The following is a 260,519-nucleotide window of genomic DNA, read 5'->3' on the forward strand; positions in this document are numbered from 1 at the left end:
AAGTGATGTTTGAAATCTGACTTTCCCTTGCATCACTTGTTGTTGTGCAATAGTTTAGACATTTGAATGCTTCTCTGAGCTGGCATTCTTAATAGAGTGCATGAGAGATTCTCATGTCAATCAAACCATTGACTGCTGAGATGCCTTTAGAAACCCCACATTTCATAATATTTCCTTTGCTGACTGTCCTGGTGACAGAAACTTATTAAACAGAAGAGCAAACAAAAACAAATACTGGATAATCTCATCTATACACAGATTTTTCTGTGTGTGGAGAAACTGGCATTTATGAAGAAGAGTAACTCACAAACATTTATGCATCCATCCAAAGTTTTTTTACAAGTATTTGCCTCATATTGCTGCATTAGCCTTGAGAGCAGATTTCAAATATCTATACTAAAGTTATTAGTTCTCACACAGTCCTTGTTTAGCTGTTGATGTGATGCTGGACACTCCTGCGTGTATTTTGTAAACTGCAGGAAGGCAAGCTGTCAACCTCTGTCAATGGCAGAGGAAAGAAAGTGTGGCTTCATGGAGAGGCTGAACTGCCCTGTTGTCTTTAAAGGCCATTGTTCTGAGAAGCAAGGCACATTGCCAGGTCCTTGTGCAGGAGTTTGGCCATACCTATGAGGCTGGTAGACAGTTTTGAAGACCTTTTCATCTGATATACTTCACACAAAGAAAATTCATTATGAAAGGATTAAGCAGCTTAGGTATCATCTCCTTCACAACTGCTTCTTTCCCTGAAGAGGTTCCAGGAAAAGGTTGTGTTTCATAAAAGTGCTTTGTATGAATGGTGTGCAGAGAGTGGCCACACCCTGGGGACCACCATGAATTTTAAAACAGTTGTGACACCAGGATCGCATTTCTTCCATAAGTCTCTCTAAACCAGACAGAGCTGGTGCCCCTCAAAGGAACAAGAGTTAATTTCAGTCCCCTTGTTATTCATGTAATAGGTTTTTTCATTTTTCATGAGGAAGGATATCCTTTTAAATGAGTTTTGAAACTCTGTATTTTACTGAACACATGCATAAAATATGGTAGTCTGAGCAGAGAATAACCCAAATTTCTAATTTGTATGCTGTGGCATCCACTGAGAGAAATTTGAAAACAAGTTTGTTTTTCTTTTTAACATTTACTTTGATTCATGGCGTGCTCTGTGTTACTAAGGATCATACAGAGCACAGCTGAGTGGTGCTTAGTTGCTGTCTGGGGTTAAAACACAGCAGATCTTAATGAATTCTAGTTTGAATCATATCTACATGTCTGACTCACATATTGTATCTAAGTTTAGAGTAGCTATGACTGGACTGAAGTACTGATGTTGAGAATACTTTGGTACAAACCTTTGGCATTTCTTTGGTACATGCAACTAAGGGCTGAGCTGTTGCTAGCACAAAGTTCTATGAATTGTGACTATGAAGATGCTTTGCCTTTCCAAATTAAGAATGTCAAAAAATCTTACTTATTACAGCTAAGTGAAGTGCAGAACTTCATATTAGCTACAGGACTATATCAGGAACCTTGGATTAAGTCCCTGCCTATGGCACTATTGCATTTTTTAATTTTTGGAAAGCTCCTTCTCCAAGTGAAAGGGCAAAATAAATCATTTTAGTAGAACACAAAACAAAAAAAAAAAAGAAAGATTGCAATTGTGATGTTTTACAGTATAAAATAATCTTTCTGATGAATACTTGATAGGACTAAAGAACAGCCCCCATAATATATGGTGGACATAATTGTAGACACATAAATTATCTACTTATAAACTCCTTAACATTATCTACTCTTGGTAATAAATCTGAGGTTTTAGTAATAATTTATGTCAGTTCTCTGTGATATGCAAAGGAACAATGTTCTCAGAACTCTGGGTTTATTTATTAGGTTTTACAAATGAAGTGAAAGCTTTGTGGGCAATATTTTTATCAGCTATTTCCCTTGTATCTCTGAAATTGTAAATGATCTTTTTTTTTCCTGTGATGCTACAAAGTTGATGTAAACATTTGCAGTGATTCTTGCTGAATGTCTGGAACTTGTGCTAACAAGCTCCTGGTTAGTTGAGTTTTTTTGAACAGCCTTGGAAACTTTTTTCTTTGCCTGAATAACAGCAAAATCAGGATAATATTTTTCTTCTCTAACTCTCAAAAAAAGTTTCCAACCTGAAATGTGGCCAGGGTGAAATGACTAAAAACGATTTTTACGACTAAAGCCCAGTTCCCTGAGGCCTTATAAGCAGCAGCCCAAAATGAGACCCTTCGAGCTCTCTTGGCCCACAGCAGGCTTTGACCCGTAACCTCCTTCTGAGTGGGGCCTCTCAGAGCCAGTGAACTCTGGAATTTTCTGTACTTGGAGGATTGATGAACAATGACAATGGATCTTTGGGAATACCTCAGCTCCTTGAGCCTTGACCCTTCACCTGTTGATTGGGCCCATTCCTTCAAAAAGTCTTCATAGTGAGCCCCCTGAGCTTCTGTTCTTGGCTCAGATCAAAAGAAAAGCTTGAGCTTTAGGTATGAATGCTGAAACAGGCCCTCTAAAGGAATAAAAAGAAATGACAATAAAAAGAAAAGGGGCAACTTCTTCATGATAAGCATATCTTTGTAGAAAAAAACTAAGGGGATACCAGGTACAGTGATACCTCTGTACTTTGCCTTGACAATGAAGGTGTCTTTGAGAGTTTATATTGCTTCATAGTGAAAGGAAAGCAGATTTTCTGCATGAATCAAGTGGAAATGACTTTATAAGAACTGCCCGCTTCTGTCCTATCAAAATATAAAGGGAAGCAAAGCATGGCATCTCCACATAGGGAAGATATCAATTGAAGCAGGAAAACATTTCTAAAAGTCATGAGAAAAAAAAAAAAAAAAAAAAAAAAAACAAATGGTGAGGAATTTACACATTTTTGAAAGAGCTTAGCAAGTGAAAAAATGAGCTTTCTCTTCTTGACAAAATTGAAAAGGGTTTAAACAGCTTGGTTACAAAAGGGCAGGTTTAGCATAGGCAACCTTTCCCATCTGAACACAGAGCAGGATTTATTAATTAGTAATTATTTCTATAAAGGACAGTGTCATGCTGACAGCAGTAATGAAAAATTCATGACGGAGACTTAACATTCTAATCTGCTGGATTACTACAGGGAGGCTGCCAAACTTGGGCGACCAGCCAGTGCTAGGAACACAAACAAATATCAGAGTTCCCATAGAAACTGGGATCACCTTGGAGATGATTAATACCAGTCTGACATAAAATGGGTGTTCCAGAGATATCACTCTCAACTGATTTAATTATGAGCTGGTGTAATATAGTTGAGCATCTCTGAAGAAAAAATAACTCTCTATTTCTCAAATTCTTCCTCCTACCCCTTTGTGGAAGTCAAAGAAGGATATTATTTTATTTTGTTGCTTAGCTCTTAGGAAAGAACAGAAAACCATATAAGACGCATCCCAGAGTCATGCATGTCACACTGGAACTTAAACAGATATTCTGAAGATAGTTTGGAATATTTAGAAACTTTATTCTTTTTTGGTTTTTGTTTGTTTGTAGTCTTGTAAAAGCATACATTGCTTATATCTGCAGTACACTGAGCAATACAAGCTATCAACAGTTTTCATACTTAAGTGGAGTACATCAGCTGGTGCTAGGAGAATTTTCACTATCCATTACAAAAATGGAGCTTTGTGAATAGAATACACAAAGTCCAAGGTTTTACAGTGTTAGAAAAAAAAAAAAGTAAATTTCACAAGAGACTATGGGAAAAAAAGATTGTAAAAAAAAGAAAAAAAATAGATCTTTTTAGCATTGTCATCAGAGAATCTAGGTATTCTATGAATAAAATACTCTGTGCTTGAGTCACCACATCTTACACTTGTGGTGTCATTCAATCTCTATCTCTCAATGAACAAAAAGTGAACATCAAATCTTGTATGTTAGCATGTTTTTTAAAAGACCTAAACCTCCAAAAATGCTATATCTGTAAGAACTTCTACCATTATCATTGAACTAGCATAAAAGTCAGTTTTCCTTACATGTGTTTTTGAGGATCAATTTTTTCATACACATTTCAGATACATGAAAAGTTTAAAATTTAACTGTGATTTGTGAGAGATGACATATTTACCAAAATGAGCGCTTATCTCGTACTTACATAGAGCATTATTATTGGCAGCAATACTCAATTTGATTGAAATACTGTGAATTTTTCAGTGCTGAAACTTCAGTAGTTTTAGGCAAATATTCACAATGTGATTCATTCTTTCTTTTAATGTTGAAAATGCTTCCATGTTTCTGTTTTTAGAATATTGAAAAGAATGAAAATATTTCTCCCCATTCATGAATACAATTAGGAGACATTTCCCCATCCAGAATCAGAAGTAAAATAGCCTTGATCTTCCTCCACTTCTCGATATGGTCTTATATGTGTCAAGTGAGATGATGATGGAGAAATTTTAAAATATCAAAATAACTATGATGACTTTCTGCTTGTATTCTTCATGACTGAAGCTGCTAGATAAACAAGATTCTGAGAAACTGATTGTTCCAGAAAGTAGTAACACCAGAACTGCAAATGCTAAATGTCCCAGTGAGAGTAGCAATGGAAAAGTAATAGAAAACTAATCTAACTGTACCAAGAGCTCTGCAATGGCCTCACAGGGAAAAAGAGAAAGTGCAGATGAATCAGAAGCAACATCAGATTTGCAAGCTGAATTTAAAAAATAGGTGGTTGTAGTATGCAAAAGAAAAATGGAAGGATATGAATGGGTATGCAAAGAGAAAGGCTAAGAAAAGCTAAAAATAAACTATTTTAAAGTATCTGAAGTATTTACAGAAAGACAAAATAATTTTTCTAGCTAGTCAACAATGGATAGATGATATTAATGGGTGGAGGAAAGAAGTCTGAAGTGGTTGATAACTTTTTGAAAAACTAACCATAAACAGTCAACTTATATAAATAGCATGGTAATTAAAAGAGTACAAAGCCAAGCTAGATTTTGGAGAAAAAGTTCAGGTCCTTGGGCAAGTCTAGACACACTAACCCCTAAGAAGTTGAAAAAGAAGAGCCAGAGCTTTGGCTCTGGTTAACTAAATATCTTGAAAATTCTGCAATAAATAATCAAAGCATGTATGAAAATTAGCAGATAATGAGAGAAAAAGATTTTTCAAGAACAGATCACATTGGACTTATAGGACAAGAAAATATGCTTTTCGAGTAGGAGAAAAGTGGTAGATGTCTTATATGTACTGAAAGAGTTTCATTACATGCTCATACAATCCATCCAAGAGAGCACATGTTCACTGAAATTAATAGCTGTAAAAAAAACAGGAGCTATAAAAAAAAAAAGTGTGCTGCATGTCTGTGGTTGTGAAACACAAAGTCCAATCAAAACGAACTCAGGAATGAGAATCCTCATCAGAAAAGAGTGAAAACATAAATGGAATAAAAAGGATCAATTAAACTGAAGCAAGTATGGTATGTGTTACAATTAAGAGGAAAAGGATGGCTAGAAATCTGCATAGAAAGTAGATATGCAAAGCCAGTGATCCTCCAAGTTTTTGGGAGTTTGAGTTCTTTCTGGATCATTGCTCTCATGTGATGCTTTGCATTGAAAATATTCATTCCTTCTCAGGGAGAGTTACCACAATGTTCATAATTAGCTCCTTTCTTCTCATGAGAGGTTACAACCAAGGGTCGCAATCGGTTCTCACTTTCAGGTGAAAAATTCTGCTGCTCACTTCTTTGTGGTCCTCTTGATGCCTTTTCATGAATCCCCCACTTTTTTCCCTGCCACTGTATCCAAGTGATACTGCTCAAAGGTTTTCTGCTCAAAGCAGAACGTGATTTTAAGAAAAGGATGCTTATTTCTGTCATGAATGATGTTGGCGCACCTTTTTGTGCCGCAGAGCAGGAGGATGCATTACACTGTCCACGCCACTCCCTTCCAATCCATTCCACCTCTATTCTTCTGTAGTTCCACGTGAACGAGATGAAGTGACTGATATAATTCTTCATTAAACTGGAAATCTCACTAATGAATAAGTAAACACTTATCTTAGGAAGGGCTGTAGGTCCCTGATTTGTCTCTTTCTTCTGATCAATTTTTAAATTTAATTCTATCCAAAAATACTGAATTCTCTGGAGGAGAATAAGACTTGTTTCTTCCTGTACTAAAAAACCTTCTAAGTTCTTAAATTTAGTTTTTATCAGGTACACTTGCTTTTGCCAAGACTTTCAACTACCAAAATATTTTATGGTAGGAGTGAAGATTGGATTTTTCCAAGAGAATAAAGTATTGATCCTGATTTTTTTTGTGAATGTCTACATGTTTTTCTGAATCATAGTAGATTACATCCACCTAGATGTTTTCCACTAATACAAACATTTACGTAATTTTGCAGGTGGGTATGGCAGAAGGGATGGTAGATCACTTCTGACTGCTTTTTTATATGCATTGGAGTTCAGTGGAGTTGCTCTGATGTGAGCTACAATGATAAGCCAGCCATGTGTTCCATATCTAGAGATATATTCAAGTTTGGTTTGATTTTTGCTTGTTTAAGGTCTCTAAGTATAAATTAAGGCTTACAATTTATTCTTCACGTGCTCGCATTTTCTTAGCTATGTAATAAATAGATAGGATCCCACACTGAGGCATGCATGTGCTGCAGTGGTCTGTTGAAGGTGTAGAGTCAGAGGACTTCTACACAAGAGCCTGCTTTTCTTCTTTCAGCTTTCACTAGGACAAGTCACAGATTTTTTCTAGTTTTATGAAGGCTAAAGCATCTTCTTCTCCCTCCAATATCAGGTGAAGTCTATCTCCACCACAGAGAAAGCTTTAGAAATTCTTCTTCCCTCTTGTATGATGGAAAGAACACTCCCACTTTCCGCTCTGTGTTTTTAAAAATCATGTTATTTATCTTTATACCAGCCTTGCTAAATGTTTTCCTTAAGGACCTAGAGACAACACAAAGGATGTACTCAGTGTTGCAAATACATTTCGGAGTTGAAATTCCAAAATGCGGTTCCAAAACTAATTCTGACTAGGGAGCTTGATACCTTTTGACACCTGTGTCCTAATTTCATCCTAAGACCTCTTCAATTCTTGTCTGAATCTAAGTGCAGCCTGGATCGCTGTTATCACTTACTTACATTTTTGTGGATGTTTAATTTTGCTGATGAGTATAGCTTCATTGGCCTCAGCAGGGCCACTTGCTAGGCACATTGCATAAACAAAATTTAGGCACATGCATAAACATTTCTAAGGTTGCTACAAGTTATGCTCTTCTCAATAGTTTGCCTGTACAGCAAACATTGGCTTGTTTGAGAGTATAATGATGGCATGATACACTTTTTCAAAGCAGGAAATATCAAAATTTTGGTTATAATTTGCATACAAAGTGTTAAAACATAAACAATTTTATAGTTTAATCAAAAGAAATGACACAGTTAAAAACTGGAGTTCTTCAAACATTATATCAACAAAATTCCTATCATGACTCCGTGCCATCAATCTCACACTGAGATCAATTTCTGGGAAGTTGGTGCATATAGTGTCAATGCTTCAAAGGCTTGTGTTCATTTATCTGTACTTTAATGTATTACTAGAGGAGCATCTTCTCTGTTTTCTCCCTGCCTTGAGTGACATGAATCTATTTGCTTGTCTTCTGTAGTATTTCTTTGAATAATTATGCTAAGTACTAGAAATGCCAAAGAAAAATTCAGCAATCTGCTCATATGTTCCTGATAGCTCCCTTGCTGAGTAATAGAATAATACTATATTGATAGTAATTCAAATTATGTAACTAATGGATACATAGCATATTAAAGATAAATCAAGTCTTTGTGTAATGTTCTGTGTTTCCTAATGCCATCCTAGAACTCGTATCAATGACAAATATATAACAAAAAGCAATTTGTTGGATTCTGTATATTATTTTGAAAAATAAGAGGGAAACTGCTCAAAGAAATACAACCATGTGTCAATATGAGAATGTGTTCTAAAGGCGGATAAACTTTTTCCATATAAGTATGATTTATAAATTGAAAGCTGAATGAATCTTCTCTCTTCCAAGAATACCATCATCAGATTCTTTGAATGCTCCAAAGAGCAGTCCTCAGCTACTTTCAAGGGGCTTTAAATAGGTTTTGTGGTCCACCCATGAGAAACCTCAGTGACTTTAATAAAAATAAGCTGTACTGAGGCAGATGTCAGTGCTCAAATCAAGGTTTCTACACAATTATATTTTATCAACATATCACTTGGGTGCAGAAATAATTTGTTTGTATTTTCTTGATGAATATTATTTTTTTCACATTACTTTTCATTCTTTTGCGTCCTGATACTGTCTTATAGAATATTTTTTTATTCACTCATAGAGCTGATAAGGACTAGAAGTAATTAGCTGAGCATGTCTAAATGTTGTGTTGAACTACTTGAAATTTAAACACTATTTTATTTTCCTAGAGTTACTTTTATCTATGCCAGCATTGAACTTCAACAAAACTTCATGAAGCCACAGTCAAGTAAAAAAATATTATCATGCCTATAATACCTACCCCGGTGTAGAATAATAAGCATATGTGTGGGGGTTTAAAGACCTGTTTTGCAGAAGAAATGGCTGTATGTGCTATCAGGCATATGTGGTGATATTCCACTGTGAATCAGTGCCACAGCAAAAAGCAGAACCCATTACTCCTCTCTCTGGCTTTTTAATTTGCTCACATTTGACTTCTAGTTTAAGACTGAAAATAAAAATACACTGGGTATCTTATTGATCCATTTCCATGTACATACCATCTAGCTTCAGGCCAGGGTTTTGATCACTTATGCCTTCTTCTGGAGACACATAATGGTAACTTCTGCTGCTTAAAACCCAATAATGCATTCCCAGCACTAGATTTGCAATAATCATTGCACAGAATAACAAATGAATTTATGACTGAAAGCACATTTAGAAGAGAGAAGATGGAGAAAAATGGCTGGGGTTTTTGCAATTACAGAGCTCCTAATATAGACATTCTCTCAAGCTGGCAGGAAGATTCTTTTCCTTCTGTATGTACAGGCTTCACTTGCACAGATTTGAGTAATTATTGATTCTAGCAGGGAGGTATGTTTCACACTGCATTGTTACTTTCATCACACATAAAAAACCTATGGAAACTTTGGTGCTGATACTAAGAAGGCCCATTATAGGAAGGCTAATAAGATTTTGGAGATGTTAAGGCTATATGCATTATTCATACACTATGAATGGAAAGTGCTGAAGTCCTCAGCTGACTGTGGAAGCCTTGGAGGCTTTAATAGATGGTTAAATATTTTACACAGCATTAATAGGGTTAGCAGTGTCAAGTGAAATCCATATATTTTCACAAAGTTGTAACACTAGTACTATAAGAAATTGGCACTACAGCAGGTTTCTTGACAATGTCTACTTTAGTAGTTAGATTTCCACTTCCTGTATCTGGTTCTATAGATCAGTGTGGCAGTTCTGCATGTATTTGCCTCTCTCTTCACATATCTCCTGCTACTCATTGACCTTAATGGTCTTTAGAGAGGAAAATGTCCTGAATTTCTTTACTGGAAGAAATAATTGATGACCATGAAAACTAACAGTGCTTAGTACTTCACAGGAGACACTTAAAAACTTAAAGAATAGTATCCTTTAGAAGCTGTTTAAGAAAAATACCTGATGAGAATCGGGTTGGTTTTGCATTTAAAGTGTTTTCTGGACAAAACTTCCTTGATATGTCCTTATCCAAGGGTTTACCTAGAGTGTAAAACAAATTGGTAATCTAGGTCTAGGTTCACATTCTCCATACAGTCCCACCTCAGGACTACAATGGGTTAAGTGAAAATTCATCTCAACTCACCCCATTGTAACTGTTGTTTTTATTTGCAGGTCTTTGACTAAGGAGTGATTGCTCCAGGAATAATGGAGGCCTCTACACTTTGACTAAGGGAAGGGTGCTGGAATTTATCTTGCTCTTTCCAGGGAGAAATTTGATTTTTCCTATGATAATAATCCAGGGAGTAATAATACCATACACAACCCCTTGAGTTAGTCTATTCTGCTTCCAAACTATGTAACAGACTTCCAGAACACTGTTCCAGAACACTTTAATACCCTTTCCCTACTCTTTTAAAACAATATATGTTCTTATTCTGATTCTGACAAAAAGGCACATTTTAAATCTCCAAATATAGCACCGAAGATCAAATTAAATTATTTGATAATGGTCAATTAGCTGTATTTTTCATAACTGGTGGCATAAGACCATTGGCTGATGACTAAGCTAGAATGTCTTCAGGAGTGGGATTTTATTTGATGCACTGTGACTAGTTTAGGCTACCATTGCAGGAGATACCTGGGGCTTTAACCTTATATTTTAAGGTAATTACACCATGAATGCTAGAAACTGATGCATTGAGACACTTAACTCCAAATCATGGAGTTAGTGACTCCTTTGTCTTTGGCCTCATGAGCATCAGAAGGATCGCTGAGGTGAAGCTGCTACCTCAGTGTGTGAGACTCAGTCATTGCATCCCTCACTGGAGTGAGTGCAGCCTTCAGGGAAGTTTGAAGGAGAACAAAATTTAGGAAGTCATTAAGTCCTTCTGACTGGCAGAAGGACTGGTAACACCAAGGTTTTCTGGTGAGCAGGGAGTGGTGGGTTGGTCCCTGACCAAGAGCTGCCTGGCTGCCCTCAGTCAGGGAGAGGGGCAGCTGGGGACAGCCTCAGTCACAGCCATCATTGTTCAGTAGTAGTCTGCTGTTTTTCTACTGTTTGTGTCACTTCTTAGACATCATCCTTTTCTGTTTCTATCTCTCTTGACGGATGGGATCTTGTAGCTTTCCTCAAAGAGAAAGTTGACAGAGTACCTGTACTTCCCCTTGTCTAATCCTTTTGCTGATTTCCCCTCCTACAACTCTCTTCCCTCACTTTCTGGCATACACAGGGATGAAGATCTCTGGGCTGCTTTCCTTTGCTTTCTTTATCTGCACTTGAACAAGTAATTTTCTGCTCCCCTTTACTACTCATGGTTATTTCTTTGAACATTTTTTACTCACAAGTCAAACCTAGCTGAAATTGATCAGTGAGTGTGCCTCTCCCTTCAGACTGTTCTGCTCTTCTCTGTTTGTGTATCAGCTCCTTGACTGTGCTGGGCACTGCTGTCCTGGCCCTCACACATCTCTATTTGGCTTCCATGTCTTGCTGCTTTCATTAACCACTATAAAATTTTTGTTGAACAGATTGGGACACCACAGTTGTCATTCAGTACTCTGGTGGTTTCACCAGCGGTTCAATTCTTGGTGTCATGAAACCGCGCTCTTCTGTGGAAAATATTTTCTCATATGATCTATATATTCCCCCATACTTGAAGCCTGGTTGTCACAGGACAAGAATGATCCATTTCATGCATTTGCAAAGCATTTGACCTAATGGGATCATCTTCAGCTCTTCACAAGGGCTGCAGAAGCACAGCCTGTGACCAGAATTGACTGATGCATATTAGCTTTTTTGCTTAGCATGGCCTGGGGAGGCAGATTCCATCCTTGAAATTTTCTCTAATCGTTGTAGGAAGTTGCTGCTGCAATGTTTCCCAAAATCTGGACCTGGAACTAAGCAAATATTTTTATAATTGAAATCTTTAAACCACCATTAACTACACTACATCCTCCATAGTCATCGCTACTTTCTTTGAACTCCTCTAGATTAAACCAAACCTAATTTACAAGAAACTTTTCAGGTTGTTTACTCATTTCTGCAGAATTAGCTCCTTTTAAAATTTTGACAATGAGAATTCAAAGTATATAAACACTGCTGTGATTTTTGAAACGGTGCTTGTGCTTGTATTGATCATACAATAGAAAAAAGTGTGTCTAAGCCTTAGCTCATTATGAAAGTGTCTGAAATTCTGGAATTTATTACTCCCATGTTGGCTAATTAGTTTGTATGTAAAATTTTAGCTTTCATCACTGTCTTCTCAGACAGCAAAGTTTGCCTTACCACAACAACCATATTAAATGGATTTTGTAATGCTTGACTACAAACAGAGCATTTCCTGATTTTATGCTTCTGTGTTTAAACATTTGCTCAGCACTGTGTGTTATTTTACCAGCCTTTTTTCTAGAACTTTAGCCAACTCCAGGCTATTATTTGGAGCCATTTACTTTTTCAGCTGAGTGTACTGAAAGTACTCAAAGGAAAGAAAAGGTTCAGGGTTCCAGTGACAGCTGTTTCCAAATGGTTTGCAAGGCTTTGAAGACAGCTGCCTCCTGTGGACTGCTGTCTGAAGGGCATCTGAGAGGGTGGCAGATCTATACAATCTTGCTGTATCATTTCTTGCTCTACTTTTTCTCTTGGTTCCTTCTTCCAATTACTTACCTTCCTGAATCCATGAAACTCAGAAGACAGTTCTGGCAGACCTGAGTGGCAGACCTGAGGAGACCAGTCTCCTCCCAGCTCTAGTGGTTACTACAACAGGCCTTCCAAAATAATTCAGCCACCTGCATACCATTTTCTGTAGCATTTGCATTTTCAACACACCATGCCTGATTCCTCCCATTTTCATAATTATTGGTCCTGCAGCCATTTATTTTTAAAAGTAAAAAGCTTTCAATTTGAGCTTTTTGATTATGCCGGGAGTTTGTCAGTGGTGGGTGTTGGGATTGAATCTGCTTCATCTTCTCATGGCTATCTGAGAATAGAAACTGTTGTTCTGGCAGCAACATCTCTAGGCATGTAGGTATTCCAGCTGCAAGTACCAGCTTCTCCATCCCTGCACTTGCTACTGTGGGGGAATGAGAATATTCACACTTGTTGGAACAAAATGGAAAGAAGTGTACATTTTTCTTTTTGGTTCAAAAGAATAGTATAAAACTTAGCTCAGTTTCTCTGTTTACTCTACGAATAGGCCACAACATTTACTTTACCACCAACGATTATGCTTTGGTCTTGTATTTAAACAAACTTACTAACTGTAGTTGTATTTTTATAACATTCAAGCGGGTTACTCTTATAGACAGAGTGAAATCGGGAAAAGAATGATGAAAATTAATTATGGAGTTTGGTTAATAACTTACCTAATGAAAGAGTTAAGAGGCATAGTTTACAAAAATATGAAGTATAAGCCAATCTTCAGCAATTTCTGGCATTAACCCAGTCTGAAGTAAAGATTCTCAGTAGTGGGCTCTGTGGTGTCGTAGATCTGGTCTTAATTAAATATTAACCAGCATTAATGTGTGGAAAACTTTTAGTGATACACCTTCAGAGAAGAGTTCAACTCTGATATCCTAAAAATAAAATTATTTCTGTCTTGAAGAACAGGCTAACTTACAAGAAAAATAATATGAATAAAGGATTGAAGAAGCTTAATTTGAACTGAGGGACCACTATCACTGTGTTTGTAGCATCTGATATAACAAAGCTCTAGTCCTGAACAGGAACCTGCAAATACTATTAATATTAATATTAATAACAGGAAAACTAACACCATCCTTAGAAAGCTCTAATCCTATCACTATCAATATATATATAATTTAGAGATTAAAACATTAATTCTTTGCAATTCAAATGATCTGCTGCATTCTTTGTGTCCAACCATAATGTTTCTCTCACAGGATGACTTTAGTGGCATGTTCCCTGTCCTGCCTGATGAACTGCAAGGTCTTGTAATAGAATTGTGTCCTACTTTGGATTTTATTTTTTTTCATCGGTTTTAACATCATGTTCAGGGAAGAAACCATGCAATTTCTGGTCAAATATGTTCTTCACGTAGTTAAGTTGGTTAACCAAGACTTCATAAAGAGAATCACACTGTGAACAATTTATGTTCAGAATTCTTCAGAATTTTACCTAGAATGCTTTGCTTCTGCAAAGTGATATATGTACATTTTATTTACATCAATTGTAATTAGAAAGTGTAATTTTTCTAATTAGAGGAAATGTTTCACCAGCACCAAGCTAGAAGACCTGCATACTGTGTTATGTCATATACTGAATTAGCTGTGTTTCTTAATTTACATTGAGTGGACAAATCTGTTTTGTCCAAGGCTTCCTCTTTTCTGATTTACCAACTAAATTATCTCTGTATTTTCCTTTGCTACTATAAACTGATCATTAATACACAGCTAATTTCTCAACAAAAAGCCTCTTGGAGGTAACCAAGTGACTTGAAACATTTATTTTTCACGTCAGAAAGTAGATGCAGGCACCACAGACAATAGATGCAATGCCTGTAAAATTTAAAAGGTGCCTTTTTGCCTGGCAAAGCTTGAAACCTTACAGAGCAAGACAGATCTAAGTTGCTTGCTTCAAGTGTCTTTCATTTCAGGCCAAATTTATTTTGAGTTAATAGTTAATTCTGTGTTTTAGGTACTATCATCATAACAAGCTACAGGTATGTTTTTTCAGCATGAGGGTGGATGCAAGTGGCTTCCAATTTTTTTGTTTCTCAATAAAACTGTCAAGATTTTCCTGAAATGTTCTTGTTGCACAAGGCAAGTCTCTTTGATATCAAGCAAAGTTTGGGTTTAATAGGGTCTACAAGCTGTCATTTTGCCCAACTCATGCAATAGCTGGACACAGGCAAAAAATAGAAGTGAACTTGATTTTTATTTTGCTTTCACTGGAATCATTGTTGATGCAGTCCAAAATGTGTAGCTGGCTTTTCTATAAATGTGTCTTGCTAATATATCTTCTCATACATGGATGTGCATTTATGTCATGATGGAGAAAAAATACATATGAATTTAGTGGTGTTTTCAAAGTTAAATAACCCAAAATTTCCTCTTTGAACAATTGCAATTTCCTTGAACTGAGCACATGGCAGGGCTTAACCAGGAAAATTAAATTTCATCGCAACAAAATATACCTTCCACTTCCTTTATTTATTATGGTTACCAGAATTCCCTAAAAAGTATTTTGATAGTGTCCAGAGTGACAACTGCATGTGTAGGAATATACAATTCACTATAAATATTACATAAACCTGACATGAAATGTTGCTTTGTTTGGGAAGGAATTTTTTCAGACCTATATGCTAGCACAATTAACCATTGCAACTTTAGGGTAAATCTTTCTGAGGTATTGTCTCAGGACTTTTCTGAATATTGTTGCTTTGCAGATATAAAGAAGCTTGAGAAAAACACGTCTGTCATACAGAGATGTTCAATGGCTTCTCCTCTACACTTTCAGTGGAAGTAAAGGCAGATGTTTTTTATTATTTATGTCCCATTCTTCCTCTTTTGGTTGAGAAGATAAGTTAAGCCAAGATGTGAAAATGAAACACTGCTTTGATCCAGGGAGGAATAATATTGCAACTGTGTTTTTGTTTGCTCTACACTTCAACCAACCTCAAGACTTCCCCACACTGCAGCCTTCTTTATAACCTTCCTGGCATCTCAGCACGTGTGAAACCTATTACAGACTCTGGAAATGTCTTTTATGTTATGTAGTAGACTCTCTGGTTTTAGAAAAGGAGAAATTCATTCCAAGGATGCCTTCTATGACTTTATTTTAAAAGGAAAAAAGAACCAATAAGTCTTAAAAGGGAAGAAGTCCTTGGCACTGGGCACAGTTAAAGCACTACATGACCAGTTGTTTTGATGTTTGCGATGCTGAAAGAGTATGATCCAAAGGTCTCCGAAGTTCATGAACATTTTTTCTTTATCTTCAGTGCACTCTGACTAGGTTCCAAGTATAGAAAAGAGCTACAATGTTTTTCCTTAAAATAGTTACTGTGTATTAAGTATCTGAAACACATGTTCAGCACATCATTTGTCCTAAACATAGTAAAATGCCATGTGTTCTTGTCTGCTCCAGAATGTGAATCCTTTTCGATCTTAGAGCTCTAGTCTCTTTTCTTGAGGCTGCTTACATCAGATTTCGTTGACGAAGGTACCTGCATCCTCCCTTTTCCAGGGATCTGCTCTTTCGAGATGAAGAAAAAACTGCATCTTCTGTCTCAACACTGAGAACACCAAAGTTCATCAGCATTAAGACAGAATTAAAGCCAGAGGTTTGATGGTCAGATTGTTTAACGATTAAGGAGAGAGAGGTATCTGTGAGTCAGATCTTCAAAAACTCCGAAGGCAAGAGTTTACCATGGTGGAAATTCCTGGTGTGTTGGTACGTCCTACCTTCAGTCCATAATATTTTCTTCTTGAGCAGATTGTGATTTTCACCTTCTCTGGGTTCAGGCTGTTACACATCATAGATACAAGTAAATGCACAGTATTAATAGTAGTAGCCAACAGCAAATGCCTCAAGGAGAGTAAAAAAAAACAGAGCAAACTTACTTTCTTGAAACACTCTGGAAGCCTTTGAAACTTTTCAGTTCAGCCATAATGAGGTCTTTATGTCTAATAGATGTCAATGATTTCACTTCCATGTATTTCTTCAGTCACACACAAAACCCAGTTTAGCTCCCTAACAAACCCAGATGGGCAAAAACAGTACAGTCTACAGAAGGGCAACTCAGAACACCTCAGAAAGCTTCTCTGTTTACTGATCAGTAGAAGGATACTGGGCCTAAACTTAGCATGAATGCACATTCCCAGTTTTTTCTTAACATTCTGAACTTGACTCCATCCCTCCAAAATCCATGTCAGAGAATAAATAGCAGCTCTGGCTTCTCCCACTTATCTGAAGGCAGAGATCTTTAAGTGTTAGAGCAATGAAAGGATCTGGTGGGGGCAAGTGCATAGTGACCAGATGAGGTCACTATGAGATGAGGTGGGGGGAGATCTCTTTCTGGTTAGGAATAATAGCTTGACCAGGTCTCTTTGAGAACATCTAGTGTAAGAAGTCCAGGAGTGCTGATATGAGACAGAATTTTCCCACTGTGATGGCTGTACCTGGAAGAAAAAACAAAGTGACAAAAATCTACTTAGTAGTTTGATCCAAACAGGTTGGTATAATATAGCAAAAGGACTGAACGTACATTTTGCTGTGCAAAAGACCAAATTTATGTTTTGCTTGGGTACAGACTGAATTTTAAAGCTGTTTCTGTGTGAAGAACTGGCCATCCTAGTAGAGCCGAGATTTGTATGCGATGAAATAAAGCAGAACTTCCAATTTCTCTGCTAACAGAGCATAAATCCACTTACTTGACCAGTTCATCTAATGGATACGTGGAAACATCAATTTTCTTTCTCTCTGATAGATTTTATGTTTTCTAAAGCAAAGTAATCACACAACTTCTTTCAGAACGATCTGTGAGGGAAAAATCAAACAAACCATTAATCTAATCGAAGAATGCAGAATGGAAATGTTTCAAAAGCTGAAAATATCTGGCATCCTTCAATACTTTAAAAAAGTATTATATGGGGGTTTGAATCATCCTCCCACACTACAGTTATTGCAGAACAAATGTTTGTTCATCTTTCCTTTTCAGCTGTTACTATTTTGACTAGTTGCATAGACAATCTGAACAATTACCTGAGCCAAATTTAGTTCAAATGCAGAGGGTGTATGTGATGTGAATGTGAGAAGGCCCAATTTTATTAAACTGCCCTTTTTTCAGAGCAATTTCTATTTCAAAAAGAGAAGAATACAAGAGAAGTTCAGCATTTCTCCCTGTGTGTTGACATAGGTCCCACCTTCCTCTTGCTATCATTGATGTTCCTACTTATTCAAAAAAATAGGACACCCTGTTTTCAAGCTGAAGTGGAAAATAGGGAGGCCTTTTGCCTTTCACCTAAAGATCCAAGTGCTGACAACTTGTGCTCAATCAGAGCAGTTGCAGCTAGGATGAAATTTGTCTTTTACAAGAATCATTTTGCTATCAGGCTCCTGGATTTGGAGGGCAGGGGAGATCCAGGGATGAGTAAGTTTGTTTCAAGAATAGTCTTTCAAGCAATTTGTACTTTCATAGCTGAGCCTCTCTGTTGCCTTTCTCAGAATGTCTGGCCAGATGTTGGCTAATAATGTTTCACTAATGATTTTACCCTAATAAGAAAAAAAGAATTCCTCCTTGTCTGCAAGGAATACAGTCCACACTTAGACCTCTGAAATTCCAAGGGAGAAGCATCAAAACCACCAAAATTTGGTAGCAGGAGTAAACTTCCTTCAGTCTTGTCTTACTCATACACTGGGGACTGCTTAGGGGCCACTCGGACTCTGAGCTGTGTCTCCAGTGTTGCCACTCCTGATTTCTGCAACTCACATCATGCATGAATGCATGGATGGATGGATGCATATATGCAGGACTTTTCTTCCAGTCTGTTTCTGTGTTTTCCTTGTATTCCATTTGTATGAATAAGAATTTGCTAATGATGCCAAGCCAAAAGCTTCAAAACATTTATACAACCTCTGAAAGTTCCCAGTCTTTCCTCATTTTCACATTTCCCAACATGCATAATGGAAACAAAATTGCACCCCAATTTATTCTGGCTCTATGAAAATGTTCATCTCTTAAATGTGTTAATTTCAGAAGTAACCGAAGTAACGCTGCTCAAAGCCTCTTTGAAATGCAAGTTCTTTCAACAATATCTTTGGAGGATTGATTTATTTTAATAATAACAGATACTGATACTGATATGCACTAAGAGTCAGTTATGGCTGGTCCAAAGGGCTTTTAGAACACAGACAAAGTAATTTAAGTAATAATTTGTGATAGCAGTGGCTTTGAGTAAAATTATCTCACAATTGCAGCTTGTCACTAATATTAACTGCTCCCTATCACAGCTCTCCTCTGTTTTCTGAGAAGCAATTGCTACTGCTATCTTAAAGACCAGAATGTATTTAGGTATTGTTGTTTATGATTGTTTTCCTCATTTTGCATTTTTATAAGTTTGATATCTGAACGATTTTAATACAAAGCAAATATATAATTTTAACTGAACTCAGAGATACTATTTTTGGGACTCCTTCTTTCAAAGCTGCAGTGGGACCCCATTTCCTGGAGGAAAAGCATCCACATGGTCAAAGCCATCACCAAAATTGGCACTAATTGAGAGACCTTGTGGAAGTTTGAGCAAAGACCAAGATTTTAATAAGCAAGTAGTGTGAAACACCCACTTAACACCTTGTGCTGGGCTTCTCCATGACAGTGTTAGACACATTGTCAAGGCAACTGGTAGAAGTTGCACTGTAGTGCTTTCAATAATGAGAAAACTTGTTTCCCTGGAATTGCTATTCTGCAACCTTGCACTAAAATCTAGTTTTTCTTAACTCTAAGAAGATTCTAAGAGCTAAGAAAGAAAGGCAATGTTATTTTGTCAGAAATAACTCCAGTACAAAATCCAGCAGCTGCAGTTCATTGGAGACTGCTAATTAAATAATCTATATCACCACTCAGTATTAATTAGCGAGTTTCAACATCTATAGACTAAAGAGCCTAATCAAACTTCCAGTCAATTCCTGCTGTGATTCTCTTGTGTCCTGAAAACTGTTCAGTGTTTTCTTCCTATGAATCTTTACTTTTCAATTACTTCTCAGTAAAGGATTTTAAAAAATCAAAGTGCAGCAGATGTTTCAGAAGCCCGAGAGACCCCCACAAGGATGATCTTTTGCACAAAGCCCTCTGCAGGATACAGCCACAGAGAGCTCTGCTGCGTTGGATGTGTGAGTGGATTTATATAGGAAATCATTGCACCTGAAACTTTCTTTTCCCCTTCCCCCAGCACTGAGCATGGCTTCATGTCGCATGAAAGAGGAATGCCATTGTCTCTGAAGAAAGTTCAGCCCAGTGACAAGATGGAGTATAACATTTCTAATAGAGCCTGAATAGAGCAGAAAGCAGAGTGCAAGGGTAAGGAGCTGCCACCAGCAACCCTCCACTGTGTGGGGAAGGACTGGCTGGGGAGAGTAGGGGAGTATTTAGGCTGTATTTTACAAGAAATAGTGAGTGCAACTGACTGGCTGGGAGATATTGTTGGCTTTGATTGACTGTATAAATATGCTTTTTAAAGAAGCAATTCAAGCACAAGCTTTTTTAAAGCATGTGTAACTATTCCTGGTTTGTTTGTGCATGTGTGGCTAATAGCTCTTGGCAGACAGAAGAGGAAGCAGGAGAGACATAAGATTAAGTCCTGGAGTTCCCAGCCGCCACACAACATGTTCTTCTCTCAGGGATGTGGCATCCTCACCCTCTGGAGAAGACAGGGGCTTGTCTCTCTTCAACCACAGTGTCTCCAAGCTCCCAATTTTTCCCCATATCCTATTACACTGATTTTTGTCTGCAGAGACAGCCTGACTCTTAGTTATTTGTGTACTCACATAGCATAAAAGCTCTGCTTCAAAAGAATCTGATCCCAAAAATGCTCCTATACATGAGTAAACACTGGGACAGAAATTACTAAATTGGTAACAAAGCCTAATCATACTGGTAGAAGTTTAGTTAGGATATTTTAAAGGTATTAAGATATTAATAAATTAGAAGGTGAGTTCAGACTAGATATAAGGAAGAGATTTTTATAATGAGGCATTGGAATGGGTCAGAGAAGCTGTGAATGCCCCATTCCTCGAAGTGTTCAAGGACAGCTTGTATGAGGCCTTGAGCAACGTGATCTTGTTGAAGATGGCCCTGTTCATTGCAGAGGGGTTGGTCCAGGTAGCCTTTAAAGGTCCCTTCTAGCCCAAATTATTCTGTGATTCTATGATTTTCCTTTTTTTGCGGCTATTTGTAGTTTCTCTTAGTTACGTGTAGCAGCTATGACAGAGGGTAAGTCTTTTAACTCTGCTTTGTCTTTAATAACAACATACATACAAAAAATGTTGTGGTCCTTTAATAGCAATGTAACAATCAACCCAATGAGGTGTAAAATCAATGTTATAAAGACAGATACTGTTCCAAATGAAGTTAATTGCAAAAGTGCTTTCTGCTGATTAAATATAATGTTATCAACTCCTGGGGAATAGACACACAAAAACAATGTTGGCTCTTTACCAATAACAAAGCTTGAGACATTTACTTCAAAAATATTTTTTCTATTCCTAAACAAATCCTTGACTGTATCATGTGACTGTGTTATGAAATCAGATGAAGAAAACTAGAACTTCTTGAAATCATGCCCTCCTCTTTTGACAGAGATCAGCTAAGTTCAGGAAGCTTCATCAGCATAACTCTGGCTGTATCAGTAGGGTCCTTGAGAGCCCAGTTTTATGTCTCCTGCATGTTACTGTGTGCAATTGCCAGGCAGCTGACATAATTTAGAGTGGGCTTGATCCTGCCCTTGCCCTTGCCAAAAATATCTAAACCTTTTCAGACCTCTCAAGGTCTCCAGAACTATACATGTGCCCTATAACCATTTCTTTCCCGACCAGCTCCTCCAGCTCCAAACCCTTTATTGTCAGGCTCTGCAGCAATTCAATGGTTAGGAATTGTCTTAGCACTGTTTCTCTTGGCCAGTTATCTTCAGTGACATTTTCAACCTCTTGATACTGGCATATCCAATAGGGCAGCTCAGTCCTGCCACAGCTCTCCAGGCTGCCCTCTCTGCTGGCTGTACTTATACTGCTGCTCCCATGCATCTCAGGAGCTCTGAGTTTGCTACTAAAAAGCCTATCTTGGCTTTTTTCCTAGACAATGCTGCTATCTGTCTTCTTTTTCTGAAAGAAAGTTAGTCGAGTCTAAAAAAATAGGAATTACTGAACAGAAGAGATTTAATGAAATAGACACCATGCAAACTTTTAGGAAACACAAAAGAACAGATGTTTCTAAGTCAGAGGTGCTTAATCCAAAATTCATTGTACTGTGACCATTGTTTACTTACCACTGGTACTGAACATAATCATAAATCTAAATTTTGGAAATCAGGCAAACAGCAGGTAGACAGTACAATACATTTTGTTTTGCACAATATGAAAAGCAGGAAACCTGGATTGTTCTGTAGCCTTATGTTCTTAATAGAAAAATTAACTGGATATTATGATTTCAATAACTATGTTTTAAATAACAAAATAACTATAAGGAACTATATACTACTGGTAGTTATGAATTCATGCTACTCAGGCAGAATATGGTAAGAGCAGGAGCAGCTGCTGCTCTGGCCAACTCCTGCTCGGCGCTCATGGTGGGTGTACACTCCATCCTCCTTTTCCTGTTGGGATGACTGTTGCAGTTTTCCAAGAAATATTTGTGCAGTCCCAAGGGAAATTACAAAACCAGAACTGGTGTCATGAGTGTGAAAGTGGGATTGCAGGTAAGAGGTGGGTTGTTTCCTATTGTTTTGTGCACAGGCAGTTTCTTACCCAAATATTAGGAATTAAGGCAGTAGGCAAGAGCTGAGTAGCTGTGGTCTTCAAAAGCGCTGCCTGTGGACCAGAGTATTGAAAGGTCTGTTTGGCAGACATGACCAGACTTACATGTCCAGCATAACATTTCAAGCGGTTGTTCCTTCCAGGAAACTTTGTATTTCCCTGCAGTACTGGTAACTTGTAACTTTAGATCATTTTCCTGAGCCAGAAAAATGGTAGAGTTTGTGACAGCTCTCACTGCTGATCTGCAGAAAAACTGGTAAAAAAGCACATCTGGTGGCCTGCAGCCCCTTCAAACTCCAGTTCCTGCATCTAGACTCCCCAGGGCTGCTTGGGCTGAAATGTTTGGGAGTGCTTAGGATTTAGCTGTTCTAAGTAAGAACAAGCTGATCTGACACTCGCTCTGTGCTGCCAGGAGGGGTGGTTGTAAGGGGCACTGTTAATTCATTAAATGCTTATGAAGGTTATGATCACTTGGTAACTCTTTTCCTCCTCCCGTTATCTTCACTTGTATCCCCACAGCAGCAGAATACAATCCAAATATTAACAAGTATGAAGAAGTAGTCTTTTAAGAACAAAACTAAACTAATTTATTGAGAATGTGTCAGTGAAATTGCTTTCTAAAGCAGGTTAGCAGCCTTGAAATGTCCCAGAGATGCAATGACTGACTTAAATCGAAACTGAAAAGAACATCCTATGAGACACATTCAGCATTAGGATTCATTTCCCTCTAGTATTTCCCTTCAGTTTTTTTTAAATTTTCCAAGAATAAACACATTGCGTTTCTTGTCTTTCGAAGCAGGAAGTGAACAGAGGATTTGAGGATTTTGGATTGCTCCTATACTAGGTATAGAATTATGACTATTTGTTCACCTATTACAAACTTCTTTATTCTTTGAAAGGAAAAGAGAATGTTCCCAAGTCAAATTAGACATTTTTACATTCTTCTACTGTTGTAGTGACTGCATAAAGGTAGCTGGGAAATATACAGTTATTGATTGTGTTATAAGCGCAAAAACAGTATGCTTGGTGACAGAACTTGGTGACAGAGCTTGGTTTTGCAGAAATGTTTGACTGTGGAAATTCTAGGATGATTGGAACAGAAGGAGACATTGACAACTTTTTATACTTCTTCACTGGGTACCAAATAAGAGAAACATAAACATTAAACAGTAAATCAAATGTTGAAAAAATAAATAAATATGGAACAGATGGGCAAAAGATGTGCCCAGCTGGCTCATGACACTTATTTTTTTTCTTATTTGAGCAGTAGCCACATGCAAAGTGGGCTGGGTATTGGGCTGAAACTGTTTTCCAATGTCACACTGCATCCACTTTCTTCCACAGACCTTTCAGATAAATCAGAGGAAACATTTCTTTAAGAGGATTTCATGCAAGTAGTCAAATAGAGAGGGTGTTTCCTGCATCTCACTCGCTTATGAGAGAGTTAAGTGTCAGGGGCCATTGCACCTTTGATGACTTGCACATGTCATCATAATCATAATTGTGTGATGATAATTTTGTGATTCTGCCCAACTCTCTGCCCCATATCATGAACCTATTGACAGTTCCTGTGTTCTCAAAATCCATGCTCATGTACTTACTCTCAGCTTTTGGTGAAGCAAAGGGGACCTCCCCTCACTACAGGAGCAAGCAAACACCCCAGCCAGGGGCTCACTGGAGTATTCTTTGAGAACAAGTCTCCTTCTGTCTCTGCTACAGCTGTTGGTGCTGTGGGTGTTTTGAGGGCTAGACAGTTATGAGGGCAACATCAGAAGAACACCAGGGCTTTGGTGAAGCCTTGAACTAAAACTATGATTTTAAATTATGAAGTACAAATACTGTGAATCAAAGTATTTACACTACTTCTGTTGCAGATTTCACACCATTATGTAGGAGGATAAAGAACTACTTCAACAAGACCAGGTATTTCTTCTAAGTGTTGCTGTATAGAACTTAATTTTATTTAGCCAATCTTGAGAAAGTGAAGTGGTACAAAAGCTAGATTCTTGCTCCAAATCCAGTCAAGTAAATATAGTGCAACTGATACTAATGTTTGGCCTAGTTGTGCAAGGAATTAATGAAACAGTCCTAGTAAGCACATTATGTGATTTACAGACATCAATTACAATCACTAAGAAACTGTTTGTTCTGATGAAACCTTTTTCTGTGCACAGAGGAAGAAAAAACAAACACTCTAATTATGCTCATGACATTTGAGAATGTCACTATGTTTTTTTTTTCCTCAAGGAGGATGCTATATGATATACCTGCAGTAATCATTTCCAATGTAAATTATTCTATATTATGATTTGTACATTAAAAAAAAATCACTGGGCAATAAATTTAGAAGAACATAAGATTGACAAAAAGACAGCAAGAAAACAAATCTATAGCTACAGTGCAAGAATTGCCCACTGCAGTGCTCACTCTTGGCATGTTCACTTCTGTCATCTGTCACTTTAATATAAAATGTGATTTATGCTTGGCTTTGTTAACAACTGAAAAGTTTCTTGTTTATTAAAAAATGTTAATTGAAAAATGTTCTATTAAATTATGACTTGAAGGCCGGATATGTTAATTGATAAACAATTTCAGATAAAACTTTGGAGACAGACATGGCTAATGTGAGTTCAGAGCATGTAAAGCAAAGGCACTGAAAATACAGACATAAAAGGACCTCAGGGATGTGCTCAGCTTGGCTTGAAGGCACTCTACACTAGTGAGGAAGCACTTACTTAAACTTACTTTACCTTTGCCATCTCCACCAAGCAGGTGTCTCATGCAAAAACACTAATGCTTTTGACTTCATAAATACCCATTTTGGCCTCTTTCTTTTAAGCTAAAAATGATCCAGCCTTCAGTGGCCTGTGATGAAATCAAACCAGCATTCCAAGATGAGGAACACTCAGCCCACAGTCTATGATTCAATCCAGCCCTTGAGAAAAATGACTCATCTGGCCCACTGGCCCTGTTTCCCACTGCCTCCTGCAGACACAGAGCTTCAGGCATGAGAATTAATGTGGCAGCTGTAGCATCTTGCTCCCGACTGCCATATTTTCTCAGCAGCCTTTCCGGTGTCTCACTGGGGGTTGTATGTGGAGCATGGGCTGCACACCATGTGTGAAGCTATGCTCTCCTCTATGAAATCCCCAGAGAATCTCCACCTCATCTTCTGTTCCAGCAGCTCAAATTTTTCCTGGCAATCGTGTCAATACCTGTCACTAGCTGACTAGCAAACAAACCTGTCTTAGTCTGTGCTTAGCACAAAGCTTTCATCCTTCCTCCAAACATTTGGTGGCATTTAGTGAACAAAAATAGGTAGAGACAATGCTCTAGCCCTCTGATGAGAATATATGTAGGGGAGAAAAAAACAACACAGAGGAAACAAGATGATGCACAAATACACAAAGTCAAAATGAGTCCTAACTTGTTTTTCTTGCTGATAATGGTAGTGTTTTTAGGATTTATGATTTCACGTAGATAGAAATAGATTTCATGCTTATGGGGATCTGCCTGCTCTGCAATATGTACTTAGTAATAAATCCACAAATCCAGATACTCTGCAGAAGAGATAGAAAAAAGCAACACAGCATTACTTTGAAAAAATCTATTTCCAAATAATATCTAGTTCAAGGGGATACACAAAAGATACCTTTCCACTATATTTATGCACAAAATCATGGACCCTCTTGTTTGCCTCTAAACCTACAATAATAAATTCTGCTTCAGGAAGTGAATTTGATATTTTAGTTAGGTATCAACTTTTATGCTTCTATTTTGCTTTGAACCATTTGCATCTATTTGTTTCATGTTTTGTCAGGCTGCTCCAACTACATTTTTCAAAACTTTGGGTGCCTTAATATCTGGAAATAGATTTCTTATATTGACATAATCTTCTTCTTAGTCTTCACAGTCTCATTCTCATCAGATACTGGCAAGACAAGCCAAGTGATCCTCTGTTACATTTCCTCATAACAGGGTAAGTTCAGCTCTATCTGAAGCGTGATTCTCTGCTACCTTTCTTAGCTCTTGCAATGGGGAAGACCATATTCTTCCAGGTTCACTCTGTTGATTGTACTTTACCATGTGTTCTGTATCAAAAATTTGTGTTACATGGTCTCATATTTCCCCAGTGGTGTTTTACTGGCAAATATTGATGACTCCCAAAGGAGCAGTCTCTGTGAGAGGCTTCTCAGACTGCTGGGATCCCTACAGGGGAGAGCTACAGGCCTCCCAGGTCATTGGAGGTAGGGAAATTTCTAGTGAGTTTGTTCAAAGATTCATCAAAAGGAAATGGTGTAATTTTGTTGAGAACAATAACATTAATGTAAGCATGATTTTGGCTGAGACAGGCCGGCCTTCTGAAAAACAGCAGATGAGAAAGAGAGAAAAGAGTGTGAAGAGCTGGACAGCTTTTCTGCGTAGGTGGTCATTTATATTCATTGGCAGGCATCATCTAATGTGAGACTGAGTTATTGCATATCATGGATAGTCTTTTCATGGATTGCCCAGTCCTTCAAATGATGAGATGCTAGCAGTGCTGCAAGCATATCCTTCGCATCCCTACAGGAAATTCACTTAGCTGCAAGGATGCCCAGGTTTCAGGGATCAGGCAGGGCTCAGCAGCAAAAGCTCTGATTGTGTTTTGTTCAGTCCCACTGCCATACCCAGGGACTGAGAGTACTTGGAGTGGAAGAGGTTACTGTCTGAACAGCCACTTGGACTGGTCACCTGTGGAGCAGGTACAATGCGTTGTTTCCTGTTGGTAAGTACCTTGAGACACAGACTGCTTGCTGGTGGGGTTAGCTTGTCTCATGATAAAAATTAATCACAGATCACTTGCTGGCAACTCTCTTTCCTGCAGAAGAGCCCACCTAGCATGGCACGAATGTAGTAGAATGTCATCACACCAGGCTTCAAAAGAGAATCATAGTCATTACACGTAATGGTCAAAAAGCTTTGGTGCCATGTAATTACAGCAATGGTCAAATGGGAATGGTCAAATAGTTTAGTGCTGTAATTCCAGTCATTTTGGGAAGTGAATTACTTTTGCAATCAATGCACAAGGTATACAGTACAAACACATTGCTAACACAACCATTTCATGACATTGCTGTTCACTCCCTCCTTCACAAGTTTAGGCAAGCCTGATCATTCCATGGGCTGCAAGCAGACAAATCCCAACTCCTGTTCCTGTAGATGCCATCTGTACTGCCACTGAGCAAAATGTGGGCCTTCCCTAAGGGTCCAGGCTAACTGGTGGTGCTACCTGGCTCCAGCTTTGGAGGTTCCACTTCCAGTGATTTAAAACCAGGGTCATTCCCCAGCATCTTCATTTGGGTGGGACTCACCACTGCCAAGTCACTATTCTTCCTCTTCAAAACACAGAGAAAACGTGTGAACTACCAAACTACCACCACATGCTATGTAGCAATCAGAGGTTTTTGTGGTCACCTGATCTTTCCAGTGGCACAAAAATCTGTGAATTACATTGTAACAGAGTTGCCAATTGAACAGAACTGTTCAATGACAGTTGATAGCAGAGTGTCCGTAGTGATGGCTCTCAGCTTGAACACTTCAGGTCTTCTCCTCTTCCCAGATATTAGGAAAAAATTCTTTACTGTGAGGGTGGTGAGACACTGGAACAAGTTGAGAAGCTGTTCCAGAGGAGCTGTTGAGTGCACCACCCCTGAAAGTGCTCAAAGCCAGGTTGGGTGGGTTTAGAGCAATCTGGTCTAGTCAATGGCACCCCTGCCCATGGCAGAGGGATTGAAACTAGATGATGTTTAAGGTCCCTTCCTACCCAAACCTCTCTATGATTCTATGATTTTACAGTGGTCAGCTGCAAAAAGTAAAAGAAGAAAAAAATTAACAGGGCACAACATTATAAGGCACATACAGAGTTATTACTTTCTTCCTCATTTTGTGAAACAGGTGATTAAAAAATCTGAACTCAATCTGTCCCAATTTGAACTATCATAGCTGTATTTTCATGGAATGCTCAATACTGGAAGAATCCCTCAAACTTCTGTCTGTATTGGTAGTCCTCAACAGAACACTTGTTTAGAAGAATTTAGGTCACTAACTGAAGATTTCTAAAGCTTAACTGACATTAGGATCGAGATAATAAATAAACTACTATGTGGGTGGCATATGTTTTCTACTTATAGTGCCATTTTTACTGTGGTTAAAGGCAGGAAAAAAAGAAGGTTGGAAGAATAAAATGTTCATTGGTATGCATATGCTGGAAAAACCATTACTTGGAATGATGCCAGGAGATTTCACATTATTTTACTCTTGTAAAATGGAGATTCAAAACCCCACATTATTGTTGTTCTTCTGATAAGGTTTTACAGCTCTTCAAAATGAAAAATACTGAGGGAAAATTATGTTATTTATATCAGCCATAATACAAAGCATCACAAAAATGTTAAAGTGTAAAAGCAGTGATTTTTTCACTGTATTAAACACTAACCAGCATAACTGGCTGCATGTTTTAAATCACAAGGTAATTTGGAGTATTTAAATGAATGGGATATGATTAAATATACAAAACCTAAAAATCAAACATAATGACTGAAAAGTAATCAGCAACTCATTCCTCCATGTTCAGATAGAGATGCACTCTAAGAAACTGAATCATGCACTGTAGTGTACTTCATCTTGCAGAACTGAACCTGAGACATGCAATTACCATAAACATGCAAAATAATTGAACATCTAAAGAATATATGAATGCCTTCTAAAGGATCGTCTATTGTAACTATGCCTTCAGCTAGATGGTGTGCAGTAGATGTATACAATTTCCTTCAGCTGATAGAAAACATGACTCCCACAGACTGCTATGCTATTAAGTACATAAAAAGGCAAAGCCTCCCTTGTATTCATTCATCTCCTACACAGCTCAGTCTTTTCACAGCTGATTTGAAGGAAAAAGATATTTTCAATTTTGTTATTTACACAATTGTCTCACACAAGCTCCAAGTGTATGCCAAACAGTTGCTGCTACTGTGGTTGAGAGACAAGGGCTGTTATGAGACAAGGTGGTGAAGAAGTGACTCTGTGCTGGAGGCCTGCAGACTGTGCTGGGCTGTGGGACTCACACTGGAAACATTTCAGAACTTGTGTTGGATTGCAGTTTGACGTGCTTTGAATTTACATCTTTTACATTTTGTCAGCTACTTCCTCATCAGCTGCCATCACCCCAGTCAGAGTATTTCTGGTTTTGAAAGCAACTGTTGGTTGTACTGGACAGACTCTTTTGACCCCTGGACAACCCTCCTTATTCCCTTCCCTGGAACAAACCAGCATAAAAAGGGATCCACAAGGACACAAAGAGATAAATTTGGTCAAATCTTCTGGTCCACTCTCTACTATTCTTGTTGCTGATAGATCACTGTGTACTTATCTAGGGCATTTTTATTCTACCTCATATTTAACACTTTCACACCTTATGCCCTGATGTGTTCAAACACTCTTGCCCTGTCTTGCTTATTTGCAGATTCTGGAAGCAATCATGAGGGTGGAATGGAAGCAAAGCCAGTAGTGATTAATCCAAGTTTAAGAAAGCATTTGGAGTGCTGAAGGATTTGAAGGCAGATGTTTGTAGTCAAAGATTTAGCCATTACCTATCTGACACTTAAGTCACATCAAAAAGAAAAAATATTTACTGAAAATGTTTAAGCCATCTCAAAAAAGAAATATTTAAATTATCTCAAGTAAGAGAATTTAAGAAGAGAGAAAGAGATTGCAGGACAGAGGAAAGAACCAATATGAAATTAGGGACACTAGGCCAAAGGCTGGAAGAATAAGGAGAATGGGAATGACCCAGCCTGAGAGGGAAACAAATTGAAAAATTTTAGAACAGGGAACCCCTCAAGTCTGCAGCCTACTGTGTTATGAAAGCAGATACCCAGTTGCAAATGCTTTTACTTTGTTAGACTAAGAAATTCAGTGGGTTTAACACAAGAGTGATTTTGGGAGATTCTTTTAATGCACAAAATATCTAAGTGCATCTAGCTTTAGGATGGTACTAAAACAGTTGTTAAAAGAGTGTGTGTGATATGACTGCCTGAGACTGCAGACAAAGCAGAGGATGACCTCAATGAATCGGGAAGTCTGTTCCAGCTTTTTATTCCCACGGGAAATTTATTCTAAAATAAATCTACAGTTTTAAAATCATGCATTTAGAGAAAGCTGCAAGGTTGAAATTCTCCCTGTAAAAGGAGCATTTTCTGCAGTTCTTTTGGGATGGCAAAAGAAGAAGCAGAGCAAAGTCTGCAAAGCAGTATTTTCTGTACCTCAAGGAGAATACCTGGGTTCTCACTTTTCCATGGATTTTATCAGTCTCTGTTGCTAGTGTATGAGTAGCCTATCTTTAAAAGCAGAGATCCTGTCATTTTATCCTAGCAATAATTAACAAGCATAGTCTCAATCCCAGGGTGCAAATTCTAATCTCTAGTAAGTCTGTGATGTGTAAGTGACAATAAAACTTTCTTATTTTCCAATATTCTTTTGCATAAGTTAAGAAAGGAAGATTGATGCCATTATGCTGATGAACACTGGTAGAAAATAATAATTCTCTACCAGGGATACCACAGACATCTGATTGCTAACATCAGTGAAACGGCTTAAAAAAAACCAGAATGGTTTGTTTTAGTCTCTCCTTAAGAAACTGTTCAGACAGAATCAACATTCCTGAGTCATTGTACTTTTACAAGTATTTGCACAGGTGAGTAGAAGAAGAAACTAGATCTTAAAATCTTATCAGGATGAAAACAAAGATTTGAAATAGGTAAGCTAGAGAAATCAGAGGACAAATGTAATGAGTGAATGTTTGAATATGTAGTAAAAACACATCATCTACAATTCTTGCTTATGAGTTTAAATTACAGACTTTGTTTCATAGGAAAATGTCAGCAGTTGAATTTCAATGTAAAAAAATTCTACACCTCCCTACAGAAATACCTACAATAATGTTTTGATATCATTCTTGGTTTCCATTCTGCCTGCTCTGGAAGCTGGGGTGCAGGGGATGGAAGCTCCAAGTGTCAGAGCCTGTGGAAAGAAGGCTTAGTACATACACAAACACACACACATGTTTCAGTGTACACATGGGACATAAAGTTGCCCTTTATATTTTAGGGTTCATTGTTCATCACATTTTAATGGTGCATGGAATAAAAAGACCCTTTTTCCTTATCTTCTTTGGTAAACATGGATACAGAAACATCCTTTTTCTTGATGAACTATGTATTGGAACCACATTTGATTACTGAGGTTTCCAGTTTCTAAACTCTCATTACAGGTTCTCAGCTGTGCCACAGCCTATGGATGGGACAAACATCTATTACTACAACTATTGCCATGAAAATAAATAAATAAATTTAAAAGTCTGATAATGACCAAACACCATCATTTCATATCATACAAATGATAGATATTTTAAAAAATAAAGAGGATCTTAAATATGAAAAGAAATCCTCACACTTCTTTGACAGCAAATAAGTAACTGATTTTAATCACAGAAGACTGAGAAACTCAAATGGACAGACCTGAAGGGCTTCAGGATGAATTTATATTTAAGAGATGCATCTTGCTGGTTTACCTTAAATAACAAATCAACATCATCATATTATCTCTTAGTATTAAAACAATGACTTTGTGAAACTTCAAGTCGTTTTGAATGTATATCAGAGCCCACATACCAGCCTTTCAAGTTTGTTAAGGATCAACAGACTGGAAGAAATAATTTAAAAACAGCAGTCTACAGTAATTATCCATGTTTTCTAAAACCATGTTTCCTCTTTTGTTTAAGAAAAGTTCATTCAGAGGCTTATATTTTTCAACAAATATATTACTCTGACTGTTGTTGATGAAAGAAAAGTATTTTTAATTGAACTTTCTGCTTCAGCATCCAGTGCTGACTTTTTAAACAAATGTTGGGAGAAAAGAGCAAGAAAGAGAGTGCTCTTTGACACCCTGAGTACCAGCAGAGAAACCATCAGTTCACTAAAATTTGGAAACAACATTTAACTGTAGCTGTGTTAGAAAAGTAAAAAACGTTCTCATCATTCTATGGCAAAAAAAAGCTGTGGAAAAATAGATAAGAAGAGAGCAGGGCAGATCAAAAGAGGTATTTGATGGACTGTATTCCCCAGTACAGAATTACATACAAATGACAAAATGAATACAGCAAATACTTTCACTTTTTTATTCTATTTTATTCAATCAGACTGAAAATGGAGGCCTAAGGACCCTATTATTAAAAGTTATTATAGACAAAATTTTCTTCTAGAAGTATCTTGGATTATATGGAATTTGGGGTTAAAATAGCTATGAGGAACTGACTGAAAAAGAGTCTGTTACATCTCTAATCATTAAATCAGTTTCAGCTGTAATAGAGATAGGTCTCACATATCTTAAAAAGCTGATATTAAGAAAGTTCTTTACAAACTGAAGACACAGAGAAATCATGTAGAACAAGGCAGAGGAAAAGATGATTCACCTCAAAAGAAAATTACTGTGTCTTGTACAAAACCTTTTCAACTCCAGTGAAAATATTCCCTTTAAATGACAGTGCACCATATTGATCAACAGAGAATTGCAAATGCTACAGGAATAAGAGATAAAGTACAATTTAACACAATAGATGCAGACAGAAAATTGCAGATCTTCACAAATTGGCTAAAGAGCTGTATTATTTAACTAACAGGCAAGGAATTATATTGCAGTAATGAATTACAAAGAATAGCTGAGAAGTACTGGAAAAATACAAGTATCAAAAGCTTCCCAGAACTGTAAAACTTCTATTTTCCGCAAAGAAAAGGCAGACACATCTAGTTTGCTATCAGCCATGTTTGCATTGCAAATCATGACAGTTAATTAATAGATTTACAAATTCTTAATTTGATCTTGGGAATGCTCTGCAGCATCTGATTTTTTTTTTTCTCTCATCCCATCCTGTATTCACCATAATGCTGTTTTCTGAGTTTTATATGCAAATTACCCTTTTATACTTGGCTCATGAGCATTGAAGAAGATCCCAGTCAAAAAGGGCATCTTGCTGAGTGAAAAATGTAGGATCAAATCTCTTCCATTCCAGGAAGTGGTGTTCAGATACCATATGAAGTGGTCTATAAAATATGCCTGGTGGTATAAAAAATATATCTTTCTTTAAACCTCAAAACCTATTTTATTTTTCATTTTTTAACTTGATTAGCCTGGATTGCTTTGATTTCTTTCATGACACCAGCTTTCTCTCTTAATGACCTGCTGCAAAGGTGAGGCTGTGTTTCACTAAGTGTTTGAAACTGCTGCTACTGCTGAAGTGGGGCTGTGTTAATGTCATTTTTTAAGAATACATCTTTTTGTTCTATAATCTGAAAAACAGATGCAAGCCAGAGTTCCATTCTTCTCTCCCCAAACACAATCTGCTTTTAAGCTGCAAATCAATCCAACATGTCTCAGATGTCTGCCTCCAGCTGACTTCTCCCTTTAAACATAAACAGTGCAGATTCCCAAGGCCTGTTACTCTGACAACCCTATAATGCCATCCTTTAGACTCTCCAAGCTCTGTAAATCTTCATTCCATCACAGCTTGAAATGGACCAGTCTATTTTCACTGTTTGAGATATGGAAAGCTATAAAACCAGCTTCCACAGTAAACTCATCAGCTTACAAAATTGTTTCAGTATGACCTAAGCACTCATCAATGAAGCAGATAAGTTGCAGCTTTTAACATTTTATTTTATTTGCAATCTAATTACTCAGTGCTTACATCTGGGGAGGAAGACTCCATCCGTTTCTGTAGGGACTCAGGCTGAAAAACTGCTGGCTCAGTAGAAGAAGAGGTGACTACATGCACTTGTATGAGGCACACCAGGTGTCTGACAGATGGCCTTGTAGCATCTTTAAGTACCTAGTGATAGGAAGAGCCAGCACTTCCAAAATGCATTGGTGCAAATCACCAAACTACCACATGGAAAAGCGTGCAGGAGGGTGTGTGTTTAACAAAGCCATCTTTAGGAGGTTAACATTTGTTTTTAGCCACAGTTCCAAAATTTCCAATGTCCTGCCATAAAGCAGAGAGATATCCATTCTTCATAGCAATGGCAGCCTACAAAAAGGCCACTACTTGTTACAATAATTAACAGCCACAGGCTATACATCCAAATTTTTTTTTTTAATTTTTTTATTTTTTTAATTAGAGGGGAAGGAGAGGCATTCATGATTTGGTGTGCTGGAAGCTGAGTGCTTTTTTCAGCCCTAAAACAATGCAAAGAGAGCACAGTTTATTTTAAAAGGGGCTAAACGCATGCCTTGCTAGCAGCAAACACCATGTGCTGTTTCCATAGAAACAGAGGTTGGTATTATTAAAAGAAGAGAGGCTTTCTGTGGCTGGTTCTCCTGAGGGACCCTCATTTACAGCTAGTATTGGGTAAACTGGGTAAGTGAGTTTTACCACCTGTTGTTAAAGATCGTTAGATATGCCTCTTTAAAGCTTTATTAACTCTCTGCTAATTCATGACAGAAGTGTGAGTAAAATCATTACCCCCTACCTATAGGTTCTTCTGGAAAAAGATTTACATTAAAAATCAAAACCAAAGTCATATCCTCCTTTAAAGTGAGTTAGCTTTAAAGGATGTTACTGGCCATTATCCTGGTAAAAGAATAGAGACAAAATTCTGTCTCTGTCTCACAACCAAAAATATTTTCGTCCTGTTGAAGACTTCAAAGACTATATTCCTGACTAAAGAGACCAGGAGGAAACTTCTGAAACTGGAAAATTGAGTAGTAGCAAAATGACAAGGCATTATTTCAGAAAGTTACTGAAGATTTAAAACTAAAGTTATGCACTGGCTATCTATTGACTCATATGTCCTGTGGTTAATCTACCTTTTAAATGCCATGAGGTACTTTCAGATGTGATAATGTTCAAGTCTATTTTTGTCAGTGCTCACTAATTTCTATACACTGATGTTGTTAAAGTCATTGTGGCTCTTGGACTTTTCAGCTTTCAGGACTGACGGAGTAAATGGGACATTGGGAAAGGTATGGGAAAGAATTCCCCATATCCATGGTCTAAACACAGTACGCCAGGTGCTAAAAAAACAGCTATAACCACTTATAGCATCCTGTTGTCCTACATAAAAAATGTAAGGCTGGTTTAGTGAGATGGAGCTGGAGCCAAGCGTTTTTGATTATCACTTTTCCTTCAATTTTAAAGCATAATTTCTTCCCATCTTCTGCAAATCCTAAACTGAGCTGCACAAGTCTTCCAGTTACACCCGAGGCCACTGGAAACAGTGGCCTTGGTAAACTACACATTTTTACTAATTATGGACTATTCCACACAAGGAAGATGAGCAACTTTTGCCAAATACAGGAACTACACAGCCACCATGCTCTGGTTATTGTTTCAGGATTTGTATGTAATCCAGATATAAATGGTTTGAAAGGTTTGATATAAAACACAGGTCTGGACTTAGCAATGTAAAAAAAAGATCTTAGAGCTAGTGTGGGACACTCCACAAACTACGCATGTCCTTTGTACAAATCTTCTTTGATCCATCATATTTTTTGTTCATCTAAAGTGATGCATTTTTAATAATTCCACTAGGACAGGAGGAGCTGGCATCACTCTGTCAGCACACTGATTATGGTGCATGAACTTCATATCTTGATGTTGCTTCTGGAAACTTTGTTTCAATGTGTTTTAAGAAAAAAAAATAAGCTACTTTGAAGTATCTGCTGCAGAAGCCAGATTATCACTTGTTTTCTGTTTGCTGTCACACTTGAAAATGAGATTCATAGAAAGACAAGTTAATTACATGTTTCCAAGCTTCTACTCTTCAGTGGGAAACAGAAAGTCAATGTGCACACAGAAAGGACGTATAAAATTTTTTGTCCCTTCTTTTTTTGCCCTCGAACAGCCTCTCTTTTCACTCAGTTTGCCAGGGCAGTTAGCCAGCCCTGTTCCTAAAGCTGCCTGTTGCAGCAGGAGTCATCTCTTTAGTCCTCCTACCTCAACATGACGACCTCAAAGAGAACCCCACTAAGCTCTTCAAAATGCAAATTAAAGTTGACAAAGGCCAAAGCCTGGAAATGCTGATGCAAAATGGTAATGCAAAAGAGCTTGGGTAAATAATAGCTACAGAAAGAAACTGAGACTTGTACTTGCTCTGCATTATAAAATCTGCCCAGACTGGAGAGACTTGGTGAATTTTATATGGCACTTCACTGTACCTGCTGGTTTCTGCTCTGAGGCTGCCAGTTACGGGTCAGAGGGATTCAACAGTTATGGGAGCAACAGAAGTGAAGGTCCTTTGGGAGCAAGAAGAGAGCTAGTTATCTGAAAACACCTAATTGCTTGCTGTGAGGTATGCAAGCTGAGGTCAAATCTTTGTTCAGAAAATTGCTATCATGAAAAAGCAATATAGTATGTCGACAAAAGAGAGAGAGAGAAAGTGAGCAAGCTGCGGTAATTTCAGAAAAGGTAAGTTCATGCATACATATATGTATAAATCCCAAGTATATTGGGATTTATGTAGTGCCTTCAGCAGGAATGGAGAGTGGACGGAGACTTACCTGTGTGTGCTTGAGACAGCAGGACACCCATCCAAGCTGTAAGAAAGGTAGGCAGAAGGCAGATGAGCAGATGTGTGTGTTTAACACTTTCCTGCCTGCTCAGTGTCTGTGAGTAAGTGAGCAACACCTCCACCCAGCAAAACCTGCTGCAGTCTGTGCCAACCAGCTGCTGTTTGCAGACGTGCAGAGGAGGCATGGAGCACCAGCAGAGACAGCTGGGCCCTGCACACCCCTGCAGGGGGACAATGGAGAAGCCACCCCACAGGAACATGGGGGTTCATCAGGCAAATTATAGGCAGGTATCAGATGGAGGGGGTAGAGTAGCCTGGTGATCTAGGTGAGCACAGTGTGAACCACAGAACTCCAGCAGGGACCTGGCCATGCAGGTCTGCCCTGGAGAAAGGTGGCACACAAAGAGAAAAAGAGAATGAAATAAATCTGCCTATCCCCTCAAAAGGACACCCTTCAGGTTTAATTTTACATGAGAAAATTTTCTTAGGACAAAGCAAGGAAAAACTCTCTCGGGAAATACATGATTTCATTTTCAAAGAAAAACACTGTACACAGCAGAACAAAATTTAGAATTTAAAAATGCAAGCATTTGACATTTAGGGGAAGACTTAATTATTTCACTGTATGCCTACAAACTATGACACACTTTTATGATGTACCTTTTTTTTTCTAACCTTCCTCTCATTCAGCACAAGATTCTCATTCAGCTAGCAGCAATTTAATATTTGCTTTCGTCTTGTTTTTCAGCGTGCAGCTCACCAAATGTCATTTACTGCACTCCATAGCCTCATCTGAAGGTGGAATTATCCTCTGTAGGCTGCATTTCTCCTCACTGTAGTACCTGAGTGCCTCTTAGACATGAAAGTATTTCTTTAATACCCATGCAAGGTGGGAGGGAGTAGTTATCTTCCAAGACCTGGACATGGGAATCAGTTTCCTAGGAGGATTAAGGATGTAATTTGTAGCATCTGCTTTTTAAATACTCTGCCATTTAGTGCCTGGCCCATTGCAAATAGAGCAAAGAACATCATTAGCTAACCAAGGAAAAGTATTGACAAGTGGGAAACAGACTCAGCACTGTTTTTCCAAGAGTGGGAGATTTCCATTCCCCTCAAGATTCACTGTCAGGGCCCTACATCTGGGATTAAATGACAGAGACGGATTCAGTGCCATTCTTCCTATGTTCTGTAGTCTGTAGGTAATAGCTTTTATCTACACTAGAGAAAATAAATTTAAATCCTTCTTCTGCATAACTAGATTTAATTTGGATCAAACCTAATTGGATATGACAGTAGTGAAATTGAAAACAAGTCTGTCATGTCATAACATCACCAGGTACTGCAGTACTTGTAGGTTTATGTGAGTCATGGTTTAGAGGGTGTCTTTTACTTCTCAATCCCCTCTACTCTGCCACTTCTGGGATCTGGGTGCTGGCAGCTGAAGAGCAGGGATCTGATTCTGTGGATTTTTTGCTAGAAAACTCTTCCCTCTTCCTCTTAAAGGCAAGAGATTTTCAAACCGAACAATGTTTTCTGGACACATGGACGCAGGAAGAGAGCCCTCTACTCTGTGCAGCAGCACTACCTGGAAAAAAAAAGGAGAGCTGAAGTCATGATTCAGCAGGTTTGGGCAGTGCAGGACCGGGCTGGGCTCCCAGCACAGGGCTTCCAACTAGTATTGCTGACAGTTCAGTATCACAGCATAACAGAATACATTTATTATCAGAAGATATTTCTTTCTGTGGAATTTATACACTGTGCAAGACTAGTTTCAGCTGCCAGTCCTGCCCTATGAAGTTCATTTTATGTAACTACTCTTCGCCAGATTAGGAACTACAACCCTCCATTCCTGTGCCCCTGATTCTGGCCTCAGTATCCAGAATGTCTCCCTTTATATTAGAAATTCTGGATCAGAGCTGAACCTGTTTTGTGAACCCAGCTGAGGCTAACCTGTGGAGCAGGACTTTTGCAGCTCAGAACTTTCAAGTTGTAAGTTTGAGTTATGGTTCTCCACAAACCAGGAAAGAAGGTCTAGCTATGAACATCCTCTGGTTGCTACACCTCTGAATATCTTCCTGCGTGCTTCCCTTAGGATGCAGGCAGATATTTTAAAATAAAGAGCATTTAATAACCTTGACTGGCCACACTATAATGTCTACCATCTTTTTTCAGCATATTTGGCTTTTTACACGGAGGAACGGCACCTATTTAATTCACTTGAGCCTGATGTGTAAACCTGGAGTAACATGGAGAAATAAGCAGAGCTACAAAGAGGAACAAGCAATTGGGAATCTGATGCAAAGTCTCACAAGTTATTCCATCTGATGACTTTGGGGACAAAAACAGATGTCTGAACAATTGCCTTTAATGCAAACTGAAGCTTTAAACTCCACAGCAGTACTTGTTGCAGAGCAAAGATCTTGTTTGGGGAGTACAGCTTGAATTTCGGTACTTGCAATGTAAAGACTCTTGAAGGAAATACTTGGAAAGAAATGAACTAAAATTAAAAGGAAGCTAGTAAACCATGACTATAAGTCTGACATGAAGGACATGGTGTCATAAGGTATGTGAAGAAACTGAGAAAATTATCTGGTTTTTAAAGATAGTAGTTGAAAAATATTTATTGCAGGGTATTAGACGACACTGAGACAGGCTCTACCCCAAAACAGACCCTCCTTAGCACTGTGGGATGATGAAAGAAAATGAGAGACATTTTAAGAAAGGGCTTAGGGAGGGAAATGCCACTTGCCCTGTATATTTCCAATTGCTCTATTGCATCAGTGCTTTTGGAATAGAACAAAAATGATTTCACTAGTAGAAAAGTGCCAGAAGAGGGGGAGGCAGTTTCTCAGAAAAAAAAGAAGTGGTGAAACACTGTGTTTGGAAAGTGATGATATTTTCATTCCAGTCTTATACTGCAAAGAGTGAGATTCAACTAAACACTCTATTCCGTGGAAAAGCTGAGCAAAACCCCTGTTCATAAGTAATAGTGTCTTGTTGAAGTGCAAAAAGGGGTACAGCTTATCTGAAAATAGCATCTCCTTTCTCGCCCAAGTCCTTGTACATGTAGCTTTTGCTGACTTCAGTGACATTTTTGGAAAATTTTTGGTTTGTTTCTTTTTTTCAAAGTATATCAGCAGGATGAACACAAATTTCTCTCTCCCAACAAGAATCACTTGCTGATGCAGACAGAGGAATACTCTATCACAGCCAAACGGGAATTTTTCTATCACCCCTTCTTGCCACACCTGGATGATCCTGACCACAGCAATCGTGATCTCCTCAGACCTGAGTTTCATGTGTTAACTGCACAGAGAAGAGCCAGGTCAGTAAAGTTTACTCTGTAAGCTCTTTAAGTGAATGCATTTTGATTGGAGCAAATAAAGGTGCAGTTTACACAAGAAGCAGTTCACACAGCAAGAAGAAAAGGATCAATGCAGCCACCAAGTCTGATGGACAGTAATTTCCCATAGAGGAGCAATGCTAAGTGAACTAGGACAGGTAACCCTTCCACTTTTCCCACCACCACAGCTGGGTTCACAGCAGAGCAGCTACTGGTAATCAGATCACCCGCTGTCTCTTGCAGGAAGACTTGTGCTTTAAGAGCCTGAGTTAAAGCTACCCAATTAGGCAATTTGGGGGAATTATTTTTTATGCAATGATTATACTTGAGTCACTGAATAACAGAAAATCCATATCTTCCTATGTAATTTAATGCCACAAATCTGTGTTTTGCTACCATCAGAAATGTTCAGAGAGCTAATGTGGTGTGACAGCAGTCCAAATGAAATTAAACTGCAAACTGTCATAGTAGCTTGAGGTTGACAAGAATTTCTTCCCAGCTGGAAGCTGCAGAGGGAGAGCTTCACAGATCACTGGGTCAGCTATATGGCCCATTAAACCTCACTGACTGATATCAGTGAAGGCTTATCAATCACCAGAGTCCCAGGGACTGTGAAGAGATTAGGAGTGGTACAGTTTAGTATGGATAATAAAATCCCTGGTGGGTTTTCTACATCTTCCAGCCCATGTTTTGCTTTGTAGTGATATTTTAATAGGTCGATAAAAAAAATAAATGGAGAAGGAATGAGGGTGCATTTCTGTCTTTTCTCACTTAATCCTTTCTCTGATGCTTTAAGAAATTGCTGGTGCAACCAGATTACCAGAGTAACTTCTCTGTAATTGCAATTCGTGTAGTAGTGAAGGCATTGTACTTTGGTAGAAAACATACACTTTCCTTCTGTTACCACAGACATATGTGGCCCTAACTTTGCCCTGATTTCACAAGATGAAAACAGAAAATGCTGTGGTCTTGATCTATTTCACCTGGTCATAATGGCTAAAATTAAGGTAGAACCCTGTTATCTAATGATTGAAAACAATGAAGATTTTCTTTCTGATGCTCTCATAGATAAGCTGTCAATTGATTTGATTTACCATTAGTGATTAGTTAGGACCATTCTATTTCCTAAATAAGCAGCTTTCATGCTTAAGCACATACTATAATATTGATCTTTTTACTGATTGCAAACTATTCAGACAGAAAAGTAAAATGAAAACAAATCAAGACTTGAATGTTTCACAAATAAAATCCAAAATCCCTTCTTCCCCGGTTTTTGTTTGTTTGTTTGTTTGTTTGTTTGTTTTTTTAGTTCTTTCTTTCAGCTGGAAGATGGAATTTTAAAACAAAAGCTCAAACAAGACATTCTAATTATGCAGCAATGAAACACTAATTGGATGTTTAGAAAAAGTCAAAAGTCTTAAAACTCCCTAAGCTATCTATCAGTTTTCTGATGGAAAAGTAGTCTGAACCTGGGACTATCCATTTGTATCCCTGCAATGTTCAGAACATGAATAGAAACATGAACTCCTAAGGTGCAGATGTCAGGTGAATTCCATTCTGAATCAGTGACAACAGCTTCTTAGGGAGAATACAGTTGTGCTCCATGTCAGCAAGCAGAATGACCACTGGCCCATTACCAAGTTAGTTTACATTCTAGAGCAAACCTAGCCAGGATTTCTAAGAAGAATCACATTTAATAAGAGAGAAAACATGCTGAGTTAAAAGGAGTGAGTTCTAATGCCAGTAACTGATTCTGCATATCATAATAATCTTCCCAATCGCTGCTTAACCAACATTTTCTTATCTACAAAGCATCTGTTCCGTGTACAGGCACAGCTGCATATCTTTGAAGCTCAACAACATGTCCTTTTACCATTCCATACCCAAAACAAGTAGAATTTACTAAAAAAATCCCAAACTTGCAGAAATAAGTGTCTGATGAAAATGGATAGAACAGAAGTGGTATAATTTTTTTATAGAGAGTGAATTTCTAATGAAATTCCTAGTTTTAGTTTGAACTTTGAGTTTCAGAGTCTTTTCAGCAGTATCAGTGCACTCAAAATTGAAAAGATTTTCAATTTAAGACAGTAGAAGGAAAGAAGTCTTAACAAATGTCAGACCTCTCAAGGTGAAGGTGAAGTGTGTTTCAAAGATCAGTCTAAGAAACCTGAATAAATGAGCTCACTGAAGCACCTACCTATTCCTTCTGTCTTTACTTCTAATGGTACCCTCTTTCCATGGAGGAGGAAGGCTGTGTGAGCATCAGTGCACATAGCATAAGGAGACAGAGGTAGCTGATATAATTCTTCTATTTCCATAAAAAATGTGGAAGTCCATCCATTTCAAGAACTGACACAAAATCTCAGCATTTGAAGTGTGTTACTTCTGTGCTTGATTCTCACAGTGACAGCATCTGACCCAAGGGTTCTGGTTGTAAGGCAATGAGAGTTCTCCCCTTCACAGCACAAAGAGAATGGAAGAGAACCAAACTGATTGCCCTCAAGTTTTCATACCAATAATCATTTCAGAAAGTTTTGACCAGACTTTTCAAGGCAATTTTATGTAATTGTATTTCTAACTTCAACTGCAAATGAGCTCATCTCAGAAAGCTGTGAGCAAGTGAACAATGGAAGTTAAAATTCATATGACTGCCAGATAAAGTAATGCATGATTGCCATGAAGAAAGCAGCCAGTCTGAGCATTTATTTGATGTAATTTACATATACCATAAAAGTATCTTAGACTCCTTTTTCCCCAAAAAAATATATAACAGAAAGACTGAAACATGTAGCTTCAAGCATGATATTATTTTTTTTTTTTCCAACTATACTGACTACATAGCAAAAGCTCTTGAGAGTTCTAAAATGTGCACATACACTCTCTGGTATGGATTGCAGAAGCATGCTTGATATTGCAAAAGTCCTTCCAAACAGACACACTTTGATAAAAATACATATTTAAAGAATAATTAAATTTAAAATATGCTTAGGAGATATTCCCCCTGTTTCAAATTCTTCTTCTTAGGCAGTAGAATGTCATTTAACTCTTCATTATAAAGGCAATATAGCATTTCCGTGTATAACAGTATACTTTCCAATTTTTCAGGACTAAATATCTTGTCATACTGAAGGAATTATTCATTGTAACCGAAACACAATCAAAATCTCACCTATTTTTTGTTGCTTGTAACTGATAAAGGAAAAAGAAATGGGAAGCTGAAGGAAGCTTTTCTTTAGAAAAATGTGGCAAACATCTAATTAATGCATGAGTGTCTGGAGAAAGGTCCGTAATCAGCAGTCCTTGGTACCAGGTGAGCTTTAGGTACATGTAAGCAACAGTAGTGATGATACTGCATAATTGCACCTGCAAAAGGCCAAGCATATGCATTTACAAGTGGGAAACAGCTGAGTGAATTGACAGGATGCTCTGTGCCCACTGGGAACACCCCCAGCCTTGCAAGCATATTTGCAGTGCTCTGCTCAGGTCTCTTTTGCAGAGCAAGATGATTGGTGCATGACTTTTGGCTGTTCCTTGTCCAATGCAGTATTTTCACATTCATATACAGAGATTTAAAAGTTTTGCCTTCTCAGAGTAAAAATCCCTGTAGAAATGTACCCTTCATCTGTGCCTACCACCCCCTCAGTCACCCTTTAAAAACTGTCTGATGAGACAAAAAAGACCAAGAGACTCTGCATTTTGCTTCAAGATGACAACAGAAATTACAGGACACATTTAAATTTTAGCCACTTCAACATTAATTTGGAAAAAATTCATTGACTAATGGAATTACAGTGGATCTATATCAGCATAATTGAGTGGAGTTTAGTCTTGTGCATTATAATGTGAGCTAATCTTTTTTTCCTGAGTCATAAATTAGGGCTTATCTGATTGCACTCTAACAGAACACTGAGTATTTTCCTCTTTTGAAAAGAATTAACGACAGGTAAACTTGCATACACTGCAGATCAGTAATAGTTTGGTGAAATTTGCTGTTAGAAAGTCGTTTATCGTCTCTTCAGCAAATATTTGGAGCTACTTGCTAACTCTCATACAAGTGATACATGCCCAAGTGCAGTCTGGGTGACAATATTAGGCTATACGGAACACACTTACACCCACAGATGGATTCATTACATTTTGCACACATTATGTAGCATTTAGCTGGAAAATTCCTTCGGCAGTTCTGAGAAGGGGATTTATATTACAATAGTCACTTAACACTCACAGTACTGTACAGAAATAAGCCAAGAATAGAGGGGGAGGAAGAGGAATGACTGGAAGAGGTTCTGAATGAGGGAATGCCAAGTATTAAAAGTATAATTTTTTAAACTTCATCTGTTCTGTTTCAAGTACTTTAAATACCCTGTCTGAATCCTTTGCTGTCTTGCATGTGTAAATTATTGAGTAAACATAAATCATTAAAGATCAACACCTATGAAGTGCTTAAGACAAAAATAATATATGCACATAAGGCACATACACTAGAGAGCATCAGAAATACAGAGGCACACAGAAATTAGTGCTTTCACTGAGATTTATGTTGTACAAAATTTTGGTCAATTGTTGCGCATGTTCAAATTTCTTTTTTTTTTTTTTTTTTTACTTCTCCACATTGGTCAGGATAAGCACAAAAAAGATGGGCTTCAGCTCAAGCTTTAGATTTTCTCTGAAGATTTTTAATTAAAATGTTACTTATATCTAACTGAAAGAATCAATATGCCATAAAAATCTAATCATTCACTGGGATGTGGCCTAAATATCCTTTCATTCACACAGTGAATATAAACTCCAGTAAAACCACTTAAGTATGTGCAAATGTGGAAGATCAGATGCTTGAATTTACTATATTGCTCAACTCCTTGAAATCAGCTTTTAAAGACAGGATTCAACAAAGTACATGAACTATTTCATTTGTACTGATCTCAGATGCAGGGGCAAATCACACTTTGCTGAAAACAAGCCAAGGCATTTGCCACTCTGTGCTTCCCAAGAAGACTTTGGAATTTAGTTGGAAAACAAAACATTGGCATGAAAACTCATACTGAGCAGTGTTAGCTTTTGGAAAATTTTCAGCTTCTGTTTTTTTTTTAACACAGAATTAAAACAAAATGCAAAAGGTCCTCTTGTTCTCCCATCAGTTCCAGTTAGTTGCACAAATAATAGGACTAGTCCTGGTTCAGTCTGTGCCACATTGTCAGATAAACCCCCAAGAGAATAAGGGAGCAGAAGAGGTGACATTGTGTATCTCAGTAAAAGAAAAACTTCATGGTTTTCATACTTAACAATACATTTCTGTACAAACATAGTCTCTACACTTAGAATGGTACTTACATCTGTAGTCCTCTGCACCAGAATGTACAGAAATGTGATACAGTACAAACTGTAGGTTGAATTGATTACACTGAACATTTGAATGTGCAACAAGTTGTCTGTCAAAATCCAGTCGCAGATCTATGGGCATGAAATCCTAAGGAAACTACTTAAGCCCTCCCAGAAGGAAATTCTAAGTCGAGGATATTCATACTACCTATGCGCACTCATATCAGAGGCATGGGAAGCCTGCCATATCACCCAAGACTGTGAAGGAGTCATGCAAGGAGCAGGTTTGATAGTAGGCTGCAGTTTCTGGGACCCCACACCAAAGCTTAAAAATGCAAAATTTGCATCATGTAGCGACTGGAGACAGTCTTTATTTATTCACATTAAGACCTTTTCGTCTTCTATCTGTCCATGAAAAATTGAATGAAAAGGAGAAAAGAAAAAAAAAAGATAAAAGACAATTTTTATTTTTAAAAAATGCTATGAGAGACCTGTGAAACAAAGCAGATTCCAAATGTCTCCCGGAGTGAGTAAACTCCCCTCCACCTCCAGCTGCCTCTCACAGATGCACATTGAAAGCCTTTGACTGAAGCCAGGACGGTAAGAGTGTGACCTGAAGATCGTTCCACATGTGTGCACACACATGCACACAGAGTGACCATTTCAAAACATCAGACAGATGGCAGGGGTGAAGAGAAATCATCCTATGACAGTCGGATCTGCACTGAGGACTATGGTCTAAAACACAGACAGGAGGAGTATACTTCCCCCAAACCATCTGACATACATGTTGTTAAAAAACAATCTTGGCAATCATTTCTTATGCAATGACTGCAGTGTTTTATATGTAGTTAGTAAAATAAAATATATTTCCGGATGCATATTATCTTTTCAACACTTACTAGACTAGGAATACACTTAAAAGCTATTTCCATTCTGTTTGATGATAGAATATTTCAGATGTAGCTGCTGGAGCCCATGTGTCTGTCCTGGGCTCTTCAGTAGTGCTTATTTGGGCAGCCAGCATCACAAGTTCATCTTCTGTGAATAGAAGTGATTTAATTCTGTAAAATGCTGCTCTGTATAACCAGACACTGATGATCCTGTCTGATGATCCTGTTTAATCAGTGTCCAAATGTTAGAGATAGAGGATAAATTCTAAGGGCTTTTCTAAATGTTACGATTTGATGAGGGATTTCACTCCTGAGCAGAGCTAGATCAGCAGGCTGGCTAGTAACTTTGTTAATCTTCTGATGCTGATATGTTTCAGGAATCATCTTGGATTAAGAAGAAGCACACCAGCTGGTTTTGCCTGTGCAGCCTCCCCAAGTCTAATCTATCTGTTCACCTGTTTCACTTCAGTCCTTTGCTGCCTTTTTCAGTTTCTTCCCTTGAGTATATCCCACTCAGCCATGCAGCCAACACATGGTCTACAAAAGCCATTTCAGGTAGCCCACAAAAACTGGTGTACATTTTTCTCAGTTGATCAGAGTCAGAATAATCTCCAGGGAATTATACGTCAAAGTTCCTTTTGAAACTCTGAGCTACAAATTACAATAATTCAGGTAATGGAGACAGAATGTAGGTAAATAAATAGCAAACAACAAGAACTGTCTTATTCTATATTGCATCAAATTAAATGGAAATGTTGCTGTCCTTAGTTTTGGTGTTTTCTTCTTTCTCAGCATTTTAGTCTTCTTTTTTCTCTTTCTTCCCTCTCTGCTTTTCTCTATAACTACTGCATTCTTCTTCATCTTCCTTTCCCCTAACCTGTAATAGTGCAGTCCTGCTACATCTCCTCTCCTTAGTTTTGTAAAACACTTATTTACACTTTACACATCACACCTACTGCCCCACTGTTAGCCCTTGTCAATGATGATGAAAGTAGTTATTCCACTATTGAACACAAAGTTTCCCCTCCACAAACAAACTTCAGCTCTGCTGAAGGCTGCTTGAGAACATTTCTGACTCTCTATCCACTTTTCCAACTGCATGGAATGTCACATCCACCTTTACTTTCACTAACAGTAAGACTCCAGCCAGGACAGGTGACTACTGGGTTAAAAACATTTAGAAAGGACGTCTGCTTTCAGAGCCCAGATTTTCCATGACTTGCTTCATTCACATAGATAGAACTGCTCTGTTGCTCAGCTACAAGAATCTCATGATGCTCAAGACTAACAGTGGGCAGAGGAGAGTGGAGCTGTTGCCCACCCACCAGCATTGTCAAGTATCTTGCTTGTTCTTATCCTTTATTTATACAGGATATTTCATTCTGTGTCAAATCTATAAAAGACTGGATAAATATATAGACGACGAAGATTTGCACCAGAGTTAAAAAGAAATGCTAGCTAAATATTTAAACACCTGGAAGAAAATTTCTAAAGCCTTTTTTATGATCTTGCTAAATAGTTCTCATAACAAATCCATTTATAATGCGAAGCATTTGCCTTCATCTCGAGTTCATCTGATTAGGCCACATAAAAGTTTGAACCACCACGCCAATGAATCACTAAGCAATACAGCTGTGTTCATTCAAAAATTATCTGTAAATGCATATGCTGCTGACTCACCTTCTGGACGGTGTTTCATAGCCACATTATAACTGCAAGCCAATTTTGAAAACAATTTTGGGAGCTACAGGAAATATTTAACAGGTAAATTTTCCTAAACAGTATCTATTATATAATTTTGAAGCCCAGATTAATGGTCTGAAAGCTTCCCAGAAGATACCAGGTCTGATCCCAGGCAATTAAGCAAATCAGGATTTGCAGTTGCCTATAATATGGCAAAGTGGCTCATCTTGCATGGTCCTGCTTATCTGTTCTTGATTTGACCTGATCAGGTCATTGGAACAGAGAGCCATGGGTTGCTTATAATGTTATTTCTAAGCTCCTGGTCAGCTTCAAACCAAATTCTTGCCAGATATAATTTTGATGTAAACAAAATTGCAGTTTACACATGCCCACTGCATGACAATTCCAATCCAGCCAATACCACTGAAAGGTACAGCTTCTTGTTTAAGAAGAAATGCTGTAAGACAAATAAAACTCTAGTGGTAATTAACAAGACTTCCATTAATTAAACTCTATCTTAAGTGTAACTTATAGGGTTCTTTCTGCAAATGAAAGTTTGTTTAATAGTTGTGCTGGCAGTAAACAACATCATACTTTATTTAATTTCCTATCTTTGCTGCAAAAACTCCATTACAGCTCTAGAGTATCCCAACAACCTAATGAGATACAACTGGGTTTTTAATATAAAGCAATTTATTTTGCAGCTGTTTGAAGTCCTGAATTGGAGCAGTACATACAGATGTTTGTGTGAAAGGAGATTTCTGTTTTCAATCTATCATCAGCAAAGATACACTTCCTTAGCTTTATCCATTAGACAATTATGTTCCATGAACTAATCCTGCATACAAGACTTTCACATAACCTGAATATTTTCTTTCTATTGTTCCATTTCTTGTTCCACAGAACAAATCAAAGCCATTGAATTAGTTTCATTTGCAGATATTCATAATAATATAGGCACATTATGAATCTGAGTCTACAGGCTATTTTCAGCTGCATGAGCTTATCCTATCAGCCATTACAGAGATTAAGAGTATTTTTAAAAGACTGAACAAAGTTCCTGTCTTTTTTGGGTGAATTTTTTCACTTTGAATTTCTTACAGATAAAAATTAGACTGTTCACAATTTTTAAAGTATAGTATATTGAAATCAGACATTAAAAAAACTGTATTTACACCTAAATAAGTTTTAGACAAGTCAAAGAGAATATTTTACTTAAAAGGTGTGATTCAAGCTCCCTGTCATTCTCTAAGCAACAGGATAATTCCACTGCTCCAAGTGTCAGGAAAGGAAACATCAGCATAAAATTCAGCAAGCACTTTCTTACCTGCTAATTGTACCTGTTTGCTTTCACTTTTTACAGCCCAGGCACTTTAATACTAATATGTGTCCTAGTGAGGTGAATTGTGAAAAATGGACCTATCATGAACACTGCTTTCTTCCTGAGGACAGATGACTTCTCATCATGCAGCTAGCATTAGATCGTGGCTTTAAAAAAAGGTGTGTAATATAGCAAAAATACATGCTGACTTAAGAGCAGTGCTCATCACTGTGAGTGGCCAACAACCTTTTTCAGTGAAACAAGGGAAGAGAAGCTTCTTGTGCTATACAAAGTTGAAAACAGACAATCTGGTACTCATTGAAGGTGCTGAGAGAACTTCAAGGTACCGTAAGAGGCTTGTTCATTTTCTTCTCTTCTTGGAATAGCATGAGAGAGACTTGCCAAGAGAGTAGCTCCTCAAAAGAAGTGGAAGCATCCTGGAACTGTTTGATTTCAAGAGCAACGCTATCACTGTAGTCACTATTGGCAAGAAAAGTCTTGCATTTGTTACACTCAAAAGCATCCTTCAGAGATGTTCTCTGAAAAAGTGTGAATAGTTTCTGACACTGATAATTTTCACAGATTACAAGATTTGAGGGAATAGCCTGAAGTTGTGTCAGTTGTGGACATCAGGAAAAGGTTCTTCATGCAGAGTGTGGTTGAGCACTGGATCAGGCTCCCCAGGGCAGTGGTCACAGCACCCTTGACAGAGCTCAGGAAGTGTTTGGACAATGCTCTCAGGCACATGCTGTGACTCTTGGGGATGGCACTGTGCAGGGCCAGGGGTTGAACTCGATGATCCTTGTGGGTCCCTTACAACTCAGCATATTCTGTTGTTCTGTGATTTGATTTTCATAATCCCAGCCAGGCCTTGTGAGGACACTTTTACTTCCAGTATCCCTCTCAGACAGCTACTTTTAGTTGTCATCAGCCTTTGCCAGGAACAAATTGTGGCAGTGGGCTCAACAGACAAGGCAGATGAAGGGGCTCTCTATGGAAGTCGTCTGTCTCTCAGAGCTTCATCGTCTTCTGGCTGCTTGAGACATTGCAGATTCTGTCTCCTTGCAGCCTCTGACACTGATGATGTTGAAGGAAAAGGCTGTATTATTGCTCAGAAATATCTTGCAACCTAATTCTGGTGCAATAAGGGCTAGCACATCAATGTGATAATCTCAGCTGGGCTAATTAACCTAGACTGGACATTGTGTTAATGTGTGCTGCTTTTGTGCCCAGAGTAGCTTGGATATACTCCCAAGGCTCTGCACCATGTCATGGAGATGCGTCCAAAGACAAAACTTGAGAAATTATACAAGATAAAAGAATTATGAGGAAAGAAGAAGCATTTTGCTTCCAAATGCCATGGTTGAAATCACTCAACAGAACAAACAAAAAGAAATAGGTCTTCCATTGTCAACCTCACGATGTTTTTCAGAGAAAAGTGTGACAAAACTGAAAAGGGAGGCAGTTTGGGAGGAAACATTTCAAACTGGATGAACCAGGTTGAAGACTAGATATGGCCTTCAGGAAAAGGTCTTTGCAAGCAGATTTTAACATCTGTAAGAAAAGAGCTTTTCCTTTATTATATAGGTTTTGTAGGCCGCAACAGAAAATAAAATTACAAGTTTACACATCAAGAAATGCAATTAAAAGTTCATCTTTGTCCCTACAACTAACAGCCAATGTGGCAAGAGAGATATCTCAAACAAGCAATTAAATTATTTCCAGCTCATCTCTGCTTTTGGCTCTAAATGGAAACAAAATTGCTTTCCATGTGGAACAATTTTCCATTGAGAAATGGATGGAAAACATATTTTGCTTCTGCAACCTGTGTGCTACGTTGAAAGATCATTCTAACTGAGTTTCAAAATGTTATAATCTGTCAAAGAATTCTGGGTCCAATGATGTCTTACTCATTCTAACAGCCCCATCTGCTTTCTCAAGTGAATACATATTAGAAGGACATGGGATTTCAGCTATAGCTTGAGAAGTAGGCTTTCAATTCCTAAAAAATGAGAGCTTCCATACAGAAGTTCATATGCCTTTACTAAGATTATGCAGGCACAATTATTTTTCCTTTCTTAACATGGTCAGGTATGTTGTTTAGTAAAGATCTGGAGAGAATTTTTTTTCTTTCTGAAGATTTTGCCACTCAAAATGTAAATACTACTTATAGATTTCAGATGGCACTTAGAATTTCTGAGGTATTCATTTTCATACAATCATGAGTCAGATTCTGGCTGGGTAATTTCTGGGTTAGAGCAGATATTATGCATTAAATTATAGATTACATGTATTCTTGCATAATGTAGATTTTTCTGCCCTTTTTAAGCATTTTTTTCAAACCATCTGAAATCCTTTTGAAACCTACTTTGAAATACAGTATTTTTATCAACTGACTAGCTAGAAAACATTATCTTATGTTCCATAAAATGATTAGCTTTCCTCAAAGTTACTTACATCTTAGTACTATAAAAACTTGAGCCTCAACTCTGTTTGCTTAGAGTGTGCTGATTATACCAGTAATGAATGATGCCTGTTTATAAATATAAATATTTTACATTTCAATGCTACATTTTGCTGAAGATACCAAGAACTCATTTTAAGGCCAGTATTACTGTTGTCACAGGGAGTAAATGTAAAAAGAGCCTTTAAGAGTTATTCTGTGAAAAAAAGCCAAAACAAAACAAAAAACCCCATGCAAGCCAGAAGCCCCAAATCCAACATCACTGAAATATGGAACAGACCATTTTTTGTATAGTCCTTTGTCTTAAAATGTTTTAATATTACTTCAATACATATATATAAACACTCATTATTATCCAAAAATCAATAAGTGAACCCTAACCCATACAAAGAACCAGAATATTCTGGTTTTGTTTTGGCATGATCTAATTCTGGTTTGGTTTAATTTTTATTAAATGGGGTAAAACTGAAGTTTCAAGCTGCTTCCTAAAGTTACTTACCAAGTTGATAAAAAGGCTTGAAAACACACATTGGTCATTGAGAAAAAATCTATATGGGTTCACTAATGTAGCTCCAAGTAATGCATCAAAAGTATTTTTATCTGTTTTTGTAAAATTAAGACACATTTAAGATTAATTTAAAATATGTTTTGATTTTAGAACTTACTTGTTATCCGACTGTCCCCTTTACCAACATGAATATGCAATGGGTTTATCTGAAATGTCTGTGGCTGGTCCTACTCTATGCTTTGGCCTTGAAAGTGCTGGATTACTGAAAGCAGCCTGGAAAAAACAATGGAGATCCTACTAGAAATAATATCGATATTAAAGGATAGAACAGTCCAGGAGAGGAAACTCCTGACAAGATTTAGGGAAGTAGTTATAACTACTATTCACAAAAAAGAAAATTTCACCACAGTTTACCAAGCTGTAAGCAATGGAATTCACTATCTGAAAAGATTAACTGCCTTAGTGCAGGCAATATAACTCCTGGCATTAATTTCAAGTGTGACTCTTAACAGGACTGTGATCTAAACTAATTCTCATTTTCCTACATCTGATATTGCTTTCATTTTATCCATCTACATTTTTTTCTATTTGTGTGTTTTTATATGCCTGAATAATTTTTAATTCGGAGGTCAAGTATATAAGATTAACTGCAAGCCATCTGACCAAAAATCACACCCGGCATTCTGTTATTCTATTGATGATTCAAGGGTGTAAATGTTCTCCCCATGTGTCTGTATTTTTTAAATTATTTTCTCTGCAGTCTTAGTGTCTAATTTATCATTCTGACCACGAAAGTTACATCCATTAATCAGGACTTAGATTCATCCCACAGTAACAGCAAAGTGTTCATGCATATTCACTCATTCCAAATATTCCGAGCACGAGTGTTCCCTTTGACCACACTGTTTCTAGAATGAATTGAACTCAGTTCTCAATGCGCTTATCATCTCTACAAGATAACTCTAGGGGTAATGTAGGCCTAGTCTTGCTTTGAAACAATTGCCTAATCGACTGAAGTTTCATAAAGAAAGGCACAGCTCATATCAAGTGTTTATACAGCAGCACTGTGAAGCTACGTGCACGTATGACTCAGGGAGTGATGTACCAGTAAAAATAGCCCACGGGTCCCTTGGGAAGTGTAAGATATCGAGCCATAGAGAAGAAAAAGCCAACAAAATAGGGCTAGTGCTGAACGTACTGTGAAAAGTAAAGCTTGAAAGTATAACATGGCACTCAGAAATGTTTTCACAGTGAAGAGGAGAGGAAAGAAGTTACTGAGAGTGTCTGTTTAAATGGAATGAAAGGAAGCATAATAAACCCAAGGCAAAATGAGATATGAAGCAGGATTTGAGAGTTTCAAAGAAGAATTTGACATTCCTGTTGTCTTTCAATAGGAGATAGCTGACATTTTTTGATGCTCTTCTTCATTACAGTGAGCATCATCACCTTGTCTAGGGTTTCTTGATAAATAGAACAAATACATTTGGGTTTCTGCATAAGTTCTCTTTTTCATCCCAGGAATTTCCAGATGTCTGGAATTTCCAGAGGTCCAGAAACCCTGGTGGAGGAGTAGCTTTGGCCAGGCTCCAGACATCTGGAAATCCCAAATGGACAGATACCGCACATGTAGAAATGAATAGCACAAATGTTTTGGGGTTTACTGTGACCTGGATGCACTGATCCCACTGTATCATGTTGTCTGGGGCATGCATGTTTGTTTATGTTTAAGACATACAAAGAGATATGAAAGCACTATTTCTGTATTAATGAAGTATGGTAAAGATTTTACAGAGGTAATTCTTGGAGAATTTCCTCTGTAAAATAAGAATTTTATGGAATTTGCAGTCCTGTACTGAGCAAGAAAAAGTGTAAATAGATATATCTATGTTGTAATTTACTGTAATACTCCTATTTAGAATGACTGGGGTTTCTAAAGCATGGATGAGAAATGAGGACCAGTATCTTGCTTTTTATTAAAATCAGAAGACTAGCTGAAGCCTCAGGACCTCATTTGTACCCATACTTAAGAAAAAAGATAGGGTTTTTTGTTTTTTTTTTTGTTTTTTTTTAATGCTGTGCTGGTTTTCAGTGAAGGAAGAATACAGGTGAGCTGAGGAAAACCATACGTCTGTTCATGACTACCCAGAACATCTGTGTTCACCAATACTATCAATATATCACACACAAACAGCAGCATTTTCAATCCCAAAGTGAAAAATGTTGACCTATTTGGTTGGAGTGAAGAATGAGGAGGATGGAGGTAAGAGAGTAATTATCTATCAGCACCTGGCATCTGCAAATCAGGAAGAGTTGACATGAAGTGAAAATGTGGATAACCAAATGGTAAGGCCTATCCCCAGGGAACAGATAAAATAAGCAGAGAGCAGGTTATTTGCTGGCAGCAGTAGGAAGTTGTAGGAAAGAAGAAATCGTTCTGTGGATGAGACAAACAACATTCACTCAAGCAGGGGAGTGGATGTTCTCAAGGCTCCAAAATGTTCTTGGCAAGCCTGGAACAAGCCACCTGTTTCCTTTTTTCTTACTTGCTCTTTTTTTTTTTTTTTTTTTTTTTTTTTTTTTTTTTTTTTTTTTTTCTCCCAGTTGTCTCCTTACCAAACATTATTGAAAAACTTGCTGAACATGCCATTGCTGGGCAGTTCCTTCCTTGCAGAAACAGCTACACATACATATGCATATTTTTATTGCAATCCAGTTTGTGTGTAAAATCCTTGACTTGCTAGCCTATGAATAGACATAGGGGAAACCTGAAACTTCTTTTTCAAAGTGCAGTTTGCCTATCAGGAAAGCTCACTGGACTATTCTCCTAATATGCTTTCATGTCAGGGGCAGTCAGGACATGGTGCAGAGGTAAGCACAGGCAGGAGCTCTTTCACCTGACATTAGATAATTTGAAATGCAATTGAAATTTTGTTGTTTGGCTCCTCACAGAAATGTTCAGTGAAGCATGGTGTGGAAATTCAGGGAAATTTTAGAAGACTCAAATTCAGATGTGAGAACTGAAAAAAATGACAACAAAAATCAAACTAAGAAAAAATATTACTTGATCGTGACCATAACCTCCTTGGGTTTCCACTACAGACTTACTTCTTACGTGTATTTTTCCACATCAGTTTGCAATGAGGTTCTCCTGCTTTTCATTTAACAAACATGAGCTCCATGAAATGCCTTACAAGCAGAAAGAAAAACTGATAGAAATACAGGTGTTTGAGATTCCTTATGCCAGGAAAAGGCAGAATTGGTACATAAACAGTTGAGTGACCTTGACCACCAGGAGACACTAAGCTCAGAACCAGTTTGACCTGCTCTGTGGTTTAGGACATATCCCTGACTCTTTAACTTTGCTCTGGCCTTAGATTTGGTGTATAAACTATTGTAAGAACTTGGGAGCTCCAGCCGGTCAAGTGTTTATGTTATCTTCTGTTATGGGTTGTTTATGCTCTGGTCCATAGCACAGGTACCAGACAAGAAAATGTTCATTTCCTTGCCAAGGAGTTGGGGTAGGAAAAGAGGGAAAAGCAAGGAGAAGCAAGCTTTGTATGTGGGAAGCTGGAAACCATCTGCCTGGAGAGCCATGGCCTGGAGAGCTTGATTCTGCCTGGGAGATGGTCAGCAGTGCTGCCAGGAGGGAGCCAGGCATCCTCCCGCTGGGAAGGGTCTGTCACCTCCTACCCTGGGGCCAGCTCCTCCCTGCCCCCTGGCCATGTGGCATGTGGTCAGGCACAGTCCTGACCCAGGAGAAGGCAATCTTTCACAAACCACCCTGCTTGCTGGCCAGGCTGCTGCCTCTTGTGGATATCTTAGTTTGAAGGGAGATTGTTTCTATCCACTGGTACATCCAGTCTCTGCATTTACCCAAGAACATGTTCAAGCTTTGTGTTAAACAGTGCAATAAGTCAGCACAGCTGTTTGATTCAGAACAATCTGTTTACTTGCCCACATGTGGCTGAGTAAAGATTATAGGAAATTAAAACATCTAAAAGCAGAAAGTGTGTCAGGGAAGAAAACAATTTACATGTGCCATGTCAGCCAGTGCTGGCCATTTATACCACTGCCAAACCGCACAGGGCTGGTTCTTCTTCCGTCTTGCCACCTCCACTGCTCAACTTCTCTCCAAGGGAGGGCTCTACATCAAAATCCACCAGGTTTCCTTTCCTCCCCTTTGTGGGGAGCAAGAGAGAGAGCCCAGTGGGGCTGCCAATCTGTGCCTGCCATGCCATGTGTCCCACTCACAGAGCCAGCCTGCTTGAAGGTGAAGCACACATATCGCCCTGCAGGCGCCTGCTGTGCTTTGGGCTCTCATGGCAAGAACAGCTGAGGCTTGAAGAGCCCTGTGATTGCAGAATAAGCATCAAGTCTGTCTTATTTGCTACAGCAACTCTTTGAGAGACCAAGTTTCCACCAATTCTCAGCAGACCAATACTCTTCCAAAATTTTGCCTCATAGGCAAAAGTGGTGCTGGCATGAGCTGGCACTTGCAGGTCTCCCCTCCAGCTGGTGGTACCCTTCTTGGGAGACATTCAGGCATTTGGCCCTTCCAGGTTAGATTCAGTGCCGTTAATCCAGAGAGAAGCACCTGCAGAGCCCCACCAGGTGTGGAGAGACTCTGCTGGGAAATAAATCTTCCAGCACAAGGTAAGGAAAACACAAGACACTTTTACTTTAGCCTGGGAACCAGGAGTTTGGCAAGGATGAAGCACCTGTGCTGAGAGGATTCAAACAGCACTGCTGACATTAGAGAATCAGTGAATCTTGGGCCACACTTTGATCCTTAGGTTTTATGTAGATGATACCCTCTATTCATGGAGCAAGACTAGAAGAATACAAAGCCAGTTTATGCTAGCATTTTCCTGTGTGAAGTCTGATGCAAAAAGTGATCAAATTAGATACCAGAGGTTATGTGAAAACAATCGTATTTTGGAATTTTAATGAACTAGGAATTGAAAAAACCCAACTTCTTGTGGAAAATATTTTCTAAACAGTATATCTGGATGTTAATCTTCATTGTAAATACTCACCATATCAACCACCCTTCTGAAAAAAGATAGCAAATCTTCAGTAGTGTCTTTCACATCTGATTCTTCCCCAGTTCAGTCCTGGTGAGCCCTATATGAATATTTGTCATAAGAATAATCTGAGAAATCCTTGTATGGAGAAGCTTGCACTGTTATCACATACTTTTTGATCCTTTGATGGAAGGAGACAAAGAAAAAGGTGCTAAAAGGGTGATGCTTTACACACTGATAGTATAATCATTTCATAGATATATGATCTCCCCTGGAATGGTAGCTCTCTCTTTTCCTCTACTACAGAGTACCTTGTAAAATAAACAACCTTAAATGTAGGCTTTTGATCTAACAAAATTCTATATGAGTACCATATTGTGAATTTCCCCTCTTTCCCCTTAACTAAAGTTGAACTAGAGTGAAGTTTGCTCTGTAAATTACCTTTTTTTCTCCATTTTGTCTTCCCCAGTTTCTCCTCAAATTGGTTTCTTCTGTTCTCTGTCTTTATGCTTTATTTAACCATTCAGCTGTTTGAGGAAGTTGCCTTAAAACCCCGCTCTGCATAGGTCAGGTGTAATCTTGGAGGGAATGACAGTATTGCAGTTTTAAAACTGGTAGAATCATTGTGAGATTTAGACTAGTGCTTTTCTTAGTGTAGTATCTAATTTTCCACTAAATATCTAAGATACATGTGGCATTATTTAAAGACACACACATTTTATTTTCATTGCATAAAGCTTCTAATAATACTGCTAAGACAGCACTGAGAAGTTGATCATGTAAGATGGACACTGATTAACAAATTATTAGAATGAGGTATGAGGTACAGATGAGCAAACTGAGGAGTTAAGTGATGTCATAATCCTATAAAACACCATTCTAATAATCTATATAAAACCCAAATACTGTATTATAGACTTGTGTAACTTAAGCTTTTGCTTCAGTGGAACTATTCTCATTATTTTGGCAAGCAACATGCACAAGTATATTCAGGCCAAGAACTACAGTGGTGGTTCTGTGAAGTGGACATCCTAATTAACACTGGACAAAGACAACTTCAACAAACAAGAGCAGTCTTCTTTAACTGCATGATACAAGTGAGATTGTACAGAGCACAAACCGAACCCCAGGTAATTTTTAGTTAATAAACAGTGGAAGGCGAGTAGCAAAGCCATGTAAATACATGACATAATCAGCTATGCTAGGCTACACACAGGGATGGCACACACTCTGTGAATATCAGACCCTGCCCTAAGGAAGTCATGGGTCAGTTCTCATTAACACTTAGCAAAAAAACAGGGTCAGTGGCAATCAGAGTAAGGACAAGAGCTGGATAAAGATGTCCTTTTCTCTGTCTGAGACAGCAGTCCTCCCCCACTGATATCTGAAAGAGATGAATCTACACAGCAGGAAGAAACAGCAGCAGCAAAGCCTCACAGTGGTATCAGGGGACAACTTCGGCATCTGACCCAATTTGCATTCAAAGCAAAAGCATCTGAGTTCCTTCATGCAGACACCGCACTGCCAGAAGCAGCACCACATGGCTCCCTGTGAATTCCTCATCTTTGTTTTTTGCACATCCAGGGCAGGTGATGTCAACCCCTACCTTTGTGTCCAGGTGAACCACATGATCCATGAGGAAAGGGATAAAGGTGCTAATGCAGCACAGGGTCATAAAAAAGTACCCTAACCACAAATTGTCTTTCAGGATTAAAACCGCATTGTTCTAGTTCTGAGAGAATGTTAGAAAGAGACAAGAAAAGATCAACATTTCTTAAGGCAACAGTACTTTAAGTCTACTTCATTTTGGAATCCTGAAGGGCTTGAAAAACACAGATGAATTTAAGCCTTGCATGGTCCTTCTGTAAAGTCAGTACTGCCATCATTCTGCATAAGTGAGAAAAAAGGTAGAGGGACTTTGATTATGTAATTTTCTGCCAGCCTTAGGGCTGCCTTTAAGATTTTCAGCAGATCTTGAAAGTGTTAACTATAAACACAAATGCACCATCAGTAACAGAGTTCTGGCACTTGAAATTTATTTTCAATACAGCAGGTAACTGAATCTATGAAGGTATATAAAAGACTGATTTTGTTGAAAAGAACATTTTAGAATGAATGAAATTTGCATGTGGTACTTTGCAATTGAAAGTGAAATTTGTTTCAGAAGAAGAATTTTAGAAAGTAAAATGTGTTGTTACTTGTGTTTCTATAACTGATTCTTTCTGTCCCAGACTCTTTAAAACATAGAGCGAAGACAAGGGTCTGAGGGAAACATAAATATCAGCTGGGAAAAAAAAAAAAGAAGAAATAATAAAGTAGTGCTAGTGAGCATGTAAGACAGGTGCTGGTTAGAATGTCCAACAATGACCTGAGCACACTTTTTAGCCAAATGCTGAATCTCTGGCTTGTGAATTTTGTACTTAACTTCATTTGGGATTCTGTACTTAAGAAAGTGTAAAAGTCTGGCTGGAAAGAAATTATGCTTTTTCTCTCACTTGAAAGAATTAGAGAGTCTATCTTGTCAGGAGAAAATCCAAACACTACAGCAATCATCTCCTGAAAGCTTCAAATGTTAATCTTGTTTTCATTAACGGTACTTCAGTGATATGAGAATTCAACCAAAATTACGTGTGATGTGATGGTTTCATGTTAATAGGTATTTAAATGAAAGGTAAGGCATTAATCAAAGATTAGAGAAATGTATGCTAAATTATTGTGATATATGTATAATTGAAAAGGTGTGTTGAAAGGGCAAGAGACTTCTCTCTTGGAAGAACAAAAATTAAAACATAGAACAAGGTGAAGTTCAAAATATTTTTGAAGATGCTCTGAATTACTGCTTTTATGTTGTCTCTTTGCATTTTTTTTCTCCCTATGGGAAAGAAGCAATTTGTCTGGAACAAGTACTTGGAATTCATAATTTGATGCTATAAATGGAGGATCCAAAGTGAAGTTAGTCAGCGTCATCTTGGTAGCTTCTAGGGCAAAAACTATCATCCAGGCTAGAACTAGTTACAAGTTCTTCATAATAAGGTCCCCAACTTCAAACGTAGATGTGATGGACAGTAACATGGAAACCTGAAGTTCAGTTCATATAGAAGTGGCTTTTTTTAGGAGCTGTGAATAAATAAATGAGCTGATGCAACTTAAGAAGTAATTTTGGACATATCCTGTAGTGCCTTTGGCTGCTTTTGTATTGGGAGAGATCCGAGTCAAATTATTATTCTGTGGAGTCAAGTCCTTTCCCTGAAAAGTAGATAAGTGGCAGCCACAGCCCCATGTTCCACTAATCCCTGCAGAGCAGTGTGGGCTGCTGAGGGCTGCCAGAAGTACCCCAAAGCAAAACAGAACAGCTTGAAACTTGTTCTGTCTTGTATAAGACAAAGATCGTCTTTGGATCACAGAGCTTTAAAAATAGTTTCAACCCACTTCTGCCTTTCTTAGCTCTCCAGTCTTATGACACAGGCTGTTGCAGCCCAGGGCAATATCAGTCTGGAAAGGAAAGACTCTTGCCTGAAAGTTCCCTGTAGGCTGGGAGGTGCTGGGCCTTAAGAAGGGAGATGAGCTGGACAGATGTGAAGCAAAAGCCCTTCTCTTGCAGCCATCCCACATCCCTCAGTACCAGCACCTAAAGCAACCCCCCCTTTTCAAAACTGGTGCTTTCCATGAAAACACATGGTCCATTGCCAGTTTTCTGTCAGGTCTCCTTCCTAACAAAGCTGTTACCTGAGTAGAAACCATCTGGCCACCTGCTTATCCCTGTGGGGGAACTGGCTGAGTCTGAAGCCATCTTAGCAAGATCAGCAGGTGGAAAATTGAGACCCTACTTCCACCTCCAGGAAATACCTCAAAACCCCAAAGATTCAGTCACTGCTAGATGCATGGGGCATTTTCAACGCTTGCTAAATTCCATTGTTAAATTCATTAATCCACTTCAAGCAAATTAATAGTTGCTATTTTGTTTACCAGGCTTGGGAGGACTGAGAGCCTGCAGTGGCACACTGGGTTATGTAGATCTCATTAGCATTTCATTAGTCCTCTACTTCTTCTCATTAAAATCTCAACCTCATGTAATTTCTCTGCCTCTCTCCACAGATAAGAAAGAAGGCTCAGATGCAGACAGCTAATGGTGTCAGGCTTTTCCCCCTGTTTCAGAGGTACGCTTGCTACAGGCACTTGCTGAGCCCTGTCAAGCTGATATTTTTAATAATACAGTATGTTCTTATTAGTCCTCATGCCTGTGAATCACATTGAGCTGAAAAAAATTTCCAGCAGTTGTAGGCTCCCTGCACAGCATGGTGTAACTTCCCTAGCAACGGGGATCTGATGTGGCATGGCTTTGTGCAAAATGTAAGCCGCAAAATCCTTCACTGGCCTTTTGAAACTTTTGTGTCTTGTGGGAGGACAACTATGAGGCTGTGCTGACTCTTGAGGGTCCTGTCCTGTTCATGCACTTCAAGGGGATTCAGCTGGCAGGGAGGTCAGGCCCTGCCTACCAGGAGAGTAGTTGTGATTTCTGGAAGGATAGAAGAATCCCCTATTTTCCTGATGTCCATCTCATCCCCAGAGAAAGATGTTAAAATGTGAAACACTAGTCTCAGAGAGGCAGTACAATTCATCTGCTGGCTGTTGCAGTGTGAGAAATAAATACAGGCACTTCAATAAAGGGAAGAAGAACTTTTCCGCAGAAAGAGAAGAGGTGCCATGAGGGAAGTAATATTTTTGTCTTCTATGTGATGCTTTCTGAATATCTGCAAGTTCCAGGCAAAATATGTAAAAGCAAGAATATTTTAGATTCCTTTGGGAGCAATGCTAAGACTAGATTTGGGGGTAAAAATTGAAAGGACTTTACTGGGCCTGATTAGTTAATTAATTTTCTTCACAGTAGCTCATATGGCACTGCACTTTGGATTTTTGACCAAGATGGTACTGATAATACATTTGTGTTATAGCTTTTGCTGGACAGTGTTTGCACAGTATCAAGGTCCTCTCTCACTCTGCCCTCCAGTGAATAGCTGAGGGTTCTTCAGTGGGGCAGGAGGTGACCCAAAGTAACAGAGATGAACTAACTAAAGAATATTCCAAACCATGTAATGTCATGCACAGCAATAATAGAAGGGGAAAAAAAATAGAGTTTAGCAGTGTTACTCACCTTTTATTTGGGAACTGGCTGAGCATCAGTTTGCAGACAGGAGATGGTGGTTGATTCCCTCTGCATCACTTGTTTTGGGTTTTTTCTCTCTTCTTCCACATATTCTTCAATTGTGAAACTTATATTTGCTTGTTTGTTTTGTCTTGGCACCCAAGTTTTCTTGCTTTTATTCTTCTTTTACTTTTCCTCTCTTTCACTGAGGAAGGCAGGAATTGAGCTGGGGGCTCTGTGGTGTTTAGCTGACCACTAAAGTTAACCAACAACAAAGACTTCAGAACACTTGCAGGTTTTCTATTGTTGGTAAGCATTTCTTATGACTTCTGAACTTGCCTGACATCTTTACTGATTTTTCTCTAAGGAAGGATGCTAGGCTATTTTCTGAGCATTTTAACACATTGCAGTTTTGTTTTGAACAACAGGTTTTGTGAAGAAAGATGACTTCAGACTTGTTCTCTGGGTAAGAGTCTATATAGTCCACACCAGGAAAAATTTGTGGAGTTAAGACAACATAATTTCCTGTTGAAGCTCTTAGAAGTTTATGCTTTTTAGCCTTTAAGAAGCCATTTACAAATAACCAGTGAATTCTTGATTACAGGTTATTTGTCTTACCTCTTATTTTGATGATCACATGTTTGCAATCTGGAATAGAAACTGTTTACATGTTGTGAGGACAGATTTTGGTACAAAAAGATACTGATCTTTAGTGGGGCTTTAAAGTGCTTCCAGAGTAACATTAAGGGGGGGAAAGAAAAGGCAAGCTCCCCTGCTTATGATTTTAAATAATCGTAAAAAGGTAGTCATTTATATTACTCAGCCGGGAGTCATATCATAAATGTGTACAAGTTTAAAAGACAGGAAATTGCAAGAGAATAATGACAACATCAAACAATTAAGCATCTATCTCCACTTATGTTTGTTTTCTTTGGTCTGCTACAAATGAGTTGGAGGTAGATGAGGCATACAGAAAGATCAAAATTGGTCCAAGATGTTATCATTTAGAAAATGGTAAACATAATTTCTCTAAGTTTCTGGTGGTTGTTCCATCCGTCTTTATAAGAAGGTCATTTTCCCCCAAGTGAGTAATACTTTAATTCACAGACTGCAACTGATTACATATTCCTGTATAAATAAAAGACACTTTGCACTAAAAGGCAGAGATGAAAATATCCACATGACAACATCTGACAAAGGAGTATGAGAAGCCGTAAGCATAACAAATTTCTATTTGCTGATTGTGTAATTGAAGGGTAGTTGGAAATTTTCTATAAATATTGCAGCGTATGTATGTGCAGATATAGACATTTAAAAGATGAGTTCTTTATGGAATATTAATTATACAAAAGCAGTCCTGTGACCTTGAGTACAACAGTGCAGACATGGATAAACTGTTCTTCTCTAGAGCTAACCACACTGCCATTTCTTTTGTTAAAAAATAGCTTGTCAAATTAATGTCAGCTGATTTTTAATTCCATAAAATGTACAACATTAATAACTATTATGGCTCTATCTGTTTGTTAGATGACACAGTCAAATCCCTTCTTGTGCAAGATGCTAGTCCTTACATGGAGTTCTTTCATCTGCTCCACTCAATCTATCTGCCTAGTCTTAAACCCACTGAAGTAATCGAAAAGGATTCTTTTCATTTCATTGGGATTCAAAACAAGCCTTGAGCAAGTAATTGTCTGCAAATAGTTCATCATCTGACCCACAAAATTTGTTCAGTTTTCAGCTTAATGGAGTATTTAATTTAAACCCCCCCATGAAGATGCAAAATAAAGAATATTTATTGTTAACAGACTGTGATTCATCTAAAAAAAAAGAGCAAAATCAAGATTTGAAAAACATTGTCTCTTCTAGTTGATAACTAAGCCTAAAAATCATTTCCTTCTCTGATCTATGCCAAAAGCTTCAACAGAAAATCCAGAAATACTCATTGACATAAATCTTTTAATGTGGTATAATTTTCATGGCTCTCTTCAATGATCTATTAAGGTGCATTGCCTGAAGAACTTATGTGCTAGAAAAAACCTGAAATATCATGCTTAAACATCTTCCATTTCATTTTGCAAGGTTTCTACATTAGGTTTCCTTGCAACAGAAGCAAGTTTTACCAAAGGGGCCACCGACAGGGTCGGTGCTTGCCTTCCGGCAGGGCAGGGAGGCTGAGCTGGTGACACTGGTGCTACTCCCTCTCCCCAGTCCTCTCCATGTCAGGGCACATCAGGCTTTGGATCCTGGTGCCCAGCGCTCCCAGATGCATTCCAGGCCAGAAGCAGCTATCTAGGGTCACCATCTTCTTTCTGCTAGCCACAAGCCTTTGATAAATGAAGCATTTGATGTAGATATTATTCTTGTTGGCTAAAAATGTAGGAACTTCTGTCTCCAGAGGCATTTCTGGGCAGCACTCTGAAGCTCTAGGCACTTGCAGGGCTTAGTGGGGAAGCAGGAATTATGGGCACTGTGTGCCTCCGTGTTGGTTTCCAGCCTCTGCCTACATCCCACTTGTAGCAAACCAAACCAGTCTTCAACTCTCAATTGAAGAATGAGTCCTGATTTCAAAGAATAGGAATTTGCCATGTTTGATGCTATTCTTTCTCTCTGTCTGCTCTGTTTGATGTGTAATTGTTCTTTAGTGAAGCTGCCGCAAATCACAAAAGGCAGAAAGCTGTGTCTGAGTCTGACCATTAATGAAAGCAGCTCATTGATTTCTGGTGGTACACAGCATTCCTGAATGAAATTAATTTATATGAACAGTACAGGGGATTTTATTCTTTAATTTTATTCTGTTGTTTATGAAAAGCTAATGTGATAGAAAAAATGAGACTAGTGCTAGCTCAAGGAAGGATACTTCCATTTCTGAGTATTTTAGGTCATTGGCACAGACAAGATGTAGATGTTAATAAATGGAAAAAGCTAGGATCCATTTGAAATGCTTTGTCAGTTCCCATATCTAAAATAGTTGCCCAATTTAAAACTGGATGCTTGTTTCTGTTAGGATACAGAAGTTAATAATACCAAAGGCTCATGTTCTAGCCATATTGAACAGGAAAGATTATTCATTTAACTGGAGCTCACATACTCAACTAGGGCACCTCCTGGGAATGGGCTTCCCTCTAAGATCAGCAACATGATAGTCATGAAGGCATAATTAAGATGTAGCACAGATTCCACTTAAAACAGAGTACCTATTCAGGTAGTGTTACCACCACAACTCATCCTTCACCATGTATGAACACTTAGTTTCAGTCTCGGCTGCCCAATAAAGTTTGCATTTGCATTTGCCTAGAATAAGAATTTGCTAAAGGAAGGATGATTTCATTTTTTCCCTTTTTTTTTTTTTTTTTTTTTTAATCCTCATTTTTGATATACAAGTTTTAGAGCAAATAAACCTTTGGCTAAAATGGCAACAGTGCAACATTTGTATCAGTAAATTAAGACACAGAGTTCAATGTTAAGGACAGAGAACTCTATCTCTAAGTTGGGAGGAAAAAAAAAAAGAGACATTATGACCTTTGAAAGAAGGGAGAGAAAATTCAGGAGAAGTGCAAGGATGTAATGAGGTATTAATGAAGAAAATTGTAAGGGCCTAAGCACAACTAGAACTTAATCTGGACACTGCTGTGTAGATAAAGTGCTAAGACACAAGGTTCAGTGGTGGAACCAGCAGTGCTAACTGTTGGACTCAATGATCTTGAAGGTCATTTGCAACCTAAGCTGTTCTATGAATCTATGATTTCACTGCAGTTGAGGATGAAAGACACTCACTTGTGTGAGATTTGTTTTTATTTTGTTCATGTTCTTCGCGTGAACACGTCTAAAGAAACTACAGCAAAGGCTGCTGTGAGGCATTGCACACTTCCACTGCACAGGGAATGCAGTTGCCTTGTTGCCACAGCAGGAAGTTACTTCTGCTCTGTGAACGGAATTGCTCTGTACTGCTCCCTCCAAGGAGGCACTGACAGATGTCTCATCAAAATGGGAGGGTTTTTTTCTTTCACTTCACTTGGGGATGCACACACAATCTCTGTAGGCTCTGGGGTCTGGATGGAGCCTTTTTTTCTATCTGCTCAGTCAGCAGCCTTGTACCATCATGGCTAGCATGGGAATCTCCCTGATGTGAGCCCTGCTCCAAACTGTGCAAGTCCACCTGCAGGCACAGGTGGATTGCGCTGGTGGGAACAGAACCAGCATGAAAAATGCTTCATCAAAAGCAACCTCTGTGAAAATCTCCTTCAGCAGGAAAAAAGAGGGACGAAATAATTTCCCCATGTCTCTTCCCCTTGGAGGTCACCAGCATGGTCCCAGGCCAACAGAGACTTCAGAAAAGCATTGCAGCAAATGCAACCGCCTTCTACTTTCACTCAATAGTCAGAAATCCCAGCCTGCAAACTCAAATGGACAGCTTTCAGTGTGATAAGTATTTTACTTGGAGAATTCATGTAGGGAATTCTTCTTTTCTTGAGGTATTTCACAACAGACTAAAATAATTCTCTAGCAAAATTCCATTTTTTTTTCTTTCCTCAGGCATTTTTTCAGATATTTGAAGACTAATAGGCTTCATTTCACTGAGCAATTTTTTGGCTAAGGTGGACAAAAGGGTGTAAAGCAACGAAAAGGCGAACTATACTGACTTATAATGTGCCTACCAGATAATTTCAAATAGAATTTAGAAGGCAATGCTGATTCTTAAATTTTCTGACAGATAATATGAGTGAACTAATGATAAAAGCATAAAAATATATATATGTGTCCAGAAGAAAGAGGGACTGTATGGGAAATGGAAGGTTCATAAAACAGATGGAATTATCTCTTATGCTAGTGGTTTTCAAAAGTTTTTCTTGCTATGAAGGCAATACAAAATTCTTCAGAAAATAACTTAAGAATTAATGATACAAATAATATTATAAAAATAGCATCTACATGTTTATATAGCAAATCTTTTTTTTTTTTTATTATTGTTAAAGAATGCAATGTCGTTGTGGCAAAAAGACATTTAACAGCTTCTCATGAAACAGGTTGCAAAATTGCAAATCTCTCAACTCTCAATACTATGTTTCTTCTAAATTTCATTTATTCATATTTTATCAGTATTCATTTGCCCACGAGCTTCAACATGAGAAGATGAGATCCTAGGAAGAACAAGTGAAAATATTGAGTGTACCCATCAAGTTAAAGAGTCAGGTGAATTTCTGTTAAATGGGAGGATAAAATCCATTGGAATTTCACAGTCATCTTTGCAAGCCTGATGTGTATATTCTACCTCCTATTTTTCTCAGGATGATCACAGGGCTTTAATTCTCAGTGGGAGACTACCATCTCAAAAATCAAATCATGAGTACCTCATAGTCTAAGAGAAATTGTCAGCAGTGTCTTTACTCAAAATTAACCACTTTAAGACATTTAAGAGAGTCCATATTTGGGATTAACAGCTTTGGATTCTAGTGCTTATCTGTAATGAAATAAATTGCAATTTGAAAATGAAAGTGTAGAGAAGCCTTGGCAGAGGAAAGGGAGTTACAGCAGTACCCATGCACAGTTCAGACAGAAGGCAGCATCAGTGCCAGGGGCAGTATGAAGAGAGTAGGCAGAGGAAATTTAAAACCAGATATGAAGAACTTAATATATTTTTAAAACTTTAGTGAAAAAAAATCTTTTTCTTAGATTAAAATGTCTTTGGAAAAAAGGTTATTACATGTGGGAAATAGTTACTGAAGCAGCTCCAGTTAGAGGGGAAAAGCACTAAGAAGGAAAGAGCATCCCTCCTGTCCTGCTCAGCCCAAGACTTCCCTGGGCACCAAGGTTTACCAGCGAGGTCTCCTCTGCTCACCACTTGATAGTTTTACCCACATTTTTACCACTGAGTTTTAGCAATCATTTTCATTCGGGTATTTTTTTTTTTTTTCAATGACGGCACTGTCACACCATTTTTAAGCCCTCAGAAAAATGAGAAATAAAAATTCCTGTAATGCAGCTGTACATATTACCTATTAAGTGTTTGTGCCCTTCTTAATTTATAGTAGTTAAAGGACTTTTTAATAGCCACCATTATCTTTATGTACACACTTAACTTTATCAGTTACAGAGAATCACTTTGCATGAAAAAAAAAAAAAGAAAGAAACGAATAAATTATGGCATCTTCATTACAAACACTGTACTGTTTTGGAGATTATAAAGTGTGGATCCTGATGGATTTTTTTTTCTAAAAGAATTTTACCTTTTTATGTCTTTCCCATTCCTGCAAATCGTTCTGTCTCTGTAGGTTATCTAGGAGCCAGAAGAATCCCATTAAATATTTTGCTTTCCTTAGTGAGGAAATCAGGCTGCTTTGATTTTTTTTTTTTTTTACCAGCTATAAAAAGAAAAAGCAAAAAAACCTTCTCCACTATAATTCATCTACAATACAATTCTCATGCTTTTACCCATACAGTGGATGGCTACAAAGACAGTTTGGTGCTCTTCTGCAGGTGTCCTGCTCTGCCAGAGATCCATGGCTTGTACCATGTGCCAAAGGAAGCAATGAGGAGAGGATTCCCCACCTTCCTCTGACACATGTGCATGCTTACAGGTGGGAAATGGCGAGTCTCTAGTAAGGAAGCACCAACGAGGAGCCCAGGAAAAGTTCCCCTGGCACATGGTGGCGTCCTGAAAGTCATTTCACCTGATTTCACATTGGATCATTTTCTTCTTATTTTGTTGACAGTTATGTGTATGAATGAACCCAAAAATGAGTGACATAATAACTGAAGAAAATGTATTTTGTAATAAATGCTAAGTTTAAACTATTTCATATCTCTAAAGAGCTTAGCTTGCATCTGCAACACCAGCTGTGATACCAGTCACTAGAACAATGAGGATTCTAGGATGGATCACTTGGTATAGTCAGGGGAGTGAGATATAGTCAAGGCTCCTCCCATTCCTTGGCTCACTCTTTGTTAGAATAGCTGATGTCTAGTTCAGAGAGGCTTGACTAAGTATGATGAAGAATGAAAAATCAGTATTAGAATTCAAATTAGAATAGCAGATACTATTTATTTCCCAGGGAACACTGAGCAGAAGGCTCTTGGAGAACATTACCACTCTGCTGCAGACTGCCCAAGCATACTTTTTATTTTATTTTGTAATATTTGCAGGCTTAAAAAAATGTTTGACATCTTGGTCTCCTGGCATATTTATGAGAAACAGATCGCCTACCTGAATGAGGTCAGTTTGTTCTTCCACTGAAATATGTGAAATTTAGAAGAACTGCAGATGCAGACCAGACAGAATAGCTATAAATCAGTATGAACCCACTAATACAAAGAAGAGTGCCCTTACATTAACTGATAAAAATTATCTTCACTCAGCAGATGTCACTCCTTGGCTCCATTTAATGTTTTCCCACTCTGCCAATACTCCAGCTTCCATGCTGGGGAACGCTCTGCTGGTTGCTACTTTTCCATGCTGGCTGTTCTGAGCTGAGAATACAGACTTCTATGGAGGCAAGCACACAGTATGCCTTAACACACGCATTTGCCTGATTAAATGAGTTACTTAAATGGCTACAACCACAGACTTTTTGCACTTGTTTAGACTGGAAGAGCCTTCCTGCCTTTGCACATTGGAGACCTACAGCAATATTATGTGCCCAGCCATAGGAGCCATACTGAAGCTCAGGGAGGCTGCTGATTTACACAAAGTTCTGATCCCTGCCCACTGCTCCCATGGAGACTTGCCAAGCTGATGACCCAACTGTGCAGTCTTACCAGAGTCATAAGAAAGAAAACTGGACCAGGTACAATAAGAATCCAGATAAAGCTGGAATAAAACCATTGAGGACACTATAAGCACACATTTAGATGGAAAGTAAAAGATTCTGTGTTGTGTGATTCTAATACAAAAGAGGACGTAGATGTGACATTGACTCTAGTGGGTTAAGGAAACACCATTAGATGTTATGGAAAGTGTGTTGTCATAGGATCATGAGCTTCAATTCCTAACATGACACTTATTAGGCTAAATGTACAGATCTGAGTTTGATTCCCCATAACCCTGGTTAAAACCACCACAGAACAAAGCCTGTGGGCATCTATGGCTGTGTAAATATTGAGATTGGTTCAAAATAAGTTTTGAACTAATTTTGAACTAATGCAGGAGTTCTTGACACCTCTAGAGTAGCACCAGACAAGGGTGATACCAGCAGTGACAGGGCCCACAGCATTCTCTGTCCTTGGTGACCAGTGACACCCTGCCTCTCATAGGTTCTCTGGTACGTGACATGGCACAGTAGCCTGCATGCATACAGCTGTGGAAATATTTTAAGGAAATCATGATCCTGTCACTGATATAACAGAAAAGGAGAATAAATGTTGCAAATAATTTGTCCACCATTATTTTAGAGCCATGAAAACAGCATTGAATTTTTTGCTGACCTAAAACCCTTTTACTTTGCCTCAGGATTTCTCACAGTATTATTAAAGACAAGAAGGCATTTCCTTTATATCAAGTATATATTATAGGGGTCATATTTTCATTTTTAAGTCTCTCTGAGACAAACATTTCCTTGTGTTATCCCCTAAGAAAAATTCCTGACTAGACAGCCTATAAACTCCACTTAGCCTAGCACCGTACACAGCATTTTAGCTATGCATGTCTCCTTCTGGGTTAGCTGTATTTGTTATTAGCTAAATTGAACCCTTTGGCAATGTGCCCACTTAAATCATGAAGGCCAGTCCTCTACAGAAAAGTATGCGAAACCCAAAAGCAGCCCAAGGTATAGGTGAAGAAATGCCTGAAACTGCTTCTTCCAAAACATTTTTAGTTATAAATATGCTCACAGACACTGCAAAGTTAAAATCAGAAGCCAGAGCTATAAAAGAAACATACAGTCTAAAGTGCTATCAGACCAAAATAACTTCTTATAGGTATGCTCATTTTGTGCTCTATTACACTTTCCTCTTCACTCCGATTTGTTTTAATAATTATGCTTTGTTTTGACATTTTGAATCATTTCCATGACATTCAGCATATTATCTGATCCATGTTACAAGCTGTCACTGAAAATGTGCTGTGCAGTGAAGCTGGATCTGAGGTGACAAGCAATTGAGCTTTTTTTTTTTTTTTTTACCTATAAACTTCAGTTTCATGAAAACCTCATTTCTCACTGCATAAAGCTCTTGACAACACATTGCTGCAGTGAATATTTGGCAAATCTTTGAATTTTCCCATGGCCTGTAATGGTTACATAAGAATGTGTTAGTCAGACCCAGTTTTTACTTTCCACTAAATATCCAAGATCACCACTGTTTTTTCCTATGAGTTTTCTATTTGGAAATGTAAAGTGCAAGAGTGTTTGCCCATCCTTTTCTCATGTAATGAGCACCTAGACGCCTTCCTGGGGTTTTAGCATTAGCAGTGTATACACTTTTTCTCTCGAGATACAAGGTTTGTTCAAATGAATGAAGACTCACTACTTCCAGAGGGCTTTAAACCAGACTGTGCAATAGCATTTGGGTAGCTGAGCAGCAGCTGTCACTCTTTGATCATGAATCTGCCAATGAATGTTGGGGTTTTATTCATGTTTGGCTGGCTTACCTAATATCTACGGGATAGTGTAAAAAGTGTATTCACTTTTACTGTTCTTTTTGAGTTTCTTGGAGGGATCTATTGTCCATACGGCACTATATGACAATTGTGCAAATAGAAATCCTGGAAGCCATTAGCACATTGGCTTTATTCCATGCCCCTCAGCACTTTTATTTCAGGTACCTTCTTGAAAGATCAGTTTAAATTTGCCGTGGTGAGGCTTCATAGAAAAAGAATATAGATGGATAGGAGTTTTCACAGCTGTAAAATTTGCATTTACAGTATGTCAGTTTGATTATTCCTATCTCAGTTTTATAACCCTCATCTGTTCTGTTAAAAATATCATTTATCTCTCTCTCTGGGAGTTCTGCATCTTGTTGACATATCCCTTTTCATTAAAAAAAAAAAAAAAAAAAACAAAAAAACAAACCACCACCCAAACAAAACAAAAACCCCCTCAATGTTTCCTTGATTCATTTCATGAAGTTTATTCCTTAACCTTTATTTTTGAGCAAACAAACTGGGGGTCTATTTTCCACGTAATTACTGTGATTGAAGTCTATTCCTTTTTAATATTCTTATTTATATTCCAAGATGAGCCTTTCCCAGTGCAGCTGTCTTTCCTTCAGACTGAGAGACTCAACTATCCAAATTTTTTATCACATGTGTCATTCTTCTTTCAACCTGTCAACTTGTCATTCTTCAATCTACCTGTCATTTTATAAAAGCTGACACCTGGTTTTGGGAAGCTCATAATGAAAGAGCTGATTAAAAAATACAATTACATCAGACAGAAAACTCTTTTTCTGATGTTATCAGTATTAGAGCAGAAGAGGGAAAACCTGTCTTGAATCCAAAGGGAGCAAGGTCAAATAAAATCCTGGGGAAAAAAGTTTGTTTGATATCCAATGGACTTTGAAGACATGTGAGGGACCCATGGTGACGCATGTATCTCTCAGATGAAGACTTTCTTAGGTAATTTCCACAAACCCAGACCACCAGTGTTTTGTCAGGATTTTGTTAATTTTCCAAATAAAATAATCAGATACATTTTTATAAAATATTTTGACCCTTTAGTACTAAAATACAAACAATAGTAACAGATGTAGAATGCCTATAATGTTAACCTTCAGGTTATTTCCCTGAAATGCCTACAAATCTAATTCAAATAAAGATGATTGAAAGAAAAGAAATTATAACTTGCAATGAAAATCTTTCTTGTAGGGCTGTCTTCCAAAACACAACCTCTGTCCTCATTTCCCAACTTGCAAGAGACTTAAGATGCTAGAAGGGTCAGCATGGCCTGTTTTTTTGTAGTGCTGCAGACAAGATGAAATTCAGCTGTTCAAGAAGCAGATTTTACTAACAAGCTCAAAGCACAGTATTTTGGCTCCTAGAGCTCAACAGCTGGCTGCAGCTGGCATGAGGCAGCTGGAGGGTTGCAGAGGGGACTGTCCTCCCTCCTCCTTTCCCCTGTTCCTGCCATAAGCAGCAGGAGCAGCTCTGCAGTTAGTGTCAGAAAGGCACAGTCAGTGAGGTTTGGACTGCCACAGGGGTGAATACGTTCCCCAAATCCAGATAATGCTGATGCTGAGCCAGACAGTTGGACCTTAGGGTTTTGTGTACAGGTTTCTGCAATGAAGTGAATATCATAGTTTATAGATTCTGATCAAATTTTTCTTTTCAGTGCCCAGATCCCTGTATATGCTTCTTTTTGATCTGTTCTTCATAGGATAAGGAGACTTCTTAGTGGAAGTGTTTGCAGATCAAATTGTTCTCTTACTGAAGACATACAATCTCACAGTGATTTGCTGAAAAAAAAAATTGCTGTAACAAAAGTCTCTTGACTGAGTCTTTTATATCATGACAGTTAAATTAAAAATCCAAACATCAATGGGGCAGGAGCAAAATGACAGGAGGGAAATATGAGAGAATTTTATAAAGAGACTGTGGAGCATTGCACCACCCTGCAGAGGTAACTCATGAAACACAAGCAGCGTATTTATCCAAGCAATGCCATAATTTTGGTCTTTCCTAAATGGGAAAAAGATTTGCCCATTGTTCATCAGGCATATCCTGAAATTGATACAGTCAAGCATCTCATTAGCAATGCCTACCTGAGGTAGAGCAGATGGGTGGAAAAGGAGACCACACCCATCACTCATAGAACAGCTGGAGGGGGGGGGGGGGGGGAGGGGGGCTCCTATGCTCATTTAAACACCAATTGCTCTCACTTTCCCCCTTAAATATGTCAGTTGTTTCAGTCACATGGCCTTTGACTCTAAGTGTAAGAATATGTGCAAGTATTATGTGAAACACCTCTCCTAAGATTTTTTTTAAAACCAGCACAACCAGCTTGGTATGATACTTGGATAAATGTGGTACATCAATGCCACCCTTGTGAAATAAAAAGGAAAAAATAAATGAGTAATTTCCATAAAATATATACCCAAAAGATTATCATGGAAACTGAGTTTATTTTAAGAACAGAATTTGCTTGTGATCTTCCTGAGTTATTATTAGGTCTAGCCACAGAGAGAAAATGCAGTTCAGAAGTGGTGTAATTGGGTACATATGAGTAGTTACACAGTCAATAGCTGCAAACCTACATCAGTTTTCTTAGTAAGCCAAAGTAATAAGGGCAATTAAGTATGAAATTTATTTATGAAAATGGGACCCAAATGGGTTTTCTTAGCAGATATTGAAAGAGAGATTGTAAATGAGAAGGAAAAGTCTCAGGTTTGATTAATATCTAATTGTAATGTGGTTATGTTCTTGGTGGGTTTTTTTTTGTTTTGTTTTTGATTTCTTTTACCTGAGAAAGGGTACTTTTGGGATGAATGAGGTAGTTAATGCTTCCCCTAATAAAAAAAAAAAATCAATCTAAAGAATGTATTAATCATTCAGGTGAAATCCCAAAATCTGATCCTAGCCTTTCACACAGTTTATCTTATATCCCTGAGTTTGTGTCAAGGCTGGACAAAAGCTGTATCCTGGAAAGCTTTTAGTCAGGAAACTTGTATTGGCATTCAATTAGTGCAACATATGACACAGCTCTTTCTGGTGCAGAGTACTGACTCATTACGATTTTTCTTCTTCTTTTGCTATATCCCAAAGACTTTTAATTTCCATTCAATAATCTCTTTTATAATTGGCAAGATCTGTGATTTCCACAGATTTTCTCTCAGTACATCCAGTTTCCCTACACAAGGAGAACAAACATAATTACAAGAGCAAGCTTCCAAGAAAAAATATTCTTATGAGCACAGGAGGGCAAAGTAAATATGAATAAAGCATTCCTCTTCTAATATGTTATGGTGAGTTGATTACGTTAATTAGATTTTGAGAAATCAATATATGTGGTAGACACATCAGTCTCTGAGGCTCTTACAGGTTCCTTTTCTCTAGATGTAAAATTAATTAAATAATAGAAAGTTTAAGCTCTTTGTTCATCTATGTGTCTTCAGCAATATTATGCAACTTCAGTAATAGGCACAGGGGTTGATTGATCATTCCTGGTCACTGAGGATTATTTTTACTGCTGGTGAACCATCCCTAAGTCTCTCACTTCCAAGGTTTCCCTGAGCCTTTTATAATTTGTTCCTTTGGTCACCAGCAAAGTCCAGTCCAGTCTCCCTAAGGAGGCCTGTAACATTCTTCCCCGTACATCCATTGGCAGGGTTGAAATCAGTTGAATGAAATGTTTGTATTTTTTGTTTTGAACCTTCTTTTTGCTTGGATCCATGTGATGTTCCCCGATTCTACTGGAAAAGACAGGGAACAATCTACCTCTCTTGTTCTTATCCATGGCACTCATAACTTTACTTTTGTCATGTTACCCTCAAATTTATACTCCTTTTCTTCCCAAACAACTCAAACATTGCTCACATGGAAAATGTTTATTTCCTGACTGTGCCTGTGGCCTTTCTTCAAAACCCATCTTGTTCTTCCATATCTTTTCAGGGGTGAGGCCATCAGAGCTGAAAACTTTACCCATGCTGTGAGAGAACCATTGATTTATGCAGTGACAGAATTCCTTGTTCTCTACTTCTTTCCCAGTACCTCCTAATACTTGAATAACTTTCCGGGCTACTGCTGGGCACCAGCCCAATGTTGTAATTGATCAGTTGATCCTAGTTACCAGGGTTGTCAATTCAGAGTCCTTTTGATCCCCCCTGAAGTTATACCAAGGTGTACAGGGCTATTCTAACTGTTTCTTTCCTTTCTGGTACATACTGCCTGAGGTCTATCGCACTGTTGCAAGAGACATGGAGATTTTGCAGTTCTGTCAATACAAGTGGAAGCCTTTATATGGAATGAACAGTTCTGCCAGAAACTTTTATCTTCATGCTAATACAGAGAAGAAATACCCATGTTTTTCTCACTATTCTTCGGGGTTTTTTTCTTTTTTCTTATCCCCTATAAAACCAGTTTTAATTATACAACTTCAATTCTCATTCCACTTTTACCTGCAATTTAAGGAAATACCAAAGGAGCTAAGGAAATATCATTTGTCTTGTACCATTCATCAGGACATGAAGACCTAAATGCCTTTAAAAACATCAATTTTCCCTCTAAGATATATAAGTTAAGTTCTCATTAATACATCCTAGAGCAGAATCAGCTGAAAGTACTTATATTGCCAGTTGTAGAAAGGAGAGGTAGTGCTCTGCTTGGGCAGTCAGTTTTAGTTTCACCTTCCAAGCTACTTTAAGGCATCTCTTCCCTCTAAAGAAATTTCAGATTTTTCAAGGCAACTAAAATGTCTATTCCTCAGCTGCAGTTGTTAATAGACGCACAGAAGCTGATGCAGTGATGGCATTTCTACTTCATGAGTTCTGTAAATTTCCCTTGTAGCACTTCATGTGAATAGTTCCCTTTTAGAAAGATGCTTCTAAATGATCACTTTCATTCGTTATAGAATTAAGACCAGATTAAAACCCTTCAAGTTAAACATCTGTTTCATGCTAAACTAATGTCCTGGCATGCTTCTCGGAAAAAGCTGGTATTGGGTCCATGTGGGTGGTGTTTTCTAAACAGAATGTAATAAAGATATTTGCAAATTATGCAAAGTTAAAGATCTTTAAGCCAAATCTTTACTGTTCATGGAAACTAATTATTAAAATAGTTAAAACCAAAGGAAGATCCAGAATGTCTTAAACATCCTGCACTGGCAATGGCTACTCCAGATGTCCACCTTCAGCTGAAACATGAAGCAGGTTGTATACTTATTTTTTTTCTATAGTGAGATTCATTCAAAAACAAGAATTATCTTCTGTGTCTCTTCAGGCCAACAAATTACAGCTATTGGTCAAAAGAAAAAAAAAAATAAATCAGGCTCTAAGGAGCTTTAGAGGTCAACAGAAATGCCATGAAATTGAATTCTTCCTTCCAAATGAAACTTAGTGCATTGTTGTGGGCAAACTGGGTCATTTAGTACCAAAGCTCTCACTTAGTTTAATCCTCCCAGCCTATTCGAAGCCCTGTGAGGAGATGAACTGCTAGAAACCTAGTTCTGGTATTTTCACAGCCAATGGAGCCCTACAGCTTCATTGCATCAAATATAAACAGCATGATCTTTTCAGATTACCCGAAATTTAGCAATGATTCATATGAAGGAACAGTACATCTAAGCTAAGCTTTAAATAGGCAAAATAGGAGAAATTCTGATAAGAAGGAAAACCTGTACAAAATTTGCTTCTTTCATCATATCCCTTGCTATCAAAACTGTCTGCCTACATGGATAAACCTGTTTCATAGTTATCAAAGTTTATATCTTTGACCAATTTCTATGAGTTATATGATGAATAATTTAAATAAAGATCTCACTGACTTTGTTAGTATTTTTAGATTTAGTCTTTCAGAAAGAAACAATAGGTTATCTCAGTTCTCTGGTTATCTGTGCTAGTTAAAAGAAAGAACCCATATTTCACAAGACTTCAGCAGCCAGATGTTGACACACTGCTGCAAGTGGCCAAAGCAACAGCAGATCAGAATGCAGATTTTCACAGAACCTAGGAAACCAGAGGAAACCATTATGTCATCTACTCTGGCCACCTCAGCATCAAATCTCATTCCATTTCACACGGCCATCACTTTCCCAAACCCCATAATCAGTGTTTATCTTAGGCTTTCTACCTGAGAGGCATTGAAACACCAATATAAATAACTTCAGCTTCTGACAAGAGGTGCTTATTCAGCTTCTCGACACTAAATAACAGAAACCTCTGGCACCCACAATGCTGCTCTCATGAGGGTAAACACTACTTTATCCTACTTGAAATAGCAGAGTTCTGTGTATTTGATATTTCAATTCTTTTTCTCAAGGTTGCCTTAAATGCCATTATAGGATCCTCTAGCACGCTTCCTGAGTGTGCAACAGCAAGTTGTCCTTAAATTTCCTGTCCTATAGCTCATACAAAGCCAAGAGCTGTAAATATGTCCTGCAGCAGACTAGTCCATCCAGATTCTTTTCCCATGAATTATGTAACTTTGCCATCTCAGCCAGTGAAGGCACCTGAGGGGTTGATCCATGAGAGTGCTTGTCCAGTATCCACAGAGTCAGTGGAGCCACTAGTGAAGCTCAGGGGAAGAAACCCCACAGTGTTTTACACAGAAACTTGAAAATCACATAAAGTCATGTTTTCCACTGCAGCTAACTTGTTATAAAACAGAATGGCAACTTTTCTTTGCAGTGAGGCACCCTCTCTGCCCGTGTCACGGACAATGTCACCTTCTAGCAAGATAACTGTCTCAAACAATCAGATTCAGAAAAAGACCAGCTTCCAAGCACATTCCAGAATTAATGGGAGGCAAAAATGTCTCTTTCCCCATGGGTTTTCAGACTGATATGCTGATTAGCTGAGCATGGATTTCTTTTAAGTTGGTAAGCCTGATGTTTCCCTCATTCCCAGAATTTGCATTAAATAGATGTGTCTAACAGGAGATGAAAAGGCGGGAAACAGTCAGTTTAAGACATCTTCAAATTATGAAATAAATACTTTAGAGACATTTGAAGGACAAAAACCGAAAAAAGCAACTTTAAAGATAAGTTTCTTGGATTTTATTTTTAAGATGGTATAGAAGGAAATACTATCATCTGTAATTTATATCATTTCATTATGAAATATTTCTGACTGCATAATAAGTATCTGCTATGCCTAAATATGCTCGGGGTGTCACTCCACAGTCCTCCCACACATGCCATTTCAATTCAAGGCAATAGCTTGGCAAAATTCCTATCAGCTCCATACGGAAAGTAGCTTGCATAAGGATGCAGGATTCAATCACTGGAGTATATTGTGGAAACTCAAATAATCTCTCTCATATTCCTGGACAGTGAAAGTAGTCTGTAAGTCTATTATTTGCATGAAGTCTGTTATGAAAGTGAACAAAGAAATTGCTAGAGATTATTTTATCCCGTGGCTTTCATTTTTAATTTAGACACACTGGCATGAATTTTGGTACAAGACTCCAGTTTTGAACCTTTTTGTCTGTTTTGCAGAAGGGCCTTATATTTTGATGGGATACAGGATTTTTTCTTTTTGGTCTCCGGTCAATGCATACTACAGGGAATGGCCCACACACAAATAATTTTGTGGAAAATGCACTCTTTGGGCACCACTGGAGATGCAAAACCAAGGAAAGGTGAAGGAAAACAGGACATAGGGAGATGTAAAAATGAGCCTATTTTCTCCTAAAGTGGGGTTGACAGAAAGTCAATATCATGATTTTGTTGGGGTTTTTTTTTCCTTACTTCTTCATCTGCAGAGACTGGGGAGATCACAAAATCATGAAACCATTAAGATTGGGAGAGACCTTTGAGATCAGATAAAAGAAGGAAAAGGATAATCCAAACTTCAAACCTCTTTGATTGTTTTTTCATAATTTTAGATTCTTTGGAATGAATAATTTAATCTGTTCTGCCACCAGGTAAATTGAAAATAGAAAGTCAGTTCTTCTAGCACTGCTGATTGGGTTTTGTTCCTCTCCAACACAGACACACTGAACACTAAAAATCAAAGGGTTCAGTCACTGTTTTTGGCAATGCCCAGAGATAAAAGTCTAAATGTCAGCTGTAATGATTCATCAGTATCATACACATATACACACAGATAAGTGTGTTTTATGCTAATAATTACTCTCAAACAACAGATTTAGCATAATACAAGATACAAATAAATAGTTTGATTTGAACAGTCTGGAATATAATGTACAACGTGAATGTTATCTATGGTTACAGGGAAAAGCCCTTCCATAAATGGGGAGCAAATACTAAATTGTCCAGTTGTCTAAAACACATTCTCCTTTAAGCATTTTAATCTCAATGCCAAAATCAACAGTGCCTGGTCTCTTCAGTGGCAGATACATTAGTTGCAGTATAACCTACAAAAAGTGGCAAAGAAAAAAAATTTCAACAGGTTTAGCCCCATTCTGAAGCAAGAGCAAGATTGTCTTGGGCACCATAAAAGAGATATATAACTCTCGACTGGAATTTCAAGGTTTTAATAGGAAAAAATATTAATAGAAAAATAAAGGGTAAGACCAAACTTGTCCTCTACTGGATGCAGGAGGGAACTTAGTAACTGCAGATGAGGAGAAGACAGAAGTGCTCAACGCCTTCCTTGCCTCAGTCTTCAGTGGGAAGACGGATTGTCCTCAGGACAACTGTCCTCCTGGGTTGGTAGAGGGTGCCAGGGAGCAGAATGGTCCCCCTGTTATCCAGGAGGAGGCAGTCAGAGAACTGCTGAGCTGCTTGGATGTCCACAAATCTGTCTATGGGCCCAGACGGGATCCATCCCAGGGTGATGAGGGAGCTGACAGATGAGCTTGTGAAACTGCTCTCCATCATTTCCCAACAGTCCTGGCTCACTGGTGAGGTTCCAGATGACTGGAAGCTGGCCAGTGTCACACTCATCCACAAAAAGGGTAGGAAGGAGGATCCTGGTAATTATAGGCCAGTTAGCCTGATCTCAGTACCCAGTTAGGTAATGGAGCAGTTTATATTGAGTGTCATCATGCAGCTCTTACAGGATGGCCAAGGCTCAGACCCAGGAGCATGGCTTTAGGAGGGGTAGGTGATGTTTGACCAACCTGATCTCCTTTTCTGACCAGGTGACCCACCTGGTGGATGCAGGAAAGGCTGTGGATGTTGTCTGTTTGACTTCAGCAAGGTGTTTGACACTGTCTCCCACAGCACACTCCTGGGAAAGCAGCCCAAGGCTTGGACAGGAGCACTCTTTGCTGGGTTAGGAACTGGCTGCATGGCCAGGCCCAGAGAGTGGTGGTGAACAGTGCTGCATCCAGCTGGGGACAGTCACCAGGGGTGTCCCTCAGGGCTCTGTGCTGGGGCCAGCTCTGTTCAATATTGTTATTGAGGACATGGATGAGGGTATTGAGTCTTTCCTTAGTAAATCTGAAGATGACACTTAAGCTGGGAGTGTGTGTTGATCTGTTGGAAGGGAGGAGGGCTCTGCAGACTTGGGACAGTTGGATGGATGGGCAGAGTCCAATAGGATGAAGTTAAATAACTCCACGTGCCAAGTCCTGCATTTTGGCCACAATAACCCCTTGCAGTGTTACAGGCTGGGGATGGTGTGGCTGGACAGTGCCCAGGTTGAAAGGGACCTGGGGGTTCTGGTGACAGTAGCTGAACAGGAGCCAGCAATGTGCCCAGATGGCCAAGAAGGCCAATGGCTCCTGGCCTGGATCAGGAATGCTGTCCAGCAGGAGCAGGGAGGTCATTCTTCCCCTGCACTGGGCACTGGTGAGGCCACACCTCGAGTGCTGTGTCCAGTTCTGGCCCCTCAGTTTAGGAAGGACTTTGAGACCCTTGAGCATGTCCAGAGGAGGCACCGAGGCTGGTGAGGGGCTGGGAGCACAAACCCTGTGAGGAACAACTGAGGGAGCTGGGATTGTTTAGCCTGGAGAAAAGGAGATCCAGATGTGACCTTATCACTCTCTACAACTCTCTGAGAGGTGGCTGTAGTCAGGTGGAGGTTGGTCTCTTTCTCCAGGCAGCAACTGACAGAACGAGAGTACACAGTCTCAAGCTGTGCTAGGGGAAATATAGGTTGGATGTCAGGAAAAATCTTTTAAAAAAAGAATAATAAAATACTGGAATTGTCTGCCTGGGGAGGTGGTGGAGTCACCATCCCTGGATGTGTTTAAAAAAAGATTGGATGTAGCACTTGGTGCCATGGTTTAGTTGAGGTGTTAGGGCCTGGGTTGGACTCAGAGTTCTTAAAGGTCTCTTCCTACTTTGTGATTCTGTGATTCTACTGGAAATGGCAGATACCTGAGAACTAAGGCAATTAAAACAGAACAGGAAACATTCCATTCCTGAAAATCTTAGGTGAAGCACATACTATTTAACACAGCTTGTCATTACAGGAGATACAAACAAATAAGTTTGTTTGTCTTACTAGCTAAATGCATAAAATTACTTAAAACCACCCAAGAAAATGAAAAAAAAAAACAAATCCACTGAGAAATCCCAACACAAATTTTGTTAGCAGCTACTCGCCCTCCAGTGAGTGGAAAAAACCTCAATGGTCAGGACTCTTTGTTACTCTCAGTTTTGCAAAAAATTGGCATGTTCTTGGCTAAAATATGGATTCAGGGCCTGTGAGTGTTCATATTGTTTCAGTAAAGGTCTGTCCACAGGCTATTGTCAAAGGGAGGAATACTGAGGGAAGCAGCAAATGATTAGGGAGATGAAAAGTATAAGTTGACAACATGGTAACATATCCACTTCTAACCTCTTGCTAACCATTGTTCAGAGGCTTCTGGAGCTGGAGCAGAATAGTCTTTGACACACTTCCTTCTATCACTTCAAATAATCACTTTTTTGAGCCCAGTTAATCTCTTGGATCTCCAAAACCTGTGTCAATGGATTAGCTCAGCAATTTACTAACAAAGTGTGAAAAAATTTACTTTTCTTTTTTTTTTCAAATTTGTCTCCAAACTATTTTGCTTAGTATCTCTCTAACTTTGTACTGTGATGAAAGGTGAACAGTTTCTTGATCACTTTCTTCATACTAATCTTGTTTAATAAATCTCTGAGTCTCTCAGAAAGAACCTTTCTAAGATGAAGAGGTTAAATCTTGGCATCCACAGAAGAAATTTCTTACCTCTACTCACATTATACTCTTTATGTTTTTTCTCCTACTGCTCAGAAATGAAAGCAACTAGAAATATGTGCAACATTGAAGGTGTGAGTACTAGAGATTTCTGTACTGACATTGATGTATTTTCTAATTCTGTCTCTTCTCCTAACAATTAATTGGACTGTGTTTGTCCTTTCAGCTACTGCTAAGGGATGATATGATGCTTTCAGAAGCTTCTACAATGATGTCAGGATCTCTTTCCTTACTCATAATAGCTAATGAAGTCTGTCATCACAAATGCATCATTTTCCCATTTTCCCTTCCATCTGTATCACTTGATGTTTCAACTAGCTTGCTTTTTTTTGCTTTTTTTTTTTTTTTTTTTTTTTAATCCAGTCATTCAGTAATGGAGGACTTTTGTCAGGTAGTTTCAATCAATTTATTTGGGATTACTCTAATTTTAAGAGTAAAAAATGTCATTGTGTCTCTATTTGCTCTCTCTTCAAGAATATTTGGAACACGGGTTGCATATTCCACAGTGAAATCTTGAAGTTATTATATTATTCTTCTCTGTCCCTGCAAAAATCTTTGTATTATTATTATGGTTTCATGAAGATTTGGTAGTATGAAAGTCAGACTTAATGATCTCTGCTTCGGAATAGTGGCTAGTTTAAAATTTTGTCATACTTGTTACCTTCCATTCCTTTCCATATTGAAGCTCTTGGTGCCTTGGAACCAGTGGCTTTGTGATCCAGTTTTAGGTATGCGCAGGATGAGGCTGTTAATCTCTTAATCATTCATCTGTTAATTGGATGCTCTGTAGAGAACAATGTGAGGTGTAATTAATGTTTTCAAGTTCACAGCAACTACCTCTAACTTTTGCTGAGAGTGGATTTCAGCATTAACATTTACATGGTTGTCAATTAGCTGAAAAAATTGTATCTTATTTTACTGTGTTTACTACAACAATTCTGTCTGGAGACTGCCTCATCATTTCTGGTGGCCATTACAAAGATGGGCTGTGCCTATTCCCACCTCTTGTTCAAACAGCTGTTACGGAGCAAGGGTGACAACCCTTAGTTTCTGGTAGTGATACCATGGTGCAGGTATCTGTTGAGGTTAATGATGGGTGTGAGTTACAGCAGAGGGAACATAACCTTGCAGTCTATCTTTTTCTAATTCTTTTAGGTTTTAGGATGCAGTTTCCATCACTATTAACAAAAAGGAGGAAGAAAGTTTGTACAGCAAGCATCTTTTTCTGGTGATCTACTTGCTAATTTTGTATGATCACACAGTAACGTGAACCCTTCCAACACATAAAACTGCCTGTTTTGAAGTTTACACAGAGGCAGTTCACACATTTGATTTCCCATGTAAATGAGATGTAAATCAAATGTAAACAAGAAGCAAGTCACTGGAGAAAGTCACAGCCCAAGTATGTCAGATGAAATTTCACGCTCAGTAAGCATCAAATGTTAGAAAGTTTTTTAACTTTAGTATTTTTTTTTTAAAGATAACTACCTATTGCCTTGGATGGCTGTCTGCTTTAAAGAAGAATGTGTAATGTTAATGAGATCCCTCCTGCTGTTTCACTGCTTTTGACTATTAAAGACAGTTTGGCCAATTGACATGGTGCTTGGCAAAGTGTTTGCCTTAGCCTTTGTTTATGGGCAAGTACACCTGCTACTGTATGAGTGTTGTACAGGAATACCTTTCAGCAATTTTGATTTTGCTTAGTGAATAATCCAAATGAATATTTTTGCCTGGGTTTTGTTTTCAAAGTGTGATTTTTACAATATGCTGATTATTTTTCATAGTGTCTGTAGTATGCAGTAAACTTAACCTCTGAAAGGCCTTTTTATAAAAGTAATTTTTTTCTTAGCTGAGGTTTGCTGCTGACTGAGATATAGCCCATTGTGGTAAAAATCAAAAGCTGAGGTTCTGATAATATTTAGGAGCCAGATATTGACACACCAGAAATGCACCCAGGAGTCATAATTTCATGTCTATATTTCAGAGATATGACTGTTTTCCTGATATGATATTTTTATTGGTATTGTCAGTTATAGTGGGCTATGTAAAAGCCACAGGTGAATAAATTAATAAAGTGATTAGCCACACTAAATCTCACTTAGCCTGGGGAGCTCTTGAAAGAATGTTTTTCATTCAGTTATTGCTTCTTAGAAGAAAAACACTGATCTGATCTGATTGCTTTTATTCAGCCCCAAACATCTTTATGGTAAAAAACCATAAGCTGCTGTTCCAGCTTGCCAGGTGCAGTGGACACCCAATGATAATGGTTGTGCCTACAATGACCCATTTGGACCTCTTCTTGGAGAGTTTCAATCACTTTTGGATCACCTCTATTTTGAGCTTAAGCGCTTCTGTGCAGATACAGCTTTTCTTGACCATGCATTTATCTATCAGGGTAGAGGTTCCCTCAGTTTTCAAGCTGAAGATGGAAGAAAATCTCAAATTTCTTTGGTTTAATTTCCCTTCCAGCCTCTCAGCATCTCCTTAGCTCTTTTCACCCATCACTGTGGCATCTGTGCCTGCCCTTCCTTGAGTCTGTCAAGACCATAGTTTCATCATTGGCTCTTCCAATTTCTAAATAATTTTCCAGGACACTTGAAACAATAATCTGCTTCCTAGCATGGGCTGGGTCACTGCTAGCAGCACTTGTCATGCATTACATGGACATCATTCTCCCGGATTGGTTATGCTAACCCAGCATGACACCCACTTAAATGCTGGTAATAACTTCCAGTTATCCACATTTAAATCACCGATGAAGAATATTTTTTTTCAGTAACATTCTTGCATGCCAGCCTATTTCATTATCCTCACTAATATATTGGGTTAGCAGCAATTTACTATTCCACTGCATCACCTACAACCTGGGAATTTGACTCTTGTCTCAGAAAAGAGAAGTAGTTTTGCTCTGCTTGGGAGGCCACATCTGTGGTAAATGTCCCAGGATCTTCACATGCCAGCCTCCAGTTCACACTGCTGAGAAAGACATGAGGGCAGGCAGTAGATGATTCCACCTGTGAGATGAGGTCCTTCCACAGGGCAGTCCCAAGCTTGACCTAACACCCTCCTAAAAGCCACGTGGAGTGCACAGCAAGTCCTCATTAGCAGCCCCTTTGCTCTGTAAAAGTAATCCTATTTGACCATACTATTTAATAGTGTAGCTATAGCTGTAATTCTAGAAATACAGGGAAATTACACGACAGCACTGCTTTTCAGATGGCTGTTTCCTTTCTGTCCCAAGATTCTTTTCACTCTGAAAACTTCTCCCAGTTGAGAAGGCTGGGAATAATGATTACAATTTTACTTACTTTAATAGAAGCTTTAATGGGACTCCACTGTGGTTTAACCTCAGTCAACAACCAAATGCTACGCAGTTGCTCGCTCATTTCCTGCTGGTGGTTTGGGGGAGAGAATCAGAAGAGTAAAAATGAGAAAACTCCTAGGCTGAGATAAAGACAGTTCAATAGGTAAAGCAAAAACTATGCAAAGCAAGCAAAGCAAAACAAGTAACTCATTCACCACTTCCCAAGGGCAGGTAGGTGTTTAGTCACCTTCAGAAAAACAGGGCTACATCACACGTAACAGTGACTTGGGAAGAAAAATGCCATCACTTTGAATGTCCTTCTTTCCTCCTTCTTCCCACAGCTCTACACACTGAGCATGACACCATATGGTATGGAATATCCCTGTGGTCAGTTATGGTCAGCCTGTCATGGATATTTCCCCTCTCAACTTCTTGCTGAAGGGGTGAGCTGAGAAGCAGAAAAGGCCTTGGCTCTGTGCAAGTGCTGCTCAGCAAGAGATAGAACACCCCAGTGTTGTCAGCATTGTTTTCAGCACAATCCAAACCACAGCCTCATACCAGCTGCTATGAAAAAAAATTGGACTCTATTCTAGTCCAAACCAGCAAAGACTCAAATACATATACAAGGAGTAATGACAGAAGAAAATATCAGACAGATAAATAACTCTCATTTTATAGAACCACAGAATCACAGAATAGTTTGTGTTGTAAGGGACCTTAAAGATCATCTAGTTCCAACCCTCTCACCATGGGCAGGACACCTTCCACTTTGTCAGGTTGCTTAAAGTCTCATCTGACTTGGCCTGGAACATCTTCACGGATGGGGCATCCATCACTTCTGTGGGCAGCCTGTTCTAGTGCCTCACCACCATCACAGTGAAAAATTTCTTTCTAATACATAATCTAAATCTACCCTCTTTCAGTTTAAAGCCCTTCTCCTATCCCTACATGCCCTTGTAAAAAGTTCTGAATAAATAACACCAGCAAGAAAAACTTTATGCAGGGGAAAGAGAAAAACAAACATTCAGTTCTTATCTGAAAGAAGAGCTGCACGAGGGAGATGGAATGTAACCACAAATGAAATCAGTTTCTAGAGCACTTGACCTTTACTAGGTATTATCAGCCAAGATGAGAAAGAACCTGAATAAATTCTGGGTCCAGTTCTTTTATTTTCTGTACTAGTAGAGGTGGTAAGTCAGTCAAATCATACACACTCACACACATAAACCCCGACATCCATACACACACTCTGGAGTGAGTTTCTCCCTTACATGGCTTTACTGTGTCACTTTTAACCAAGCAGACAATAATATTTACATTGTGGAGGGGCTCCCCAGGGAGATCCACGAAAATTTCCTTGTCCAAGAGAAACTCTGTGACACTGCCTGAACTGGAAATGAAGGCTTTGCAACTTCTTTCTCCTCAGCTACCAGCAAAAACCCTCCTAGGTAGGTGGACCTGATTCTTAAGTAACAAATGCAAGCGGTGTACAGAACATCTGCCAGCAGAGCCAGCCGGCACTTGCCCCGCACGCCCGAGTGCAGAAGCAGCATCACAGCGGGCACACACCGCGCTGAAAACCTGCTAACATCTACAACAAGCAAAACAGCCCTGGGATTTCTGCCGGCAGAAATCCCTTCCTGATGTCTTCCTTTCCGAGGGCCACCGGGCCCGGTTAGCACCCAGTATTTGGCCGTGTTTTACAGCATCGTTTGTGTTATTTCTTAGTGCCACCAAGTGGCAGAATTTAATAATGCCATTTTCGATTGTCGCTTCTGACCGGTGAAGAAACCCGAATAGACAACTCGTTGCCAGTAGAAGAGCAAAAAAAAACCCCAACAGTCCAAGGCAGCAAGATTTTGGAAGTGAAAATGGTAATGGATGCTTTATGCTTCAAATGTTAAAGGATCCAAGTAGAGCACAAGTTCACAATCGAGCAAAACTTTAAATGTATGTAAATCCATAAGGGTCTATTCAGTGTAATGCTAGAAACATGGAGGAGAAAGACAGCTTAAGCATATATTTAATTTTAAGACCATTTGCTGGCATATCTTGCTCAACAGGTGCGACTTGCAGAGCTGGAATCAACGATACTGGTAATTAACTCAGAGAATCAGTGGGTGAAAGATGAAGTTTCCAGTAGGCTGATACTACACTAGGTTATAATTTAATGGGAGCAAAAAGTATTCACCTTTTCCCAGTACAATATAAACATGAAAATTTGCAAATCAAAACAAAGACAAAAACTCTCAAATCATACTAAACCATGGCTGCAGTTTCATAAAGCACTGAATACTTTATGAACTTTACAAGGAAGTAGCCATGGCAAGCAGCAGCATGATGGAACCATTTTAAACAAATATTTTCCTAACTCTTTCAGGTTTCTTTTGAATTTACCTGTAAATAAAGGGAAAGTAATAAGGACCTCACTGCTACATAAAATAATTTCTGGGCTGGTTTTCTGGATTGAATATCCTTATATTTTCTGCTAGATCTATGGAGAAATAAACATAGATACATTTCTAGAACATGAATTTATATTTGGAACACTCTCCAGATGGAATTATGTGTAGTATAAAATAGCTGTTTGCAATTAAAAAAAATAATATTGCTAGTGTTTTAATGTAAATGCACTGCATGCACCCATCAAGCTAACTGCAAATGTTGTTAGTATCAGAGAAGGAATCTCCTGGCATAAATATTGCAGTGAAGTTTTTCTTCTTTAGAGGTGCCTAAGCAACCCTTGAGAACAGGAGGATGTCATAGGGTGACTTTATGATGCTTGTATCCCAAATTTTCTGTTGTGTTTATGCTGGATATTAGTTCTGCACCTTTAAGATTTGTTCTGAGAGCAAAGTGGGGAGAAGCAGCGCGGAGTTTGTCTGCAGAATCTGCCCTCACTCCTCTGCATTCCCTCTCACAGACTGTGTTGTCTGCAGCATGGACAGCAGGAGAGAGATCTCCTCTGCTTTTACATGGTTTTTAGCTAGCTGAGACAGAGAAGTTCTCCGGACTGTGGTTTTTCTTTTTCTTGGAACTGCTCAGCCTGCTCTGGCCTGAAAGCCCAGGAGAGCACCAGGAGCTCACACCTGTGGCCCACCAGGGCTGGGATGTGGCATTTTCCAGCACAGGAGGGACTGATAAGGGACTGAGCAAGCTGAGCTACACCCCATGACAAGGACTTTCTGAATTTGCCATCTCTTCACAACAGTAAGAGGTTTTATTGTATAGTTTTTTTGGTGTTTTTTTTTTTTTTTTTTTTTTTTTTTTTTTTTTTTTAATGCTTGTGAATACTTTGCTTGTTAAATAAACAGGTTTTTCCACTTTTCTCCAAGGAAGTCTTTTCCTGAACCAGCTGGGGAGGGGCCACTTGAATTTGTTTTCTAGAGACCCCATTCGGAGGTTTCCTCCCAAAATATGCCCTAAACCAGGACACAAATACTGAGGACTTCCATGCAATCTGTTTCAAGAAAGAGCAATAAAGCTAGGTCATCTGTAGCTCCAGTAAGTGCTGGGAATGTGGGTGCAAACAGGTAGTCTGTTCTCAGTGGAGAAAAGCTTTTTGTTAATTTCAGAAGGCTCTGACTAACAGAGTTTATCTCAAAAGCTATTATTTATGTAAAAGCATTGGAAAACTGCACACTCAGTCCACCTGCTTATTCAGAGAGCTTGGGGCAGTTCACTTGTTATAAAGGGCAGCTTGTTGTAAAATGAAAGCTGAAAATAGTTTAACTATTTTCCTGTTTACAAACATGACAACAAAATGTATCACCATATAAAGCAGCACATAAGTACCAGGTAAGAACAGATCACTGCTGAGAGCAGCTCAAGCACTCGCCTGCAGCTCCTGCTGCTGCCCAGCATCTCAGGCTCTGAATGGGATGCCTGTGGCTAATGGGTCTAGTAAGAGGGCACAGTCACCCCATCCTCTTCAAAGGTCAGCAGCAAGTGCTTCAGCTTTCCTCTGCCTCTCTAAGCCACTTTTCTTCTCCCATTCCTGAAACACTGTGCAATTTTTTTCCCAGTGGATACCCCAGCTCCACTGCCTAGCTGGGGCACTGCACAGGCACCATCAGTAACAGCCTCCTGTGCTAGAACAGCCTGTATCTCCCATCAGAGACCAGTGGCAGCTGACATCTCTCACACTGAAGATTTGCACCAATGCCACCAGTTTTACAAGGTTAGCCTTGAAAAGCATTTAGGTACCCGCTACTAGAAGGTTAAACCATATGGCTGTTAGGAAAATATGCTAACGACATCTTTTGGAGGAAAAAAGTTTGAGTTTTATTTAAATAAGGGCCCATTAATATTAGGAGCTGTTCATTATCTTCTCTGGGGGTTTCATCAAGAGTTCAAATACTAACCCTGTGTTTACACACTCAGTATAACATTAGATATTCTTTCTAATATCTATAATATTAGATATCTAATATCTATAATATTAGATAGCTAATATCTAAGTAAGTTGATGGTAGAAACAAACCTTCCCAGCTCTGCAGCCATAGCAGTGAGACACAACAGATGGAGAACGTATCATCTCCTGCCTGCTATGATTCTGTCACTTCAGTTGGGACACAAAAAAGGAACTAACTCTCTAAAGTGCAGAGGGGATAAAGAGAATGTGAAATAAGATGAAAAAGAAACAGTGAAAGCCTCAGTAACCTACAAGGAACTCATCTATTTAGCATTTTATCCATAAGATTAAAAGACCCACTGCAATTACATAGCAGTCTCACACGTTTCCTAAATGGGTATCTTCCTACCCTCTCCTCATGCATCTATCATACACCCTCAGAAACTCTGTGAGATTATCCTGAGGAAAATTTTCTACTGAAGTGCAAGGTATCCAACTAAATCTCTGTTAACCTGATGGCTTCTTCCAATTAGTCCATATTTAAGCACATGCCCTCTCTGCTACTGCCGACACATTCAATTAAGATGAAGAAAAAAGTGCCGTAGACAAGCTTGACATTAATATAAACAAATTAGTGTCTTTTCTTCATGCACAAAGAGATCACAGTTCAGCCTTCAGTCGAGCTATCAGCTCAAGGGGATTTAAATACAGATAAACTGCATCACTACAATCTCTGTTTGCAGTAACTAGAAGAAAGGCAACACTAACAAAAAAGCCAAAATGTCTTTGAACATGGTGTATCTTTACCTGGTTCTCTGGATAATAAAATTAGGAGTCATTTCAGTGACTTTTAATGGCAATGATTTTTTTAATACTGACAACACTATAAAAAGTGACAGGCAATTTGATAACAAGCATGGATTCCCTTCTTGCTCAAGGAAACACAAATCTGTCATGAGCTTGGTCTTTTGCAAGATCAGACAGGTGCAACTTGTTCTCCTTCCTGCCCAGGAAGCACCATCAGTCAGGCTGTGTGCAAAACAATAAAACCAGTTTTATGCATAAAATTCTATTAGGATACATTTTTCTCAGCTGTCTACCATGAGCACCTCTGCCATTTATTTCTCTCCATGGCAATTTCTCACTTTGTTCCACAGTATCAACTATTTTCTCTTTCAGGTGGCCCAAGAGACAATTTACTCAAGCAGAACCTGCAGCAGTTTGTCCTCAAATAATATTTAAGAAATCACCACCTCAATGTCTGAAAAGGCTTCTCTCACTAGCAACTTGTCTAGTCTTTGCTGAAATGATCGGATAAGAAAATCAAAATTTTTCTCTCACAAGCTTCAGCTGTGATTTCTGAAATAGGACAGGCTATTAGAGTAGAGTAGCTTTTCAAATATTACAATGATTTGTCTGTTGAAAAGCATGGATTTCGTAAGCAAAAGTCATGCTGCCCAGTATGAAGCACTTGCTTAATGTCAAAATCCTGGGTTGCATAGTCCAGAGTTCAGATGAGAAGCCAACCCTTTCAGGAACAGTAATCATAACCATTTCCAAGAAGGCTAATTATGGTCCCTATTAATTAGGATCTAATCAGTGAGACATGTTCCTCAAGGAGGAGATGCATAACATGAAGCACTCTAATGATTGCAACAGGCATCTGCTAGACTGTTAGAAGAGCAGTTGTTCAGACCTCAGCTGAGGAAACTATTTTTACCTGAGAATTCAGAATATTAAAAGCTGGCCATGTACTTCCATGCTTCACCATACCTGAACAAGACAGGAAAATATTTGCTTTACACAAGAAAGAAAAAGCCTCCAGCTTTCTTTCCATCTTACAACACACCAATCCCAGAGTAAATTGAAGAAACATGCAAGAAGCATTATGGGACTTATAAACACAGGAGCCAAAGTCAGTTAGTTGAGTGTGTCCAAAAAGTAATTTTAATAGTTTCAGAGCAAATCATGTGTGTTCTGATTTAAATGAAGCATTGACCTGCTTTTTAGGAACATTCATATCAGCTATGCTTTTTGCCATATGCTTACTTAGCTAATTACATCAAAATCTACTTCTGCATGTATAGGAAATGGACTGTGGACTGAGTGCCACAATAACATGGAAGGCATGTGTTAAATCCTCTTCTATTTGTCCACAAAAATAATATAAAATGTCTTGAAAATGACAAAGCCAGAAAAAAATTTATCAGAGCAAGAGAACAAGTCCACAAAACCAAGGACACGGAAAGGCTTACAAACTACCATGACTTGAAATACACCAGCTTGGGGTTTGGAAGAATTTCCACCACACTGAAAAAGAAAAAGATACATGCGAAACAACTGCTTGGATGTTTGGTAGCAGAGGAGCACTGCATTCATGCCTGCAAGTCATGTTTTGAGTAATTTGCCCTGATGTCAGCAAAAATGGGAATTCAGCCAAGAACCTTTGTTTGATCTTATTGCTAAGCATGCAGATAATCTGATTACAACCAAGGTTGTGTCTTAACCCTCTCAAGCACACTTTGAGCATTAGTCGTGCCTGAATCAGCACTCCCTATATGAACAGCAGTGGTCCCTGCCATAACCAGGACAGAAGATGGATAGCTAGAGCCAAGCATGCCCCCCTTGCTTTATTGAACTTGCATCATCTGGTGCCTCTCTTCACTCTGAGATGCCTCTCAATTTCAGAGATAAACCTGACCACTTTGAAAGCTTCCTGGAAAACCCCACAAAGTTAAACACCCCACCAACAATGACAACTAACATCTCTTGAAATCTTGGTATCCAGTAATCTTGTTTTGTCAGAAGTTCAGTACAGACCAACTGTATTCTGACTTCCTAAAAGCAGAGCTCATGCTAAAATCCAACCAAATTTGCTAGATTGTCATCTCAGTATTTTTCTTTGCTCTCCAGGTAAACATAGCCTGAAGTCTATCAAGGGAGGCATGGTTTAAAGATAGAATCAATACATCAACAATTTGGATTTTTTTCTTGGGAGGAAACTGTTGAGCATCTCTTGGTTTGTGCAATGTTTGCTTTAAAACTTAAGGCTTATTCAAAACCAGCACACTGTGGGTGTAATTCACCTCTTGACAGAAAAGCCACTGCCTTAGGTGATTCCAGCTAACCTATTTCATGGCTGAAGCATACCTAGTTTGATATTATAGCTCAGCTGGTGCTGTGGAGGCAATTTTAACTCAGATGCTAATAACTCTGAGAAAGTACTTGTCTCCGGCAATGGCTCAGACACAACTGACATCTGGAAAGATGGACTGAGGCACAGTCTGAGCTGCCCAGTCTGAGCTGTGCTGCAGGTCACCTGAGGGCAGAAGGCTACAAATCATTGCAGATCTAATTCAAAGCATAATGCAAATCTCTGTAAAGAAAAATAGTCAGGTTGTCTTCTTGGGAAGCCACATGATTTCTAGTTGAATTACAACCCGGACAATTTAACTAGCACAAATATCTCCTTGAAGATCTGAGGTTAAGAGGGTTTGGTCTGAACATTTACAACCTGGAGTTGATTTCATGTGTGGGTCAGGGCTGAAATAGGGCAGACATGTCAGATTACCTCACCTCTCATGAAGGGTTTTAAGTAGGGTAATAATTGGAGGAGTTAAAACTTTTTTAGGTGGTTCTACTTGTTTAACTGCCTTCTCACCATGGCCACCATGTTCATCAGCATATGGACCCAAAACTTGAAGTTGCCCTGGTGCCATTTTAGGCAGTTTAAAAAATAGTTTGGAAAATACAAACTATCTTGTATGTGTTTTTCTCTGGCTGAGCTTCTGTCCTGGCACCTGCCAGCACAGAGGTGCCTTAAATTGCATTTTTCCTCAGGTCATTTAAATAATTTAGAAACACTGAGCAGAGGGAGTGAATATTTTGTATTTTAAAGGTCTTTCAACGGTCACTGAGACATAATTATGCGATACTGCTTGCAGTCAAGTGGAGATGACTTTATCTTTTCTCAAAACTCAGAAGAGGTAGCACTTGAGACTAAATGTTCCAGTAAAAAAATATTTAAAATAACTTCATGCTCTGCTTAAAATGAATATCCTGCTTTCCAGAAGCACAAAAAGAAAGACCATGTGTTCTTGATCTTGTATAACAAAATGTTTTTCTGCATTTCTTCATCTATACCATTCATATAGAAGATCCTCCATGCCATAGAGGTTCCCATAGCAACAGAACAGAATCTTCAACAATAGTAGCTGTTCTTTTCCCAGGTATAACTATTAGCTGGTCATAGCTTAGCCTTTGAAATTAAGCTTCTTGTCTTTATGGAGTTGCACATCTAGAGTGAGCAACTATTTTCCACTCAGTTTACATGAGTGATGCCTTAACTCCAATTAGTTAATTCAGAAGTGAGTACAGGAATTTTAGCAGCAGAGAATATATTACTGTGTCTGAATTCTTCAGAAGCTTTGAAGCATGTATCCCTATCTTCCTTTCCTACTCTCAGGAATTTATTATCTTTTTCTCAGGAGACAGGGGGAAGGCAGAAGCATGTAGAGAGTCTTTCCAGAATCATATAAAAGCTCTGTGGCAGAGCAGACAGTGAGATGAAACCTTTTAAAGACTTTTGCCCTGTCTGGCACACCATCTTGTGGAGCACCAATGAGATGCAAATAATTGTTTCTGTTCAGTTTAATCTTCCATCCAAACTATGCTAAAGTTAAAATGAACTTTGTTTCCTCTCCCTTCATTTGATGGCTACTTGGGTATTTTTCTGAAGGTCAAACCTTTGTTTATATCCATTGTAAAGGATCAGTGTAACTCCTTTCTCACTTCTGTTATCACCACAGCTCATTTCTGAGTCCTTTGACTTTGTATTTTCTTGGACTCACTTCTTCTCCCAGCATTAAGGACTCTGCTGTCCACACTGTGTGCAATAAATTTCCACCTTCCAAAGTCTTTTCTAAGCAGCTACTATGGCCTAAGATTACACTCATCAATAAAACATATTTTTTATCTTTTTTTCTCAAACTATTCTTTTATCCTGATTCATGTAGCATTTATTATTCAGGATACAGAGCATTTCATACTGTATTTCTTAACTGCCATGTACATTTATGCTACTGGAACAGTAAAAAAGGCATAAAGGATACAGATGTCGTTCTTGTTTTGGAAAATGAATGCAAAAAGACAGATGGATGCAGGTTTTCCAAGGCCTGGAAAGAGTGCAGACAAGCTCCACAATCTGGCACACGTCAAGCAGAGCTGGTCCAACAGGAGGGAGATCTTCCTCCCTCCAGAGAGCTGTGGCACTATGGTTCTCCAGTAGACTATCCTAAAGAAGGCACCACCAAGACTTACCTGGCCCGACCCAGGTAATTTAAATGAACGTTTTGTTCCACCTTTAAATGCCTTCTGTGCTTAAAAGAACCTAAGCTGTTGAGGTAACATTGAGTGGAGATGGTTTCAATCTAACCCCCTCTGTGCCAGTACCATGCAACATATTGGGTTTCTGAGCTGTTCAGGTTGGAGCTTCCCAGTCTCAGTCCAGTGGCTGAGCTGCAGCCTTTGTTTTCTGGAAAACCACAGCAAAATCCACCACAGGCCCAGGAGGGACATGATGAATCTGAAAGTATATTGATTTTATTTTATGGGCCATCACAGCAGACGCTTTCAAGTTAACATTCACCACAAATATTCATTTTAATGTAACTCAGTTGCTCTTGGGTAATTCAAAACACGATCAGTCACTCGACAGGACAAGGCACTGAAGCAGTGAGTAAATAAAGGAGACAGGTTCTGCTTCTGCCACGTTACCTCTATTTTGTCACACTGCATGTGTCACCAGGGAGTGAGGATTACTTTAATTACCAACTGCTTTAATGTCAAATAGTTATTATGGAAAATAGTGGGTCATGTTCATTTATTTTGTCAGCGTGACAAGGGGATCACTTTTAACCCTTGGTAGTGGTTTGGGGAGGGTGATGGAGAGGGAGGCTGGAGTGGAAGGAAAGTTATTTCCACAAATTTCAGTTTCAGAGGGGCTGCTGTCATTCAGAAGAAAGTATGAGATGGCTTTCAAACTGCTGGGTCCTGTCTCTTAGTCTATCAGAATTTTTACACTGACAATGGACTGCACTGCAATGTTCACTATCTTAAATTTCAGCACCTTATAACTGATGCAGCTGACAGGAAAAGTTAATTTCTTTGACTTCTGCTTTTCCAAAAGCTGCTGCAAACTTTCAAATATCTCCGATAAATTAACATGGAAAGCAAGTGCTCTCTTAGCCCAGCTCCTTGGAGAACACCATGGAGAGGTATAACTAGACATATTCAGTGATTAAAGTATTTTTGAATCTTCTGAGTTTGATGACCCTTGTGGACAAGATATCAAGCTTAGATGAGTTTAAAAGGGGAGAATCAGGACTGTGATAACTATGTTGTGTTGCATGCCTCTCTGCCCCTCCACTCCAGTGTCTCTCTTTAAGAGCCAAGGGAAGGTCTAAATTCAGGTAGTTTTATGTACCTTTGCTTTGCCTGTGGAACTTCCTGCCTTCTCTCTGGTCCTTGCTGTCAAAGCCAAACACACTTTGTTCCATCTCCACCACACAGAAAAACAAAATTAAACTCAGTTTTGACTTATTTGTTGGTTTGTTTGTTTTGTGGCTTTCTTTAAAACTCAAATGATCTCAGCAATCCGCTTTTCAGTTCAGTCTCATGGAGAGCTGATTCAGCCCAAGTGAGGAAACTGTGAATAAATGACTGAGGACAGATTTCTTCCATGTGCTTCTATGATATACAGAGAGCTGTACAATAGCCTATAAATTGCAAACTAATATCTCATGAGAGTACAGAGAACTCAATGCCTTTCTTGATTTGTACAAGAACATTTTTCCAGGGTAAAAAAAATCTCAAACAAGAGATGTTACTAATTAGGATTTTTCTTATCGTTGTACCTTAAAGAAATAGAGAAAGTCCAAATTTCATCCCCTTTAACTCCCCTGAGTTAATGGGTACTTACAACTAAATCAAATATACACTGAAACTGCTAGAGAATGGGGAAAGGTCAGACACTAATGTTATCTCTATATTTTTTATTCCAGCTGGAAATGAAAATACATGAGGGCACACATTCGTAGCTGTTCCAGGACACAGTTGTCACAATCTCTTGTTAAAGCTTGAAAACTTTTTGGGTTTTCAGGAGCTCTCATAGCACCAGGAGGCTGTCACAATCCCAATGCAAAGCACTGGCCAACCCCTCCTAGATCCCCTAAGAATTCAATGTCTTCAAATAAATTATATCAGCAATAGATATTGCTGCCCTCTTAGCACTCAGCAGGTATTTTCACTTAAGTTGTTCTTCAAAGTACTCCCAGTCTCACACCCTCTTAGCCTCCTGTCTCCTTGGCTGGATTTTCCAGGCACTTCACATGATGGCACCTTCACAGGATGGCAAAGCCTAGGCTGGATTCAGCCTGGATTTAGAGGTCCAGGCCCACTGTTGCTCAGTGTGCCCCTGCAAAGGAGGTGCAGTGCTGGTGTGCTGCTGCTGATCTGCTCCCATGCCCAGCCCCTGTCAGCTGGCCGTGTTTCAGTTTGGGAGCTGATGTGGTTTTGCAGCAAATTTCAAACCCATCCATCTCTCTTAAAGGCCTCCAAAATTTGTCATTTCTCAAAAGCTACTATGACAACTATTTCAACTCCAAAGTCATAAAAAGGTTTCTTGATTGGCTGGTTTCTTTCTTTCCTGAACTGTCACTGGAAGGACAATGAATGTGTTTGTTTCTGTAGGTTTTTTTGTTTTTGCAAATAATAAAAAAGAAAAAGATCAAAAGTACTCAGAAACAATAACAAAATGCATTTCAGAAAACACATTTACATTTTGAAGCACACTTTGCAGAGTAAATGTTCCCCTGAGATTTCAAAACCAGAGGCAATGTAAGTTTGATAATAACAAACGACACAAGTGCAAGCCACAAGTATGCTTAACATTTTCTGTGTCATTTCTCAGAATGCTTTGAAGGCTAGCTATACTTTTATTTGGATTCCTCAAAATAGCTTCAGGCAGTCATAAATGTAAATTGAACTCTGTCTTCCAAGAAAACTAGTTGGAATCAGTAACTTAAACTATTGCTCTTGCTTCAAGCAAGGGCAGATTACAAGGAGATGTTGTGCCACATAAGCCATCTTTGCTCTCTACACCTATTGTCTACTGAAGATTTTTCAAGATTATATTAACCAGAAATACATCCCTGGAAAGCATTTACCTTTTAATAAGAAGTGCAATGTCGGAGTTATGTTTGTTTTCCCTTTTTTTTAAGTTCCAGCTATCCAGATGCTTTTGTGTATGAGAGTACTAGAAAAAATTTAATTTCGAGAATGCCTTTTATACTCTGACTGCCAGATACCACAGAGAAAACTGGATTACAAACAGACTAAGCAGCTGTGTGTATTTCATCCCAGAGCAGCTTTTTTTTTAGCTCTGAGATTTATGCTAATTTAATAATTTATTTTTCAAAACATGTTTAGGAGGTTGACATCTTAGGTTTGCCGAGTTGCTGTGGTTGCTTTTTGATATCTTGAATTCATGTCTTGGAAAGAAGAAAAATGGTTTGAGACAGAGTTGTGCTGTAACTCTACCTGGCATTGTTCCTCTAAGGATAAGTTAAGGGAGCTGGGCAGATCTCTTAGACTCCTCAATGGCAACAGGAGATTCTTTGCCCTTTCACAGTACTGAACTTTGACCCAAAATTAGGGACCATTATTAGGGAATTCAAACATGCATTTTGTCATCCTTGTTGAATCAACACACAAGACTACAGACACGTCTGCTTCACAATAGCTTTTGTAATAAAGAATACAGCCAGAGAGGCCCTCTGTGGAAAAGCTCTCTTCCAAATATTGGCACTATCATTCCCTGGATCCAAGAACAGGTTTTGCATTACTCCAGGACTTCATTCCATTACATATCAGATGGTAGATTTCCCAAATCAACTCAAAACTAAGATGTCAATGTACTAATGTTGCTCTGAGAATTTATTTAAAGCATAAGAGCAATTATTACAGCTTTCTAAATTTATGTAGGCATTATGACCTGTTTGCCCAGAAGTACTAAAAGAAAATTTACAATGTGATCATTGCAAGGAAATTATAAAAGCATTTAATGCTCTTAGTATTTTCTATACTCCTTAACAATGACAAATCACATATTCCCTTGAAGTTACCATGCCCAACAGTGTGCCTGGAGGACATAGCATTCACTCTTACACACGGCAAAACTTGGCAAGTCAGGGCAGAAACACACTGGAAATATACAGCAGTTTTTATAGGGAGAGAGCCCTACATTCTCTGTGGGAAGTTATTCTCACCAGATCATGTATCCATTGCTATTTTTGGCACTTAGTAGTGACAGCAGCAGAAGAAATTCCCCTTCCTCCATTTTCAGGCCACAGCACGAGACTCATCTCTTCACTAATCCTGGTGGATTTGTAAGGTCACTGGGACTCCTCCTGGGTCTGATCCTTCTGAGCAGAAGATTCTTTCTGAAAGAGAGCAGAGTTATTGCTCCCATATTGCCCCACATACATCTATGCCATGCAGCATCTCTGGTTCACCAAGAGACCACAGAGACTGCAGAGATGAGCCATCCCATTTTTTGGTCAGTAAATACATCAAGATCTGGTATCCACACACATACAGCACAGCTGTCTGAGAGCTGCTGGATGAACTAAAGTGAAACAAATGGGTAAATTAAGAGCAGCTTTTCCCCCAGGCAACTGGGATACCAAGAAGAAGAGAGCCAAAGAAGGGGATTCATGGGAATCCCCAGGAGTGCTGCTGCCACTGAAGTGGCATGGGTTCACTTGCACAGAGCTGTATTGGATGTGTTGACTTTTGCTTTCAGTTTTCAGCTTGAGCCTAGAAACAGCCAAGGAAAGATTTGTCTCAGGAAACTCCTCGAGATCATGTATGGAGTATCACTCCTCAAGATCAAGAATGAAGTTAGGGCAGGGTGAGAGGAAAACTGCCAGGAGAGTCAGGGATTCAGAGCAGGGTCAAGCACGAGCAGCAGAGGTCCAGAGCTCCCTTTGCATCCTGCTCCCAGGCACCTCCTTCTCAGGCTAGAAGTATTTCCTCCAGCTGCTCTCAAGGGCTGATTTCCCAGACCCTATACCACAATTTCCCTGTGTACTGTCATGCTGAGATGCAGACTGGATGGACATGGGCACAAAAAAGCGTACACAGAGCAAAGAATGTTTTCGGCAACAGCGAGTAAGACGGAATTAGCAGCTGGTAGTTCTATTTACTGCACAAAACCCCTCCTTGCTTCAGTGCTGTATTTCTCAGTACATTTAGGAGGATAAATAAGAACATTCGAGACCACTTTGAGTTTTGACAGATACCTGAAACACATTCAGAGAACAACACAAACGCACTTCACTACTGTGATCTAAATATGAAATTTTGTGCTGCATTCCCAAGCTGTAACTTGTTAAGGCACCTTGCTCCACGATAGTATTTCAATGATTTGTTAAGTTGGAATTTCCTTTCACATAATTGTGCTGTCTTCTTGTTAGTCTACATTTTTATTGCTGATGCAAATCCCCCAAAAATTAAATAGAAGCTGGAGCAATATTTAATAAGCAATTATTGCTGCTGATAAAGACATAATAAACTCCTCAACAGCAATAAAAATAGTTTCATAGTTCATGCAAGACATGTGATTCATAGTTCATGCCAAGATGTGATTTCAAAGACCAACTTTCTGTGTCATCTGACAACTGTTAGATCAGAGGCCAGAGGAAGGAGCTTCTCTCATGGATTAAGATAACACATAGCTGTGGGCAGAGCTCCCCTTAGGAAGCTCACACTCTTGTTGCAGACGTTTTAGTAGAGCACATCTCTGTGGGTCTACGACTTAGTAATGGCTGATGAGCTTCAGCTTTCACTGCAGTCGTGAAAAAATCAAAGGGATTACTCACTGATTCAGGAAGCATCTGTCTAACAGCAACTTATTAAGCAAAATTAATCTCTTTTTTAAGACAAACTCTAGTCCTTGGCTGCTTAATTGTCTGTGAATAACCTTGCTTGCTCTTCAGGAGATACATCAGAAGAATGAGATATGCTAATAGTGTAATGGCTAACACCAGGCTGAGGCAAAGGATATTATTTAAACACAAAAATACTGTATTTTTCTTTACATGAAAAAAATGCAAATGTGACAGAGGGGAAAAAGGATCTGCAGCAGTTACATCATTGCCAAAGAGTGTTGTATTTCCCTTTAAACAGTCACCAGAAGGTGAGGGTAACTCAGGTTCTTATTAATAGTTCCCTTGGGGCAGATTAGAGTGAAAAAGCTCTAAATGATTTGTGGGTTTAAATATATATATATATATATATATATATATATATGTAAGGCTTATTTTAGAACAATTTGGTTGCAATGCAAAGCAAATATATATCCACTTTTGTTATTATTATGTATAGCAATATTGCAATATGAAAACATAAAAATTTCCCTTAAAGAAAATATATAAGGGGAAAAGAGAAAGAAAGAGAGAGAGAGGAAAAAGAGAGAAAGAGAGAAATTAGTAAAAAATCCCACCTTTCAGGGTCTGTCTCTTATCAATACCAGGCTTGCAAAGACCTCTCTGTCTTATCCAAACAGCCCCCGCACACCCAAAACTCACCTCCTCCCCCACTGAGGGTGAAAACCTGGCCTCAGCAAAGCACCCCGGAGCCTCCTCAAAGAGACAATTGGTTTGAGTCATTAACCATTAACAGTCCAGTCTCTCACAACTTACAAACAGCATTTATACAGGGTCATGACATGAATTTTTGGCTTTACTAATTTGAATGTACTTGTGTCACAATAAACCATGGAGTCTTGACCACAGAGAGAGAGCATTTAACATCCCAGAAATACAACTGTCAAGTAAATAAGATACTTCAGAGATAATCAAAGGAGACCTTGGCATTCAAAGGACAGAAAAGGCAAGGAAGCATTTTAAGGTTATTTTTAAGGCCAGTGCTCAGTAAAGATAGTAAAGAAAAAGCAATCATTAGAGCACATCTCAATTCAATATCCCCAGAGACTGTGTGAAGAAAAAATCTTGCTCTGCACTATAGAAACCATGTCTGACCATGACACTTTCCCTAAGAGAGATTTGCAGACAAAAAAATCCCTCAGAGTCCCATCCCTACCCAGGAAAACTCACCTTCCACTAGCTATCATGAAATATGATGTGATTGGTAATGAGCAGTTGAGGAGGAGGAGGTCTATAAGAACTGGACAACTGGGCTGAGCTAATGCTACCCAAAAATCAGAGAGTGATGTCCAGTTCTTCCTGTAGTTTGTCTGGGAGAGAAGGAAGTCAGTGCAGTCATGCTACATCCCTTAGGGAAATCCTGCCAGGAGCAGTTCAGCTGAAAATGAACAACAGCAATGGGAAGTAAATGGCTCACACTGGACGGCCTCTTTCAGCACATGCTGCACTTAAACACACCAACTCATCTGTGCATCTCTGTCATAAATGACTTTTTGTCTTGTCCCTCCAGAATAGCAGTCTGCCTTGAACTATGTTCCAGACCTTATTATGGCATTTCTGAAGCCTAGCAAGAGGGATGAGGATGTTTTGAGACAAGGTAGGAAAGCAAAGTTTAAACCCACCAATGAGCAGGAGGACATGAGGTTTTGCTTTGTGCTGGAACAGCACAAAACAGGTTCAGCAAATCACAGCTCTGATTGCTGCATCCTGCAGTAGGATCTGATCCCCAGTGCATGCTGGCCTGATACTGAGACTTTACTGGGTGAAAGAACCTTTCCTCCCACATCCCATCAAGACATCTTGGACAACAACATTGTACAAGCCATGGAGGGCAACAGCTCACCAAAGAGGGGCAGGAGAAAAGCTCATTTTCTTTCCAGAGAAAGGGAGGAAGTAAAATAGATTAAACCACAGTGACTTTCACCAAAATCTATCAGATCAAATCATATTGCAATTTGAAATTTAGTTTGTTCACATTATCTTTATTTTTGATCCCTGTTAGCTCGCTCTCCAGTTTGCTTCCAACTGGATTTTAAAATACAGAAACATATTTTTAAAAAGTTCTTGCAAGACATCCACTTTTCAGGCTCAGACGAGTCAGAGAGTTTGAGTTAGGCTGAGATAAGCTCTCAGAGGAATGAATGCTTATCTGAACCAACCTTTCTGAGGTTTTTCATGTAATAAACAAGCACTTAGCTGCAATCAGGTTTATAAGAGAGCAGTGATGGCCTTGGGACTCGATGGTTCAGCCATCGTGCTTCTATTTCTGACTAACTAAAGTCCACCCATCTGACCTTTGGCCAGACATTTAGCCTCACTCCCTCAGTCCACTGCATTTAAAAGGAGATAGCAGTACTTCCTTTTCCTTCCAATATTGGTTTCTGCTATCTGTCCTTCATGCAGCTGGAATGGGACAGCTGTTAACAGCTTAATATGGAGAATTTCCAAGCTCTGTTGGACCCTCCCCAAGACATTGTTGTTATATGAAAACCATAGTTAATTAACAGTGTGGAAAATTGCAAAACCATTCCCTTCCTTGGGGAGTTCCTTAATTTCCTTCCCAGCTTTGTTTACAAAATGCCTTTTTTTTTTTTTTTTAAGTGACAAACCATACTTAACAAGGCCGTTCAGTAGAGACTTTAGAATTATATATTTAATTAGAAAGAAACTCCTGAGAGTTTTAGGAACTGATGTTTTTCAAAGGAAAACAACAAATACACTCAGGAAAGTGTACTAGATTGTATAGTGTCTTTTAATTTCATCTTATTATTTCATATATGCAAGCTCATGTTGTGAAATGGTGGTTGCCAGAAATTTAGAAAAATCCAAAGATATGTTTGAATGCCTCATCTGTGAGAGCATCAATTAGCAGAGATGTGTGCTGAATTTCCATCTCTCATTGAATTCCTACCAAGTTTTACTGATTTTTTTTTGTTCCTGTTCCAAATATTTTAAATGCTTTGGAAGACAATGGAAAGTGACTAGTGGCTGAAGCTAAACTGAGCTTAACATCAAGCTTTCATAGTGCCTCTTGATTTGACACATGTTCCAATATTCATTAGAAGGTAGACTGATATTACGTCCTTTAAGACTGATGGCACAATGATGGGAGTAGTTGCTGTTTCAATACATATATTCAAGGGTTTGGCATAGGGATACCATGAAGTAAAGTCTTAAGTTTCAGCTTCTAACACCTGTTTTATACTTTATCCAGGTCAATAATCTGAGACAGGATATGTGTCCATTCAAAAATGCATCACTGGAAGTATTAGGTCAACACAGATTTTCAGACAGGTGTTTGTTTTAAGGCCAAGAACTTAGCAGAGCATAATAAAAAAATTGAAAAGGCAGCTTTTTAAAACCAATTTTATGTGTGAATATGAATTTCTGTATTAACTGTGGTGCATTTTTGACTTTAGAGGTAGTAAAGTAGGTTGATGCCACTGGGAAAAAGAAAAAAAGCACATTGTCAGAGTTCTGTAATTTACTGCCAACCTCTCTGCATGGCAATGAAAAGATTTGCTGATGGTTGAAAGCAACATGCACATCTTGTGGGGACTGACAAAATTACCCAAATAAAAGCATGAAAACAGGAATTTAATCAGAAATTGTACTTAATAATTATTTTTTTTTTAATTCTTGGGTTTTCATTCCCAAAGCATTTTTTTTTCACAGATTGTAATTTCACATTCATTTCACGGCTTAAATGAGCAGACAGAGGGAGGGCTCTTTTCCTTCCTGCCATGTGCTCTGCCCTACAGCACAGCAGTTGGTGAACTTTTATGGGGCAAGTGCAATGTGAAATTAACTCCTCTCATTCTGGGGGAGCCCCAAACCCACTTTGTCACTTGAACTTCATTCAGGAAAATTTGTCTCTTCTGGGGAAAGCAAAGTCTGTAACACAGAGAGCTAGCTTAAACTTTGCAATTTGCTTTGCAGAAGAAGGTAGATATTTTGCATAATTTACAGTTTTCAAGAGAGATTTTTCTTTGAGAATCTGTTAAGATTAAGAGTAAAGTCCAAAATATCCCACTATGAAATCTCAACTTGTTTATGATTTAACAGTAAAATGTGAATCCAACATTGTGAACTCATCTTGGCCTTAATTGTCTCTCTGGTCACGGCAGTTTAATCGATGAAAGACTACTGAGACAGATGAAGTCTACACTTTAGGCCATGAAAATCTAACTAGGCATTTGTAAGCGTGTGTTCAGGACTGGAGTGAGAGGCTTTCATTTCTATGCGTCTGTTTCTGCACCTTCCTCCTCCCTGGCTCTGAGAGGCACAGCCTCACATGCCCTCTTCCCCATCTGCTCCTGTCCATGCAGAGCACACCTGCAAAATCTGCTTTTCTAGACCATCAGTTTGGAATCTCATCTTGCAATCTATCCATGCGGCTGATTCTGTGTGCTACAGAGCATCCAGTCTTGACACTTCCTTTCTCTTCCAAGACTTCTCACATTCTGACCCACCTGACTGACCTATTTTTCTGAACACTGAGACTGAGAGGCTCACACTGGCAGTTCGTATCACATACCCACTGAGTTTCAAATTACTACACTTTTGTGTATGGCAGGTGACCAGAAGGTAGCAACTTAAAATTGCCTCAATGACTGCATTCAAATTACTTCTTAAAACTTTCCTTGCTATGACAACTACCACAAGCCATGTGTCTGTGCTAGGTTTGTTGATTATTGCATTGACTACTGTGGTCTACTCTTTGTGTTTTTTCCTCTTGCTGTGTACTTGGGTTATACAGTCCCCGAGGCTGCTTTTTTATTTAACCCTACTTAAAGCTTCCAGAACTATGTACATATAGTCTATGATGGGCAGTAGATTAATGCAATGCAGTAGAATGTTTTTAACTGACATTGCAAGCTGTGTTACTGGTGTTGCTATAAAAAAGCATTACAAATTTTTTTAAAAGTAAAGCTCCACTATTTTTTGGGTAAGAATACTTTTCTTCACAATACTGAAGAGCAAAACTAAAACATTCCATTTCCGAGCAAAACTAAAACATTCCATTTCCCACAGCACCTATTTCAAGAAGAGATGAAAATAAGAATTGAGAAGGGAATCACTCCATGCATAGAAAGCAACCAAATAAGAAAAATTAGACAGTAAAATATTACTACATTACTGCTCACTATTTTACCAGATGTTGGAGGCCGTGTTTCAGCTCACAACTGTCTCATACTTGGCTTTTAGGAGAAAGTGACCATCTGTCTATATGGAAATACCTAATCAATTTTTCTTTTTTGCAGGAGAAGGCAAATTTCCAGTCCAAGTTTCAAATTCATTGAACTTGGCAATTTTTTTTTCCTAGCATATTACTAGAAAAACCTTTCAGCTTTCTGATGAAGGGATGAAAAAAGGGAGTGATGGGGATGGATAGCTGGAGGCCTAGAAAACAGAGCACACTCTGCGTTCTTGCAAATTCTAACACTTAATTCAAGAGCATCCTATGCCATCAAATGTACTGCTGGCAGGCCAATGTCCCTCTTAACAATTGTGATTGCAGACAAAAAGTGAGTATTACACAGGAAGATCTGGCAGCAACACAACCCATGGGGAAAGGAGAAATGAGAGACACTTGAGCAGCGGTGTGCTCTTTGGCAGGAATATAGGCTTGCTCTGGAACTCAGCCCTGCCTAGAAAAGTTCACAAGCTACCTGAGCTTCACTCCTTAGGCCTATCTTGAAAATAGACATTGTTGCCCTCCAAAGCACACAAACACATTGCAGACTTTATATTTCACCTCAAGGTGAGGTCGAATAGACATGCAATTAGGTTTAAGTGCTAATTATCTGTGTCAGAGAATTCCAGTGCATTCACACCCCCTTGCAGCACAGACCCACACCAGATGGCATCTACATCCATGAGTGATGAGAAAGCCCCAAAATCCCCTGGGAAGCCAAAAGCCAGCTCCTGCACCAGAGGGGGCAGAAGAAGTTGCACCAAGCAATTACCAGCTTCTTGAGGGCAGCCCACACCCCAACATGGCCAAGAGCATTTGGGCTCTTCCACCCTCCACTGGGTGTAGGATAAACTCTGCGACCTTACTGCCTGCTCAGCCATTCCTCTAGCTCCTGGGACTTCCTTTCCTGCCACTGGGCCAGACCAGGAACAGACCATAGCCAAACCACTCAACTGAAAAATGAGAGAATGAGAAGACATTAGAAGGGAAGAGAAAGAAACAAAGCAACTCCCAAAAAACAGCAACAATTAAAAGGTGAATGGAAAATACATGAGAAAGGAAACGTACAGGGAAATCATTTATAAACTGCCTGGGCTTTAATGTTGCATCCTGCCATACAAACTGGACAGCCAATGCTAGCTATTGCGTGAGCTAATGGTGAACAGGAAAAGCACGTAAAGTTACTTTAATTCTTTGCTGACTTGCTTTTATTGCTAGAATATCTCTAACATAAAAATATATATTTTCAGCTCATTTGTATTATTTACATAGTTTAATATCAAGGACAAAATAGCTTTAAAACCACCTTAATTACTGCAAAATAAAATAACTATTAACTGAACCTGTAAGGACTAAAATAGAGTTGAGCTACAGGGTTCAGCTGCAGCTACCAGGATGTAATATTTGGTGGGTACAATTATTGTTTGTGCTGGCATGGGAACTGCTTTCAGCTGTAGCCAGTTAGGCCTCTGGCCAATTATGGCAATAGAAAATCCCCTGTTAATGTCAACGGGCTAGCTAACTTATTCACAAGATGGTTGTAGTCCAGCTAGCATATGTGTTTGACAAGAAATTAAATGGAAAGAGCATGTCAAAACTGCATCTGTCTAAAGATATGAGTGAAGAAAAAAACCCAGTATCTTTTTATCAAGGGAGCTGATACTCTACAATTTTGACTGATGTCACTGCAGAGTTTCCAACCCTGAAAGCAGGTCCTTCCTCAACAACGCTGCATTTGTCAGGAACAAGCTGTAAGAAACCTTTTCATCTTTTTCTCTGAAAAGATGACTAGTCTCATGTAGGGAAAGAAACTACTGATGCAGTATGTCTTGATGTTAGCACGCCTTTGATACAGTCCCATTTCTGTTCTCAGAAAAGAGCTTGAAATAAAGCCTATAAGGTAAATTCACGTTTATATGTTAGACTATCTGCTTTAAATGAGAGGGTCATTCAAGTCAGGTCACACAGTCTGTCCCAAGACAAATCTATTTCATATCTTTATCAATGACTTGGATGATGAGTTAACTTGTAGGTCATGCTAAGATGAGAAGATTAGGATTTAAAATGAATGTGAACAATTGGAGCAATAGTCCGAAAATTATAAAATTCAAAGTACAAAGGACCATACCACCAGTAAAATTGAATGATACACATACACCATGAAAAATAGCCACGATATGTTCCAGTCCTGGTGGCTTTTGTGGCTCAAAATCTAAAACCGAAGAGACAGAGTTGCAAAAAAAAAAGGGATATACTGAAAGTATATCCTAAAAGAAAGTTCTGGCCTGGGTAGGTCCTATATTAGAAAACAACATTGACAGACAGAGAAAAGCATTACAGTCTGGATAATACTTGAGACCTCCAGCTGGAGTTTGAGTGGATTAGTCTCAAAAAGTTGGGCATAATTCAGAGAAGAGCAGACACAATTACAAAACTTTCAAAAATAAGGTCGGGAAATAACAATAACAAATGGGGGGAGGCAGGAGGTGCTGGCGAGGAGAATGGCTTTTTCCAAAAATGGGATGAAAGAACACATAAAACAGGGGACAAAGCTACAGAATGAGTTAAAAAAAAAAAAAAAAAAAAAAAAAAAAAAAAAAAAAAGATAGCAGTAGACTGCTGTTGAAAGACAGAACAATAATTCATTGAATTTGCAGTAAGTGCCTCTTAGGCCAGACAGCAGGGAAGTCTCAGCATACCACTCATTGCATGGTAGCCCAAGGAAGCAGTACCTCAGGAGGTTACTGGAACCTCAGCTTCAGGGGGTTTTAAGGATAGGTTATTTTGACATGTTCAAGAGACACAGCTGCTCCTGACCCTGCCTCAGAGGAGGAATATTGGCTAGACAGCTTCCTGAAAACTTTTCCAGTGGTGTTTCTTTGATTTCTTGTATTACTGGAAAATACTGGAAAATACCTGCAGTGAGAATTATAGCTGTCCAGTGATTGTTATCTGTGGGATCATTGCAGAGGGAAGTGAATGACGAAGACCATCTGGGGTGTTAGTGAAGGAGTTAAAAGAAGAAATATTCTTAGGCAGCACAAAATAATTCAGCAAGTAAAAGGAGCAGGTCTCCAAATGGTTACTAGAGGAACTGAATGCCCACCTCAGCATCTCTTCAGCAGTTACCTTCACAAAATTGTTAATGCTATAGAGGAAGGAGTCCCTGATCTTTATTTTAACACCATCAGTAAATTTATAAACAGAGAAGAGTATTTCATATTCACTGAGACAACAAGCCAGTGAGAAGGTCACAGTATCACCTTTTAAGAGTGTTTTCAAAATAAGCCTAATGATTCTGAAAAGACTTTTTTTCTCGAAGATACTATTGTAGCCTGAAAGCCTTTCAGTACTCTGTGAACTTTTACAAAGGTACAGAAAATTACCTCAATTACGTCTTTTTTTAGCCTGATGATGCTAACTTAGTTTTGTTAAACACAATCAACTGTGATAGAAGACTTAGCATTTAGGTAAATTTCCCTAAGTTTTAATGGAATATTGCTAATATCTGGAACAGAGTAATCCCCTCACATTATTGGTACTACTTCTCCCAGTAACTCCAAATAATGGCTAGAGCAGTAAACTGAGTGATTTGCTTCCACTTTTCCTGCCTTTTTTCCTTATCATTTTGGCTACCAGGATTTAAATTGTTTCCTTACTCCCAGCAAGCAGAGCTAACAGGATCAGCATATGTGCTCCTTATCCTTTTACCAAGTAGGTAATTTGAGACATTCTTTCTGTCTCTTTACACTTCAGCTGGTAGTGAACATTTCCAAGCTACATTATTAGTTAGAGAAGTGAAGTAGGGATAGAAATATTTACTTACTTTTGAGAAACATGACCCGTTTTAATAATCAAAAATAAATGCACTATACTTTGCTTTTCCAAATTCTCTGTAGCCAGCAGTGCCATTAACACAATTTCTCTCAGGCTTAAGCCACCAAAACCGCTTCTAATTCATCTCCCTAGTTTGCCCACTGCCTTCTGCTTTTGTTCTTCCTCACTCAGGCAGTAACCTACAGCTATTACCTTCCCTTATGTTCAGAGCCCAGAGAAAGTCACAGATATTTTCTGTCAGTGTGCCATCCCACGTTTTCCCCACTGATTTGAGATACAGGAGATGTTTCTCAGTTCTTTGGGTATGTCCAGGAATACACTAAGTTACTCTGCTACTGATTAAATGAGATTATTCTCTGACTCCATCCAGCTTAAGAAATCTGCCAACTACAGGTGACATGTGTGTCTTCCATCAAGGGGAACTCAGGAAATGCTTAGAAGATAAAGCAGTTGCTTTCTTACTAAAAATTTGTGAAGATCGGGTAAAATCTTACTTTTGTTGATGTGAAATCAGAATTGCCAGTTCCAGCATTCCCAGGAGGTGCTGAAGCTCCAGCACATATAAGGGAGTGAATCTATCAGTGCTTTGCACAACACTTGGAGACCCTTAGATCGAAAGTCCTATTAGAACTTCAGATGTCGGTATCATGACTCTGCCAAATGCGCAAATAAGCACTACAAAAAGACAGGAGAACACATCTCTGTAACGCTGTTTGATTGTAACCCATTATCTGAGTATCCCTGAGTGCACTGTACTTCTGCAATCCACTGATTGAAGAAGAGTGCTAGATAAAAAGTGCTGCTGGAAGCCATTGAAAAATCAGCAGGTCGCTGTCACACAACCAGCTATAAGTGAAAACAGATAATGCCACCAAGATAAAAACAGCATGAATGGAAGAAACAGTGTGTGAGTGATTGGAAAGAAAATTAATTAAAGAACTTTGTAAAAGTGTATTTTCACTAATTTCTCCCCAGCTTTTGAACCTACCAAAGAAGAAGCATGCTGCAAAAAAACAATTACAGATGATTGCAGCTCTGCAGATGCCATGTTGTTTCTGTTTTTGTAAACAATAAAACTGCCCAGATATTCAAGACTGATAAATCATAGCCTTCCAGTCCACACATGCACAGACACATAACACAAAAATATGTCACCAGGCTGTGAGTTCATAGCTACTCCCTGATTCCTGCCCAGGCAGGCAAAAGCTCACCAGAAGGGTGGTTAGCCACCACATGTTGACAGGACAGGTAAAAATCTGCTTGGGGGCACATACCCACGGAGTGCTACTCTGTGTTCATACACTTTTCAGTCCATACAAATTAAAGTTTGCTTGATAGCACACTGTGAGGAAGAGTCCTCAGTGTGTTTAATACATTAAACATATCTGCAGCTCTTCCTGCCTGTCTGTTTTATTTGATTTTCTTGACATTTGTGACTTCTGTTTTTTCAAGGACTCAAAGTACTAAATGTATTTTTTGAATAACAGTCAGACATCTTTACAATCTCTGGCAAAGCCACTGCAGGAAGGCTAAATTAATGCCTTTCATAAGTATTCACTTTGGAATAAACTGGGGAGACTTCCATGCTGGAATTCCTGGGTGGAGAATAAGGGGGAGCAAATATCTGAAATTTCAAGTGGACACTAAGGTATTCCTATTATTCCCTCAAGATTTCTAAGGGAAATCAAGGATGAAGTAGGTGAGGTACCAACCATGGAGGGTAACTGTTTAAAACTGTCTTGCTATCTCAGGGCTTGATGATATAAAAACCAGTGAATTTTATAAGAGACTTTGGGAACTCCAGTGTAAAAGGCAAATTAGTAAAACTGCTGTTTTAAGCAAAAGGGGTTTCATTTTCTCTCACTTCAGGATCAACTGTGCAATCAATGTCTTAAGGTACCTTTACAAATCAGCTTAGGAGTCTTGACCCCTCTTACAGACAAACTTGCCATCATATCAGTCAAGTCTTACAGGGTCTATTAGCAGTCCCAATACAATGGGAAAAGTCAGCAAGTTGGGCCAGTAGGTGCTCAGAGCAGCCATAATTTTTCAAACAGGAATTATTGCCTCAATTACTTCCCCTTCTTTCTATTTTACCAGTTTGAAGCTCCTTTATTCTACTTTCATGGCTCTGCATGGCTTAACATTCATGCTAGAGGAGCTGCTGCCTATGAGACAGTTTTCTGACGAGGATGGACTATCTTTTGCCTTATCATTCTTATAAGTAAAAGACCTTAGAATGCATTCCTCATTCAGGGAAAAAACACAGTTGTTGCTCTCTTAAAACACTATATGAAACTCCCCAAGGCAGAACACCCACAAGAACTATTTTAAATCATCTAACAAGGTAGGGTTAAATACTTTTTCCTTGGTTTTACATGGTTCCATGTGTAGATTAGCATTTGTTTTTGCTAATGTCAGTGTTAAGCATAAGGTTTTCTGGATATGTTAGAGTATAAGGAAAAACACAAAAGGCAGTCTGTCTATCTCCTTTCTGGTGAGAGGAGAAAAAAAGATCATTTCACGCCAGCAGATGGCTACAACTCATTACTGTGTAAATGTACAGTGTGAAAAGTGGAATGACAAATTAATTAGCACTCACCAGAAACACATAACAGAGAATGATATGTGCTCATGCCATTTTATTTGATGTCACATTAATTGAGTACTAGATAGCTGACAAAATGCATTATACTAACCATAGCTTTCACTGGCAGCATCTGAAAATTTGTCTCACACAGAGATTTCATTTCTTTCCAGATGCTGTGACAGAGGAGGCAGCTTTGCCTCACACACAAGAAGTGACACACTCACTTCTCCAGTGCTGCTGAAGAACTTGGCATACTGTTCATTTCACTGTCAGTTGTTTTCACCCAGGGTGACATTAAACCTTAGCCCAGTGAGTTTTTAATTGCCCCTGTTCAACCAGCAGCTTGGATCCCTCTATAGAGGAACCTTCTTTCTCCGGAGAAGGTGCCTGTGCAACAGGAGGCAGTCACAGCTCAGTTTCCTATGAGGGAACTTTGCAGGGAAAACCCACATAAAATGTCTAGCAAACCTGTAAAGAGTAAATTGAAACAGCTTGGCTTACTGGCAACAGTGGCACAGACACTTTTAACGTGGATCTTGAGCTCTCTACAGCTCTATGAAACTCTATTCCACAAAACTTGGGCTGTTTCTTAAGTATGTCTAGTAAGGACACACAGCGATCCTGCAAAAACCTCAGGTGTCTTGCAAAGTAGCTGAACTGTTCTGGCTCGGGTCACTTAGGGTGCACAAGTAGGAACAAAAAAGCCAACCTGCTCTAGAAATCACTCTGATCTGGAAAATGCCACTTTTTTACTTCGCAGAGCTGTGCTTCAAATTCAATACAGCTACACATCTGTGCATGTTTAGCCACCAAATAAAAGGCTTCTGCATTAGTCCCACCCCATAGCTTGTTCACAGGGTTTAAAGCCTATCTGGCGCTGAGCAGCCTCCCTCACTATCCACACTGCGGCTACCCCAGCCCCGTGCTGGATCATGGAATCTTAGAATATCCTGAGCTCCTAGTCCTGCACAGGACAACCCCAAAAATCAGCTGGGGCTGCGGTTAGGCAGCCCAAGAAGAAGAATCTGGTGCATTTCTAGTTCAGCCTCTTGAGCTGGCTGGACAGAGCTGTAAATCTTGCCATTGTAGCCTGCTCTCCATCCTCTTTTACTATGGGGAAGTGGAAAAATACACAGGACATTACTCTACAGCTACATGGTGACTCAAAACTCCCTGAGGTACAGTAGGGTAGCAACACTAGGGCAGCAGACATGGTGTAAAGTAACATCCTGAGGTATTAGGTGAGCAAGAGGCAATAAATGGCATAATTAAATTAAAACATAACAAACAGCATAACGTACTTGAAATCAAGCCAGCTTAAAAAAAGTCAGCTTAGATTTTACAACTTCTCTGGACCTTTACATAGTGGTTTCAGGATCAGTTACTCATCAGGACACTGAATGAAAATTGAGCCTCTCCTAGTTTCTAGAAGCAATCTTCTTGCTTTGTTTGTTGCTGTGTGAAAAGCGAGCTGCCACTGAGCAAACAGTGATACAGCAAACTGCCACCACAGCTGGGGCCATGGGTTTTGAGTAAGACAAAAAGACAACCCTGTGTTACCACTGTACAACCATTCCCAGGTCAACCTGGCTCTGTCTTTCTAGCACATCAGAGCAGCACTGATTTTCATCACTCACCTACACCGCCTGAAGGTTACATTGATCTTATCTTTACTAATCAAGGAGAAAAGCACACTGACAGGCAGCTGTGAGCTGTCTGAGAGATGAGACAGAAAGAGATTGGGTTTGTTTTGCAGTGTTTAATTAAAGAGATAAAGATACCCTTCCATTTAATACACTGTTTGAAGTCTCACGCAGAGAGCATTCATCATATGGCTTCTAAAGATCCATGATCTTCTAACAGAAAGGGATTCAGCTGTCAGGAGAGATGCTGCAGGACTAGGTTTTGCCAGGTACAGGTGAAATAGTCCCTGTGCTGGAATTGGTGAAGAGCAGCTGGTTACAGAGAGTCACTGAGAATGAGAACCAGTCTCATTAGATACAGGTGAACAGTGGGCAGCTCAAACAAGTACACACACACACACTAAACTGGGTAGTAGAAATCAACTCATTTCCAAAATTTTTAGCAAAGTTGTTCAATAGAAAGAGTAAATACTTATTAACTTACAATATCCAAAACACTTTAAAATTTGTATTTAACAGAAGCACAAATAATAATTCTAAAACAAAAACTTACTGGCTCTCTGTCGAGTCGTATTTCAAGTCAAGGACAAGCATGACAAACCATGAAGATAAAAAATGGACTCTATGGAAAATGCTGTGGGCAGAGGATTAGGAACAATCAGATTTTATACTCTTTCAAATTCGTACCTGAAGCAAGAGAGATGCTGACAGCAGCTCATATCAGGGTGGTTTTAGAAATAATGTAGAGAATGTATTACTCTCAATGAGTGCTTTGGTTTGTATTCAAAGAAAAGGCTCATTTATTTGTACTACTGCCAGATGTTTGGGCACAGGCAGATTACTATTCAGTACAGGTGATTAACTACAAAGCTGAAATTTAAACAACCTGTCCTGAGCTTCGAAAATCAAGAAGACTGAAAGAGGCCTGGAATTTGGCCAAGAGGGTTTTGGCATTTTTCCTCTTCAGCTAATTTTTCATAAATCTTAATCATAATATTGAGAATGGAAACCCATTATTTTCATGCCAATGCTCAAATGATCTGGCCTAGTTATAAGTAAGAAAACTAAATGCAAGCCATGAAGAATGCAAAGATTGTTCAAAGAGATAGAAAATCAGAATATAAATAAGCTACTTAGCACAGTTTATGCAAAATAGATGTTACTTTGTTAATGAGATTACAAGTCTGTTTGATAAAGTCAACCACAGCTTCAATAAACTTTGAAGTCCTAAGGCACTTGAATCAATAGCACAAGATGTTCTCATTTAAAAGTAATCACTTTTCTATATCAATAGAGCTCACAAGTAATGAATTAGGAATTGCTGCAGGGATCTTAAAAGTTATATCCACAGGGTAGCTATTGCAGTGCTTCTGGTGAGGGGATGGTTATGCATTTGGCAGCAAAGCCATTTCCAAACTCAACCAGAAAATGGATCCAGTTTCACAATAATCTCTTTAACACTACCCCCAAAGCCCAGAAACAGCTTATGAAGCTTTTCAGCTGGATCAGTAACTTGAAGCAATTTACAACAGGAAGACACAAATACTTGTATTAGAAAAGCAACAAAGTAGAAAATCAGCAAATCAGGAGAGGAAAAAAAAAATCTCAGGTAGAAATTGATATAAAATCAGCACTTCTAAAAGGTGCGGATTTATCCAAGGCTTGATGCTAAGCAGCAAGGAGAAGTAATAAGCAGTTAGGCTGTATGATCTACATCATTTGTTAAGGGCTGGGTTTATCATGACACAAGCCATTATAACATTTTCAAACAAAAACATTTCCATCTAGAAACAAGCTTGAAAGGTCATCTCTAAAACTTGCCCTGGGCAACCACAATCCTGAAAAGGACTAAGACCACGAGCAGGTGTATCATCCAAGTGCCTCCAAATGCTCTAGCAATCAGAGCCCCACAAGCCTGCCTAAGATTTGAAAAACTGATTAGCAAGTGGGAATAGAGACATTAATTTACCTCTAGGAGTGTCACAGATGATGCTGTTATGAGATTGCAACTGTCAGGATGCCCACTTTTCTAAAGATAAAAATTTAAATTTTTTTTTTTAAACTTTAAAAATGAGAAAAAGGACAGAAAACCTGCAAGGAAGTTTCAAGGATGGGCAAACCCCCCATATTTCCTGCTGAAAGGAATTAAGAGACCAGAATGAGTAGCCTGACAGGAAAGAGACTGAGACATGACACTGCAGGGCATAAGTACTTTCAGGGGGAAAAATAACAGGTCTCCCAAAACTCCCTGACACACTGAGGAAGTAGCAGGCACAACAAGTGGCTGAAAGCAGAACCACAGCAAGCTCTAAACCAGACGTGATGACAGGGTTTTACATCATGAACAAGGCGTGGAAAGCGATAGATGCTTCTCTGTCTCCTGATGTTTTCAAACAAAGGCTAAGTGCTTTTTGGGAAAACAAGCCTCAATCAATTTATTGGATTCTGCAAAGGACATGGAAGGAAATGAAATTGCCGGTAATAATAAAGATATCAAAACTTCATTAAATTTATGTTGGAAAGGAGAACAGACAATTTTGGTGTTCTAACAGAACATCCAGGATAAAGATAGATCCAAATCTCATTTAGCACTTAAATTTAATACCTTTAATATACATTTCAGGAAACCTTGTGCCTTGAAAGCTGTGCGAACTAAAGCTCTTTTTCATCCAAACTGTGTTTTCTGAGCAGTGTAAGCTTACCAGCTTACCAACTTACCAACAGCCTTACCTTACCCATCCTGGGCTAGGAACACCTCTGGGAATGTCCAGTCTTCTGGGGCCAGTTCCAACCCTGGCTCAGGCAGGAACAAGAGTTTTGACCCACTAGTGTGTGCTGGAAGACTCTGTCCTTAATGAGCCAGGACCAAACTCCTCTTTCCTCTTTCCACCATAATGACAGAAATATTGATTTTTCTACAAAAAGTTTCAGTCTCACAGCAAATTTTACGGTGTCTTCTCCAAGAAAGCGCAACTTCAGCTGTGCCAACTCATCTGCTGTGCACATTGGCTATTTGCCTGTACAAAACATGAGCATCTTGGCTTCTGCCCAAAAGACTCTTGAGCACCTGCAATAATCAGGTTTTATTTATTGTGGTTCAGTCTTCACAGGCACATCTTACTCTTTCTCCTCAGCACCAATAGGTACTTCTTTGCCTTTTTTCATTCCCTACTAAAGCCATCTAGAAATTTTAAGAAAATGTTTTCCTTTGGAAACTGTGATTGAAACAAAATACTCAACAAGAATGTGTCTGAAAACATATGTCCCTAGCACACACATCCACAAAGATGAGCAGTAAAAGTAATTCCTTCCAACGAGGTAGGTGTAATGTTCATAATTTCTGTTATTAGCTGGAAATTTTGGAAAATAGAAAGTAATTTGAAGTTTGAATTAATTCATTTGTGTCCACATTTCATGCAAATAATCAAAATGACACAGCTGAAATAAGAGTTTTACTGGCTGTGAAATTAATGTTCCTTAAATTCCTTCTCACAGGAAATTAAGTTTCTTATTCAAGCCATAAGGAAAATTTTGAAACTGCTGAAATCCCTATTAACCATAAGGCAAACTTTGGGCAGGCTCACCCTGCAGTGCTGTAGGAGTAACAAGCCATTGGTTCTGTTTTTCCAGTGGGTGAAAAGTCAGTGACAAGTTCACAAAGCCTGTGAATCCATCTGCTTTCCCAAACACACCCAAGCTTCACAGATCAGCCAGGAAACCATATGTTCCTGTGTTAGTAATCCACTCCTGGCCTACATTTCCCACTTTTCCTCTGGCCGTGATGGATGATACCTGAGGCATTGCTGCTGCAAACACCGCTGTCTGCCCAGCAGCAGAGCTCCCCTCGGCTTTACACAAACCACCCCACCCAACCCAGGTAGGAAATGAACTGCCTTCATGGCAAAAATGTGTTTGACCTCATTTCCACTGCATTTGTCCTGCTTCATCATGGAAACTTGCATTGCACATCTGCCACACTGAGCCAAGTTTTGTTCCTCGCTGCTGAGACCGGAGTTGGCAGCTGCCATTTCACAAGAAGCTTGTACAAATGTGGAGGGTTCAGAATTTTCTTATTCTTTCTGGTCAAAAATTAACCACTTCCAATCCATCAGCTGCCTGAACCACCAGAGGCAGGTGTGACTGGAAGCAAGACAAGCTATTTATTTCACCTCCTCTGACTCGTATTTGACAGAAAGGAAGTGTCACAGGCACACAAAGTAACCCAATTTTAAAAATACAAGTGAGTGTTTTGCCCTTGTATGCAGGTATTTAGCACCCATAAATGTCACTGTGGTCCATAACAGGCATATCAAAGAGAAGTATCCCCCAGCTCATTTTGTAATGTCTCAGTGCTCGGAATTCAGTCACAGACTTCACTCTCAAAGACTGAGCTCTCTGATTACTCAAGATACTTTTATATAAGAACATGACATAGGAAGGAATTTAAAAAATATGCCAGAAAAGTGTTCATCAAATACTGCAACTGTTTTGCAAACCCAAACAAAAACAATCATAAGAGTCTAAAAAAACCTGAATTAACTTTTCATACACAAAGAAATAAAGTCTAAGGAATTTATTGATCACAGCTGACAGGTATCTGTTCAAGTAAGGAATTATCTTGCAACAGATGGGCCTATAATAATATTAATATCTTCACCATCTGGCTTTTAATCCATGCTTTTCATCAGTAGATCATAAAGCACTTTACAAATGAGGTCAAACCTTGTAGGAAAAGGCAGAATAAGATATAATGGTTAGAAGCTGAAGCTGAACAAGGATAAGCAAGAAATAAGACACATTCCATTTGCTCCATTTATCAATTACAACAGTAGGTAATTAACAAAACAAGGAATTCACCTGTAAACATTAAATTCTCCATCACTTGTTAAAAAGAGAGGACCTCAAATATCTTACAGTTCAAAAAATTACAAACTTCAAATGGTTTTTAGGTGAGGTTGTTTGCCTCTTGGAAACAATAGGAGAAGAAAACAAGGTGAACACAGAAATACCTCTTTCCCCTGAAAATCTAAAAATCTACTGCATTTCCCCTTCGTTCCAGCCTAACCACCTATCCAACTAGGGAAGCAAACCTTGTACAGTCTTTCTAGATGCTTGGACAGAACTGCTCACAATATTGTTGCAAACCTGAAGGTGTAGAGGACTATAAAATGACTAATCATCTTTAAAAAATTTGATTAAGAAGATCAATGCATGCAAGGCAGAGATTTGCCACAGGCTGGTTAACCAGAAGTGAAAAAGGGAAATATTTGAACGTTTAAAAGAGTCCTGAATTCTCTGGCACATCTGTACCCCGCCCCCAACCCTACCCCCCAAATCATACATTTTCAAATTTACTAAGAAAGAAACCTTCCTGAGTTTCAGTCTTCTGCAGCTGCTCTTTGGAAAGAATGCTGTCAGTACAGCATCACCACAGTCACTTGCTTCTTGCCTCACTGGTTTGCTCTGAAAACTCTTCAGAGTTGACACTATGTGTGCCTGTGTGGAATGTACAACAAGGTCCTCACCTTGAGTGAGCATTTGAGATCTACTGTAAAATTAATAATATATCTAGGAAGAGGATGTTTACTATTCAGCATGGCCTATACAGTGTTAGCAGATGACAGAACCCACACTGCTCAAAAGGCAGCAGCAGCCTCACATATTGAGCCATGCCCAGCCCAGCATATCCAAAGGTTTCAAAGCCCTACATTACTTCAATACACATTTTAAAACTTTGTTGTTGAGTAACTTTGTCAGTGAACTCCAGTACTGCTGGGATCACAGACCTGCACAAACAAACCAAAGTCCAAAAAGAGATAATGCCCTGAGCAAAGGGCAGAATGTCTGTCCATCAGGGAAAAAAAAGGAAGAGGGTCCAAACTTGGAGACCTTAAGGATCTGGCTTGGCATGGTTGGCAGACATGAAAATGAGTGTGGGTTACGTATTGTCAGTGTTTGTAAGGGAGCTGCCTGGTTATGTTCTCTTTGCTGGGATCTTTATGCCCGTGGCTTTACTCCTGCTGCTGCTAATTGCCTACTTCAGGATCAAACTAAAAGAAGGTGAGTCAGGGCTTGGGGACAAAGACTGGGGAGGCAAACAAACCTTCTTGTTTAACAAACAACTTGGGCTTGTACCATTAACTAAACTGAAGACAACTATGATCAGAAAGAATTTTATGAAGTTGTACGGTATTTTAGACCATTTTCTGTTTCAAAAACACTACAGTAATTTGTTTCGAACTTGGATTGACCCTCATTTAAAATGCTGTAGTTTTATATACTGTTTTACACTATAGATGGGACAACAAGAATGAAAAAAAAAGGGCAGTTAAAATACAGATCACTTTCTTCTGTGCTTACACTGTGCAAGCCTTCAGTGAAACAGGTAGCAGATGTTACATCCTGTAAGTAATTTGGTTTCAAGTGTGTCTCTGTTCTTTCAAAAGCATGTATTTGCTTTTACTTTGTATCTAAGTGCACATTTGCAATGTTGCCTTTTCTATTCTAAAATCAAATTAAACCCACTGCAAAAACTTATCTTCTAAGTAAAACCAAAACAAACACCCACGCTAATGCAAATGTGTAGTGATTGTAACTCATCTGTGCACTGAGAATCAAGGCTGCTCACAGAGCCCAAATGGGCTACACTTGTAGCAGACAAGGAGTTTCTATCAGACAGGAAAATCCTGTACGTCAGTCCATCCAGTCTTGATGGGATGATCCCAGCTGCAGCAGCAGCTTCACACATGCTCTTGTTTTAGGGTTCCAGCTGCCAAAGCCAGCCTTGGGGTGCATTTAGATCAGAGCCCTCAACCATTCTTTCCTTCAGCTCTTTGAAAGTACACTCTTGCCAAAGCTGGGCTAAGTTTGTTCCTCAGATTATCTGTCTTTTGAACACTTTCTCCATATGGAATGTCAGGAGAGCTAAGAGGACAGCTTAGGTTTTCTCTGTAAAACTGCAGATGCTTCTTGATATAGCTTGGTAAGAATCCTGCCTGGGACAATGTTCCACAACTCTCCCAGCAAAGGTTTCAGCTCTAGCAGAGAGCAGGCTGGGGCAGTCAGGACAGTCCTGTCCACAGGGCTCTGTAAATCAGCTGAGGCCTCGCTCCGGGGTGCACCAGCCCAGCAGGAGAAGGATTTATCCACCAGTGAAAGGCCAGGAAAGGAATCTCACTTACCTGCCAGGCCAAATACTGTAATCTGTGCACCCAGATTTTGCTCTAGCCTAGAAAATTTGGCTACTTAACATACGCATCCAAAAATGTAAAATAAACTAACTTCCTGTTTTGCGTAACATCTCCAGGCATTTAGATCCGAGGCTTTAACAGAGGAAACGTGTTTGTTTGCATATGAGCACACACTTGAAGTTACCTTCAGGCTGCCAAAACTCGAACATTTCCTGTTCAAGATGTGCTTTCAGATGCTGAATTAATCTGCAAGAGAAGCCTGCTCCATATGCCTAACCCAGCCCTGCCTTGGGTTATAGATTATTCTTAGAGCAAGGTGCGGATGGTTTTTCACACGCTAATAAAACAACAACAAAAACCAGTGCGATGCCAAAACATTGTGCAATTCACTATCTGTGAGGAAGTAGGAAGGCTAAGTACTAAGGGAGTAGTGTTCTTTCTTGAAAGTGGTTGAAATGAAAGCTAGTGACATTATTGCAATTGACTTCAGATAAAAGCAAGGATTTCCCTTCCAGTAAATTATCAGCTCTCTACTCATATGTGTAAGTCAGACATTAGTCATTATGAAATAATACTGATCTGCTACTGAACTGTCTGTTACCTGGCAAAGGTCTCCCTTTTTTATTCCAGCTAGGATAAAGCAAGCCAAGAAAAGCAGGTAGGCTACTGATCCCATCAGTTCAGGTATTTTGCTGGGGCACAAATAATATTTTCATTAAGCCAGATTAACATATCTGAAAAAACCCCACAGACATTTGCATTCGTAATGCATGATCAACTGCTGAAACAGGCTGTCCTGCCTTTTTTCAGCAGCACTCATATCCTCCTTAGATACTTTCTGCAGGTCTGTAAATAATCTACAGCACCAGATGTTCAATTCTGCTTCTCTTAAAGCACAGAAATTTTAGCTTTGGATTTGTAATGAGTTTAAGGAAGCAATGGTTTTGTAAATTTTCTGAAATTAGTAATCAAAGGTGTAAGAGAGAGGTGAATGAGGTAGTTGGCAGACTAATTTGCCAAAAGAATATTGCTGCTGTGCTTCTCTCTTTCACAACCCAGAAGGGTGCTTGAAGAGAATCATCTGGCTTTTTAATGCCTCAGGAAAGGAGACACTCAGTTTGCAGATCACAGGTGTTCTGGCTGGGATTCTCAAGAGGATGTGAATTCCTGTCTATTCAATACTTTGGCATTGCAGTCCCAGCTCTGTCACCAAAGGATTCTTTTTCTTGAGCTTAGACTGTCAGAGACCAACCTACTGTTTTGGCCTCCAGCCAACTTACACAAAACATCCTGAGCAGCTCTTTCTGTACACGCAAGTGGAGCTAGCTTCAGCTTAAAACCATCAGGTGAGAGAAACAGCCACAGATAAGCCAGAGAACATCCTTCAAATGCCATCATTCCTACAGAACAACAGAAATTCTGCATGTTTCAGCTACCTGTTTCCCTGGAACTTTCTGGGGAAAAAAAAAAAAAAAAAGGAGAGAGTTTTTCATTACTAAAATCAAGGCTGCCTTGCTTCATTGTTAAATAAGCATTTAATTTTTCCCTGTGCAGCAAGAGAGAGACTCTGCATGAATGTATCAATATATAAATACCTTATAAATAAAACTAAATCATCTAATAAAACAGCACACACTTCTCTGGAAAAATTAGCAATAATAATTTTTTAATTTTTTTTTCTCTGTTTCTCCATCTTTCTTCAAATAATCTCCAAGCCTCCAATAGCAGCCCCTGTTCTGAAGATGTCCAGTGATGTGGGCAGCAGGCCTTTTTCTGGTCTGTCTGTACCACAGGCAGCATTGGGAAGATCAGATCAGGCCAGCTCAATATTGTCGCAGCACAGCCACAGTTCTGTAAAGCAGAACATGAATTGCTAGTATAAACTAACTCTGCTCTTTGCTGTAGCTAAAGGATTTTATTTTTCTGATTGAAAGCTGTGGAGGCAAATGAAAACAGAGCATTTCTGCTGATGTCAACAGTTCATGTTAGCATTGCACTGGGCACAGTAACAACCCCAGACTCACTGAGAAGACTTTCCTCTAGGATCATGGGCCAACTAATACCAGTGTGCTCTTTAGACACCTTCACCTTAGTAAGATTAGTTCTTATTAATGTATGCCAGCTCATTCTCTTTATAAAAACTCACCATAAGAAAGCAGCATATTGTAATGGAATTTTTGTGTTCTTTGGATTATTTTTCAGTTGAGGAGGAAATGGTCATGACACAAGACTCCAAGAATGCCTTCCTGAATCACCGTGGCCAGTGGAAGAAACCCAGGAGATCCGGACAAAAAGAGAACAGATCCAAGAACTCAAGGACATTTAAGGGAGCTTCACGTCTCAGGAAGCAAGCTTAAACCCAGTACTCAGCACTGCAGGTTTAACAACAAATACCACTCTAAATAAATACCTGCTGCAAATAAATACCACACAGGAAAACAAAACTGGGGAGAAGCTAGTACTGTGCTGTCCTAATGAAACAGCTGCTGCCATTCAAAGAGTTATTGCAAGCTCCAAGCAGCCTTTTGTACAGCTCAGCAGAGATCAGAGGCCTCCTGCAATGAACTGCGTTGGTTCCCTTGCCTGACACAGGATTTAGGGGGAGGAACAACCCCTGCTCACCAGCCCCTCTCTGGCCTACCAAGAGGAAAGCGACATAAGGAGCTCCTGAGAGAGCTGAGCTGGCACATGCAAGGCAGGCAACCTTATGACATCAAGATGCATAGATAACAAGTTGATATTGAACACTGACATCTGGGAAATTGAAAAGGGTTTTGAAGGGGAACTGACATTTATTAGCCTGTACACTTTTTTTTATTAGCCTTTATTTTGTGGGTTTTGTAAAGTATCCTTTCCATAGAATCTGGAAGCAAAATGTAAGAGTAGCAGGAAACAAAAGCATTTCTCTCTTCTGACCAGAAATGCCAAATTCTGAAACCATGGAAAGATTCAGTATTCTGTAAAACAGCTATTATTCTCCCTTAAGGACAAATGGATGACTTTTTCAAATAAAAAAATGCATAAGCATGGAGTTATCTTTTTTGTATGTCAATTGGCACACATTTTTTAAAAAAATCTTCCTCCCTGCTCCCCTGTAGCTGTAGATGTGCAGTTTTTAGTGCATCTTAGATTGCCTGTGGCAGCCAAAAATCCAGAGGCAGAGAAATAGTGATAAAGACTGATAGACCAGTAACTCTTTGAAAATTGTTCAAGGTTGGAAGAATATTTGGGGAAGTAGTACTTTCTAATATAGTAATCACAGTTACACACACCCCAAGGCAAGTACCAGTAGCATCAGAGATAGAGATCTGGGAGACTTAGTCACTTATCCTGGCCCAGCAGAGACAGTCATGTAAGACTTAGCTCCAAAAACTCTGGTAGGATTTGCCTCAAACCAAACAGAATATTTTAACACTACAGGAATTATCACAGGATTTCTGCTGCTTGTAATTTGTATTAATATTATTACTCCATCTTTTTTCAAGTGCAGTATGAAAGCCCCAAACAACTGAGCAGCCTGAAAATCAGAAGTTTCAAATCTTCCAGAGGTGTAGTCAGTATTTTATTCCATCTGTTTAATGTCTTCTGTGGCCCAATTTAAAGCTGCTATTCAGCTTGACTGTCAAACAGAAGAATACTTCAAGAAACACTTTGTACTATAGTTGCTCATTGCTTTGAGTGATAAATCTTTTGTTTAAAGTTTTTACTTGGAGTTATATGCTTTCCTTTTACAAAAGCTTTATCTAGGAAATAATCTGTAGAACAAGTCCAACATTTAATATGAACCCTGAGGTTATCATTATTAAAAAGGAAGAAGTATTGTGGTTTTTGTAAGACCGAAATGATTCACTTTTCTAAGTACTGAAGTAGAATTAATTACTGTAATTGTATTTGAAATTGCCCACGTATTATAAAGCTAGCTTGTGAAGTGCCTTGAGAACAATTTATTTTTTTGCCTGTTGTAGTTTTTGCTGTAGATATATTATATATAAAAAGGTAACAATGAGACTTCAGAATTGCACAATATTCCAGAATATTTGAATAATTACATACAACCTGAATCTGTAAACTTTGACTATATTTAGGACTGATCACACTTAGGGCTTATGTTTTTCTGCATGACAATAGCTGTTTAATTAGTACATATTTAATCAATGCAAGTGAGAGCTATACACAAAGCTATGCTGACCTGAAAATACTATTAATTTTTCATTGACAAAAGGTTCTGTTAGCATTTGAAGAAAGACTCTTTCACTCAGTGAAAATAATATTGTTAAAAGAATATTGAGTTTGCAGTTTTAAGGATTAAATACAACTGCAATTAAACCAATACTGTGTCAATTAAAACAATCCAGTGTCTAACTAATTTGACAAACCCAAAATCAATGACTTAAAGTAATATGCTTTCCTCCCATCAAACAAGATCTGCAAGTAATACTACACCATATCAAAAATATCTTAAAAAATTTTATGTAGCTTTTTCTTGAAGCTTTTATAGGAAAAAATCCACTAAGACATCCTTCTAAATGCATGTGTGTCCATTCTGACCTACATTTACATATCCCAAACTTGCCACTTGTTTGACAACCTCCCTAGCCACATAGCGTTGTGGCAGTGTTATGTTATCAGGCTGGATGGGGTTCCCTTCCTCTTTTTGAAAAGCAGAATACCTCTGGTTTTGAAGGAAAGCAGGAAAGACTGTTATCTGCTAGTTCTCCAGGTGATGTGGATGCAGTTGAGAATGAATTTCTACACATATGTATAGAAATTACCATCCTTGCTACCGTGGTCATATGTTATCCAAACCATGCGGAGCCAAAGCTAACGAGAACTTCTGTTACTCAAGCACGCTGACAGATGGCAGCCGTCTAAACTGAGAATAGCACCAAAAATACATTGCTCAGAAGTGAAGAAGGATGTAGTGAGAGGTTTTATGATTTGTTATCTGGAAACCACAGTAGATCCTATCTCAATGAACTCAGAAGAACCACTTGCAGACAGAGGGGCTTTTCAACTTCTGCTGAGATGTTCAGATCTCCTCTGTTTTGCCAGCTGAAGATTTCTTCTCTAAACTACAGAAATCAGGACGCTTACTGGAAGATGTTTAAAAACACTGGTACTTCAGTACCAGGCAATCTTGCCACCCTTCTGGCAGCCCTGCAAACCACTTGCACTAATCCCCGCTTTTTATGGTTCTGTGACCTCTAGAATTGCAGTTCTCAGAAGTAATCTGCTCACTTCAAATATGTCAGAGTGCCAAAAGTCATACAGAGAATAAACAACTTTATTTTATAACAGAATTACAGAAAGCAAAATATCACTTAATACAACTTCAAGCTACTATAAATCTAATTTGGCATTTTAACTATACACAGAGTCAACAGAAAAAAAAAAAAAAAAAAACCAAAACAGAAAAAAAAACCCAAACCAAACAAACAACCCCCCTGCAAGAACAAATTAAAAACAAACCCAAATATAATTAACAGGTTTTTTCCATGGCAGTCTCAACCGATGGTACTCTCTTATTACTTTATGAGTGGAGTCCATCTTACATCTTTTATTCAGTAGCCTAAAAACCTGCATTAACCATTAGAGGAAGCATGTGGAACATATACCTTCTCTGTAACAGAAATGTCAGTTCTAACATGGAGACACAGTGAGGTTTAATAGCAAGCGAGCATTCTACACATGTATCCAAATAATGGAAGTATTGAAACTGGGACACAGTAAGAAAAAAAAGCACTACGGTTTTAAGCTGCCTAGATCATCTCTTGTTGGAAAAAGAGAAAGATATTTTGTTCTTCCTTCTTTCCTTATCTGGAATGCTGCAGACAGCAAAAAGTCTGCAAAAAGTTGAGCATTGGCACCAAAGTGCAAAAAGAACACAGTGCTCAGTCAGAAGAAATCTGTCTGCAACTCCTTCTCCTCTACAGACTGCCACACCATCTCTGCTCTGCAGAGAGGAGAACCTTGGAAAAGAAAGAGTTACAGAGATACCAGTATAAAATTTATCCAAAGAAATATATTTTTTCAAATTTTAGCAAATGTTTTATTTTTATAAAAAACTTCATTATGTGATATCATATATTTACCTGAATAATCTGAAAAGAAATCTGTAAATTACTCCAGTAAGAGATTTCACTTGAAATATCTGAAAAAAACTATTTCTGAATTAGTAAAGATCCTCCTTCCTGCACAATTACCTCCTCCAGTGAACAATGATTTCCAGACATATTTTGTTCACTTTCATATAATTAAGAATCAGTTTCAAAAATACAAGTATTTGTGCAAAAGAAGATCATACCCTCTAGAACTTCATTTTTAAAAAAACCAAAAAACTTCTAAGACTGTTAAGAAGTGGTTATAAAAATAAACAAGAAAGACTGTAAGGGAATATAGACGTTAAAATGGAGTTTGGTATTGGCATTTAAGTCGTGAACATCTGGTCATCGTTGCTAGGCCTGGTGGATTCAGTGGAATCATGATGACTTGGAATGACTACAGTTCTTCGTGGTCAGTGACATTTTTATTTCTGGAAGAAAAAAGTGATGTGGAAGGTTACATAAGCATTTGTAACAGATACCACGTGAATGTCAGATCAGAGTCAGAAAGTAATTTTCTCTATGCAGGGCTCTTTGGTTTTGTTTTCTTTTCTCACAGGAATGGAAGGTTACTTCATTAAAAAAATGCTGGATTGACTAAAACTCCCTTCAGCCACTAGGCAAACAGTACTACACTTTCTTCAAGTACTCATCCTCCTTTAGAGTGTTTTTTCCCTCCCCAAAGTTCTTGTGTTATTTTAATTGCAGTCACTTGCACAGTTTACTGAAAATTTTAATCCACAACCTAGAGCATAAATAAAAAAGGAAGGTACTTGTTCAATTCAGTAATCCTTCAGAATCAGAATGCAGTATCTTTTACTTTTATTAGAGAAGACAAGTCTACACAAAGAATACTGCTGTAGTCATCAGAGCTTTCATCACCTCAGAAACAACTATGCAAAATTCATTACATGTCTCCATTGCCTCTCACAGCACAGGAGAGAAAAAGGCTCTCGACAGATACTCAAGGCACTTCAGGTGGCTTTCTTTTGTTTAGATGACTAAAGTTTTTCCCTAAAGTTTAATTGAAAGGCATCATCAGACAAACAAGTCCCCAGGTCTGACACAAAAGTAGCATGGAGAAATGTTCTCTTTTATTCTCTCACAAGCATTGAAGACCAGGAATCTGTAAAGTAATTTGCACACTCAGACAAGTACAACTGACACACTCCAGTTCTTTGCAAACAGCCATTCCACAATGGTTATTTTTCTCAAAAGAGAAAAATAAATTCCCCTGAGACAATAGAAGGAATTATTTGAATGCTTTTTTTCTGAATAAAAATTTTACAAAGTATTGAAATATTTGATGGAGGAACAAAATCAACTTTGCAGCTGCTCACTAATGTAGAAATGTGGCGCAAACCTGCCAAGATAATTTTTTCCTCCCCTGACTCAGTGCCCTCAAAAAGATGTAATTACTTCTATGGGATAGATTGTGTTGAACACTGATGCTGCAGTAAGGTAGCATGAAGAAGCTGGCACATTCTACACTCATATAAGAGAAGAGGCAATCCCTGCTCCCAAGACTTATAAATTCACACTGATTAATAATGAATGCAAAATGTGATGGCAGCACATAGAATAGTAAAACCCTGCAAATCCAAACCATCTGTTTTGCTGTCTCACTGTATCTTTCTACCTTCAATCCTGTGATAGAAGTGCTGAAAATATGCAGGGGATGGTTTGAGTGTGCATGTTAAATGTTGTTGTGTATCAAGAGACCAGTGAAATCACCCAAAGCACATGCATTCTCCTTACTGCAAACTGCTCTCACAAAAGTGATGTGCATTTTTCCAGGCCTTCTAGAACATTTATGTGATGTGGGCACTCATCAACATCCCCCCTATCTCTCAGTTCAGTTCCATTCCCTGTCGTCTCCTGTGCTTTCAAATCAAAGCTGGAGCACACACGTTATTCTCATTTTCAGTGTCACTAAGCAACAAAGCCACGAACAAACACGACTGAACACCAAAATAAAGGAACAATGAAAAAATAGACATTTGTGAAGTGTTTCTTATTTTTGGTGCTTTTCCCCAACTGTCCCTCACAAGCAACCCCACCTTCATCGTTACTTTTGGTTTCTAGCATTATCAAATGTGAAAATAATTTTTAACTGCATTAACACTACAAGATGAATATCCAGGTGAGTGCTCATCTAGCACTTCCAAATGTGATCCATGTTTTCTCCTGGTTTGTACATTTATGAACAAAAAATACTGATTTCTTTTTCAAACACACAAGAATCTGACCAAATCTGAAGAAACTTTTTTTCAGCCCAAACTTAGTTCTATTGTGTTTTACATCCTGAAAAATTCTGTAAATTTACATGCTGGAAGCTCAGAGGAAAACTAGCCAGAAAATACTGTCTAAACACATGACTGAAACAAACATTGTAGTTCTAGCACTATTTGTACAAGGTCAGGAAGGGCAATTTGAACCACTTTGGCAGAGAAGATGGATAAACTTCCTGTCTGCAGTCCAGAGGGCAGGCCATTCTGCTCTCATCTTCATATTCTCCACAGCATTCAACACTGCTGCTCTATGCAGCATTACACATAGCAGGAGTTCAGGACAAGCTCTCAGAAGAGTTTTGTGTACAGTGGTGAGACCCAACAATTCTGCCAGCAGATGAGAAAAACTCTCACTCCAAAAGCCCACCACGGGCAATCTCTTAACTGACCATATCCATGTCAACAGCTGGCAATGGATATTAGCTCTCCCCTTCCTCAGCCACACACAGGCACCCCCACTGCTATCCTGATGTTAAGAAAAGAGACACTTATAGGTAGATTAAATAAACTAGGGCTTCAGTCTATGTCTTTCAGCTGAAAATATGCATCTGTGATCAGACTAGCTCAGGAAGAGTCCAATTCCTTGATAATGGTCATGCTCCATGGAATAGCATTCAGTAGGTGCAAGTCATATCCTCTCAACTGATCTTCGAATCTTTTCTCTTCTGGATCCCAGAAGTGATACTCAACAGTTAAATCTTCAGCTTTCGGGAAATTCAGGCACAGCAATAAAATGGATTTTTTAAACATGACAAATTATCAGGATTATGTGAAAAAACAACCTCCCCTCTAGTAGCTCATACCAAATTTGGAATCAAGTCAGTGTCTCATTTTTTATATATTCCTGGCACTTCATGGTTCTGCTCAAGTCTGCTAAAGCTGCAGGTTGAAATTTGTAACAGGTAGTTTCCTTGGGTAAAGAATTTTGTTCAATACTAAGGGAATGCCTGCCTGCACACAACATACAAGTCTCTTGTCCATGGGCCACAACCACCATTGTATAAAATACTGAACAAGGGAAATAAGAATCATGACTACTCTCATTTCTTTAAAACATACAAAATGTATTTCTTTTGCCTTGTCTCCCCCACATCAACATTTATCAAAGTGCATATTAAAAGCTCGAAGTTGCACTAAAACAATTTTCCTTCTTCAGATATTCCAATAAAACTGCTGCTCTTCTAGCTAAATACAGAGGCTGGTCAGTAAAAAATCAGAGATCTCCTAGGGTTAAACCACTAGTTTTTAAACTTAATTCCTTTATAAATCCCTCCCAGTGATATAGCCATTTAACCATTAACAAAATCTTTTTGTTGAATCTGAATCTACCATTAACAAAACCTTTAAGTTTGAAAAAACCTGCAGCTTGAGTCTCATTACAACAGCATGACAAACACAGGAAATCTGAAGCTTTACACCCCCAAATGGTTACACAGCTTTAAGACATTAGCCTATAATGAGTGCAAGAGCAGATTTATGCAGTGTTCATCCTGATCATTCTATTGAATACATGAAGGAGGACTGTAATGTGTTTTTTTTGTTTTGTTGTTTTTTTTTTTTTTTCTCAAGCTAGAAAGGAGGGCCTAATAAACTAATGACTTCAAATAGCTTTTTCAACTGATAAAAGGCTTTAAAACTTGAGCTTCCAATACATTTACCTTCTTCTCTGGGAAAATGATAAAAGGCCAATAATATCGGTGTGTTTAGGATTAAGGATTAGCTGACTAAATTGAAACATCCAAGTGTTTCCTTTCACTACTGGAAACCACACTGTTTTCCTACTAAGCAAGATGTTAGGTAAGAACTATAATTGTGCAGACAAACAGAAAAGTGTGACACATCTTTTGTATCTTGCAGAAATAGCCCAAACCTATTTTAATACAAACTTGACACAATATTGACCAAACATTGTAGAAAAAGCCGTGAGAGAACTGTGACAAAACTGTGAGACATATATAAGAACATTTGCAACTGAAATTAATGTCAAATTAGACCTAAGATAAAAATTCTTACACTAAGTCTTCTATTAGCACCTGTTTAAACTCACCCTTCTGTGAATGCCTATTGTAAAGATGCCCCATAGTTTTCACCTGAAAAGACATGAATGCAACAGAAAGCTGATATCACGTTTTCCTGCGTAAATTATACACATAAACTTACCTGCAGTATTTGCTTGAGGGCATTTTTGATTTTAGTCTTCATCTTCCTCAGCAAGTTCAGTTTCTTTGTGCACCACCACTCTCGTCACAGACATGTCTGGGTGCTGTTCTTTGGCTTCTTTGATTGCCTGTGCCAGAGCCTGCAAACGTATTTGAAATACAGAACTTAACTTTTGTTAAGCCAAAAGGACGTTCATGTGGGGCCAGAGAATGGCAGAATACCTTTGGAAAACTTGGTTATAATTTTTCAGAACTGTAAATTCCTGAACTTGAGATCAAAGGTAAAAAAACAAAACCCAAACCAAACCAACTCCCAAAACACAACCCCCCCAAAAAAAACCCAAACAAAAAAAAACCCAAAACAAAACACCAAACCCAAACAACAAAAAACCCCACAATGTTAAAAATTTGCCAAGATTTCCAGGAAGTAACAAGTAACCATAAAGTTGTAATACAACTTTCTAGCTCATATTAGGAGAAAAAAAGTATTTCTATATCTCAGAACTTTTTGAACTTCTGCAAAAGATCATATAAATAACAGCGTAACATGACTATAAGGTAGTACAGAAAAACAGGAGTGCTCTTCAGTTTTCTAGACAAAACGGAAAGATACTTTGGAATGGTACTGAAACTCTGGAATAAGATCATAACAGAAATTTCTCAGCACAAGAATCCCATTTTTCTCCTCGTACTAGTTTAAGGGAAATTTCTTTAGCTTAAGTCAGGGAAGTGTAAAAGCAAGTATCATTCAGTTGCTTATAATCCCTCCCCATTTTAAGAAATTTTATCATCTTAAGAGATGTATCAATATACTCAGTTGGATAAGATGACCATCATAGGTCCCTTCCAACTGAAATGCCAAATTTTATTCTACATCATAGTCAACAACATAAGAGCACCCTCTGAATCACAACAGGTGAAATAGCACCTGAGACCTTTTCTTTCTTGCCCGCATATTAGTACACATCTTATTTCAGTGAGCTGTATTACTGCTGGAACCTAACATAAGAAGAAACCAGAAGACACAGGAAGGTATTCAGAGGCAGCAGTTCACCTGTTTACCTTTAGTACAACTAAAAACCCCCAAAATACTAGAAGGAGCAAGAAAAATATAATGCAACAAAAAGGTTTACCTTAATTTAGTAAAGTGACTATTTCCTGAGCTAGCTACAGGTATTAAGTGAGAGAAGAAATAACTAACTCTGAAGAGAGATTGAAAACACCAGCATTAGGCACACTATTATGTGACACTGAATCTGAAATCCTATTAAGGGAATATGTACAGGACACATGATGTACATTGGTACAATACTGCTGTTTGCTGTTTGTTAGCAATCAAACCATAAACAATGAAAAAACCCTAAGACTCTAACTGGTAAATTACAACAAAAAATACAAACATTTGTATTTTGAAACTCCAAACTGAAATACTGTTTTCCTATTGAGAACTGTTTTAGTGATATAGGGAGCTAATAGACAAAACAAAAAGCATCCAGCATTTATTTCGGGCATTTAAGAAGCTCCATACTCAAGAAAAAGTGGTAGATATTTCTTGAATCTCTTAAAAGCTGCTCACTGCTGTTTTAAACTTCAGTGATTAAAATTGTATTTTGTAGTCCCTTATCTATAATTTCTTTTTTTAATTCATTATTCACTTATCCCAAATTAAAGAAGGACTTTGAGAATTGTCTGATATACTAAAGCTATTTTATCACCTTTCCAGGCATTTGAAGTGCACTGACTGTGTGTCAAGAGCAATTCATGCCTGATGCTGAGCAGCCCTGTCATTTAATTATGAGTTTCAAGAAGAGATTCAGCTTGTCAAGAGACACTTTCTGGACACAAATCAAAATGTGAAAATAAATTCCTTGAAACCTCTCAATATATTACAATTCATAAGTTAAACTGAACCCTGTTATGCTGATTTGTGAAGGCTTCACAAAGTTAGAAATGTATTCAATGCAAGGTAGGCTTTTCCATTTGTATTAAGCAATGACTGTTGATTGCCTTTGTTACTGTAGTTTCTTAGATTTAAAATCTCCTGTGTAATCATCATTACAAAGACTAGGCAACTGACTTTTCTTAATTATTTTCCTGTGTAGTGCTCAAATTCTGTCTTATTAATTTAGCACCTAGAAGTGATTTTAACCTTAGTTTCTAAGACTTCATAAAATACTGCTTTAGTACTGATGGAGATAAAAAGGTACATATAATTACAATTACTTTTATTACGCATAATTCTACAAATACTGGCCAAAACCTAATTTTTAAATTCAAGCAGTTAATGTTTTAATGTATTTCAAAGCTTTCAATCAAAATGAGCGCTGCATTCAGATGTTGCTGAAACAATGCAGTAGAGACTCCCATCTATCCAGATCAGTATATCAAAAGAAGATTATTTCAGTAATGTTTTTCCTCCCAGTACAAAAGCTCTACTAAATAAACTGGGTCTCTTCCAAAAAGAGTAATCCCTCTAAAAATAGCAAAAATCCATTCACATGATCTATGATGCAAATTTACAAATGCTGTTTTTCTTCCACATGGATTCAAAAGGCTTCTTAAATAGCAAAGCACAACTGCATAATAACTGTGCCACAATTAACAGTCTCAGTTTTTTTCTATATAATTTTATTCAATTTTTTTATCTTTCTCTTACTTCAGATTTCTGAAACACCATCTAGATCTCACTGGACTACAAATCTCACATTTTCAGTGTTAAATTTGCATACTCACCTCATCATGGTCAATATCTGCATCGCCAGTAATGACAATACGCTTCTCAATTCTTGTTTCTGATACTCCACCTTTTACCATCTATAGATGTCAGAAAAAAAAAAAAAACCAAAACAGAAAACCAGCCCTGTAATTATTCCGTATTTCCACAAGTAACAACCTCCTGCTGCACAGAAACAAATAGATTTCTGTGTCTGAGTTGTAATTAGTAGTAAATGTGTTCAGTACTAAATCATCATCTCCTTTTTCAGCTATGCAGTTGGTCACCTTCCAGCAATTGCTAAACTTGATAAAAATCCAGCAATAGAGAATTACTCCTTATTAGAACCCACATTTGGCAAACTGTAATTCCAGCTTCTTCCATCATATATATCTGACAACATGGAAATTCCAGGAGTCTTTTCTTTTATTTCAACCCATCTATCATGAGCCTCTCCATAGTCATAATCCTATGCCATTACATACAAAGATGATTTGGTTTTCAGTTCTGCCATGCAAGAATTTTCATCAGATATTTTTAATGTATTTCACACTGCTGAACAGTTTTGTGCTTTTTTTTCTTCACTTCTTATTCTAATGATTAAAACACTTTAGCTTATAAAAAATCTCACAAAAATAATATTTTTTGCCTTTTAAATCAGCCTGCATATGAGAAAAGAATAAACTACCTCTTAAAATACACTGACCATATTATGGAAGAGCCAAGATGACACTGTTAAGAACATCATTAGAATATCCAAACTATTTTGGAAGATCTCTTTATCAGTAATGATCAATTTGCAATGTAAAATAAAAAGCTTAGAAAATTCAAACAATCTTGTTACTGACAAGTTTATCATCAATTCAAAAAAGATAAGGATCTGCTGCATCGTGGTAATTCCAGTAATTTCTCAGTAGAATACAAGACTGAAACCATTTTCTTCAATTGTGCCTTCCAAGAAGCAAGACTATTTGACATCTGAATTTGACAAGACAATGTACACTTCCTTTCAAAACTGTGGTTCAATTCACTGAAAGATTTTTTTCGTAAAATGGTGGTGGCTTAATGATTCCAAAAAGGAGCAGGAGTCAGAAAATTACGTGTTGACTAGACTTATTACGTGTTGACTAGACTTTATAACAAAAGGAATTTGAATATATATATTTTTAATTCCGAGCTTACTTTATTTCATGTGCCTCACTTTCCAACATTATTCTTCCACCATCACTTTGTGCATATGACTTTCAATCTCCAAAATACTTCAATCTTTAGAAAATCTATCCAGTGAGCAGTTAATTCAATTCTGTCATGTTGTAAAACTTCTGTATCTGGGGGGGGGGGGGGGGGGGGCGGAATTCCTGAACTCACACTGTCTCCCTCTTCTAATTTTCTTAGAAAAAAGATGCTAAGAGTTCAAAGAGGAGTTGAAAACTGTGCTGTTTAGACATGCCTAAAATTTGACAAATATTTACATAAATTAGCAATAACAATAATCATAATCATCATCACACTTTGGTATCTCTAACACACTGGTATGAAGCATTACATGTTTCATGTTTTCCATGAAACACACGTGATGTCCTGTTAACACTGAGCTTTCCTTTTCAAGCATAGAATGCAGAGGAAATAATTCAGCACCCAAACACGCTTGCAAAGTAATCTAACAGAATGATCTGCTTTTAAATATACCCTAAACCTAGAAGCACAAGGATGATCAGCACAAATTCTGGGAAACATTGTTTCAGTTCATCATGGTGCCATTAGCAAGGCTCCTGTAGACCTCAGACAAGTTAGTTACACTAGCAAAGATTCTGCAGGGTATCAGTGGGTGAGGACAGGACTGAATCTGTAAAATTTTACTTACATACTCATTTGTCAAATACTGAAATAAGACCTATACAAACTACTGAAAAACCACTAATCATATGTTTCCCCCTTTTAATGTACCATTCCTAGATATTCCTGATTATTCATTAGGACTTCCATCTTCAAAATCTGTACAGAAAGATTTAATTCTTACACATCCCTGGAATGAATCCCTTCCATTTCAAGTTAGTTTTCCCCAATGAATTAGCAGATATACAAGAAACTTCATGTAAAATTGTGTTTTGAGGGTCTGGTGTTTTTTTAATTAAGAAAGACATGAAATACATTTTACCTTTGTGATGTGTGTCGTTGTGGTGGTAGAAATGGACTCTGATGTAATTGTCTGTGCACTCACCAGCACACCAGTATCGCCAACAGCATTGCCATCAAGCTGTAAGGAAAAAAGGTATTATTATATAATGGCATTTAAAAACAGGAGAAAAGGCTAGTTTTCTTACTAAACACATTCTTTAATTCAGCTAGAACTGAAATCTAAATAGAAGCCATCCAAATTCACAGAGTCTGATAAGGCTATTATTATGGCCCATTCCTGTGCAGAATTCATGCTCACAGTTATGTGTTCCTTTCAGGAGCAATGAGGTATTTTAATCAGGTGTCCAAAACCAGATCAAAGTGAGTTATACTTTCACAGGCAGCAACAGAGTCTTTATATATAAAAAGAAGATTAGAACTTCTTAAGTACCTGTGAAGATTCATATGTGATAGTTTTAGTTTCTGTTTGAACAATTGGAATTTCTTTAGTGGCGATTTCAGTTCTCTGCGTGGCATCTGAAATGGTTACCATCTCTGTTTTCACTACTGGAGGCTGTGATGCAAGAAATAAACAATCAATTTAAAAGACAGAAGAAGTTTTGTAAAGTGGACCAAGAAAGCACAACCAAAAGCTCAAGAAAAGCATAACCGTAAGATAAGTATTTGACTAACTTCCCATACAAAAAGCATGCAATAAATAAGCAAAATGAAATGAAGATTAATACAGCAGCCCTCTAGAATATCCATAACATTGTGGGAAAATTTAATCTCCTAATAACCTTATCAAAGTTCAGTGTTTCAGTCAACAGTACATACCAAAGAGCAACTGCTAAAACAAAGCTACAACACATGTGCTGAAAATGTGTAAAAGCATCACTATGAAAAAAATAAAAATCTTAGTTTGCATAAAGAAATTGAGAGATCAGACAGATAAACTTTGAACTAATCTAGGAAAATATCTATCCTCAGTCTGCAACTAGACTAGAAATTGCATAAAAGTTTAACTTTTTAATATGTATTACTTCTGGAAAAGAAAAACTTCAGAAAATTGGATTTTAAGCAGTTTAAATTTTTCTGTAAGCCAATGACTTCTTTTGATAAAGACTAAAAAGCTACTTCAACAATTTAAAGTAAAATAGGGGTGTTCTCTGCAATACCACAAACAAAGCAATTAACCTTGGGTCTGTAAGCTAGTGAACTCATTATTTATCTTATTGGAGCAGATTTTCATTAAATTCAAGAACTAAAGCCGTTTGATATTTTTCTAGATGCATCAGCTGCTATCTTATATTGATTTTGAATACACATAGGGTAAAATCCCAGGAAAAAACCCAAACACCCTTTCATGCTTACACACACAGCAGCCCCTCTTCCCCTTTCTCCAAACTATCTATGCTTTTAGGAAGCATGGGTACTTGCAAATTTTAAAAGTCTAATAAGCTACTTCTTTCATGATGTTAATCAGAACAGCTGTGTATGTAAAAGACAACAAAAGTTGTTTTGATTAAAAAGTGAAGAAAAAAATTGCCACCATTATAAGAGCAAGCAGGCAGAGAACAAAAAGTCACTAAACTGGTGAAAAACTCTGCAGAAGATCATGATTTACAAATTTACAAAGACATGCCTTTTCTGCCTTTCATTTTTTTCCCTTTCTTCTTCTTTATCATTTGTCCAGTAATAAACTCTTCAACCTTGTTTGGCTTCAAACAACTGGCTGTGACAGGAACCCATGCATGCTTCCTAAGTATCTACTGTACTAGAAGACTTCACGGAAACATTGTGATATGAGCCTCACCACTTAACAGTGCAGTGCGCTCACCTATGCCATTTCTAGCCATACATATTCTAACCTACAAATCTGCAATGCTTTATCGAAGGACGGAAAAAAAAAGCAAGAAAAGCAGTGATTGAGTACGAGGAAAACAGGAACAAAAATTTGTGACAAGTGTTTTCTAATTTCAACTTGCATGAGTTTTCCAGTCACAATTACATGTCATGGACTTGTCAAAACCAGTTGACAAATAGACAAGACAAGACTTAAAACACTGGAAACATGTAAATAATCAATACACATTATGTATGTGCATATAAAATATGGAGGAGATTAAAAAAAAAAAAAAAAGAGATCTCAGTCTTCGGAAGGTTTGCCTTTACTGGTGATTTTCACTCAGTTCTAGCAAAAAGTCAGAAACCATAACTGAAGGAGACAGAATTTCACTGCTCATCCATGGTTTCCCCTTCCAAATGATCTGAATCTTGTTGGATGTCAGAAGATGTGGAGGAATAGAAGAAGAAAGGCAGGTATATTTTCACCCCAAGAGATAGCTCTGCTTAATCTAGTTGTCATACTGTTCTACCATTTACCTCAGAACAACAAATTAATTGTGGTGCAACATCAATGTCAACATGAGACACATCTCCATTGAGTTTCAGCTGTTCCTCCTCTTTTTCTTCACCTAAGTCTTGCTTAATTTGCTCTGACAAATTCTTCTCTTCTGTAGCTACAGTAACTGTATTTTCCTGGACCAAATCTTCAGCTGTAACTTGTGTGCGCTCAACTGGTACATTTTGTTTACTGCCTTCTGGTATGGCTTCCACATGCTGCGTATTTTCTTCATGTTCTTTCCTTTTCATGTCTTCCTCTTCTTCCTGTTCTTCCCTGATGACTTCCTCAATTGCCCTATGATGTGGCTGGTATTCTCCCATCTCTTCATCCTCACTCTCACTACTACTGCTGCTGCTACTATCTGATGGCAATGATGAAGAGTCCTTTTTTGACACGTGCTCCACCTTACATGTCTCCCCAGCATCAGTGGCAACTTGCATTTTCCCTTTGTTGGTTTCGTCTACGACTAGTGTTTCTTCTATCCCAAACTCTGCCTGCTTCTTCTCCTCCACTATGTCCAGAGTCTCATGTGAACTCTGCACAAAAAACATGGATGAGGATAAACAAAAGTAGAGTATATGAATAAATTAAAATGATGAAAATAAAATCAGCTGATAGCTGGTTCATGTCATATGGAAGACAAAAGATGGCTGTGATGGTTAACTTAAAAAAGAAGGAAGGAAAGAATGAAGATGGATTGGAAGAGTTAAAGCCAAATTTAGCCATCGAAAAAAATCTGCAGAACCTTATCAGCATCGCTGACTCCAGTACAAGGCCCTTCTGCTCTGGAAGCATGTCTCTGTGAAACAAAAAGCAATCAGAGGATAAAAATCAATGCATAACCCTTTTCAACAGTGCAACATCCTCCAAGCAAGCTTTCAAGAATGTATACATGATACTAGAGAGATGCTACATATTCACTGCAAGATGCTAGTTGCCTGACACTTCATTGAAATATTAGATCAAAAGTAGGTAAGAATTATAAAAATTATTATTGCAGTAAGAACTGAATTATGAAAGCCTGAAAATAAACAGCATGAATGTACTAGCCAGTGATGCTACTGAGGCAGCTATTTCTCTCAGTTAAGTCAGGAATTAAGAAGAAATAATATTAAAAATCAGTTAACAGAAAAAACAATGCTCTACTACCAGTTTGCCATAATTTTAAAAACAGTATAAAAGGCATTATTGCAGGGTTTTGTTAGTTGTTTGTCTTGTTTACTTTATGCAACTTGAGAGATAATGAGAGGATGACTGCTTAGGGTAGTATGTTGTCAGAATAGCAACACATGATTACCAAGAAGATCCTACAAGAATTCAGTTTGGAACCAAAAGGATGATAATAAAGCAGCTATATTAGTATTTCTTCCATAACAAAACAATGACGGCTATCTGAAAGCCCGCAGCAAATGATGTATTAGGCCGTCAGGTTCTTTTTAATCGAACATACTTTTAGCGAACAGTCTGCAGCAAAATTAAGAGTGCAAATGAAAAGAATACAAAAATGAACACACCATCTGTGACTTAATCCTAGCTTTTATTGCTGTTTACCTAGCGCAGCACCTACGGAGCGTAAGCTTAGCCAGGCACTGATTCCTCCCTGTTTCTGGCGTGCTGCAGATGCAGAGTTAAGCTCTGAGGCAGGCCGGGACGCACGGGAGCAGCCCGGACCTGTCGCTGTCCCTATCCCTGTCCCTGTCCCGGCGGGATCCGTCCCGTCCCCCGCCCGAGCAGCACCTGCGGCCCCGGCGCGGCCGTCTGCTCCCCCGCAGCGCCCTCTGCTGGCCCCGGGCTGGCGGCGGCGACGGGCCCGCTGGTGCCGGCGCCGAAGCGCTCCTTACTAAACAAAATGGAGGTAATCTCCTCTTCCAGGCTCTAGACGGGTCAGAGAAGCGAAAGGAAAGAATTAGACAGCGGCGGACGGAGCGGCAGCCACCTACAATGGGAGAGGTTTGGCAAGAGAGAGCGGTGACAAAGCGGGGGGACACGGACAGGGGCGACACAGCACGGCCGTGCGCTGGGGCTGCGCCTGCACCGTGCACAGCGCACCGCGGGGACGAGCACAGCGACATTTACACAGCGACATTTACACGGACTTCCCAAACAGCGCGGTTTACTTAGCTTAGCTGGTAACTCCGTATTTACTACTGGGATTATTTTTTTCCCTTTTAAAAATCCGGTTTTGACACCTTCTAAAGCCCAGCTGGATTAGAGCTCTAGGGCTGTCACATATATTTACTTAGAATACATACCCACAGTGCTGAAACGTTAAAATATTTACTTTTTTTAATATAAATTTATATATCTGTATATATACACGTATATAAAAACACTTAAATATCCTAGCAAATTCATGTTGATTAAAAATCTTCTTTCAAAAAGCCTTTCCCATTTCAGTGGGAAAACTTGTGGTTTTCAAACATACATAAAAGGTGACACATTGCTTTAAAGTGTAAGTTACGTTCATAACTTTCAAAGTTTGCTTAGCCATACAAATTTATAGCCCTACAGAAAATAGGGCTCTAAGTCTGTATGGTTAAGCAAACTTTGAAAGTTCACGTGGGTACAAGCCTCTGAAAAGGCTACAATTCTTTATTCCAGATTTCATTCCACAAGCCCTGGTAAGAAGTTAGAAGTAAAAGCAGTTAAAATCAAAAGCCAACCATGTACAAATACATCACACGGACATAACACACATGTTGACAACATTCCATGAGATACATTTCAGCCTTCCTGAAGGGCACTACAGAGAATCATGCCAGCAGCACGCGCCGGAGAAAAGCTGAGGTGCCATGCACACAACTGCAGCCGTGGGGACTCACCGTGTGAGCAGTGATGTACAATATGAACTGACAGAGTGATGTACAGTATGAACTGACAGAGGTTACACCGTGCTACTCTACGAACACTACAATGCATATGGCATGCAGAAGAACAGAGAAGGAAAAAGAACCCCTAACTGGTTTTTTTTTTTATTTCCCTACACTAAAATTCAAAGTTCATTTCAATGGTGGCTAAGAAGAGTTAACAGGAATGCAAGCTATTAAATCTGTCTTTATGCAGCATTGAATATCCATTAGGACAATGTGTTCCTTACCCCTACTTTCTTTCCCTGGTCTACTTCACCCAAGAAACATTCATCTATTAACAGATTACATCAAAAGGCAAAAATGTTCATGATCCTTTCATAGTACTCTGGTACCTTGTTTTCTAATTGCTAAAAGCAGTTAAAAAAAAAAAAAAAAACAAAAACAAAAACAACCAGGAGAAAACCTAAATCTTTATGTGCTAGGTGGTCAGACTGTGCACATCTCTATCCCTGCTCCCCCTTAACTATATATATATAGTTAAAGACAGGGATGTACCACTCATCTTTTAGTATCTTCCCCCCCCTTCAAATCTTTGGGTCTTCCACTCTTTTAAAACAAAAACACCAGTCACACAATTCATTTGATAATGTAACCTCTGTTCGCTGGAGCATTTAGTTAAAAAGGATTAAATGTATAGATAGAATTCATAGATTTTCTATCAGCCTGTGTTTAAATTCTGGGCAAATTCTTTTGGTACACGGTCATATGCTCTAACATGAAATACTGTTTACAGGCTGTGGGGGATGGGTTAAAGGAAAAAAAAATATTGTGGATATCTGTAAAATAGAAATATTTCCCCTATTTGGAACATATATATGTATCAACATGTGAGTTTTTGTTTAATTAAGTCACAGATGCTGTGCACTTGCAAGAGTATGGTGGATCTACAAGTATAGTGACACAAATGAGATGTACCTAAAATAACATTTCTAGGACACAGAAAATTATCTGTAAGCATTTTCACTGAAGCAAAAGAAGAAAAAGAATATTAGAAGTGGTATCCCTGCTTTATTCTCGTCCATTATTCGGCTATCCTAAAGGACAGGAAGGATCAACAGGCATCCCTCAACAAATAATTCAGGATGGAAACACAGTTCCCCAAATATGATACTTATATATGTAATACATGAAATAGGACTGCTAGCTCCACATAAACCTATTAGGCCAAAAGTGATGTAAAAAAGCATCATCACAATTGCTACTCATCATCACTAGCACACTGCTGTTAGTCCCACTGGTTAGAGTGCTTTTTACTGCACAGATGTTATCAGGGACAAAACCTCCCTCTTTTCCTTAATGAAAAGAGGTACAAAAGTATTCAGAACAGGTTGCTTTTGAAATGAAGCTGCTTACACAGCATTATTGGTTAGAATAATGATTACATAGTGAACACACAAAGCAAAATTTCTTGTGTGAAATGTCAAATAACTGCAAGCAATTATTTCCTTAGAATGAAAACACATTTTGTTGCTATCCTAGTCACATCAAATACAGTAATTTTCTAGTGAAAAACTGAGTTTCTTTTCAGTGGCCATTCAGAACTTCATGGTTATTTTGATGTTTAAGCAAAACATTGCTGGCATTCATATATATGTGTTTCTATACACATATATACACAGAGATCCTGGTTTACAACTCAACATTCTCATATCAGTATTGCCTTTAAAAAGTTATTTCCATGAAGGGAAAAAAAAAAAAAAAAAAAAAAAAAGAAAGAAGTGCCCAAGCCACCAAGCTAGCCCAAAGCAGATACAGCGAAAAAGCAGCAGGTTTCAGGGCAGCCACCTTATTGGTTTCCTCTGGTTTTGCTCCTGCAATCCATGGCATTGCAATCCATTGTTTCTCCTTCCCAGGCAGTGTTTTCACTTGGAAAATGTGGTCTCCTTTTTTCTATTTGGTTTTCATTTTATAAAACCAGTGTAAATCAACAAGCAATGAGACAGACATTCACTATACATAAACACAAAACCAAATCATCTGGAAGTGACAGAACATACTAGATGAGCAAAAAAATCCAAACCACCAGATATAAAATAACTTGCGGGGGCCTCAACTTCAAGAGAAAGAAATCAACACAGAAAACACACACAGCCACATAATAAAAATTAAGTTACACTTTTACATAAATGTCTCTTTCAACCAAAAATATATTTATAGCTATCAAATGAATCACCATGTCATGAATGTTTGAAATTACGACCAACATTTGTACCTGTGCATATATCACTGTACACAGAAACCTTAAGGTACTACTCAGAAATTTGAGGAATTTCTTGGCAGCAACCACAAATTAACAAAGTAAAGAAGTGATGCAGTTAGTTGCTCCGTTCTCTGTATGCGCATACTCACAGTTCAGATCACTTACAAAACTTAATGAAATAATGTCCTATTATCAAAAATAGTTTTGTAGCAACAGGCCTGCTTAATTGAAAGCTCACCTTTATGTGGACCAAAAGAAAGCTGAAGAATTTACGGGGATTGGACAACAATACATTTAAGGTAGGAGGGGTGGGAACCATGGTGATAGACAAAGACAACAACAAAACAAACTGCTTTAAAAAACTGATTTACTCATCTACTGTACGAAAGAAACCGCTAATAACCCAATAGAACTAAAAGTTTCACAACAATGAGCAATTTGGGTAGGTTTCTTGGTACAGGCATTGAGAGTAACATTTGTAGAAAACTGTATTCCATACTACTGTTTCAAGGTTCAGTCAGAAAGAAGAGGTAGAGAGAAGTAGATAAATTCATTTTACAGATTTTTAAAGATTAAGATAAGTAAATTTTAACAACTACATTAAATGTGTCCTGAAGTCAACACTGTAAATTATCTGATCACATAAAGTCCTTCTGAAACAAAACACAAACTGTGTGTATTTATGCACAAGCTGTCTATGAAGAAATAAAGATATAGAAAAGGAAGGAAAAGTTCTACCATCACTGAAAAATTACCTTTATCAATCTGCACAAAGAGTGAAATTTAAGATATCCTTAACATACAGGAAAATGCTGCCATCACTTCCATTTTCATCTAATTCAGTTGTTCATGTAGAAGATTAAAATTCCACCCACTATTTAAAGTCAGGTCCAATAGTAATAGTAAAAGAAGTTAATGTATACTTAGTATAAACAAATATTATATCAGACAAATCAACCTGAAGGACAAACTGCATTTGCTGTATGACATAGAGGGTTGTATGGAAAGGCATGCAGACAGGTGTGGGCTGTGACATACCCCTTGTGTCTGTAGGGACAGAGGTGTGATACGCCGCTTTTCCCACTCATTTGGGCGTGGTTCGGGTGTGGATTCCATGAAATTGCGCTTGAGCTCACTAATGCTAGCCTGGTGTTTCAGTAAGTCGTCCTGGGTCTTATCCAGGTCCTAGCAACCCACAACATAAAACAAAGTAGGACAAAACACGACAACAAAAGCAAACTTAACTGAAAAAAAAAAAAAAAAAGAATAGAAGCAACCAAACCAAGGAAAGTGCCTTGTATCTGAAATGGTGACCTTCTTTGTAGTGCCTCAAAATAAAAATGTTTAAGGCTGTAAGATTTTTCTGATTCAAGATTTTCTGGTTTCATTTTTGTAGTGAAGGTCTTATTCATACACTGTTTCTTCCATATTTTAAAGCAAAGGAAAATAATGCTGTACATGGTTATTTAGCAAAGAGCTACTTTCATCCAAAACATGACACTACTAGCCCTTTGAAACAATAATAATTTCCAGAAGCTGTTTGCTTTCACCTAGAATTTGTAAGCACAGAAGCAAATATTTCAGGATACTGCACAGCTAACATAACTGAAGGTAGCTGTAAGAAAGAACAGTTCAACCCAAGGAGCATAAAAATGCATCTTTCTTGATACTACAAGCTCCATGACTTAACATCTGTGAACACAATACTACAAGGCCAAATATACAAGCAATCAACACCTGCTTAGCTTCAGAGGGATAAGCCATTGCAGGCTTCAACTTACTGGAAGAATCAGATTTAAAGACTTCAGGCCTGCTACCTGCCAATTCTACTTTTAAGAACATGACAGCAAGACAGGCAAGTTTTTGTGCATGCCAATACCAAAAAAAAAGATCTAAATTACACCTCCATAGATCAATGCCGAAGGGGACACCACAGCATGAGTACTAAATTAGATTTTGTCATGACCATTGAGGCCAAACTTCAGTACCTTGGATCAAATAACTAACTACAAGGTATTTTTTCACTTTGTACCAGCTACAGGGCAGAGGTAAGGTTCAGGAGCTATGCCAAAATGCAACTGCTCTAGCAGCTAAACAAAAATATATATGCTTAGCTTTCTTGGGAATTCCCTGTCTTCTAAATACAATGGCTGGGATTTGGTGGGAAAAGCAGATTTCATCTTGCCTTCACAATTTGTCCTCGTTCCAGGTCTGAAGAAAATCCCATGTTGCTTATGCTATCTCAAAACAAGAATATTTTTTTCAGTAGTATTCTATAGTTATATTCAAGTTTAAGCCTCAGATCCATTTTTAGTAAAGAATTTGAAGACTGAAATGAAATATTATCAAGGTAGACATAACTATTAAGGAAGTTCTGTCAGAAGAATGTAATCAGAAATAATTATGTAGGCAAAGCATCTGGATTTTTTACAAAGATCTTAAAACACTTTTTAGTAGCATGTTCTGAAATCTACCATTTCGATTTTTATTGTCAGTGATCACAGTGCAAAGATGCTTCACATTAAGTCATGAAAAACCTGCAAACCAAACTTATAAGTTTCTAATTTCTTTTTCATCTACTTACTAACCTTGTGGATAAGCCTGCATGCATTTTGAACATTTGAACCTCTCTCCTTCTGGCAACTCAGTAGGTTTTTATTGTCACAGGACCACTTTTCATCCTGGACTAACAAATGAGACACTAAATACGTCCCCCTAAAGTTTGTCTTTCCTGAGTGAAGTAAAATCTTATGCCAAAGGCATTCTATTATACAACTGAAGCTCGTAACAATCCCGTCATTATTTTAAGACCTGTCTTGGCTTGACACAAGGCACATTTCTTGGACTTGATCAAAGCACAGTTATGCAATGCACACTTTCAGTGCTTCAGTAAGTTATACACAAGCAAAGTTTCAATAGTGATCAAAAGCTGCAAAAAGCCATAAAATATTAGTTGGGTTACTGCGATCCACACATCTTATTACTGAACAAAACAAATGATTTTTAAAAAAACTTTGTGACAAAGGGAATTATTTATAGCCCCATCTGGATGAATAAAATAAAAACAGCAGTAGGATTTTTTTAAAACATCTTCGGTTATTAACCACAAGTTAAATGATACTGATAATTACAGACAGTCTCTGATAAAATAATTGAGATTGCTAATCTATATGAAAATTCTTACAATAAAAATCTCTACTTTAGTGACAATGCGCTACACATGAACATAATATTCAAAGCTCTTTGCTGTTGCTCATCTGCAATGAAAACTAACCTTCAAGAAGCAAAATTTACTTCCACTTGAAAATGAAAAAGTAAAGCAAATATCTCAGAAGATATTCAAGCATTCCTTTGAATATCTGATCCTTGCATCATTTCTCAATGTTGCTAAAACCATGTCAGAAGCAGAATTAGTTTACTATACTTCTACTGCTTGCCCCTTACTAAAACTCTATTTATTCAGCTAATTTATTTGAGGAGGGTTGATTAAACTGGCAAAAGCTGGAAACTCTACTCAACAGAAGATGCAAACATTGAAGTGCAATGTACAAAAAACCATTTAGAATTATGAATTGCACCCATGTGTCTGCTCTATCTAAACAGGGCTATTATTCCCAGTTGCCACCTTGAAAACACTTAGCAAAAATACACAAATTTACATTAAATATTCGACCTGAGGGTTGGTTGTGGGTATTTTGTATTTCTTTTTTTTAACTCAGAGACTAGAATGGTAACATGCAACATTTCCAAGCTGGTTTTCCCCATGCACTTCATGCAGTGTATCCATAACAGCCTGCAGGTGACCTCCCATCCCATGCAGCCTGGCAGCCAGTGAGAATGTAGAGTACTTTTTGTATTACATACAAACCTCCAACATTAAATTGCTATGTCTGACATAAATATTTTCCCCGTCTACCCTCAAGGAACTGATCTGTGAAATTGAGCCACATAAACAAAAACAAAACAAAACATAAAGAACATAAAATGGACCAGCACAGCAAGTAAATAAAACAAGACCCTTACAATCAGCCAGCCAAATAAAGAAAATAAAATAGTGAGGTGAAAAGGCACTATTCAGACAAAACCCACAGAAAATTTAGGGTGCTAACAAGGCAGGCAGCCACAGTCAGGTTCAATTGTAAAACAACAACCAAGCACCTTCTGCTGTGCTTTCTCCTCTTCGTATTCCACCTGCGTGAGCGCACGACAAATCATCAAGAAAAGGAAGTGTTAACATTGGCTTACAGACTAACACAGAAGCTTCATGTCTTTGTAAATGCTGCAAAGTGTGCTGGATTTTACAGACCTTTACTTTTGCGGCCCCAGATGTCGAAATTAAGCGACTTGGGTCTTCTTGCACCTACATTGTTGTAGAATGGCTGAAGTAATTTTTGGCATAAGTGGCATGAAAAATGGAAGTTTCACACTGTGTTCCTTTCTTACTACACTTTTTTTTGTCTCCCAAGTGAAAATTTAAGAATGAGTAACAAAGAAAAATGATATGCGTAATTTCTATGGTATGCGACTTTAATTCTGCAACAAATTGATGGGAAAATGGAATTGAATCCAGGAGTTCTTTTGGGAAAAGAGTTTGGGGTTCAAGTCAAACACTTAAACACTGTATTTACAAACTTTAAGAATAGGAACAAACTTTAATTTTAGGAATGTTGTCTTGGGATGAACTATTTACAAACCCATCCCTTTTTAAATGAATATTCTTAAACTGCAATTCATTCTGTTGGTAATTTTCTGTAGCTAATCTTCGTATCTCATCTCCAAGTATTCTGAATGCCTTAAGGAACAGCATTCTTTAAAAAGTGAACCACTTTCCGGTTGTCTTTCCACAAGTACATATATCAACTGGTAATCTTAGGAAAAGTTGCATTTACAAGTCAACACTGTGCAAGTCCATAAATTTGAAGATGGATTTTTACTGCTCATCCTCTTGCATTTTGGATTCTGTGTGAAAGATGTGGTACATGTAAAATTTTTATTAATTTCTGACTTCTCTGGGGTTCTATGTTCCACAACTATGCTACAAATTATTGATTGAATTAGGCTACAGAAAAATTGAGAAAATCTTAAAGTCATGTTTTTCATTATTTTAGACTGGTATTATAATGACATTGTGTCATATTTAGCATGTCTTTAATATGTACATCAGTTTAGCAAACTTTATTAAATGTAACATTAAACACATCCCCTCCATTTTCATTCTATAATAATTGGTTTCATATTTTCTTTGAGGATCAAAATAGAAGTCTTTTTGTAATGGTATTGCTGTAACATGTGCAGCAGACATAAGGAAAGGAGGCAGCTTGTCAGCCATGCCAGATGATCAGAGCAACATACTGGTGTGACTGAGGCTTGTGTACACTTTAGAAGTGTATTCCAAAGAATGCTCAGGCTTCAGTGTTATATTCTGACATAACCTGCAATCCCAGCTAATGAATGAAATCAGTCTCAACTGCTGCTAGAGATTAATCAAAGCATGAAAAAAAGAAAAGTGCCTTGGACAGACTCAGCTTTGCACACACCCTTGTAAAGCTAAAACATCTGAAATCTGGAATAACAAAACACTGATTTTAAAGTATTTGCAATTTTCTGAATTCAGCTTTTAGGAATTTCATTTTTCAGATTTAAACAGAACTTCAGAGATGTGCATTCCAGTCAATGCATGCAGGAGACAGGCATTTTAAAACCAACTGACAGTGCAAATAGAACTTGCAAATAGTATCAAGTAACATATCTATTGTTACACAGAGCACTTTCATTATTCAGATTCATGTGCTTGTTAACATTTTGAACTACAATGCAAGTCCACCTGCAACTCAGTATCTGCAGATTTCAATGAGATTATGCATACTGCAGGAAATTAGGCGGAAAAGCCATGAGCTATCTATTGACTAAAAATCCCACAATGGCAATTTTTCACAAATGAGAAATGCTAAAAAGATACAGATATACACATGTGCATTTTTGTATTTATATATGTAATTACAGGCATGTACACAGACACACCTCTAAACTAGGAAGTGTGCAAAAATGAGAAAGCCTCGAGAGAGAGCAAGCATAAATGCAATGTGCAAGTGTCAACATTTAAGCAGCAAAATTACACACCTCCTCTTCCTCTGCTTTGTCATTCAGGTCACTGCCATTAGAGCTACTAAAGGAAGTCACCTTAGGCTCCAGGTAGCAGAGAGACAGAGCGAGAGGAAGGGAAAATGTGAGTGAAAAAGGAATAGACTGGAAAGCAGACAGAAGCAGGACAAAGACAAGGAGAAAAGAGGGGATGAAGGAAGGAGAGGTAATAGGAATATAGTGCTGAAGACCAGGTGGGAGGAAAGAAATGCAAACATCAGGAAGGCTTGGAAAAGTAATATAGCCATCCTCATCAAGCAGCGAACGGAAACTAAAAGAAAGGCATCTGAAGAAGCTGAATGAGACGCACAACTCAGTGCTTTTGTAGTCATTTGTATGGATTCTTCCCTCAACAGCAGGGGAGCCTCGACTAACTAAGGGTCTCATAGATTCCAAGGTATTAATTGGTGAAGCTGTTCTGGTTTTATTATGATCTGATGTTTGTTCCATGGAATTGCACTCTGAAATGTCTGGAATGGTAAGGAGGGGCTCTTCAAAGGGATCTTCCTCTGAAATATCTGAAAGCATGTCGATCTCGGGGACAGGTGACAAGTTTGTGAGATGGGATGACACAGAATGGATGGGCAGTGATGGCGGGTGTACGTGAGTGAGCTGAAGAAAAAAATTCTGTGCACAGTGGAAAATGAAAGCACAACAAAAATGCAAGTTTGAAGGCACATGAAGAGGGGAAAAAAGAGAAATTATTAGTTAGTGAAAATTTTTACTTAGAAGAAGGGATAGCTTTACTAACGCAATAGAAATAAAAATTCCACTGTGTTTTACAAGCAGCCAACTTCTTTACTTCTGTGGATTATGAAAGAAACCCATTACAAATGTTTTGTTCTCAGGCTGTAAAGAACTATGCACTTTTGAACTGTAATAGTCACTTAAAACAGATGGAAGCAGACACGCATTCAAAGCTTTGGCAGAAAGGTCAGAGGACAGTGCAGTACACGAAAGACAAGCTGGCACTTCTTGGGTTTATAACTGTTTTCTCTAAGACTTAAAGAGGACCAGAAAGGAAAAGAAGCATCTGCACTAGGGGAAAGAAAAAAGCTGTTCACAGAATAAGCATGTGTAACAAAATCGTACTGAACAGCTTCCTGGAACAACTTCCTGAAATAGTGCCTTCCCCTCCACCACTGTTTTGATTAAAATATTGAAAGATACTTTGAAAACAAGGGAAAATCACCATTTTACCAAGCCCAAAGGCAAAACATAGTAATTTATTTTACCATTTTTCTCCCATAAAGAAACTGTGTGCCTTTTTTCTCATCTATTTCAAAATTATTTCAACTTGCCAGCAAACAAAAAAAAAAAAAATGCAGCTGTGGCATTTGCTTTCTTCCTATGCTTAAATTCAATGGGAACATATGAACTGCACAGAGAAACTCAGCAGTCTCACTAAGACTAAAATGGGTAGCCAACTTGCAAAAATGTTTGAGGACAAAAATTACTCTTTAAATATAAAACTAAGTTCTGGAGAATTGATGAAATAGAAATGATCTCCAAGAAAGAGCCGCAGATTTTGCCTGGCACTCTGGGAGGAAATTTTTACATCAAATAATACAAAATATAAATTAATTTTTTTGACCTATTCCCCCAGTAGCTCCAACAAAAAAGACAAGCAAACTTTTGCAACAGGAACAGATCACAGTACTTAACTTTTCACAGAAATCTATACCTTAGTCGACATACAAGTTTTTAAAGGATGAAATATACTGGAACAAAATTGTTACCTATAGTAATTAAACTCAATCATAACATACACAACTTTGTAGAGTATACACAACCATGGTATATCAACATCGTTATTCAAGTCTAAACAAACTAAACAAGTGAATAAAACATGATTTATCCTTTGAAACATTTTTTTCAATTCATGCTAGCATATTGAGCATTTAAATTAGATTTATAGCAATAAAAACTCTAGGTCAGTGCCATTTAGAAGTTTGTATTCTCTTTTGCTTACATACACTTACATGAAGTTAAACACACACAAAGCACTTGACAATTTTCCTTTAATATTTTAATGAGGTATTCTGTATGATACTCAAAACTGATAGACACTAAATAATCACACATGATTAGACATATATATCACATGAATAAATAATTTTGGTGTGAAAGTCAGACATACCTTTCCATCCTGAGTCAATTCTAATTGTGGAGTTTTGAGTGGACTTTCATCTTCTTCTCTGCCACTTTCTTTTAACTTGGCCTGACCAGCAGCTTCAAGATCAATGACTTTATCTCCAGCAGCCTGCCCTCCAGTAGCAGAGAAGTCTCTTAGAAGACTTTGGTCTGAAATACCCATGGGAGCTATTACAGAACAAAATGATTTTAGTTGATTTGGATAAGCTGAAACATTTTGGTTTTAAATCATCTTAGGAAAAGCAGTTTATGGTTATATCAGCAATGATCAGTACAGGTTAGTCACTGAGTGATACAATATTTTTCAGCTTCTTGGTATCCCATTGCACTGGTATGAACAGCAATGCACCCCTGTCATAAAATTTGCACTGATTATATATGGAAAAGACCCTCACAGTATCAGACAAGTATTTATCAACTTCTTGATTAGACACAGAAGATAAATTGAAGATACTGTTCTTGTGGGTGTGTAAATCACTATTAAATAAATAGAGGGAAACATGAAACAGTATTTTTTGAAATTCCTATTTGAGAGGACTACTTTAATGCAATCTAGAAGTAGCTATGCATGTAATTGTCACAGTATTTTTCACTGGAACCTTAGCAAAACTGCACAAACAGCTCAGTGAAAGTAAGAACTTTCCTCCCTACATGCTTGCAAAAAATGGAAGAGAGAAATACTAAACATGTATACTTGAATATAGTCAAAGCACAAAAGAGTGGAAGGCCTTAAACTCTCTTCCTCTTATTTGACTCAGCATAACAGGACTAATGAGCAGGATGGCTCTTTTTTTAAATCATGATGACAAAATAGAAGTAATAGTCAAAACAGAAGTAATGAAATAGAAGAAAATTCATTAAATGAAGGAGTTTTAATAAATACGACTTTGAAACAAACTTAAATAATTTAGTAATTTTCTGTAATACCTCCATGTGCCTTTGCTTTACCAAACCAAGGTACAGAAAGTTGAGAGGAAGAGATGTTTCTTGGAGTACCTTTGAGAGATATCCTCCTTTGAAAAGTCTAAGCTTCACACCAGAGACTTCTTCAAGATGCTAAAAAGCCAAGCCCAGCTAATATGAAATGTGCCATTTGGGATGGAAGGCTTTTGGGGAGCCTCTATAAATTCTGCAACTTAAAATTCTGATCCCTTTGGGGGTGGCAAATAGAGCATTTCTTGGATATACATCACACAAGTTCCACAAGTAATTTTTGCTAAGTCAGAGTAACTTAGGTTGGAAGGAACATGCAGAGGTCAGCTAGTCCAAACCCCTACTCAGAGAAGGTAAAATTAGACCAGGTTGCTCAAGAGGTTGTCTAGTTGTGTTTTAAGTACCTCCAAGGTCTTTTTAAACAAGGAAAAATTGTTATTAGTAACTGAAATTTGCTGTGTCTCAAATTGCAGGGACAACCCACTGCTTTATCACCAGGCTCCTCTGAGAAACACATGGCTCTGTTTTTTCTATAGGTTCCCTGTCAGTAGCTGTTGACAGCAATACCTCATGACAGCCTTCTGCTTTTAAAGCTAAAGGACCACAGTTCCCTCAGTCTCTCCTGATATATATCACAGGCCCCCATCTCTCTGGCCGGCTTGGTGATCCTTACTGGGCTCATTTTAACATGTCACTGCCCATCTAATACTGTGGAGCCCACAGATGAACACAGTATTTCAGGTATGGTCTCAAAGTACTGAATAGGAAGGAACAATAATTTGTCCTGATGTGCCAGATATGCTTTTGCTAATACAGCCCAGGATACAGCCAGCATACTTTGCTGTAAGGGCATTCTCATGTTGACTCATGTTCCACCTGTTCCACAGGAGTGTCCAGATCCTTTTGAGCAAAATTGCTTCCAGAACAATGTTTCATCATGTTCAAAATTTTGACCCTGATGCTGCTTTAAGAGTGAAAGTTAGGGCCTCAACACACATGCCTGCATGTCTGTATTCTGTAGATGATGCACAAGGGATGCCAGAGAGGTTAGATTATAAAACACTGAGGTGGTGATGGGTTTTTTCGTTGCCACAAGAAGTCATCACATGCTACACCAGTGCAAGCACTTTTGCCTCATATTTTTACTTCAGTTCTCAGACAGTAAGACTTGGTAGGTTTCCCAAACAAGTGTCAGTTTGTTCATTTGTTATAGTACAGAGAATGAATATTTGCAGAAGTAAAGCTCTTCTAAGCAAAGATTTTTTTTTAAAATAAGATGAAGTTGACAGCTCAGTTGTAGCTTAAACTCACATCACTGTCATTGGTTTACTTTTATTCCAGTGAAGTTGTGCATGCCTGAATCTAAGTCAAGCTTCATGTTATTTTGCTGAAGTGTTTTTCTATTATATATTAGTGTAGAAGTGATTTTGAGTAAGACATGTGCTTTTACATCTCTCACATATAGTGCTACTATACCTACCTTTGGAAAGAATGCCTGTTTCCAAAAAAGGAAACTAGAAGGTATTTCTGCTCAAAAAAATCAAACACCAGTAATCACAAAAAAACCTCCAGCTATTCAAAATCAATAGTAAAATTTTTTAACTAAACACTGAAGTAGTGAATGAATATACTAGGATAGAAATGAACAAAATGATGGAAAACTCTAAGAAACAACTCATTCAGCCTTTTCTGTTTAGAAGTGCCCAGGCCAGCCCAGATCCCGAAAGATGCCACTGACCAAACAATTTTATTAAGAGCCTATAGTGTGTACCTATGCCTTACAAAAGGTATGAGCAGTGTACACAGATGGTACATACCCAACATAGAGAGCTCCATATAGGCAGTGACTGAACTTAATGTAACCCTAAAACTGTCAAGTACCTAAAGTGGCTTTAGAAATTGAAATTCACAAATCTGTCAAATGACCTTCTGGCCATCTGTAATGTGAACATTTCCGAATGTCGGTCAGGTTACAGTGACAATACATAACGTAATCACAACACTGCAAAAAATAAGTCCTATTTCCTACCTCCATCGAGGCTTCTGGAAACACGTTTGCTGGAAGTGCGCTCGAAGTAGGGAGCTGGTCTGTCTATGAGGTTGCTGGCCTGTCGTGTCTGCGCCTGCGTACGGCCGCTGTACCGGAACTTGGAGCCCAAGGTCAGAAACTTGGCTTTGGGAGGCTGCTCTGGTGATACAAGCCTAAAAGGGACATATGAGGAAAGTCAGTTTAAAAGGCTTTATTTTAAGCATTTAATGAGGTAATTTCAAGGTACTTATTGTACTTCAACTTCCGTTCACAATTTGTGCTCTCCAAGAAAGAATTCCACTGCAAGCTCTTCAAAGACCTTTAAAACAACACGTGTTATTTATTGTTTGCAGTTGGAGTCAAAGTGATGTCAATAACCGTCACATTTTTCCACAGTATGACTAAACAACTGGGACTCTTCTTTTGGTGCTATCTTGGTTAAATTTTATTTTTTTGTAGAAAGTTGAAGCCATTATAGGTCACACAGAATAGCTCTCAGATCTCTCCTTAGAATGTTACTTATAGTAAAAGCTATGCATTCCACTTCCACTGCCTTTTCTATATTCTGAGGCAACAATACAGCAGCTGCTCTTCCTCAAAGTTAGGGAATGGTATCTCAAAGCTGTATAGGAGTGAGTATCAAGAGAAAAAACACTGAGAAGACTGGAGAATTGTTACCCAACAGCAACAAGTTTAACAGTCTACATTCAGACTCTAGTTCCTTTAAACTGTCATTTATAAAATTATATAGGTTGATGTTCGCTGGATATAAGGAGTGGGGAGAAGAAGCATATTGTGAAAAGGTGAGAAAGTACAGTACATTAACATGTACTGTACTTTAACATGTTTAACATGTACTGTACATTAACAGTACATTAACATGTACTGTTAATGCTGGGTATGTGTGTTTGTACCATAAGTGTTGGAGTCCTTGTCATAAAGTCCAGAATGGGCTACCCAAGGAGGTGGTGGAATCACTGTCCCTGGAGATGTTTAAAACTGGATGTGGCACTTAGCACCATGGTTTAGTTGATAAGGTGATGTTAGGTCATAGGTTGGACTTGATGATCTCCAAAGTCTTTTTCAACCTGGTTGATCCTGTGATTCTGTACCACCATCATGTGAATTTGAAGACAGGTCCTCTCTACATCCCTGAATTTCCTTCAGTATGAGGACTTCAAGTTCATAGTCATCTAACCACTATTGCTTGTACTTTGTTTTTGAAATCCGAGCATCAACTGCAACACTGAGGGTCCACTGTCATCCTTACTGATAAGGCAAACAATCATCACTGCAAGAATTCTCCCCGGTCCCTGCTTCTCTGGAAAGGCCTTTGAAGTTATTTCCTGGATCAATGTAATGCTGCAAATACATGCTTACTCTCTCTCTCTCTGTATAAAACTATCAGATTATTGCAGACAAAACTTCTTCATTTGAGAACTTGCAAAGAATGAGCAGCTCACTGAACATCAACTTCTCTCAGAAGAACCAGCAACTCATGTGCCATTTGTACTGAGGATGGCACAGATGGGCAAGTGAGAGTTCAAACTGGGCTGACTTTGTTCTCCTCTTCTGAAGCATTTGGACAGAAATATCTGTGTCAGCAGAATCCAATCCAGCATGTTAAGGCAGTATCCAGTACTAGGTTCTGAAGAACTCAATGGTCATTCTAAATGTGTTTCAGCAAAACTGAAGAATTTTCAGATACCTAGCAAACAGAACAGTGAGCTAGTGTGGTGACCTGACCCTGGCCGGATACCATGCCCTCACCAAAGACATTCCCCTTTCTCAGTTAGACAAAAGAGAGAGACAGCTGTAACAAGCAGCTTATGGGTGAGATAAGGACAGGGAGACATCATTCATCAATTGCCCTCATGAGCAAAACAGACTAGAGTTGGGAACAAATTAGTTTAATTTCTTACCAATCGAATCACAGTAGGAAATGAGAAGTCAATCTAAATCTTAAGAACACCTTCCCCACTTTTCCCTAAGAGGGGATGTTTATTGGGGCACTAGCCAGAAGTATACAATTCCCCATGTCTAAGATGCATATGCATGCACCTGAATCTTAATCTGTTCCAACATTTATAAAGAAAACAATTCAAGACAAACTAATCCACCCTTCTGCACTAAGGCCACTTATGAACTTAAGGCTTCACTTTCATTGCTTCTATAAAACAGTCTTTCTCCCCATTATTTCCAACAGGGAGTGCATTATGTACTAAGAGGAAGAAGGCTAAAAGGGTTTTTCCAAGGTTCCTTTAGTTCTTGATTTTCCAGTCTTGGCAAGGTTGCAGCATTAACTGCCATTTTTATCTTCCACCCTGCTGAGATAAACTTTTAATCTTTTAATGTGGAAAAAACAAGAGAACTAATTACTTCCTGATTAAGGGCATTTGAATGGATTTTTGTATTACAGGCTTAATTACGTAAAATAACTGAAAACTATGCTTTTACCACTTTAAGACATTCTGAAGAGATGCTGAAAAAATCATTAAAATATCAAATAAAACATCATAAAGAGGAAATATAAGCACATTTCTGCAGACACTGGTTAAGATCCAGAGTTGCCAACCAAGCTTACCTCAAAATTTTTATGTACATATATGGTCTGACTATATTTTTAAAGTAGATTGCTGCTCTTTGAAAATGCTACTGGAATCCTCTAAGTTTGAGCTGATAACAAGTGAATACAGTGCCCTTTGGTAGTCATTTTCAATATAGTTCATAAATAGTTATCATAAATAACTTCTATATAACATATAGTTTTCATAAATAACTTCTTATACTGGTGAATTTCCTATACATTATAAGAAAATGGATCTTGATGTGATTATTAGAGACAAACTGAAACATTAGATAAAACAATAGAAGTATCATATCCTGTTATATAGGGCATGCAAAGAGGTTTGGAAGCTAAAAATATGCATCTAAACTGTATACAATTTACTGCAGCAACCTACACAAGCTTTACACATACTCTGAATGAGCTACAGCCTCTTGGACTGTAGCAATTGCTTTCTGCTTTTTATCTTTGCAGGAAAATAGAGCTGGCTTTATTTTACTGTTTTTAAATCAGGATGAGAGGTTCTGAGGATTTTCTCTCTGATGACATCAGTGGAGTATATGGATTTACAGAATGGTTCAAGTATTTGTTACGTAATTCTTGTTATAATGTCATTCCTGGTTAGGAAAAGCCACTTCTGATTGGAATAAAATCCAATTATTTTTATTATGTCTGAATTTCTGTAGTAAGATTATTTCATAGCTATGGATGCTCCTGAAAGCTTTCAGACTTGCAAATGGTAGTTGTCAGTTTACGATTTTTGCCTTCCATAAGATTTGTTTTTTCCTTATTCAGGTCTATTTTATTACTATAAAACTAGGAAACACATCTTACCAACAAAGTAAATCACTCTGTAAGTTATTTGAAGACTATTAATAAACTTTTCACTGTGAACAAAACTGCATGCTATTTGTGGTAATAGATACTGCCAGCCAAAGCAGACCACAAATTTTCAAGAAGAAGAGAATGCTGGACCGTGTTAATAAATTAATTCCATCAATATGAAAAAAAAAAAAAACCCAAACCTCTGATCAAGATTTAAAAAATAAGTGCGTCTAATTAAGCATTTGGAGACTGATTATGCTGAGATTTGGCAATCTCAGCATAAGTTCTATCTTTGCACTCGAGAACATGCTACATTCAATGAAAATCTAAATACTGAAAACCATCCAGTGAGACAGTTCCAGTAATCATCTGCTTAGGCCTCCCTGTCCCCAAATTCTCTGAAGTTCTGTCTAGCAAGTATATTCAGCAACAGGATTGCATCTACTTTAAAACACAACTTTTTTTTTAAAAAAAAAAACAAACCAAAGCAGAAAGCTTACCATTTACACACCCTAGGTACTGTGCTTTGAAGAAAAAAATCAGATTAAATGCCTATCCAATTCATAGGAGATTCCACCTAAATCTGTGACTCCTAGGCTGCAAGCCTAGTTCATAAATAAGGCAAAACTCAGCTAGACGCATTTACACACCTGCTTAGCATTTACACTCAGCAGAATGCTCAAATTAATTGAATGAAGATTGCTGTCAAGCCCTAAGAGCTTCTTGTGATAATGAATAAAGGCGTTCTAGATTGTCATTCTGAGAAGTCAGTCTCTCAGGAAATCTTACCACCAATCACAGAATGTGTCAGGTTGGCAGGGACCACAGTGGGTCATCTGAGCCAACCTCCCTGCTCAAGCAGGGTCATTCCAGAGACATGGCACACGACTGAGGCCAGACAGTTCTTGCATACCTCTGGTGCTCCATGACCATTTGTTTAGTTCTGTCCCCTTCGCACTCTGAAAGTTTTGATAAATAATTGTACTTGAGACTTCAGGAATTGGTAATTTGAGGTCAATTACTGTCAGGGTATCTTCTGTCTAAGAGGCGATACTGCAAGGGGCAAAGAAGGGGGAAATCTTCCAATTTCCTCCTATCCTTTAAAAGAAAGATAGGAGCATACCTTGCAAAGTGGGGGAAGGAGAGAATTATAATTTACCTGAAGAAAGTATGGTGCTCCACACAAACCTTCCATAACCTTTTAGCGGCCCGATGGTTTGGCAGCTTGAACCCAATAGTGCTCTCAAACTGTTCCAGCTGGAAGGAATCCACAAATAAATTAACCCGTTTCCTTAAGCTGACTATTCATTAATAGGTATAGTTAAGATAGATCCATTACTGTATCAAGCTGTAATTCTCCTGCCATAAGACTTCATAAGATTTTTTAAAGATTTTTAAAAAATATCAGATTTTCCAGCCTTTTAAAAGAATTATACTTGATGGGCTATGTCATGATGATAAATTGCATGAAGCAATTGTACTGCAAGTTGTGCTTTGCACTTTGCTTGGATTTAATAAAAGCCTGAAATCCACACGGCAGTGTTAAACTTATATACACTGTATTGCAATATAATACTTTCTTAGAAAAAAAAAATTCATCTATGCACAGCATCAGTGAATGCAAGAACAGAACATCTGCATTAGAAAACTTACCTAACCCCAATGTTAGTATTGTAAAATTGTTGTTTGGATGTCTCTACTTTATTTATTCACACAGTAAAAGCCACCCTAAACATTTTACAGTGTAATCTAAAAAAGCATTACAGTCTTTGACATTTTTCGGGTTTTATTAAATTTCCTGTTACAAAGCATTCAAAATATAAACACACACACCCCCTTCAGCAACTCCCAGAAACTTTTAGCAGTAACTGAAGAGAAAATTGAATCCCCTGCTTCCACAGCAGCTAAAAAAGTTATAACATTCTACAGGACAAAACAAGCCTTTGGTTAGAGCCACAAACTTAATGTGCTGACATTTAGTGAACAATTATACCCAAAGAGGCAGAGCAGCTGGCTCTCTCCTGGGACTGCAAGTTTGCACAGTCAGAACATGGGCAATGGAACTAGTTTTTTGCATAAAAATCCCAACAAATTAAAAAGACAGCTTCTATTAAAAAAAAGAAAATTGATTTTCTTCTTGATTTGCCTTTGCCTAGTCAAGACAAGTGTTTAATTGAATCATTAGAAGCTGAAGAGGAAAAAGCACTCATAAGTTCTACTTGAACAGATCATAAGCCTATGAGGACAACTGTGGAAAAAATGAGAATGTTCTCTTGTTGCTGGACAGAAGTGATCTCACAAAAGAAACAAGACTGAAAGGTGCTACTTACTTCTGCTGGCCTGACTTTAATGTAGAAATTACTTCGCTTGTAGGAAATCTTCAGAATTTTTGGCCAAGCGAAGCGATTGATCCGGAGTCTGTCTTTGTAAATCAGCAGACCATTAGCACATACACCCAGCATGATATCCACACCTTCAGAATCCTGCCAGGTATGAGACAATTTCATAAAAATCACTTCAATAACATTCCAAACAAGTAATTATTGCTGACATACCTTGAGGGAATATTGTAACTGGGACACGTTTCATATTCAAATCTGACTCTGACAATGAGATTCTTAAATCAGAAAGAGCTAAGTATATTCATTTTATAGGAAAGACTTTGGACTCTAAGTAATGGTTTTGGCATTCATATGCCACAGTTCTGGGAAATTCTTCAATGTTCTGGTAATAGGGACTAAGTTAACAACTTAAAAGTGGGAAAGGTATGGCCAGAGTGTGTGCTAGCAATAATTTCAACAAATATTAAGAGAAGAAAAATGAAAACCAAGCCTGTCCCACTTAAAGAAGTCAGTGAAAGTCTGAACAGGCTCATGAGCAAGGTGATCTTTTACAGTCACATACTATTCTAGCAAAGATAAAGGAGGTAATGGATAGGTTTCTCAGTATTCTCTTTCACTGAGAGAGAAAGAGAATACTCCATCACTCATTTGATGCAAGATTTACAGGCTACAAAACTAATCACTTACTGATACACTACACAATACAGCAGAATCTCATGTCCCCCCAACAATAGATCAACTACATCAAATGCCAACACTGTCATTACTGAGTTACTTCACTGGCAAAACAAACAAAACAAAATCTAACAATGTTTCTCCAGTACTTAAAAGTCTTGGTTTTCTTTTTTAAATGCAAGACTGATGTGCTTACAACACCTTAAATTTCCTAATGATTTGAGATTCTGGATTTATGAGAGGGAGTGGAAAGAGGTTATTAGTTTGTCTTATGGGGTTTTAACAAAAAAAAAATCCCACTTGAAATGAGAATTTGATTTGACCTACTCTGGGAAGTGGAAAAAGCACCAAAATCCTCCCCCAGGACCTCTCCCCATATTTTTTAAACTCTCATGGTACTATGAAAACAATAACATGTTGCTTTAGGTTTTACTTTATTGGCCCCACATCTCCTTGGCATACAAAATATGACAATTTAAATGTATTTATCTGCTCTTATGACTGAAATATTATTTCCAAGCTGCACGTGTTTATGTACTAACTTGTATATCAATTCTACTGATGTTAAATTGAATAATTATTGTAACCAAGAAATAAAGGCTTACAGACAAAAATTAAGCATATGACTTTTCTTAAAATAATCTACACATACAATATTTTAATACTCAGCACATCTATCCTAAAACAAAACCAAACAAACCAAATCCCCAGTACCTTGGCATGATGTAAATCCACTCCATACATGGAGAGTCTCTTAGCATTTTCTAGGAACTGGGAATCCGCCTGTGCTGGAGTCAAGCCCCTAAAACCATTGAATAAGCCTTGAGTTTATTGGCAGAAAAACCTGAGTGGAATCCTGGAATTCAGACTGATACAAAAAAACCTCCGTTTATAAGGTATCAATACATTTTTTGCTCTACAGGTGAAGTGCTCTTTCACGGCATATCATTTTACTTAAATACAGATTTCCACCTTCACTCTTTCAAACTATCTGTATGTTGCTTGAACTAATTAACATAAAAATACTTTTTACCAAAAGTTCTCTATGAAGACCTTACTATTTTCAAACTCAACTTTCTAAACACACCAAAGGAAGAGCTTTTGGTTACATAACAAACAATTCCCAAAGTAACAATAAGTTTACCTCAGTAGTTTCATACATATTCTTAGGAGAATTTACACAAATGTGACAAAGCACGAGGACTTCTTTTAATCCCACTGTATCTGACATACCTGTGTGTTTTGTGCAGCTCAGCCACTTTCTCTTCCATTTCTTGAGTCTGATTGGGTGCAAACTGAAATTCACTGATATAATCACTTCGGTGCTCCTCTGGGTCATGATCACCCAGCTCAGCCTGCAGGGTGTATGAACCAAGGAGGGCGTGAGTCACAAAAGAACACGGCAGTCGGCCAGATGCAATATCCTGGCGAAGCTGTAGGCACAAGAAATACCTGCAAGACAAAGGAGAAAAAAACAACCAAAGAGAAAGAAGAACAAAGAAAGGGTTACCTGTGGCAGATAATGAGAAATATGGCAGAATTCATCAGGATGCGCGTAATTAGGTAAGCGTGTTTTCAAGTAAGTGAATGCTTTAATAATGATCTTATATATTTGAGCATTGTTACCACACATCTTAAATTTCATTTGATTTTTAAGAGTCACTATTACTTTCATAAAAAATGTGAAAAGCAAGAAAAACTCTGATTTCCAACACAAATGAACAAAAAAAGCTATCTAGTTTTAAACAAAAGCTGGCTTATGAACTTTTTCAGTTCACATTGTAGCCTGTAGGTATCTATGTTTTAAAAACATAAGCTATGCATTTCTCTGACATTTCCCTTTGGCTTTGAAACTCTAACCTTTATATCCCTTGCAGTTCACAAGCTAATCATGTCATGTAATGCACAAAAGAAATCCAGTTTAGTACTGAAACCATAATTGCCTTTCTTAAACCATGTATGTATTAGAATTCAATCTTTCAGGTACTTTACATAGCCTTCTACCAAATTTAACAAGTTAAACATAAGCAGACATCCTACCTTAGCAGAGATTTTTTTTAAATGTAAGTGAAAAAAAAGGTCTTACTAGAGAAATTTAGATTGAAGATATTACCAAAAAATCTTTTTAGGAGTTGAACATGCAATTGAAAAACCAACCAACTCACTGAAAATTTTCAGAGAAAAAACACAGAACTTGTAAATACACTCTGCACTAAACGTCTTTTGTGATGCTACAGATCACTACCTGTAGCAATATATTAGCTGCACACTTGCATAGCTATCTTATTTTGTGCAGAAGATTGATCCAATGCAACATGTAGTAGTAACATATATGCTGCATCAGCAGAGTCAGCTAACTCCAAACTAAAGTATTAGGTTTCCTGTAACTCATGAGAAAAATTAATCCGTTCCTTGCACTTTATTCCCAGTTATCAGCCTTGCAATGCTATTTTTAGGTGCTCAGTATCCACTGCATTCCAAGTATTTTCTATCTAAGAAGTTCAGAAGATAATTATTTTCATGTTTTATTATGTTTTATGTGTTTATTTAAAGCATGTGTGTAAACCCACATTTTTATCAATCTAGTCTAGATTACTACTGAAGTATCTTGGATCCCTTAAGCTTTGCCCTCATTTGTTTCATAATAAAACAGCAGTCTGACAATAAACTGCCAGCTTCTTTCACATATTATCACTCACACTTTACCTGGGACCCAAATCATATCTCCACTTACCATGAAATTCTTCTTGCTCAGGTTTCTTCCAGAAGTTTTCATTTTACCTTTTCAACCTTGTTCTAAAAAGCAGTTGATGTATGTAAGAATATCTATAGTGTACAGTACCCAGAAACTGAAGAAGAAATTCTATGTGGCTTTTAAATTGGACTAACAAACATTTAAAATTTAAAATCAGGACCTGTGCATACCTAGTGATGTCTTCAGTCAACTGTGATGGATCAGGAGGATAAAACTTCACGTTAAAGGTGAATATCCAAGGTAAATCTAAACATGGGAAATAGCTGATTATTAACCTTAAATAAGTCCAAGCAAGCAAAGAAAAACTTACGGAAAAATGCTACAAAGTAGAATAAATCTAATCACTGAAATCTCAAAGGAAGCTTTTTACTGTACATTATTAAAAAGTAGAGATTATTTTCATTATCAGGTAGAGACCCACAGATATAATGAAAAATTAAAATGCTAAAATTATTTTTAAGTAATGTTTTACAGTAAATTACACAAATATCAGAAGACATTTTTAATTTCAAAATGACCATAATATATTAAGACTTGTAAGATACTGTGTGTTCAAAGGCACTTGAACTGACTTTGTGTTTATTTCCCACTCTTCCAAGGCTAACAGTCTCCACCTGTCCAGACTTGGTTTGAGAGACTGTACAGTAACTGTGAACATGAGACATCAAAATGAGCTCTGTGTTGTTGTATATAATAGAAAGATAATAAATTATTCATTGAGAATGCATGGAAGACAAAAATATTAGCCATTCCTACTTCAAAATATTTTTCTGGTAAACACCACATTAAACAACTATAATAGCAGTGATATTTAACTTCTCATGTGTTGGACTTGTTAATAACACATGCATTTTTTTTTTTTTAGAGCAAAAGCATGCTTAAAACTAGATTAATAATTTGAAAAAGTGTAAAATGTTGCCTTTAGTCATAGCTCTGTTTTTAAATATTTTTTTAAGATTTGAAAGCTAAGTCACACATCAATAATTAAAATACATTTTCAGAATGTTAGAACTTTGGAAGTAAATTATTTTAGAAATCTGTGTTACACAGATCAATCATGCTTTGAAAAATGTGTCTTTCTACAGCAACAAAAAGACTGAAAGCCACTTCCAACACAATGCTAGAAAAAAGTGCCAACGTTATTTACAAGGCTTCTTTCTTACAAAAACCTGTTCTGAAATTCCATATATACTAAAAGTATATATGAGGTGTGTCAGAATTTCTAATGTCTTCCAACATCTAAAAAATTATTTTGGTTTTTCAGACACGGCTATTTAATGAAGCACTTCAATTTTTGTTTAAATGTGAACCTCATTCTACACCGGGCTGCTAAGCCACTATTTCTTTTTGAGAGCTCACGGTTTTAGTGTATCTTAACATTCCCAGTTATTAAGTTTCTTTACAGTTTTGTGCACAAAATTAGGCAGGACCCATAAATAAGGTCTCATCACTGTATCATTAACTGCAATGCAGTGCAAAACAGAATGAAGACAAAAATACCTTGGAAAAAAGAAGTCTAACAGTAATGAATATATACAGCATAATAAACACAGTTAAAGATGGAACAGATTTACCTACTTCCATCATCTCCCAGGAAATCAGCATAATTTAGTGAAAAGACATTGATATTGGGTAAACCAAAGTGACGAGTATGAGCAATAGGGCCAAATATCTATGCAAAAAACCATTCAAGGAGAGCTGTGATGTTAACAGAACTGTGGAGAAATGGATGAAAGATGTGTCCTTCCACACCGGTGGAAGACCTTCAAACTGGTCTGCAAGTTTTTCCTGGTCTAAAATTGCAGTTATACTAGCCACATATGAATTCCTGTTCAACTGTTGCTCTTTCTTGTCAGCATTTCTACAGCTAACTTCCAGAAAGCACTGCAGCCAGGAGACATAGGTGTAGTTTGAAGAAAAAAAGAATTGAAAAAACTATATTTTCTAAAAAAGCGCATAAAACCTCTGAGTGTGGAGATTTTGTGAAAAAATTCACATCTCTACTCACACTGATTAAACTGCTAATTTATTGAAAAAATATTGAAGTTGGTTTTGTACTATATATTTTCTGGACAGCTGGTGACCATGTATTTTACCTAATAACTGAAAGCACATTTATCCCCTAAATATAGACTAGCAAGTTTATTACAACATGCACAGTCTATATTTCTACTCCTCACTAAAGCATGCTTTTTATAGCTGCACAAATGAGCCATATAATCATAGTTGTCCTCACATAATGATGCATATTATTGCTGGCTCTTTTTAGAGCTGGTAGCCAAGACAAAAAAGAACAACCTCAAAGCTGATTTAAAATTGTATTTAGCATTCTGTCCCTGATAAGCCTCTCTGTTTTGATGTTCAGTAGTATGGGCTACAGAAATGTCAAAAAGTTTTCTAGCCAGCTTGTTACATCAAAAATTGCTTCTGTGGCAACTTCAGGCACGTTCTTAAAGAAAAAGAATGCAATATAACCAACCAATATAATATATATATATTGCATATATAATGCAATATAACCAATATAATACAATTCACATGATTCATCCCATTTAAACTGGGAAAAATCAGTGAGGGTTTTTTTTCCAGTAAAGACCTTTTCTGGTTTTTACTCATGACCTCTTGTATGTCAGCTTTTGCAAGAAAACCCTTGGCACAAGTACTTAGTTCTCTTCAACAATAACAGTCTACACTCTAGTGTAATCAGCTTAGACCAAAATCAGCTAAAACTTACAAATATATAGCTAAGTAGATATAAAATAGATGGATATAAAATAAAGTGAACCTGCATAAAGCAATTACCATATTTTGATGCCTGAGCATACCCATATATTTGTCAGCATTAAAATCGGCCAGAATTGTGAACCTAAAATGCAAGCTCTTTCCTAGTAATTAAAACTTCTCTTAGTACCTTAGGGTATTCTGTCCTCAGAACATCTGGCTTCTCTCTATTTCTTACAGGACATAGAACACAGAATATGTGATGTGGGAGCATTTTTTGCAGTAAAAATACTAACTTTGCTGCAGGCTAGAAAAAGATTTAATTGACATAATATTACCTTTGGTTTAAACAGATAAATTCTTAAATTGAATTTTGTATAAGGGTGTCCTAACACACCCTCTGTGTAATCTGAGATTTGAGTATTTCAAGGTCAGTTTCTATTGCCTGTACCATCATGATATTTGAGCTGTGATTCTCAGTTTTGCAAAAGCCTGAATCCACTTGAGATGTACCAATTTTCAAAAAGATAGTGACAGAAATGTAATTACCTACCTGTCCCTGAAAGAAGTAATAAGAGGTTTTAACACATGCCAGTGGATAGCCAAGTACATGAGTTAAAAAAAGTCAAGAATTCATTTTCCTGAAGAGATCAGGCTGGCTGAAAGCAAACAAGATTTTTGTCACCTTTGTAGCCCTGAGAACAGAGACAGTAATTTGTGGATCATGTTCATTAGCTGAAGTAACATCAGTAATTGCTGAGATCCAACATAATTACCCAGCCAAAGGCCAACCTGTACAAGTAAGAGAGCACAGAGGGCCTGAGGACTGTGACACAGCAAGAGACAGCCTGCAGAACACGACTTGGGGGAGACTACAGGATTCATATTTTGTCTTTCCCAGTCACAGGTGGTATATACATGCCCAAAGTGCAGAGTATTGGTGTTGCTCACATTTAAGAGAGACAGAGATTGTTGTAAATATTATGTTGCAAACTAATGTGTTGAACTACATTTCTGAAAGTGTCACCTCTGTGTGTTCAGATCAATGTATTTGTCCAAATATACTTATCTAGCATGCTAGTGCTTCAGTTTGTGCCATACATACCAGGGAAAAAGAAATAACCAAATATTCAGAGTTGGAAGGGACCCACAGAGATCAGCAAGTCCAGCTCTTAAGTGAATAGCCCATAGAAGGGACTGAACCCACAACCTTGGCTTGTTTTTCATTTTTTAGCAGCAGGCTCTATCCAACTGAGCTAATCTCAGATTCAAGAGTTTTTTCCTTTCCAATTTTCAAATGGACTGATAAGTTTTACAGGTATCTTAAATTTAATGAGTATTTTTGTACACACAATCTCCATTCCTGAATAAAAACAAATATATTTAGAACTAAGCCTGAAAAAAGTCTAATTACTTGATACTTATGTAGCTGGGGGATTAAATGTGCCTGCAGTAAGATTCCAATATCTGGAAACTTTCATATACTAATGATGAGGAACACAAGTAACAGTAAGCTAATTACTTGCGAAATGGTGTAAGCAAGTGTAATTTTAAAATCCTTAAAAACATGTTCTTACTTTGCTGTTTGTTTTATTATGCCTATCAACTCTGAAATACTATAGACCAGAGGAAAAAACACCCTGCCATGATTCCTCATTCAATAACTGGACTTGCTCTCCAGTATAAAATGTAGGTCTTCACGCTGTATGAAAAATCAAACCCCCTTAACATAATTTTTGTAGTGCATATGATATAGTATTAAACAAGGACTTTGTCTAGTGCATTCAAAAATTTTTCAGGTCAGTTCTTACATTTCAAATTTGTGACACTAACTTGTAGGCTAGATAACACGCAAATTGCTACAGAAGACATAAAGATACCAACATCTGTATTAACAAAGTTGTATTAACAAGAGTATCATCCTCCTCCATCTTTTGTAGTTTATTAAAAGTGAGCCAAACAGCCTTCAGCCTGCTTATTTGGACAACTAATAGATTTTCACTGAAGACCTGCAAAAATTCCAATACCAGTAACTTTTCTGTAACTAAAGGTATGGCTGCTACTTGCATATTAGTCCATTCACCATTTTAATAGGTCTAGGTTGCTTACACAAGAGAACGTTGGATCAAAAAAAACCAGCTTCCAAGGATGCTCCTGTAACTTTCATTTCTATACTGAAAATATAAACCTCACCTTCCTATTAATGGATTTCATCATTGGGCAAAGATATGAAAAAAAAAGGGAATTAACACCACCATAACTTCTGGAAAAAAGTGATATTGCCTTAAAACAGTGAAGTTAACAGCAGTAAAGAAACCATCTGTCATTATAAATAACACACTGCTGTTCATAATTACAAGTACAGTCAGTTTCTTAGCTTAAATTCTCATTGTGTTGCAAGTCTAGGCTTCTAAATATTATCATCACCCTCTTCTCCCCACTTTTCTATCAAGTACTACCAAAAGGTTTCCATTAAAAACAAAACAAAAGCCCTGGTTTGGTCACAAATGAGTAAAGCAATGGCAATAAGTTCAGTATGGGCAAGGGCTGTCTAGCATGTTTTAGTGGCCACTTATTTTGTGATCTGTAGACTCAGGCAGAGTATCACCTAGATTTATTCTCCATACACTCCCCATTTACTTCAAAAGCTACCCAGCTAGTGAAGAGCTTTGACAGAGCTTTATACAAACAGAGTAAAATAAATTACTCAAAAAGTACTGAGTACAGGAAGTAGAAAGGCATTTCAAGTAGATTCAGTCTGAAAAGCACTGTAGTGAGACATTCCAAGATTATGCTCTCTATTCCATCTGCATTCTGAAAATAATGGGCATTATCAAAAAAGTCAATGGTGGACTGATCAGTATCAAAGAGTATACATTTTCTGTAAAACATATTAATTTTCTTTTTGTAGGTTCATATTCTTCTGGAGAGTCTTTGAAGTAAGAAAGTCCTATGGCAACAACCATGACCAACTTTGCATGATCACATTCTCCATCCAGTAATCAACTATGAGCACAAAGCTGAAAAAAATCTACTGTTTCAGGATGCAAAAATATCGACTATTACTCACACAACAAGGGAAAATTTGGGGGCAATAATATATTTTATTAGTTTCTAATACAATATAATGATTAATCATTATAATATAGTGATATAATAACATACGATATAGTATAGTCATTAACTTCTACAGCATAATGCTGAGTGACTCCCTCTCCCCTACTTGGACAGGGGATGGAAACAGAAGATTTGCTTCCTCTTTTAAGTTGAATATACCACTATCAGATAGAAATTATTTTAAAGCTGTAAGCAATCAACATCCAGGCTACTAAATTTATGAAGAATATTTCTGTGAGGAAAAAAAAGGGAGCATAACATCTTAATACAGAAGTACTTACTTCGAATTTGTCTCTTAATTTCCTTTGAAGCATCTAGCCAGTTCTGGAAGGAAAAAAAGAACAAGCAAACCACAGCCAGCATTTAAAATCCTCAATACCAAAAATATTTTGATATAATGTATGCAACCTATTAAATAGCTTTTAGCATTTCAGTTACTACTGATATGTGCAAAGAGACTGTTTTGCAACAGATCATCCAACAGTTTAACTTTTGGAAGTGAGACTAAGGAATCTGTAACATATATTCAGCAGTAACTCAAGCAACCCTGTTTATTAGTTTTATCCATACATGTTAAAAAACAGCTTGAGAGACTAGGGACATAAACCTTATACCTACAGTTACTGAGACTTCCCTTCATTGAATTTGAACCTTGACTACCCATGGCCAGACACACACACAAGCACATTCATGGAAGACACACACATAAAGCCAGCCTGACAGCAGCTCTTGCAACATTTCAAAGACAGAAGTGAACTGCAAGGAAGAGTTAGATACTGCCTTGTGAGGCCAAGGAAAATATCTGCTTTTTCACAGGCCACTGCAGGTACTTGCAGTTTCAAAGTCTGAGGGAACACCTCGGTGCCAGCACAACTGTTGCCAAAGGGTCATTTCTACCCATGTTTCTCACCTAACCTAGCAAAGCAGAGCATCTTGGGTATAATGTGACCTACCTTTTTCAGTCTATGGTAGCAAACAAATTCCAGATGCAACATTGTTTCCCATTACCAGATCCTTCAGTCTCTATAAGGGGCTTTTGCACCCAAAGTCCATGGTCTTTCAAGAAGACAATAATGTCTAGTTTCACAGGTCTGTGTGAATTAGGAAAATGTGGAACTACATTTCGGCAGTAGCGCAAATCTTTCACATAGATCACCCCTGCTGACAGAGAATGTGTTTCCTATCAATATGGACCAACACACCAAGTTGCCTGTTGTAAACGAGAGTGGTCCAAGCAGATTTCATCACAAGTGCACCATATGTCTATTAGATTAATATTATTTACAAATTAAAAGCAAAAGCCCCTTTTTATAAGCTATTACAATTTTAATGTTTAAAACAAGACAATTTCATATTTCTTGCTTTGTCTGTGATCTCTACTTTCCAAAGCTATGATAATTTTTCCAGAGAAGGCAAAGTCCATAATATTTTTACAAAGGAAGAGTTAGAAAGCACTTCTCCAAAATCCTGGATATAATTTATAATGCTTAAGTCAGAAAAATTGCTTTCTGTTAGAAGAACCTTGACATGCAAAGGCCTTGGAAGACAATGCAAGTCTTCAAATAAATTTAGTTGAGACTGAGTTCAGCTACAGTTATCACCCTAGGTTTTTCTGTTTTGGCAAGAATTCCAGTCTGAAATTACCCACAGCCATATTCTTGCAACTACAATAACTAGAAGTATCTTAAACCCTTACATTTTAGACATAGCACCAAGTAGAGAATATAGCAGGGAATAACAACAACAGAAAAACAGGATTTTTAGAGTATTTTCAGTGCTTCATCTTTTATCACCACAAAGCAGGAGAAAAGAACATACAATACAGACTATGCTGCAAGATGATAAGAATAATGTTATACAGTTTTCTTATTTTTCCAAGTCTGAAATAACCTTATTGGAAGCAGACGTAGCCACTATCATTACTGCTCTGTCAAATAAATTCAGATGCTTATATTCCATTTATAGGCATAATTACAGGGATGGGGTTTTTTTTGCATCTGTGCTTTTTGTCATGGATAAAAACAAACACCACAAAAAATCTACCCTAAATTAGAGCTCTTAATGCAGAATAGACAGGTCTGTCTTTCGAAACAAAAGACAAAGTGTATACACACTACTTTGTTCCAGTAAGCAGAAATCTATTTGTTTAATTTGTGAATGGTAAGGTTACAGATGAGACAAAGTAATGTATTGTCAAAGAACAAAATGTTCTCTACCAGTACAAAAGTATTTTGTACAAATCCAGAAAAGCAGCATTTCCAGCTGGCGCCCAAAATATAAGAGCAGAGGCTTTCTAACACTTCTGCAGACCAATTACAGTGTGAATGCAGCATTCATTAATTTCTGAGGGTGCAATGCAAAGAAATCTCTAACTAACTTCAAGCTAATAAATTTTAACATTTGCAAAACATGAAAGATATCATTAATTACTAATTTGGGCTAAATAGTTTATAAAAGTGTATTAAAGCTAACAAAAATCAGTCTGATTGGAAGACATAACCTCTCTCCCAGCTGCACAGAACATCCATGGAGAAGAGTTAATGGGACTCCTCCTCCAATGGTACCCCAATGGTGCATTGGGGAGCAGCTCTAATTCAGAAGAGTGCCTGGCATTCAGTTGCCACACACCACAGCTGGCATTGTGTTCAACAGCTGGCTCATAAATGGGTGGCTGTGATGAGTGCACAAGAATGGGAAAAAAACATCATTCAGTATTTAGAACTGACTGGCCTGGAGGTCAGGGATATGTAGCATTTTAATCTAAAATGGCAACAGTCATAACATAGGAAAAAAAAAAAAAAAAAAAAAGGCATCAGAAAGAATTGTTACCAAAATTAAAAAGTAACTCAAACTTCATACAGAGGTGAATGAGAAAGAGAGCCCTAAACCCAGCAAAAGTTCTGAGAAAGTAGGAGGTGTGAAACATAAATTTGCTAGGACAGAGATTTTTTTAAGGTTCTCTAAATAACACTAGGAATGCATTTGTATGAAGAAGACAAAATACAGCAAATTGATTGTTTAGTCTTCCTAACAAAAAGGACCAGACTTCTCCAGATTTTTTTAAAATAAAAGTGTGCTGCGGACCATAACTCAGGTGAGAAGTGACCTATTCTACTTTTGAATAAGGACCCCATTATCAAATATTTCTCACTTAATTTAGGTAAATGCCTCTTAATTTATGTAAATACTTATGAGTGTTGCTACAGTACCACCTTCACAGTCAATGGATAAGGAATGCAAGGACTCATTTACACTGAAAGAGACCTCTGGACATAACCAATCCAAGTGTGATTCAAGAGCCAATTTTGAATTAGATCAGGTTACCCAGGTTCATATTCAGTCAAGTTTTTAGTATCTCCAAGGAATAAGACATGAAAAAACAGATGGGGGTCTTTCTAAAGAGTGGACCTCTGTTTCTCTATTCAAATGACTGAAGAATACCAAGAAAGTCTTAGTCTAACTAGAGGGGGGGAAAAAAAGGGGAAGAAAAAAGACATAAGCTTACACCAATGCAGTTTTTTTGCTGACGTTTCAAAAACCCAAGCCCCCCTATTTTACCTCCTGGGACCCTACTCAGGTGTGCTATTTTCTGGTACAAGCCAAGGATCCCAGGTGTAGTATTAGACCTTTTCTCTCTTGCCAGATATCAGACTGCTGTGTTATGTTATTTTGTTGTGTCTGTACAGTTTTTCAGTAGTGAGAAATATAAATATAGCGACAAGCAAAAGATTAGATTATGATATTTAGTTAGAAGATCAACAGAGATCATCATTGTTACACTAAATAAGTTCTTATGTCTGGAAATGGCTTAAAAATCAGGAACAAAAATTAAATATCTATTAATAATATAACAAGCCGATTTTGTATATGGGCATTTTTAATATAGAGGAATTGAGTATTTTGCTGAATACTGCACAGAAAGCTTTGCAGCAAAGCAAATAACTCTAGAAAACAGCTTTATCAAAATGGAAGGTGTCAGAAATTCAGATTTATTCAGACTATAAAACTACACTTAATTTAAAAAAAATAGTGTTAAGAGGAAAATGACAGAAAAAATGCAAAAACTTTTAGATGCAGTATGATGCAATGATACTTCTATTACAAATACAGTTTAAAAAGAAATACAATTTTTCCTGCTTCAATTTGTAAATATTCATCTGGGAGTTTTTTATGAAGAAAAAGATGACTACACATAAATCTTTAGTTCATGGAGGAAGCAACAGGCAGCCCATAACTGTAAATGTTAATATGTTAGAAAGAGAAATTGAGTTTTGATAATTAATGGAGCACTTGCCACTGACTGATTTAAGATTTTCCTCAGCTGAGCAATCTAGATGTGCTCAACCATCCAAAAGAAAGGAAGTGCAAAAGAAGAAGGAAGTTACCAAATGTTAACTTTAAAAGGACTTAAGAAATCCTGTCAAATGCAGTCATCTCAAATGCCATTCATTTGTAAAATGAGTATCCAATACCAGTGGTGGACCAGCTTCAGTCTCTTTATAAAAATTTTCTTTAAACTTAATAATAGACGAACTCCAAGGCCTAGTCATTACAGACTTATGAGCCAGATTCCCTTCATGTTCATGAACAAAGCATTCTTACACATCTATGAGAAAAGGCAGCAAAATTTATTCAAGTGTTTGAAATGGTAAACATTTAATAGAATACACCTCACTGAACTATTGGAGTGAGTGGCAATGATGAAAACCAAAATAAACCCTCATACAGGCTTACCTTCTGTTCTGAATTCTCATAAAACAACAGCCCAAAATAGTCCTTTTCCAGTAAATTGAGGTGTTCACATACTTTATCAAACAGAACTTGTCCTTTTGCTCTTTTCTGAGGGGTGGGAGAGTAGGAAAAGAAGGAAAAAACAAGAAAAAATAAGAAAAAAGAGAAAATTAATATAAGTAAATCAGTAAGTTCCTTAACAGGTACTGTTATTCAATTATGTTATTCAGGAAAATTTAAAATATAAATAAATTAGATTATAAAACTATAAATTTTCTTACAAAGGCTGTTCAGCATATTTCAAAACTATACATATCCTTGATAAAAAAATAGAGAAATTTCAAAATTTTTTTTCAATACATCAAAAAACCCTTAAACAACAACAACGTGTAAAACAGGAAAATTCAGTACCTGAAAGATATAAATATTTTGCACTATTAAATGTCACTAAATTGTCTAGTTTTCATAGATCTTTCATTTTAAAATAACATAAGATACCTTTATTTGAGCCAACTTTTCCTATATTATCTTCTAAAAATTAATATAGTATCTACAATGTTAAATCTTGAATTTTTATTATTTTGTTATACATCTCAGTGACTCATCAATCACATGATATGAATGCACTAAAGTGTGTTATCATCAAAAGACAAAAAGAACAAGCAGACCACTAAGAGCTGATGCTCAGACCAGCAGAAGCAGCATCCAAGCAGAAGCTGAACATATCCAATATATCTAGTTGTCTATACTGCAGTGGTTTGTTTTGAGGGGCAGAAAATAAGATGGCTGCTTTCTATCCATGTACTTCTAAAATCTCAGTAGCCAACAGTTTCACTAGATGCTTAAAAATAAGAAATCTTCAAGAAGTTTATTTTTCCTAAAAATACTATTTGTGGAAGTCAGCAACAAAGGAAAAAGTCTGAAGGTTTTGTTTGAGGTTAGTTTCAGTATCATAGTCTGCTGCTTTATAAATATAGTTAATGAGGACTGATCATCATTTTAACATACTCTTAGAAAGCAATTTTAAATGGCCACTTTCAAGCTCACTTGGTGAGCTCAGTATTACTAGAGTTAAAGCAAATGGCAGTCAGTCCTGAAGCTGTATCTGTTTTTCTTGTGATCTTTCCAGCAGCCTTCCAGTATCTAAAGGGAACTTGAGAAGGGAAGGAAAGGGCATGTAGTGACAGGAAAAGGGGTAATGGCTTTAAAGAGTAGGTGCAGATTAGATATTAGGAAGAAATCCTTTACTGTGAGGGTGGTGTGGCACTGGGACAGGTGGCTCAGTGAAGTTGTGGATGTCCCATTCCTGGAAATGTTCAAGGCCAGGCTGGATGGGGCTCTGAGCAGCCTGGTCTGGTGGAAGCTGTCCTGGCCTAAGCAGGGGGTTTAAAAATGACAAGATCTTTAAGGTACCTCCCAACCAAACTATTCTATTGTTCTGTGATTCTTGTACCTGAAGCTGGGAATGTAAACATTCCCTACATCTGTAGTGCCAGTAATGAAAAACAGGTCCAGACTCTACTTCTGTGCAGCAGGTTTCAAGGAAAATCTTTGTCTCCTGCTGGAAGGAGACAAAGATTTAGAGCAGACGGCTCACACCATATGCTCAGGGGTGGGAAGATGAGAACTTCTTTCCACAGTTCAAATCTGACCACAACTGGCATGCAGTCTCCAGTTTGAACCAACTCCTTCATGACAGCTCTGCTATTTGTGGCATTTGTCACAGAGGCCACAACAAGGCCTTTTCAGAGGCCTGTCAGCTTATAGGAATTTTTACATTTGCTTATCCTACAGATTTCAGTAGATGCCACAATCACTGCCATGCCACAGGAACGCCATCGGCAGCCCCTGTGTAGGCCCGGGTGACACTGTGGCCATTGTCCCTGCAGACAGGGGCAGAGCACTCCACGTGCCCCGTTCCGGCACTCCCGCAGCTCGGCTCCACGCACGGGGCGGTAAAGGCCAAGAGCAGAGGGAGAGGGGAAAAAAGAAGGTATGCACTGAGCAAAGACTGAAGGCATTGTTGATTTATTCCCCAAGAATCCAGAGCTTTATTCAAAATTCCGTTGTCCAGCAGACATTCTACTCAGGAAGATCAGAAAGCTTTCGCAGAAGCAGAATTATAAAATGACCACGTTCAGTAGCCCAAGTAGCAAGGCAGTGGAAAGTAGAAGCCAGAGTGACTTCTGAAATGGAGAGCAGGGAATTTTAAGTCTGTTTGGTGCTTTCAAAAGATCTTACTCCTCAAGGCATCTGAAGTAACCACTTAATTTTCTTGACAGCTTCAGCTTAATAAGAAAAATCATCAAAATAGAAAAGCAGTAAATCAAGAACAGAAAAAACACAAGTGAAAGAGTTCCAAGAATCTTAGATGCATGTAATAGATACCATTTTTTTCAAAGTCAATGTGCAGGTCAGTAATCACACTTTGCAAAGGCAAGTTTCAGTTAAATTTCAGTAAAGGAAATCTACAGATTAGTGCAAAATAATATATGCTATCATATTAAGCCCACATCTGGAATCAGCTGCTTTTTTATAAAGTTTATACACTAAACTCCACAGTTAATATAGAAACAAAGCAGGCGAATCTACAGGCAATATATTGCAAGTATAACTGTAAAATATTGCACAGTTTCTTATTAGGAAGTCATAATCAACAAAGAACTTGGATACACCAGCAGTCTCCATCTTTAAACATCTTTTTGTCAGTTCTTGGTTCTTCCACATAAGGAAATACACCGTGTCACAAAGTCCAAGTCTGTGAGTCTACATTCTAGATAACAGCAAAATAAAAAGACATTATACCATCAGCAACTAATATTTATATTATTTAACCTCTATTATAGGTTAAAAAGCATAAGAAGCCTCTCAGTACCAGCAATGGTTTTCATTGTAAGATCCTACTTGTAAAACTGAAAGACTCTGAATTATTTTATATCTATCTAGATAGATATATAGATATAGATATATGGATATATAGAGTGAATGAGTTTTTTTAAAATTTAGAACAGTATTTAATTAGCAAAACCAATTTTCATGTGCAATTTCTTTGTAAACCATTTGGGGACAAGCACTACTACACAGTATAAATTATATGATAAACAACTTTTCTGGAAAAACTCATGTTCCTAGTAGAATGTCTCTAAATATGAACTGAAGGTAATGTTATGATCCAGTCGGTTCAGAAGTTAGAAATATTTTAATAGAGCTAGGCACTCTTAAAGAAGGCAGCATCATTGCTTGTCCAATTTTTGACTTTTTAAAATGGATTGCATTTCATTTTCTACCCGGTGTTTGAGATGTCAAGCGGTAGTCACAACTAATGTGTAAATTATTGTTCTTATAAATTACTGTTCTTATTATATGCATGCATACCTATACACTTATGCATCCATATATACACATATATGTATTTATAGCACATCAAATACTAGCACTGAAAACAATAAGAAAATATTCCTGTTCCAAATTATAATGCAGAAATACCAGTAAAAGTGTAAGTCCATCCTTGCTCCCACAAGAAGGGGAGAACATTCAACCTAGCTATACCGAGAGGCTGAGAAGGGAGGAGATGCTCACAAAGCCAGCAGTTTAAAACACAAGAGTACTCAGATCAGCAGCATTCTGTACGGCTGCCAAGTTACACTTTCTTTTAAGTGAGAACATAAAAAGAACACTTGTAACCAAGGTTATTCTAGTACCAATTTCAAACCTGTATCTAGACACAGCAGATGCCACCTCATAATGCAACCACCTCATAAAACCAGAGGCAGCTGTCCTTTACCTCCTTCTCAAAAATAGAGTAAACCAGAGCAAAGCAATTGCAGCTGACATACACAGTGGAAATTTCTATGCAACTGAGAATTAGGATATCATGGATCTGTTTGGCTATACAAGAGTTGCCAACTACTGATGCAACATAAACATTCACAGCTACCAGTTCTGTTCAATACATTATCTATGATAGGGATGCAGGAGTTGAATGCACCATTAGCAAGTTCACTGATGATACTCAAATGGGAGGTGCTACTGACTCCCCCAAGGGATGAGAAACCCTGCAGAGCTACATGGATAAATCAGAGCATTGCACAATCAGTGGCATAAAATTTAGCAAATGCCAGATTCTGTAGCTGGGACAGAGTAATGCTGGGCACATTGCTGCACCATGGAAGGTTTAGATGTGACATTAGGAAGCATTTCTTTATGACAAGGGTGATCAACCAGTATAGCAGCTACCTAGGAGGTGGCTGCTGCCCCAAGCATGTCAGTGTTTAAAAGTCATTTGGACATGACCTTTAAGTCAGCCCTTGTGCTTCCTTACCCTTAAAGGGCTGGTCATCAGGCAGCTGAACTCGATGACCATTGGAGGTCCTTTCTACCTGAAACAGTCTATCCTATTCTTATTCCTGCCTTCTCCTTTCTCTAGCAGTACACATGGAGGGAAATCTCAGCATTTCTTCCCAGACCTGCACTAGCAGAAAGGATTGAATGGGTAATCACGTCCCAGTTTAGGCACTGCATGCCTCTGTGTGGGAAGGAGGCATGTACCATCTGATCGGCGTGAGAGATGTGGATTATCTCAAACTAATTTAACCATTTGAAGAAATTTGGAAAAAAAAAAAGACAACAAAAACAAGTACAGTTTTAGAAGTTTTCTACGTTCACTCAGTTAATCTGGGTTTCCAAAGAATGGCAGAATTGCACATGTCTCTTCAGAGACCAAACCCTTAGCTGAATGCAGGATATGCTCCCAAACTGAGCGATTTTTCGAAGTGTGCAAAACCTATTATTCCCCCAGAGATTTTTTTTTCTTCTTATACCCATTTTTAGAAATGCTTGAGTCATTTCCCTTGGAGAAATGTAATAAAACATTTTATTACATTTGAGAACAGCACTCCATCAGAACAAGGGTCTATCTTCAAAGTGGCTAACCACAAATGTCTACAGGCACACACAGGAGCAGTACCCAGGAGGTGACTAACTATGAGACTCGTATTGCCTGAAATAACAGGGTTTTTTTAGCTCCAAAAACAGTTTCAAAGACACATATTTACAAGAGGAAAAAGAACTTGATTTCATTTTATTTTTCTGAATCAGTTTAAGAGCCAGTGCTCACAGGCATTAACACAATGCAATTCTGTAGCCAGGCCCAGGCTAATGCATTCTCCAGTTTTGTTTATAAAATCAAAACATCCCTTGCAGTCTGGCAAAGGCAAGGTCACAGAAAAGGAAAGCCATAATCTGAACCAGGCAGTCCCTGTTTCCTGAGACTTGAAGAATAAGGATTGGTACTGGTCACAAGCAAAAGGGGAGGAGATGTGCAACAGCCTGGGTTGTTTTCAAAAGTATGATACATATCAATGATGAGAATGTTTTTTGGCTGCAAAATTTGCTTTGCTGTGCTGCTTGGCCAATGATGCATGAAAAGTGCTCTCATGCCTGGGCTGCACTTGTATTGCATACAGGGATAGCTAAAAAGTGCCAGCTCCTGATGCAGCAGCAAACCAGACTGCCCTGTACAAACAAGAACCCTAGGGAAAACCAAACCAAGAGAATGCAGGAACTCACTCCTGATACAAACTTGGGAGTGGCAAAGAGACAGAGAACAAGGGCATAAGTGGTGCCTTGGAAGTGCAAAAGCAGCAGGAGAGAATATAAGCAGAATGGCCCAAAGCAGCCTTTGGCAAGGGGCCGTGCTCAGTGCTTCAGAGGAAAGCAAAAAATCCCCAGGAACTGAGATGACTTCACGCATAAACATTACTTGCAGTGGTGTCTGTTGAATCTAGTCAAATATTTTAGGAATGTGCCAAATTTAACATCATCCCTATTTTTCTTTTTCTAAATAAAAGATGTCATACTTTAAACAGACCACTTAGTGCTTGAATAAACCTAGACTAGACATCTGAGCAGTCAAAAAAAAAAAAAAAAAAAGATTTGCAAATCAAAACTCAGCTACAATTAAACATCTGTTCCATATCAGCTTCATTCAGAGTTTTCTTAATTCAGGGTTAAAGACTGATCTTAATTGTACATTGAGCAAACATATTTTTACTTTGTATTAGCAAACTGTAAGTAACCACAGAGTCTGTGTCAACTCCGATACATTTCACTTGTTCATACGTGCATAAAATACGGTCAGTGCTGGCATCCTTTAAATGCCTTTTGTCATAAATATTTAATTAGACCACTGACTGAATGCAGTAAACAAACCCAATAGGATCGTCATTTGCTTCTAATTAGTAATCATTATGCACTTAGCACTTCTTTTTGTTTGTTTGAACTCTGTTATTCTCTACTCAAACACAGTTTATATTTAAAACAGAAAATCTGGACTAGTCTTTACTGCAGATCCCAAATTCAGTGACGGAATTTCTTCACAACTATGTACAAAAACCACAGAATGAGAGGAAAAAAGCAAGTTTATTTCCCCCTTGAAAGCAAGAGATACATGTAGTTCACAGTAATATATTAGTAATGTATACCTCCCACAGGGATCAATTATTAGGAAAGGAGTACATCAAAATTACATCATTTGCACTGTGTTAAAAAAATTAAAATTGCTCCTAAAAATTAAGTCTTAAACATTCCAGTAGTCTGCACATTTAAGCTGTTAAAACTCAACTGCCATTACATCTCAAATATTACACTATTGAATCAGGAATCAAGGCTATTTTATCCTTTAATATGGTTCTATGGTTCTATCATTTCAAGCAAGCACAAAGGTTCAGTCACAGTTTTTGGCAAATACCACTCATTAGCTTTTACCCTCAGTACCTTGACAACTGTCTGTGATAAACTTACAGGCTGTTATTCCTTTAACTCTCTTTGAAGTAATGAAAGGTAACTGAAAGGTTTTTTAACAGTTCATAGCTTGTGAAAGTTTTTCACTTTCACAATTTTAAGTCATGCTTCTCCAGAACTACTCAACAATAGCTTCTTCCTCTTTGCATCTCTCCAGGCATTCACGTATTATTCTGAAGATTCTGAGGCTAAGTAGGTGTTATCTTTTAGAGCTACAGTAGTTTTAAGCTTAAAATAATTAAATTAATGGCTCATGCTCTGTGAATGCACATACTGTGTACATGTAACTCATGCTGTTTAGTATAGTACTTGCATGCAATATTTTCTCGTTTATTTCAGAGGAATCCTTTAAAGCAACAGTGCACAGAAGAGTGATCTATGTTATTAATATGGAACCTACAGACTTAAGGAACTAAAATACTCAAAGTCAAATTATTTTAATATAATATTGTAATGGAGGATATTTGGTGCCTTGTAAAACTTTACAGTGTCCAAAATAACCATAGAAAGCAAGTTTGAAGAGTGGCTAGTATAAATGTTCATAACACTACTTCCACTCAAATTTTAATTCCCAGAGCAAGTAGCCAAGACAGAGTAATTATTTACAGATCACATTTTATCAACTGTGAAAGACTACAATCAGCATCTCTGCATTGGTGAGCAGAGTGCAGTTCATTTCTGGGAAAGATCAAAAACCACAAAACACTACAGTGAGAATTTCAAACTACAAAGAACTGAGGAACAAGTTTCACCTAGCACAATGTTTAGATTAATAATGCTCTCATGTCATGGACTTCTCTAGACGACAGTGGAGTACCTTAGGTGTTGTATCTACACTGGCATTCAGACAAGGGTATTTAGAGAGCCTATACTCCAGAAAGATTACAAACCAGATCCTTCAATTGTGCATCTTCAAAAGTAATGAAAGTACAAAGACAGACGAGAAGTAAAAAGGCAATCACAAAAGAAACTGAAATATCTGTTCAAACGATTCCACAGATAAAGAATTATTGACTTAGAGTTGAAATTGGCAAGTTCACACCAGCCAGAAGATCTAATAATGCAAAATAAAGGGTTCTCAGGGAAAAGAATAGGTGACTCTCAGAGGTGATAAATTAATTTACAAAGTAACATCAAATATCTGAGATTTGCTTTATGCTGAAATCTAAAGATCAACCATGTCAGGCATGCCCAGGGCAATGACAAAGACATGCAAAAACAAGCCAGAAGAAATAACTCCACTGTCAAGCAACACTAGGTGGCTGCAAAAAAGAACTTAAAAGTAATTATCCAAAAGTAATAATACAAAAAGTAATTTTTGTATTATTACACAAAACCTAAGTGGCAAAGAAACAAGGAAGGTTCAAATGTGCCTGTACTCCTACAGCAACATTTGATGACAAATTCTGAACAATGGAAGAACAGCATCAAATTACAGTCATTTGTAAAGTTTTAATATCCTATTAAAAATATGCTAATTCACTAGGAGCAAACTTTTATTTTTTCTCCACAATTTCATATGTAAGTATACTATCTCAACATCTTGAGACTGTATTTTTCCCCAAGTGAGCATCTCCCACCAATTTCTATTCTGTACCACTCACACAGGAGTTCACTTTCAGAACGTTCTTTCAGAGAAACTAGTTTTTCTTCACTATGATATATTTCTCAATGCAACCTGCATGCCACATATACTTTTTTCCAAAAGGTGCTTTAACTCAATACAGATTCCAAGAAAATGCTTTATGAAGCAGAGGTTACATCAATTTAATATTAACTAGACTTTAAATTTTAATAAATCCTTTTTTTATTAACAAAATAGATGCTAAGTTTGCACAGGTACCTAATCCATCCAAAATAAACTGATCCAGTTCCAGTTAGAACAAAATGCACATAAATGCAAATTTTTAGTCCTATAATTAAGATTTGCTCCAAAAACTCCCATTTGAAGATAACAGAGTAAAAAAAAAGTGACAAAATACAATTTCCTAATTTCCTCTTTCCAGCTGACAATAAAGTAGCATTAACCTCTTGCTTACAGGGAATCGTGCCTCACCAGGCCAAGAAGATCCTTGAGAAGCCACATTACAATTACAGGACCTCACCAATTCACTTAAATAATCTCTCTGCCTATCTCAGCTTCACAGTCAGAACTTAAATGTTTCAGAATATAGCTGAACTCAATTTACAGCAAGTTAGGATATCCACTTGTCACTTGGTAAATATCAAATTTCTAAAAATGTTTAGTGAAGTATGGAGAGCCTGAACAACCTCTATAGAGCTTTTGTTGCCTAGCCTAAGTTTGAGATATGACATTTTTAAAAACACTCATTTCAGATGAACTGTCATTAAACACCAACCTTAAGCAAAAACTGTAGCCTCTTGTCTAACACAATTGTTTTATACATTCTGTAAAAGCCTACTATCACTTTACTGAATTGAAATATCACTTTTTTAAGCTCGAAAAGAATCTATTTCAGTCATCTTTGAGAGATTATTCTAATTTAATTTGTACCAAATGTTACTTTGCAAAGTAAGAAACGAAGTCAGCTTCAGTGTTGGGGGGCAATGGAAAGTTGGGGAGGGGGTGGTTGCGTATGTGTAAAACTGGGTTTTATACATGAGATTATATGAAGCAATGTTTCCTTCTTTCCATACTCAAAATTAAAAATCCTATTATAAAAAAGTAAATATGTTGAAATGTTTTAAATCACTGGAGCTGAAGAAACATAACCACAAATATGTCTAAAACTAAATTAAGCTCACAAAGCAAAAGGAAATATAAGTGGGATAGAAATCTAAATACCACATGGACAGGAGTTTAGAGAATAATTTCTGGTCTACTGAAATGGCATTTTTTTCTAAGCACACAGACTATTGTCAGTGGATATTCTGTTCTCTCAGGAAAAATTAGGAACAAGATGGACAGAAAAAAGAACTTGTCAGAGCTCCTCATCTAGCACCTCAATCTATACTAAGATTGCTTTTTAAAGTAAGGGAAAATAGAAGGAAATGAAGAGAGAGGTGTTAGACTAAACAACTGGCATATATAATGGAATTCAAGAAGCAATAAGAAAAGAGCTGCTATTTTAGAAGCTGTTAATAGGAAATGCTAGGGATATTATACCTGAACTGACCTGCCATTCCAGACAGTATGAAGTCTTAAAGTGCAGGCTTGCAATTGTACAAATGCAGGACAAGCCTAAGAGTTCTCACTTATTTAGGGATTTATCTTACTTAAAAAAAAAAAAAAAAAAAAAAAAAAAAACCTACAAAAAAACCCAACCAAAAAAATAGAGAAAACCAGTACTTGGACAACCATGACAAACTGGTGGGATTTTATGGATCTGCTTTTTCCCACAACCAAAATAAGTGAGATCTAACCATATTGCTAAAAGGGCTTTATACAAAACTATGAATTTTAAGATGGCATTAAAAAAAACTTCCCTGAAAATAGAAATGACATAAAATAGAAATGCTTTTTTCCCCCCCTCACAAAAATCCCAGGAAGTTCCCCTAACTGCTGAGACATTTCCAATATGGTCAAGTTTGGCCTTGAAGCAACACCAGCTCACTCAGTACTGGTTGGTGTATTCTGTAAGGGCTCATGGGACTTGTCTCCCTATCTCAAATGTTCCCACACATAACCATAACCCTCCCCTTTTCCATTAGTTTCCAAATCACATCTTCAAGCTTTTTCCACTAACTATTTAGTGATAAGGACATACTCAAGCTGGAAGAGTAAAGTTTTCCTGACAGAAACAGCTCATGTTCTAAGAATAATGCATCAGCACCTTTTTTTTAAGAAACAAAGCATTACTATTAATTCAAGATTTTCTATTTAGATTCTAGTGAATCTATGGTATATAACAGCTGAACTCATGTATTAAGTCCTCATATTATGATTCATCACTGTTACTAATTAATTGTATAATATTATATCTAGTAATTGGCCACAAAACACTCAGTATTTAATTACTGCTGAGAATCCTTATCAGCCTTGATCTGTGTGCTGACACTGGAGCTACTGCATCATGGCTTTCTTTCCTTTTATACCTCAATAGGTATTGTCTTATATGATGACAGAGTAGGAACAAACTATTGGCAAAATTTAAGAGACTAAATGAATGGGGTTTTCTTTTCTTTTTTTTTCTTCACATTCCTTTCAATTTATGTAAATACAAATTGATGCAGTTCTACAAGAAAAAAGGAATTGGATTGCAAGTCAAACAGAAAAGTCCTCAGTAGTGTATTAACTCAGATTTTATTACTGATTATCATGAAAGTTTAGAATGGCTATTAGAAAATGACAGGATTCTACCAAAAGCTGTCAAGTAACGGTAATGAAGCTAAGACATTTTTCAGTTTTACTTTGCCATTAGCAAGTATATATATTTCAAATACATATACTGTATAGACCAGAGACTGGTCTACAGTCCGTAGTAAACTGGAAGAGGCATCAGGAATGTGAAAATCATGACTATTTCCCCAAACTAAAACCTGATTTACTAGAAAGTCAACCAAGGTAAACTGGGCTTTGACTGCAAAAACTTTGTTTCTTTGCTTTTTAATTCTTGTATAATTACAGTAACTTTGTAAAAGCAGAAATAAACCAACATTTACCCAAACACTAAGCAGTATCAGAAATCTACTAGGATCTTTTGCAGAAAGCATAAACTGAAATTTCAATTATCAGTTGATATAGCTTTCTGAGTCTTTAGGCATTTTTAGATGGTAGTAGAGCATAAAAAGTCCTACATGTATTTAAGAACATGAATTCATCCAAAAAATTGCAGAGAGCACTGCTCATGTCCTATAAATAATTCAAATGAGCATATAAAACAAATTGTCTCTTCACCACTTTCTTTCACTCTTTAATTTTACTGTTGTTTTTACAGGAAACTCTTACTGCAAATAATGAGAAGACTTATTTCTTGCCAAATGACTTATCATGACAGAATTAAAATATTGCAGTTATATTTACAAAATGATATATTCTTAGATCTGTGGTAAGACACCACTTCATTCAAGTTTCTTTTTAGGATGGGGAAAATACCCAGAAAGATAAAACTCATGTAGCCTTCAATTAAAACAGAAATACCATTCAGATTTAAAAATCCTTATTTATGTAGGAAAAAAATCTCAAACCAACTACTCCAGGGTTACTACCCTGCAGTCAATTTTTGTGAAAATGTGGAACTATAAAAGAACCTTAAATATAAATATGTGCTTTATAGTTGTAATGGAATTTTTCTTTCTGAAGAAAATTTCTTTTAAACTTCAAAGTTTAAAAAATTTAAAATTATCTCCAGCTGAGATAACTTTTAAAAAAATAATGAACTCAAGAAAACTTTATTAGATCATGTCACACTACCTTCAGGAAAACCTTAATATTTTAGAAAAATAATCAAGTTTGAGCTGTCAAATAATCAGCTAGTGTACTGCAGAGGGCATTTTTAAAGAATAAATTGACACTGTTTTAAAGACGGTATTTTAAACTGAAATGTTAACTGACTCCTAGTGATAGCATTAAACAGTGAAAGCAAGTTTTTTTTCCCTTCAGAAGAAGCTCTTTATATAAGGACTTGATGCCTTACCTCTAGGTCACAGCTGTATTCTGTGCCATCCAGAAGCATCACCTTACACTGCACAGTTTTGATTTTCTTTGGAGACTTCTGAGGAATGTTATCTATTTTAATTTCAGCTGTCTGCACTTCTTTTGTCTCCCTTTTTTCTTTATCTTCTTCTTCCTTTTTCTCTCCAACTTCCTCTACTTCTGTTTCTTTACCATCTTCTTTGGAAGGCTATATAAAACACAGTTAAACTCAGGAAGGCAGATATTTTTAACTGGCTCATTTCTTTCATAATCTAATAATAAATAATACAGTAACCACTCATTAAAGTTATGCACATACTGGAAACACAATAACCAGCATAAGCATTAAAGTCATCATTTAGAGATATCCTTGCCCCTCAAAACAGAGGTGGTGCCTTTTTCCCATTCCTTGAAATGAGGATTGTTTTTTGGGTTTTTTTTAATATGAATTATTGGCTTTCTTCCAAAGAAAAACAAATTTATTAAGAAGCTCCAGGAATTATACTAAACTAACCCCTCAGTGCTTAGTGTTTTCTCAGTGTTTATGAGAGCCAAGTGACAGGGAGTCACAGAATGGTTGAGGTTGGAAGGGATCTCTTGAGATCTAGTCCAATGCCCCTAGGGCCACACATGGCAATTTGCCCAGAACGATATCCAGTTGGGTTTTGGATATTTTCATAGGGGAAGACTCCACAGTATCACTGGTCAACCTGTTTCAACATCTGACTGACCTCTTTACTACCCTAGGAGGCCTATCATCTGCACCACCTCCACCTGGCTATGCTCCTTGCCAAGGAAAGGTCCTATCATTCTCAGAGTAAAAAAAGATTTTCTTGCAATTTGAAATGTAATTTCATAGGTTTAATTTAGGCCCCTTGCTTTTTGTCATCTAATTGCATACCACTGAGAAGGGTCTGGCTTCTCTGCATTCCTTCCATACAGGTATTAATACACACTGATAAGATTCCCCTTCCTCCTCTTCCCGAGGCTGACCAACCATCAAATGTCTCAGCCCCTCCTCATAAAACAACACATTGTCAGTATGACTTTGCCACCCTAGAACATGAAGTTTGAATGTTAAGAACTGACATGCAACTTCACAAAAAGCAGGACGGGCACCTAGCAACTGGAACAGCTGTCAATTCTTTCCCCAATATGATCCCAACAGAGCTTTACATTAACTACATAATTCATTAATCAGGTTTCATTAAAATTACTCTGAAGTATCTATGAGCCTTCCCACACATACCTGTATTTCAGCACTACTGATGGAGTGTTTTTCTTTGTCATCTGCTTTAGCATTCTGCCGGTTTTCAGATGCTTCTTCCAAGCTCTTTCTCGGCTGAGCCACCCCCTCTTGTGCCTGGCTTTCACTTTCTTCAACTACTTGCTCTTCCCCCGTGGCCCTTTTCTTGGGCTCATCTTTGGGCTCTGCCAAGGTGTATGACTTTTGTTTCTTAAGCCAAGGGGGAAGGAAACGAGAAATACCCTTGCTTTCAGGTGAAGATTTTTCCTTCTTCTGGCTACTTGGACTACTCTGGCTAGTTGGTGCTGAGACAGAAGAATCTTGAGGTTCTCCAGAGGATGTTTCCGTGGACTTTTGATCTCCTGGAGTTTCTGATGCTTCTTCAGGCTTGTCCTTGGCTTTGTCTGGTCCCAGCTGCCCAGAATCTTTCTTTACTTCGGTCTCTGAACCAACTTCAGTTGTCATTATCACAACAGACCCTAAAAGACGCAACAATAAAAATAGTTTTTTTATGTAGCATTACTATTTTTACTAATTATTTGCAGCAATTTGTAGTCATTCATAAACTCCTATAGATTATTGAATTTATCAGGGTTAAAGAAATACTTCTTTTCAGATTTTGCATTTACTAGCAAGACCAATAAGCTAAAACTTAGTCCTCTGCAGATATAAAGATCTACGTTTTCCTTCTCCTTGATAAAATTTTAAGTATGCTCACTAAAAAGTATGTTTTATTATAAGGTACTCCTAATGTTGTTGGCCAAGATTATTCCAAAAGTAACTTCAGTTTTCTTTCTACTGAGCTTCTTGGCAGATCCAGAAAATGAATTTTCAGAAGAGCAACAACCTTCTTTAGTAAAACTGGTAGGTACAACCCCCCTACTATTTGGTGACACTTGCCAACTTAAACTAATAAAAAATCATTATATACCACTCTCAAAATTAGTATCACAAATTGATCATACAGTCAAAAAGGAGACCTCCCCAGGAAATTCCTTAGAACTAAGCAAAGTCAATTACCCTGTAAACACATCCCTGTGATACTGTTCTAACAATAAAAGAAACTGAGGATACCAAATCACACATCTTAACTGATTAAATTCAGACAGAATAGCAGTGGGTAGTACAAACTTGCTCAATGCGAAACAAGAAAGGCTTTGCATCTCCACATGTCCAGGTTTTCATAAAGTTGTAGTTACAAGGAGAACTTGGCTTTATACTGCAGAAGCAAGGGAAACTTGTTACAGCCCCTGTCTGAAGGGGTCTGTCCACGCTCATTTAATGCCTTTATTTGATGCCCACAGCAGGAGGGATTTCTTTCAGGAGCTCAATTTCCTATAAGCTTGTAACTTCAGTGCTCTTTGGGGCAAGGAGGGGAGAGGGAGAGAAGAGGGGAACCCTACAAAAGGAAGCACACCTCTCTGCTGAGTCTGTATATTTCTTTATATTCCCAGTAGTCTCTATATTAATTGTGAAGAGGTGGATGAGTTAACTAAACAAGGGCACGGACCAAGATTGTAAGCTGTAGTCTTCCCCAAACACCTACCTTCTCTACCACATTAGCTTGATACATTTCTTTTTTTCCAGAGTTGCATGTTGTTACAAGAATTAACTATCCCTTGAGAAACACAAAATTTGGTCTCTCACCCCCTATCTCAATGCTCTTTCAGATCCTCCAGTTTTGTAGTTCACAGAAAAAACAGAATAGGGAGGGACAAAACACTGGAGTTCTGCCATCCATCTATGCTTGCAGTTTGTACAGCTTCTGATGTTACCTTCACTATAGTCAAGCAATCAAGAAACCAGATTTTCTGAAAGTGGCTTTTTCCTGATTCCCTCCTGCCCTGATAGGGAAGACCTCACATGATCTCAAACAGCTCTGGCCTAACAGCCAAGTGTGCCAGAAAGAAAATGGAAACAAGCAGCAGACAGCGTTTGTCTCAGAAGTGATATAGGGAAGAAATAAAACAAATCAGAACGCAAATTTAGAATTCTCAGCTTCAACTGCATGTTTTCTTGCTTTCCTGTCTTTAGGTAAACTCTCATTTATTCTTACTAGATTAGCATGAGCACACTAAGTATTTTTGCCCCCATAATATTTTGTGAACTCTGTAACAACTATAGTAGGATAGGCTTCTCCTTATCTCACCCTTTTTCTATTGCAAGGTAACATTAAATCTGTGTTTCACTTTGAATTGAGAAAAGAGAATAACAATATTGCAGCAAGAGTAGATTAAAGAGAAGAAACTTTGAGGTGATGCTCAAATAAAGGATTTCCATGTCTGAACAGAGAAAAGAAAAATCCTGGTAGATTTTGCAATTGACACTAAGCCTATGCACATTAAACCACAACTGATAACAGCTGTATCTTTTGTAATCCTCCAGAAAACGTGGCTCATGCTGATTGAATGACTACCTAAACTGCAAGGATGAAGGTGGGGGTGGGATGGCAAAAAGTACTGTAAAACACTTTGCAATTTCTGAAGAGAAAGTGAGTTTTTTAAAACAGATGCCACTTTTACAGGAAGCAGATGATCTGCCCATCTATAACTCTACCAACTTCCTCAATAAAGGGTGCTGACCAAGAAGTACGTGAAGACAACAAATATTCTCACTCCTTTCCATTCATCCCTTCCTCTCTCTTTTTGCGGTACTGAGAAGGAACTTAGTGCTGGCAGGAGTTCACAGCTGACAGCAGAAAAGGATGCTACATTCTTTCCTTACACTCTTTCCTCTCTCAGGTGTACAGATTGGTCAGCTGATCGATAGCTTTCTTCCAGTTCCTAGCATAAATTAAATTCTTGAAATGTAGTTTTCTGACCAAAAGGATTCCTGGCACCATAGATAAACCAGAAACAGAAGACATAACACAAAGGGAAAAAAAAAAAAAAAAAAAAAAAAAAAAAGCGAGAGGGAAAGAAACAAGGAAACAAGCACAGCTCAAAGATCACAGACAATATTAAAAGCAGCTGCAGTGAAATGACGTTTTCTTTGCTGATCCATGTTTTAATTCACTGCTTCTGTTACAGTATTTCTTATTTATCAGCACAGAGGAGCAAATCCAGATCTTTTTTCCATACATTTCTGGATCTCATTTTACTTATTTTCTGAGTATATAAAAGTAGAAAATGCAGTCCTAAACTTTTTTCTTCTTTTTTTTTCAGTTTGTCACTGAAATTCATAGCAAACTCAAGAAATAAAAATCGCTTTGATAGTTGTACCTCCATCAGTCTACTAGGATTTCACAGAGAAACCATCATGTTGTAGAAGCAAAAGGGAAAAAATCAACCTACTTTTACAGAAATAAATTACAGCTCAGTGCACTAAAAGCCAATGTGTGTCTGTGCAAGTCATGTAATTTTCTAGATCACCATAGTATTAATAATTTACTTTTTAAATCACTACCTTCATAAATATTCCAAATATTTCTCTCACATGGGCTACACATAAAAAAATCCAAAAACATATCAAAGAAAATTTCTAACATCTGAAAAAATATACATGAAAATCTGAAACAAGGTCATGTGTATTTCAACTGTCTAAAAACAAAGCAAAAAAGCTCCCAAATAAAGTTGTTTATTTCTTGTCATGTTATTGATCTGAAGCTCAGCAGAAGCTGATCTGCATTTCACAGTTGGTTAGGAGACATCATTCATGCTTGCTGCTTTCAACATATAAGATTTGTTGATATAAAACCTATCAGGAAGTAAAATCCTAGCTGGAACAGTTATTCATATTTTAGAGTGTAAAAGAGTCTGGTTTGAACAGTAGGTAATATCTGAGGAAGTTGGTACTACAACTAGATTTTTTCAAAAACATATATCAGTTCTTTTCTGTAGAGTACAATAATTTATACTTCAAAATCAGCTCAAAGTAGTAACTACATAACTTTATTTTAAATTTTTGCTAATTTTAAAACTTGTATTTTATCACTGCTATGTAAACAAGAAAACTCATGGTATACCATGATTCTGTGTAGCATTGTTTTGCTAAGGATGCCACTATAACCTACATACATTCTATTAGCAGACAAAGCAAAAAGTAAATCCATTCCTCCTTTTAGTCATTATTTAACTGGATTACTACAACTGAAAAGACATGGGGTGCTCTGAACACCAAGGAATAAATTCTACTAAAGAATGAAGTTTTCAGTTTTGAGATCCTTAAGAAAGCAAAAAAACCCTCTAAAGTTGGCTTAGATCAATCTGCAACATTTATACCATACAGTTTCCAATTAAATACTGTTCTGCAGTCATATATCAACCCAAAAACACTGCAGTTCTTCCAAAGGAACTTGCATCCTTTTCTGTATGTATAAATAAACATAAGTGTTTATACATACATACTTGGAAAGCTGAATCTAATAATTTGGATTACATTCATTTCTAAGCACATTCCTAAAACAAAATAGATCATACAAAAGTCAAAGATCAAGTTTAGCAAACTAGTGAGTATGACAAAAACGTTAAAACAGAAAAAGCAGAGGAAAATGGGCAATGTTTTATACATACAAAATCCAATCACCTATTTTTAAATGATTAATCAAAGACAACCTCTAGCAACTGGACTCAAACCTATTTACACACTGAATGTGACAGGGACAGTTCCAGTCTGCTCCCTCCCTGACGATCACTGTGCACAAAAATCAAGGTTAACTGCAGAGGCTGAAGAGATAGACTGCAGACTTGGCTTTTTTGTGAGTCTCTGCAGTAGCCACAGGGCAGAAGCCTGTCAGAGTTCATTGATTTCCCAGCCTGTGACAAGACCACCAGAGCTGGGGCCTGGAAGGATCTCCTGCTGTCATAGCTCTTCACTGCAGGCTTAGAAGGTAATACACTGAAAAACAGACTACTGAGAACAATCCTAAGCCATATATAGCTAAAACAATCCCCAAATTTCTTCTTCTAAAGCTTCACAGTTCATGGAGGAAGTGTAAGCAATAAACCCGTATTGATTCAGACTATTGCCTTTGTAATAATATCTCTGAGTAAAAAATTTTCCCAAATGTAAGCCTATAAAAGAATTGCCCTTTCTCCTCATGATTCTATTTTGGCTTCCTCCTCAACTGGGAGCTTATTCTTAAGGATGTAACCAGGTGAGCAAACTGACACTGCCAGTCTGTGTATTGGTCAGCAGATGGTGCCATAATAGTTCTGAAAGTCAGTAGCACATTTCAAAGGTCAAACTATAGCAGCAACAACACTCCAATTTCAAGTGTAATTCCCAGATTATGACAAGTGAGAGAATGCTTTCATAGAAGTATGAATATACCATATTTTAATAAATATAACTTCAGAGCCAGACAGTGACTTATGACTCCATGACAATATAAATTAGTTACACGTGTACATGAACATGAGTGTGTCTAAATACATACAGATTCACATAACATCAAAACTTATCTCCAAGAGTAGAAATGGCACACAATGGTGTCCTCCTCAAGAACCCTATGCCTATCAAATCTGGTTTCCAGGGAATTACAGGCACATCAGAGTGGCTGACAGCCCCTGAGCTAATAGAAACTATACTCATAAGCATCTGTTTATATAGATAATGGAGTCAGTATTCAAAATAACAGGTATGTTGTTAGCCCTCATGTTTATATCCATGCCATCATATACTTGATAACTTGCAAACACGTAATATTTCCCTCCCAAACACATTCTTGTCCTCATTTAAAGTTTTTAGAACTCATTTTTATACTGTGAGAAAATTATTGTAGTTGTGTAACCATTTCTTGCAATGCACAGAACAGTCGACTCATCATAAAACCACTGACAAGCTCCTACATAGGATGGTGAGAATTTATAAGGTAGTTCTGAAACAACGTAAGACAACTACTCGTGTAATTCCAAAGATTGCTGTGAAGACAAAAACACAAGAATACAGACAGCAAATTGAATGTGACAGAAAAACTACTTCTGTCTAAAATTGCAAACTGAGTATTTGTATCTTACAAAGTGAGTTTAGACAGAATATTTTCACAAAGAACTATTATGCTATTACAAATTTCTGTAAAGCAACTCTGGGGTAGTCACCTCAACTCTTTGTAGACTCAAATTACATCCTAATTCAAACATTACTATTTCTCAAAACCCTTTTTCCTGTTAAAGCAGCACAACACATAGCTACTACTTATCACTCAAATGCCTCAACTTTTCATAAAACACTTGCCGCAGGGCCAGGCAAAATTCTCCATTTTGCCTGGTGAATAACTTGGTTACAGAAATCCATACACAACTTCAAAGGTCTAGTTTTAATGGGTAAGTAAGTTGAAGGAAAACTCCAGAAAGGAAAGATAACACTACAAGAATGAAAACCTGTGAGAATTCTTTAAAAGCTATTTTGTTAAAAATTATCTCCTGACACTGTGCAGCTGTCTAAAAATGTGTATTAAAACAAAGAAAATAATGTTGGAAAGTGCTGTTTTTTAAACTAAATGAAATTCAGTGAAAACTGCATCATCTTTGAAACAGCACCCATAGAACATGCAAAACTCAACCCCCAAGGCTTCCAAGAACATCAGAACATAAATACTACATATAGCCAAGTTGCAATGCCCACACTGGAAATTGAGATCTCATTTATGCAAATATACATCCTGCAGCTCTCTTGGTGCTATCTCTGCCATAACCAGAGATAAATCTGCTCCTAAGACAGAAATCTGCTCCTTCTATATTTTCAATCTACAAATACACTGCTGTATCAAAGGCAAAAAATAAGTCTCCAACAGCAAATTAATTTCTATCAAGAAATTTCTCTTTGCCACACTACATACACTCATTATAATCTGTTTATCAAGATAGCTTTGTGCTCTTCCCCAGCGCTGAAAAGAATGTTGTAATCTGAAGAGAATCCAGCACTAGTTCTGAAAAGCTGTGTATTGAACAAGTGACTCCACCCAGGCCCTGACACTGCTAGAGAAGGACATGCTCAAGTGGAAAAACGGGATTTAGTTCCAAATTCATTCCAGCAGACAGAAAATGAACATGGGTCAAGAGACAGCTCTGTTTTCCTATTATCTGTCCAACAAACTAAGAACAACACAGATTTCGAGTAAAGTCTCAGCCCTATTCTTAAAGTCAACTTTGCAAGTTTACAGTGGGTTTTGGCTGTTCACTTCAAACCCTCATGATAACCGCAAATTTTAGAGATTAAAACCAGCAGTGAGTATTCGTTTGTTCCGAGCGATGCTGTCCCTCCAATCTCTATTCCAATCCTTCCACTCTATCCCACCTTGCCAAATGGCTGGTTCTGTGACAGTCACATAATTCCACTGAAGCACAGGCAAACATGTAAATTGTTCCAGTCCTCAATAAAGAATCTGTGGGAGGCAGGGGAGGACAACGACAATGCCATTTGGGTTCTGTAAATTACTTACCTTCTTCTGATTTGGAGGTAATTGATTTGTAGATGCCACAATAAAAAATTCCATTTCCAACTATCATTCTTTCTATTTATAATGTATTGGCAAGATTAAAAACATGTTCTTTTTATACTGACAACATTATGTTCACTCTTGCATGCAGTATGCTTACAAGGCACTTACAATAACATAGTTAATCAAAACACTTGCCAACTTGGTGAAAAATTATGTATTAGTACCTGAGAATTTTTTGTACTGCAAACTGGAATGCCCCAGCGTAATAAAGTTCCTGAATGGTTGAATTCCAGATGCACATCATTGTTTTGACAAGTATCCATTTCCTCCTCAGTGGAAGTTATACAGAGAATTATTACCCTCTCCCATGTTCAGGAAGTGTACAACAGCACGCAAAAAGAGAAATCTTTGTAATACCAGGATTCAATGTCAGGGGAAAAAAAAAAAAAAAAAAAAGAGAAGCAACTAGTCTGTGCTTTCAGTAGAGAGACCGGTATACACATATTTAAAAGTAATTTTCATAAGCAGATACAACCATGAATTTTTTTTTCACAAGCATATCAAGGCTGAATGTCATACAGATGTGGACACTACTGAGATCACATTCAAAATGCCTGCTAGCTTTTTATTTCAGCTCATCCAATTTAGGAACCATAGCCAAAACACAACTGACAAATGCATTAAGACAGTTTGCTCTGGCATGTACAAAACTAGAGTTCAATCCACAAATGTTTACAAAGCTTTAGGGTCTAAACATAACCACAAAAGTGACTACTTTGGCAGCAACATCAGTTCTATATTTCCACTTAAAAAGGGCATTTCATTTTTGCTATTGCCAAATATAAGCACCACAGAGGACACAGTTTTCTTAGCCAAGCCACTTGAAATACTGGTAGCTATCTGCCATTACTGAGGGAAACAGAGCTGGAAAAGGTGACAATAAAATTATAAAGCCTTTTAGGCAGGTAACAGGAGAACCATCTCCTGCCACTACTTTTTTTAGTGTCTGTTTTCCTGAATCAGGATTCAAGTTGTAATACAGAAATTGATACTCCCACACTTTCTACCAATAATAAATTCAGTTTCAAATACTTGATTAAATTACATCCCTGGTAATTAATCTTAAACAAGCATAGTCCAAATTCCAAGTAAGTGCAATGTTTCAAGGCCTATGGTTAAGTATTTTTTGACTTCTGCTGGAAAGTTGCAGCTGTGTCTTTGCTGGTTAAGTTGTTACCAGTATGTGAATCATCTGTTGAAGAATCTGTGGAGAGCTTAAAACACATGCAAGTAGGCAAACCCAGGTCATTAACTGTATAGCACAATTTATGAAAAAAAAAAAAAAAAATCCCAAACCAAACCAGAAACAACTATCAAAAATTAAAAGTATGAGAGTTAAAACCAGAATAATTCTCACTTCCTGCTGCTATGAATAAAAGCTATCCAATATTCCCTGACTGTTCTCCCACATTCCCCAAACCCCAGAGGTTAGCCACCTGAGAGGTCATGTTTTGGTATTTTAATTTTTAAGTTTGCAGCTAGCACAAGCTGAGTCTTTCATATGCTACTGGAACAGAAATATTCCTGTGAAAAAGCAGAATCAATTTGCTCAGTGTTTCCCACCTGCTCAAAATAATTATAACGCACAGCAAATGATATATGTAAAGCACAACACTGCAAACTATTTCCTACATACTTATGTTTTCTGAATGTATAAGAAGTACTGAAACTAGAGACAACACTGCTCTTCTAAAAAGCATTCATCTACTGCTCCTGTGGGAGTTAGCTCTGCCAATCCCAAGCTACAAAAAGCAGTGGAGATGCCTCTTAGCTGAGCAAATAAAACTGGCAGCCAAAATTTCATCACTCCCATGGGCTCTTCTGAATGCTGGTATTTGATAGGAAGGGTGAAAACATGAGCAACTTTCTAAAAGTTTCCTACTTTTTGTGGCAGTGGCTTCACAACTAACAACCACCCACCATCTCACCCACCATCTCTGGGTGAGACAAAGTGAAAGGAAAGTTCATTTCTGAATCTAGAGGTCAGGAACAAGTTTAATGGAGAAAAAAGGCAAAAGACAATGCTAATAACGCTGGTTTTGTGCCTGGATTTCAGCACTTAACATGTTTATTAGTCATCTAAGTGCTTTAGCTGTTTTGTGCTTTTTGGAAGGACATTCCCAGCATGAAAGATTGTAATATAAAACAGATAACAGGATATGCATGAAAGTCACAAGGGAGTAACTATTTAAACAAAGTTTTCTTTGGAGAGTTAGGGAATAGCAATAGATAAGGAAGATTTAAAAGAATAATTCATTTGTGAACACCAAGAACAAGGTGGGGAGGAGTGTTTAGAACGGTCCAGTGGACAACGAAAAATGGATGTTGTCCTGCCAAACCACAAATTTAATTACACTCCCATATAAATATAAGAATATACATCACAAACTGCAGTTTACCAAAGCAGCCTCACCCATTGCAGAAAAGCCTTTTAATGACCACATACAAAGCGGGATGGTGTGCTGTCACAGTAAGTTTTCAGGCCAAATAGAGGCTTTATTCTACCTTCCTGGGCTGTACTTTCAGTGCTCATTCTGTACATGCAGAAAAGCTTCAAAGCTTTGAAACAGTCCAAACCAAACATAGCTCCAAGATGACAGTAATTTATCATCTTAAAATTTTATTAACACAAACAGCACGATATTATGAACTCGGCACTGAAAAGACTTTGAGTGACACTCCCAGTCTGCATTGGCTTACAGGTTTCTTACTTCCTTTTGGGCTCATCAGTTTAGGTGCTGACTGAAGAAATGCTTGAAAGCATATTTACCCAGCTGTTTTCCATAGGTACACTTCTTATGCATTTAATGTTAAATCCAAAATCATGTTTGAGCTCAGAGTCATTGATTTCCCTTGTCCTATCTAAATTTTTAAAATCCTATGTACTTTGAAATATAAAGCAATGAGAAAATGAAAATTGGTGAAGTGTACAGACAGAACTAATTTCAATATTTTTTTGACCATGGTATCCCAGTTAACAACCGGGATTTTTTGCAAGACCATACTCCTGTGTGTGGAAGCAGTAAAGAGTATATGTCAACCAAAAGGACAAGAGTCACAGTCCTGTTTAAAATGACATCAAGTTCTTTCACAACTCAGGAGTACTCGATTAGTTCCCAAAGTGAGATGTCAGATCGAGAACTGGAGCTCTGGTCTGGATGAAGACTGAGGCATGCTAGTTTCAAACTTCTGCCTAAACATAAAAACCTCAACAAAAGTGTGTGCAAACTTCTAGCATTTAGAAAATGTATCTAGCTGGGAGAAATACATCCATGCGACAGACTTGAGTTTTGGGAGAGAGTAGGAATACCATGCAAATTAGCGTTTGATAAATTCACTAAAAAGTGGATACAAAAACTCTAGAGTTAAAAGGCAAGACTGATGCTATTGCTCTCAACTGCTTCTTGCTCTCCTTTATAGAAACAAAACTTGGAAAAAGCAAGCTAGCACTGAAACAAAGTCGACATCACTGAAGAGAAAGTCAGGAGTAAAAAAAAAAAAAAAAAAAAAATTAAAATGGGGTGGGGAAGGAAAAAACAGGAAACAGACGCTGAAGACAAAACAGGAAAGAAGGTCATGATTTGTCTAATAGCCAAAAAGCTGCAGTGAGGCCAGGGAGGGGGCAGGGTGGGAAGACACCAGAATTCCTGAACAGGCTAAGTTATATCATAGATGCTACTGGTCAGCCCACAAGATCTCCAAGCATTGGTCCTTCAAGTGCTAGGCTGCAGGAGATCCGGCATCTATACGCACATCACTTTTAAGGCTCTTCCAGAGTAGCTTCTTCAATTTTTTACATCAATTTTCTGTCAAGCCTCAAGACTTGCTCCTCTGTTTTAAGATTTAAACAAGAGTACTCCTTCTTTTGCACTTTTAATTATTTTGTGTATTTATTTTTAAGCAGCAAATGCTTGCTTTGGACTGCCTAATGAATTAAGTGAAAAGTTGTACTTCCTGGAAAAACTATGTTACTGTATCTCCAAATTCATAAAATGACAAAATTCTGCTTAGCTCCCTTCTTATCTACACATCCTTAAGTTCCATTCAACATCAAGATTAGAGGCACACTACCTCAACAACTCAACTACATCTTTGGCTCATCAGTTCCTACAGAGTAAGCTTCTTTCTGTTTAAAAAGAAATCAGGAATCATATCTCCTTTACTTTCTGCTGAAGACCTCCAAGACCAAACACCTGTGTAAAATACCAATCTGAAGATGAGCTAAGTGCTTTGCAGCAGTTATAAGGTGGACCCATCTAAAGAAATACTGCTGATTTTAGCAAAAAATAATTTTAGAGATAGACAAACTTCAGCACTATGAGGAGAAAGTGATACACAAGGCATGCTCACCAGGACAGTAGAACAAAAATAAAAATAGTTCTCAAGGCCCCTGCTCTTAAACACTGACATCAAGTACTTCTAATTGTTCCATATAAGGAGACAAAATCATAGCCTTTCACTTATTTTCAGTTTAAACTCAGAGGTCACTTCTCTCCAAAAATCTAAGGGTAATGGTCCACAGCAGAAGCTTAGTTTTCCTTATAAAAATGTAATCTTCCTAAATTCAAATAGAAGAGAAAAAGGGGAGACAAGACTTTTTGATCTGTTTACATTATGAGATCATCTAAACACGCACAGAAATTGCATTACACGTACAGAGTGTCAGAACTGGTTTACGTGGGAGTTATGAAACCTGAAAAAGTTATAAAATTCGCTTTTTTACTTTTAAAATAATAAACAAGAACAGAAATATCCCCAGCCTAATGTCTACTGAAAACTATCACACAAGCTAAAAGTTTGTGCACATCAAGAGATACAACATTTTCATGTTAAATATTCCAAGCTAATTCATGCTGTGTGACTTCACCGAAAATCTGAAGTCCAATTCAAGTCTGGAGGAAACAGACAATATTAACTATACATTCCAATTCAACAGAATTAGATTTCACCACATTTATGTACAAAATGAACCAATTCGTCATCAGGTAAAGAATTCCGTGTTGGCAGGTTCCTCCTATGAGGTACTGCAGTCATCACATTAATGCAACTTCATTAATCACCATGACCACATTTGCACAGAAACAATTCAATACTTGAAGCAAAATGAATATGCAGTCTTCTTTCCGCACAGAGTAACTGCAGCATTTCTCATGCCAATTAAAACAATGTTTCATTGTCATCTTTAACAAAGGAGAATGAATTTTAGACTGCAAATGTCTACAGAATACACTGTAACACTTGAGATAAAACTTTAAATATCAAACTTACTGGAAAAGGGAAACAGAGAATGAGACTGAAGACATTCCATTTAAGATATACAGATAAGTAATATGGCACATTTAGTGTGACTTCCAAGTAAGAGTTTTAAACTGTTAAAGAAAAAATAACTTGTCCCACAAAGATTGTGTGCAATATAAAAAGTATTGTACCATATTTCATATAAAATAGAAAGTAGGCTAAACTATCCAAAAAGATTTCAACAAAGCTATCAATATCATTCTTATTCTGAAGATGTATTATCAGTTTGTGTTATTCAACAATAAATTGAATATTTAAGCCTTTTAAATATATTTATAGTCATATGATCAAGAGACGTTTAGATGAAAACAGTGAAGAGAGAACTATGTTGGAGCACATGGTTCCATAATCCTGTAATGGGAGACAGATCCCCTAAAATTCCCAAGATGTAGCAACTAGGCTGCTTGCAGATATGTGTGGGCTTCACCATTTCCAACATGCTGAAACCCTTCTTACTTCATATTAGTTTCATGTATAAGCATCTCTTTCATCCTCTTTTCTTCTCCCTCCCCTCTAGTACCTTCACTTAATCTTACTTGCTTTTTTTAGAATCTTCCTGATTATCAATTAAGTACTATGTCTTCCACTCTTAATTCCATCACCATTGCTAGAAAGCCAGGGTGCCAAACTGTGTCAAGAGCCTGGCTTACATCCAGATAGTTTAGTGCCTCACCTCAACAAAAGTAATATAAATAATTTAATATACAAGCTGGATTTTTCTTTCAAATCTTGACCACAGAAGAACAAGTAAAATAAGCCATTCACATAATTTATGTGAATCTCCTTATCCGCCAACGGATCAAAACGAAACAAATTTCAAATGTAGTACTTAAAAGACACTCAAGTAATGACAATTAAGTCACAGGCAAATATGTAATATGAATGAAACAGCTTCAGAAATAAAGAATGCTTTTCTGCAGCTAAGTTTTTAATGAGAACAATACTACTATCTAGAATTGGGATTTTCTTTCTTCCCAAAGCAATTGGAAACCAGTTCAGCCAACATACCACAGAGATCCTGGGAGGCTGAAGGTATTCACTTTTTTCTTCTTCTGTGCAACACAACACACGTTCCAGTGAGTGTTTTCAACATCCCAAATAACAGGGGAAGTAACAGAAGTATTCTTTAAACAAAGCAGTAATAAAATCTGAGAATCTTATAAATCATCCGATTTTTCTGCTCACATCTCCCGAAGTACCTTGTTCGGAAAAGCACAGATTGATTACGTTCTTGATCCATAGCCTATGAAGACCTTCGCAGTCCCTAACTGAAGGGATTACAGGTATCCAAAATGAGACTTCCTTTCATATGGAATCTCTTCCAGAACAGCCCCTGAGTAACGGAGATGAAAGTGGCAGACCTAAATGGTTCTGATTCTGCCTGACAAAAACCACAAGGCAGAGCCTGTGTAGAAGAAAAGGACTGTATGCTCTGTTGACATTGTCATCGACCTCCTTTAAACTGTCATGGCTGGGATGAATAGCCTAAGTCACCAATCCATTTTATGACTGCTCAGTCTGAGCCAGGGTTTAAGTGCATGCTGTGCTGCACAGCCTACGTTAATCTCAGTACACGTTAAGATGCACGGAGAGCTGCAAGCTGCCCGGCAGACAAAGAATAGCCCTCATCTTCACTCTAAAGGAGACCTGTGTTTATTTAAGGAGTAAATTTTCCAGTTCAAAGAATAAATATAAAGTTTTAGCAAAAATACATGTTCTTCATTACTCAACTTGGAGCAGGTTTTACTGCTTGCAGACCTCCTGCAGAGGTGATAGAAACATCACAGTCTTTTTCTTCTCTCAATTTTGACCATGACACTACTTTGAGAATTGGCTCTAACTAATCTGTAGTAATCCTTTAGTGTATGAAAATAAATACATCCTTGAGTAAATGAAAATAAACACAGCAGGAACAAAAATCAATTATCACAAGAAAAACTGTAAGAGGGAAAGATGCCATTTGTCTTTTCATTAATTCCTAGCATTATGGGCCTGCCGAAAAAGAAAGAATCCTGAAGTTTCTTGGAAGCTGTGCAATATTTCTTCTACTTAGTGTTTAATCCCTTCAGGAAACACAGCAAGAATAAAAGGAATGCAAGCAAATTTTAAGGAGCTCTGTCACAGCAAGTTTTTCTTCTTCTAGCTCTGAGCACTTTGAGAATGATCCAAGAAAAGTTTTTAACATTTAAAAACTAAGTTCATAAAAAAAGCTAACATTCATAAAAAACTTAGAGAGAAAAAAATGGGCTGTTTTGTAAAGAAATTTGCATTGCTGTGTCTTAAAAATTCCTTTAGGATGCTTTAATTATAGATGCTCAAACAGATCTGACAACTAGTTTAAGATGTTAAAATCCTCAAGTTCATTAATGAAGTGACTGCAGTACTCCATTAAACCACTTTTTAAAGACATTTTAAGCTTGTATTTGAGACACCAGTGAAGCCTTTTTAAAGTATTCAGTTTAATCTTTCATAAATAGAGAGTGTTTTCTAAAAAGAATAATAAGGAATCATAAGTTCTGTATATGGCAAATCAACAAAACCCCTCAAAATTAGATGCTCACTTTTAGGTATCTTCTAAATAGAGCTAAAACTGACCATGTACTGAAACAGAGAACTTGTATTTCTTAAACAACTAGAACAGATATCCCACTGTGTTACATATCCTACTCATGAAACAGCTGCCCTGTAGCCAGTATGCATTGACCAAGTCCATCAATAAGGGAGTGAAAAACCTTTTATATCAAAAGGTCACCACAGTCTGCAGAAGGGATTTTTTGAGGATTTCCAAACACACAGGTTAAACTGATTTGATCATAAAACTATCTTCAAGAATACATACTCTGATTTCAATTGGTTGGCAGTACTTACTGCTCTGTCAAACTGTGTGCATATGCCTACACACAGGTATTATCACAATTTTTCTCAAAAAGCCTCTATTTCTTTTTTGTTCAATAGTTGTTAAAATGGATTTATTTCAGCAGTAATGTTACATTTGGCACTGCTGTCGTGATACTTAATTATACACATGGTCGACCCATATGATAACTTACAGTATACAAAGCAGCAAGGCCTTCCCCCTCGCCTACTCTCTAACCTCTTGTACACCTATCAGAAAATTCCAGTGGTCCTTTACAGCTCTGCCATGGCACTAACAGTCTGTCACTCTATTTTGAAGAGTAAGAAGATGTATCATAAGTTCTTCTAGGCATGGTAGAAGCCTGCAATGGGTTACCTTAATAGTACAAATGTATCCAATTGATGTTTGGGCTATCCCTCTTTTGAGTTTAAGTTTGGTGTCTAAATACCTATATTCCTAAACATTAATTCTTAAGAGGCAGCATTTAGTTCCCAAACAAAACTACATACAGCTTAAGACAGAAGATGCTGTATCATAATTCACAGTGCTATTCTGGACATATCCATCAGCACATAAACTTCTTGTTAGATTGGTAACTACTAAAGAGCATCAGTATTTGACATACTAAAACAAAACATGGTACTGCTGAAAACCATGGATTTTTTTAATCCAACATTTACCTTTTTAAAATCACAAATCTCTAGAAAGTGCGCATTCTCATAGCTGCATTTCTCCAGTATTTAAAACAGCAAGTATGTGTCTGTATACATCCAAACTACTTAAGCAACTAACACCAGTTAAAAAGGAATAACTGTAAAACTCAGTGTACTGGTTTGGCACATACGCATTACATTTTGGGTCTGGTACCCCAAGCTGCAGCATTTTTGGTACCTCATTCAATTCACTTAACTACATTAACAGTAACTGCAGTCTCATTTTTGATCATAGGATAAACACATTCTGAAAACATAAAAAAGGAGCATAGACATAGCCATTGGAAAGAAAATCAGTCAAATTTAATTTCCTTTAATAACCTCTATTCCTCACCTTTGTGAAACCACAAATGTGTAATCAGCAAGGAAAGAGACTAATTCTAGGCAGAAGTAAGAGTATTTTGCCTGAAATCTTGACTCAAAGGTGGTCTTAGTGAGCCAAGAGATCTATTTCCAGTTTGAACAAGAATCATGACTACTATCTAAATAACACACCCTCCCTTGCTTTAACCTAGATATCACCAGTGCCAAAAAAGATACAGCAAGTTGTGATCCCTACAGGATATACTACCAAATCTCCGTATTTTTCTAATCCAAACTTTAACAGAACAAGGCGCTAAAATGCATTATTCTATTCATATATTTGGTAAGTTTAATAAATTGAACAGCACCATAACTTTTTCCCTAAACACAGATTTCTTTTCATGCTTGAAATCATGTATGTATCCTTGGTGAATGTGAAACATTAACGAAAAAATAATGACTAAACTACTATGGAACCAAACTTTCCATTCCTCAAGTGTCTCAATAAACAGGATTGAGTTGCAAAAGAACTGTAAACTGACCTCCCAGTTAGGGCCCTTCATGAAAGTGCCACATGAATATCCAATGTATTTCGGTACTTCAGGATCATGAGCCCTCCAAGGGAACTTCTCATAGAAACTCTGCAGTTGAATAGCATGAAACCAAAATGTATAACTTTGTCCATAACTGCGTATGGTAGTTCCCCCTTGCCAAAACACATCAAACAAATTACTCCCTTCCTATTGGAGCTGTGTAACTACTTGATGAATTTAAGACTGAAAATTAGCAACACTTTTATTTTAAGCTTGTATTTTCTTGAGATTTTTGGTGGTTTTTTTGCAGATGAAATAGTTACAGCTAAATGAATCAACAATCTAGCTGGCTTAGTGCTCTGCACAGTGCAGAGGGACCACCCACATTAATCCTTCTTGATTGGCAACATGCGATACAATTTGAATTTTTCCCAATGTGAATATCAAACTAGACTTTTAAACCATCAGATCTACCAATACCATTAAACATTTTAGACAAAAAGAGTTAGGTGATTGTTCCTCTCCTTACTGTAATCCCTTCCTCCATTTGTGACACCTCAGTACTGTAAGATACCGACTCCAGTACAGCCCTACGCAAGGCTGGCAGCCTCTCTGCTCCAAGCACTTTGCTGCAGTGCCACACAACCCCCACTTCTCAGGAACATAAGAAAGGCCAGATGCTGGGCAGCACAGATCAAAAGAGCTCAAGAAGTTTAAGATGATAAATAGCGATTCTTAGAGAAGTCTCTAAATACACTTGACTTACCAAATATTCTCTATCACATTACTTATTAATAAAATTGATATTACTGTAAGAGTAAGGAAAGCATGTTGTAAGCACACACATATTATGCTCATTTGTTTGTTGTAATGCAAAAGCTGCAACAGTTTCCAGAGTTTCCCACCCACTGGATGAGGAAATCTGAACTATATAGTCACACTACAGTGGAAAGAAACTGTAAACAATTTAACTGAGAAAATCTGATCTAAAAATGAATGGCTATAAATTTCTGGACTAACTACATTAAATACAAGTTAAGGGCTTTGAGCTTTTTTTCATACAACAAACAGATGAGATTTTGAGACCAAAACTGAAAGTAGGACTTTGTCAATTTACATTGCTGTCATAGCACTCAGCATCTCCTTTATGCACCACTTTAATCTTTCTGAACAGGAACACAGAAACCCAATGTCCTTTCTCTGCTGCTTTGAAGAGACAACTCTTTTTAGCCACTCAAAGAATGTGTTCTGCACTCTCTCATAATTTAATCACTGTCAGTCATAACAGCCTATTGTGAAAAATAATCCACTCATTTATTTTATCATCAGTGCACTCAAGCATGGTCAATTTACGAGCAACATAGTCACATGCACCAGCCACGAGAGATCCATTACAGAGCTGCTGGAAAGTTTGCGAACAAACGAATTACTTTCTTCTGACTATCCATAGGCTAAATCTAGAAGTCTCATAGTCTTTATCGTCCTAGTCTCATAGGAGAAACAAAAGAAAGAAGTGCTAGTATTTACCTCAAAATATGCTCACACAGCTAATTAAAACTTTAAATTTTAATATTAAACTACACTAATAATACCTCATCCAAATCAGGTGCTTATGGAAGAAAATGTCATTTTAATCTAATCACAGTAGCTCACAGGAGATCTAACAGAAGCAGTTCTTTTTGCTGAGAGACCAAAAGCACAGCTGCCACCAAAAGTGCAGGAGATGTAGAAGGAATGCTGAAGGGAGCTACTAGGCTGTAGGACAATCAGGAGTAGCCAAATAGCAGTCAGACCAATACACCTGCATGCATTTAATAAGCCCTGCTCACAGTGCCAGGTTAATGAGGTCATGCAAGTGACATCTATGAGCTCTAAGTGATCGAGACATTGCTATCCAAGAATTGTGATTATGCATTAGCAGTTATAAGATGGACAAGTTCGGCATGAATACACACATTTTTTTAAACACTTGCACACAAATGTATGGGTGCCACTCAGCAAGACCTGGACAGGCTTGAGAGCAGGGCAGAGGGGAACCCAATGATGTTCAACAAAGACCAGCAAGGAACAAGCCCATGCACAAGTAAAAGTTAGGAGTTGATCTGCAGCAGGTCTGCAAAGAAGGACCTGGGAATCCTGGTGGACAGCAAGCTGCCCATGAATCAGCAGTGTGCCCTTGTGGCCAATAAGGCAAATGGTATCCTGGGATGCATTAGAAAGAGCAATGCCAGCAGGTGAAGGGAGGTGATCCTGCCCCTCTACTCGTCCTTGATGAGGCTGCAGTTCTGTGTCCAGTTCTGAGCCTCCCAGTCCAAAAAAGAAAAGGAACTAGTGAATAGAGTTAAAGTGAGGGCTATGAAGGTGATTAGGGACAGAAGCATCTCTTTCAGAGCTGTACTGTTTGGCCTAGAGACTACCGAAGTGATCTTATCAATGCGCACAAATACCTTAAGGACAAATGTCAAAAAGATGGGGCCAGACTCTCCAGTAGTGCCTAGTGACAGGACAAGGGACAAAACCTCAAATGTAGGAAGTTCCATCTGAGTATGAGGAAAAACTTCTTCACTGTGAGGGTGGCAGAGCACTGGAACAGGCTACCCAGAAAGGTTGTGGAGTCTCCCTATTTGGAGACATTCCAAACCTGCCTGCCTATTATCCTGTACAACCTGCTGTAGGTGAACCTGCTTTAGCGGGGGGTTGGACTGTGTGATCACCAGGGGTCCCTTTCAACCCCAGCCATTCTGTAGTTCTGTGTCCTACAGTCTTATCCGCCATCCAGCCAAAGATTCCTCAGGAAATACCCTCCCACGTGTGACATCATTTAAATTTCTATTATAATAAAGATTGGTCAGAAAATCATTCAGATTATCATAAATGCTAAAGCCTTTTAAGAATTTTCAACTGGTAATTGCTGAAACTGAATATGTAATTTTTTTTTTAATCAGAAAAACTCATTGAATCCTGCCTTTTTGTGTGTCATATATGGAACACTTGCATAATATCTAACCTTACAGTTCTTTCATCTCTTTCATTTTAAAAACAGGATATAATTAAAAATGTAGTGGTGAAAAAAGCTCATATTTCCAGTGTTAACATTTTCAGTCAAGATACACAGATAATCCTAGAAATGATCTACAACTAAGTTTAAAAAGAGACCCAACTCAAGAAGCATCGCTTCAAGCAATCAGCCATTAAGTTCCTTGGCAAGGTACAGAAGCTCACCCACCCATCCTTTTGGCAGCAGTAGGATGCTACAGGGCAGCCTATGTGGGAGACATGGCAGACACCACTGTACAGTCTGCCAGAGCCTCACACATTTATCTGGAGAAAAACGATGGAAGTACTGCATATGCTGACAATTTGGAATGTTCTGACTTGCCCTACGTTGTGTTTTGCAATTACCTGACCAAGCCAACATGGCAATTCTCATAGCATACAGAGATTAGGTATTTCTTTAACTCTGACAGAAAAGATTTCCAGACAAATCATAGATAATTTCTTTTTTATTACGGGAAGATTTGCCTACAAGTCAGAGTATAATTAATTCTCCACACGGACACTCAATCATGTAATACAATGCACTCCAGCTAATTAACAGAGCCAATGTATTAGGCAGTTACTTAAGTATTCCTTGTCTTGAAGTTAATTTTTGGCTGCTAGAAGCAAATCTGCTTTGAATACAACTGCTTTTACAATGAAAGTTAATAAGTGACTTCCATAAGAAATCCATGGTATATCAGATTTGTCTAAGAAAGTATATCTACACATAAAAACTGGTATGAAGAGCATCATGTCTATTCCCTCATTTACAGAAATTTAATTTAGCCTCTAGAAATATTTGGTATCATGAAATATGACTTTTTCAGTTAAATAAAAATTATAATTTTTGACCTATTTCTTTACAAGCACAAAAATATTACTATTGCAAAACTTCTGGTTACTTTCCCACTAAGCTACAAATCACTGTACCATTCAACTTGTAGGTGTCAATACAGAAAAGCTATAGAGCAGCACTGCAACTACCCCAAAAAACTGAAGTAACAAACTCAAGCCAATACCTTTCAGGACCTTTTTATGCTCCAAAGGTTACCATGGTTGAATTTTCCAGAGTACTCGGTGAGAAGCAATTTTTCATGCAGCGATCAGTATTAAAGTCTGACAAGCCCTCAAAAAAAGGCTGAGAACAAAAGCTGGAATTTATGACCCAATTAGGTCAGACACACCAGTGCCTCAATAAGCAAATCCACCAAGTCTGTCATGGTTAGAACCTCTAACTCAGCAATGTTCACATTTGGGACTCATGCACTGAAAACGTAATTCTGCCACTTGTCAATTAATAGATGTAAATTCTAAACAAAACAGAGAAAGACAAAAGTCCACTCCAGCAATCCCATCCACAAAATTAGGCTCTCAGGCGTCTCTATTAAAAAAAAAAAAAAAAAAAAAAAAAAAAGTGGATTTTTATTGTTGATTTGTTAACTGTTTAATTTTGTGGCCCTGCTACTTCCCTAGTCTCCAAGCTGTTTCCTGTCAGAAAGCACTGATAGCAATGTCCCTCACTATATACACCTTATATACACAGATATTTATTATCTCACTTTATATACAGATACACCACACTATATACACAGGTATTTATTACAGGCTATCTCTAAACTCCCAGAAACTGCCAGTTGTCACTTTTATAAAAGTCTTTCGTTTCAGAATTAAGTCTCAACAGTAATATGTTTTTCAAATATTCGCTGTGGACTTAAGCATAAGACAAATATATTTATATAAATAAGACTTACAGAAGCTAACTAACTTTCACCCTTGAGCAACAGTGTGGTCCCAGACAGTCCACAACTACAGTAAAGGTATCTTCTGGCAGCTTAGAAGGGGGTCCCTTTCCAAATTAATTATCAATATCAGGCTATCAGAATGTCAAGCAGACAGGGTCTCCCAAATCAGCACTAGCCACAGGAACATCACAGGATCATCCTGAGATAAGAGTGAATCCATGTGGGCACACAGCACTCAGCAGTCCCACTCATGAATTACTGCCAACGCTTCCCTCTCTAGGAAGAGTCTGCAATTCCTGGATTCTCAGCAAACAAAAATTTTGGTGTGAAATCATGGGGCAATGAAGTTTACTGTCACTTTAACAGGAGTGCTGCTTTAGGATAGCACTAAACAACTATTAGTTTCCTGCTGACTGTTAAACCAGGCCCATTTCAATGTCCATTTAAAGTTATAGCTATTTCTGAAAATGTCAAGATAATTAAAGAAATGCTTGCTATAAGGAAAAAAAAAAAAAAAGTGACTAAATGTGTACTCAAGAGATTCTCCTATTCTCCTTTCCAAAATTTGCATACACTGACATAATCGAATGGTTTGCATCTGACTACACACAACACAGAGATTCATTCCACAGAAATAAAATTTTCAAGGAAAATTTGTTTCATCCGGGGACACACAGCACCTTATTTTGCAATGACTGATTTGTCAATATCTCTAATCTGTGGCTGCATTTGGAATATAATATAAACATACAGTCGGTTCCAATTTGAAGCATAGTGTATTGCAGAAAGTGAGAAAATATCCTATGGCACTAGATGCACTAGAAGTTATAGGAGATACATTCGATCATCTCAGAACTCATTGTCAGGGCAACTCCAAGACTGGCACACCAAGTAATATGTCAGGTACAACAAATACTAATGATAATTTCTCTACAAATGGATGAACTATAAAATAATTAGAAAACATTCTTAAAGGTGAACATTTCATACCTCCAAAAATATTAAAAAAAAGAAAATTTGAGAAGTGAAATCTTTAGTAGTAACAAGTTTTCTATTGCCATGACACAACCAACTTTATTCCAGTATTAGACTGGTTACTCTGCATTGACCTTTTTTTTCTTTTGAGAAATTGAAGACTTTCATGGTAGTTAACATTTATTTGATTGTCAAAGGATTTATTGAAGGTTTTTTTTCCAGATTACTGTTTTCTACACAGTGGATTTACTGGTTTGGCTAGTTCCTCCGATTCTAACAGCAAACTAGAGCAGTATCATAGGTCAAGCACCACATTTCTCAAATTACCTTAGCTTTAAGTTTTGCACACATTATTGAAACACTAAAGCTTTTCAAGGTTCCTTCAACCCTTTATCCTATTTCTAACATCCTGATAAGCCAAAGAATAAAAAGGAAGCTGATTTTAAGAAAAGCTATCAGAGGAGATGCATGATGTCACTTCTTATGAATGCATTTCCAAAAGCAAATCACAAACATACTTTAAGCATAGCTGATATTTTGTTTTTGTCTATCCTGTTAAGAGGCACACAACTGATTAATATAACTCATCTGAAAGTTTGGTGATAAGGCAGCACAAATTAAAGGCCTCCCAGGAGTACTGACAAGACTAGCTTTTTCCAGTTTAAGTCATTTCTGCTGCAGCAACAGTAGAAATGTAATAATATGAATAAAATAAAAAGCTCCAACTTCCATCCTTTCTTCCATAGTTAGGAGTCACAGTGACAACTCCACCCCCACTGCTGTTACTGTGTTTCTGACTTCCCTCTGTCCAAATTACCAACCTTTAACAGCTTCCCAGGAACCTGACCACCGCCGACCAGCACTGAAACAGAGCTAAGGATACTGCAGGAATTAAGCTTTGCTCTAGCTCGTCTCTGCCTTTCAAACAGAGAGCTTTGCAACAACACACAGTTGTCTTACCATCCCTCACCATCACATAAGTCAGGGCAGGGCAGGAAGCAGAGGAGTGGGCACACTCAGCATTAGCACCTTCAGCCATTCATGCAGCCTTTGTGCCAAAGCTGACCAAAAAAAGGCCCCCACCCAGAAAATCTTATTTTTTGGTTTTAGACTAAGGTTTTGCTACCCTTATCAGCCCCACCTACAGATCAATTCAGTGACAAAAACTGTTAAGCAAAGCATGTAACAAAGGCAAATTTTGTTTATACTTCCTCCTTCCAAATACATTAAAACCATGACTGCCCTCAACATTAGCTTTTAGTTATAAAACTCCAGCTGTTTGGCAAACTGTTTTATAATCCTTCCAATGAGCTGTCACAGGGGTTTAAACTAAGCATTTCAGTTAAACTTCATTCTTTGAGGGGGTGAGAGTGAATAGAGAAGGAAAGCAGGCTGCTACTACTACTATGGAACAAAACAAGAAGTTAGTTTGTTTCCAGTTACTGCTAAATTCACTGTGAATTATTTCACTTGAAACTCCTGAAGTGCCTCAGGAGACACTCTTCTGCATTAAGCTTGCAATTACACTACAAAGCTATACTACAAATTCTTCACCCCTTTACAGCTGTCCCTCTGTTTACAGTTATACTTAACTGAACTGTTGCAATCAGCTACCTGCATTTCACAGAGACTCAGGGCATACACACATATTTTAAAAACTATTGTATAACATCTGCATTTCCCTTCAACACTCTTCTTGATATCTGCAACATCTACAACTTGCCAGTACTTCTCAGCCATAGGCTCATTCTTTAAGTGTTTAAAAACTGCACTCCACTACTCTCCACAATCTGTCAGTCATTAAGAGCTTTGCAGCTTAGCCAGAATTATGTCATAGGCATAAAGTATTTTCAGTAATATTTTCAAAGACTTACTTTTGTGTATTATTAAAGCAGTAAGTATTGTTACTTTCATTCAGAAATACCAAACAAGTGCATGATTGAATTGGTAGATAAGACAACATCATGTTTTAAATTATGGTATCCATCTGGTTAAATGTAGCTCCATTTGGTAACCCTCAAAAAAATCGTTTACAAGGCTCTTTCATTAAATTTTTCATTGCAGTGTACATTAAGTGTGCTCATTCCTAACCAAGCTAATTTTTAACAAACTGAATGAACAGCAATTCCCTACCTGGAAGAAGAATGTTGGGCACCACCTAATAAGGTTACAGCTGCTTATTACAATTTTGGTTTAATACATGACTCCCCAGTTGGTACCTAAAATGAACTATTTCAGGTATGTGAAATAGTTTAAAGAGAAGCCACTAAAGAGCAAATGGAAATAAACAAGGGACATTTTTTCTGTAGGATGTGTGAAGAAAGTTGAAGCAGCAGTCTGTTAATGTGGTAAGGAAAAGACAGAATACAGAACTGTGTACAGTGGCAGAAGTTTCTTAAATGAAAAACTGCTGCCAAAGGAATTATAAGAAGTAATCCAACTTTTCTGTTTGTTTTCATACTATACACACAATAGAGACTTAGTCTGGGAAATCAATAATAACACTTCTGCTAATTAATACCAACTCACTGAATGATATAGTTAAGGCAAATAGCAACAATTTATGTAATTTTCTTTCCTTCCCTATGGTTACAAGCTCTTCTGAAACACCAAGTCCTCTGAAACGAGATTCAGGATCCTTGACTCAAGATAGATACCTAAAGACCAATCTTGACAAGTTGCGGTACTGCCTTTGGGAATCCACTTCTTGAATCTCTCTACAGAGAAATCTAGTCTTGTAAAATATCTTCAAGAAACAGCTTTGGCAAGTTTGTGATGTTAGGAACTCAATTTCAGATTCCATGCTAGATTTAAAAAACAACCCTCCTTTATTGTCATGCCAAAGTCTCCTTCTATACCTTGATTCTAAAAATACACAAAACACTTTACATGTGGCAGATACAAGGAAATTGTGGAAAACTGCAGTTATGTCAAGAGTCGTTTTATTGGCAGCACTTCAGTTTGCCCTTGGAGAAAAAGAAATAATTAGTTTTGTTAATCCAATTCCTTTGCATTACAAAGAGTAGCTTCTATATGCATGGTAACAAAAATTTTCACTTTTTTGTAACTTTGGCTTTCCTTGTTCCAGACTTAAAAAGCTACATCTGAGATCAAACCACGGACCAACAGATATGATAAAACCAAGTTAAGAGCACCAACAATTTGTCTTGGGCATGTCACACAACCAAATAGGTATACAGGAAATTTACATGCCATAAAAACGGACCACAAAATATAGCTTACATGAGGTAAAAAAGAGCACCAGTAGATAAGCTTCCATATTTTGTTAAGATGCTAATTTTAAATCTCCTTAGTGTTAGAAGAAACTGGCTGGCTTTACAGAAGTCTTTCCAGAAAAAATCCCATATTAACCAAAACCCAAATACGTAACTTAACTGCTCCACAAAATCAGTTTACAATCCAAAAATTAATCAAAATATTTCTAATACACTTCTCTTCCATCCACTAAAAACATTAACTTCTTTATTAAAGGGAATATCCTAGATTTTAATATGTAAGCTTTACACATTTTAAAGCAAGTTTTAAATGCAATAAAAGCTGCTTGAAGGCCTAAGTTGGAAAGACACATGAAATTCCATGATTTCTACTCTCCATTCCACAGAATGATAAAATGGATTTTTAGAGGGAAGGTTCCCCTAAAATTTCAGAACCGTATTCTATTCAAATGACTTAGAAGAAAAAGAAGTTGACAGAACACTCAAACTGTATTAACATAACACTTGAGCTGCTTTATTAAGCAGGCTTATGTAAGAAATTTGAGTATCTGAAAAAAACCAAGCATTAAAGGTACTAAACTCTTCTTGAAAACCAAAGACATCTAGCCCTTTCCTCAGAATCTTTCCCATACAAGGACATCTACTCTCCTCATTTGTCTCTCTTCACACTTCAGTTTTATTTATTTAAAAAAAAAAATCTAATTTATTTCAGCAGCATGGTTATCACTCTTGCAGAAAATCTTCACAGCAAACATAACAATACTCAGCTACTTTTTCCTCATTCTTGTGTAAATGGGGAAGCCACTGCCACCTCAAATGGCACAATTAGCAATACAGGTCTGAGCACTGATGGAGGATTCAAGTTCGCAACTTTATGCTTGGTCCCAACAGAACTTTAGAAGATATTTACCCTTTAACTTTTCATTTGATAAGCAAGAAAAGACCATGTCCACAATTTCTGGAATGCCTGTGTGGGCAATGCCATTTGTAATTCTGGGGGTTGATGCACTCAAACAATGGTTTATTGGAGATCTTTCAGATACAATTAGACTGCAGACCATCGGTTCCATCACAACATGCCTGGACTCTCCTCAAATTTACACAGTATATTTATTCACGGGATATTTAACTAGGAGGCAGAGAGAGTTACCAGAAGCATCACCATAGTCTTGCCTTCTCCATCTATCCCCTATCCTCTCTTTACCCAGTGCACTTGGGAAGAAGAAGGAGTTAAGGAGACCAAACTGTACCCATCCCCACAGAGCTTTCTGCCCCGCTGCAGAGACTGGGATTTATAATCAAAACTGTCTGGGACACAGACTGCTGCTAGTGGTGCCTGCAATGCTGGCAGGCTGTTAAAATTACAAAGAGAAAAATGTGCCAAAATATGTACTCTTGTTTGCCAAGCATATAATTCTGATGCATACTTCCTGATAGGAAAAGGATTTAATAAATATGAGATAATTTCCTTTTCCCTTTGCTGAGAAATGATCTTCTTTCCCACATGCTTAAGGCCAGAGAAAAAGAAACAGCGCATCTTTCACATTTAAAAGAAGCCCAGTTAATTCTCTGACTGGAATGCTCAGGTTCATTTAAACAAGCATATTCTGTATTTTCTTAGCAACTCAGATGACAATCATCAGGGCAAGCTTTGGAATCTAAGAGAGTCTCTGCCTCCTATTATTCATGAAACACTTCAAAACAGGTTGGAGGGCTGGATTTGTTAGTGGACATGGTCCCAGTTGTTCCTGGGCTGACTCCACACTGTGCTGTACTAGTAGCTTCTCTCCTGGGAGGAAACAGCAAGGGAATACCTGTGAAGGATTAGGGGGTATACACTTGAATCATGGCATGCCCTTGGTTAAAATGAGCAGTGGAGAACTTTGCTACAAACTTTCCAGGCAGAAAAGTTAATTAAAAGTCTCAACATATGTAAGTTGAAGGACAGCTTCTGTTGCTTAAAAAAGCCAAACAAATTTGTGGATCAGGAAATCAAGTAACAGTCAACAGTACAGGGCTGAGACACTCAAGCTTACATCATTACTCTAGTGTGGAAATGGTTCAGTAATTTATTTTCTATATTACCATGAGAGATAGTTGTAAAATACCACCCAAACCAAGACTAGAATTTCAAAAAAAAATCCTCATCAAGGAAAAACTAAAGGTAGCTAACAATACATTGAATAGGTCTGTTGCAAAAACAATGTGAAGGAGATACTGATAACTGCATTAAAATCCTACGTCAAAAATAATTTTAATAAACTTAAGAAAACTCTTACTTTCATAATAAGGATTTTGAAGAAGAAACAGTTGTCATTTAGGTCTAACAGAGTTGAGTTTCCAAGTACTGAAAGATACCCAGCAAATTACTTAAGTGTTACTAAGGTACCAATCACAACTATATTTTCCCTAACTTGCAACATCCTTCTGCTAGTTAACATCTTTTCCTATTTGCAAAAAAGGAGGAAATAAGACCTTTCACTCATAACAACAAGCTGTCAGACACTTCAGTTGCTAAATTATATTCACCAGTATGAACTTAAAAGCTTAGAGAGGATATAGCAGAACAGTTGACGTGGTTTTTGGAACAGAGGTGGTAAGCAAGATGAGTGTCTGCCTCCCAAGTAACAACAGATAAGAGGAAAACAGCCCCAGGTTGCACCAGGGGAGGTTTAGATTGGACAGAAGGGATAATCTCTTCACAGAAAGGATTGCCAGGCACTGAAACAGGCTGCCCAGGGAAGTGGTTGTCACCGTCTCTGGAAGTATTTAGAAGACTTGGAGATGCGGTGCTTGGGGACATGGTTTAGTGGTGGACTTGGCAGTGTTAACCTAACAGTTGGATTCAATAATCCAAAAAGTCTTTTCCAACCTGAAAAAATATATGATCCAATGAACAACAAAGTTTATACAGGAGCAAAACTTTTCCTGACAGCAAAAGGCAGTCAACAAACACTCACTTGTACTAAAACTATTAAGCATTCTTAAAAGTAAAAAGTAGGCAAAAGGACTAAAGATTTCAGAAAACCAGCTATTTACCTAATCAAACTGAGAACAAGAAATATCAACTATCACCACCTGTGTTAGGAACAAGATGGAAAATATTATTTTTAACTCCAATAAGAATGCTGTTTGAAATATTACAGTTGTTGGCTTGGTTTCCTACAGAAATAGGATCTATGCAATCATAATGCCTGTTCATCTGTTTGTTATTTTTTTTTAGTAATGTTTAAGTTCAATGGTCAATTTGAACCAAATTTAGCAATGGTCCAGAGGTCTCAATAATACTTAATTTCTACAGTACATACAAAGCCAGTTTGGTAGAAAAGAAATCCCAATTAGTGGAGAATGTCTAGTATAAACCCATAGGCAAACCTATTTTATTTGCCTTACTAACTTTACTGTCAGCACAGACCAGCCACACAAAATACATACTTATCTAGTGATAATTTGGATGGTTCTGCATCAAGTATACTTAGGGAATAATAAAACAAAGAAAAGAGGTACTGAGAGAACCAGTTCAGTAGGCTATGTTAGAAGTATCTATCACAAAATACATCAGACAAGCTCACTAGTAGGCTTTGTAGAATTTAAGCTTAATTAAGTTTCTTAACTTGGGAGAAAATAAAAACATAGATCAAGTTACAATATTTTTCAGACTCTATGGGGAAGAGAAAAATGTCAAGGGTTTTTGACATCTTATTACAAGAGTTTTCCAGATCTGATTTAGAACTCTCAATGGCATCTCAACTTTTTCTGAAAGGTCAGGAGATACCTCACACTTAACAACACTCTGGTATCCTGAGCTTATGTAAGAGCAATCATAGATAATACAAGACCATCTAAAAGAAAACAATTATAAAACATTCAGAAATTTCTTAATTCATCTGTCTCTACATTTTGAGGATAAAATAATTATCATTTTCTTTACATTAAATTCCTCTCAAGAAGTTATTTTCCAGATGCCTATCTACTGCTTTATTTCAGCATCCTCCCTTGTGTGAACCACTAGTTCTAATGATTCTAGAAAATCACTAATCATTCTGATGCAAGATTTTCTTTAACTGAGAGGTCAGTTTAAAAATACGGTATTACTGTAGGCAATGATAGTATCATAATCAGAAGAGATCAATTCCTCTAATTAAATACTGTATAAGATAAACAGGAGTATTAAGTCAACATCAACAACAATCAGTGAAGATGTTTTAGAAATATTTTAGCTTTACAGACCAAGTTAAACGTTTAATCAAAATGTCCCGCTATTAAGAGGAAATAAAAACCCTTTACAGGAAACAAAACACTATTTTACTGATCACACATTGCTACGCTGCCTCAAATGTCTTGCCAGCCAAAACCCACAGCAATGCTGCCTTACTTCAGACTGCAAGTCTGATTACTTCTCACTTCCTCTATTTTATGCTATTCAGTAACTAGCTCCGAGTCAGACCTTTAATTATCACCACCACTTGCACTATGAAGCTCCAAAACCAGTGACAAAACCCCACCATTGAAAGAAAAAGACTACAGGCACTAATCCACTAGGTGAAATAAGTATAGCTTATCCTAACAGGGTACCAAAGACTGCAGAACAAAAAACGTAGGTGACCTAAGGGGAAAAAAAGACCACTTTAGATTCCTCCTTTTCTCTTAGTTCTCACCCCAGAAGTTAAGCCCTCTTTAGCAATCAGAAACGAAAAGTTAGTGGAAGTCAAAGCCCAGGATCTCTGTAACTATGAACTCTACATGCAGTGACTTTTCCCTTGCTATGACTTCTCCCTATGTAGAAGCAAGCTAAGAGTTTGAAGAGTTTGATCTTTCTGTTCAGTTCTTCAAAACTTCTATGCTAAAATTTGCAAGTGTGTTCTGAAGAACAGCAGCAATACAATAAATCAAAAATAATTCCAAAAAGTAACTAGAATCAAATCAGTGGAAAAACCTGGAAACTGAATACGGTAGTACACTCTCTTGGCAGAAAAGCACTGAATTACTGCTAAAACTCCTGCAGACTATTCAAGTTCTTTGCAGAATTACCAGCCTTCAGGGTATCAGCAAAGACAGTTCTGTCATGTGAATTGATGCATATGTTGAAAAGAAAGTGTAGCCTATGGCAGCGCTTTTCAAGTACAAAGACAGGTCAGTAAATTCAAAGGTTTTTCCATGCAAAGGAAGGTACACCTTAATAGCCAACCAGGCATCTCCTTTAGTCTAGAGCCGTGAAAAGAGCAACAGCTGTTTTCAGAAGAAAAGGCCAAAAGCACTGGCTGAATATGGGAATATATTCAACTTATTCTCCATAAGGGCCTTTATGTTGCAATCATGTTGATGTAAGGTCTCTATTAGATTATCACATTGTAGCAATAGTTATGTTGCCTATTTTTAATGAAAGTATTCTGAGATGACTGCTTCATTTCCAGCTAAAGCCCTGAATGTGATCACTTTCACATAAAGCAACAAGAAGCCTTCCATACTAAAATAGTATAGCATTTTAAAAATACCTGTGGATCAAGTAACATTTTACTGTTCACATCAGACAAAATTTTTGCATAACTTCACAGCACATAACCATCAGATGACTCTCAACTCACTACCAATGTTTCTTCAGCAATGACTAGCAGAGCAAAAGCCATCTTCAATTCTTCAGCAGCGCAGAACTTTGTAAACAACAGCAGTGTTTACTTGAATTCAAGGGGAGACCAAAAAAGAATAGTAAAACTGAAGTGGGGAGAAAAGGTTACAAAGGGCTTGTTTGGAGCTGAAAGGATGAAGGGCAAAAATACAGTGAACCACGCCTTTAGAGCATAACCTGAAGTGGAGGAGAGGAAAAATACCCCATACAACAGTACACTTAGTGCCGAAAATGAAAACCCAACTCCTGTTGCTTAACACAATCTCCATACAGACTAGAGATACTCAGCCTCCTAAGTGCATTCTTCTTTTAAAAGGTTCCATAATAGGAGCAAATAGCTCAAAAGCATCACCCTTGCATGATCCATGGACATAGAGCTGCCTACTGACATCAGTACTTCAATTAGCTCAAAATTAGTATTGAAGAAAAAAGAATTAATATCTAATTAGTGAATGAATTTGCTAATTGCTATTCAAATGTTTGCACATATAAGACAGGCATGATCAAAGGTACAAAAAACTACTCTAAGGTCTCCAAACCAGACAAAGAAATAATGAATCAGAGTCAGAAACATCCCAAGCATCTCCAGTTCCAATTCACTCCTACACAGCGGTACATTTTCCTTCTATGCTGTCATAAACTACATACAATTTCAGGCTAATAATGCTCTGCAAACATATGTTTAAAGAAAAAACTCTGTAATCTTACTTTATGTTACTGAAAAATTGAAATAGCTACAACTTTAGGCTTGCAAAAAATCTATTGGCAGAACTGCCTTTTATAAAAAAGTGCTAATACCCAAAATAAGAGCAAACAACTAGGAAAACAGTATAGGTGCAGTTCCTGTTATAGCAGAATCTTGCTGTTCTAATAAGAAATTTAAAATTCATGAAGCTTTGCTTTGAATGATGACAAATTTTCTATTCTATGATTTTATTTCTCTTTAATTTTATTAAAAACATATAGACTGCAAAACTTTCCAGCCTTGTTTCTGGATGAAAACCAAGCTAACTCTTCTGTCATGCAAAAAGTTACTCCAGTCTCTACAACACCCAAAAACTTCAGTAAGAGAATTTCCACTCAGCTTTCCAAGCACCAGTTATGTATTTGAACTATCAAATACTATACCTGAAGCATCTAGGAAAGTAGTTTTTAAGAGTAAAACAGCACAATAGACATTGTCAGATTCCAATGGATGTGGTCAACAAAATAGCAGCTAAGTCCCCACGAGGCAGCAAGAAGGAAACACAAGCTTTCCTAGGCACTGTGGGTTTTTGGAGGATGCATATTCCAGATTGAAGTCAAGAGTGAAAATCCTCTCAATCTAGTGGGGTCCTGAACAACAAGCTTTTGAACAAATTAAATGAGATTGTTCATGCAGTAGCCCTTAGGTCAGTCAAGAAAGGACAAGATGTGAAAAATGTGCTTTACACTATAGCCAAGGAGAAAGGTCTTCCCTGAAGTCTCTGGCAAAAAGCACCCAGGGAGACTCGAGGATAATCCTGTGATTTCTGCAGTCAGGGATGCAAAGGATGTCAGGCCTGTTACACCCACAACTGACATACTAGCAGCTTACGAAGTAGTTTGGGCTGTCTCAGAAATGACTGGCACTGAAGCACAGCTTCTTCTGGCACCCTGACTGCCAGTGCTGGGCTGGATTTTCAAAGGGAAAATCCCTGCCACATGTCACACCGCTGATGCTGAGTGAAACGCAGGTTTTGTCAATCACACAGCAAGTTCAAATAGGAAACCCCAGTCACCCAGGGATCTTGGAAGTCAGCAAGAACTGGCACAAAGACAAAAATTTCAGACTATCATCATCAAAGGAGAAGGTAACATACGCTGAAGAGGCCCTATCTCATAATCATTTACCAGAAAATGAAAAGCAATACACCCTCTTTACTGACAGCTCCTGCACCACATCAAAAATGGAAAGCTGCCATATGAAGTCCTACATAAAGAGCTGCACAAGCTACTGAGTGGATCAAGCCAGAGCTGAAAGCAATGCAGCAAGCTTTAGACATTGCTGAAAGAGAAGCTGCCAGTGCTCTACCTCTACACTAACTCATAGATGACAACAAATGATCTGGGGGGTGGCTGGACCGATGGAAAAAGGTCAATTGGCAGCACAGAGAGGAAACCCATCTGGCTGCTGAAATGTGGCAAAACATCGCTGCCTAGGTAGAGAAGTTGGGTCTTAAAAGTATGTCACATAGATGCACAGGTACCCAAGAGTTGGGCTACCAAAGAATACTGCAACAATGGGCAGGTGAATCAAGCTGCCAAGATGAAAGCATCTCAGGCGGGTATGGACTGGCAACATAAAGGTGAATAATTTCTGGCTGGGGCCCATCATACCATGGCTCGTGTCATCAGGGAAACAATGCAAAACACAGATGAGCTTATGGTCAAAGAGGTGGACTTCAACACGGACGCTATGTACCAGGTTAACTGTGAAATACAGGCTGCCATCGAGCAGGCCAAGCAGGTAAGGCCTCCGTGGCATGGTGGACTACAGCCGAAATACAAACAGGGGAAGCCCCTGCAGGTCGATTACACCACAGGCTGAAAACTCACCAAGGCAAGTGCTACATGCTTACAATGGTGGAAACAATCCCTGGATGACTGGATACACACTCTGTGCCTGATGCTACTGCCCAGAACACCATTTTGGGCCTTGAAAAGCACATCCTGTGGCAACATGGCACCCCTGAGAGAACTGAGTCCGACAACATTCCAAAACTAGTCCCACAGACACCTAGGCCAGAAATCACAGGACTGAGGGGGTGCACCCTCTTCCCTATCATGTGCCAGCCCCTGGGAAAACTGAACAGTACAACACTGTCAGAAACCACACTGAAAGCAGAGGGTGATGGGGCCTTCAAACACTGAAATCTACACTTAGCAAAGGCTACCCAGTTTAGTTGGCACCAGAGGCTCCGCCAATCGAGCTGGTCCTGCCCAACAAAAAAACCCACATACCGTAGAAGGGGATAAAGTCTCCACGGTGCATTTGAGGAATATCAGTTTGAATTGGTCCTGCCTAAAGCAAAGGCAAACCTATCTGTGTGACTGTTTCTGTAAGTAGTTGGTGGGTAATGAAGAGGAATGGGGAAACACAACGTGTGCCTCAAAGGGATTTGATTTTTTGGGTGAGAACAGCCTGTAATGTTGAATTTTATAATACTGGCTGCTGAATGACACTGCCAGTGTATGCCATAACTACTATGGGCAATGAATATGGTCTGCTCCAGATACATGAGGCTCCTGATAATGCTCACAACCACCTGGCAGCACACCAACCCTCCTGCCCTAGAAGACTTCTAGGATGTACAGAGCCCAAAGTCACGGACCAGATTAACTCCGTGGATGTCTTGGAGGGCAGCCACTGACTATTGAAATGATACCTATGCTTGTATGTGTGTATATATATATGTACATATATAGTTGGCAGGTGTAGGATCTGTGCATGACATGATCGTATAGACTAAGGGGAGGATAATGTCCTGGTTCAAGCAAGGACAGGGTCAATTTTTACAGTACCCAAGAGGGGGCCTAGCCAGGAGATAAAGATTATTCTACATCACCTCACACCATTTTCTGGAGACAGGAGAAGGAGTCCTTCTGCATTATGTAGCATGGTGATGCAATCAGCTTTTCACCAGGCTCTGTGTGGGGAGCACTCACACGTGAATCGTTCACCTCCCTCATACATTCTGTTATTAATATTGTTGTTCTTACTGCTCCTTTTCTTATTTCACTGCTATTTCCAGTAAATTGCTCTTATCTCAACCCACAACCCCTACCTTTTGTGCTTCCAATTCTCCTCTCTGTACAACCGAAGGGTAAAGGGAAGGGGGGGTGGGGAAGTAAGAGCAGCACATGGTTTGGAGTTTTCCAATGGGAACACTAAACTGGGTTATTTCCTTCCTAAATCTTCTTTAGGATGCCTCAGTGCTGCACCAAAGTCTGCCCACAATCACATATAGTGCCAATAGAAATAGCAGAAGATAAGTGACTGGTAACAACAAAACAATGACAGGCATAACCTGAAACCAGTCAAGAGAAGCTGGTCTTCTCCAAAAGAAAACAAAAATTCCATACCCATAAAAAACCCCCACACAAACCAACTTTGTTTCTCATAAAGAGGGATCATCTTTATTCCATTTTATAGTGAAAAACAGGAGTACGATGAAAGAAAAAGCCTGATTTGACAAGCTACAGAAATCACTTTTCAGCAATAAAAAAGTTACATTAAATAAGATCTCTGATAATATTAACTTTATTTTCCTTTGAGTTGCTACCTTCATGATCAGTTTACCAGGGCACACACACAAACATAGTGCCTGACTTACCTGAAACAAAGCATTAGACAGGCAGGTAAAAAAAAGGGAAGAAAAAAACAACAACAAAGCCATCACCAAACATCCAAAATGAACCAGCAGAGAAAAAACACATTTTTCCCAAAATAAGTGCTTATGCTTTCATCTTCTTGATATAACCAAAGATCTAAAAATAGTCACAGAGTATGAAACTAACAGCTCAAGACACAAGAAGTGATTTAACTGCTTACCTACTGAGCCTTCTAGCAAGAGTCATGCACTGTTGTTAACCTTGGGAATAATACAACACAAAAACCCACTCAGAATTTTAAAAATAACACTTGCAGAAAAATCTCTGTAGCATATCTCCTTCAAGTCTTAAAACATTTAACCAAACCATTAAAGAAAAACTGACTTGTTTTAAATATGGGTAAAACAAGAACACCCTTGTGAGCTTTTGAACAGGAAGGATCGACAGATTTTTTTTTTATGAGTATCCTTTACAAGCAAGCAAAGATCATACAGCAGTAAAAAAATGAAGCAGGTTGATTTTTACTTCAATAGGCTTACCATGTGGACCACAACACACTGGCCTTTTTCCTTCTCTTTTATTGCAAGTAACTCCACCACGTGAATTCTCACTTCATTCAACACTTTATGGAGACAGGATGTTTCAAGACAGAAAATTAGGGCTCATGACAGGGACTAAACAGTTCACCCAGTAAAAACTGTTTTCATCTAGTCCCATTCCAAAGCGTTAACATGCTACGTACAGCACATGTCTTGCCCTTTATCTAACATATCACATAATTTTATGCTAATTTTATGGTAAGCCAATCAGTTTCACACTAGGTTTTGCCTGGGAATACAACTTAAGAAATGTTGAGGGTTTTTTTTAATTAAAAATCAGGGAAACTGAGTAGAAGGTCTGAAAAACGCAAAGAAGCCACATTTTTATCAAGGTGAAAAAATGGTTGAAGCAAACTTGCTGCCAATATACTGGGAATATATTTTGCCTTTCTCACACTAGCCTTTAAAAAGCCAATCATGAGCAGTAAATAAAACCCTTAATTCTTAGCCCAGCATATCAAATCTCATGATTCCTCAAGATGCAGAGTTGGATTTCTTAGCTTTTCAAACAAATCAGCTCAGGCAAAATATACTTCAGCTAATGTGTGGGTGTTTTTATAGAGCTTCATTATGCTTCTTGAAACAAAAGGAACAGAAGTCCAAAATACATGAGAGACAAGGACTAAAGCAGCTTCTGAAGCTATCCTTCCATATCAGGGCTAAAATTGTACAAACTCTTCCTGTGGTAATTGTCCCACATTTAATACCTGTTTTCTAGTTAAGGCTGCAAATATTCTGTTTGGATTCCTGATTTTGTAATGGTCTAAGGATGAAAGCAGAATGTAGGGTTATGTAGCTTTTACCAAATTTGCTAGAACCAGCGGGCTACCCATATGAGGGAATATGAAGGGGGCAGCAATGTTATTTATATGTGTGATTTCTTAACACTAGATTGACCACATCATCCTGTCTCAAGTCAGAACACTGCCATTTATTACTGTGTTCAGTAGCACAATTTCATTTTTGCTTTGGATTAAACAGAGAACCCTCTTGTAAAAGAGCTCATTTTACAGAGCATTTCTATGGAAAAGGCACCTTTCCTCCAAGGACTTTTTCACCTGAAACACAGGATTGCAGTATTCCTAACATTACTCTTACAGAGTTTAATTTAAGCATTAATTGCTCTCTGTAATATATCCTCAAGCACATACATAGAGTCAAGAAAGCATACTGGGAATATGAGGCCAAATGCACAACAGCTTAAATTAACTAATGAGGTCATTAAAGTCCAAAACAGGTTTAATACTAAAATCACAACTGGGGTTTGTAAAGAAGGAGCAGTAACATTGACATGTAGCAATCCCAGCCATGCTCCAAGCAGCTGCCTCTAACCATAAAATACGGATGATCTTTGACAAATGTTGTCTATGTAGGGGACAAGGCAGCCATAGGACAAAACACGAACTTAAGTATTTATTTAATGCTACAGCATTCTCTGGTTCTGGTTATGGGTTCCCCACTCTACCCACCCTCCCTTCACCTCCTTCCCTCCCAGACACTGGGTTTATTGCAGACTTGTGGCCAAATAATGAAATACCCTACCAGGAAAAGTACCAAAAAAGCCTTACAAGAAAAAGGATTTAGTCCTCAAGAGAAGATCAATAACATACAGAGCATATTTCTTTAATTGCTTGATGATGAAACAGCAGCAGTTAAAGTATTATTTAAATACAGCTTTTAAGTACTTGAAAAGGAGAAGCCAAATGGAATAAAAGAGCTTCTTTCAGGTGGCAAAACAACTGATTGTTGTTTTGCCACCTGAAACAGCAAATAGATTGTTCACAAATATTTTGTACTTTGTAAGTACAAAACAGTATTTGGAAATTTAAACTTTCAGATCCAAAACTGAAATGTTCAAAGAAGTTTGCAGAACATACTTAGTATATTCTTAGTATATTTATATTGATGAATCTCTGCTTTTTTGAATAATTTGGAGCAATAAAAGTGTTTCCGCAAATGTGAAACCCAAGCATATTTTTATCACCAGATTTTAATTTTGGTTTGATTTTCAGATGTAGGAAGATACATGCTGAATCAGTTAGAATTCAAAGTATGAATTCAACTACTTGAATTAAGAATATATATTTTAAATCCCATATACAGGATAACTGATTATTTCAAATTAGAAATAGCTGTTCTAATTTTCCATTGTGGTAAGAAAGCACATCATGCATTTTAAATACATACTGAAGCTTTTCATACTCTTGGTAACATTCTATGTTCTTAAAACGTTGTAGTCAAATTCTTATCCAGGCCACTATAGAGAATACCACAGTTAGAGTCTATACTTCTCTACCCACAGTAATGGGATAGCAGCAAATTACAGTAAAATCTGGTGTTACATTTAGCTGTCCAACACTACTAATTAGAGAGTAATTTCAACAATAAATATTTGGTTAAACTCTGCTTTGTCATCAGTGCAAGCAATTTAAGATGAAACTGATCTTTCAGAGAGTCCATGCTTTTTTTTTTTTAAGTCTATTTTTATTTTTTGGCTACTGAACATCTTTTCCTATGAAACAGTTTTCCAGAAGTGCTGCTTTGCGCAAACAGAAAACCACACAGACAACGTTTGAAGTAAAAGGCAAGATTCTAGCCTAGAGGACCATGGCAATCCACAGTTCTCTTTTAAACTGTCCTTAACTAACCCTATTTTACTACTCAATGATCAGATCTTCTAACAATGACCTTAGAGAGCACACAGGCCACATAACTTAGTAACAGCAAGATAAGCTAAAAGACCGGCTTCACACCTGTCACACCCTTCAAAAAGAATACAGGGAGGAGAAACCAAGATACAGACAAATATGAGCCCCATGGTAGATACAATATCAAGTAAAACACCCAGTTAACCCCCTAGACACTGACAAAAGTCACCAGTTTTAAAAGAGAGGATCTTCCTGCAATTCTCCTTCAGAAGAACCATGCTACTATTAGTAAAAGCACTACAGAGATGAACAGTAGTAGTACCTTATCTCCTCTAGGAAAAAAATCTAATCAAAGAAACACAAACAAATTACGACTACCTGTTTGAGAATCTGCAGAGACAAACAATTTTCACACAAGAGGCCAATTACACTGAAGTCAGGCCCATACTTCAGTGCAGTCACGAAACATTATGCCACCAAAGGCAGCTGTGACGTGCACAGCAAAGAAATGGCATCTGACATTTTCCTTTACAACACCAACTCACAGAGTCGTTGCAATGCAGTGTTTGTGTAGCGCCTCTAAGACATCAGACACTACAGCAAGTGAAATAAACCTTCTCCCCCTAAGTCTGTTAAAATAAATAAACGTGCATTCTTGCTAAGCTGTCCCATCTGCAGTACACGTAAGTCTATAATCTCATACTATACATGGAACATACTTTCCCCATTTCACTAGCCAAACAGAACAGCTATTTATAGATCATTCAATAGTGATTAATCAATACTCTGTTGATATGGCCTTCGTTTAGTCTGTAAATCTTTACAAAGTTCGCAGAGACAAGGTGAAGTCTATGGAGGAAATAAGTTACCAGTAAAATTACCTTCACAGAAGAGCGTACACCACAAACTTCTTAAGTAGAAGTCAAAATGTTTACTATATGATCAAGATGTTATTTTCTATATAGTATTACAAAACTGACAACTCAAGCCACATAAATTTATCACAACAGCCAAAATAAATGAAGTTGAAATAGAACAGTAAATTTTGCCTATTAAATAAATTCATACAATGAATGCTCTGATACAAAAAACCATAATCCCCAAATTACCTTTCACTCCAGTAGGAATCTTCAAGATTTGTAGAGTGAAATCAACTATGACAACTGTATAGCAGCACAATATCTTCCTTGCCTGTAAGAGAATCATGCAGAGTCACATTACTCCAAAAAATTACCCACCAAATAAATTAGCAAACCAGATAAGTGGAATTGAACAGTGCTAAAATGATAAGCATTTTAAAAATGTGAACACCCTAACAAATAGGAAGAGAAAGAAACCCCACACCCAGTCACTTAACTTGCACTTGGATTTTTGTCTCTTAAAAAATACAAGTGTGGATGTTTATTTTAAAGTCTTAACACCCTTAAGGTTTAAAGTAGCCTTTGCTTTCAGAAGGCCAGAAATAACCCCTTGCAATGCAGTTTGACGTCTTGTATAGAGCAGACTGCAACAATCAGATGCTTCCACATCCCCTTTTCTTGCTCCCATCCTCTTTCTTGCATCCACCCATTGTGTGAGTACACAATGAACTGCTTTTCTTGGGTTAATTTTGCTTGCAGTGAGGAAGACAGCCCACCTTCCCTCCTCTCACTCCCCTCTCCTTAAGACCAATTCCAGAATGAAGCCACTCAGTACATCTTCCTCAGGAAAGCATTCAACCTTGCTTTAGAAATATCTAGTAGCAAACATGTACCCTACAATCTTTAGTAAAATCACTATTAACCTACTGAAATTTATACACAGTAAACTAAAATGTAGAAAACTTCCCCTTTCAAAAATTAGAGAGCTACACATTACAGACACAACTATTAAAAATGTAAACTATTTAGATCGTTTTTCTGCCAGCTAATACTTTCATAGCTCACATCCATGTAACAGATACATCTACCATAATTTTATTTTTTTCCCTCCCTTTTTAATCCTAAAATAGATCAATCTTCTGTACTACAACATGCTTCCATGATTAATGCCAAAAGGAAATGCCAGTTCAAAAAGGAACTCCACAACCACCAACCACAGAATTACTTTTTACCTTGTCATATTTTTTAGATTTTGGTTTTAAACCTAGTTTGATTTTTCAAACATCAGCTTAAAGAGAACATATGTCTAAATTATATATCACAACCCACAACACCTTCTTTACATGTGTGTACTTCCCAGAACACTTTTCTTTCTCCACCAATGACCCACATTCTTCATCTTTTAAGGCATGACTTGGGAGCTGTTCCCATGAAAAATGAATATTCTGCCTATATCCACACTCCCAAAGTGATTCAGATTGTATTGGCTACTGGAAGTAACACAATTATTCTTCAGGTTACTTTCTCAAAACAAGAGCTCTTCAGTGCTGTCAGTGAATCCCCATCAAGACATCAGGAAGCCAAACTAGCTTCAGAATGTTACCTTTGTTGCTCTTAGAATCTAAAAAAAAATTATGAATTGACTGCAGTTACTGGAAAATCATCCAAATAGAAGTGGAACAAATGGTCTGTTTCCAGATGAATGAAGCCTGGAAGCTTATTCCACATAGCCTTGGATGTTAAGAAGTTTGAATTCCCCCTCTTCTCCACTATCGACAAATGTGCAGAGAGCATATGCATATTTTTGAAAGTCTTGACTATGCCATTTAAATTATATTTTTACAATGCAGGCTCATTTGCCACAGGTACAAACTGTTGACAGAAATTTTTGAGATCCATAACCTCAGAAAACACTGAAGGGAAGGTCATTTTCTAAGCCCGAAGGTAATGAAACTCAGCAGAATGTTGCAATTTATGCAAGGGGAAAGCAGCTCAACTTCCCACCAAGAGGTCAATAGCGGACAGAAGGCAGCGTGGCCAGCAGAAATGGAAATTTGATGTAAGGGAGGAGAGTAGCAGAGTGCTTCTGCTGAATACCCTTCCAGGGCCACTGCTGAGAAACCCAGGGTGGCCAAAACTGCTCCTGTTCCGTAACTGGGTGGCACTGCAGCTTAGGGACTCAGCTTTTTTGCTGCTCAAAACACGATGCTAAAGGACACAGCTTTTTCTTTTTTTTAGATAATCCCTCAAAGAAGCATTTGCTCATTTCAACCTCTGCAAGAATGGACACACACAAGTTTATGAGAATCTGCTGAAGGCTAAGCTCTGTAGAGCCATGCTTCTTGTTTCATTAACACTCCGGAAGCAACCAAGACAGCAGACAGGAAAGGAGGCCATAAAGCTAAGAAAATCAATACAGGTGCTTTAAAACAAATACAGAGCATATAATTTTAATTAAAAACTGGTCTTGGAGAGCGTTATAAGAAGTAAAAACCACATCAAATCAACTGCTTGCTAGTTATTACTGGTATCGAAGCACCTCAACCTAGGCTTACTCTCCCTGTTCTCTGGCAGCGATTTTTTTCAGAAGGTGGAAATCATAATCATCAAGCTGACAATCCCTCAAAACAACTCCCTCTACGTCAATGTCAATCACTGATCCTTCTAGCCATACACATGTGTGCACAATATTATTAACATCAAAAGGGATTAAGTTCAACTCAGCAGGATCTCTACCTGTGGAAGAACACACCACTAAAAAAAATGTTACCACAGTGTCAATAGCTCTTTTGAGTGTATTCAGACTTCAGAGTACTGTAATCAAAGCCTTACAAAAGAACAATAATAGAAAAAGAACTAAATTTATAAATAACAAATATTTTTAAAAAAAAATCTCAGTGCAGAATGCTCAGAGGCTAGGTCATCAGATCTTGAAAGGGGGACTTATTTTAAAACAGTAGATGCAAACCATATAAGAGGATTCTACACTTATTTTTACCCTAATCCTGAAGAGAAGGGAAATTAGGGATGCAAAGCCTTCCTCGATTTCACCCCCTAGCTGATTCTTGATAAACAGCCTCAGCGCAGGGGCCTATTTAGCTCATTTTTCTGCAGTTGCTAACTTACAGATGAAAGGAAAGAACAGCCCAAGATGCAAACAGATGAAGTTATCAGGCGGAGAGGAGTGGCGCTCCGGGAGGAAGGAAATTAGGAAACCAGCTGCCTCTCTTCACGCGACGGATGCGGGAAAGGCACCAGCAACCATCGGGACAGGTTTTTTGGGGAAAACCACCGCTCTCCTCCCGGCCCCAGAGCAGAGGCGGGCGCTTGAAGCGCGCGGTAGATGCGGGCGCGGCAGGGACCGCGGGAGCCCGCGCACGGGTGCCCCGAGCCGCGGCCGGAGGCGGCGGGCGCGGCACTGCCCACGCCGGCAGCCCCGCGAGAGAGGCGTGGAACCGAGCGGCGAGGAGCGGCCCCGCACGGCTCGCCTAGCCGGGACCAGAGCCCGAGGCTGCGGGAAAAGGAGGGAGGGAGGAGCCAGCGCCCCCGGCCGCCCCGCTGCCCGCCCGCGGTGGAGGGGCTGCGGCTCCCAGGCGCTCGCCCCCTCCGCCCCCGGAGGCGCGTCCTCGGGGCCGCTGCCGCCCCCTGCCGGCCTCGGCGCTGACAGCCCCCGTCCGCCCGCCCCGCCGCCGCCGCCGCTCGGGGCCGGCACAGAAGGAGGGAAGGAAGAAGGGAGGGGGCAGCTCTACCCGATCAGCCGGGCCGGCCCCGCCCGCAGCCTCCGCATCCCGCGGCAAGCGGAGCGGACCAGGGAAAACGGCGACGGATACGCGGCAAAACGGCCCCCAGCGCACCGCCAGTCCCCGCAGCGCTATGGCTGCCCGACCCCCTCCTCCCCGCCATCTCCCGCTCCCTCGGGACCGCTCCCGACGGTACCTGCCGCCCGAACAGCCGCTGGCGCCCGCACGCTCGCGAAGTTCCCAGCCGCGGCCGTCAGCCCGGCCCGGGAGAAAACCCCGCCGGCCCCGCCCCCCGGCCAATCCGCGCCCTGCCCGCCCCCGAGCCCCGCCCCCGCCCCGCCTCGGCCAGGCAGCTCTGGCCCCGCCTCCGCGCCCGCCGCGTCGCCATTGGCTGAAGCAGCCGTCAATCTCCGCGGGCAGCGCTTCGCCCCCGCCCGCTCTTCCTGGGCCGTTTCCAGCGGCCGCTCGCTGCCTGTCGAGTGTGCGGCTCTAGCCTGGGGCCGGGGCGGGCTTCGGGAGCGTCGTCGCAGCTTGGGCATCACACCGGAGAGACACCGTCCGCTGGCGAGCCGGGGCCCCGGGCGAGTCTGAGCCAGGGCGCCGGCCGTGCGCGCGGTGCGGTGCCGCTGTCCCGCGATGTCTCCAAGCGGAATGAGCTCCTGCGGCACCGCGGGCTGCGCGGGCGCGGAGGGCAGGCGGTGACCCCGTCCCGGCTCTCCGCAGCCCTCGGCAGATGCCGCCTCCAGCCGGGGCCCCGCGCGCGGTTGGAATGGACCCACCATCGGGAGCCCGGCGGGATGCCCGAGGTGGCGGTGCCGGGGCGACCCTCCTGAGCGGGGAAGCGCAGGGCCGGGACTGCCGCGGCCTGCGGACAGGATCAGCACGCGTGGGGACCTAGTCGAGAAGAGACAACCAGGGCCCTCAGTGTCCTACTGAGGGACAACGGGAGTGAGGTGAAATGAGAGCGTCAGGCTGGGTGTAAGGAAAAAGTTACTCACGCTGCGGACAGCTGGGCCGTGGGAGTGGGTTCATCAGGGATTTCCACCCCAAGCAGACGCAGTCCTGACCAACCTGGACTGACCACGCAGCTGGCCTTGCTGTAGAGCAGGAGGTTTAGTGAGAGGCCTCCTTACAACCAGAATTTTCTAATGGGGATTGACTTTGACTTGCCTGTGTTTGGATGTGTGTGTGGATGCTGACTGCTAAAAGGCCTCGATATGAAAAGCTCATGGCAACTGCACAGGCTGCAGGCCCTGGGAGCGCTATGGAAACAGAAAATTATTTACCTTGTGTGCAGTCATACTGATTTTGCAAAATCCAGCACATAATATATGTTGCTTGTACAAGTTCATCTCTTTTATGCATTATAACCTGAAGTTAACTACAAACTTCTTGCCTAACCTTCATGTATACCAGGCCATGCCCTTTTTTATAGTGCACAGAATAGATTTTTCTACTTTGGAGCAGAGCTGTGTAGTAAAATGAGGCATTTTATAGGTAATCCCTATGTAATTTCTAGGAAAATTAGAAGGCAAGGAACAGAATCATGACTGAGATTGCTGACTGTTATTTACAGAATTTTGAAGAAATTGTGAGATACCAAGTTTTCTTTCTCAAAAATCTCTGTGTGATTGCATGTAACATAGCTTTAATCTAATTTTTTGTGACGAGGTTGAGGGATGTGTTTTCACAATGCCAGTCTTAAGATGCTGGGGTTTCATTTAGGGTAGCTTGCTAATGAAAATTAAGTCAACAGGCAATGGACCATATATTCTGTTTATTTCATAATGTGCAACGTCAAGAAATCAAGTCCTGTTTGACACTGATTAATACTTTTTCTTTAATCTTAGTGCTTCAGAAGTAAAAGCAACCAGGCAGCTCATAGGAGTGCTCTTAAAGGAAAGTAATGTAAGCAGAGAGAAGCAATGAGTTGGCGGTGAATAGAGAGCCAGCACTATTAGGTATCTGTGCTTAATTCCACATGTTCATTCTGCATCCACTGAAAGAGGTTAGGGACCAGTAATTAGAGAAGGAATTATAATGCATATGCACAAGCAGTTTTAATTTGTTCCAGCTATATTGCTTGATGTTGTAATCTTCATGTTTTATGTATCACACTGCATAATTTAAATAAAGCTGATGAATTATTTTTAGTAGCTCTTGCTCCACATTCAAAAGCAGCATTAAAAAAGCCTTTTTGACTCTTTCAAAGAGGAGATGGAGTATCATTTTTCTTTTTCAGTAAAACCAGTCACTGCATTTTTTAATTTGATACAGCACATGCTACAATTACCACAGCACTTCTGGGTTAGGGTTTTATCTCTGGATGCTTTCTATATGCCAAACAGACTCTAAAACTCTGTGTCTGAACCTTCCTGGTTCATTCCTTAGATGCTCTAATATCACTAAGCATGAAGAATGATAGAATATGTGCCAGTTTCTCCAGAAAATAATACAGCAGCTTCCCATGCATGCCTAAAACCAATAACTACTACTGTAAAAGACTAACTTATGGGTGCAACAGGAGACACTTGGTCTCTGGTGCTTTCAGAGACTTCCTAAGTTTGCACCATCCCAGCTGCTGTCTGTCATTGCCAGTATTTGTGTGGCTGCCAGTGTTTAATACCATTGGCCTGAGCAAATGTAATTGACACAGTACTGAAACCAACTGCCCCTGCAACAGTCTTCATCAAGGTTTCCAGTGTTGCTAAAACCAGTGGAAATGCCTGCAATGAACTTTCCCTAGATGAGAAAATTCAAGAAGACTTTAAAGGAACCGCTGCTTTTTTCCTCTTTCCTCAGCAAGGTTTGGACACTTCTGCTCAGGATCCCAGTTAAGAGGTACCTCTCAGAGCTTTATTTACACTCATATTTCATCTCACACTGGTTTTAGGCCATTTGTTTCTGTAGCAATCTGCTGCCTGATGACAAACTTTGCTTCTCTGATTGACAGTTTTGGAAAAGTAAACAGTCCAGCAGTTTCATCAAGTTAAAAATCTATGTTGCTTTTCTTTAAACAATGAAAAATGTAATACATTTTTTGGTGTGTGCTTTCCCTGGACTTTTATTGTGGGACAAACAGGTCCTAAAGAGGAGAAGGATGCAGACATTTTCTTAAGCAGAGTAATGGACCATCTGGGTGGCCAAATAAAGTCTGTGTCATTCTGTATGCAGCATGTCAGGTGGGGATTTTCATAGGCCTCTGATTTTCACAGGATGGGTGAAGTTCAAAGGGACCACGGTGTCTGATCCAACCTTCCTGGTCAAGCAGGGTCATCCTAGAGCACATTGAACAGGATATTTCTTGAATATCCTGAATTGAAGGAGATTCCACAACCATGCTCACAGTAAAGAAGTTTTTCTTCGTATTCAAGTGGAACATAACACATTTTTGGGACAGGTACTCTGCTGTACTAGCACTAGAGAAAACTTATTAATGTAGTTTAAAATATTTTTCTCATTCCCCTTTCCACTTCTCTGAGTTTATGTCTAAATTTTGTGCAGATGCCACAGTATAAGAATTGTTACCAATCTCTTGTTGCACCAAATATGCAAAATTTCTTTAAAGTGCTGACACAACCTACACACTGTTTAAGAGATAGAAAGGCTGCAGCGTAGGAGCTTCTGTCTGTGGACTATAAATCTGTAGTCAAAATGGCTGTTTGCACAACTCTTGCACCACTTTTGCCTCTTGACTTTACCTAAATGAGACTTTTATAATACTCATTCTGTAGTCTCCACAATAATCTGTTGGTACAGCCATGAGGAGTGTCTGTTACAAAAGAAATAAGGGAAAAATATCCATTTCTAATTATAAACTGTGTGATATTAACAGAAAACAAGACATAAGGAAAAATACTTACACTGCCTTCTTGTATGTAAAGATGTCTCCTTTTTAGAGATTTCAAAGGAAAAATGAATAAGAAAAAGATCCCAGAAATGGCTGAAGTAAACACAAGAAAACTGCATAATCTATTCCCGGTAAAATAATGTAACTGCTTTAGTTACACTTAGTTATATTTAGTGACTAGCTTCGGTTACTCAGCAACATCATTGTGGTTTCTAATGAGTGGTCTGGAAAGCTGGTCCTGAAAATTGTCTCTTCTTCTTCCATAAAGTTTTCTTATAGATGGGAACAAGCTTCTAGGAGGCTGCTTTCTGGAAAGGAAATGTATTTTTTGCCCAGAGGTTGGTTTGCTGGCAAGTCTGCTGGCATTCAGCGAGGTTCCAAGGCATTGGATTAGTGGCTGAAAATACCTTCCATAATGAACAGAAGATTTTTTTGTGCTACGGCATAAAAATGTGCAGTAGGAGAAAATCATTTTACTGTGATAAAACTGCATAATTGATGAAGACACTTATCATGGACAGTATTTTCAACCTATTGGCACAGGAGACTTCATGTGCCCAGTAATATCATTTGTGTGCAGCATCTGAAGCTCCAAGTTACACAATTTATGCACATGAATGATGTGAAAGGTACCCTTTGGCATCACAGGAGTGGATGCTGCCACTACGTTTGGTTGCTGGTCAAGGAATGCCCCTTCCAACTGGGTATTTTTTAATGTGTGATTCTGCTTTGTGCTTCTGGCAGTAGAACAGTGCAGTGGATTCCTCTCTGCCCGCAGATTTTGACATATCAGATACAGCCCAAAACAAGAGACAAGTTGTATTGCTGCAGTGTGAAGGCATGAGTTTTCTCGCACCCCAGCTGTGGTGCTGACAGGGAGGACAGATGCAGCAATCCCACTCTGCAGCTCTTGTATGGTAGTTATAAATGGATAAATGTAATTGTAGGGGCTTGGAATTAGTAAGATTCTGATCTTGCAGACACTACTGGTTAAAGGACTCATTTCTGTGACTGCATCTTCTGAATTGCTAAGATTCTTCTTGGTTACTGCTATACTGGCTTAAGGGTTGGCCTCAAGTTAGCACATGTTTCTGTAGAAGTGCATTGTTGGACCATCCCATTAAAAAAAAAGAAGCCTCTTTTTATCTGAAGAAAAGGCACACCTTTAGGGCCTTTGTACCTTTTGTAGCAAGAGAAGCTGTAGAGTCTGGAGTGTTAAAGGAAAACCATAAAATAACAAAAAATCCTGAAGATGAGCAGTATGTGCTGTAAGATAAACATAATGAATTCGAACTTTTCATTCACCTAGAGAGAAGGGCTGGCAGGGGGAGGCAGGGGGAAGAGGGGAAAGGGAGGAGAGAATCACATGGGAAATAAACCATGGGAAATTAATACCCATAGGTTATATTTTTCCTTTGTCTTTGGATTGCCTATTTGTTTGATTCTGTTGTATCATTAAGTGTCAAAATCAAAGCCACAACATAAATTCCACTGAACAGCAAAAAACAACTAGTAGTTCAAAGTGACTGCTGATGTGAAAAGCCTGTGTTCCCTTGATGTTGCTGCTTGGCATCACTACCGACTGGGTAGTGAAGCGGATAACAAATATTGGCATGGGTAAGTGGCAAGTGTTGCTGAAGACCTAGATTTTGTTTGTAGAGCAAACATCCACAACAGATGGAAAGACCCAGCCTGGCAGGCCAAGTAGGTCTCAAAATCAGTTATGCCTAAAGAAATGTAGTTGAAACATGACTGTGTGGTAATAAAGTAGAGGATGAAAGCCATTAAGAAAGGAAATAAGTTATTTATTTCATAGCTGCACCATACCAACCAACGGAGACTCCAGAGGCATCTTAAGGGAAGCAAAGAATGTGTATCTTTTGTAACTTAGCAAAAACATTACTTTTACATATCTGAGATTTCAACTGCAATGCTGATAATTCTCAATTTGTATACAATCTCTGTTAGCATGTCTAAAATGTTTCTAATTCTAATATAATAAGCAGTGATGAAAGCTTCAGGACTCTAGTTGGAGAGAGCTTGTACCATCATAAAGTTTTGTGAGAGAGGGCTCTCACTTAGCTGAAAAAAGCTGTACATAATTATCACACTTGAAAGGTATTTTCATGGGGCTGACAAATAGAATTGTGAAAATGTAAGCTGGGAGGGATGGGGTTTTTTTTAATATTGGAGTCTTATGACAGCTGTGCTGTAGGCAAATCTGCAGACGGCTGGGACAAGGAATTCTGCTGACCTGTATATTCTAGAACACGTGGTTTTATTGCAAGGGTCGTGGGTAAAAGGGCCTTCCCTTCAGCCACCAGCCTCGGCTGAAGGAAGTCCCAAAATGAGAGGGAGAAAGAACAGGAGGGTGAGAGTTTAGAGAGAAGGAAGAGAGAGAGCAAGGTGGCAGGGGGAAGAGAGCAAGAAAGAGCAAGAGTAGGGGGAAGAGGAAGGGTAAGAGAGGAGTTAAGAGAGTGAGGTCCTTGTTCTCCTTTTGTGATGAATATTCTAATTTACAGTGACCAACCAATACAACACACAAAATCCTATAGAATATACATACAGCCTATAAGAACTACTATATTACCATACTGTGTTATATTTTCAACTCTAAAAACTACTCTTTAGACTTCTGTTTTGCTACATTGACCTTTGGATCCCTTAGCCAGCAGAAAGGTATTGTTCAATCAAAAAGGATTCTCCTTCAGCTAGCTAGGCTATTGTTTTCAGGTTATATAGTAAGTAAGACTCAGTATCCTACAACTCAAAGTCAGCTTTCACTTCTATTTCAATTATACATTTCATATTTTCCGAATCTTTTCCTAAGCAATCATATTTATAAGGTTTCCCTGATTCATCTTCCCCAACACTGTTCCCAATAGGTTAAGGTCCCACCCTGGTCCCCTTGTTCTCAATGGTAAAATGGATATTTACATCCTCATCGTAGTGTCCATTGTACATATTCCTAGAATAATCCATCTTCAGATCCTGAGATCAAGATGTGGGAAACCTTGCCACTTAGCAAAGATTGAAGACACTGGGGGAGATTGTAACTCAGTATAAATCACTAAACACCTCGTAGGAACAGTCTCACCAGGATTATTTAAATAAGTTTTTGTATCACAGTGTCCTGTGGTAGGAAGCCAAACCATTCACTAAGAACGCTTTGGACAGTGTGTATCACAGTGTGACAGACCACACAATGACAGAAGAGGACATTGCTTAATTAGAGGAGCTCCAAGCTAGCCCCACAACTGAGTGGGAGCCTTGGCACCACTATTTCAATCAAGACAAATCAGAATATAGATTAGAATACTTATAAAGGAATAAAGTCAATTTTCTGCAAGAGTTTTGAACTGAATGTTTCTTTAATTTCCAAAAATTCTATCTTTTTACTACTCACTGACTATTTTCTTGCTAAGTTTTGAAACTTTCCAATGGCAAAATGATAAGAATTCACAACATAGGCACAAAATCAAATCAGTAACACCCCCCTCCCCCAAAAAAGCAAACACCAAAAATCCCTAAGTAGGAATAGTATTATCCATTTTTACTCACAATTCTAACAAAGGGGACACCCATGTGTTCAATACCATTTATCTGTTTTCTGAAACTATAACTTTTTCAAAATAAAAAACATACCCAGCAGCCACCCTGCTTCTCTTCTTTAGGATATATGCTGCTGAAGATGTTCTAAAATAAACTTTCCCAGGCCAGAGTACTGGTGGCATGGATCACCTCTGGTTTCATTTGTGGAACAAACAGGGCCAACCACAGAAACTGCTCCAATGGAAAAGTAATGTTAAGAAAATATTTAGTCTTTCCTAACTGTTCCAGCTGTGGTTCTGGCCTTCACTTTCTCTGTGAGGACAGTGCTTACAAGAGGCAGTTAAGATACTTATATTTGTCCAATTCCAAGTGCTTAAATAAGATTCCTGACTTTTCCTGGCTATTCCTCCAAGTATCTGGAAGCAAGAAAGCAGCACTATACATCCTATCAATTATCTACAGACCATTAGAAAATTGCCTGCTGACCCCATCTTTGAGATTGCTGCTATAGAAAACACAAAAGTTGTGCATCTGTAAATGCAATAATAAATCCATTTCACTTGATTGTGACATAAAACTTCTCCAACAGGTCATGCTTATCAATACCTCACTCCACTTGAATGAAGATCCAGATATTTACAGAAATATCTTTTTCTCGTACATGTTTTTTTAAGAGGGAATGCATTTGTAGCAGCTGAAGGAGATAGGAATATTAAGGTAGTGTTAATATGTAAAAATAGTTTAAAGTTTCCTGATTGGGAGGGGGGGGGGGAGACACTTCTCTTCATAAAAATGTGTCACTTGAAGGGTGGCATATAATATGTGTTTTGTGACACTTCATTACAACTAAGAGATTTTTTTCTTCCAAATAACTGTGGAGTTTTTTTCCCACAGTCTCAGTGTTCCTCTCTTAGTTTATCCACATATTTTTCTACAATTTTGTGTGTTTTTGTAAGCACACATTTCCAATATCTCTGAACTTGCTTCCCAGGGTATGACCCAATCATTAAGGCTGAACTAGTCAAGTGATTTAACATACAAGGATTTCAGGTAGGGTGTAACCGGAGGAGGGAATGCAGCCCACCCAAGTCTGAGACTGTGAATGCCAAGTTCAAGTAAATTTACTAGCAGGCTTTTTCCTCTTCAACCCCCCTCCCCCCCCCGCCCCCCCACCAAAACATATAATCAAAAGGTGAAGAGTTCAGTTATGGAACAAACAGGACCTCTTTAAAAATATGTAGCTGGCTGTAGCCAAAGACAAACTATGATGTCATTGGGTGGGAACTTCCCCTCACTGTATGTGAGCAACATTGTAGTGATGCGATGCAAGATGTGAATAAAATCACAGGAGTGATTTTAGTATATCTTGGGGTATAGTTGTTACAACTAATCTGCAATATTAGTGATTTTCTGTTTCATACCTTTGAATCTTGTTAATTTTCCACAAATTTGTGCCCACACAATTTTCCATTCCTATACTCATAGGCAGACTGAAAGCTAATCTGATTTGCAAAGTTGTCAATCACAGCATCGATTAGATAGTAGATAATGGTGTTAATGCAATCATTAATGGCAAGCAGCTTTTGCAATGTTTTCTTTGAATAGCTTGTGGGGCCCCATCTATGTTACAAATGCAGCTGATTCAGGGAATCTGGCTATGGACAAGTTACCCTATACTGGGAGTTAACATTTATATTGATTGGTCCTGCAGACAGTTTGGTACCTAGTTCATATTTATGTCTCTGTGCAGAACTGGAAACTAGTTTTGCCCTCAAGAGGTTTCCCATGCAGCCAGTTAAGCTTAGCTACCTTTACAGCAAACTGCTTGAGAAAAGGCCTAAGGTTCTTCTGTCAGAAAAGTGTTGGAAAAATGCATTTTGAAGAAAAATTGGTGCCTATGTTGATGCTTTTAATTCTCAGTATTCCATGTAAGACTTGTAATGGTGACAAAAGAAACCAAGGTCAAATCCTGGCTTCACCCTATCATTATAAATCAACCTCTCTTGACAGCACAGGGGGCCTCTATTTTATCCTGTATGTTTTTCACTGTAATATGGCCAGCAGTGTGAATCAACTGATTTCCTTTTGCGCGCTTAGGCCAAAATAAGTTAAAGCAGCAAATTAACTTGATTTTTTCCCCTACTACAATATGGGTGTAGAATTCCACACGATCTCTTCTCAGGATTGACTATTAGAAACTTCCTTGGTCTGTGGTGAACTGCATTATTATACATGTATTTCAGATACGTAGATCCAGATAAAATATCCATCTCTTCTACATTTTGCTTTTCCAAAGGAGAAGGGAATGAATGTTTTCCTTTTTAATTAGTTTGACTTTTCAATTTCACTGATGTAATCTTCTTTTTTATTAATCACACTCAAAAAACCCCATTGGATAGATAACAAACAGCTTCACAACTGGCATTGATTTTCAAAGAAATCTGTTAGCAGTTTTCAAGTATACAGATTCACAAAGGTCAATAAACATAAAATGGACAAACTCATTGCCTGAGCCTACAGACTACCGAGGGGAAAATGTGCTTCATGAAGAGCTGGTCTCTTTAAAATCATCTATCTCAAGTCTTTGCCTCAGGTAACTTTTTAGCATTACAAAAGCGTACCACATATAGCCATGACATCTGTGATGTCTTATATAAGAAATGAATCCTGATTTTCAGATAATGTAAAATTTGCCTGAAACAAAGCCAAACATTTCGCACTATTCTTTTTAAAATATGGATTATTCATTTTGTTTCTTCACAGGAAGAAATTACAATGAATATCAATACTGGGCCCAAATATTCAATTTCAATTTTTTATTATGCATATATTAATAAAATGGTTAATTTCTGTACTGATATTTTATCATGACACTAACTTAGACTATTATCCATATGACATTTAGCAGTATTTCAGTTTTATATGAGTAAAAGCATCTTTCACAGTTAAAAGTGTTTGTGACTGGTTGAATGGTTAGTAAGGAAAATTATTTTACTGTATGCAGTTCTAGATTATTGTGAATTAGGGAGTGATATTGTATTTTGAGTGAGTGAAATGGCCATTATCTATATAGAATCAGAAACAATGTATTTGTTGACATCACTACTGTTTAGCCTAGAAACTCTCAGAAACTAACTTTTGCATTGTACATACAGAGTGACATCTGTCCATGCAAGCTGTGCTCAGAGCAGGTTAGAATTCCTTGCAAAATCCATATGCACCACATAATTTCACTTTAATTTGATTTGAAGTGTCCGCATAGCAGGTGTGTGCTACATGTTTAAACTGATTCAAGGGAGACTAGGAGTGCAATTCCCTGTTTGGAGCAGGCCTACTAAAGCATTTGAAAAAGAAGCAATAGCAGCATCAGCATTGCTCATGATGTCCTCTGGAGCCGTGCAGAGCGGAGGTGCCCCTGGCAGCTCCTTCCAGTGACAAGCGTTCCACTGCGCTCCTGAGTGGAGCAGGGAGTTTGCCCTGAGCCACGGCTGACTTCTCCTCAGATGCCCTCTCAGCCCGTAATCCACAAACCCCACTAATCTGCACTGGGGCTTCCCTGCATTACTGTGGATTAGTGACGTGCCGCTGTATCATATAGCATATTTACGCACTGTTTACAAACCCTGTGCGGTTTAACCCGTGACAAGCATGGCTCTATAATCTCACGTACTGGCAACCTTGTTTAGTGCAGGTATAAAAATATAGATATAAGTAGTGTTATGCTTACTTCACAGTAGAGTTTTACACAGCATACTGCATGTATATTTTATAGCCAGCTTTTCACATCCTTGGAAAGGGTGGTTAAGTATCACTCGGTGCATTCAGCCATTCCTTTGCCCAACAGCAGCCTCTCACAAATCTGTCAGGAGGCAGTGGTGTTCAGGGACTACGCCTGGATTCCCCTTTACTCCACAACTCTTTTCTACTGGCTTGGCTTCCAGCCTAGCAGTGTTACTTATTCTTCCTCTCTCAAATAAAATCTGTAAGCCTCTATCCTACAGGAAGCCTGACAGCCTTAGAGTCCCTACTCCTGAAGGCTTCAATCACCCTGTTTTTTAAGGTCTACTAGCAGTCTTCTGCCAAGCATGGCTCAGTTCAAAAGTAGTTGTGATTAATTCAAAAGTAGAAGCAATTTAAAGGATGCACTGAGTTCCTTTAATCTCGCCATTTGTTTGCTCTTTTTGCTACCCATCACCATTGTATTGCCTCTTTTCCTTCACTTTTCTGTGGTGAGCCAGTGGATGAGTTACTGTAGCAAGATCAGGAGATCTGGAAGACTTCTTTGCTAGGCTTTTCAAACTTCTTCTTGTCTTCCTGTGTCATGTGCCTGGTGCCTATGGCTGTGGCAGCCCATCTCCTCACCCTTCCACCCCACTAGTCCAAAGTCTCTGTACATAGCTCCTATATGCAGTTGCCATCCCGAATGTAAAAACGTACCCACAGGCCCTACAGAAGGATTGGCAGCATTGAATTGTTTTCTCTTGCTCAGTAAGAAGGGCTGAAGCCAAGCAGTGGGGTGCAAAGTGCAAGATCCAGTGAGGAGTAATAGGGTGCTGTGAGAAGGACAGCAAGGCAACCATGCTGGGAGAAAGAGCAACCTAATGCTTTTCTAAAAGTCTGCTTACAGCATGTGGATATGCACAAAAACAGCTCTGCATCTCTGCACCTCACAAACACTTATATTAAAAATTCCCTCAGTTGTCCTTCATCTTCTGAAGAAGAGAAAATACTATACCTGGAATTTCTGGGAAAGTCATGTCTGTCCATTCCTTCAGGGCCCAGCTGGGGCACCCCTTTTCCTTTTAAAACCTGCACCTCACCTGACATTGTCTCTCTCCTCTGCAACCTCTTCCTTCTCTTCCTTTTCCTGTCTGACTGCTGTAAGACCCTGTATTCAATCCCTATCCTGCTAAAGCTCCAGCAAAGTTATAAAATGTGGCAAAGACAAGTGTAGGGGAGATTCTGACACTGGTAAGATGTGCTAGCCCAAGTCGCATGGAGGGCTAATTTTTGTGGCAACAAACTACTGACTGTTGCTGTAGTCTTTAGTTCTAACACTAATTTCACTATGAACCAATTGTTGCTTTTCTATAGAATAGATTCCTTCTCTAGGTACTCTGGTGACTTGCTGAACTGTATGTACCATTTTTCATTAACGTACTTTAAATAGAACCAAAAGAAATGTATCTTTCTTCTCTTCTAATGTGGATGTAATTTTACGCTCCTTCTTTGGTACATCTTACATTTTTACCAGGATTGTAACTACAGTGAAGGCAGAAGTCAAATGAGATTTGTGGCCTATGAATCTCTGTACTACATCATCAGAGTGTTTAGTGGTGTTACCTCTTTCTTCTTCCCTTCTCACTCCAACAGTTGGGGTATTTTTATGGTGCACAATTGCCATGGGAAGCTGGCAGAAACAAGAAATATATCCAGGACCACCCGCATGCAGTAATGGCAGAACTGAACTGTATTCTCTACTCTTTGAAAAATGTAAAGGTTTAATATGGGGACGCTGTAGCTGTGAATCACAACCATCAATGCCTGTTGAAGTTTCACCCTAATTGAAGCTTTTTTTTGGTTGACTTTGTGCAGCAATCTTGGAGAGGTTTCTGTAACTTGCATCTCTGTTGAATTTTATACAAGATGCAGCACTTACTAGCATTTCTGAGGAAATTTCTAGGCAAACTGAGCTGCAAATTTGCTTTATGTGTGACTCTGGCACACACTAAGAAACCATCTAATTTAGGGAAGTAGTGGGAACATTCTTCACACAACATGCACAAACCCTCTTATGATTTAAATGTGAACAGACTATGTATCTTTGCCATGTTAGCTCAATAATCCAAACTTCCCTCGGGCAAGCTGCCTGTGTGTCTAAACAGCACACATCTGTTCTTTTCCACCACTTGTTTACATGTTCTTCCTCTCTGTGTGCCTGCTCCATCCTCATTTTAAAGACATTCCTTAATGCTTTGTTTATTTCCCATGTACATTTCACAACTGCATGCTGTAACAGTAGTATGTGTTGAGTGCTGGTTTTATATAATTTACGATCCAGTGTTTGTTTTTAATGTATTACTACATATGAAGAATAACTCCATGAAGTCATTCAAGGTTAAAATCAAGCTTTCTGGCTTCAGGCTGACTGGGCAGCATCACAAAATACCACATTGCATGGTAATGTAACTAATGAATCTACAATGATACATACTGTAATACAGAGTAGGAGATTTAGGATAGGAGAGAAAAATCTAATTAAAATAAGCAATTTGACAGTGTCATCCAAAACATTAATATATTCTTTTACTAAGCATAATAAGAGGAAAAATACACACTGAATTAAAAAGAAACATAAATATTTTTTAAATTATGACATCTTCAGTCTTCTGTTCTCAGATATTAAAGAGTCTGATTTTCAGAAATGCTGAGTAAATAAGTAGCACTGAAAAAATAATGCTGGATGGGTGGGAGGGGACTTCTATAAAGTCCACCATTTCTGCAATGTTAGTACAATGTTGTACAAATATCAGGATGACGAAGATGCTTATTTCACCCTAGGGCTGGAGAAAAACATTGCTGCATTACTAGAGCAGCCCAGTTCTGAAAGTATCTTACAAACCTTTTAGCTTAACATTATTTTGGATTTTCTTTTTACTGTTTAAAGTGTTCTACAATTAATAAACCAGATAGCCTGAAGTGGGTTGTTTGTTCCTCTACTGAAATGACAATTGGTGCTACCAAAACAAAGCACTAAGTAAGGACTTGTTTACATGTTTAGTCTGCTTGCTTATCATATTTGAGTGCTGATCAGTGCTGCCTCAGTCTCGTTTTCCAGAGCCTCTGGTTGCCAGCCTGGAGTAGAGCCTGCAGTGTGGGTTTTTATGAAATGCTTAACAATGAAAGTAAAATTCACAGAGAAATATTTTCCCTTTTTTATGTAGAAATCTCAGCAAGCATATGAAAAAGTCTGTGGCATTAGGAATGGGCATATCTGACATTTATTCCTGTAAAATGCGCCCACAGACTAACAATGCATCATTCAGAAAAGAAACCAAGTATTATCAAGGTAGAAACAGAAGCAAAAAGGTATTCCTGTACATAAATGAATATTACTGTAGGAAAAAAGGTTTCCACTGATTGATCTGTTGGAATTACAAAACCCTACAATTGTCTGAACAAAGATCAGCATGGAATTAAAAATCAAACACTGAGGAACTCATTGAGATAATGATTCTGCTCCTAGGCTTTTTTCTTTTTTTGCGAGGGAAATAACAGTAATGCAAGTCTCTTCTATTTGTTATGGCTATAAAAAGCACAAAAATATTTTTTAGATGTGTATAAATACTATTGCATAATGCCATGTTGGTCTCTGATCCTTGTGAACACAATTATTTCCTTTGGATAAACCCCTCTCTTCATTAGCACTGAATGGTATTTGTCAGTCTTTTTCCTGTTTAGATAATTTGTTCAGTGTTGACATATTTAAAAACATTCAATTGGTTAGAATAGTATCTGCGGCTTTCCATCAAAGGAGTGATGGCAGTGGCTGTGGGTCTAAATCTCAAAGCACCACTCTATAGACTTCCTAAGTGATTAGTACAGAGTATTATCGCTCTCCACCATCTGGCTATCTAATATGGAAACAATATTAAAGGAATCAGAAGACCTATACAGGCTTCGTCATTTTGACCATACAGAATGTCAGAGCAAAAACATGGAAGCTACGTTTAAAACAACAGTAGATATGCTTAAACACAGAAGAATTATTTCTATTTGCAGGAAAGATGTACGTCTGTCCTCCCTCATATTAATTACTTGCAAGTACATAAAGCCATACGCATGTATACTGAGATAATGCAGCTTAGCACATATACACAGTCTACATGTTTAGCATGCTAGGAGTGAAACCTGTTTAAATTAAGAGTTTCATTTTGGTTTTGATGTCACTACAATTAGTTGATGTGTTGGATGGTTTCTGAGGCTTTGATTCATCTATGCTTTAAAGGTTTTGAAATTAAATGCTTTGGGTAAGGCGGAATTAAAGAATCATCAGAAATTTCTGTGCTAAAGCCTCACAGTCCAATACATAAAAACTCTTGTAATTCAGTGTACTGTATATCTTTGTGTATAAAAATATCCCTTTATAAGGAAGAACAAAAGATACGCTTCTCCACTCCAGGAACATTACATGGAATAAAGAGCCTCTGAAAACCTCCGAAGCACAGAATGCAAGCTTGTGCTGCCAGACAAAAGTGAAAGCCTATCCTGTTTTCTCTCTCCCTGATGTAGTTGCTGTGTCAGATGAGGGCATCAGGGCAGATTCAAAAGTCAGAATGAAGAAAAGAGAAACAGTGCAGAGAGAAGTGTGCTGAATTCAGTCTTACGAACACCTAGGTTTTCCTTGTGCAAGCCCACTTTAGACTTTTTAATTTGTTTGTTTTACAGAAGTGCAGATAAAGGCAGCAATTAAAAATGGGAGCTATCAGTTTCCACTCATTTGTAGGTGTTATGCTCTGGGGTATTGTAAGCCCTGTATCCGGCAAAGAGGAAAGCAGAAAAAAAGGGAGGTCTTTTCTCCTGTTTCCTTCAAGCTATTTAGGAAGTTATTTCTTTACTTTTTAAAAATGGTTTTATTTTTATCTCACAATGAAAATCAGTTTCTTTTCTTTGCCTGAGAATCTTGAGCTAGTGGGCTTTCTACTCGTCACAAAAGTGCTGTAGCTGCTTATGAGGAAACAACACATTCAGCTGCACAGCACAACTAATAGAGTCTGGTTTGGTAAAGATTTTTGTCTTTTGGTCCTGAAATCTCCTTCCTCACTGCAGTGATCTCAGGTCCTGCCCTGTGGCACCTGTCTCACAAGAAAGAGAGCGTGAACTGCAGCTAACCTGGACAAAGGACAGTAGCAGAGCTGAGAACCTTTCCCTCTGCTAAAAAATTATTTTCCTTCCTCTTCTTGCTAACTGTAGCATTCTTTTGCAAAGCTTGTAAAACATGAATTGTCTTTAAGATTACTATCTTCTTGCATATATGGCTGAAATTGGTCACTGACTTCAAATGATAAAGGGCAATGGTTGACAGCAGTCACATGTGCCTAAGGAAACTAGGTTATCAAATCACTTGTAATAAGTGTTTTTATATTTTATATTCTCAGTACTTTTGACCACAGTTCTCTGGCCTTTGTTTATGTTCATCATGACATCCAAGGAGTGTAGTAAGAAAGAAAGCCCAACAAACACCATCTTCTTATCCAAAATTTCACTTCTCTTTCTTCTCCATGTATCGTGAAAATAACACGGCATCTTTTCCCTGTGTGTACAAGCTACTTATTATACACATGAAGGCTATGGAACTGTGTAGCACTGCTTTTGGCAGCAAAGCCCAGCTCAAGTCAAGTTGATGAGCTCTCTTTACTGCTCCCAGTCTGATCAAATGTACATTGTAGCTTGTTTGCATCCACAGAGAAGTTGTGTGGAAAGAGCTGTCCCTGGACTCCAGGATAAGATGGCTCGTTAAAATGACACACATTAAAAACTCTGCAGAATTAATTTTTTAAGGTATTATTGATCCAAAGTTTTCTCATTCTCTTTTCTTCTGCTTCAGTAGCGCAGGAGCAAATGTGCACTGCTGCAGTGGGGAAAGGAGATGGGAAGTGAGTCTTAAAGAAGACCTGCTACCAAAGTAGAATAATTTTGAGTTACTCCTGAAGTGTGAAATTCTGTCCTGACTGGAGATACAGCAAGTTTGTCTTTTACTGCAGAGTGGATAGAATTCCATCTTGGGCAGCACAGCACAAGGGCAAGAATCCAGGTCCTGCTGACATCAAGAGTAAAATATCCCATGAATTCAACGTTGTGGCACTGAATAAACTCAAATAGTTGCAACTCTGTTCTAGGAGATCTGTAAAACCTGTGAAACTGTATCTATCAGTTGAATCTCCCCTGCCATTACAAATTCCAATCATAGCTACAGAAAAATAATTGTTAAAGGACCAAAAGATAAAATTAAAATTGCTCCATGCTTAACTGTCCCAATCTTTTCAGAAATTATTTAGGATACAAATAACTTTCAATTCTTCTGTGCCTACATTTGCATGCATAGTTTAGGCAAATATTTTATGAGAATAATTTAAAAAATTTCGGTGCAATTTTTTTTAAAAGCCAGTGTCAACTAGTACTATGACACATTTTCCATAAAATTGGTACCAACAAGGCCGACAGAGACATGAACACCAGAAATGTCCACAGTTTGGCAGTACTAAAGACAGAAGTTTCACACACCTACAAAAAAACAGGTGCTGGCAGAATATACAAGGAGAGGGAAGAATTGTCAGCCTCTATGCAGGTTTCATTAAGTTCCTAATAACCTTCCATGTCTGGTTTGTAGTGTACAGGACCTGCTCATGAAGTCCTAATTCTGGCAAAGATTCCTCTCCCCTGAGTATCAAGGAGCATAGAGCAACCCACACAGTGAACATTCGATAACAAGGCCCATGAAAACTACCACAAGATAGTTTTTGTTAAGGGAATATACATTTTCCAAACAACTTAGGTACTTTATTTTCAGTTTATACACAGAAGTATCAACATAGTCAAGACACTGTAATAAGCTAACTCAGTTAAATGTATTTGTTCTCAATTTTAACTCATTTATTGTTAGGCATGTACAGTCTATGGGTGAAAGCAGGAACACAACAGCAACAGTGATTTTTTTTCTGATCCGAAGAGGACAGTATTTTTTGGCAGAAATTGCCTCAGTATTCCAAAAGCTACTGTCTCCTTCCAGCTGGCTAGTGGTCTTATAATAACTGTAAAATGTGTATACAGCATAATCACAGTAAGCATATACCCCTTTTATCTGCAAAGGACTTATTAAATATCCTACTGCCCTCACTGTAGAGAGGCAATATATACATTCTCTTTTTTATAGTGTAAATTAGAGAAAGAATATGAAAATGTCACTTTCCAAATAGCTGATTTAAATAAAATATAAACCACTTTGTAATTCTCTAGACTATTCCTTCTAGTACAGCTTTTATTACAGCTTTACATCCTGGATTTCTACCAACATAGATGCAATCTCATGCAATTAAACTGGACCATTTTCAACAATGTTGGATGCAATGAATCACTCAGAAATCAACTTTATGAAATATACCTGGGGGACAGTAAACTTTTCAAGTAATAATAGTTTAAAAGATTCAGGAACAGGAATTTACAAGAAGACATGTCTTTTTGACGTATGACTTACTGGAATTCTTACGGGTTTTTTTTTTTTTTTTCTGAAATTATCTACTAGTAATTTAAAATGAGATTTTAAACTGAAGGTTTACAAAGGGTACCAGCTCTTTCGTCAAGGCTTGATACTTTTCACACAAACAAGAAGCTATCTTGTCCAGTTTTCATTAGACAGACTTTTGTGGTGGTGATTTCTTTAGCTGCAAAGCAGAGAAGCTCCATCTGAGATAGAGAGACTGGCGTATATACCAGGGAGCCATATGACAAGCATTAAACAGCTTAGAAGATTGTCTTAGTGCATTATTAGTTCAGCAGTTGTAAGGATTATTGCTGTTGTTGTTTGGGATTTTTCTTCTGGAAATATCATAGTAAACAACAGTTTAAAGGAGAACAACAAAGTAGTTTTGCTGGTGCTAACAGCAGTACTTTTCCAAACAGAAGAAGGAGTGCAGGGAAAAAACACAGATTCCATGTCTGCACAGTACTAACACAACATTGCTCACAGATATCTGAGCTGATTCTGAATGACTTAAATTCACACAGGGAGCAGAACAAATTCATTAGTGCAGTATTCTCTTTGGGCTGTTTGCTTGGCTAAAAAGCCCAATATATTCATCCAGATGTACAGCCACAGTAAACACAGCCATCCAGGTCCCAGTACCCAGGGCCAGTTGTTAAGATCTGGGCTCTTCTTCTCTTGAGCTATGCAGGCACAAGTAATAGTTTTTGTTTAAGTTACAAACCTTTCAGAGAAAGAAATCAATCTTCTCAGTATTAAGCACAAGATAATTAAGGCAGGCATTAACCATAAAGAGTAAGTCAAGACATCTAAGTTGTGAGCTAAAATACAGAAGCCAAGAAGGAATTTAGGATAGGTTAATTGTAAAAGCTGAAATTGTAGAAAATAATTACCTTGCCAAAGAGTTTCTAAATTACTGTAGAGGGGAATTAAAAAAGAATATTCCAGTACTCGAGACATAAGGTGAAGATCTGGACTTGAATTTCAATAGTAAGCATTACAGTTTACATTGACATAAACATTACAGTTTACATTACAGTTTACATTTAAGTAAAAAGTTAATTTCTGCCTAACACATGACAGATTGAGAGAAGAGATTTGAGAGGCTTGAGACAAACATAACGCTTAAGTGATAAGTGCTAACCGATAGGTAGGAGCTGTGCCTCCTGGTGACTGAAGGAACAAGCAAAGTGAGGATGAGGAGGAACCATGTTTAATGATGTTGCACAGAGGCTGAAAGCCAGACATCCACAAGCAGATGGTCAAAGTCAGGCTGAGACCTTAATTTGAAAAACATGAAGGAGAGAAAAACCTGAGAGTGAATTTGATAAAGATGGTAACTTGTTCATTAGATGAAAGATGGTCCGAAATTAAGGGTATACACAAAGGGGTCAAGGAATAAAACAAATCTTCCAAAGGCAATGTGGAAACACGGAATAATCATGAGTCAATGTTATCATAAAAATGAAGTGAGACAAGATTTCAATGGCAGAAATTTGACCCTGATTTGAAAGATGTTGACTAACCACAAAGAACAATTATGGGCCTTGGGTCATTTGAGACTTGAATATAAAGAGATTCAACTGTAAGGCAGACTATGGACTGACATGCAATTTTAGAAGAACTTAGACAGCAAATGTAAACAGAATGTTGACTGAGGCTGGAGCTGAATGGGTAAGACATAACATCTACAAAAGCAAGTACATACAGAGTTGTTTTCAAAGGCACAAAGGCCTCTTAGGTTGCCAGATGTCAGAACTCTACCTAAGCACACTCCCTTGCTCTGAAATCTCCCTAATTATCATTCTAATTACATGCATATGACAAGTCAACTGTCATTGTGGTACTTCCCATGAGTCTCTGGAGCCCTGCAGATACAGTATGTAATTGGTAAAGCCTGCTGTAGAACCAGAGATAGATTTGACATAAGTGCAGCTCAGCATATTCTTCAGCAATTCAGTTTGCTTTATTTCCCCTTTTTTTTTCTGCTGGTCCTTCTCCTTGTCATTTAGGGGCACAGGTCCATCACATACTACATCACTTCAGGAAAGCATTAGTTCTTTCACTGAATGTACCTCCAGTGAGGGATCTTATTATTGCCTTCCAATCTGTCACAAAAACATAAAGTAACCTTTTTCTGGGTATGATTTCACCCTTTTTGAAAGTCTCCATGCATCTTACCTGTCTTAGAGAGCTATGTTGTGAGAGAGATCATTCTTAGGATTGTATATACCATTTTGGCAAGACACAGCAGAAAGACACCTACATGTCCCATAGTATTATTTGAATACTATTTTCAATTTGCCTGTTATCTTCAATTTTGATGCATATATGTTTGCTCAAAATCATGGTGATGTTTTTAGGAATCAGTGCAAATTAGAAAGAAAAAAGCAGTTGTGTCACCCCATCATGCTATGTTACGTGGAGGGTTATGGCATTTGGTCAAAACTCAATATGAGTATATCTCATACTGAGTATTTTTGAACTGAGTATGAGTTATGTGTCAAAAGAATTCGCTGACTCCCTGGATGCCCACCAAAACCAGAGCTTTTGATCAGAGTGCATTTTAATGTGTGCCTGAGCTCCTCCCTTTCAGTGTTTCGAAGTATGTGTAAGCTTTCATGACTTTTAAGCTGTAGGTTGATTCTCTAACATATTAGCAAGTATGGCCATATTAAAATGAAAACCATCCAGAAAGTGAATAAAAATAACACCAAATAACATAATTTTTTTTTTCTTCCCTACACGGGTACAAATTCTTGTTTTAAGATCAAATAGCTGTTTCGATCAGATCAAATGAAGTACAGTTCTTCTGGAGCCCTGGGGAGATGTTTTTCCCCTCCATCTCCTCACTTTATACTAGCTATATTAAACAGCTCTCACTTCACTATCACGGATACATGATAATGGTCACATGTTGGCTATGGAGATAGACTGGGTACCTGACAAAATGACCCACACATGGCTCTTCCAACAGGGCTGCTTAAAATATTGTTCTAACCTGGACTGAAAGTTAGATGTACTACTGGAAATGCAAATGTTTTCCTCCCTTTCAGTTATTGCAGCTCATCTAGTGCCAGATTATGAATTGAAAGTAGCTCAACGAAAGTCTGCAATACTGAATAATAACTGTATGATATAATCTATTAAAGACATAGCAGTGTGTTAAGCTGGAGAATTAAAACGTGTCTCTTTCCCCATTACTCAGAATGTGTTTTTCTTTAATTGTATTTGTTTGGGGTTTTTTTATGCAGACAAGAGTTAATGTCTTTGAGCTAGGTTAAAATCATGATTGTAAATAAGGGAGTTTTAAACTGGTTAATCTTTGTGATTGCATAAACTAAAACCTTAGGCCTCAAGAAGAGGATTAGGAAACTCCACCATCACCAAAGAGGTGGTGAATAGCCTCAGAGCCATACATACAGAAGGATCCAATAACTCTTAAGAGATTTCAGTGACAGAAACTGGAAGCCACATCATATTGCTCCAAGTATGAGTGGTAGCTAAACCAACGTTAGAATTGAGATCTCTTGTTTCTGTTGAGGTCAGGGGCACTTTTCTTCCTCAAACAATAAGTTACTGTTTCCCTGAATATCTCGTAGGAAAGGTATTTTGAGCATGACTGTTTTTTTGTTTTAGACTTTAGGTTAAATATAAACAGACATCTTAAGAGACTGCTGATGTGAGAGGTAGGTGGGATTTTTTTTCGCAGTTACACCCAGCAACACCAGGGGTAAATCAATTTCAAAATTCATGTGAAACATAAAACAACACCGCTTAATTATTTCTTCCTAGGTAGACTCTAACTTGGCAGGATCACAAAACCTACACTGCGTGAAGTTTTCTGAGCACTCAAGCATTAGCCATAGCCATCAGCAGATTCTTCCATTCTGATGAGAGTTAGTATAACAATCAAGAAAGGCTGTTTTGACTCAAGTGTTTCCAGTTAGAGAGCAGATGTTGAATTTAATTGTCTGGGCTTCAAAAGTCTTGACAGAGCAAATATTGGCTTAAAAACACAAATATTTCTCCTAATTCTAAACCAGGTGATAACAAAATTAGAGCCCTGATCCATTTCACCCAACTTCAGCAGGTTGTATCTAATCAAGACACAATCCTGGTTGTTCGTGGAGGGAGTAGAGCATCTCTAGAACAACTGTTTACTTATTATATGAATTGCAGTTCACATAAGCCTCTTTATTGACTGGTGAAGAGTCCCAAAGCATGTACATTCACACCTTGGGCTAAATGAGCACCTGTCAGAAGCTCTGGTAGTGCTTGTGAATTAAAGTCTGGGCTCCTCTTAGGAAAACCACCAGATACACACCAGAAATGCATGAAGAGAGAAGAATGATGAACTGAACTTCAGGAAGAATTCTAATACCTTCTGGCAATAAGGAGCATGGATTGTTTTTTTTCTTAATTGGACAATGAGCTCTGCAAACATGCAGAAAAGATACTGCCTCTATTCCACAGACATACTAACTTGACAGAAAATCCAGGGATAAAAAAAGGAAATAGATAGAGGGCCACACACAAAGCCTGCATAGAGGTGACAAACACAGTGTTCACGCAATACCTGAAGCTTGAGAAGGTAGGAAGCCAGAGCTAAAAAAAATAAACTCGTGGCTGAAGGGAGAGACACACAGAAAAACAAGAGGAGAGAGGAGAGAAAACATACTGGCAGCATAGAATCAAGATTTTTCAGTTTAGTAAGTAAATACGTACTTCCCCCACCCACATCTGGAATAATAGGAATTCTGGATTCAAAACTGCATTCTTTACTTGCTTAAGACTCCCAGTAAAGTGTCTTTTGCTCAAGGAATGCAGGATTTAGTTAGTGTCTCAGCTGCATGACTTCCACATGTAGTTTGGTCACATTGACTCAAACTTCTTAATTGCAAGCAATGTCTTCTCTTACTTAAACACTTTCCCATTCACTTTTCCCCTGCACATGCCTTTTCTAAAACCTCCTTTTCAGTCAGGAAGAAAGAACAGCTCCAGGAAACTGGATATTCCAGATCAAACCTAACTTGACCTCTAGAGCTAAAAAGTTGAAGTGGGTTTAGTAAAGTTCCAAAAGTGAAATCTGCTTTTATTTCAGTGTACAGTCTCTCATATTGCAGGTGTGTGGAAGATTTCCTATCAAATTGAATGTTGTCTTTACCTCGCAGACTGGCATACTTCATACTTCCAGGGACAGGTAACTTTTTGCTTAAATCCACATTATACTTGTCAAGATCAGAGAAACAAGATCGTGGTAATGAAAAATCACTTAGAATTATTTGCTATTTTATAGTTTTATTTGCATGTATATAAATATTTAGTAAAAAGAAAGCTATTTACTCACATTAGAAAATATGAACTACAAGAGATATTCCATTCTACTATTTATATTCTAATTACCTTACATTTTGGAAAATGCAGTAATGTACATCACAGCGATGGAATTTGCGCTTCTGAGACAAAACTAAAGAAATTAATAGCTTCTTTCAACCTGGTGATGGAGCAACATAGGGAAGACTGGTTTTGTTGACTAGGAAAGGAGGACGTAACTTGGCTGCAGAATAAGGATTTACTTAGATGATTTCTGGCGGATTTTCTGTGCTGAAAAGTGAAAGGAAGATTAGATCAGGAAAAACATAGATTAGGAAAGCATATTCTATGTCTGCTGCTTGAAGTATTTAAGAGGAAGTATTAGAACTAGCCAGTGAGACACAATTTGCAGGGCGAATGGGTAAAGCAATAAATTAACTTTAATAAATGCTATGTTCAGGGAGCAAGACTGTAGTAGTTCAGACTAGAGATTACAACTAACAATAACACCCAGTGAAGAGTCCAAGTTGGTAAAATATGTCATAAAGTTAGGGGAGATGTGCATCAAGCCATTTTTTGCTAAAAACCCATGAGGTCCTAGATGCAAGGTTTTACAATTGCCTTTGTTGAATTTCATGTAGCAAGCATCTGCTGTTCCACTTTTCCAGCCTATTGAAGTCCCCCTAAATGCCAGGGAACCTCTGCCATCATGTTATCCTGCACCTGCTTTCCCATTATCTACCACTACCTCTCTGTCTGCACACCAGCTTTTAGCTCTTCCAGTTCTCTGCCAGCTTAGGTCTGATGGGACTTCTCCATCCTTCAACAATCTAGTTTAAAGACATCCTTATGAGGGTGGTAAGCCAGTTGGCAAAGACATTCTCACCCCACTTTTTTAGGTGAATCTTCTCTCCATCCAACAGATGTCATTCCTCAAAAATCCTGGAGGAACCTGGAAGTGTCTGAAATATTATGCTGATATAACAGCATTTGTTTGCCTCTGCTGATCTTTAGCCTACGTACCTCACAACTGGTCACTATCCAGGGGGTATCACGTGAAGAAACTGCTGCGCTGGGTAATTTTTCAGCTGCTTTCCATTGTTCTGTTCCCTCATTCTGAAATGCAAATGAACTGCCTGTGATCACAGATGATGAAATACCCATTTATATTTTTTCATGTTAGATGTCAATCAAATGCCGTTTCTAATCACTAACTACATCTGAAAGCATTCTCATGCACTTCTTCCTTTTATGCCAGTTATTAGAGGCTCCAGACTACTTGCTTTTTGACCTTTGCATTAAATTACCTTATCCTAGGCTCTGCTCTACCTCTCATTTTCCATTATCTGTAGTACTGCAGCTCAAACTTTTCTTTGTTTCTCTGGCAAATCTCCTATTCCTATCAGGTCACGGTCTGTTATTCTTCTTTGCTTGTCAGAAAACAAGATGCTGCATCAGCAGCAACATTAATGAAGACTTGTGTTGTATCAGTTATGTCCTCCCTTCTTATCACAACAACCCAAGCTTCCCCTACAGCTTCCATGCCCTTTCATTACAATACCTTCAATTCCCTCCCATGTCCTACACAATATCCCAATGTCTCCTCTAGGCTCACTGTAACATATCCCGTTCCTGCCTTTTCACTACCTAACTTCCCTCAGTGAGTCATGTCCCAAATATCCATAGCTCCCCCACATCTGCTTGCTGACTAAGATAGACATAATAGGTATTGATAATACGTGTCATGACGTATAGAGTAATGAGCTGGCCAATACTCATGGACAGCCACTCTTGGGAAAACTGACATACAGCATAGTTCTTCTTTCCCTCATTTGGGAGCTAAATGGGTTTTGCTTTTCTCCCAAATGACCTACTTTCAGGAAAGGTGTGGGAATATCATACCTCTGAATCCTCTAACACTCTAAGAGAACTTGCCTGAAATTAGTGGGTGGACTAAGAGAAGGAAAGGTAGGTGAGAGGCTAGCAGGCATTGGCATTGTAGTTGTGCAAGCAAATACAACCACAGAGCTGACCCTGCTTCCTCTTTCTGCTAGCGTCACTCAGCTGTCATAATGTGATTTTTTTTCCTTTGAAGGGACAACTGTACTGCTGAGAGGTTAATCAGAAACTTTCTTTAATAAAGGCAAGGCCACAGAAAATTGATAAAATGCTGGCTTTAGCCCAAACCTAAGTGGTAATGAAAAGCATTTCTGCCAGGCACCAGGTCAGTGACCTCTGTGGAACTTGTGCAGTATTTGGGCAGGCAGAAAAATCACAACTTGTTACTTCATTTTCTAGTCCTCAACTGAACATTTCCCTGCAACACTACTTCTGTGACTTGTAGGGACAATTCATGGGAACTGCTACCAGCTCTACTTTTCATTTCTCACTTCCTCTCATTCTGGAAGTAGTATATTTAGGCAGGTTTGTGTGACCAAAGAATACATCTACAGGCATAATTTGACTGCCAGGCTAATGGGTGCGGTTACAGACAATTTTAGCCCCATAAAAATGCACAGCATTTTCACTGGTTAAGAGTACTATTAAATGCTATGTTAATTTAAACATTGCATTGGACATCTCTGTCAATTTTAAATAGAAGTGGTTTTCCATCTTCTTGCTGAAGATTTCTGCAAAAAACTTAATGAATTGATTTGGAGCAGTTTCAGATACAAACTGCTTTTAAATTCATATTTATAAAAAGACGCTTAATTCCAAAAAGATTTTCTTCCAGTATTTCATCTGTAACTTCTAGAAT

General features: G+C 38.1%; 2 protein-coding genes across 14 annotated transcripts; one reads left to right on the forward strand and one right to left on the reverse strand.

Moving 5' to 3' along the window:
- The first annotated feature begins 120,962 nt into the window (after window positions 1-120,962).
- SMLR1 (small leucine rich protein 1) lies at window positions 120,963-125,144 on the forward strand. Its single transcript, XM_066314338.1, has 2 exons — window positions 120,963-121,199; window positions 124,532-125,144. The coding sequence occupies exons 1-2, from the start codon at window positions 121,061-121,063 to the stop codon at window positions 124,684-124,686; spliced, it is 294 nt and encodes a 97-aa protein (XP_066170435.1). The 5' UTR covers window positions 120,963-121,060; the 3' UTR covers window positions 124,687-125,144.
- A 7,737-nt stretch (window positions 125,145-132,881) lies between these two features.
- EPB41L2 (erythrocyte membrane protein band 4.1 like 2) lies at window positions 132,882-233,998 on the reverse strand. 13 transcript variants are annotated; one of them, XM_066315379.1, is made up of 23 exons: window positions 233,980-233,998; window positions 230,293-230,374; window positions 189,824-190,299; window positions 188,576-188,782; window positions 176,181-176,285; window positions 171,728-171,770; window positions 165,779-165,854; window positions 164,087-164,305; window positions 163,568-163,655; window positions 162,167-162,319; window positions 160,996-161,093; window positions 156,446-156,618; window positions 153,470-153,651; window positions 149,057-149,119; window positions 146,227-146,373; window positions 144,774-144,878; window positions 141,856-141,993; window positions 140,864-140,917; window positions 140,097-140,654; window positions 138,163-138,285; window positions 137,752-137,850; window positions 135,614-135,694; window positions 132,882-133,020 (listed from the first exon to the last, which is right to left on the reverse strand). In XM_066315379.1, the coding sequence occupies exons 3-23, from the start codon at window positions 190,283-190,285 to the stop codon at window positions 132,913-132,915; spliced, it is 3,282 nt and encodes a 1,093-aa protein (XP_066171476.1). In that variant the 5' UTR covers window positions 190,286-190,299; window positions 230,293-230,374; window positions 233,980-233,998; the 3' UTR covers window positions 132,882-132,912. The 13 variants fall into 13 exon arrangements, with proteins under 13 accessions (XP_066171476.1, XP_066171477.1, XP_066171478.1 ...); XM_066315380.1 differs by lacking the exon at window positions 149,057-149,119; XM_066315381.1 differs by lacking the exon at window positions 141,856-141,993.
- Between the last annotated feature and the right edge of the window lie 26,521 nt (window positions 233,999-260,519).

This window comes from Sylvia atricapilla, chromosome 3, assembly GCF_009819655.1.
Source record: "Sylvia atricapilla isolate bSylAtr1 chromosome 3, bSylAtr1.pri, whole genome shotgun sequence".
Lineage (NCBI taxonomy): Eukaryota > Metazoa > Chordata > Aves > Passeriformes > Sylviidae > Sylvia > Sylvia atricapilla.

Excerpts from the sequence above, each read along its gene's own strand:
- SMLR1 (XM_066314338.1), top strand. The coding sequence starts at position 121,061 with ATGAAAATGAGTGTGGGTTACGTATTGTCAGTGTTTGTAAGGGAGCTG. Across the intron at positions 121,200-124,531 it reads CAGGATCAAACTAAAAGAAG|TTGAGGAGGAAATGGTCATG; the intron begins GTGAGTCAGGGC and ends ATTATTTTTCAG.
- EPB41L2 (XM_066315379.1), bottom strand. The coding sequence starts at position 190,285 with ATGACAACTGAAGTTGGTTCAGAGACCGAAGTAAAGAAAGATTCTGGG. Across the intron at positions 176,286-188,575 it reads AATACAGCTGTGACCTAGAG|AAAAGAGCAAAAGGACAAGT; the intron begins GTAAGGCATCAA and ends CCCACCCCTCAG. Across the intron at positions 133,021-135,613 it reads CAGATATTGACCATGATGAG|GCTCTGGCACAGGCAATCAA; the intron begins GTGAGTATGCAA and ends ATACGTTTGCAG.